Genomic DNA, 288,358 nt, shown 5'->3' on the forward strand with positions numbered 1-288,358 from the left:
GGAACTTGAAATCTCCATCTCCATAGAGCAGGTCAGCAGCAGGAAGCATGAAGTGCTCTAAAACTTGCTGGTAGACGGCTGCGTTGACCCTGGATCTCAGGAAACAGAGTGGACCGACACCAGCAGATGACATGGCACCCCAAACCATCACTGATGGTGGAAACTTTACACTAGACTTCAGGCAACGTGGATCCTGTGCCTCTCCTGTCTTCCTCCAGACTCTGGGACCTCGATTTCCAAAGGAAATGCAAAATTTGCTTTCGTCAGAAAACATGACTTTGGACCACTCAGCAGCAGTCCAGCTCTTTTTTTCCTTAGCCCAGGTGAGACGCTTTGCGCGCTGTTTCTTGGTCAACAGTGGCTTGACACGAGGTATGCGGCAGTTGAAACCCATGTCTTTCAAGCGTCTCTTGGTGGTGGATCTTGAAGCACTGACTCCAGCAGCTGTCCACTCCTTCTGAATCTCCCCCACATTTTTGAATGGTTTTTTTTTCACAATCTTGACCAGGGCGCGGTGATCCCTATCGCTTGTACACTTTTTCTGACCACAGTTTTTCCTTCCCTTTGCCTCTCCATTAATGTGTTTGGACACAGAGCTCTGAGAACAGCCAGCCTCTTCAGCAATAACCTTTTGTGTCTTTCCCTCCTTGTGTAATGTGTCGATGGTTGCCTTTTGGACAGCTGTCAAATCTGAAGTCTTCCCCATGTTTGTGTAGGCTTCAGAACTGGACTGAGAGACCATTTAAAGCCCTTTGCAGGTGTTTTGAGTTAATCAGCTGATTAGTTTGTGGCACCAGGTGTCTTCAAAATTTAACCCTTACACAATATTCTAATTTTGTGACACACGGAATTTTGGATTTTCATTTGTTGCCACTTCAAATCATCAAAATTAAATGAAATAAACATTTCAATGCATCAGTCTGTGTGCAATGAATAAATATAATGTACAAGTTACACCTTTTGAATGCAATTACTGAAATAAATCAAGTTTTTCAAAATATTCTAATTTACTGGCTTTTACCTGTATATGTTCTTGTCTCATAATGATTGTGAATGAGAAGCAAAAGTCCCCCCAAAAAAGTGCAGTTCCCCTTGAATACACACTGGACATTGTATTAGTTGTGTGTAGAATGGTTCAGTGTGACCTACCTTGGTGCCAGCCCATAAGGAATCTGCACCTCACCCAGAATGGTTGCACGCTCTGTTCTCCTCTCCAAACTCTGCACAGATGAGGCTTTACGCAGTTGGGCCAATGGCAGCACCTGGTGGCAGAAGACAGTATTGCAAGACATAATAAGCTGACCCATTGACAATTTAGTGTAGGTCAGGGATGTCAAACATGCGAAACGGGGGCCAGATCAGGCCCGCAAACATGTTCTCAGCGACCTAGGAGACGAGCTTGCTATGTGTAAAATTAAGCTGCATTTTCAAATGAAAGAAACTGCTGTTCTGCACATTGATATAGTTTTGTGAAAATTACTGTCTTTTATGCAAATTCAAAGAACGTTAACAGTGTGCGATTTACTGCAATACTGTCAGTCTTTTAAGTTTTTATTTTTGGTTTGTTGAAATTGTTCACACATTGCACAGCTTTTATTTTTTCATCAATACACAAGGATGCCTCAAAGGCAGTGAGTAAATGATAAATGATAAATGGGTTGTACTTGTATAGCGCTTTTCTACCTTCAAGGTACTCAAAGCGCTTTGACACTACTTCCACATTTACCCATTCACACACACATTCACACACTGATGGAGGGAGCTGCCATGCAAGGCGCTAACCAGCACCCATCAGGAGCAAGGGTGAAGTGTCTTGCTCAGGACACAACGGACATGACGAGGTTGGTACTAGGTGGGGATTGAACCAGGGACCCTTGGGTTGCGCACGGCCACTCTCCCACTGCGCCACGCCGTACTTAAGCCTCTTGAATAGTTTCTACCTAAGTGTGGTTTGATGAGTTAGCACATGATGAATATGTGGAAATGATAAAATGAGGTAGTTGATGCATGGAAGAGTTTGCATTTATGCTTTATTTAATTTTTTGTTCAATCCCAGATGGGCTGAAAGTTGAATTGCTTTGTAGATACACTGGGAATAAGTCTAAGTTCATTGTGTTCTTCACTGTGTTTTGGATTTTTTCTTCAGAATTCTCAACCAACTTGAAGTGCTTTGTCAAGAGGATTATTTGTGATATGTACATTTTAGCACCGTGGAACAGGGGTTAGTGCATGTGCCTCACAATACGAAGGATTGTGTAGTCCTGAGTTCAATCCCGGGCTCGGGATCTTTCTGTGTGGAGTTTGCATGTTCTCCCCATGACTGCGTGGGTTCCCTCCGGGTACTCCGACTTCCTCCCACCTCCAAAGACATGCACCTGGGGATAGGTTGATTGACAACACTAAATTGGCCCTAGTGTGTGAATGTGAGTGTGAATGTTGTCTGTCTATCTGTGTTGGCCCTGTGATGAGGTGGCGACTTGTCCAGGGTGTACCTCGCCTTCCGCCAGAATGCAGCTGAGATAGGCTCCAGCACCGCTATCGACCCCAAAAAGGGACAAGCGGTAGAAAATGGATGGATGGATGGATGGATGTACATTTTCAGAACTGTTCTATTTTGGGACGAAGTAAAACAAAGACAACAATTTGTTGTATTTTTAAGTTATTATGCCATGATTTTACCTGTGTAGACCACGTGGGACTAGATTTACGTCCATGCAACCCCTGAGCTAACATGAGTTTGACACCCCTGGTCTAGGTACACATGAGAAAATAGACTTATGCAGCCAACATGTTGCTGACCGTGTGCAGGGTCTGCAGCGAGGGCGTCCTCTGCATGCGGGTGGCAGGCTGGGGTCTGCGTGTGGGGCTCGGGGAAGAAGTGTTGGGCCTGGCGGTGGGGATGCTGAGTTGCTCCATGCTGCTGGAGCGGCCCCCTTTTACAAGCCTCCCAACGCTGTTTAGACCGATGGAGGAAAAGAAGCGACGAAGAAAAAGCTTTGGGCGCCCATCCATCTTCCTATAAAAGCACAGGTTAGTACAGTATTCGGTTGTTCGTTGGAATGAGGTCCGCAAGTGTCCACAAGAGGGCGGTGTTGCTTTGACTATCATCCCCCATCCTGTTGACTACAGGTCAGGGTTTTAATCCCCTGGGGAGTAGCTTTGGGTGAGGGATTTATCAGGGCAAACTAGTGTTGCTATCTGGGCTCACCTGGACCCATCAGAGGTGTCCTCCCATGCGGCCTCAGCTCTCAGATGTTCCGCTCTCAGAAGCTCAGCTCTGAGATCCTCGGCCCGAGATAAGGCCAGGTTGCGACTGGCGGGATGGAACTCTGAGGCAGGGCCGGTGTCTGCGCTCACTGGTGAAATAACAGGAAATTGTTGAGCATTAAATATCATGGGCGTAGCTCCAAATTCAGGGGCCCCAGGGCACCCATCCCACCCTAAAATAAATGACTTCTAATCTTTTTTGGCCAAAAAATGAATTGAAATACTCATAAAACCTTTCATTATTCATTTAAATATGATGATACATCTGCCAGGTGTTCCTTTACTTCAGTGTCAAGTTTGGGGATGAGCTGATACACATAAGATTATAGTCAGATGATAATACGAGTCATAAAAATACATAATTATTATGAGTGCATCTTCTGGGAGTTAAGTGCCCCGGTCTTTAAAAAGTAGCAAGGCCTGTTTGTAACTTTAATCGAGGGTCTTTGAACGCCTTACAGTTATGAGCAATGAGATGCAAAAGTGAAATGTTTTAAAGAGTATAACAAGTTTTACAGTCATTTCTTGTAATGTTACAGTAAATTCTGATAACAGTATTTAACTGTGAAAAAAGATTGTTAATTACTGTGATAAATGTGTGTCTATATACAAGCTCCTATTAACATAAACAGCTCAAATCAAAAGTTTCTGGTCTAAAACTGCACACGCAATTCTCTATTTGTGTGCCGCTTTAAAGATGACGCCCCCCGTGGCTGACGTCTTTGCGTCGTCCTCCCGACAACAACTACGTTTTTTATTTATTATAGTACTAATTTGCATCCTAAATGCAAAGTTTTTGCACACAACAGTGAGATATAACAGAGACGCACTTCTGGACATCGGAAAAGCTCACCATGAGCTCACTTATAGTCTGACGGACTTCAACTTTCTGCTACGACGAGACCCAGCTAACCCCAAAACAACAACAACAAGGCGGCGAGGCAAGAGAGCAGGGCTACATGCTAGGCTAAAGGCTAGAGCTACACGACCACCACTACCTAGCCTGCTGCTAGCTAACGTGCGCTCGCTCGACAACAAGCTGGATGAGCTGAGAACCAGGATTACATCCCAGCGTGAACTGAGAGAATGCTGTGCTTTTATTTTCACAGAAACCTGGCTTTCGGACAACATCCCAGACTCTGCTATCCAGCTAGCAACGCACTCAGTCTACCGTGGAGAAAGGCGAGAGGCGCCGGCGTCTGTGTTTACGTGAGTAACCGCTGGTGCTCGGACGTACAGGTGGTTGAAAGACACTGCTCGGACAACATTGAGTTTTTGATGGTGAAATGCAGACCTTTTTATCTGCTAAGGGAGTTTAGTGCAGTGTTTATACTGTCTGTTTACATCCCCCCACAGGGGGATTCCACTACAGCGCTAAAGCTGCTGCATGACGTCATCAGTAAACAAGAGACCGCACACCCCGATGCTGCGTTCATGGTAGCTGGGGATTTTAACCACCGCAACCTAAGGAGTGTCCTCCCGAAATACCATCAGTTTGTGAACTTTCCTACGAGGGAAAAAAACATTTTGGACCAAGTATACTACAACGTGAGAGGAGCCTACAAGGCTGTACCCAGACCACACTTTGGACTATCTGATCACATCTCAACTTTTCTATATCCAGCGTACAGACAGCGCCTCAAGCAAGCCCCCCCCCAGTGAGCAAAACTGTTAAAGTGTGGAATGAAGACACTGAACTAGTGCTTCAGGACTGCTTTGGGAGTACAGACTGAGACATGTTCAAAACTGCTGCTCAGATTGATGACGGTACTGTGGACATAGAGGAATATGCTTCCAGTGTAACTGGCTACATCAGCACGTGTGGAAAACATTGTGCCCACAAAACAATACAAAATATACCCAAACCAAAAACCCTGGATTAACTGTGATGTTCGGTCCAAGCTACATGCCCACTCCACTGCATTTGTCTCAGGCAACGCTGAGGACTACAAGAAGGCCAGATATGACCTGCGTAAATCCATCAGCGAGGCTAAAGCTGGAGGGATTCTACTCCACCACAGATTCCCGACGCATGTGGCAAGGCCTGCAACACATCACAGACTATAATCAGGGGAGCAGGGGGTCACAAAGAGCCAACGCTCACTGCCAGATGAGCTGAATGAGTTCTACGCCCGCTTCGAGGTCCTCAACACCAACCAACAGAGAGGGGTTCTGACCACGGAGAGCACGCAGGACCCACCACTCACTGTGACAACAGCAGCGGTACGTACAGTTCTGAGGAGAACAAACCCACGGAAGGCAGCCGGCCCAGACAACATCCCTGGCCAGGCCCTCAGGGTGTGTTCATCAGAGCTGGCTGACGTACTTGCTGACATATACAACTTGTCACTAGCACAAGCTGTTGTGCCCACCTGCTTCAAGACCACCACCATCGTGCCCCTGCCAAAGAAAAACACTGTGACCTGTCTGAATGACTATCGCCCTGTTGCACTCACCCCAATAGTGATGAAGTGCTTTGAGAGGATAGTCATGTCACACATCAAGAACACCATCCCAGACACACTGGACTCTCTACAGTTTGCCTACCGGCAGAACCGGTCCACTGAGGATGCAGTCAACACCGTCATCCACACCACCCTCACCCACTTAGAGGGCAAGGACACCTATGCCAGGCTATTATTTATCGACTGCAGCTCTGCTTTTAACACGGTCATCCCACAAAAACTCACTGCTAAACTCCTCACTGTTGGTCTGACACCGGCTCTCTGTGACTGGGTCCTGAACTTTCTCACAAACCGGCCCCAGTCAGTCAGAATCGGCAACCAGACATCAGGCACAAAGGTTCTAAGCATAGGGACCCCCCAAGGCTGCGTGCTGAGCCCCCTATTGTACACCCTCTTCACACACGACTGTGTGGCCTCCCAGAACAACACCAGTATCATCGAGTTTGCAGATGATACTACGGTCGTCGGACTGATCACCGGGGGAGCTGAGGCAGCGTACAGAAGGGAGGTAGCGGAACTGGTGGCCTGGTGTCAGGATAATAATCTCTCCTTGAACACAGACAAGACCAAGGAGATGATTATTGACCCACGGAGAAGGAGTGCACAGTACACACCTCTGTACATAGGGGGGACAAAGGTGGACAGGGTGAAAACCTTTAAATTCCTCGGGACCCACATCAGCGAGGACCTCACCTGGGATCACAACACCCAACAAACAATAAAGAAAGCCCAGCAGCGACTGTACTTCCTAAGAAGGCTGAGAAAATTTGGCATGCCACCCAAAATTCTCAGCAACTTCTATAGAAGTACGGTTGAGAGTGTCCTTACCAGCTCGATCACGGTCTGGTATGGAAACTGCACTGCTAAGGACAGGAAGGCATGCCAGCGAGTGATTAAAACTGCTCAGTACATATCAGGAGCAGCCTTCCCCTCACTACAGGACATGTACTCTACCAGGGCCTCCAGGAGAGCACACAACATCATAAAGGACAGTACACACCCCCAGCACAGTCTCTTCAGCCTCCTACCATCAGGCAGACGATACAGGAGCCTGAAATCCAGGACTACGAGACTGACAAACAGTTTCTACCCACAGGCCATCAGGCTTGTGAATGCTAACTTGTGAATGCTAACTTGTAAATGCTAACTTGTGAATGCTAGCTCCCCCCCGTTTTACTTTTGTCTTGTTGAACAAAAGACAGCTACCATGACCGCCCCGAACTGTGAACCATAACTGTAGACACTTTTCACCTTTTGAATCCCTAAAGACACTTTAACTGCTGCTGTGACCCAAGGTCACCTCCATATTTATACTGTTGACTGTCAATCAGAATGTGCAATAATGTTATGTTACTTACTGTGCCTTGTATATACATTTTTATTTTTATTTTTTATTTTTAGCTAAGTACCGTGTGACTTGTTGAAGGGTGGACTAGCAAAGTAAGATTTCCATTGTACGGCAAACTGTCTGTTTAACTGTGCATATGACAATAAACAATCTTGAATCTCACCAACTCCATCCAGCGGGTCATCCCAGGCATCAGCAGCTGGCAGAGCCGGGGAGTACCTGAGCGTGGAGGGTCTTATACAGGGCGCTGGATTGCTTGTCGCAAGGGCCCCTTGTGGTGAAGATGCAAGTAACTCCGTTCTCATCTCTGGTGGGTCTAAGAGGACTGAATGCTGATGCCCGACTTCACCCCCCTGATTTGAGGTCATCAGACCCGCAGCAGAACGGTTCCTTGAGCTTGACTTGAGAGCTGACTTTATAGGCAGAGTAGGTGTTTCTCTCAATCCAACAGAGGCCCCCAGCAAGCGTGGTTCCAGAGTGACGGGGCTGTCTGGAGCGAAGGAAACAGCTCTGCTCAAGTTGACTCTATTCCTGGGATTGGAGTTCCGCCTCTGAGCCCACGACGGACCATAAGGCCCATGGCCGCCGGACTCCAGTCGACTTTCTCCTTTCCTGCTCCTTCTCCTCAGCTTCCCAAACCCTGAAGATTTCCAACCGATGCTGCTTTTACTCTCCCCAAGAACAAAAGCTCCTGCAAATGTTACGGTTAGAGGAGCTTTAGGACGGGCGATGACTTCCGGTTTGGAGGGAGGCACCCAGCAAGGAACCGTTTTACCCTTTGTGTCTTCAAGATATCCAGTATGCTGGGACTCAGTCGTCTGTGGATCTGGGAGTGAGGAGACCGGCTGAGGTTCCCTCATGACAGAACCACACGCCTCACATTTCTTCACCAGCACAATAATTTCTTTAATGACTGTAGTGGTATCAACACTCACACCCATGTCTTGCTTCTGTAACGGAGGCATAGAGACACTCCTGTGGCTCCTGCTCCTCTCCGAACCACTACTGCTAGAGTCTGTATTGCTGTTCCGAGTCTTGGATTTGGGTCTACCGCGCTGTTTCACTCTGTCCAAGTAGCGCGACTCAGCTTCTTTCTCTGATTCATCCTCAAAACGTACCCGTGTGGGTGAGCAGCCATACCGCCTGGATCGACCTGCCTGATCTCCAGGGGAAGTGTCTTTTTGGTCAGGGACAAGGAGGGCACCAGACGTGCTCTGACATGCCAGATCGTCTTTGGCTTGAATACATTTCTGCACCGATGCCGGATTGTGAGATTCCACTTGCTGCTTTTTACTGCAAGAAATAAACCGTTGACTTCATTACCATGCATCATCAAATCTGTACGTATCTTTATGTGCGGTATCGATCATGCTAGGGCCAGCTATCAGCCCACTTACACAGTGGATCTGTGGTCAGAACTGGATCTTCTGCAGGGGCGGTCACCTTTAACCTGGTTGGAGCGAGCCTTGAGACGTGCTCGCTCCAGGAGCCGCTTGGCTTGCTCGTGTCTTGGACTCAGAGGAAGTTCATCGTTGATTACAAGGAGTGAACTGAACCAAAGGAAAGAAAGGAAGGACGATTGTCAGAGCGGTAGAAGTAATGTACATTCCCACCAGAGATGGGGACTTGAGTCTGAGACTCGGACTCGAGTCGCACAAACAAAGACTCATGACTTGACTTTCGATTTGCTGTCAAAGACTTGTGTGTCGTGAACAATGTTCATGTCATTATCCATTTCATAATTTAGTTAATTTCAGTTTTTCCAATTTGTTGCCCAGCAATATGAAACATGGCAGGCAGAACTGGTTCTTCTGCCTTGGTCTTACACGCAACCTAACGCATGCATGTAGCCAGATTTCAAACCAACATTGACCATGGCAGCTCCATTTAAAATTGGTTTAAATTTGGTTTTAAAGACTGCACACAGACATGCTGACTGACTCAACAACTTCAAGCTGCGTCTGGCACCTCACAACGCAGAAGGAAAGGCCAGTGAGTCACTTTGTTAGGTGAAAGTGAAACTTAGCCTCTCGCTGAATGCAGCCCTTGTCGCTGCTGCTGAACGAATAATGAAGGAGGCTTTCCCCGCACTTAAATGACAAAATTGGCTGTTGGGGAATATCTATCTGAGTTTAGCGCACAATTGTGCCAAACGTATTTGCAGAGTGCAGACGCGTTAGCAAAACCAAAGGCGACACACGTGATCATGCGTCCACCGCAGCAGTAACCCTCGCAATTTTCTAAACTCAAGTGAAATAAAAGTTGTGTTAACATGAACTAACTACACTTTGGCACAAATACTAACTTGTTACCCAGGAAGATATAGTAAGCTGACATGCTAACCTGCTAGCTAACTAATCTAAGCACAGGCATGTTTTGTTCTGCTTAAATGCTAAAAATAAAATACAATTGAGGCAGACAATCAAATGATTACGGTAATCAATTCATAGATAACTTTAATATGTAATATAGTACCACGCCTTCCGCCCGAATGCAGCTGAGATAGCCTCCAGTACCCCCCCGCTACCCCAAAAGGGACAGGTGGTAGAAGGGATGGATAGTACAGTACATACTTTTAATCCAATAAATACAGTATAGCAACGCAATATTAGCTCAGAGAGCATCTGATGAGAAAAGTTACATTTCGGCCATTTGAGACTCGAGACTTGACTTGGACTCATGCAGAAGTCGAAGTCAAGTGACTTGGACTTTTAAAATAAAATGACTTGTGAACATGTCTGTTCACACTATATTTGAGGTATTGTGTAGAAATATGGGAAACAACTACAAATGTGTGCTTCATTTCACTAACTGTGTGACAAAAAAGATCAGTTATAATAATACATCATGTTGGATATAGTGAACATAAACACTTTATTTATTGAATCACAAATATTGAAATTCAATGCCTTGGTGCATTTGCAAACATCTAAAATGATGTAAACTATAACCTGCTAGCCAAGAATGTACAACCATTATTCTCAACAAAAGAGAAATATAACCTGAGATTTAAAACATGTCAAATCAAATCAAATCAACTTTATTTGTAAAGCACATTTGAAATTTACCACAGGGGTAGCCAAAGTGCTGTACAATGGGCAGGTTAAAAGATAATACGAGAACCGAGCAAACACAACACAACACAAACAGAGCACGATAAAAAATAAATAACTAAAATAAATAGAACATAAAAACAGGTTCACAGCAGGTGTATTATGGGGCGACATTGCAGGATGGATATAAAGCCATGGAATAAAAATATGTTTTTAAGAGAGATTTAAAAACAGGAAGAGAGGAGGCCTGTCTAACACTCAGTGGTAGGTCGTTCCAGAGCTTGGGAGCAGCAGCGGCGAAAGCTCTGTCACCTCTAAGCTTCAGCCTTGTGTCAGGGACCATCAGTAGCAGCTGAACGGCTGATCTTAGGGATCGGGTGGGGCAGTAAGGCTGAAGGAGGTCAGAGAGATATGTTGGAGCGAGGTTGTTTAGACATTTAAAAACAAATAGAAAGAGTTTAAAATTGATTCGGTAACGCACAGGGAGCCAGTGAAGGGACGCTAATATAGGGGTGATGTGCTCACGTCTGCGGGTCTGTGTTAGCAGACGAGCAGCAGAGTTCTGCACGAGCTGCAGGCGGGCGAGGGAGGCCTGGCTAATGCCTACGTACAGGGCACTGCAGTAGTCTAGACGAGACGAGATAAAGGCTTGGATTAATTTCTCGAGATCATGTCCTGATAGAAGCAGTTTCACTTTCGCTATTTGTGTATGCACGTACAACACTTAAGACCTTTAGTATATCAGTATGTGGAATTAAATTATAGAATGGCAAGTACAAAGAACAATGTTGATAAACATCTTGGACCATTTAAAAAAAAAAATGATAATGCTTATTTATGTATTTGATATTATTTACTTACTTATGGTAAATCTATTCATTTATTATTTATTCACTGTTCTGTTACAAACATAAAACCCAAAAATGAGAGGACACTGCTATGACATGGAAAGGGGTAGGATTAAATAAGCTCTGCCTCTTCCTACTCCTTTTCGGACGTGCTGTGATGAAACAACTGGAAATATGTGATGCATTACATTGTATCGAAATAAACTGAAATTTAACTGAACTGGAAAAAAACTGCAGAGTATGATGCCCAATTCGGATTGTTTAAGTCATGTTACCAAGAAAAAAATGTGACTTCTATCTACAACCACTGACAAAATTATGGAATCACCAGACTTGGAGGATGTTCATTCAGTTGTTTTTTTAGTAGAAAAAGCAGTTAGCAGACAGGACAGTTACGTCTGGTAGTGTGGATCCCAAAAAATGCACAAACGGAATATTTTGCAAGCAATAAATCTTCATCTTTATTGTGAGGGCTATCAAAGATCAGTCAACAAAATGCGATGGGGGCGTAAACAAGCACACCAAAAGAATAGGAAACAAACCTAACACATAAGACTGTCATGTCTGTGTGACCATGTTTTGTTTTGGTTGTGTTCGGTTTGGTTTTTGGACCCTTTGTGCACTCTTGTTTTGTTTCCATGACAACCCATTAGTTTTCACCTGTCCTCATGTCACGCACCTGTTTCACGTTTTGCACTTGCGCACCTGTCACTAATCATGTCACTGTTATTTAAGCCTGTCTTTTTCTGTTGATCGTCCTGGTGACATTATCCATACTACCCCTGTTACGCCATTGATCACGTGTTCCATGCCATACATTCCTGCTCTGTCAAGTAAGTTTTCGTTATTAATGCCAGTTAGGGATTTTAGTTTCACGTTCAGTTTTTGCCTTTGTGCTAGATTTGTTTTCATTAGCCAAGTTTGTACTTCCGCCCTTGTGCACGCTTTTTGTTTATTCCTTTTGTTAGTGTTAAAATAAAGATGTCCTTACCCTCACGCCATGTCCGATCCAGCTTTACTTGCATCTCGGGAAAACAAAACCCTCACAGTCCACGTATTGACAAAGATAGGGCGCTGGGCAAAGCTAGGAGTAAACTGGGCAGACCTGGATAACGGGAGAGTAGCTGGGGACAGACAGGACTCTATCCTGTGGGAAAATACTGCAACTGTGGAAACTTTGTAGGAAAAACAAAGCTACGGTGCCAACATGCTGCCCCAGTAGTTAAATGGTGGCCCCACTAATTAGGTTCAGGTGTGCCCTGCCAGCCACCACACTGTGAGAGAGAAATGGAGAACAGGTGCGGGGAACAGAAAACAAACCCAGAGGGACATGAGAATGCCAGACACACAACTATGGTCATTTGAAATGGCAACTCTCTGGCTTTAGGAAATGAAATCGATCATTTAAATTGTTGTAGTCAGTAAGTTTTATTTTTTAGATCAAGCAGAGTGAAAACAAATATGAAGTTACCCTGTACATTTTCATTTCCAAAGGTAACACCTAATCTGTTCGTAGTCTGTAGTTAAAAGAGTGTTCAGAACTTGGAGAGCTGTTGCAGCAGGTGGATTGACATGAATCATGGCTCCAACTCGAGTGATGCCAATTGAAACAAAGGAGAGGGTTATCAAGCTTCTTCAAGAAGGTAAATCATCACTCAATGTTGCAAAAGCTGTTGATTGTTCAGTCAGCTGTGTTTAACATCTGGACCAAGTACAACAGGTTGTACTGTAAAACATATTTTGTTTTACCTTTTAAGTGAAATGACAATAAATAAATGTATTACATTTATACAGCTTTTCTACACTAAGCGCTGCAGAGAACTGAGAACCCATCATTCATTTACTCCACATTCACACATTGATGGTGCTAAGCTACATTTGTAGCCACAGCTGCCCAGGGTCAGGCTTAAGGAAGCGTGGCTGACAATTTTCCCCTCCCACCACCACCACCAAACAGTTGTACACCCGTGTGAGTGGCACCTGAAACAAGGGAGGTGGAGTGTCTTGCCCAAGGACACAACAGGGTTGACGGAAGCTGGACTCATACCTGGAACCCTCAAGTTGCTAGCACGGCCGCTCTACCAACTGAGCCACACCATTCCATCCATCAAGTTCCAGTCCATTCTAACATGGGATGTTTGTAAAAGGCCAACATAGTGGTAAACCAAGGAAAGCATCAAGACTGAAAACTTAAATCAATATGTCTTGAAAACAGAAAATGCGCAGCAAAACAAATGAAGTCATCGTCTGTAACCGAACTGTAAGAAACCCTCTAAAGGAAATGGGATTTCAATACAGAAAAGCTAAAAGAAAGCGGTCATTAACATTTAAACAGAAAAAAACAAGGTTCCTAAGGGCAAAGAAAAAGCTATGGTGGACTATGGATGACTGCATTAAAGTCATATTCAGTGATGAATCGCAAATCTCCACTGAGCAAAGTGATGATGTTGGAACTTTTGTTGGGTGTCCTTCCAATGAGATTTCTGAAGACGACTGCCTGAAGAACATTAGCAGTCATTGATGATATGAGGCTGCGTGGCAGGTCATGGCACTGGGGACATCATTACATCTTCTATACATGCATAAGTTGGACAAATTTCTTATTCCATCAGTCAAAAAGAGGTTTGGGGACGATGATAATGCATCTTTAGAGCAAAAACTGAAGACTTGAGGTCAATGTCATGGCCTGCAAAAAGTAGGCATCTCAATCCAATGTAAATTGTGTGGTGGAAATAGAAGAAAATGGTGGATGACAAGACTCCAACCTGCAAAGCTGATCAGCAATCAGAGGAAATAGAAGAAAATGGTGGATGACAAGACTCCAACCTGCAAAGCTGATCAGCAATCAGAGAAAGTTGGAGCAAGAATTCTGTTTGTCACTCGTTAAGTCCATGCCTCAGAGACTGCAAGCTCTTATAAAAGCCAGAGGTGGTGCAAAAGTACTACTGGTGTGTTGTTTGTTTTAGGTTGGCTTTTCATGATTCCATAGTTTTTTTTCCTCAGAATTGGCCGATTCCATACTTTTTACTCTGCTTTATCTGAAATGAAAACAGTTAACTGACGACCACAATGTATTTTCCTCATTTCTTTTACTGAGTCTTAAAGGCCTACTGAAACCCACTACTACCAACCACGCAGTCTGATAGTTTATATATCAATGATGAAATCTTAACATTGCAACACATGCCAATATGGCCGGGTTAGCTTACTAAAGTGCAATTTTAAATTTTGCGCGAAATATCCTGCTGAAAACGTCTCGGTATGATGACGCTGCGCGTGACGTCACGGATTGTAGAGGACATTTTGGGACAGCATGGTGGCCAGCTATTAAGTCGTCTGTTTTCATCGCAAAATTCCACAGTATTCTGGACATCTGTGTTGGTGAATCTTTTGCAATTTGTTCAATGAACAATGGAGACAGCAAAGAAGAAAGCTGTAGATGGGAAGCGGTGTATTGCGGCCGACTGCAGCAACACAAACACAGCCGGTGTTTCATTGTTTACATTCCCGAAAGATGACAGTCAAGCTTTACCATTGGCCTGTGGAGAACTGGGACAACAGAGACTCTTACCAGGAGGACTTTGAGTTGGATGCGCAGACGCGGTACCGTGGGTACGCATGCAGCTACGGCTTCCAAACATTTGATCGCTTGCCCGTACGTGCGTGCCGCTATGTGCATGTCACCTACGTAACTTTGGGGACTTTGGGGAAATATATGTGCTGTATGAACTTTGGGGAGGTGAACGGTACTTTGGGCTGTGGGATTGAGTGTTGTGCAGGTGTTTGAGTTATATTGGCGGGTTATATGGACGGGAGGGGGGAGGTGTCTGTTATGCGGGATTAATTTGTGGCATATTAAATATAAGCCTGGTTGTGTTGTGGCTAATAGAGTATATATATGTCTATTAGCCACAACACAACCAGCTGAATATCAGGTCCCACCCGCCTCTCACAGCATCTTCCCTATCTGAATCGCTCCCACTGCCCTCTAGTCATTCACTCTCACTTTCCTCATCCACGAATCTTTCATCCTCGCTCAAATTAATGGGGAAATCGTTGCTTTCTAGGTCCGAATCGCTCTCGCTGCTGGTGGCCATGATTGTAAACAATGTGCGGATGTGAGGAGCTCCACAACCTGTGACGTCACGCTACTTGTCTGCTACTTCCGGTACAGGCAAGGCTTTTTTATCAGCGACCAAAAGTTGCGAACTTTATCGTCGATGTTCTCTACTAAATCCTTTCGGCAAAAATATGGCAATATCGCGAAATTGTCAAGTATGACACATAGTATGGACCTGCTATCCCCGTTTAAACAAGAAAATCGCATTTCAGTAGGCCAGAAATTACATTTGAAATTACTTTAGTTTTGTGTCAAGTCTGTTAAATGCTTTTTTTTCTACAAAACTAAACAAGTGAATGAACATCCTCCAAGACTAGTGAGTCCATGATATTTTCCAAGGGTTGTATGCCACAACAACTTTTTGCAACTGACGGTTTTCTTTCCTTCATCCAGTATTTACTTTCACGCCCGTCTGTTTTGGCGAAGAATGTCGTCGTTTCTCACCTTTCGATGATGAATGAACTGATGAAGCGACCAGAACCTTCAGAGTCTGAACGTTCAAATATGTATGCAACGCCAGTCGCATTGGATGCATATTTGATTTATAGACTAGACAGGGTAGGATACTTTTTTGTATTTATCCCATAATTACCTTGTTATGAAAAACAAAAAATAATAATAAATACTACTAGAGATGTCCGATAATATCGGCCTGCCGATATTGTCGGCCGATAAATGCGTTAAAGTGTAATATCGGAAATTATCGGTATCGTTTTTTTTTTATTATCGGCATCGGTTGTTTTTAAAAAAAATTTTTTTTATTATTAAATCAACATAAAAAACACAAGATACACTTACAATTAGTACACCAACCAAAAAAACCTCCCTCTCCCATTTGCACTCATTCACACTTTTTCACAAAAAAGGGTTGTTTCTTTGTTATTAATATTCTGGTTCCTACATTATATATCAATATATATCAATACAGTCTGCAAGGGATACAGTCCGTAAGCACACATGATTGTGCGTGCTGCTGGTCCACTAATAGTACTAACCTTTAACAGTTTATTTTACTAATTTTCATTAATTACTAGTTTCTATGTAACTTTTTTTATATATTGTTTTACTTTCTTTTTTATTCAAGAAAATGTTTTAATTTATTTATCTTATTTTATTTTTTTATTTTTTTTAAAGTACCTTATCTTCACCATACCTGGTTGTCCAAATTAGGCATAATAATGTGTTAATTCCACGACTGTATTTATCGGTTGATATCGGTATCGGTTAATATCGGTATCGGTAATTAAAGAGTTGGACAATATCGGAATATCGGATATCGGCGAAAAGCCATTATCGGACATCCCTAAATACTACATATTGCTCACTAATATGTATGGATAGAAGATAAAGTTATATTGATTTTGTATTAATATTTATGACATATTACATAAAATGGCAGAAAAAAATCTTCAAACTTTACAGAAGCCCCCACTGTGCTTGGGGCCTCGGGAGAACATCCCAACTTATACCCTCCACACTTCACAGCCCTGTCCACAACTTACTATTTCACTAGGTCATGTTGCCTACAGATTTCCCACTAAATTATATATGTTTTTAAACATTTGTTTATTGACATTTTTTGACACACAGGTAACAGAAATACAATACAAATCAAATGTTTTGCTTCCTTTTTTCCCGCCCACTTCATTTTATAGGATTATTATGCCCTTTGCAATTAAAACTGGCAAACCTAACGACACACCCGCCGGACGTCGCTGTTAGATGAGGCTGGGTCATATAGCAAAAAGATGCAAACATCAAATATACGGTATATAGAAATGCAAGTGTGTGGTAAAAATAAAACAAATAAAAAAATAAAACAGTGGCCCCCACCCCCAAAACTCTTGGAGAAGCATCCCACTAAACACGGTGAGCACAATATGTCCTCCCCACAAAAAACAACCACTGACAAACAAATGTGACATTTGGTAAGCAAATAAACAAATTTAATTACAGCTTACTATCAAAACCTATTCCTTTAATCGAATATAGAGAAGATGATATACAAGTGACAAATTAGTCAATAAGATAATACAAAAAATATTGACAGAAGACAGGAACCATACCCTCTGAATAAGGTAGAAGACAATAAGAAAGACAAAGTTATCTCACGCTTCTGGGATTTGTAGTCCTCCAGCTAGCATGCCTCCTAGATCGAATCTGGGGCAACACCCATTTAAATTTTTAGTCCACAAAGTCCGCCGCCCTCTTTTGATCATCGAATCTGGCCGTTGGATAAAGTGATCCGCACGAGACCAAAGCTCGCGTTGGGACATGAATGCAGCCTTCTCTTCACTGCAGTACGGCGGCTCATTTCCGAGCTACGGTTGGAGTGAAGCTGGGAAAATCTTCTAGCCCATATAGGATAGAGGAGAAGCTTCACCCGCCCATCGTACAAACCCCATTTCCATATGAGTTGGGAAATTGTGTTAGATGTAAATATAAACGGAATACAATGATTTGCAAATCATTTTCAACCCATATTCAGTTGAATATGCTACAAAGACAACATATTTGATGTTCAAACTGATAAACATTTTTTTTTTGCAAATAATCATTAACTTTAGAATTTGATGCCAGCAACACGTGCCAAAGAAGTTGGAAAAGGGCATGTTCACCACTGTGTTACATGGCCTTTCCTTTTAACAACACTCAGTAAACGTTTGGGAACTGAGGAGACACATTTTTTAAGCTTCTCGGGTGGAATTATTTCCCATTCTTGCTTGATGTACAGCTTAAGTTGTTCAACAGTCCAGGGGTCTCCGTTGTGGTATTTTAGGCTTCATAATGCGCCACACATATTCAATGGGAGACAGGTCTGGACTACAGGCAGGCCAGTCTAGTACCCGCACTCTTTTACTATGAAGCCATGTTGATGTAACACGTGGCTTGGCATTGTCTTGCTGAAATAAGCAGGGGCGTCCATGGTAACGTTGCTTGGATCGCAACATATGTTGCTCCAAAACCTGTATGTACCTTTCAGCATTAATGGCGCCTTCACAGATGTGTAAGTTACCCATGTCTTGGGCACTAATACACCCCCATACCATCACAGATGCTGGCTTTTCAACTTTGCGCCTATAACAATCCGGATGGTTATTGTCCTCTTTGGTCCGGAGGACACAACGTCCAGTTTCCAAAAACAGTTTGAAATGTGGACTCGTCAGACCACAGAACACTTTTCCACTTTGTATCAGTCCATCTTAGATGAGCTCAGGCCCAGCGAAGCTGACGGCGTTTCTGGGTGTTGTTGATGAACGGTTTTCGCCTTGCATAGGAGAGTTTTAACTTGCACTTACAGATGTAGCAACCAACTGTAGTTACTGCCAGTGGGTTTCTGAAGTGTTCCTGAGTCCATGTGGTGATATCCTTTACACACTGATGTCGCTTATTGATGCAGTACAGCCTGAGGGATGGAAGGTCACGGGCTTAGCTGCTTACGTGCAGTGATTTCTCCAGATTCTCTGAACCCTTTGATGATATTACGGACCGTAGATGGTGAAATCCCTAAATTCCTTGCAATAGCTGGTTGAGAAAGGTTTTTCTTAAACTGTTCAATAATTTGTTCACACATTTGTTGACAAAGGAGTGACCCTCGCCCCATCCTTGTTTGTGAATGACTGAGCATTTCAGGGAATCTACTTTTATACCCAATCATGGCACCCACCTGTTCCCAATTTGCCTGTTCACCTGTGGGATGTTCCAAATAAGTGTTTGATGAGCATTCCTCAACTTTATCAGTATTTATTGCCACCTTTCCCAACTTCTTTGTCACGTGTTGCTGGCATCAAATTCTAAAGTTAATGATTATTTGCACAAAAAAAAATGTTTATCAGTTTGAACATCAAATATGTTGTCTTTGTAGCATATTCAACTGAATACGGGTTGAAAATGATTTGCAAATCATTGTATTCCGTTTATATTTACATCCAACACAATTTCCCAACTCATATGGAAACGGGGTTTGTAGAATCTGGTTCCGTACTTGAAATAAATTCACTCGTATAACGAGCGGCCCGAGAAGTTTGGCCAACTTTAGGCCTCGTGCACAGGGTCCGGTGGTCACGGTCCAATGTGGGCTTGTTTCCGCACCTCCTGCAAGAACTGAGCGGTAAACTCAGTCCTACGGGGGCCCCTTAAAGCCCTCAGGAAGTCCACACCACTCGGATGTTCTTCCACCTCGAGCAGCCCTGCAGATTATCACGTTTTTATGTGACGAGAGAACGCTCTTGAATGGTTCCATACCAGCCGCTATCTCTCCTCTGACAAGAAATTCAAGATTGTCGAGGATGTCGGCTCGCATTTCAACCGTCTTCTGACTTCTGTTCCGAGAAAGGGCTGAGCCGACGGCCATGATACACTATATTGCCAAAAGTATTTGGCCACCCATCCAAATGATGAGAATCAGGTGTCCTAATCACTCTGCCCAGCCACAGGTGTAGAAAATCAAGCACTTAGGCATGGAGACTGTTTCTACAAACATTTGTGAACGAATGGGCCGCTCTCAGTGATTTCCAGCGTGGAACTATCATAGGATGCCACCTCTGCAACCAACCCAGTCGTGAAATGTCCTCTCTCCTAAATATTCCAAAGTCAACTGTCGGCTTTGTTATAAGAAAAGTGAAGAGTTTGGGAACAACAGCAAGTCAGCCACCAAGTGGTAGGCCACGTACACTGACAGAGAGGTCAGCATAGTGCAAAGACTTTCTGCACAGTCAGTTGCTACAGAGCTCCAAACTTCATGTGACCTTCCAATTAGCCCACGTACAGTACGCAGATAGCTTCATGGCTGAGCAGCTGCATGTAAGCCATACATCACCAAGTCCAATGCAAAGCGTGGGATGCAGTGGTGTAAAGCACGTCGCCACTGGACTTTAGAGCAGTGGAGCTTCTCTGGAGCGATGAATCCCACTTTTCCATCTGGCAATCTGATGGACCAGTCTGGGTTTGGAGGTTGCCAGGAGAATGCTACATTTCGGACTGCATTGTGTTGAGTGTGAAATTTGTCAGAGGAGGAATTATGGAGTGGGGTTGTTTTTCAGGAGTTGGGCTTGGCCCCTTAGTTCCAGCGAAAGGAACTTTGAATGCTCCAGGATACCAAAACATTCCCACTGCGTGGCGCAGTGGGAGAGTGGCCGTGCGCAACCCGAGGGTCCCTGGTTCAATCCCCACCTAGTACCAACCTCGTCATGTCCGTTGTGTCCTGAGCAAGACACTTCACCCTTGCTCCTGATGGGTGCTGGTTAGCGCCTTGCATGGCAGCTCCCTCCATCAGTGTGTGAATGTGTGTGTGAATGGGTAAATGCGGAAGTAGTGTCAAAGCGCTTTGAGTACCTTGAAGGTAGAAAAGCGCTATACAAGTACAACCCATTTATCATTTATTTATTATAATTCCATGCTCCCAGCCTTGTGGGAACAGTTTGGAGCGGGCCCCTTCCTCTTCCAACATGACTGTGCACCAGTGCACAAAGCAAGGTCCATAAAGACATGGATGACAGAGTCTGGTGTGGATGAACTTGACTGGCCTGCACAGAGTCCTGACCTGAACCCGAAAGAACACCTTTGGGATGAATTAGAACGGAGACTGAGAGCCAGGCCTTCTCCACCAACATCAGTGTGTGACCTCACCAATGCGCTTTTGGAAGAATGGTGGAAAATTCCTATAAACACACTCCGCAACCTTGTGGACAGCCTTCCCAGAAGAGTTGAAGCTGTAATAGCTGCAAAAGGTCATAGTGAACCCTATGGGTTAGAAATGGGATGGCACTTCAAGTTCATATGTGAGTCAAGGCAGGTGGCCAAATACTTTGACCACCGGGGTGGAAAGCTCGGTTGGTAGAGCGGCCGTGCCAGCAACTAGAGGGTTCCAGGTTCGATCCCCGCTTCTGCCATCCTAATCACTGCTGTTGTGTCCTTGGGCAAGACACTTTACCCACCTGGCTTGTCGGATTTTCCTCGGCCAGACATCGCGGAATTCACAGGCGCAATCCTCAAAGAAGCCTCATTGGACAGGTTGGTGAAAAGTATGATGTCGTTGACGGCTGGAGTTAGCAAAAGTGCCAATAAACATTAAAAAAGTTCACACCTATCTCCCACTAAGCACGCCCTGCACTGTCCATGCTCAACCCGAAGTCCCTCATTTTGATAATTAAATGTGGAAAACTGCAGCTAAATGACACCGATTGACGTATTTAAGCTTTTCTAAGCCGTTTTATGCAATATCCCAGATAGTCCGGGGCGTGGCATCAGCACACAGAAGCAAAGCGACACGTCATCTATCCATCCCTCCTCCTTATGGCCCCGCAGATAAGCTGCTCTGCATTGTTCCTCATCGCCTGTCACCGTCTTTATCCTCTGGCCCGGCGATAAAGATAGCATGATACACTCGCCACGTGGATTATCCTTGTCATGGACACACGTTTGTTCATTCTCATACTGTTGTGCATACTGTTTTTCACCAGATTAACTTTGTTTTATCCCAACATGGCCAAACAATGGTGAGCAGTCTGGTTATGGTGGCCCATCTGTTCCAGGCTACAGAATTATGATTCCATGAATACCTTCTGTAATAATAATCATGTCACCTTAGCAAGGATTGAAGTTAAAACCAATTCATCAAATAGTTATAGTACAAACCTCCCTTCTGAAAATATTCAAACCAATTATTCTTCCAATACTCAATCCATTTTTGTAAGGCTCCACCGACACGATCAACGATCTCATATCTCAACAGTGTCATGATTAAATTGAAGCGGATGTTAATGTTTGCCTATTTATAGTGAAATGACTGACAAATAACAGCAAAAGTAGGCAGAGAGAAAAAAAAGTCCTCATCACAGTTGATAGCTTTGTGCAAAGGGAAGCATCAAATATTGATATCAAGCGTGAATCATCCCTTGGGAAAAAAAACCCTCATCTGTGTCATCATCAGCCTTGAGTTTTTTTCCCCTGACATGCCTCGTACCGTATTTAGAAGAGATTCGATCTGACGTGTGTCATAAGAAAAGGATATAAATATCGCACAGAAGTGGTGACTGATTGCATACCTCAAGTAGGGCACAAGTTCCTGAAGAATGACTGAGTCCTCCAATCCCCCGTGGGCGCCTTCATCTGACACAAACACACACAAAAAGAGGTGTCTTGTTTGCAGCAGGATGCAAAATAACTACCAACGCGATTTGTGTCAAGCCCGTTTTTCAAATTTGGATAAAAATGCAGATTTTTTTTTTTTTTTAAGTCACAGCAAACAACACGTTTTAATTGAATGTGCTTTTTGTTTTGACTTAAAAGATTGTATTGTTTATTCATTTGTTGCCTTGTTCTAGTCATGACATACGCTGCTGATTGCAGAACCTGCTACCTTCACAACAACTGGTTTACGCATATAAATAGATACACTCACACACACACACAGAGCCCTCCTCCCTCCACAGCTCCAGCTGCTAATAATAGCAGCATGCACATCTGCACAGCTGACATCTGTTCTACAGGGAATGTTACATTCTGCACTTTTGTTATGCAACAACTACTGCTGCAACTTGTGAATGGCAAACAAATAATACATTGTATACTGTATTAGGAAATTGTATATGCTTACCTGTATGATATAGACATTTCTCTGTGTTGCAATGGAGTTTTTTCAACCATAAAAACACGTGGTTTATTTTTCTGTTTATGTTTTTCTCTGTCCATGCGCATTAAAACTAAAAAGCACAATATTAATGTACGCGTCATTGGTCAGTATTTAGATTATAGGTTCGTGTTTTTAGCTCACGCCTGGACAGATTGATAATTGTCATTATACAACTTAATATAAGATAACAGAAGATATCAGAAGGAATTATAACGATGAATTAAGGGATGTCACGCCCACACAGCAACAAGTGTGCAGACAATCACTGATCAGCGCACCTGGACTTGACAAGGGGGAGCGGCTTAAAGACCAGTGGACCCGAGGAACCTTTGCCAGAATGTCGCTAACCTTCCAGTAAGCATCACGTCTGGCATTCCCTTTACCGTGCTTTACTCGCCTTTGTTTTGCTCTCTCTCTCTCCGTGTCTCCCTGGTTCATGTCCCTTGTGTCTTCCAAAGTGACTTCCCTCTCTTCCGTGATCGTGACTTGTCACTCGACATCCATCCAGATTCCTGACTGCCTTCCTTGATCCACGACCTCCCTGCTCGGATCCAGACCACGCTGCCTCGCTCCTGCCCTCAACCTCTTGCCTGTCCACGAACTGCCTTTTCGCCTTGCTCCTCTTGATTCGACGAAGGATACAACCAACACTCACAGACAACAACCCCTGGTAACATTTACATTATTAATATTACACATAGTCCACATTTATTCACTTAGAGTAGCATACACACGCCACGTAATCATCAAAGGTTTCAATAAACCTTGTGAAACCGCAGTTCTGCCTTGGTTGTCGCCTCCTTCCCATCTCAGTACATAACACTTTTTTCACCAAGTCCCACCTCAGAAAATACCAAGTATTCATTAAAACATGGCAGGTTTTATTTTAACTAGAGATGTCCGATAATATCGGACTGCCGATGTTATCGGCCGATAAATGCTTTAAAATGTAATATTGGAAATGATCGGTATCGGTTTCAAAAAGTAAAATGTATGACTTTTTAGAACGCCGTACGGAGTGGTACACGGACGTAGGGAGAAGTACAGAGCGCCAATAAACCTTAAAGGCACTGCCTTTGCGTGCCAGCCCAATCACATAATATCTACGGCTTTTCACACACACAAGTGAATGCAATGCATACTTGGTCAATAGCCATACAGGACACACTGACGGTGGCCGTATAAACAACTTTAACACTGTTACAAATATGCACCACACTGTGAACCCACACCAAACAAGAATGACAAACACATTTTGGGAGAACATCTGCACCGTAACACAACATAGACACAACAGCACAAATACCCAGAACCCCTTGCAGCACTAACTCTTCCGGGATGCTACAATATACACCCCCCGCTACCCCCTACCCCTCCCAACTCAACCTTGCCCCCCCCCCCCAACCCCGCCCACCTTAACCTCCTCATGCTCTCTAAGGGAGAGCATGTCCCAAATTCCAAGCTGCTGTTTTGAGGCATGTTAAAAAAAATAATGCACTTTGTGACTTCAATAATAAATATGGCAGTGCCATGTTGGCATTTTTTTCCATAACTTCAGTTGATCTATTTTGGAAAACCTTGTTACATTGTGTAATGCATCCAGCGGGGCATCACAACAAAATTAGGCATAATGTGTTAATTCCACGACTGTACATATCGGTATCGGTTGATATCGGAAACGGTAATTAAGAGTTGGACAATATCGGAATATCGGATATCGGCAAAAAAGCCATTATCGGACATCTGTAATTTTAACAAGTAAATGTAATATTTTAACCACTGTGACAGTACACACGCTGCACAAACATCAATGATACTCCATGTACAGAACATATTTACAGAGGTCTACAGCGTACACTAGATAGAGCTGCATATCAGTTGGAGAATCACGAAGAATACCAATTGTATCCTTGGTCAGTAAAACAACTTGCACTGAGCCTAGTTTATAAAATCCGCTACACCTCCCTGATACCAAAGTACATGTCAAACTACTTCCTTAACGTAAATGACCGCCATAACCACAACACCAGGGGGAGCTCCACTAACCACGTTAAACCCAGATTCCGAACAAAAGGTTTTAACTCATTCTCTTTCTATACCACATCAATGTGGAATGCACTCCCAACAGGTGTAAAAGAAAGGGCATCTCTATCCTCCTTCAAAACCGCACTAAAAGAACACCTCCAGGCAACTACAACCCTAAACTAACACTCTCCCTTCCACATAATGCCTCTTCGGATTGTAAATAATCAAATGTAAACAATCAAACAATCAAATGTAGACACTTTTTCTTATACTTTCTGATCTCTCTCTATGTCCACTACTTGCTGTACATATCCTACCAAGTCAGACCTACTCTGTTTCAATATCCATTTCTCTGATGATGCAATTGTTGATGCTGATTGTTGATGACTGAAGTGTTGATACCAACCAAACCTAACCACCACCCCCCCCCCCCCCCCCGCACCCCCCCCCCTCCAATATCCCACACCCCGGATTGTAAATAATGTAAATAATTCAATGTATATACTCTGATGATTATCTTGTGTGATGACTGTATTATGATGTTAGTATATATTTGATAGTATATATCTGTATCATGCATCAATTTAAGTGGACCCCGACTTAAACAAGTTGAAAAACTTATTCGGGTGTTACCATTTAGTGGTCAATTGTACGGAATATGTACTTCACTGTGCAATCTACTAATAAAAGTTTCAATCAATCAATCAATCATGGTCCCAGTATTTGAGCAGTTTGGACCAGGCATTTAGCCAATGTTAATTGCTCTCCTTTTCCACTGTTTACTTTCACTTTCCTTTTGTTTGGCCCCCAGACAATGCTGCCTCTCACTTGGGGGACATAATGGAGGTTACATTTAAAACGTTAATAGAGAAAAACTACATTTTTGTCCTCCTGCAACTATGTATTATTCTGCCACACATGATACTTGTCACACCACGGTGAGGGATGTCTTGTGACTTTCATGTTTTAGTTTGAAAAATAACTCTCCTCTCGTTTCAGGTCACTTGCTCTTCCTTATGTGTCATCATTGTTCTGTGCCAGAATGTCTCGTGCATCTCCAGCTTCATACCCAAGCCTTGTCTCGTCTTGTTATCCAGATCCTGAATTTCCAAGTTGGTATTTTGAGTTTTCCTTTTCTCCTCTTAAGCAGAGTGAATTTTTGTTTGTGAAGTTTTCAAGTCTTTACCGTCTCTTCTTTTCCTCATTTTTGAGTGGCCTTTTGTTAATTATTTCTCTAGATAAGAATCAGTGTAGAAGCTCTATAGCCTATTGTTTTTCCCTCCTTTTGGAGCGTCTTTTGTTGTTTAAATTTCATAGTTCTATTCCTCGTTCCGGTTGCAGTTAATCCAGAACGCGGCAGCACGACTTTTAACAGGGGCCAGGAAACGCGAGCGTATAACCCCAATTCTTCAGAGTTTGCACTGGCTCCCTGTTCATTTTAGAATTGATTTTAAAACCTTGCTGTTTGTTTTTAAAGCTTTACATGGACTGGCACCTCAGTATATCTCGGAGCTCATCCAAATTTACAATCCTGCGCACGCTCTGAGGTCCGAGAGCCAGCTCCAGCTCGTAGTACCCAAGACCAGACTTAAAACCAGGGGAGACAGGGCCTTCTCTGTGGTCGGCCCTAAGCTCTGGAACACTCTGCCCCTCCATGTTCCAACTGCTCCCACAGTGGAGTGTTTTAAGTCTCGTCTTAAGACCCACTTTTATTCTCTGGCTTTTAACACTACGTGAGTTGTGTGGTCCTCTGTTGTCCTGTGTTTTTAAAATTTTGATTTCTATTTACTGTTTTAATTGGTTTTACCCTTTAAAATCGTTTTTAATCATATTTATTTTATATTATTTTTTATATTGGTTTTATATGTATTTATTTTTTGTGTTTTTATTCAGTCATTGGTGGAGCTAAGGATAATATTTGAATATTGTTTTTAATATTGTTGTGCAGCACTTTGGAAACATTTTGTTGTTTAAATGTGCTATATAAATAAAGTGGATTGGATTGAAAGTACGGTGGGAGAGGGGTTAGTGCGTCTGCCTCACAATACGAAGGTCCTGAGTAGTCTTGGGTTCAATCCCAGGCTCGGGATCTTTCTGTGTGGAGTTTGCATGTTCTCCCCGAGACTGCATGGGTACTCCGGCTTCCTCCCACCTCCAAAGACATGCACCTGGGGATAGGTTGATTGGCAACACTAAATGGTCCCTAGTGTGTGAATGTGAGTGTGAATGTTGTCTGTCTATCTGTGTTGGCCCTGCGATGAGGTGGTGACTTGTCCAGGGTGTACCCCGCCTTCCGCTCGATTGTAGCTGAGATAGGCTCCAGCACCCCCCGCGACGAATAAGCGGTAGAAAATGGATGGATGGATGGATGGATTGAAAGTGGATTAGAGAGATATTTTGGTTTCCTCCTTTTGGAGGGATTTTCGGTTTGTTCACATTTTGTGAAACCATACCGCCATACTTGCCAACCTTGAGACCTCCGATTTCGGGAGGTGGGGGGTGGGGGGTGGGGGCGTGGTCGGGGTGGGGCGGGGCGTGGTTGGGGGCATGGTTAAGAGGGGAGGAGTATATTGACAGCTAGAATTCACCAAGTCAAGTATTTCATACATATATATATACCTACATCCTGAAAATATGCAAACAAAACTGTGTTTAGATCATTGATACTTCAAACTTGCATAAATATAACATGAATATAACATAACTTGGCTTCTGAGAGCTTCAAAATGTAATAAATAAAATGCTAAAGTTTTTGATAAACAAACAATTATTTTAATAAATAAATATGGTCATTTTAAATGAATTAGTATGATAATTTAAAATTAATTATTTCAAATATGTTTATTTTAATGTACCGGTATAATTCTATGGCTTGATGTAATAAGGACTCAAGGAGTCAGAAAAAATAAAAATAAAAATACAATTAATGTTGATGTTTTTAGCAAAATATAGTAAACATTTATTTAGTTGGTTTTTTTTAATTAATAAATATATTTATTTTTAGGTAAGATAAACATAATAATACAATGTATCTTTAGTCTGGATGATTTAGTTCTTGTCACCCTGTTGTCCTCCCGTCGTGAAAAAAGGCTGTCCTCACTCAGGTCCGCATGGAGCTGGAGGGGGCGTGGCCTCCAGCGCCAGCTGAAAATCGGGAGATTTTCGGGAGAATATTTGTCCCGGGAGGTTTTCGGGTGAGGCGCTGAATTTCGGGAGTCTCCCGGAAAATTCGGGAGGGTTGGCAAGTATGCTTATCGCCGAATTAAAGTTTATAGCTGTTATTGTATTGCCCTGACTCAAGAGGTGAAAAGTGAACTTTTCAAAATAAAAACCCGCCGGATTATTCCCCACCTCAGCATCTGAGTCCAATTTTTGACCAAGTCCTGACAATACTAAAGTGCTGTTTCTTTTTGTGTTTGTAAGGGCGAAACGTGCACCCCATAACTAGCACGACCTGTGTAAAGCTCTGCATGGTGGCTTACTGGTCAGCAGTTCTGTACACTTTGCAAAATATGAGGTTATACTTATTTCACAGGTGTGCATCTGAGTTTATTTGTGAGTGACGAATGACCAGTCCAAGGCTCCAGCTGACCCTAATGAGGATAAGCGGTATAGAAAACACTAAATTGGCCCTAATGTGTGTGAATGTTGTCTGTTTATCTGTGTTGGCCCTGTGATGAGGTGGCGACTTGTCCAGGGTGTACCCTGCCTTCCGCCCGAATGCAGCTGAGATAGGCTCCGGCGCCCCCCGCAATCCCAAAAGGGACAAGCGGTAGAAAATGGATGGATGGTATAGAAAATGAATAAATTAACGAGTTTATTAGCCTATTGAGCTGGTTTTAACTGAGGCTGTAAAATGCACTAACTCATGCAATTAATCATAAAACATTATCGCATTAATCAATCAATGATCCGGTCAGGGGCGTCACTAGCTTTTAAGGACAGGGGGGGCTTAGCCCCCAGGAGATGCACAGAATGCGAGCGAACGTTACGCACAAGCACAAAACTTCACAAACGGCTAACAAAGACTTAGAAATTATTCATTGTTATTATTATTATTTAAAAAAAATGCACGGGACGAAATGAAATGCTCCCCGGGACGATGGCTTTTAACCATTTTTTTTCTTTTTCTTTTTATGTATTTATTCATTTTACATTTTATATTAAATGTCTTGGTTTTTCCTCCCTCTGAAAATCCTATGAAATGTTTAACAAGCCATCCTATAATAATACAACAGCTATTAATGTAACAATACAATAAAACAAATATATTTAATGATGTTTTTTTCATTATTTTAACAATAGGCTAATGTACATTACTTTATATAGATTCTACAAGAAACACAAAACTTCAAAACTAAATTATTTACAATTGCAGACACAAGGTTTCGTGCAGCTTCACTCATTGTAAAGGAAGATAATGTGCTTCGTACACCTGCAGGACCGCAAGCAAGGTCGCAGAGAAAATGCGGACTGGAATTTGAGTGATGTGGACATTTTCTATATGAACAAGTGGAATGGATTGGACACCGACGCACTAAAGGGGCTCTCTACCTTACGCTACGAAGTGAGGGGAAACTGAGTGAATAATAACAGGTTATATGATTATTTATTTAAACTCATATTCGGGCCACTTTATAATGAATATGTATTTGTAAAAAAAAAAAATATATATATATAACACCAAATTATTTAGGGGGGTTTAAGAATATTTTAGGGGGGCTTGAGCCCCCCTAAAATAGGCCTAACAACGCCAATGGATCCGGTCAATGCATAAATGGCCCCTATGGACCCATATCATGTTTGGACACTAGTGACCTACATTCACTGGATTTGTGTCCACAGTCTTACCTTTATAATCAGTTGTTACATCTCCAGCCTGACCAGCTTGTCCACTGCACTCCTCTTGTCCTCCTCTGTTCAATTTCACCTGAGCTCTTCGCCGCACTTTCAATTTCTCCTCAGCTGTGAGACCCCCACCTTGTAAGGAAGCGCCGTCCGAGGTGCACGACCCGCCGTGCTCCCGATGAGGGTCTGTCTGAGTGTCGCCCTTACAATGTAGAGCGGAGGGGATGCTGTGGGGGTCCATGCCATTTAGGAGCAAAGTCTCTGGGCGAGCCACCCTCCAGAAGCCCTTTGGGGGTGCCCAGCGTCTTGTTATGGCTGTTGTGGAAGATGTAAGACTGTCGTCTGCACGCTTCTCTTCTTCTGCAGCTTGGGCCTGGAACACTGCCAGATCCACATCCGCCGGAGGGCTGTGGATCTCCAATCTGACCTGCATCTCCACCTCCTCCTCGTCATCGGTGCTGCTCACCAGGCCTGATTGACAGGAAGGCAGAGATGCCGGACTTTTTCCAACGGGGCTCAGCCTGAAGGGAACATCCTGCTCCTCGTTAACCGGCTTTGTTGCTCCTGGAGAGTAGATAGTGAGCCCAGGGGCTAAACTGGAGCTGGGTCCTGGTTCAATTTCCTCTTCCAGTTTCTCTTCCTCCATTGGCTGCTCATTAACAATAAAGCCCACTCATATCCTGCACAGAGAACATAAACGTGTGAGCAACTTCTAGTTGTAACGTGGACTCGGTCACGTTGCTTCATCCACTGATTACTTTGCAATGCACAGGATAATCCTTTAGAATGAGAATCAAGCAACTGAGCCCCATATCCACCCAGCACTGTTTATTCCGAGATAATAACACGCTACATAAAAAAAAGGAAAGTATAGTCGTTTCTTCAATCGGGTGCGCTTACATTAGAAGCAGAGCGAGGGAAGAATGTATGAAAAGCAGGAGCGTTCGCGTCTTTTATCAATGAGAAAGTTACCGTAATGTTCTGCCAGAGTCGCATGACGATCTCAGCGAAAAAGATGGAGCAACTTTCCTCCTCGGATGGGGAAGCATCCTCAAATGTTCTGGCTGGATGCTGATGTGGATCCGCGTTGCAAGCAGCTCGGTCCTTCTCTTTGGCGTGATTGGCGCGGTAATCCCCCCAGAAATCAGTGGGATTAAAAATGGAATATAAATGTTTCCTCCTGCGTTGCGCACTATAGTCGCTTTCCGAGTGTTACGTAACATCCACGCACTGATATGGCAATGAAGAGGATTAAATAACAAAAACGGGGTTGAAGGATGCGATTAAATCCCTTAAATGGTGTCAAAGGCAAACATTGTGAAATAATCATAGTAACAGCCCCGTGTAAAAAGAATTTTAATTTATTTTCAAAACCTTTATTTATAATATTCAACATACAATAATAGTAACAGCCCCGTGTAAAAAATGTTTTAATTTATTTTCAAAACCTTTATTTATAATATTCAACATACAATAAAGAAATATAATAATCAAAACAGTACAAAACAGCGCCAGCAGGGGGTTGTAAACTCAATAAAGCAACCAAAGAAGAATGCAATATATATATATATATATATATATATATATATATATATATATATATATATATATATGTGTGTGTGTGTGTAAAGCTATAGGCTCACACAAGTTCCGTAAATAATCCAAATATGGAGCACAGAATCATAGTTTTCACAGCTTTTTGGTTGTCACAAGTAGAAAGCGTTTTAAAGTACATTTCTAATCCTTTTTTAAAGGCACAAAAAACAGGTTGGGTATTGAGAAACTTACATTTAGGAATATGAAACCTAGCCAATAGTATAATGAGGTTGCAAAGGTAAAATTCCTTTAGCTCCGTGTAATTTCATCTGCATAGCTCGGTTGGTAGAGTGGCCGTGCCAGCAACTTGAGGGTTGCAGGTTTGATTCCCGCTTTCCCGCCATCCTAGTCGCTGCCGTTGTGTCCTTGGGCAAGACACTTTACCCACCTGCTCCCAGTGCCACCCACGCTGGTTTAAATGTAACTTAGATATTGGGTTTCACTATGTGAAGCGCTTTGAGTCACTAGAGAAAAGCGCTATATAAATATAATTCACTTCACTTCACTTATTCCCTCTGTGTTGATGTAGCAATATCATGCAGGCAAAGAAATTATTCCACTCACGTTGCAGCAATCTCAAGATTGTGATCATCATCCTTGTTCACTACTGCCTAGTTTCTCTTGTTATATTCTTATTTTTACTGTTATATTGTTATTCTTATTGTTGCTTTTTATTTTTATTCTTATTGTAATATTTTTCTATTTTATTTCCATTTATACCCCCATTATTTACTTTTTACTTTTTAAATTCGATCTCAATTCTGTACACTGCTGCTGGAATTTGAATTTTCCTGAGGGAACGCTCCTGAAATAATCAATAAAGTACTATCTATCTGATAGATTGATTCCTTCAGGAGAGTTGCCTCAGGAAAATTAAAATTCCAGCAAATTCCAGTTTGGGAATGTGTGCCGTGAGATACAGTCTGGTGTGCCGTGGGAGAGTATGTCATTTCACCTATTTGGGTTAAAAATATTTTTTGCCAACCACTAATTATAATCTGCAAATGATGTGCCATTGTTGTGTGTCAGTGGTGTCTAGAGCTCGGCAGGGTAACCGTGTAATACTCTTCCATATCAGTCGGTAGTTAATTGCTTTGTAGATGTCGGGAACACTTTGTGTGAGATGACAAGGGTTTGTCGTCGTATCTAATGCTTAAACCAAAAATAAACAAAAGGTGAGTGCCCCTAAGAAAAGGCATTGAAGCTTAGGGAAGGCTATGCAGAACGAAACTAAAACCTAACTGGCTACAAAGTAAACAAAAACAGAATGCTGGACGACAGCAATGACTTACTGTGGAGCCAAGACGGCATCCACAAAGTACATCTGAACATGAAATGACAATCAACAATGTCCCCACAAAAAAGGATAGCAACAATTTAAATAGTCTTGATTGCTAAAACAAAGCAGATGCAGGGAATAGCGTTTAAGGAAGACATGAAACTGCTACAAGAAAACACCAACAAAACAGGAAAAGCTACCAAAATAGGAGTGCAAGACAAGAACTAAAATACTACACACAGGAAAACACCAAAAAACTCAAAATAAGTCACGGCGTGATGTGACAGGTGGTGGCAGTACACCTACTTTGAAACAAGAGCTATAGTGATGCATGCTTGGTTATGGTTTAAGTCATATCCAACAATTGCGACAACGACTTTTTATTGTCTACTGAGTTTCATTTTTTAATGATATCTGCTGGTGGTGTGCCTCCGGATATTTTCAATGAAAAAAATGTGCCTCGGCTCAAAAAAGGTTGAAAGACACTGAACTATATATATACATCTATATATATATATATCTATTCCTCAGTGGCTAGAGTGTCCGCCCTGAGATCGGTAGGTTGTGAGTTCAAACCAGGCCGAGTCACACCAATGACTATAAAAATGGGACCCATTACCTCCCTGCTTGGCACTTGGCATCAAGGGTTGGACTTGGGGGTTAAATCACCAAAAATGAATCCCGGGCTGCTGCCCACTGCTCCCCTCACCTCCCAGGTGGTGATCAAGGGTGATGGGTCAAATGCAGAGAATAATTTCGCCACACCTAGTGTGTGTGTGTGACAATCATTGGTACTTTAACTCTATCCATCTATCCATCTATCCATCTATCCATCCATCTATCCATCCATCTATCTATCCATCTATCCATCTATCCATCTATCCATCTATCCATCCATCTATCCATCCATCCATCTATCCATTTATCTATCTATCTATCTATCTATCTATCCATCTATCCATCTATCCATCTATCCATCTATCTATCTATCTACCTATCCATCTATCTATCCATCTATCTATCTATCTATCTATCTATCTATCTATCTATCTATCCATTTATCATTCATCCATTTATCATCCATCCATTCATCCATCCATCTATCCATCCATCTATCCGTCTATCCCTCTATCCGTCTATCCATCCATCTATCCATCTGTCTGTCTATCCATCTGTCTATCTATCCATCTATCTATCTATCTATCTGTCTGTCCATCTATCATCCATCTATCATCCATTTATCTATCTATCTATCTATCTATCTATCTATCTATCTATCTATCTATCTATCTATCTATCTATCTATCTATCTATCTATCTATCTATCTATCCATCGGTCTATCTATCCATCTGTCTATCTATCCATCTCTTTCTGTCTATCTGTCTGTCTGTCCATCTATCATCCATCTATCATCCATCTATCATCCATCTATCATCCATCCATCCATCCATCCATCCATCATCTATCATCTATCTATCTATCTATCTATCTATCTATCTATCTATCTATCTATCTATCTATCTATCTATCTATCTATCTATCTATCTATCCATCCATCCATCTATCCATCATTTCATTCATTTTCATTTATTTATTTATTTCAGGCAATGACATAAAAAAGTACAAAGTTGACAACACATAATAATACAAATTAATATAGTGCAAAAGGTAATGTATAGTAATGCATGATTGTCCAGTTTTGCCTGAAAGGTAGTGGGAAGATAATTTATGCAATCCCACCCCCAGTTCTCCATTCAGTGATTATTCACATGAGTTCACTGTTACTTTGTTTAAGGATTATAATACAGATGTTGTATCATAGTGGCATTACCACAGGTAACAATAATTATTACACTGTAACAATAATGTGTATCAACAATGTAGGAATAATGAATATACCAACAATGGTAATAGACAAATCTATCCATCCATCCGTCCATCTTCTACCGTCCATCTATCTATATCTGTTCTGGTTTTGTGCCCTTTTTAAGGGCGCACATGCATGCCTTCGCCACTAGAGGACGCCATCCGCCCATTGCTAAACCCCCCCCCCCCCCCCAAGCTAGCTGTAACCGGCTAGCTGTGTGGAGTTGACACCCTCCCCAAACCTCGGCAGCGGCTGAGCTGCACCGTCGACATGGCAAGGAAATATCGCATTTTGTTAAAAAAAGATGAACATCTTCCAAGTCGTTTGGAATGAGTGAGTAGCCGCGACAACGTTCGCCCCGCGGTATCTGCCGCGTGTTGTGTTTCTGGGGGCATTATTAGTGTTGTGTAGCTGTGTTGCTAATAATGCTCGGCTGCCATTAGCATGTTAGCATTTGTTACTCATCCGAAGTATTTGTGTTAGCCGCTCAACAGCCGATGTACTAATAGTCGCACACATATCATTTACTTGTGCGGCTAATGTGGCAGCGTTTAAAAACAATTAGGATGCTACGGGAAATAAAATGTTACATAATCTCCTCAAGCCAAATGGCTTCACTTTTTTTTGTATCACGCCCCTAATCCTTGATTAGTATTTGCCGACTGTTGACTTGTTGGAGTAAATATCAAGACGGAGAGCGTAGAATAAAGCACATGAAGTCACTTCGGCTGTAATTTACACGACGTTGACTGAGCTAGCCACCCTTAGCATTAGCATCAGCAGGCTAATGCTCATCGCCGTAAATCTGCAGAGTACAGCTTTCTATCAGTTAAACATGTGGTACGTGTGACACGATAGTCACGACAGTAAGCAAATTGAGCCTACAATCAAAGCGTACCTGTGGCTCAATGCTACTTTAATTCTATTAGCAAACGTCAGCCCTCACAACAAGTCGGGGATAGCGTTGAGAGGCTAGATCGGCTAATGCAAGCACCCTTTGTCCACAACCACAGCTAGACTTTAGTAGGCCACACAAGCAGTTGTTTTGGTCCCGAGGCTAGTTATTAGTCCCTGCTATTTTGCTCCGATCTATGCTGCAATACCACATATCTTGTCTGTATAAGTACTCAACATAGTTACAATAGAGTCAGGTTTTACCAATTAAATGATGTGAGTATGCCCTTTTCACTACTGCAATTGAAGAGATTGTCCATGGCAGTAACATGCTTTCATTCTTCTTTCTTGCAGTATTCATCGTGTGATGTGACCCCAAATCCACAATGTGTGAGGACATTTAAGAACGATTGAGTTCGGAAGAAAAAAATCTTGATTCCAGTGGAATCTTTCATATATTATTATTATTATTATTATTATTATTATTATATTTTTTTCTGTTTCATAGTTTATACACATTCACACGCACTCATCCCACCCACATCAAAACAGTAATCATGCCCGTTCAAGCGCCACAGTGGACAGAGTTCCTGCTATGCCCGATCTGCACGCAGACATTTGAGGAGACTGTTCGGTGGCCCATCAGTTTGGGCTGCGGACACACCGTCTGCAAGATGTGCCTGAACAAGTTGCACCGCAAGGCCTGTCCCTTCGACCAGACGGCCATCAGCACGGACATCGAGCAGCTGCCTGTCAACACGGCCCTCTTGCAGCTGGTGGGAGGCCAGGTGAGTCATGGCTTTACTTCTTTACACATTAGTGCCACCCTCTGTCTCAATCATGCACCACCCTAATGGTACGTGGAATATGCCGTGCCGTAAGTTGTATTTGGCAAATTTGTCAAACTGGAGACTTTTCCATTCACTGTTAGGCCCACAAGTAGTGAAGTGAATTGAATTATATAGCGCTTTTCTCTAGTGGCTCAAAGCGCTTTACATAGTGAACCCCAATATCTAAATTACATTTAAACCAGTGTAGGTGGCACTGGGAGCAGGTGGGTAAAGTGTCTTGCCCTAGGGCACAACGGCAGTGACTAGGATGGCGAAAGCGGGAATCGAACCTGGAACCCTCAAGTTGCTGGCACGGCCACTCTACCAACTGAGCTATACCGGCCGTATGTATGTGGACAAAGACAGTTTTACCTGTGTACACCATCCCAAAACCTCGATGTAATTAAAGTATTTGAGAGCTTTTACAAAAAGTCTTTCAAATAACATTTTGAAAAAGAGTCTATGTAGGTATATGTGTAAAATAAAAAATGTATTCACATGATACCAGTGTTATCAGACAATTGCGGTGTTAAAAGTATAATTTTACAGTGATAAATATTAAGAAAGTTATGGACTTTTAAAACCGGTGAAAACACACTCATTTAGGGTCAACTTTAAATACAAAGTCACTGGGGATCAAGATTTTAGCTGTGACCGTTTTATTAAAAATGTCATAACTTTCTTAATATTTACCCAATTTTTAAAAGGTTGGCATCATTGGAAAGTTTGCTAAACTAAGAAAAAAAGAGGTTTCACAGTTACGGTGTATTTTTAATTGAGTAAATTCATGAAAATCTGGGTAAACATGACTGCTCTGACTCGACTTGTGAGTCACAAAACAATCGGCCAGGAACTCGGCAGGTCCAATAATTCAGTTTGCGATTGCCGTCCATTTTCTACCGCGTGTCCCTCACAGGGTCGCGGTGGTGGCTGGAGCCTATCCCAGCTGCATTCTGGCAGGCGGGTACACCCTGAACAAGTCATCACCTCATCACAGTGTGCGAATGGATCAATTTATAATATATTTGGCAGGCTCACAGATAGATGTATAACTTGTGTTTTAATTGAGATTTTTTGCAGAGTACTATTCCAATCCGAACATTTCGACATACTAGATCAACTAAAATATGTGTTCTAGGTCATGAGTATTGGTGTATAGTGGAGTTGAAAGCCGTGGTCCGGTCGCTACTCACAATGGCCCGATCAAGTGTAAAACAATGACCACGGCGGAGATCCAGCCAGCGGCAAATACACACATACCTAGTACATAATATTTGAACATACTAGTTGTAGGTACAACCCTCACACAAACTTTTAGAGCTAACTGGTTTTCCGTCAGAAGTGATGGAAATTTAAATATATCATAAGCGCTATTAACTACTGCCTTGTTTTTACATTAACTCCTGTTACAAGTGTGTAAAAAGGTCAACCACATTTTTATTAAAATTATTATTAAAACAAAATAAAGTTAGTCATAGTTTTTTTCTGACATGTCTAAAACAAAAGAAAAAAATAAAAGTGTAAAAAATAACCATAGCGATATACAGGGTTTCCCCAGATGGCCAATATACCTGTAGCGGTCAGGGCGTGGCCAGGGGGTGTGGTCAATATGATGTCATCCTATAAACTGCGTGATCTGTGATGATGCATATATTTTCTATAAAAACAATGTTATACATACATTTTAAAAACTAATCTGTGTTATTGATTAATATTACCATACATTGTTTCTTTATATTGTTTTGCTACATTTTTCAGTTGTTGCTGCTTATTTTACTCTGTACTTTGTTGAGAAATGTTCAAGTTCTGGGAGAGTTCTCCAATGCATTTAGTGACATTTTCTTTATTAAAAAGCTACAAATTTAACAACACATTTAGCATATTTTTCTGGTGTTATTGGAGTCTGTACTTGTGTTTAGAGACAGCGAGAGCTGCAGCGAGCCTGACGTCACACTTGCTTCACGCTTCTGCTCCAGCCTTTCACTCCTTAAAAGAGCTAATTGCACATTTAGTAGAGCTCTGTCCGCGGGTACATCTCGGATATAATAAAGTACATCCACATCGCAGACATGCTGCCTCTGCTCCAGACAATCCCGTGGGTATTGCTTACGTCATCATATCTGCTTTCAACAACGGCTGCCAAATTTTTGATGCATCCCTAGTCAGTAGTGCGCCAAAATTAGGCTATATATTATCAATTTATGCTGTAAGGCATTGCTGCTGTAAATGTTAATTTGTTATTGATGTCCGGAGTTCCCATGATTGTGAACATACGATTTTGAGAAAAAACATAACTGCGATTTTTCTCTTCAAAATTGCGATTGCGATTCGATTTGCGATCTTTATATTTTTATTTTATATTTTTTATAAATGCATAGAACTGCAAAAATACATGTCACTTTTAGACTGTCAACATATTCTTGGTGACAGTTTCAAGGTGCCACACATTAGAACTATATGCAAATAATTTGCTTAAAAGTGTTTTATCTTTAACCAGACAGACTCAGAGCTTTTTACATCATGCTGTTAAACTTAAGAAATGATCAATAAAAACTATACAGTGTTTATAATGTAATGTAATTATAATAAATAATGCAAGTAACCATTTAAAAATATATACATTTGTATTTCTCATTACTGTATATTTGTTTACCATTGTACTGTAATTGGAAGGAAAATAACTTTGTTATCCTAGATAAGGGGTTGGCAACCTTTACCACTCAGAGAGCCATTTTGACCCGTTTCACAAAATAAAGAAAACAATGGGAGCCACAAAACTCTTTTGAAATTTAAAATGAAATAATACTGCATACAAAGTTTTTTTTTGCTTTGTGCTATGTATAAACCAGGGGTCTCAGACACGCGGCCCGCATCTTAATACGATAATTTAATGTTAGTGCGGCCCGCAAGTTTTATATGAATGCCGCTTGACAGCATCACACTTGCCAACCCTCCCAATTTTTCCGGGAGACTCTCGAATTTCAGAGCAACTATTCTCTCGAATATCTGGTGGTAGGGGGGTGTATAATGTAGCCCGGAAGAGTTAGTGATGCAAGGGATTCTGGGTATTTGTTCTGTTGTGTTACAGTGCGGATGTTCTCCCGAAATGTGTTTGTCATTCTTGTTTGGTGTGGGTTCACAGTGTGGCGCATATTAGTAAGAGTGTTAAAGTTGTTTATGTCACAACCCTCAGTGTAACCTGTATGGCTGTTGAACAAGTATGCCTTGCAGTCACTTACGTGTGTCTGCAGAAGCTGCATACTACATGTGACCGGGCCGGCACGCAGATAGCATGGTGTAAAAGCGGATGCGACGACATGTTGTAGAAGACGTTAAAGGCAGTGCCATCACGGCACGCCCTCAATTGTTGGCCGGGTGAAAATCAGAGAATGTTTGCCCCGGGAGATTTCCGGGAGAGGCACTGAAATCCGGAAACCTCCCGGAAAAATCGGGGGGGTCGGCAAGTATGTAGCTGAGCCGCATCAGAGTGATCAAAGAGCCGCGGATTGCCGACCCCTGTCCTGGATAAATAAACAAAAAAATAATACAATTAACTAATTTCTCTAAGGAAACATTTAACCTAAATAAATATTGGACATCTTAAAGTGCATTTTTCTCCCAGTTGGGAAAACGAGGTTGGACTTTGTCTCTTTGTTTATTGCTATCAGGTGATCAGGACGGCATTTTAGCAAGTTGGTCCGAGTTGATGGGCTCATATCGCCCATCCTATTTGATGCTGAAATATTCTCACTGGCAAGTTGTGAGGCTCTTTGCAGTGTGAGTGTGTTTGAGATTGGGAGTGACTGAAAAGAGAGCTCACTCTGTTCAGTTAATTCCAAAGTTAAATAAATGCACTCAGATGCTGAGAGCGATGCACAAAGTAAGACGTCTTTCTTCCTGTTTGAGGCGAGAAACAAACAACGATTTTGATTTGCGAACATGGCTGTCACTCAAATGCCGGTGACGGCGGAGGGTAAAAAACTTCATCCTCTTGTGGTTATTTACCGCACCAATTAAAACCTTGATGTCGATTTCGATTTGCCCGAAACTGGATTGCGGAGAATGAGGAAGTGTTGTTGTGTATCTGAGAGTGAAGCTCGGAGACATAAGTGTGTGCATGGGAGAGAATGTGTGTTGGAATTGGACCAGTTGTTAGCAAAATATCAAAAGAACGTCAGACAATATGTTACTTCATACATTATATTACTTTTGTTTTCCCGTAAAAATCCCTAATTTTTAAGATGTGGTGACTTTTACAGTATTGTGCCGTGTCGAGGAGACACTCAATTGCATGCAGGGGAACCCTGTTATAGTATTTCTGACAATTACGCTTAAAAATGAAAATCAATACATGTCCAGGGTGTACCCCGCCTTCCGCCCGAATGCAGCTGAGATAGGCTCCAGCAACCCCCGCGACCCCAAAAGGGACAAGCGGTAGAAAAATGGATGGATGGAGTTATTAGATTTTATTGTATTCAAAAAGCAGTATGAAAAAGTGAAACTTCCCACCCTTTAATTGAAAATTAACTACCTAGCTTTCTTGTGATTATCATGTATATAATAATTAATTTACTGTTATTATTTTAATGTATTATTTATGATAATCTTTACCCCCTGTATAAACTTACATACATATACACATTAAGCACTTGCATATACAAGTAGTAAAAGATGGTAGCACCATAAAATAAGTAAATAACCAAATAATAAAAATAATACTGTAAGCACCTGGTGATACTATATATTGAAAATCATTTCTTAGTATCTCTTTTTAAACTGAAACACAAACACTTCTTTGTGTTGTGCGTACATTCCAAATTTAAGATTGAATTTACCCTTAAATTATAACCTCAAAGGGGCTGTTTACAACTTGACCAACAGTTGCATTTTTTAAAGCAAAACATATAACAAAACCACCACCGGCTAGCTGTTACCATTAGTGATTTAACAGAACACATCTGTTTTACAAATGTCTAATTATTCCATCATGTTGTTGTTATGACATTCAATGATGCTAGCTATCTAAATCACTATTATTAGCTAACACCCAGAGATAATGCGTGTGCAGTATATACTGTGTAAAATACTTTGGAAATTTAGGACCCTGTAGGCATCTGTGTAAATGTTGCAAACAGCCTCTTTAAATTACCCTTAAAATATAGAATGCCCAGTCTTACTCAACAAAGGCAAAATGCAAACATCTTGTCAATTTTTTTAAACATCTTCACTTGTGACACAAGTAATTAACCACCGTAGAATGTACAAAAAAACAACATAATCCATTCTCTCTAACTTTATAATAGGTAGTGACAATTCCCTTTAAAATACATCTTTGAATATGTGTTACAATAAGTAAAACAACCTTTGCACCATTAATCCTTTTGATCCTGACATCTCACACGTACTGTGCAAAAAGTGAAAGAAAAAGCAAACTGCACAGAAACATTGCTTATAGCCGAGTTCCCGTCTCACGGGATAGGCTGATCTTATGTGATATAAACCTCAACCGCTGTTCAAAGTCTAACGTTTTGTACAACAGCAGATGTGTGAGAAAATTTCCAATTAGTACATTGTAGTCTACATTTAAAATATAGCAACTGTTCTTAGACATATTTCAGTGCTGAAAGAATGCATTGTATGTGTTTAATTCAGCGCCCAAATCAAGTGTTTACTTGGTCTAATCTATGAGCTGGTGTTCGCAATTACTGTTTTAGCTTTCAATCACAAATAACTGATAAACACAGGCACCAGATAAGCTGTTTGTCACTAGAATCTCTTGAGAATTAGCAGTTCAAATCTTCCAGTGCAAAGACGATAACTGTGCAAGTAGACGCAGGTTTATAAAAAAGCATACTGAAGGGATAAAAATAGCTACAGTTCTTGGATAAGAAGCTGGTATTTTTCTGTGTGTGTGTGTGTGTGTTAAGAGTAATTAATGCTGCTGTGGTGTGGTATGCATGGCCACATCATTTCGCAATAGAACTACAGCTAAGTAAAACAAGTAAAAGCATAGAAATAAAAACTGTTGTCACTTTTTGCACGGCTGATAAAAGGAAGGACACGTTATACCGGTGGTTTTTACAGCCACTGGATAAATTATTAAATCATGTCTTCCTTCTATCATTTCCTGTTAGAAATCCGAATCATATTTCCTTATTTCACCAAGAACTTTTGAACGAGATGCTTCTAACTTTGTAGGAATAGTTTGGGAAGTTCCTAAGGGCGTGCTTGTAACTAAAATGGAACGCTGACTGACCTCAACCCCATTTAACACATTTGAGATAAAATACAACCAACCTCAGTCTTGGGTCCAACATCAGTGCCCTCTGACTTCACAAATGTTAAATGACCAGACACACCCAAACATCTTGTACTGTGTTTCCTAGAAGTACATTTTCACTTCCTGTGCACCAGTACTGCAACTGAAGGAATGACATTATTTCACTCTGATTTCTTATTATTGTGTGCAGGTCCCTAAGGCTCAGCCAGTTGCTTTGATTACCAGTCCTGAGGACTCTCAGCATTATGAGGAGGCCAAGCAGTGTGTGGAGGAGCTGGCCCTCTACCTGAAACCCCTCAGCAACACGCGAGGTGCCCAACGCACACACATCCATGTGCTTGTTTGCCCTTTTGTTATGATCCCTTGACATTCTAGTTGCTCTCAGATTTAGTCTTGCTTTTGGGATGCCAGTTTTATATTTGGCCTGCAGCGATGTCTAGAAGAGATCAGATACTATAACAATATGACCAGTATCTTGCACCCAGCATTTCGAAATGTGTCTGGTTAAGCGGCATGCTCGTCTGCTGAGTCACGGCAGTTAGCGCATGTGATAAGCAAATTTCACATCCTTAAACACAAACTGACATTGAAGATGTGATTCGTGATGATGAGATTTTTCAATACAACCCAAAAGCACATGCTAATATTTACAGCCACACATGCAGTTAGCAGCTTGACTCAGTAAGGAGATTCAAACCCTTCGTAGTCCAAAATATAAGAATTAAGATGTTTCATTCTTGTGCCGCTTCTCTCTCCCCCTTCCAGTACCTCAGGGTTTCCCCTAAACTGCCAAGATACCTGTGGTGGTGGGAGTGTGGTTATGGGCGTAGTCACCATGATGTAATTGAATAATTTGCTATGATATGTATTTTTAAAAAAGCCCCCAAAAATATATACATACATTTAAAAACTAATCTGTTATTAGTATTAACATATTGTTTTTATAATTTTGCCATATTTTCAATTGTTGCTGCTTTTTGTACACTGTACAAGTGAGATTTTTTTCAAGCGTCTATATTCAAGACTTTTAATTCGTTTTTTATTAAAAACAACTAGCAACAAATCTAGCATATTTTCTGGTGTCATAAAATGTAGTCGTGTTTGGAGACTCTTTACTTCTGTCCCTCCATGTCCCTGACAAAAGAGGCAAGCAACAGCAAGTGTGACGTCACACTTGCTTGGCGCTGTTGTTCCAGTTGGACTTTTTCTTCTTAATAGCCGACACTTTTCGGTACATCACTTGTCAATAGTGCACAAATAATAGGCTATATATATATAAATTCGACCGTAACAAACAGCTAATGTTAATATTTTATGTTCGTGGGGTTTGGATTTCATGTTAGTTTTTCCCATGTTTGCACACACCGTTTGTGCCTGACAGGTGATTGGCGAAGAATGAGGTAGTGTTGTGTGTCTGGGGAAGCGCGGACTCACAGAGACGAAAGTGTTTTCACGGGAGGTAAAACCTGTTGGAATTGTGCCGTTTGTTATCATAAGATTGGTAGTAAAATGTAAAAATAACGTCAGACTTTGTGTAATTTCTTCAGCAGGCTACAATATATTACTTTAATTTGTTTTAAAGTAAAACACATATTTTGAAGGTGTGGCGGTAATAAAAATGCTGTCATTCAATTACCCTGTTCCTACATTATTGGTTCATGTGAAAATGGAAGGATGTATTTTATTTAACAACTGAAGTAAGTTGTGGTTATCATCAGTGTTTATAAGTGTCATAGCTGAAACAGCTAAATTAGTAAATTGTGTAAGGTGCACGCACAGCACAAACACGCTAGTGAACATTAGATTATTTTCAAATGTTAAATTGAACCGTGCTTCACTGCACCAGCAAGTCCCAAGTATTAAATTGTAACATCCTTTAATACAAATACTGTGAAAGTTGTTCATGCAACTAGCCAGAAGGGCGGCTTCTGACATCTTTTAGATTAACACTGCAAAGCAAGGATGCATTTACATTTTACAATACCCTAAATTTGTATGTTCCAAACTTTAATTGCAGAAGTTTGAGTGAGTGGTGTGGGTAGACCGGCATTGCCGTAGGTGCCCATTTTAGGCTAATGTACTTGATGTTCATTGGAAGATCAGGGAAGTGAATATATGAATTTTGCCAGGGGTGGGTCTGAGCAGCACGGCTCAAAGCATGCTGAGTCGACCCATGCAGAGGAAACTGGTCACTCTGGTCCACTGCCAGTTGGTGGAGGAGGAGGGCCGCGTGAGGGCCATGAGAGCCGCACGCTCTTTGGGTGAACGAACAGTCACAGAACTCATCTTGCAGCACCAGAACCCTCAGCAGTTATCTTCCAACCTGTGGGCTGCTGTACGTGCACGTGGATGTCAATTTCTTGGCCCAGGTAAATCACTCATGAAAAAACCTAATTCATTTCCTCAAAATATTCTATTAATCAGTATTTTTTTTGCTTCTTTAAGCGATGCAAGAAGAAGCTCTGAAACTGGTCCTTCTGGCACTGGAGGATGGCTCGGCTCTGTCCCGGAAGGTGTTGGTTCTCTTTGTAGTCCAGAGGCTTGAACCTCGCTTCCCCCAGGCCTCCAAGACTAGCATAGGCCATGTGGTGCAGCTCCTCTATAGGGCCTCCTGCTTCAAGGTACGCAGTTTTGTCAAGAACCAGAAGGAATGTCACATTTGCTAACCATGTTTGGTAAATAGTGTTTTTGAGCATTATATTCTGTTGTAGATATTTACATTGGGTTTCAGTCATCTAGAATATAATTTATGTAATATATTTGTGGTCTTAGGTGACCAAACGCGACGAGGATTCATCCCTCATGCAACTGAAAGAGGAGTTCCGTACTTACGAAGCACTGCGACGTGAGCATGACTCTCAGATTGTTCAAATTGCCATGGAGGGCGGCTTGCGCATCGCACCCGATCAGTGGTCTTCTCTGTTGTATGGGGATCAGTCGCACAAGTCGCATATGCAGTCCATCATAGATAAGGTGGGTGAGGGTCTTTGCTTCTGGTATACATTTTCTGTATATCTCCACATTGTCTGGTGTCTTTCAATGTAATGTTTGACAAGGCTGCCTGCCAAGCATAAAACCGCATGTGTGTAACCCCCTCTTTCACTTCGACCTTCATAGCTGCAGACCCCAGCATCCTTTGCTCAAAGTGTCCAAGAGCTGACTATTGCCCTGCAGAGAACTGGAGACCCAGCCAACCTCAACAGGCTGCGGCCTCACCTCGAACTGCTTGCCAACATTGATCCCAGTCCAGGTAAGAATTGCGCTAAATCAACTAAGCCGGAAAGACAATGAGGGCTTGAAAAGACAAGCCTGTTGAGCTAGAACTACTCAAGTATAAAATGGCAATGTTTAAATCTAATGTCTGCTTTGCTCATTTCTATTCCCAGACGCACCCCCTCCAACATGGGAGCAGCTTGAGAAGGGGTTGGTGGCAGTAAAGACTGTCGTGCACGGCCTTGTGGACTTCATCCAGAACCACAGCAAGAAAGGTGCAGACCCTCAGCAGGTCAGTGAGACTTCTGTTTACTATATTAAGTGCAAACATTAGTTTTTGTCCACTTACAGCAGGGCTATTCATCTGGCAGACCGGGGGAAATGACACCATACCGGCCCCTGAGTTCAGTTCAAAACTTGGGAGACAAACATTTTTGCAGCAAATTCTCTAAAAAGACTAGACTGCTTCTGTTGTATAGAGGAACTTCAGATCCTTGCATCTAACAAACAACACTGCGGTCCAAACGTGTGATATACATATCTGAGGTGTTCCCAAGGCACCCCTTAAGCCCTCCCCTTTTTGGCAGTTACACATTTTTTAGTCAATTGTTCAAGTTCTTTAGTTATACTGCTGGGTTTTCCCAATGTGTAATTGATAGTTGCGGCCCCCACAGCAAAATAAAATCGAGGGTTTTTTACGTGAAAGCAAATTAAAGTAATATAATGTAGTGCGTCCAGAAGAAGTCACAGAAACTTGACGCTTTTTTAACATTTATTGCCAACAGTAGACCTAATTCCAACACGTATTCCCTCCTGTGCAAACACGTCCGTGTCCGTGATTAACTCCCAGACACACAATAACAACACTTCCTCATACTCCGCCAATCCTCTTTCAGGCACAGTATTAGAACCCTGAACATCAATAACACATGAACATAAACATTAACACCAGCAGGTCATAACAGTATGAATGGACATATTTATCCTATTATTTGTGCACTACTGACGAGTGATGCACCGAAAAAAGACTTTGATCACCGGCTGTTGTGATGACGTGAGCTATACTCATGGGATTGTCTGGAACAGAGGCAGCATGTCTGCGATGTGGATGCACTTAGAAAATGTCCGACATATACCCGCGGAAAGAGCTCTACTAAATGTGTAATGTGCAAGTATTAAAAGAGGATAGTGGAGACTGTTAGGGAGAGAAAATGCAGTTGGAGCCTCGGCACCAAGCAAGTGTGACGTCAGGCTCGCTGCAGCACTCACCGCTTGTCGCGGACATCGAGTTAGAAGTAAAACATTTCCAAACGTGAGTAGTTTTCAGAAAAAGATGCTAGATTTGTTGCTCGTCGTTTTACTTTTTTTTTTTTTTTAAGTCACCAAAAGGTTTGAAGGAGTCTCTAGTAAATTGAAAAATTATTAACAAAGTACATTGTACAATAAGTAGCAACAATTAACAATAGAGAAAAATTATATCAGAAAAAATATTTGTTTTTAATTGTATGTCTTACTTTTTTTAGCCTTTTTAAAGAAAATATTTGCATCATCACAGATGATGCAAATTATATGATAATATCATATAATTGCCGCCACAGGTATAATGACAATCTGAGGGAAAACCCGTACTTGTAGAATTCCTCAAAGTTCCATTTTGGGTCCTCTTTTTTTCATTATTTGTGCTATTCTACTGGTGGACGTGCGACTTCAGTTTTAAAAACCCTGTAAGAAACTCAACATTTTTGCAGAAGATTTTTAAAAACAAGGGATGTATACAGAGTATCGGTATTTAGTAACGTTTCCTAATTGGGTCTGTCCTCCTGGACTGAGAAGATTCTGGACTAACGGTACTGACGTCACTCCATTGCGAAGCGTTTGCGATGTGGCATTAATAACACCTTGCTTAAATGTGTTTCAGTTAGTTCTGTCTCTTAACGCTACAACTGGACGATTGAGCATTACACTTGATCACTGAGTCTTTTTACATTTATTGTTCGCACATACATAGGTCCGTAGCTATCAACCTACGGTCCGTCACTCAAAAACGTCCGTATGCAACATAAACAAACTATTTCTATTGTTACGAAATGCACATTGATTGTATTGATTTATATTGTATATTGGATATGATATGTCATTTAAAAAGTATGTGCTCTGTACATTAATACATAAATGATATTTCTAGCTGGGTGTAATTGCAATTAATAAAAAAAGTGATGGATCTGTGTGCTCTTTACAAGATGACATAAAAACTGCATTAGCAAACATACCGTAGTTGACTTGTTTAAGACTTAAAAAGCAGGTGTCGATAAAAGACTTCCCTGCTGTGAGATGTTACACCATGTTATGGAGTTGTTCTTGTGCAAATAAAAATTTACACATAGTACAGATAAGAATACTGATAAATACTAGTATCAATAACAAATATCGTATCGATAAAATCTTAACGATACACATCCCTACTACAAACACTAGAGTGCTGTCATAGAGCAGATGTTTGACTCGCTTTTTTGCAAAAGGTCTTTATAAACAGCAGAGCGATTCTGTAACTCTGGCAAAATAAATGGACCAAAATCAAATATCTACTGTAGAGAATGCTGGTTCTCCAGAATAGAATATACAAAATAAGACAAATAGTGAAGGGGGAAGTCCGGCCTCCCGATTTAGTTGAATATCCCTGAATTACTGTATGTATTAAGATGAATTCATATTTATTAATGCACTGTGTTTGTCTTTAGCCTCCTCAGCACAGCAAGTACAAGACTTACATGTGCCGTGACATGAAGCTGAAGGGAGGCTGTCCTCGTGGAACGAACTGCACCTTTGCTCACTCTCAGGAAGAACTGGAGAAGTGAGTGACAGTTTAATAGTAATAATAATGTAGTTAAATGTGTGTATTTTTTCTTTTTCATGTTGATATTTTTCAAATTTCTTCACTGTGCTTTGTGTATTTAGGTATCGAAAGATGAATAAACGTCTGGGAGCTCGCCTCCCCGGTTCAGGAATGCCAGATGATGGCCTTCCCCTGGATGTGGGAGTGACCAGAAAGCCTTCTCCCCTCACCAATGGGAGCATCACACCCTCCCTGCCCCAGCTCATCGCACGCGGTGCAGACACCGTCCCGTATGAACTTCTGCGTAAGCCCATGAAGATGGATGGAGGGAGTGCTCCAGGATCACCACCTGATCTGTGAGTATAGAATTCTTTATACTGTTAATTTATGTGTAGCGGTGTATGCAAATTAGGCCTGTGTTCACTACTGGGTGCTTCTCTGTAGTTAGAGTTTGAAACTATAAAGCAGGGTAGGGCTCAGCAATATGGACCAAAACTCCTATATTTTGGCTGAATATGCGACATAAATATCGCAATATTCTTTCCAGAAAGTAAATTTAGACAAAGTCAAACCCAAATATGCGTGTCAAGTTGTTTTGAAACAAATACTTAAAACATGAGTATATTTATGTAAATGTTAAAGTTTCATATTCACATAGAAATATTAAAAAGCCTCAAAAAATATAAGAATACCTTATTTTGCGGACTATAATGCACACTTAAAATCCTTTCATTTTCTCACAAATCGACAGTGCGCCTTATAACCCGGTGCGCCTAATGTACAGAATAATTCTAGTTTTGCTTGCTGACCTCAAAGCTATTTTATTTGGTGCATGGTGTTATAGATGTGACCAGTAGATGGCAGTCACACATAAAAGATACGTGTAGACTGTCAATGACTATGACTTTGGCATGCTATGGATCGGCCTGGGCCGATATTCGATAAGTCAATTAAACAACGATAAATAAAAATTAAAGTTGGTAAGTTTTCCAGCGTTGTTAAATTGCCATGTGCATGTTTCAAGAGCATTCACGCTTTTTGTCGCTTTTAGCGGCTACATGCGTTTGTACCACAGCGGAAAGAAAAGAATGGGGTGGATTATCTTGTCCTCATTAAGTGTCTTTGACTCTTTTTGAAGCGATGCAGAGCCTGGCCTGCTCGCATCACACAGTGCAATTAGTTACTAACATGTAGCAGCTAAAATGGACAAAATGAACACAACCAATTGCCACTGCACCAGTGTGGGAATATTTCAGTTTAAACCTTTGGAACAAGAAGAGCCTATAAACGCAGAGAAGCCAGTTTGCCGAATGTGCGCGACTAGTACAACGCCCACTTGAAATACAACCACTCGATAGTCCAAACTCACTTGGCGTTGGGTGAAAACAAAATAGTGTACGCTCACAGACATACAACGCCAAAGACATGCTGGCATTTAATAAAACTAGCATTTTGTAAAAATGCTGTCATGTGATGTTGGAGTTTCCTCACTCGGAATCTGCCGACTTAATTTTGTTTTGCATATGACCTGTTAATACATCTGTTTAAACGGTAGTGGTTATATTGTTACTTTGCACTTTTGTTGTAGAAGGTCCTCACTTGATTGTCAGTTAAGTAATGTACAACTCCACTTCTGCCTGCATGTTCAATATTGAAGTGCAACTTTGTTTGTCAGTACTTTATTTAGTAATTGTATTTATTGTTATGATTGTGTATATTTGAGCCCCCCCTATCTGCTGCATTAATTAAAAATTAATACATTTTAGTATATAGGTGAAAAATATTGCTAACAGATAGTTTTATTTAACTTGGAGATTTAAACGTTTTCATTTCAATTACAACTTCAAAATACATGAGAATTACAAGTTTATTGCATTTGAAAAGATGTACGTGCATTATTTTTATGTATTATTAAATCAATGTTTAATTTGGTCTCATAAAAATAATGGCAAGAATATCGTTTATCGGCAATAACTTGTAGGTCAATATATTGTCCTGCAAAAATGTGTTATCGGCCCAGGCTTAGCTATGAAGCCGTACTGCTTGATGGATTGTCGCAGCATTACAGCTACAGTAGTCAGCCGTACTGTGCTTCAACATACAGTATTATTATGGGGTGTGTATAAGGACAACAAAATGACACCTATTAGCAGACATAATCTGGCGTTTCGTTTCGCAATATTATGCAAAACCAACTTTTCTTACCTTCTGGTACCTGCTGATGTGTATTTGGTAGAGATGTCCGATAATATCGGACTGCTGATATTATCGGCCAATAAATGCTTTAAAATTTAATATCGTAAATTATCGGTATCGGTTTCAAAAAGTAAAATGTATGCCTTTTTAAAACGCCGCTGTACGGAGTGGTACACGGATGTAGGGAGAAGTACAGAGCGCCAATAAACCTTAAAGGCACTGCCTTTGCGTTCACATAATAACTACGGCTTTTCACACACACAAGTGAATGCAAGCCATACTTTGTCAACAGCCATACAGGTCACACTGAGGGTGGCTGTATAAACAACTTTAACACTGTTACAAATATGCGCCACACTGTGAACCCACACCAAACAAGAATGACAAACACATTTCGGGAGAACATCCGCACCGTAACACAACAGAACAAATACCCAGAACCCCTTGCAGCACTAACTCTTCCGGGACGCCACAATATACACCCCCCGCTACCCCTTAATCCCCCACCTCAACCCCGCCCACCTCAACCTTCTCATGCTCTCTCAGGGAGAGCATGTCCCAAATTCCAAGCTGCTGTTTTGAGGCATGTTAAAAAAAATAATGCACTTTGTGACTTCAATAATAAAAATATGGCAGTGCCATGTTGGCATTTTTTTTCCATAACTTGAGTTGATTTATTTTGGAAAACCTTGTTACATTGTTTAATGCATCCAGCGGGGTATCACAACAAAATTAGGCATAATAACATGTTAATTCCACGACTGTATATATCGGTATCGGTTGATATCGGAATCGGTAACTAAGAGTTGGACAATATCGGAATATCGGATATCGGCAAAAAAGCCATTATCGGACATCTCTAGTATTTGGGATCTGCATAAGTACTGAAAATTTGCGCGCATCCGCCATTGTAGTTTTCTCTATGTTGTTATGGGACATTCATCCTCCACTGTTGCCATTTCTACTACCAAGTAGCGTAAAGTTCTAATTTACAGTATATCTGTCAGTAGACTCGCTATGGAAGTCATAATATGACCCCTTTAATGTGCCCTGAAATCTGGTAAGGATTTTGTATGGAAATTAACCTGAACAGACTCGCTCAATGGCAGTGCGCCTCCGGTGCGCCATATGGTTTGAAAAATACGGTAGTAAAGTATAATCTTCAATCTTTAAAACAAACCGTGGCTATGCTCAAATTCTTCGCTAATAACAAAAACACAAATTATAATATGAAAAAGTCCCTGGTTTAGGAAAACATTTTAAACGTCTGCAGCAACTTGAAAATAATTGATCAGTCAATCAAAGTTTATTTATAAAGCCCTTAATCACAAGTGTCTCAAAGGGCTGCACAAGCCACAACGACATCCTCGGCTCAGATCCTACATCAGGGCAAAACATTTTTTTAACCCAATGGGAACAACGAGAAACCTATACTTATAACTGTTTTTTTTAGCTCAACATTTTTAGGAGACACTTGTTCCCTTAAAAATTAGAGCCCGGAACACCATGCTTTTTAAGTGCAGGATGCTTTAAGGGAGGTGACAATATTACGACTGCAGCTAAACACCCTTTCAGAGTGTGGCAATGCTTCTTCAGCAAAGTAGTTGTGGCTGGGAAGCTCATATAACAAATTCATTATATCTGGCAGCTTTTTAAATCTGTTTTTTTTCATACCATTGCAACTAGGAACATATTTACACAGTTTGTATTTGGGCAGAAATGTCTTCTCCATCATACATCCATCTCTCTCGTGTTGTTGATTTGATCGAATCAATTCGCCACGCATGAATACGTGTTGCTTGAGTAATTTCAAGGCTTGAGTCAAACGGACCTGATTGCTGACAATACTGCTGCGGATTCTTTTTTCATCGAGAGCAAAATCCGGAGAAAAATAGCATCGGCAAGACGCTGACAAAGGAGAACAAAATACATGATACAAACTGGAAGGTTGTCATATGCTTCACACAGTCCTTGTACTGGAGTTTGTGTCAAGCGAGCGCGGCTCCTACCCCGCCTCACGATGCGCGTAGAGAAGGCAGGACACTGCACGCAGCGCAGATAGAAAAAGCAGAGACACCTCCATGTCAAGATATTAAAGGCCTACTGAAATGCGATTTTCTTATTTAAACGGGGATAGCAGGTCCATTCTATGTGTCATACTTGATCATTTCGCGATATTGCCATATTTTTGTTGAAAGGATTTAGAAGAGAACATCGACGATAAAGTTCACAACTTTTGGTCGCTGATAAAAAAGCCTTGCCTGTACCGGAAGTAGCAGACGATATGCATGTGACGTCACCGGTTGTGGAGCTCCTCACATCTGCACATTGTTTACAATCATGGCCACCAGCAGCGAGAGCGATTCGGACTGAGAAAGCGACGATTTCCCCATTAATTTGAGCGAGGATGAAAGGTTCGTGGATGAGGAAAGTGAGAGTGAAGGACTACAGGGCAGTGGGAACGATGCAGATAGGGAATATGCTGTGAGAGGCGGGTGGGACCTGATATTCAGCTGGGAATGACTAAAACAGTAAATAAACACAAGACATATATATATACTCTATTAGCCACAACACAACCAGGCTTATATTTAATATGCCACAAATTAATCTCGCATAACAAACACCTCCCCCCTCCCGTTCATATAACCCACCAATACAACTCAAACACCTGCACAACACACTCAATCCCACAGCCCAAAGTACCGTTCACCTCCCCAAAGTTCATACAGCACATATATTTCACCAAAGTCACGTACGTGACATGCACATAGCGGCACGCACGTACGGGCAAGCGATCAAATGTTTGGAAGCCGCAGCTGCATGCGTACTCACGGTACCGCGTCTGCGTATCCAACTCAAAGTCCTCCTGGTAAGAGTCTCTGTTGTCCCAGTTCTCCACAGGCCAATGGTAAAGCTTGACTGTCATCTTCCGGGAATGTAAACAATGAAACACCGGCTGTGTTTTACGGCACAGCAGTCAGGGGGTGCATTCTACGGCACAACACCTGCCGCAATACACCGCTTCCCACCTACAGCTTTCTTCCTTGTTGTCTCCATTGTTCATTGAACAAATTGCAAAAGATTCACCAACACAGATGTCCAGAATACTGTGGAATTTTGCGATGAAAACAGACGACTTAATAGCTGGCCACCATGCTGTCCCAAAATGTCCTCTACAATCCGTGACGTCACGTGCCGGCGTCATCATACCGAGACGTTTTCAGCAGGATATTTCGCGCAAAATTTAAAATTGCACTTTAGTAAGCTAACCCGGCCGTATTGGCATGTGTTGCAATGTTAAGATTTCATCATTGATATATAAACTATCAGACTGCGTGGTCGGTAGTAGTGGGTTTCAGTAGGCTTTTAAGGATTACATATATCACATGGCGGTCTTGTCTCAAATACATACCTCTTTCTTAAATATATCAGGGTACTTTGTAATACCGGTATACCACCCAGCCCTACAAGAGGGGTCCCCAAGTTTAATGACTTGGGGACCACATTGGGTTAAAAGTATTTGGCCAGGGCCCAGGCTATTACTCACAAGTGAAACGTTTCGCTTGTGCTGAACACTCTGACGTGTAAAATGTGTCGAGATAGACTAAAGCCCCGTTTACACATCAAATCAGATTTGTTTGCCCTCAAGTGACACAGATCTAAACGCTTCAAATCTGATCTTTTGGCAAGCTACAGATTCAAGCCACATCAGGAGGTAGTCCTGAATCCCATTGGAATCTGATCTTTTCAAATGTGACTGCAGTGTAAACGCAGTCCAACCTGTATGTGATTCTTTTCCGTCTTTGGGCGAGCTACGTCACTCGTGTGCGCCGTTAGGATGCAGTCGCCAGCAGAAATAGATATTTCTTCACTACACCCGGGGTTGGTTTCTATTTAAAACCACCAAATTTTCGGTGCATCACTTGTCAATAGTGCACAAATAAGATATGTAATATATGAATATATATTTATATATATATTTATAATATATGAATATATATTTTGATTCCAAAGAAATAGCGATTGTTGAAGGACCAGAATTGATGCTGTGCCGCATTTGTTTACATGTGAGTTGAAAAATAAATCTGATGTCCATGTCTTCTGTACTTAACAGACCTAAAAAGATTACATATTACACTATACACATCCATTCATACTTTGTATTACTTTCATTTATCACCTAAAAAAACCACTAATTTTTAAGGTGTGGCAACTTTTATTTTATTTTGTAATAGTAGCAACTGCCTTTGTTTTCACTTTATGGAAGTGCGCATGCAAGTGACGTCGGGGCCACATTGGGACCTGTGCGTGTTTACACTGCAGTCTGATAAAAGTCACATTTTACTTGATGTGTAAACAGTCAGCTGGAAAAAAATCTGATCTCTAAAATATCCGATTTGGGCCACTTTAACCTGCAGTGTAAACATAGTCTAAGAGTTTAGTAAAATGTAACCCTTTATGTTTGTAGCTTGGACCCTGTGCCCAAAACTGGTATGCCTCTGCCACCTCATGTCATGGCGCACCAAAGGATGACTGCAGACCACCTCTCCGGTGTGAAGCAGATGCCCGTGGTCGCCCGAGGTTCACCTGTGTACCAGCAGCCACAGCTCAATGAGATGTTCTACTCTGGAAATCGCCCCCCACCTTCTGTGTCCCAGTATGAGACTTCACAATACCCACCAGGTAAGATTCAGCTATAGACTGTTTTACATCGGTTGTAAGTTACCTCTTAAGTTATAATGTATATAATCTTCATTCTTTCAGGGTATCCCTACCAACAGCCACCACAATATGTCTCTCGCGACTACATCCGTAACCCTCCACCACCCAATGAGTCAGGACCTCCTTACCATGACCCGTACCCTGGTTACGGCCCACCAGATCGCTCCTATCAGGCCCCCCACTCCGGTCCTCCCTTTTCCTACCCTCATCCAACACACTATGACCGAGGGCGCCATGGGACCTACGCTGGTCCACCACCACCCCCGCAGCCTTACCCATCTCAAAGGGATAGTCTTATCCGGATGAGTTCAACGCCATTGGATGTTACCTCGGCGTCAGCCGGACAGGCTAACTCACTTTATCACACAGAGCCCAATGTACGGGATAGATACCCACCAGATGGCTATTATCAACCAGGAGGCCAACCTCAGCCCATGAGGACTTATGTCAGAGTGAGTCATGACCAACATCAGGCTCTTCACACAATAACCACACACACTTAGGCAACAATATCCTTGTTCCATTTTACAGGGGCCATCATACAGTGGGTCCCAGCCCAGTCTCGATTATTTACACCGCCGTCGCCAGGAGCTGCTATCCCAACTGGAGGAAAGAAAAGTCATCTCTCCTCCACCATTTGCAGCCTCCCCGACGCTCTCTCATCCCTTTCCCAGCGATTACCCTCCTGAGGTGAGTAACATAGGAATTGTCTGATCTCAGACACAAGTTAATTCTCAACTGGCTTGGTTAACTTTAAAGGGTGGGATCAATTATTATATTATGCATTATATTAGAAAAAACAATAACAAAAAGGCAATATATTACATAAACTAATTTTTCTGAGTTACTTATCAAAATTCCAAGCGTCACTTTTAAATACCTCTGTGTCGCAGTCATCTGTGCGACTGCAATATAAGCAATGGTGGATTTAAATTCACTTCCTAAATATTTGATCATGGGAATTAATTCAGTAACTTCAGACTTTATGTATTTACATAAGAATAATATTGGGTTTCTAACTGGAGTGCGTGCAAATGATTTGTAAACAATATTGCATTTTTATGGCTATATTTATGGCTGTTGTTTTACTTTTATTGTGATGTTATTTGTCATGTATGAATGTGTGTCTTCCCCTTTGCCCTTAATGTTGTACATGTATAAAAAGGTTTTTGAAATGTTGGACCCCGGAAAGAAGTTGCTGCTCTCGCAGCAGTTAATGTGGATCTTATAAAATGAACAGTTGTAAAGGTTGAGCTAAATCTGTTTAGATCGCATTTTATTCAACAGTCTTTTTGTTGTATTTTGCAGTATGGTGATGAAAGCACCAAGACCATTAGGAAATGCAGAGAGCCAGATTATGCCGGCCAGTACTCTCCTTGGTCTTGTGATACCATCAGCTCCTACATTGGCACCAAGGATGCCAAACCCAAAGATGTAATGGGTCCCGGTGCCATGGAGATGATGGTGAGTTATATTTTTGTTTTACTCCTAGACTTTGAACAGGTAACCTATTCAAAGCTACGTGTTAGAGCTAAACTAAAGGCATTTTTATTTATTAACTTTTCTTGCCGTCCATCAGAATGTGGATACTAAAGTTTTGAGAGACCCATCACTGGAAGCCCCTCGGAGGGGTGCAGAGGTCAAGGATGATGACCCCATTATTCCGTTTGGTCCTCAACCGACTGTGTCACGCTTTGGTGCCATCTCCCGCACCTCCAAGACAGGTTACCAGACAACTGGACCTGTCCAAGCCATGGCTTCCACTCCCCAAAACGCAAACTCTAAACACATGGCTATGCCTGGTAAGATTTGGTGTCTCTGCACCAATCTGTTGGCTTTACATCGTTCACGCATTACAGTTTGACTTCATATATTTGTAAATAATTTCCATTCCAGCAGAATATACATATGGAAGTCATCCAGGATGGGGTGGAGCTTCATATCCCTCCCACCAAACGTCCTCTTCCTCTCAGGGATCCTTCAGTGAGCGGTGAGCCCAGTTTTTTCTCTCATATCAAAATTCTTGTGCAAATTTCATGAATGTCTCGCTGCCTCTTGATCTCAGCGCACCACCCATGGCAGCCTCGGACAGAGAACAGTTGAAGATTGAGCTGCAGCAGGTCACCCAGCAGATCAACCAACAGACGCAGATGCACAGCATGGAGGTAAATGTTCTCGGCTAGCTATTAGATAGAAGCCTGTGTTAGGTTTGGAAGACGATTCAGGGCATTCTGCATTTGACTTCAAAGCTAATTCCAAGTATTTTTGTTAAAGAGTTTAATTGTTTCTTGCGGTGCTGTAAAATTCAGTACATTGTAGTCACGATCACGATTTTGGCTGCCACGATTAACCTTTAAAAAGCAGGCTATACTGCATATCAAATCAAGCACTTACACAGCTGTGGTGGCAGAAAGGCAACAGCAGCTTATCTTGAAGCCCAGTGAAGTGAGAGCTGCCCACGCCAGAGGCCATTGTGTATGCACACAGAGCTCCATGATCATGCCGGCCAGCATTAACATTGACGGTTGCCTCGTTATATTTTCGTCGAGTCCTCGGCATGCGTTAAAAACCACACCGCTGTTGTTAAATGGCAACAAGTATGGACGCCTGCACAACACCGTTATGCTTGTTTCCTGGAAGTCGCAATAGCAGGACTAACGGCTAACCATCAGACTACGGTACATAGAGTCTTTTCCATCGATTGCATACACGCGAAACGCGCTCTCCATTGAAATACATGCACCCCTCTGCATTTGTGCAGTTGTGTGAATCCAGGGAATGTGGAAATGCAATTGCGCATTGAAGAACTCCAACATGAGTATAATCGTTACTCTAAACAATGCTATATTTTTGTACTTTGTCATATACATGTTTCAGGAGCATGGCTGTATTTTTTATGGCCCTGAATAAACAGAGCTAAAGAGATCGTATAATGAGAAAAAAATAAAATGGTAATTCTAACAATGATTAAAAACACAAAGATTTGCCTTCAAATATATTAATAGTATTTAGACCTTTTATTAAACTATTTTTATTACAAATTGCATGATAACGTCACATTCATGCACCCTGGGACCTGATGAGTAAGTTGATTGCTTAACATGAGTTAATTTATTATCTTACTCGTCCTTTTTAAACGAGATGGCTACGGGGACCAGAAAAACAAGTAATCATGGTTTCAATATCAGGGTTTCCCCTAAAGGGAACTCTCCTGAAGGAATCAATAAAATACTATCTATCTATCTAATGTAACTGATGGTGGCCACAGCAATATCATCGCCGCCACACCGTATAAATAAGGTTTTTTTGCGTGGATATAATAATATATATAATATAGTAAATTTTAGTCTTCAGAAAAAGTCAAAAGTCTGACGTTTTTAACAACCAGCCCAATTCCAACACTTTTTACCTCCCGTGCAAACACTTTTGTCTCTGTGCTTCCCCAGACACACAAGGCTTCCATGAAAAAACTAACCTCAAATTCAAACTACACAAACATAAAACATTACCACCAATAAGTCATTGGAGTATGAATGGATATATATAGCCTATTATTAACGGAAATTTGGCCACCGATAAAAGACTTTGATCACCGAAAACAGCGTGGATGTTGTGATGGCGTAAACAAGACACACGCAATTGTTTGGGGCGTAGTCAGCATGGCTGCAATGTTGATATACCTGCGGACAGTGAGCTACAAAATGTGCAGTGGCGGATTTTAAGGAGAGAGTCCAACTGGAGCAGCAGTGCAAAGCAAGTGTGACGTCATGCTCACTGGAGCTCGCTTTTTGTTGAAGACATCGAGGCACACAAGTAGAGTCTTGAAACACGAGCACATTCAATTATAACAGCAGAAAAAGATGCTAGATTTGTTGCTTGTCATTTTTAATAAAGAAAGACCCAAGTCTCAAGACAATTCTTAACAAAGTACATTGCACAATAAGCAGCAACAATTGAAAATATAGCAAAATGATATAATATAAAAATGTGTTAATACTAAATAATAGTTGTTTTGAAATGTATGTGTACATTTTTGAGCCTTTTTATTGAAAATCACATCATAGCAAATTATACAAGGACGCCATTGCCTCCATCGCCACAAGTATCCTTGCAATCTAGGGGAAACCCTGAATATCGCTAAAGAATCATGATTATTTTGGCCATAATCGTGCAGCCCAAGTATCCTAAATATTACCAGAATTGTATTTTTTTGGGATGACATTCGCTCTCCGTATTGCAGGCTGCCAGTAACTCTTTATTGCTACAGAGAGAAGCCAGCGCCTTGGCTGGCCAACCTGTGTCCAGCAACCAAGGCCAGGCAGTCACCTCTCAGTCGCATCAACAGCCCCCTAAGTGGCCCGCAGGGGGTGCAAGTGCAGCGACCGTTTCCAGTGAACAGCTAAGCCTGGAGCTTCACCAGGTGGAGAGAGAGATTGGGAAAAGGACCCGAGAAATTGCTATGGTAAGGATGAGAATAACAAACTGTTGTTGATTAAAGTTATAATATACTAATAACTCTTTTAAATCGTTCTCAGAGGACTAAAAGTGTTATTTGGGTACCGTATTTGAAGTGTTTTGTCCAAAATCTTGCCTTGATGCAAAAATGTTGACATTTTAAAAGGGCTTTTAGTGAGCCATATTGTGAACACCATTATTTGTGTGTCTAGCTTCAATGCTAATGTGATGTGTCTCTGATTGGCTACGTAAGTGCTACTGTGCATGTTATCCACTTTTTTTTTTACGAGTGATTGATCAGTATGTTTTTTCAGGTTCACTACTGATAAATATTAGTGAAGGAGGCCGATAACTGATATTTGGACCCAATATTTATATGCAGTAAAAGTTAGCTAAACATGACTACTATGTCAGTGAGCACGCTGGACAGAGCTTTAAGTTTTTATTTTTTTTTAGGAAATGTCGGACCAGTAGCAACATAATGTTTTATGCAGCGCTAATGTTGTGGGTAATTTAGCACCAAAAAACATCGGGGGTAAGGCTGCAGCTAACGATTATTTTTCTATCGATTAATCTATAGATTATTTTTTTTTCGATTAATCGGTTAATCTATAGATTATTTTTTCGATTAATCTATAGATTATTTTTCCTATTACCGATTATTTTTTTATTTAAAATGAAGATGAAAAAATAAATGTAGGCCAGTTTTTTCAAAAGGCATGACTTTTATTTACAAAAAAAAAAAGTATGGCCACTCAGTCAACATTGACAACAACATGACAAAATATTCTGTAACAATGGGCGGTATAGCTCGGTTGGTAGAGTGGCCGTGTCAGCAACTTGAGGGTTGCAGGTTCGATCCCCGCTTCCGCCATCCTAGTCACTGCCGTTGTGTCCTTGGGCAAGACACTTTACCCACCTGCTCCCAGTGCCACCCACACTGGTTTAAATGTAACTTAGATATTGGGTTTCACTATGTAAAGCGCTTTGAGTCACTAGAGAAGCGCTACATAAATATAATTCACTAAAATGTAAACATTTAAATCTTTTAACATTTAACACAATTAAAAGTAGCTTATTTGCTTTTTAATGTGCAAATATAAAAGTAAACATCCAGTGCAAATCTTAATATTCTGCAATAGTATAAGCATTTCTAAAGTAAAAGTATTGCTTATTCTGCTTTAAAATGTGCAAAAATAAAGATAAACATCCAATACAAAAAAGTGCAAAACGAAATATTCTGTAACAGTGTAAACATTTCAACAAAAGTAAAAGTATTGCTTATTTTGCTTAATAACACAACAATGATAGTATGATTAAAGTGAAAGTTAATTGTTCGTTTGTACATAGTATATGTAACTGTTAATGTTGTAAAAGGTATTTGCACAACTAATTAACGTTAGCGTTAAAGAGGAGCGCGTCTTTGTAAACACTGAACAGGCACGCCAAACGCGCCTCTCAGAGCGAAACGGTGCTTTAGTTTATGAATTTACAACGCAGATACAAATGACACATTCATGTTTTTGTGTAATGATGACAACGTATACTCACGCGGACGACTGACTAGTTGATGGTGATGGCAAGAACGCTGTCGGGTGTTTTCTTTTCAAATGTTCGTTCATAGCCGTTGTGCTGCTATGATAGGCCATTTCCGCTCGACACAGTGTGCATAAAACAACTGTCAAGTGTTTTGCTTTTTTCGCTGTGCTTATCCCACACTTGAAGGGATGTACCAATGCTGAATGTGGCTTCTGGATTTCACTCAAAAGACCAGACCGTAGTTACGTTTTCCTTTTATTTTCCTTTAGTTTGCAACAGTTTTTCCAACGAAGAAACAGCTTCTTTTTTCTTCTTTAGTCTTTTTAGCAGTCTTTAGCAGTGTTAGACTTTAGTTTCTTTAGCTGTCATTGGCTGTCTTTAGTAGCCTTTAGTAGCCTTTAGCAGGTGAAAAACCTTTAAGGACAAAACACCACAAGATTAACATGCTGTAAAAAATCAATCAATTATCAATCCCATAATTTACAATTATTAATTAGGCTATCAAACTCTTAACCATTAAACAAGTGCAAGAAAATGGACACATCTTTTCCCTTTAAGTTAAAACAGATTTTAAATAAATTGTCTCAACATAAATGCACCAAGATACATATAAAATACAATTAAACCCAGAAACACAATAGATAAATGCAACAGAAAACCCAATATGCAAATACATAAATACCTAACCAATTAACCACCTATTTAGATACATATTTAAAATCCATATTCAATATAAATATATTATTAATTTAGCAGTGAAACCTCACCAGCAGCCAATGATCCAACACACTTAAATCCAACACTTTAAGTTGAGCGACTTCACCCTCCTGATGAAGCAAACTGCTCCAACATTTATCAAACTAAGCAAAGAATATCAACACTAAACAACAGTTACATAACACACTGTGTGTATTTAGCCTCCAGTCTAAGCACGCTACATGCACACAACCCCCCCCCCGCCCCCCCAATCTCAACAGCGCAACAGGTGCGCCACACCCACAAAGAGAAATATTAAATCTTACATACTTTTGGCACAACTCTTGGTTATCTGTAATGAACTAAACCTTTTTCCACTCTGCGCTAGCGTCTTTTGTACTCCTTGATTTGACAAAGCTGTCTAATTACTGGGCTCGCGCACCAGCAGATGAGACGGGAGCGCGCCGCGTTATACCTGCGCGTGAACGTAAACTGATCGGCTCTGATTTTATAAGCCGACTGGCCGAAATAATGCCGAATTATATACATTTCCTGGGGTTGCCTAGGTGAATAGGGAGGCGGATGTGCTCTAAGATAAAATATAATTTTATTAAGTGGGGTTTGGCTGGTTGCTAAACAGCCACGGTTGCGAGCTCGCGCGTCAGCTGACGAGACAGCTGTTCGCCGCTACAACATTATTAGGCCGTTTATTGAAATACTCCCACACTTTTGACGACTTTTGGCGTGCTTTTTTTCCCTCGCTCGCACCGCTCGCATCATCTGCTTTGCGCTCCGCCATGACGCGTCAGTGTGACGTAAATATGCGACGCTTCGACGCATAAAAACGGCGTCGACGTATTTACGTAACCGATGACGTCGACTACGTCGACGCGTCGTTTCAGCCTTAATCGGGGGATTTCAAAAACTCCTTTATTACATGTGTATACTGAAGGTCAGAGGCGCATCAACATTTGCATTTCAAAATATGGGAAATCTATTCATCTATTTTCTACCGCTTGTCCCTATTGGAGCTGCTATCTCAGCTGCACTTTTGCAGAAGGAAAGGCACAATCTTCTGATAATCGGTCAATCTTTACTTTTCACACATACTATATACATTGTAATTCTGCACCATTGTAATCGATTCTGTATTATTACTAAGGCTGCAGCTAACGATTATTTTTCTATCGATTAATCTATAGATTATTTTTTCGATTAATCGGTTAATCTATAGATTATTTTTTTTCGATTAATCTATAGATTATTTTTCCTTTTACCGATTATTTTTTTATTTAAAATGAAGATGAAAAAATAAATGTAGGCCAGTTTTTTCAAAAAGCATGGCTTTTATTTACAAAAAAAAAAGTATGGCCACTCAGTCAACATTGACAACAACATGACAAAATATTCTGTAACAATGTAAACATTTAAAACTTTAACATTTAACAAAATTAAAAGTAGCTTATTTGCTTTTTAATGTGCAAATATAAAAGTAAACATCCAGTGCAAATCTTAATATTCTGCAATAGTATAAGCATTTCTAAAGTAAAAGTATTGCTTATTTTGCTTTAAAATGTGCAAAAATAAAGATACCGGTAAACATCCAATTCAAAAAAGTGCAAAACGGAAATATTCTGTAACAACAGTGTAAACATTTCAACAAAAGTAAAAGTATTGCTTATTTGCTAAAATGTGTAAAAATAAAGATAAACATCCAATACAAAAAAGTGCAAAACTAAATATTCTGTAACAACAGTGTAAATATTTCAACAAAAGTAAAACTTTTGCTTATTTTGCTTAATAACACAACAATGATAGTATAATTAAAGTGAAAGTTAATTGTTCGTTTGTACATAGTATACGTAACTGTTAATGTTGTAAAAGGTATTTGCACAACTAATTAACGTTAGCGTTAAAGAGGAGCGCGTCTTTGTAAACACTGAACAGGCACGCCAAACTCTCCTCTCAGAGCGAAACGGTGCTTTAGTTTATGAATTTACAACGCAGATACAAATGACACATTCATGTTTTTGTGTAATGATGACAACGTATACTCACGCGGACGATTGACTAGTTGATGGTGATGGCAAGAACGCTGCCGTTGTGCTGCTATGATAGGCCATTTCCGCTCGACACAGTGTGCATACAACAACATTATTAGCAGAGGTGGGTAGAGTAGCCAGAAATTGTACTCAAGTAAGAGTACTGTTACTTTAGAGATTTATTACTCAAGTAAAAGTAAGGAGTAGTCACCCAAATATTTACTTGAGTAAAAGTAAAAAGTATGTTGTGAAAAAACTACTCAAGTACTGAGTAACATACACACACATATCATATATATATATATATGTATATATATATATATATATATATATATATATATATATATATATACATATATATATATATACATACATTGATATATACAGTATATAATTTATATTTATTTATTTTGCCGTTTTTGTTTACATGTTAAAGGTGTTTTAATAATTATACATGCATGTTTAACATATAGATTCCTTTCTTTCATGAAGACAAGAATATAAGTTGGTGTATTACCTGATTCTGATGACTTGCATTGATTGCAATCAGACAGTAGTGCTGGTAATGTCCACGTTTTCAAATGGAGGAGAAAAAAAGTTCCTCCTTTCTGTCTAATACCACATGAAAGTAGTTGTTTTTTGGCATCTTATTTGTCCACCTTCCATATTCGTTTTTATACCCTTTACAAGAAATACATTGGCGGCAAACTCCGTAGCTTGCTAGCTTGTTTGCGCTGGCTTTCGGAGACTCTTTTTTTGAAAGTGCAGGCGCGATGGAGCGGGACTTTTATTGTGAAGACAGGAACTGTGCAGTCAGTCTTTAGGCTTTTGACGGGGTGTACGGTTGAAATACGGTCTTTTTTCCTTCACACTTTTGATTGATTGATTGATTGGAACTTTTATTAGTAGATTGCACAGTACAGTGCATATTCCGTACAATTGACCACTAAATGGTAACACCCGAATAACTTGTTTCAACTTGTTTAAGTCAGGTCATGTGACCCCTGGCTCTGTTTGATTGGTCCAACGTCACCAGTGACTGCATCTGATTGGTGGAACGAAGTGAAACGTCACCAGTAAGGCAGGCACTTTGAAGGTCTGTCTGACAGACCAAAACAAACAAAGCGTGCATTAACAGATCGATAAAAATTAGTAGCGAGCTGAATCTAGATAAAAGTAGCGGAGTAAAAGTAGCGTTTCTTCTTAGGTCGTTTATTGAAATACTCCCACACTTTTGACGACTTTTGGCGTGTTTTTTTCCCCTTGCTCGCACCGCTCGCATCGTCTGCTTTGCGCTCCGCCATGACGGTAGTGTGACGTAAATATGCGACGCGTCGACGAACAAAAACGTCCTCGACGTATTTACGTAACCGATGACGTCGACTATGTCGACGCGTCGTTTCAGCCCTAATTATTACTGTTCCGTATTCTGCATACGCCTAAATTATTAAAGTAGCAGTAGAGTGGAAAAATAAGTTGACTTTATATGCTTAATTGTGTTTCATTGTATCCAGTAAATCCAATTGTATTTAGAATCCGCAAAGTATGTAAAAACACCACTTAAACATCATAAAATGCCACAAATTCAGTCAGCCATTTTAAAGATTCTGCTCTGAATACCTTCGGCTATTTTTGGAGATTGACATCACAATGGGAACGCTTCTGCACTCTGACCAAAGATAGTATCAGTAAAATATGCAAAAATTAGAGAGATGTACTGTCTATCATTCCCAATCTCTATAAGACATGAACACATATTTGTCTCATAAAAAGTCTGCTAACAATGTAGTCAATGGGGGCTCTCTATTTTGTCCACAAAATCCTCTTAATCAGTGGTCCGCGGACCGATTGGTACCGGGCCGCACAAGGGGGGAAAAAAAAAAAAATTGTTTTTATTTTATTTTATTATTAAATCAACATAAAAACACAATATATACACTATGTATCAATGTATATCAATACAGTCTGCAGGGATACAGTCCGTAAGCACACATGATTGTATTTCTTTATTAAAAAAAAAAAAATCACACCCCCCCCGGTCCGCGGGGCAATCTTTCAAGCGTTGACCGGTCCGCAGCTACAAAAAGGTTGGGGACCACTGCTCTAAATAACCATCCAAAACCCGCCAACAATACTTTTCATACATACTGTGACCTGAATATTAACCAAACCATTAGTGATGTTATTTTAAGCGCTAACGCAGACAAACCATTTTTTTACTTTGGAAGTCTTCAGGTGTCATAAATGAAATTTATATGATAATAGCTTCAATAAAGAGGCAACTTGTCTTTCCACTCTACTGGTACTTAAAATTTAATCTAATCTCTTTAATATCAGAAACAACAACATAACAAAGGAGTGGGGAGGACACGAGCACAAGCTACACTTCTTTAAGAGGATCTTTTAATAAGTGCAGCAAAGCCTATTTTACACAGCTGTCATCTGTGGAGTGATATTGGAGCCATATTTCCGATGTATCTCATCCATACATTTTAGGCCTGGGCAATACGATTTTATCGATAAATTCAAGTTTTTGTTGCAGACGATTTAAGAAATAAAAAAAAAACATGTTTTTCTCCTCTTGCTCTGCATATTTTTTGGCCCCATGATCCCTCGCTCTCCCCCTTACTTCCTTAGCGGAGATTCACAAATCTAGTAAACCATGGCTAATGCTAACAAGTGCGAGACGTTTGTTCCAAAGAAAAGAAAAATGTTGTCAGTGCTTTAGAATGGAACAAATGACTACGCTGCAAAAATTATTTAAAAAAGGCAACGGCACAACAAACTTATTCCAGCACCTGAAACGGCATCGGGCCGAGTGGTAGAAAAGCAACTATTTAGGCAAACAAGACCGCAACAAACTCCACCTAATAAACAGTTAAATGTGGTGGAATCATTTACACAATGTGCAAAGTATGACGAGAAAGGAGAACAATGCACAGAATGACCACTAAAGCAGTCGCTCTGCACGTCCAGCTGTATTCAATCATGTGCAGTGTACATTGTCTTTAGCATCCCTACACACTAACAAGGATCCCAGAATACCTCATTGAAAAGCCTGTTTATTTACTTACTAAAACTATATAGCTACCTCAATGTTTTACTTTTTTACTTATTTGCAATAAACGTTTTAGATGTGAACTTTATAGATCTGATTGATTTTTATTACTATTTAATGATTATTGGTATCTTAATTGGTTTATTTGAGTTTATTTATTTGCATGCAATGCTACATTTTTATTTACATAGTATTTTTTTCAATACAGAAGTTTTTAGTTTGCACTTTATTCTCAGTGTTGGAGATTATTATTTATTTGCAGATTAATATTTATGTGCATGCATGTGCAATGCTACATTTTTATTTACGTAGTATTTTTTTTCAATACAGAAGTTTTATTTTGAACTTTATTCTCAATGTTGGAGATTATTATTTATTTGCTAGCAATGTGCAATGCTACATTGTTTATATACGTTTTTTATTCAAGCGGAAGTATTGCCTTCCACAGGAAGCTCTTTATTTGAAAACCATTGCATAAAAAGTATAATTTATATCTAGTCCAAAAAGAACATTATACACATTTGAATTTAGCTAAGAGTAAGATGCATTGTATGCAATGTCATCTCAAACTACTAGTTTTTGATCAATTAAAAGCAAAACTTGTTTTTGATTATCTCTGTCATTTGTATTCTTTGGTTTCTTTAAAAAGTAGGAGGAAAAAACACAATCTAAATCTACTTCATCTAAATCTACTTTTTTTGTGGAAAAAAATCAAAAAAATATTTAAGGCCATATTGCCCAAGCCTAATACATTTATAATTGTTAGTGTGGCATGTTAGAAAAGATCAAGTGAAATTATTTTGAGAACAATGTTAGTCATGAAAAACCCTAATATTATTAACCCTCCGGAGTGGATTTATTCTGTCTTCAAAGGGGAACTGCACTTGTTTTGGAATTTTGCCTTATCATTCACGATCATTGAGACAAGAATACACAATTTTTTTATTTTTTTTTATCGCTTTTTAACATGAAAGTTGGCTCGTTCTAGGTGGCTAGCAATGCAGCTAATGGTAGCAATCCATTTTACATCTCAATTACTTTAAAAATGCATTCAAAAACCGTCAATAATACTTAATTTACATTCTATAACCTGTATAATAACCAAACTGTAACAACATTCATATTGTAAGAGTGAAAACTGAGGAACTCTTTTTGTAGTGTACTAACACATCGACATGCTACGGTATTAGCCGTAGAAGCTAACTATAGAAAAAGATAAGCTAGCTTCTACGTCAGCACGAAACACGTTTGAGAGTGTAATGCACAACACAATGCAATAAAACACCAATCTGTACTGAGTGAAAAACATGAATCATATTACAGTACGGTATCTGTAAAGTATTATTTCATGTTTTGTTTGTACACAGCTAGCCAGACAGTGTATGTACTGTAGTGTACAGTGAAGTGCTGCATGTATCATGATCAATAGTATAGTGACTTACTCGATGGACAGTTGTCCGTTTGGTCCAGCTGGCCGTAGACGTTTCCAGTTGATTTGGGTAAGCACTCCATTAATTTGGCGTAGCTTTGCTCAAAGTTCCAGATTTGCAGCCTGACCATGTCACACTCTCTGGGCTTCTGTCTGCTCCAACGTTTCAGCCTCTTTGTGCTCGCTTCTATAAGCATCCGTAGTATATTCAGCTTCAAAAAGATAAGGTTGTGAATCCTCATTTGTCCAAAAATAGTCGTCTTTGTTGTTTGTTACCAAGTCTGCCATGATTACAACACACTCGCGTTTGATTCCGGGAGCAGGAACAAATTTGTTGTGTGAAGTTGGAAGTGCTCTGCTATGGAATATGAAATCAATCCGCCGAAGTACTAGTTCCGGCTGTGCATGAAAGGACCAAAATACAGTAAATATTGCACATATTACATATTGTTATGAAGGTGTCTGTTACTACATTACATATATACTTGCAGTGTGTATAGTGTATATTGTACATATTACATTGGTTTGAAGGTGTCTGTTACTACATTTCATATATACTTGCAGTGTGTATATATAAAGGTTGATGGAGTGTTTTGAAGTTGTTTTAGAGACTTTGAAGGCTACAACGGTGACTCTCAATAGCTGCATCTTGCAAGTGTTTATCATCTTTAAAATCCTTTAAAAAAAGACGTGTGTTCTTGTCTCTCATAATGATGGTGAAAAAAGTGCAGTTCCACTTTAATTATGTTGAAGTGGAGGGGCTATTTGGTTGTTTTGGCGACACCTATTGCCACAATAATTTATACATGCATGATTGTTTATTTGGACAAATGTGTTTTATTTAGACAGCAATATTGTTTATCTAAGGACACCTCTTATATACCACGTGTGCTATAGTGTGATCAGCTGTTGCGTAGCTGCTATTTCCTTGCAGTTTATAGCCCACCATGTTTTCCTTTTGTAAATGACTTGATTGAAATACAAGAAAAGACCAACCTTGTGTGCTCATTGGAGGACATTTAGATGTTACTGTCTTTTAGAAGTAAACATGCTGCAGATTGGGACACCCTTAGTTATAACATTGAAAAGTTGAATTATTGATTAACATTAACCAGTACCTAAGTCAGAAACTGATGCTCAGGACTCTTCATTACCAGGAGAACCAAGTGGCCCACGAGGTCCAGCAGTACAAGATGAAACCTGCAGAGAATGGACAACCTGAGCACAAGACTCAGCTTGAAGAGATCTCCCTTGCTCTGGGGTGAGTTCAACATCTACAGTTGTGGTCAAAAGTTTACATACACTTGTGAAAGATAATGTCATGGCTGTCTTGAGTTTCCAATCATTTCTACAACTTTTATTTTTTTGTGATAGAGTGATTGGACCACATATTTGGTCACACAAAACATTCATGAAGTTTGGTTGTTTTATGAATTTATTATGGGTCTACTGAAAATCTGCTGGGTCAAAAGTATACATACAGCAATGTTAATATTTGCTTACATGTCCCTTGGCAAGTATCACTGCAATAAGGCGCTTTTGGTAGCCATCCACAAGCTTCTGCTTGAATTTTTGACCACTCCTCGTGACAAAATTGGTGCAGTTCAGCTAAATTTGTTGGTTTTCTGACATGGACTTGTTTCTTCAGCATTGTCCACACGTTTAAGTCAGGACTTTGGGAAGGCTATTCTAAAACCTTAATTCTAGCCTGATTTAGCCATTCCCTTACCACTTTTGACGTGTGTTTGGGGTCATTGTCCTGTTGGAACACCCAACTGCGCCAAGACCCAACCTCCGGGCTGATGATTTTAGGTTGTCCTGAAGAATTTGGAGATAATCCTCCTTTTTCATTGTCCCATTTACTCTCTGTAAAGCACCAGTTCCATTGGCAGAAAAACAGGCCCAGAGCATAATACTACCACCACCATGCTTGACGGTAGGAATGGTGTTCCTGTGATTAAAGGCCTCACCTTTTCTCCTCCAAACATATTGCTGGGTATTGTGGCCAAACAGCTAAATTTTTGTTTCATCTGACCACAGAACTTTCCTCCACAAGATCTTATCTTTGTCCATGTGATGTCAGATGAAACGTGTGGACAATGCTGAAGAAACAAGTCCATGTCAGAAACCCAACATATTTAGTTGAACTGCACCAATTTTGTCAAGAGGAGTGGTCAAAAATTCAAGCAGAAGCTTGTGGATGGCTACCAAAAGTGCCTTATTGCAGTGAAACTTGCCAAGGGACATGTAACCAAATATTAACATTGCTGTATGTATACTTTTGACCCAGCAGATTTGGTCACATTTCCAATAGACCCATAATAAATTCATAAAAGAACCAAACTTCATGGATGTTTTTTGTCACCAACAAGTATGTGCTCCAATCACTCTATCACAAAAAAATAAGAGTTGTAGAAATTATTGTAAACTCAAGACAGCCATGACATTATGTTCTTTACAAGTCTATGTAAACTTTTGACCACACGAGCCCCTCCTCAGATGTCTTGTCCTGTGTTCTGTGGCTGCAGCGAGGTGTCCAACGGCTCCAACAGTCTGCAAGAAGGTGCAGTGGGCGGGTCCATGCTGTCGCTGACAAACAAGACGTCTACGTTGAGCCTGTGTTCTGACCCGGTCGCCACGGGGTCAGAAATGCAGAAGAACGGGGTTGTTCATTCCTGCTCTTAAGCAGTACACGCTTACACACACACACACACACACACACACACACACACACACACACACACACACACACGTTCTATTTAGAAGATGAGCAGTATCTGCCGTGATATGAATTTTCTTTCTTTTTGTTCTGTGAATGAGCTTTTTTTAATGACTTTCCTCGCCTGGAAACCAGGGCATATGATAACAGTTCTTGTGTGTTTTTGGTGTTCCTTCACTTTTCTTTCTCCCTTTTAAATAATCTAGATTTAACATTCAGTATATGAGGAGAGGAATAGGGTGGTGATGACAGTGGCGCTGTTACTTTCTGCACACATGCCTCATCCCCACGCCACATTTGATGTAGACGGCAGTCAGGAATATTGGTGTGGTGACGAGGAGACAGCAGCATGCTCCCCCAGAGTCCTTCAACAAAGTGCTCGCACAGATCCAGATGGTCTGGGAAGGGAAAGCACCGCCTTGGTTGCCACAAGAAGCATGATTTTTTTTTTTTTAATGCATTTTTAGGATTTCATGCTATGTCTTTTTTCATACTTAACATCACTATATTAAATATTTAAATGGAAGCATTCTGTTTTAAAGATTGCATCTTCTTGATAAGGGAACGATTGCTTCTTTTCATGTGGTAGCAGGAAACATGACAGTAGAAAAAAAGCTTTGGCTGAACGCACATCCTCAGGCTGGCTGTGTCCTCCTGCGTCAGGGTCAAAGGAGCCCTTTCCCTCCTCAGAGCTTCTCATCTGGCCACTCACAAAGCCTCCCCATTGGGATTATCTCCTCACTTCTTCGCCTAACTTCTATGAAGTTGCCTTCCCATGTGTCTTTTGGGCTTTTCTCTTCCATTCTGTTTTCATGCTTTGCGTTGTTGTGCTTTTTGGGGGCCGACTGAAGGCTGTCAGGGGTGTTCACTTCCTCCAGTGCTGTCATCACCATCACCACTATTAAAGTTAAAGTCAACCTCAACTTTAACTTTAACTATTCTGTTACACCTTCACTGCTGACACAGCACAATTTCACAAATAGGATGAGCCCGTGTGTCCATCTGGATCCCCCTTTGAACCACACCTCCATCCTCTGGCCGCTGCCCCCACGGCTCCATTTATTAGGTCCACTGCTCACTTATACATACAAGTATGTATACATACATTAATATACTAAAGCACTATTAACGTGCCACCTCTTATTCTACTCGCTCAGCATTTATATTAAATGATCTCTACTTTAGAATCAGCAAGATATTTTTTATTAGGTTCTTTTTTTTCTTTTTTTTTTCATGGTTTGATTTTTCTGTCCACTGGTTGCCAACACAGACTTTATCCTTTCCCAGACGAAGGACTTCTGTGCGCATTGACGTGTGTAATCTTTTGTGTTCAAACAAAGATAAAAGGCTATGCTTCCCAAGAAGACATGACAATTCTGTAACTTTGGGTGGGAAATTATGGAGTTGTGTGTGTGTGCGTGTGTGCGTGTTAGTTTGTAGTTTTAGAAAATGTACCCTCAGTTTTTTGTTTTTTTTTGCCCGCAAATTGTGCTGTACTGGATGGAGATGTTAAGGTGTTAGAAAAGTGTTGGGGTTGATCCGAACCCACCCTGAGGGGATACATGGGAAGTTTACTTACAAAAATAGCCTCAGCTCCTCTTAAATGTTCCTTTTTTTCCTGTATGATCACTTAATATTAAATTCTAATTGGCATGACTGAGTGACGTCCTAATAGACTTAGTTGAAAGAACACAATGTAATTTTATTTCCTTTTTGTTTTTCAAGGAAATGTCATCGAGCTCGCTGGATTTGTAGCTTCTCTTTTTTTTTTTGGCGTTCTGCAAAAGAATGAATATTCTGACCTCCAAGTCTTAAATCAACAGTGGCAGGAGAACATTGACGTTAGTTGAGCTGTTTGCTCAGTCAAGTGCTATAAACAGTAAACACCTTTGGTTTTTGGACAATTGACATGCAATGTCAGTTGGGATTACTGCATGTAGTGAGTAGCAAAATAATTGAATTGAAGGGAGGGCAAGTGCTGCCTACTGCCTGTTAGTCACTTCCACTTTTGACCACTGACCCTGTTACTGCTGTTCGAGGCTCACCTTTTATTCCCCGACTTTGTGGGCAAATTCTAATGACTTTTTTATATGATTACTCCCCTTGTAAAATATCTCTTAAATTAAGGTACCGGTTTGATTTCAGCAAGAATAAAAAAGGTTTTATATGTATATTATACTCCATTAAGGAATGTCTAGAATTATCTTCCTCCAATGTGGATGTAGCCATTATAACGCCATTTTGACTTTGTAAGAGAATTCACTGTGTGAAAATTGGTTTGCATTTTTGTATAATACAATCTGCTTTTTGTTGTTTTGTTTTTGTTTGTTTGATACGAGCAGGAAGTCAAACTGGAAGTTTGAAGAGGGGAGGAGGGGAAAAAAGTGAACCTGTGAAATTTGAGACAGCAAAATGTAACTTATGTACTACAGTGATTCCAAGCTGAGGGGGGAAGATTAAATGAGATTGCTAACTTTGACTTTCTGTGTCATTCTTCTCACGGTGAATAGTATACTTTTATAATGTCGCTGAATATACGTTTGAATTCGCAGCTTGTATTTGTGACTTCAAGTCATTTAATGTAAATACAAATAAATAGTCATTGTAAATAAATGTTAATCTTTTTTATTTGTTCGTATATGCTGGATAAATGACCTGTTGTCATCCCATAAAAGATGGCGTCGATGATCGACAGGTGATGAGGTAATGTTACGTCACTTGTCACGCCTCTTTATTTACATCATTCGATGTACTTTTGCGCTTGCGCCAGATTTAAGGTTTTACGGCAAAATCGTGCGACACTGTCGTCACTCCGGAGCAGCACAACAACAGCAGCCGTATGCTAGCACTACTGTACCTAAAGTTGCACTACAAATACCTAAAGTTTTACTACACATACCTAAAGTTGTACTACAAATACCTAAAGTTGTACTACAAATACCTAAAGTTTTACTACACATACCTAAAGTTGTACTACAAATACCTAAAGTTGTACTACAAATACCTAAAGTTTTACTACACATACCTAAAGTTGTACTACAAATACCTAAAGTTGTACTACAAATACCTAAAGTTTTACTACACATACCTAAAGTTGCACTACAAATACCTAAAGTTGCACTACAAATACCTAAAGTTGTACTACAAATACCTAAAGTTTTACTACACGTACCTAAAGTTGTACTACAAATACCTAAAGTTGTACTACACATACCTAAAGTTGTACTACACATACTTAAAGTTGTAATACACATACTTAAAGTTGTACTACACATACCTACAGTTGTACTACACGTACCTAAAGTTGTAATACACATACTTAAAGTTGTACTACACATACCTACAGTTGTACTACAGGTACCTAAAGTTGTACTACACATACCTAAAGTTGCACTACAAATACCTAAAGTTGCACTACAAATACCTAAAGTTGTACTACAAATACCTAAAGTTTTACTACACGTACCTAAAGTTTTACTACACGTACCTAAAGTTGTACTACAAATACCTAAAGTTGCACTACACGTACCTAAAGTTGTACTACAAATACCTAAAGTTGTACTACACATACCTAAAGTTGTACTACAGGTACCTAAAGTTGTACTACACATACTTAAAGTTGTAATACACATACTTAAAGTTGTACTACACATACCTACAGTTGTACTACACGTACCTAAAGTTGTAATACACATACTTAAAGTTGTACTACACATACCTACAGTTGTACTACAGGTACCTAAAGTTGTACTACACATACCTAAAGTTGCACTACAAATACCTAAAGTTGCACTACAAATACCTAAAGTTGTACTACAAATACCTAAAGTTTTACTACACGTACCTAAAGTTGTACTACAAATACCTAAAGTTGTACTACACATACCTAAAGTTGTACTACACATACGTAAAGTTGTAATACACATACTTAAAGTTGTACTACACATACCTACAGTTGTACTACACGTACCTAAAGTTGTAATACACATACTTAAAGTTGTACTACACATACCTACAGTTGTACTACAGGTACCTAAAGTTGTACTACACATACCTAAAGTTGCACTACAAATACCTAAAGTTGCACTACAAATACCTAAAGTTGTACTACAAATACCTAAAGTTTTACTACACGTACCTAAAGTTTTACTACACGTACCTAAAGTTGTACTACAAATACCTAAAGTTGCACTACACGTACCTAAAGTTGTACTACAAATACCTAAAGTTGTACTACACATACCTAAAGTTGTACTACAGGTACCTAAAGTTGTACTACACATACTTAAAGTTGTAATACACATACTTAAAGTTGTACTACACATACCTACAGTTGTACTACACGTACCTAAAGTTGTAATACACATACTTAAAGTTGTACTACACATACCTACAGTTGTACTACAGGTACCTAAAGTTGTACTACACATACCTAAAGTTGCACTACAAATACCTAAAGTTGCACTACAAATACCTAAAGTTGTACTACAAATACCTAAAGTTTTACTACACGTACCTAAAGTTTTACTACACGTACCTAAAGTTGTACTACAAATACCTAAAGTTGCACTACACGTACCTAAAGTTGCACTACAAATACCTAAAGTTGTACTACACATACCTAAAGTTGTACTACAGGTACCTAAAGTTGTACTACACATACTTAAAGTTGTAATACACATACTTAAAGTTGTACTACACATACCTACAGTTGTACTACAGGTACCTAAAGTTGTACTACACATACCTACAGTTGTATTACAGGTACCTAAAGTTGCACTACACATACCTAAAGTCGTACTACACATACCTAAAGTTGCACTACACGTACCTACATTTGTACTACAGGTACCTAAAGTTGTACTACAGGTACCTAAAGTTGTACTACAGGTACCTAAAGTTGTACTACACATCCCTAAAGTCGTACTACACGTACCTAAAGTTGTACTACAAATACCTAAAGTTGTACTACACGACCCTAAAGTTGTACTACACGACCCTAAAGTTGTACTACATGTACCTAAAGTTGTACTACACGTACCTACAGTTGTACTACACATCCCTAAAGTTGTAATACACATACTTAAAGTTGTACTACACATACCTAAAGTAGTACTACAGGTACCTAAAGTTGTACTACACATACCTACAGTTGTTTTACAGGTACCTAAAGTTGTACTACACATACCTACAGTTGTATTACAGGTACCTAAAGTTGTACTACACAGACCTACAGTTGTATTACAGGTACCTAAAGTTGTACTACAGGTACCTAAAGTTGTACTACACATACCTAAAGTTGTACTACACATACCTACAGTTGAATTACAGGTACCTAAAGTTGTACTACACACACCTAAAGTCGTACTACACATACCTAAAGTTGTACTACAGATACCTAAAGTTGTACTACACATACCTAAAGTTGTAATACACATACTTAAAGTTGTACTACAGGTACCTAAAGTTGTACTACACATACCTAAAGTTGTACTACACATACCTAAAGTTGTACACATACCTACAGTTGCATTACAGGTACCTAAAGTTGTACTACACATACCTAAAGTCGTACTACACATACCTAAAGTTGCACTACACGTACCTAAAGTTGCACTACAAATACCTAAAGTTGTACTACACGTACCTAAAGTTGTACTACACGTACCTAAAGTTGTACTACACGTACCTACAGTTGTACTACACATACCTAAAGTTTTAATACACATACTTAAAGTTGTACTACACATACCTAAAGTAGTACTACAGGTACCTAAGGTTGTACTACACATACCTACAGTTGTATTACACATACCTACAGTTGTACTACAGGTACCTAAAGTTGTACTACACATACCTAAAGTTGTACTACACATACCTACAGTTGTATTACAGGTACCTAAAGTTGTACTACAGGTACCTAAAGTTGTACTACACATACCTAAAGTTGTACTACACATACCTACAGTTGTAATACAGGTACCTAAAGTTGTACTACACATACCTAAAGTCGTACTACACATACCTAAAGTTGTACTACGCATCCCTAAAGTTGCACTACAGGTACCTAAAGTTGTACTACAGGTACCTAAAGTTGTACTACACATACCTAAAGTTGTAATACACATACCTAAAGTTGTAATACACATACTTAAAGTTGTACTACAGGTACCTAAAGTTGTACTACACATACCAAAAGTTGTACTACACATACCTAAAGTTGTACTACACATACCTACAGTTGTATTACAGGTACCTAAAGTTGTACTACACATACCTAAAGTCGTACTACACATACCTAAAGTTGCACTACACATACCTAAAGTTGCACTACAAATACCTAAAGTTGTACTACACGTACCTAAAGTTGTACTACAGGTACCTAAAGTTGTACTACACGTACCTACAGTTGTACTACACATACCTAAAGTTGTAATACGCATACTTAAAGTTGTACTACACATACCTAAAGTTGTACTACAGGTACCTAAAGTTGTACTACACATACCTAAAGTTGTACTACACATACCTACAGTTGTATTACACATACCTACAGTTGTATTACGGGTACCTAAAGTTGTACTACAGGTACCTACAGTTGTATTACGGGTACCTAAAGTTGTACTACACATACCTACAGTTGTACTACACATACCTACAGTTGTATTACAGGTACCTAAAGTTGTACTATACATACCTAAAGTCGTACTACACATACCTACAGTTGTATTACAGGTACCTAAAGTTGTACTATACATACCTAAAGTCGTACTACACATACCTACAGTTGTATTACAGGTACCTAAAGTTGTACTACACGTACCTAAAGTTGTACTACACGTACCTAAAGTTGTACTACACATACCTAAAGTTGTACTACACATACTTAAAGTTGTAATACACATACCTACAGTTGTATTACAGGTACCTAAAGTTGTACTATACATACCTAAAGTCGTACTACACATACCTACAGTTGTATTACAGGTACCTAAAGTTGTACTACACGTACCTAAAGTTGTACTACACATACCTAAAGTTGTACTACACATACTTAAAGTTGTATTACATATACCTAAAGTCGTACTACACGTACCTAAAGTTGTAATACACATACCTAAAGTTGTAATACACGTACCTAAAGTTGTACTACACATACTTAGAGTTGTACTACAAGTACTTAAAGTTGTACTACACATACCTAGAGTTGTACTACACATACCTAAAGTTGTACTACACATACCTAAAGTTGTACTACACATACCTAAAGTAGTACTACAGGTACCTAAGGTTGTACTACACATACCTACAGTTGTATTACACATACCTACAGTTGTACTACAGGTACCTAAAGTTGTACTACACATACCTAAAGTTGTACTACACATACCTACAGTTGTATTACAGGTACCTAAAGTTGTACTACAGGTACCTAAAGTTGTACTACACATACCTAAAGTTGTACTACACATACCTACAGTTGTAATACAGGTACCTAAAGTTGTACTACACATACCTAAAGTCGTACTACACATACCTAAAGTTGTACTACGCATCCCTAAAGTTGCACTACAGGTACCTAAAGTTGTACTACAGGTACCTAAAGTTGTACTACACATACCTAAAGTTGTAATACACATACCTAAAGTTGTAATACACATACTTAAAGTTGTACTACAGGTACCTAAAGTTGTACTACACATACCAAAAGTTGTACTACACATACCTAAAGTTGTACTACACATACCTACAGTTGTATTACAGGTACCTAAAGTTGTACTACACATACCTAAAGTCGTACTACACATACCTAAAGTTGCACTACACATACCTAAAGTTGCACTACAAATACCTAAAGTTGTACTACACGTACCTAAAGTTGTACTACAGGTACCTAAAGTTGTACTACACGTACCTACAGTTGTACTACACATACCTAAAGTTGTAATACGCATACTTAAAGTTGTACTACACATACCTAAAGTTGTACTACAGGTACCTAAAGTTGTACTACACATACCTAAAGTTGTACTACACATACCTACAGTTGTATTACACATACCTACAGTTGTATTACGGGTACCTAAAGTTGTACTACAGGTACCTACAGTTGTATTACGGGTACCTAAAGTTGTACTACACATACCTACAGTTGTACTACACATACCTACAGTTGTATTACAGGTACCTAAAGTTGTACTATACATACCTAAAGTCGTACTACACATACCTACAGTTGTATTACAGGTACCTAAAGTTGTACTATACATACCTAAAGTCGTACTACACATACCTACAGTTGTATTACAGGTACCTAAAGTTGTACTACACGTACCTAAAGTTGTACTACACGTACCTAAAGTTGTACTACACATACCTAAAGTTGTACTACACATACTTAAAGTTGTAATACACATACCTACAGTTGTATTACAGGTACCTAAAGTTGTACTATACATACCTAAAGTCGTACTACACATACCTACAGTTGTATTACAGGTACCTAAAGTTGTACTACACGTACCTAAAGTTGTACTACACATACCTAAAGTTGTACTACACATACTTAAAGTTGTATTACATATACCTAAAGTCGTACTACACGTACCTAAAGTTGTAATACACATACCTAAAGTTGTAATACACGTACCTAAAGTTGTACTACACATACTTAGAGTTGTACTACAAGTACTTAAAGTTGTACTACACATACCTAGAGTTGTACTACACATACCTAAAGTTGTACTACACATACCTAAAGTTGTGCTACACGTACTTAAAGTTGTACTACAGGTACTTAAAGTTGTACTACACATACCTAAAGTTGTACTACACGTACCTAAAGTTGTACTACACATACTTAAAGTTGTACTACAGGTACTTAAAGTTGTACTACACATACCTAAAGTTGTGCAACACATACTTAAAGTTGTACTACACGTACTCAAACATAACGTAGAAACAACATGCTTTTTGACGACCTTGAATCAATGTCAGGTTGTGATGTTGATTTGACATTGAATTTTGGTCATTTCCCAAACAACAATGTGGATCCAATGTTGGACATCAATGTTGTCTCAATGTACAAATACAACTATTTTGCAACGTCGTTTCAAAGTCAGTTTTAAAGGACATGTACGTATAATCAGCGTTGTATCAAAGTCAGTTTTAAAGGACATGTACGTATAATCAGCGTTGTATCAAAGTCAGTTTTAAAGGACATGTACGTATAATCAGCGTTGTATCAAAGTCAGTTTTAAAGGACATGTACGTATAATCAGCGTTGTATCAAAGTCAGTTTTAAAGGACATGTACGTATAATCAGCGTTGTATCAAAGTCAGTTTTAAAGGACATGTACGTATAATCAGCGTTGTATCAAAGTCAGTTTTAAAGGACATGTACGTATAATCAGCGTTGTATCAAAGTCAGTTTTAAAGGACATGTACGTATAATCAGCGTTGTATCAAAGTCAGTTTTAAAGGACATGTACGTATAATCAGCGTTGTATCAAAGTCAGTTTTAAAGGACATGTACGTATAATCAGCGTTGTATCAAAGTCAGTTTTAAAGGACATGTACGTATAATCAGCGTTGTATCAAAGTCAGTTTTAAAGGACATGTACGTATAATCAGCGTTGTATCAAAGTCAGTTTTAAAGGACATGTACGTATAATCAGCGTTGTATCAAAGTCAGTTTTAAAGGACATGTACGTATAATCAGCGTTGTATCAAAGTCAGTTTTAAAGGACATGTACGTATAATCAGCGTTGTATCAAAGTCAGTTTTAAAGGACATGTACGTATAATCAGCGTTGTATCAAAGTCAGTTTTAAAGGACATGTACGTATAATCAGCGTTGTATCAAAGTCAGTTTTAAAGGACATGTACGTATAATCAGCGTTGTATCAAAGTCAGTTTTAAAGGACATGTACGTATAATCAGCGTTGTATCAAAGTCAGTTTTAAAGGACATGTACGTATAATCAGCGTTGTATCAAAGTCAGTTTTAAAGGACATGTACGTATAATCAGCGTTGTATCAAAGTCAGTTTTAAAGGACATGTACGTATAATCAACGTTGTATCAAAGTCTTGTGCCTGCTGGGAGTGGACTTCAGGAGAGTCCCCCCTTCACCATTCTGAACAGCACCATGTCTACCGTGGACTCTTCCTGGGATCCATAATCTCACAGGACCTGCAGTGGACCTCCCACAGGAAAAAGGCACACCTGAGGATATACTTCCTGTGTCATCTCAAGAAGTTCACCCTTCCCCAGGAACTGCTGATCATGTTGGACACCTCCATCATTCAGTCGGTCCTGTGCACCATCACCGTCTGGTTTAGATCTGCAACCAAGCTGGACCCACACAGACCGCAACAGACAATCAGGACTGCAGACAAGATCATCGACCTTCCCCTCCATCCAGGACTTCTACGAGTCCATGGTCAGGAAACGGGCAGGTAGCCTCACTGCAGACCTCTCCCACCCTGGTCACAGACTATAAACTCCTCCCTCTGATAGGTGTTCCAAAACAACCACCATGAGAACGCTTTCTTCCCTCAGGCGACCAATCTGATGAACACTAAGAAGAACTCTGGAACTAATAATGTACTAACTCATGCTCACGTCATCGTCTTTTTTTGCTTCACTCTATTCACCACTGCACTACTTTTAGTCTTGCACATATTCCTTATTCAAGTACTTGTTTATAGTTTTAGTTCATCAATAATATTTTATTGTTTACACTGAACAAGAGAACACATTCTACCAAGTCAAACTCCTGCTGTGTGAAACATACTTGGCCCATAAAGATGGTTCTTATTTGGGAAAATATCACACTATGCTAACATCAACAACACATCTCTACTTTGTAGGCTCTTTGGTGATAGAAGCCATCCAACACATCTCTACTTTGTAGGCTCTTTGGTAATAAAAAAATAGTCCAATTTTGTATGCTCTTTGGGGATAGAAGCCATCCAACACATCACTACTTTGTAGACTCTTTGGTGATAAAAGCCATCCAATTTTGTAGGCACTTTAGTGATAGAATCCGCCCAACACATCTCTACTTTGTAGGCTCTTTGGTGACACAATTCGTCCAACACATCTCTACTTTGTAGGCCCTTTGTTGATATAATTCGTCCAACACATCTCTACTTCGTAGGCTCTTTGGTGATATAATTCGTCCAACACATATCTACTTTGAAGGCTCTTTGGTGCTAAAAGTTGTTCAATTTTGTAGGCCCTTTGGTGATATAATTCGTCCAACACATCTCTACTTTGTATGGTCTTTGGTGGTAGAATTCGTCCAACACATTTCTACTTTGTAGGCTCTTTGGTGATATAATTCGTCCAACACATATCTACTTTGAAGGCTCTTTGGTGCTAAAAGTTGTCCAATTTTGTAGGCCCTTTGGTGATATAATTCGTCCAACACATCTCTACTTTGTATGGTCTTTGGTGGTAGAATTCGTCCAACACATCTCTACTTCGTAGGCTCTTTGGTGATATAATTCGTCCAACACTTCTCTACTTTGAAGGCTCTTTGGTGCTAAAAGTTGTCCAATTTTGTAGGCCCTTTGGTGATATAATTCGTCCAACACATCTCTACTTCGTAGGCTATTTGGTGATTTAATTCGTCCAACACATCTCTACTTTGTATGGTCTTTGGTGGTAGAATTCGTCCAACACATCTCTACTTCGTAGGCTCTTTGGTGATATAATTCGTCCAACACATATCTACTTTGAAGGCTCTTTGGTGCTAAAAGTTGTTCAATTTTGTAGGCCCTTTGGTGATATAATTCGTCCAACACATATCTACTTTGAAGGCTCTTTGGTGCTAAAAGTTGTCCAATTTTGTAGGCCCTTTGGTGATATAATTCGTCCAACACATCTCTACTTTGTATGGTCTTTGGTGGTAGAATTCGTCCAACACATCTCTACTTCGTAGGCTCTTTGGTGATATAATTCGTCCAACACTTCTCTACTTTGAAGGCTCTTTGGTGCTAAAAGTTGTCCAATTTTGTAGGCCCTTTGGTGATATAATTCGTCCAACACATCTCTACTTCGTAGGCTATTTGGTGATATAATTCGTCCAACACATCTCTACTTTGTAGGCTCTTTGGTGATATAATTCGTCCAACACATCTCTACTTTGAAGGCTCTTTGGTGCTAAAAGTTGTCCAATTTTGTAGGCACTTTGGTGATAAAATCCACCCAACACATCTCTACTTTGTAGGCCCTTTGTTGATATAATTCGTCCAACACATCTCTACTTTGTATGGTCTTTGGTGGTAGAATTCGTCCAACACATTTCTACTTCGTAGGCTCTTTGGTGATATAATTCGTCCAACACATATCTACTTTGAAGGCTCTTTGGTGCTAAAAGTTGTCCAATTTTGTAGGCCCTTTGGTGATATAATTCGTCCAACACATCTCTACTTTGTAGGCTATTTGGTGATATAATTCGTCCAACACATCTCTACTTTGTAGGCTATTTGGTGATATAATTCGTCCAACACATCTCTACTTTGAAGGCTCTTTGGTGCTAAAAGTTGTCCAATTTTGTAGGCCCTTTGGTGATATAATTCGTCCAACACATCTCTACTTCGTAGGCTATTTGGTGATATAATTCGTCCAACACATCTCTACTTTGTAGGCTCTTTGGTGATATAATTCGTCCAACACTTCTCTACTTTGAAGGCTCTTTGGTGCTAAAAGTTGTCCAATTTTGTAGGCCCTTTGGTGATATAATTCGTCCAACACATCTCTACTTCGTAGGCTATTTGGTGATATAATTCGTCCAACACATCTCTACTTTGTAGGCTCTTTGGTGATATAATTCGTCCAACACATCTCTACTTTGAAGGCTCTTTGGTGCTAAAAGTTGTCCAATTTTGTAGGCCCTTTGTTGATATAATTCGTCCAACACATCTCTACTTTGTAGGCCCTTTGTTGATATAATTCGTCCAACACATCTCTACTTTGTATGGTCTTTGGTGGTAGAATTCGTCCAACACATTTCTACTTCGTAGGCTCTTTGGTGATATAATTCGTCCAACACATATCTACTTTGAAGGCTCTTTGGTGCTAAAAGTTGTCCAATTTTGTAGGCCCTTTGGTGATATAATTCGTCCAACACATCTCTACTTTGTATGGTCTTTGGTGGTAGAATTCGTCCAACACATCTCTACTTCGTAGGCTCTTTGGTGATATAATTCGTCCAACACATATCTACTTTGAAGGCTCTTTGGTGCTAAAAGTTGTCCAATTTTGTAGGCCCTTTGGTGATATAATTCGTCCAACACATATCTACTTTGAAGGCTCTTTGGTGCTAAAAGTTGTCCAATTTTGTAGGCCCTTTGGTGATATAATTCGTCCAACACATCTCTACTTTGTATGGTCTTTGGTGGTAGAATTCGTCCAACACATCTCTACTTCGTAGGCTCTTTGGTGATATAATTCGTCCAACACATATCTACTTTGAAGGCTCTTTGGTGCTAAAAGTTGTCCAATTTTGTAGGCCCTTTGGTGATATAATTCGTCCAACACATCTCTACTTTGTATGGTCTTTGGTGGTAGAATTCGTCCAACACATCTCTACTTCGTAGGCTCTTTGGTGATATAATTCGTCCAACACATATCTACTTTGAAGGCTCTTTGGTGCTAAAAGTTGTCCAATTTTGTAGGCCCTTTGGTGATATAATTCGTCCAACACATCTCTACTTTGTATGGTCTTTGGTGGTAGAATTCGTCCAACACATCTCTACTTCGTAGGCTCTTTGGTGATATAATTCGTCCAACACTTCTCTACTTTGAAGGCTCTTTGGTGCTAAAAGTTGTCCAATTTTGTAGGCCCTTTGGTGATATAATTCGTCCAACACATCTCTACTTCGTAGGCTATTTGGTGATATAATTCGTCCAACACATCTCTACTTTGTAGGCTCTTTGGTGATATAATTCGTCCAACACTTCTCTACTTTGAAGGCTCTTTGGTGCTAAAAGTTGTCCAATTTTGTAGGCCCTTTGGTGATATAATTCGTCCAACACATCTCTACTTCGTAGGCTATTTGGTGATATAATTCGTCCAACACATCTCTACTTCGTAGGCTATTTGGTGATATAATTCGTCCAACACATCTCTACTTTGTAGGCTCTTTGGTGATATAATTCGTCCAACACATCTCTACTTTGAAGGCTCTTTGGTGCTAAAAGTTGTCCAATTTTGTAGGCCCTTTGTTGATATAATTCGTCCAACACATCTCTACTTTGTAGGCCCTTTGTTGATATAATTCGTCCAACACATCTCTACTTTGTATGGTCTTTGGTGGTAGAATTCGTCCAACACATTTCTACTTCGTAGGCTCTTTGGTGATATAATTCGTCCAACACATATCTACTTTGAAGGCTCTTTGGTGCTAAAAGTTGTCCAATTTTGTAGGCCCTTTGGTGATATAATTCGTCCAACACATCTCTACTTTGTATGGTCTTTGGTGGTAGAATTCGTCCAACACATCTCTACTTCGTAGGCTCTTTGGTGATATAATTCGTCCAACACATATCTACTTTGAAGGCTCTTTGGTGCTAAAAGTTGTCCAATTTTGTAGGCCCTTTGGTGATATAATTCGTCCAACACATCTCTACTTTGTATGGTCTTTGGTGGTAGAATTCGTCCAACACATTTCTACTTCGTAGGCTCTTTGGTGATATAATTCGTCCAACACATCTCTACTTTGTAGGCCCTTTGTTGATATAATTCGTCCAACACATCTCTACTTTGTATGGTCTTTGGTGGTAGAATTCGTCCAACACATTTCTACTTCGTAGGCTCTTTGGTGATATAATTCGTCCAACACATCTCTACTTTGAAGGCTCTTTGGTGCTAAAAGTTGTCCAATTTTGTAGGCCCTTTGGTGATATAATTCGTCCAACACATATCTACTTTGAAGGCTCTTTGGTGCTAAAAGTTGTCCAATTTTGTAGGCCCTTTGGTGATATAATTCGTCCAACACATCTCTACTTTGTAGGCACTTTAGTGATAGAATCCGCCCAACACATCTCTACTTTGTAGGCTCTTTGGTGACACAATTCGTCCAACACATCTCTACTTTGTAGGCCCTTTGTTGATATAATTCGTCCAACACATCTCTACTTTGTATGGTCTTTGGTGGTAGAATTCGTCCAACACATTTCTACTTCGTAGGCTCTTTGGTGATATAATTCGTCCAACACATATCTACTTTGAAGGCTCTTTGGTGCTAAAAGTTGTCCAATTTTGTAGGCCCTTTGGTGATATAATTCGTCCAACACATCTCTACTTTGTAGGCACTTTAGTGATAGAATCCGCCCAACACATCTCTACTTTGTAGGCTCTTTGGTGACACAATTCGTCCAACACATCTCTACTTTGTAGGCCCTTTGTTGATATAATTCGTCCAACACATCTCTACTTTGTATGGTCTTTGGTGGTAGAATTCGTCCAACACATTTCTACTTCGTAGGCTCTTTGGTGATATAATTCGTCCAACACATCTCTACTTTGAAGGCTCTTTGGTGCTAAAAGTTGTCCAATTTTGTAGGCCCTTTGGTGATATAATTCGTCCAACACATCTCTACTTTGTATGGTCTTTGGTGGTAGAAGTCGTCCAACACATCTCTACTTCGTAGGCTCTTTGGTGATATAATTCGTCCAACACATCTCTACTTTGAAGGCTCTTTGGTGCTAAAAGTTGTCCAATTTTGTAGGCCCTTTGGTGATATAATTCGTCCAACACATATCTACTTTGAAGGCTCTTTGGTGCTAAAAGTTGTCCAATTTTGTAGGCCCTTTGGTGATATAATTCGTCCAACACATCTCTACTTTGTATGGTCTTTGGTGGTAGAATTCGTCCAACACATTTCTACTTCGTAGGCTCTTTGGTGATATAATTCGTCCAACACATATCTACTTTGAAGGCTCTTTGGTGCTAAAAGTTGTCCAATTTTGTAGGCCCTTTGGTGATATAATTCGTCCAACACATCTCTACTTTGTATGGTCTTTGGTGGTAGAATTCGTCCAACACATCTCTACTTCGTAGGCTCTTTGGTGATATAATTCGTCCAACACATATCTACTTTGAAGGCTCTTTGGTGCTAAAAGTTGTCCAATTTTGTAGGCCCTTTGGTGATATAATTCGTCCAACACATCTCTACTTTGTATGGTCTTTGGTGGTAGAATTCGTCCAACACATTTCTACTTCGTAGGCTCTTTGGTGATATAATTCGTCCAACACATATCTACTTTGAAGGCTCTTTGGTGCTAAAAGTTGTCCAATTTTGTAGGCCCTTTGGTGATATAATTCGTCCAACACATCTCTACTTTGTATGGTCTTTGGTGGTAGAATTCGTCCAACACGTCTCTACTTCGTAGGCTCTTTGGTGATATAATTCGTCCAACACATATCTACTTTGAATGCTCTTTGGTGCTAAAAGTTGTCCAATTTTGTAGGCCCTTTGGTGATATAATTCGTCCAACACATATCTACTTTGAAGGCTCTTTGGTGCTAAAAGTTGTCCAATTTTGTAGGCCCTTTGGTGATATAATTCGTCCAACACATCTCTACTTTGTATGGTCTTTGGTGGTAGAATTCGTCCAACACATCTCTACTTCGTAGGCTCTTTGGTGATATAATTCGTCCAACACATATCTACTTTGAAGGCTCTTTGGTGCTAAAAGTTGTCCAATTTTGTAGGCCCTTTGGTGATATAATTCGTCCAACACATCTCTACTTTGTATGGTCTTTGGTGGTAGAATTCGTCCAACACATTTCTACTTCGTAGGCTCTTTGGTGATATAATTCGTCCAACACATATCTACTTTGAAGGCTCTTTGGTGCTAAAAGTTGTCCAATTTTGTAGGCCCTTTGGTGATATAATTCGTCCAACACATCTCTACTTTGTATGGTCTTTGGTGGTAGAATTCGTCCAACACATCTCTACTTCGTAGGCTCTTTGGTGATATAATTCGTCCAACACTTCTCTACTTTGAAGGCTCTTTGGTGCTAAAAGTTGTCCAATTTTGTAGGCCCTTTGGTGATATAATTCGTCCAACACATCTCTACTTCGTAGGCTATTTGGTGATATAATTCGTCCAACACATCTCTACTTTGTAGGCTCTTTGGTGATATAATTCGTCCAACACATCTCTACTTTGTAGGCCCTTTGTTGATATAAATCGTCCAACACATCTCTACTTTGTATGGTCTTTGGTGGTAGAATTCGTCCAACACATTTCTACTTCGTAGGCTCTTTGGTGATATAATTCGTCCAACACATCTCTACTTTGAAGGCTCTTTGGTGCTAAAAGTTGTCCAATTTTGTAGGCCCTTTGGTGATATAATTCGTCCAACACATTTCTACTTTGTATGGTCTTTGGTGGTAGAAGTCGTCCAACACATCTCTACTTCGTAGGCTCTTTGGTGATATAATTCGTCCAACACTTCTCTACTTTGAAGGCTCTTTGGTGCTAAAAGTTGTCCAATTTTGTAGGCCCTTTGGTGATATAATTCGTCCAACACATCTCTACTTTGTATGGTCTTTGGTGGTAGAATTCGTCCAACACATCTCTACTTCGTAGGCTCTTTGGTGATATAATTCGTCCAACACATATCTACTTTGAAGGCTCTTTTGTGCTAAAAGTTGTCCAATTTTGTAGGCCCTTTGGTGATATAATTCGTCCAACACATCTCTACTTTGTATGGTCTTTGGTGGTAGAATTCGTCCAACACATTTCTACTTCGTAGGCTCTTTGGTGATATAATTCGTCCAACACATATCTACTTTGAAGGCTCTTTGGTGCTAAAAGTTGTCCAATTTTGTAGGCCCTTTGGTGATATAATTCGTCCAACACATATCTACTTTGAAGGCTCTTTGGTGCTAAAAGTTGTCCAATTTTGTAGGCCCTTTGGTGATATAATTCGTCCAACACATCTCTACTTTGTATGGTCTTTGGTGGTAGAATTCGTCCAACACATCTCTACTTCGTAGGCTCTTTGGTGATATAATTCGTCCAACACTTCTCTACTTTGAAGGCTCTTTGGTGCTAAAAGTTGTCCAATTTTGTAGGCCCTTTGTTGATATAATTCGTCCAACACATCTCTACTTTGTATGGTCTTTGGTGGTAGAATTCGTCCAACACATTTCTACTTCGTAGGCTCTTTGGTGATATAATTCGTCCAACACATATCTACTTTGAAGGCTCTTTGGTGCTAAAAGTTGTCCAATTTTGTAGGCCCTTTGGTGATATAATTCGTCCAACACATATCTACTTTGAAGGCTCTTTGGTGCTAAAAGTTGTCCAATTTTGTAGGCCCTTTGGTGATATAATTCGTCCAACACATCTCTACTTTGTATGGTCTTTGGTGGTAGAATTCGTCCAACACATCTCTACTTCGTAGGCTCTTTGGTGATATAATTCGTCCAACACATATCTACTTTGAAGGCTCTTTGGTGCTAAAAGTTGTCCAATTTTGTAGGCCCTTTGGTGATATAATTCGTCCAACACATATCTACTTTGAAGGCTCTTTGGTGCTAAAAGTTGTCCAATTTTGTAGGCCCTTTGGTGATATAATTCGTCCAACACATATCTACTTTGAAGGCTCTTTGGTGCTAAAAGTTGTCCAATTTTGTAGGCCCTTTGGTGATATAATTCGTCCAACACATATCTACTTTGAAGGCTCTTTGGTGCTAAAAGTTGTCCAATTTTGTAGGCCCTTTGGTGATATAATTCGTCCAACACATATCTACTTTGAAGGCTCTTTGGTGCTAAAAGTTGTCCAATTTTGTAGGCCCTTTGGTGATATAATTCGTCCAACACATATCTACTTTGAAGGCTCTTTGGTGCTAAAAGTTGTCCAATTTTGTAGGCCCTTTGGTGATATAATTCGTCCAACACTTCTCTACTTTGAAGGCTCTTTGGTGCTAAAAGTTGTCCAATTTTGTAGGCCCTTTGGTGATATAATTCGTCCAACACATCTCTACTTCGTAGGCTATTTGGTGATATAATTCGTCCAACACATCTCTACTTTGTAGGCTCTTTGGTGATATAATTCGTCCAACACATCTCTACTTTGAAGGCTCTTTGGTGCTAAAAGTTGTCCAATTTTGTAGGCACTTTGGTGATAAAATCCACCCAACACATCTCTACTTTGTAGGCCCTTTGTTGATATAATTCGTCCAACACATCTCTACTTTGTATGGTCTTTGGTGGTAGAATTGTCCAACACATTTCTACTTCGTAGGCTCTTTGGTGATATAATTCGTCCAACACTTCTCTACTTTGAAGGCTCTTTGGTGCTAAAAGTTGTCCAATTTTGTAGGCCCTTTGGTGATATAATTCGTCCAACACATCTCTACTTTGTATGGTCTTTGGTGGTAGAATTCGTCCAACACATTTCTACTTCGTAGGCTCTTTGGTGATATAATTCGTCCAACACATCTCTACTTCGTAGGCTCTTTGGTGATATAATTCGTCCAACACATATCTACTTTGAAGGCTCTTTGGTGCTAAAAGTTGTCCAATTTTGTAGGCCCTTTGGTGATATAATTCGTCCAACACATCTCTACTTTGTATGGTCTTTGGTGGTAGAATTCGTCCAACACATTTCTACTTCGTAGGCTCTTTGGTGATATAATTCGTCCAACACATCTCTACTTCGTAGGCTCTTTGGTGATATAATTCGTCCAACACATATCTACTTTGAAGGCTCTTTGGTGCTAAAAGTTGTCCAATTTTGTAGGCCCTTTGGTGATATAATTCGTCCAACACATCTCTACTTTGTATGGTCTTTGGTGGTAGAATTCGTCCAACACATCTCTACTTCGTAGGCTCTTTGGTGATATAATTCGTCCAACACTTCTCTACTTTGAAGGCTCTTTGGTGCTAAAAGTTGTCCAATTTTGTAGGCCCTTTGGTGATATAATTCGTCCAACACATCTCTACTTCGTAGGCTATTTGGTGATATAATTCGTCCAACACATCTCTACTTTGTAGGCTCTTTGGTGATATAATTCGTCCAACACATCTCTACTTTGAAGGCTCTTTGGTGCTAAAAGTTGTCCAATTTTGTAGGCACTTTGGTGATAAAATCCACCCAACACATCTCTACTTTGTAGGCCCTTCGTTGATATAATTCGTCCAACACATCTCTACTTTGTATGGTCTTTGGTGGTAGAATTCGTCCAACACATTTCTACTTCGTAGGCTCTTTGGTGATATAATTCGTCCAACACATCTCTACTTTGAAGGCTCTTTGGTGCTAAAAGTTGTCCAATTTTGTAGGCACTTTGGTGATAAAATCCACCCAACACATCTCTACTTTGTAGGCCCTTTGTTGATATAATTCGTCCAACACATCTCTACTTTGTATGGTCTTTGGTGGTAGAATTCGTCCAACACATTTCTACTTCGTAGGCTCTTTGGTGATATAATTCGTCCAACACATATCTACTTTGAAGGCTCTTTGGTGCTAAAAGTTGTCCAATTTTGTAGGCCCTTTGGTGATATAATTCGTCCAACACATCTCTACTTTGTATGGTCTTTGGTGGTAGAATTCGTCCAACACATCTCTACTTCGTAGGCTCTTTGGTGATATAATTCGTCCAACACTTCTCTACTTTGAAGGCTCTTTGGTGCTAAAAGTTGTCCAATTTTGTAGGCCCTTTGGTGATATAATTCGTCCAACACATATCTACTTTGAAGGCTCTTTGGTGCTAAAAGTTGTCCAATTTTGTAGGCCCTTTGGTGATATAATTCGTCCAACACATCTCTACTTTGTATGGTCTTTGGTGGTAGAATTCGTCCAACACATCTCTACTTCGTAGGCTCTTTGGTGATATAATTCGTCCAACACTTCTCTACTTTGAAGGCTCTTTGGTGCTAAAAGTTGTCCAATTTTGTAGGCCCTTTGGTGATATAATTCGTCCAACACATCTCTACTTTGTAGGCTCTTTGGTGATATAATTCGTCCAACACATCTCTACTTTGAAGGCTCTTTGGTGCTAAAAGTTGTCCAATTTTGTAGGCACTTTGGTGATAAAATCCACCGAACACATCTCTACTTTGTAGGCCCTTTGTTGATATAATTCGTCCAACACATCTCTACTTTGTATGGTCTTTGGTGGTAGAATTCGTCCAACACATTTCTACTTCGTAGGCTCTTTGGTGATATAATTCGTCCAACACATATCTACTTTGAAGGCTCTTTGGTGCTAAAAGTTGTCCAATTTTGTAGGCCCTTTGGTGATATAATTCGTCCAACACATCTCTACTTTGTATGGTCTTTGGTGGTAGAATTCGTCCAACACATCTCTACTTCGTAGGCTCTTTGGTGATATAATTCGTCCAACACTTCTCTACTTTGAAGGCTCTTTGGTGCTAAAAGTTGTCCAATTTTGTAGGCCCTTTGGTGATATAATTCGTCCAACACATCTCTACTTCGTAGGCTATTTGGTGATATAATTCGTCCAACACATCTCTACTTTGAAGGCTCTTTGGTGCTAAAAGTTGTCCAATTTTGTAGGCACTTTGGTGATAAAATCCACCCAACACATCTCTACTTTGTAGGCCCTTTGTTGATATAATTCGTCCAATACATCTCTACTTTGTAGGCTCTTTGGTTTTTGATTGATTGAAACTTTTATTAGTAGATTGCACAGTACAGTACATATTCCGTACAATTGACCACTAAATGGTAACACCCGAATAAGTTTTTCAACTTGTCCACGTGGTGATAAAAGTCGTCCAATTTTGTAGGCACTTTAGTGATAGAATTTGTCCAACACATCTCTATTTTGTAGACTCTTTAGTGATCGACGCCATCCAACACATCTCTACTTTGTAAGCTCTTTGGTGATAGACGCCGTCCAACATGGCGGTCGTGTGAGGTGATCGTTTGTCTGCACTATTTGGAAATGAGGTGAGTTTGTGTTTACGGAAGATTTGGAACATTCTTCACACTATCTTCTACTAAAAAGTACTTTGTCAGCGGCTCGTCAATATTTGTTTTGTTTTGTGCGTGTGATGAACTGGAACAGTTAGGCAAAACCTCTTTCTGCGTCAAATCCAGCAGTGCGGCAGGCAATGAGGTCTATTTTGTTGCAACTGTAACTTTATACCTTTTAGTCATAGTTATTTTAAGTGCCATATCTATCGCCCCCCTCCCCTATTATTCAAGGGGGTTGAATTTGAGCGATGCCAAATGTGATTTAAGCAGATGAAGACCAAACATGTGCATCTAGTTAGCATTAGTCTTTAAAAGGACTAACAGGCTGGCTTCAATCTGAAAAATGAAACATTACAACTCTTAGAGGTATTAACATGTTTCTCCCTGCCAATTTGTGAGAAAATTAATTTGGTAACAATAGAAACATTCAAATAAAATACAAAAATGATCTATCCATTCCTCATTTTTCTATAGCTTGTCTTTGTCCTTTTTTTATTTTTATTATATTGTAATATTTTTCTATTTTGTTTCCATTTATACCCCCATTATTTACTTTTTACTTTTTAAATTCGATCTCAATTCTGTACACTGCTGCTGGAATTTTAATTTTCCTGAGGGAACTCTCCTGAAGGAATCAATAAAGTACTATCTATCTATCTATCTATCTATCTATCTATCTATCTTATTTAGGGTACACTGCTGGAGCCTATCCCAGCTGACTGAGAATATTTCCTATTAAGTTTTGAATGTAATTTTGTCAATAATTGAATTATTATTTGTAGTGATACAATTGTCGTATCTACTGGTGGCCCTCAGATTGTGATGTGCAGTGCATCAGGAAAGTATTCACACCACTTCACTTTTACAGCCTTATTCTACAATGGAATACTCATTTTTAGTCCTCAGAATTCTACAATCAATACCCCATAATTAAAAACAATTTTAATTTGCAAATTTCCATCCATCCATCCATTTTCTACCGCTTGTCCCTAATTTATTAAATATAAAAAAACTAAAACATCATATGTTCAGATATATTCACAGCGTTTACTTTGGCAGGAATTACAGCCTCAAGTCTGTTTGAATACGATGTCACAAACTTGGCACACCTATCTTTGGACAGTTGCAACCATTCCTCTTTGCAGCACCTCTCAAGCTCCATCAGGTTGGTTGTGAAGTGTTGGTTGTCATCCAGGATGTCTCTGTACATTGCAGCATTCATCTTTCCCTCTATCCTGACAGCTGAGAAACAACAATCAAAATAAGTATGGTGCCAGTATGCTGTTTTTTTTCAATAAAATACTGGAAAGGATAGAAATGTAGTTTGTCTCTTTTATCCGATTATTAATCGATTAATCGAAGTAATAATCGACAGATTAATCGATTATCAAATTAATCGTTATATATATATATATATATATATATTTATTTATTTATTTATTTTTAATGTTTTTAATTAAATAAATACATTTTTATTTTAATATTATCATTATGGGGTATTGTATTTAGAATTTTGAGGAGAAAAATGAATTTATTTTATTTTGGAATAAGGTTGTAACAACAAAATGTGAAGTGCTGTAAATACTTTCCGGATACACTGCATGCCGAGTTGTACGGTATTATTGTCAAATCCTCCCTAAATGCAGTTGTACACAGAACATATCCAGGACAACATACAGTCAGAAAAAGACCGTCGCTAGTTTTCACGTGAATATTTCGTTAGCGGACCAAAATAACCTTTTTGATGATTTCTTGAGGTGCATTGATAACCAGAAAACACAATAAAACTAACAACAATGGCATTTCAACATGTATGATGGAAAGTGATGCTGAGAAGCCTATCTCTAATATTTCCTTTCTCTTTCTCCGCAGGGTCCGTGGCTGCTGCAAGTGGACCAAGCCAGCCTATCTGGTTTGGCCCATCCTGCTGCTCCTGCTGCTCGGCGCCGCCTTGACAGCCCTGCTCCCCTCCGCCGAGGACCATGCAGGGCGGGGTGTTCTCCAAGTGCTGCGGCGGGCGACATTGGAAAGCCAGACTTACGTTCAGGGTGTCCAGGGGGAGGAGCAGCAGAAATTTACGGTCATCATTCAAACCTACAACCGCACTGATATTCTCCTCAAACTTCTCAACCATTACCAAGCGTTGCCTCATCTCCAGCGGATTATCATAGTGTGGAACAACATGGGGGAGAAGCCTCCTCTGGAGTTATGGGACTCATTGGCTCCTCATCCTGTTCCTGTGCTTTTTAAGCAGCAGACAAGCAATCGAATGCACAACAGACTGCACCCTTTTCCTGAGATTGACACTGACGGTCAGTTTGCTTCTTCTATTATTACTTGTGTGTGTGCGTGCGTGCGTGCGTGCGTGCGTGCGTGCGTGCGTGCGTGCGTGCGTGCGTGCGTGCGTTCGTTTGTTCCGATACCAATATTTCGTTACCGGTTCCAAAATTATTTTGATACTTTTCTTAAAAAAAAATTAAAAAAAAGGGGACCACAAAAAAATCACTTTATTGTAACAAAAAAACTTAGGGTACATTAAACATATGTTTATTATTGCAATTTAGTCCTTAAATAAAATAGTGAACATACTAGACAACTTGTCTTTTAGTAGTAAGTAAACAAAGAAAGACTCCTAATTCGTCTGCTGACGTATGCAGTAACATATTGTGTCATTCATCATTCTATTATTTTGTCTACATTATGAGGGACAAACTGTAAAAATTGATTATTAATCTACTTGTTCATTTACTGTGCTTATTTTCTGTTTTAACATGTTCTGTCTACACTTCTGTTAAAATGTAATAATCACTTATTCTTCTCTTGTCTGACACATTAGTTTTGGATGATACCACACATTTAGGTATCGATCTGATACCAAGTAGTTACAGGATCATACATTGGTCATAGTCAAAGTCCTCATGTGTCCAGGGACATATTTCCTGACTTTATAAACATAATATGAATTTTAAAAAAGGAAAAAAGATTTTGTGACGATAAAAAATATCACTGTAATCATAGTAGTATCAACTAGATACGCTATTGTACTTGGAGTACTACAGTGGATGTCAGGTGTAGATCCACTCATGGCATGACATTGTGACGCCGGTGAGCTATTGTATCCTCCTACGGTGTGTAGTGAAGCATGTTTAACTATTCCTCGTCCTCCAGTGATAATGATACTTGTAAGAAACGTACTTTGTTTGTCGCCATGGAGACCAGGATTAGTGATTTAGAAGTAGCTAAAACACTGCCGACTGCGAATGAACGTTTGCCGCTAGCGAGCTAGCCATGTCCTAAAGCACTACTGAAGGTGTTTCAGTGTTATAACTTCACCTTTATCGTTAGTTTTTACACCAAAATGCGTCCATTTTTCCTTTTCTGTCCACACACTGTCTGCTTGTAAGTACTCCGTGTGTGTGCGCTGCCCAACATGCTCCTCTGCTCGTAAACCAGCAATGCTACGACGTGACGATGACAGGGGCGCATCATGGTGTAGCTGTATTTTAATTTTGCAATGAAAAATGAAATTTTAACATTTCTGTTTGTTTTTATTAATAATTGAGTTAGACTTGATTTATCTTAGTACTGCATAACTACAGTATATTAAATTTGTATTTAATTAGCCTGACTCTAACAACCTTTCAAGGTCAGGTAAAGTATGCATGAACGTTGACAGCCATGATATAAATATATTATTGCTGGAGTGCTTTTGATCAAACACCATCTTTAATCAGGTTAATGACAAGGATTCATTTCCATTAATCACGATGAAATATAATACATTTTTAAAAATCTATTTTAATCTTGTTTCATTTTGCATTAGAAAAGAGACTCAACAAAGAATATATATATATATATATATATATATATATATATATATATATATATATATATATATATATATATATATACAGTGGGGCAAAAAAGTATTTAATCAGCCACCAATTGTGCAAGTTCTCCCACTTAAAATGATGACAGAGGTCTGTAATTTTCATCATAGGTACACTGCAACTGTGAGAGACAGAATGTGAAAATCCAGGAATTCACATTGTAGGATTTTTAAAGAATTTATTTGTAAATTATGGTGGAAAATAAGTATTTGGTCAATAACAAAAATTCAACTCAATACTTTGTAATATAACCTTTGTTGGCAATAGCAGAGATCAAACGATTACTATAGGTCTTTGCCAGGTTTGCACACACAGTAGCTGATATTTTGGCCCATTCCTCCATGCAGATCTTCTCGAGAGCAGTGATGTTTTGGGGCTGTCGCCGAGCAACACGGACTTTCAACTCCCTCCACAGATTTTCTATGGGGTTGAGGTCTGGAGACTGGCTAGGCCACTCCAGGACTTTCAAATGCTTCTTACGGAGCCACTCCTTCGTTGCCCGGGTGGTGTGTTTGGGATCATTGTCATGCTGGAAGACCCAGCCACGTTTCATCTTCAAAGCTCTCACTGATGGAAGGAGGTTTTGGCTCAAAATCTCACGATACATGGCCCCATTCATTCTTTCCTTAACACGGATCAGTCGGCCTGTCCCCTTAGCAGAAAAACAGGCCCAAAGCATGATGTTTCCACCCCCATGCTTCACAGTAGGTATGGTGTTCTTGGGATGCAACTCAGTATTCTTCTTCCTCCAAACACGACGAGTTGAGTTAATACCAAAAAGTTCTATTTTGGTTTCATCTGACCTCATGACATTCTCCCAATCCTCTGCTGTATCATCCATGTGCTCTCTGGCAAACTTCAGACGGGCCTGGACATGCACTGGCTTAAGCAGGGGGACACGTCTGGCACTGCAGGATTTGATTCCCTGTCGGCGTAGTGTGTTACTGATGGTAACCTTTGTTACTTTGGTCCCAGTTCTCTGCAGGTCATTCACCAGGTCCCCCCGTGTGGTTCTGGGATTTTTGCTCACCGTTCTCATGATCATTTTGACCCCATGGGATGAGATCTTGCGTGGAGCCCCAGATCGAGGGAGATTATCAGTGGTCTTGTATGTCTTCCACTTTCTGATAATTGCTCCCACAGTTGATTTTTTCACACCAAGCTGCTTGCCTATTGTAGATTCACTCTTCACAGTCTGGTGCAGGTCTTCAATTATTTTCCTGGTGTCCTTCGACAGCTCTTTGGTCTTGGCCATAGTGGAGTTTGGAGTCTGACTGTTTGAGGCTGTGGACAGGTGTCTTTTATACAGATAACAAGTTCAAACAAGTGCCATTAACACAGGTAACGAGTGGAGGACAGAAGAGCTTCTTAAAGAAGAAGTTACAGGTCTGTGAGAGCCAGAGATCTTCCTTGTTTGAAGTGACCAAATACTTATTTTCCACCATAATTTACAAATAAATTCTTCAAAATTCCTACAATGTGATTTCCTGGATTTTTTTTTCACATTCTGTCTCTCACAGTTGAAGTGTACCTATGATGAAAATTACAGACCTCTGTCATCATTTTAAGTGGGAGAACTTGCACAATCGGTGGCTGACTAAATACTTTTTTGCCCCACTGTATATATATATATATATATATATATATATATATATATGATGATGATGATGGTGATTGAATATGCAATAAAGCGTTAATTTCCACAGCCCTACTTATTGTAACAAATCCATCACGTCTGTGCTTGCCCTTCAGCTGTGTTGGTGCTGGATGACGACACTCTGCTCAGCGTTCCTGACGTCAGCTTTGCTTTCACTGTTTGGAAGGTAAAACTCTTCAATGACAATGTGCATGATTTACTGCCAATGCTCTAATGGTCATTTGAAAACTGAAGATAGCGGAATTGGCGGGGAAAATGCTCTTTTTGACCTCATGGATGTTTATGTACAACACAACAGACTCTATGTAATAGCGGTAAGAAACTACTGAGTCAGCATTAATGCCGCTGGTGAGTTTATCTGCAGTGTTTCCCACAGAACTACAATCTATCTGTGGTGTTGAGTTGAGTGAGGGGGAGATGATTGACTTGTCTAATATGCATCATTATTGGCCGTGAGCGATACCTGCTTTCATGCTACAGTTTACAAAAGTGTCAACAAGACCAGAATTCAAGATTCTTTTTTAATTCAACTAATCCTGCCCAATTATGTGCAGCCTAGCAACTTTGTCTAATGCCCCGACTTTGTCTTTAAGCATCGCTTAAACCAGCACGTCACCTGTCTAATCTCACACTGTTAGTAGCACCTTAGAAAACACCTGCCTCTACAAGTATTACCATTAATATACAGTGGCGTAGTAGACCTAAGTATTCATTAAGTACCGCCATAATGACAACATTAAAATACAGTAGTGTAGTAGACCTAAGTATTCATTAAGTACCACTATAATGACAACATTAAAATACAGTAGTGTAGTAAACCTAAGTATTCATTAAGTACCACTATAATGACAACATTATATACAGTAGTGTAGTAGACCTAAGTATTCATTAAGTACCGCCATAATGACAACATTAAAATACAGTAGTGTAGTAGACCTAAGTATTCATTAAGTACCACTATAATGACAACATTATATACAGTAGTGTAGTAGACCTAAGTATTCATTAAGTACCGCCATAATGACAACATTAAAATACAGTAGTGTAGTAGACCTAAGTATTCATTAAGTACCACCATAATGACAACATTAAAATACAGTAGTGTAGTAGACCTAAGTATTCATTAAGTACCGCCATAATGACAACATTAAAATACAGTATTGTAGTTGACCTAAGTATTCATTAAGTACCACTATAATGACAACATTAAAATACAGTAGTGTAGTAGACCTAAGTATTCATTAAGTACCACCATAATGACAACATTAAATACAGTAGTGTAGTAGACCTAAGTATTCATTAAGTACCACCATAATGAAAACATTAAAATACAGTAGTGTAGTAGACCTAAGTATTCATTAAGTACCACCATAATGACAACATTAAAATACAATAGTGTAATAGACCTAAGTAGTCATTAAGTACCACCATAATGACCAACATTAAAATACAGTAGTGTAGTAGACCTAAGTATTCATTAAGTACCACCATACTGACCAACATTAAAATACAGTAGTGTAGTAGACCTAAGTATTCATTAAGTATCACCATACTGACCAACATTAAAATACAGTGGTATGGTAGACCTAAATATTTATTAAGTACCACTATAATGGCCAACATTAAAATACAGTAGTGTAGTAGACCTAAGTATTCAGTAAGTACCACCATACTGACCAACATTAAAATACAGTAGTGTAGTAGACCTAAGTATTCATTAAGTACCACCATAATGACAACATTAAAATAGAGTATTGTAATAGACCTAAGTATTCATTAAGTACCACCATAATGATCATCGTTAAAATACAGTAGTGTAGTAGGCCTAAATATTCAATAAAAACATGGCAGAGGTATTATTTCACAAGTGTATTTCATATTTTCGACCACTGTGACATTACACACAGTTTGAACAGTAACACTGTTGGAAAACAAAACACTGCACTTAATTCAAATGGTTCTTTGGCGTACCACTAGATGGAGCCCGCGTACCATTAGTGGCACTTGTACCACAGTTTGAGAATCCCTGGTCTAATCGAAACTGGTTTGTTTCTTGGGTAGATGAAGCAGGAACAGCAACACGTAACAATATGTCAACTCTTTATTGCCTCAACCTATTTCCTGTTCCTGTCTACAATGCTAAGCCTTCTGGGTAATGTAATATATAAACATTTACTTCCTCGCTTACATGTCGTCATGTATTTATTTAAGCTTTAACTATCCAGGTTAAGTTAATTAACTAAGTATTCTGATTTTCAACTCTGACCTAACAAAGAGGCAACGTTTACATGACAGAGATGTTGAAGTGTGATGATAATCTCTTATTCTTTTACCAACAAAAATGCTAGCTCTATTAGCTAATTTTGCAGGTATAGACCTCAGACTCATATTTTTGTACTTGACGCAGGCCTATCGTTGACATGCTAATGCTAGGCATGCTAGTTTTTTTTAGCCCATTTTGCAGATACACCCCTAAAATTAATATATTTTGCTACTTGACACTATCTGGCTAGCATGCTAACTGTTAGTGTTTCAGTTCGGCTTGTCAGTATTCACACAACATTTCTAACAAAATTGCATTTTCTGGTTACTATTATTCACTGTATAATAAATTTAAACAGTACAGTAATTTAAAAATTAGCTTTATTTCCACACTATAGAGAGCACCGGTATATAATTTTATGAGAAAAAAAATATTTTTCTATATATTAGCCGCACCGGACTATAAGCCGCAGCTATAAATGTTGTGAAATGAGTTATTTACACGTAAATATTGTTTATATGTTCATTTACATACCTTAATTGTTGTCAAACAATCCCTGTAATTTGGCAGTAAAACGGATGATCAAACAAAACAGAAGTCACCGTCATGGACCCACTAGCTACGGAAGCTAGCTCTCCAATCAGCTAAACAGACTCAATAAGTCCAAGAGACGTTTTGGTGAATTTACTGAGGGGTTTGTGAAACTGGAAGAATACAAAAAGAATGCCGTTGTAAGGTAATAATATTAACACTGACACTTGTAGACATGTTAGCGTATAAGCTAATGCTAACAACGCTAGCTTCAGTACATTACGATAGCACGTACAAATATGCATGAAATCTGCATGAAAACACTCCTGCAGACATCACACACGGGACGGTTTAGTAAGTATGAATTGTTTTAGTTATATTGTAAAACCTACAAACGTTGCTTGGAGTGATGAATGAAAAACCCTTTCGAGCAAAAAGCGCTATGGACAGATTGACTTTCTGTTTAAGGCAAAACAGGAAGTTCATTTTCAAACAGCAGCACTTGCAGTGAGCAAACTTGTCCAAAAGATGGCGCCATAGCACAAACAGACCATTTCAGTCCTCTGCTTGGGTTGAAATAAAACTAATGAACACAAAACATTATGGCAATTAGCAGAAAAAAAGCATAAATTAGTCTCACCGTATTAAAAGCCGCAGGGTTCAAAGTGTAGGAAAAAAGTAGCGGTTTATAGTCCCCAAATTTACAGTATGTGCTTTTACCACTCGGTGGTGTAAAACATCGATACAGTATTTGTTTTCCCATTTTAGTTTTAAAGTTAAAAGGAACATTTCAAACATTGAGAACTAAATCATCAAATCACAAGTCGATACAACTTTCTGAAAAAGCTGTCGAAAATTATGTCATTTTAGGCCAAAAACAATCACAGAAAAAAAAAAACCAAAATCCTAGGAGGACTGGATTACAACAGAAGAGTATATCAAATAGATAAAAACATGTCAAAACGAAAATACAGAGGTCTCAGTTTTCCTTAGTTGCCCGTTCTAAAAGGTGTGACAAAGACCCAAACCTTTTTGCCACAGGAAATAATGCAAATTCATTTGTTTTAGACATGGACAAAGCACATTTCATGGAGATTTACTTGCAGAAAACAAATGTGAAATACATAATGAATACACATGTAACATTCACAGATTGTCAGTCCCATTATAATGTGTTAATGAGGTTGCTCGAAATATAACAGTGGTGGTGGGCCGCCACAAATAAATGACTGCATCGCAAACAACCGCACTGATGTGACACACAAAGCTGCTGACTCATCATGATACTTCAAATAAAACTACTGCCATCTTGTGGCGTTCATACGAACTACATTAGGAGGGTGCTTACAGCCACACCTCTTGTTATGTGGGATACCACTGATTTTCTTTCCGATCCGATACCAAGTACAATTCAGGCTGGCATCCGATACTTTGTGCAAATATACCTAAAGTGTCTGCCCCATTTGAAAAAGTTGTCTTTTCAAATAAGAACATATTAATCTAAAAACAACAACAGTAGAACTGTGAGAATAAAGAGCAAAACAATGGAATGTAATGACAAAAAGCTGAATTCTTTAAACTACTGATAATAATATACTCCGTCACCTATAACACAATGTTGTGTCTTTAAATGAATAAAACACATATCAAAATGGCCCCCCATATCTGACTTTTCAGTATGTGGCCCTTGGTGGAAAAGTTTAGACACCCCTGATCTAAGGTATTAGAAGCTCTCAAAATACAAATAAGATATATTTAAGATATAGACAAAGTTTAGTTAGTTAATTAAAAAACGTAATAATACTAACTTATGAATTAATTTGAAAAATTACAACAATAATAAACACTGTTAAATATGAACTGAACATTAACATTTTCCTACAGGCAGAATTTTAAGTTATGCAGTTACACAATCGTATTATAAGTGTCTTTATTCTTTTCTTACATGGAAAAAAAACCACAGTAAAAATATAAGAAAAAAATTGATTTCTAATTAGAAAAAGCGGAAATGTTCCAACCAACGTTCCCTCTAAGGTGCGCACCTGCGCAATTGCGCACTGCTCACGCGTCCTCTGCGCACAGCAAATCTATGCCGCGCAAAAAATCAAATCCCACTCTAAACAAAATAAACAAATCGTTTGTTTTGTATGATTTTGCAATGCAACTGTGAGTAACAGGTGACGAAAGGCGGCCACAACTGATAAAACAATGTTTGTCAACACTTAAATTATTGTAACGTCTGTGGAGACACTTAAAGGAGGACAGGAATTCCATCGGTCCCTTTATTTAGCGAAATTGTTTGTCGGCCATAACCACACCAAAACAATGTGTAAAATACTTCTATCTAGCAAAACTGGTCATTGTCTACCGTACAAACCAAGCCAAAAGGAACTCTTCATCATCTGTTATATCAACAGCAGCCGCTTGCTCTCTCTCTCACCTGCACCAACACATACACTATGGCAATTAGCCACTGGTGCGTTTATGGCCACACAAAAAGTTGGACAACTCCAACACTACACGTAAAGTCTAAATTTCAGGTCGTTTTACTATGACTCCTCAATCAGTGTGCTTATTCTACTGTCATTTGTTAAGAATGTTATTTTTTGGATATTAATCATGAAATGATGTTACAGGACTACATAATTGCTAATAAAAATATTTATTTTACGGGCAGAAAGTTAATAAACACTTCATCTCATGCAACATGTGAATGTTTTAAGGGGAACTAAATGTGATCTCTGAAAGGGGTACACAATCTTTCCAAAGCAGGACCCCCACCCAGGCATAAAATACTATAGTGCATAGCTGATTAAAAATAAAAACAATATCTAAGTGGGCCAAATCACATATATTAGAAAATAATCTCCTGAAATTGACTACTGTCACTTCATTATAATAATAAGACATTTAAAGGCCTAGTGAAATGTGATTTTCTTATTTAAACGGGGATAGCAGGTCCATTATATGTGTCATACTTGATCATTTTGCGATATTGTCATATTTTTGCTGAAAGGATTTAGTAGAGAACATCGGCGATAAAGTTCGCAACTTTTGGTCGCTGATAAAAAAGCCTTGCCTGGACCGGAAGTAGCAGATGAGTAGCGTGACGTCACATGTTGTGGAGCTCCTCACATCTGCACATTGTTTACAATCATGGCCACCAGCAGCGAGAGCGATTCGGACCGAGAAAGCGACGATTTCCCCTTTAATTTGAGCGAGGATGAAATATTTGTGGATGAGGAAAGTGAGAGTGAAGGACTAGAGGGCAGTGGGAGAGATTCAGATATGGAAGATGCTGTGAGAGGCGGGTGGGACCTGATATTCAGCTGGGAATGACTAAAACAGTAAATAAACACAAGACATATATATATACTCTATTAGCCACAACACAACCAGGCTTATATTTAATATGCCACAAATTAATCCCGCATAACAAACACCTCCCCCCTCCCGTCCATATAACCCGCCAATACAACTCAAACACCTGCACAACACACTCAATCCCACAGCCCAAAGTACCGTTCACCTCCCCAAAGTTCATACAGCACATATATTTCCCCAAAGTCCCCAAAGTTACGTACGTGACATGCACATAGCGGCACGCACGTACGGGCAAGCGATCAAATGTTTGGAAGCCGCAGCTGCATGCGTACTCACGGTACCGCGTCTGCGCATCCAACTCAAAGTCCTCCTGGTAAGAGTCTCTGTTGTCCCAGTTCTCCACAGGCCAATGGTAAAGCTTGACTGTCATCTTCCGGGAATGTAAACAATGAAACTCTGGCTGTGTTATCCAGCACAACAGTCAAGGGGTGCATTCTACGGCGGGGGTGCGTTATCCAGCACAACACCTGCCGCAATACACCGCGTCCCACCTACAGCTTTCTTCTTTGCTGTCTCCATTGTTCATTGAACAAATTGCAAAAGATTCACTAACACAGATGTCCAGAATACTGTGGAATTTTGCGATGAAAACAGACGACTTAATAGCTGGCCACCATGCTGTCCCAAAATGTCCTCTACAATCCGTGACGTCACGCGCCGGCGTCATCATACAGAGACGTTTTCAGCAGGATATTTATAAATAAATAAATGATAAATGGGTTATACTTGTATAGCGCTTTTCTACCTTCAAGGTATTCAAAGCGCTTTGACAGTATTTCCACATTCACCCATTCACACACACATTCACACACTGATGGCGGGAGCTGCCATGCAAGGCGCTAACCAGCAGCCATCAGGAGCAAGGGGTGAAGTGTCTTGCCCAAGGACACAACGGACGTGACTAGGATGGTAGAAGGTGGGGATTGAACCCCAGTAACCAGCAACCCTCCGATTGCTGGCACGGCCACTCTACCAACTCCGCCACGCCGTCATTTTGCGCGAAATTTAAAATTGCACTTTAGTAAGCTAACCCGGCCGTATTGGCATGTGTTGCAATGTTAAGATTTCATCATTGATATATAAACTATCAGACTGCGTGGTCGGTAGTAGTGGGTTTCAGTAGGCCTTTAAATTGTTATGTCAGGTTTGAGACAAATGTGCTGCTGGTATGGCCACAGTGTGCACGTCTGTATTCCACTGAATGCTCAGGGTGTTTGTGCGTTTGCTCACACACATGAAAAATTAGAGGGGACATTGGTTCCAACAAAAAATGTATAGTACCGGTAATATATTTTAGTCATCAATAATACTAATCTGTTTTTAGCATTAAAAAAATCAAATCAAATCAATATGGCCCCCACATATTTTAGTAGGCAATGCAGCGCTTAAAGGTAAACGTTTGGACACACTTGAACTAAAGAATCGATATGAGAGCATAAAGATCTGGTATCGATATTTCAGTATGGAGCCGCACGTCACTATTGATTAGGTGACAGTATTGGCTTTTGTTGAGCACACACTCCAACTATGTGCGCTTACTTGAATAAAGGCATTCATGGACACACTCTTGTGCAAATGTTTACTTCACAGCAATTTCCGGAGCAAATAGTTGGCTGTGTGCCGCGAAGACACGTGGCAAGTGCAGCAGGCGTGTACAGTTATGGAGGCTTTGAGCTGCAGGATCCAGAAAGTGCAGGAGGAGACAAGTAAGGCAGAGTTTTAGGATTTGTGCGTTTGATTCCACCTTTAAACCAACGCTCTCCTTCTTGCTGTCCCCAGATATTCCATGGTGCTCATCAGTGCCTCCTTCTTCCATCGCCGCTACCTCCACATGTTCCAGGAGCAACCCGCGGAGGTGCACGCTCTGGTGGATGCGACGCGGAACTGCGACGACATCGCCATGAACTTTGTGGTCTCCATGCATCTGAGGAAGCTCTCTGGCGCCAGCAGACCCTCGGGGGTGTTCGTCAAGCCCGTGGACATGCGCAACCTGGAGAAGGACGCCAGCAGCGGCTTCCAGGGCTTGTGGCATCGGCCTGAACACCTCCTGCAGAGGTCTTACTGCCTCAATAGGTTGGCGCACATTTATGGCGTCATGCCTCTTCACTTCTCCAACCTCATGGTCGCCCAGTTTGGCTTCCCGAGCTATGCCAACCACAAAAGCAGATGTTGAGTATTTAAGTACAAAAACAACACGATGCTCGTATTACATTTATTTACCCAGTGCTATTATACTGTACTACATTTCAACAGTTCTAAGTAAGTCCCACAACAATTTAGTGGCCACTTTAAAGGTACTAAGCCCTACTTTTGTATGTCGGTACGATTATTGCTACTTTATCCGCTTTTTACCAGCGCTGTCCATAATGAGCCAACTCATGTGATAAATCTGAACAAATACTGCACTAATTATTAGGGATGTCCGATAATGGCTTTTTGCCGATATCCGATATTGTCCAACTCTTTAATTACCGATATCAACCGATACCGATATCAACCGATATATACAGTCGTGGAATTAACACATTATCATGCCTAATTTGGACAACCAGGTATGGTGAAGATAAGGTACTTTAAAAAAATGTTTATAAAATAAAATAAGATAAATAAATTAAAAACATTTTATTGAATAAAAAATAAAGTAAAACAATATAAAAACAGTTACATAGAAACTAGTAATTAATGAAAATTAGTCAAATTAACTGTTAAAGGTTAGTACTATTAGTGGACCAGCAGCACGCACAATCATGTGTGCTTACGGACTGTATCCCTTGCAGACTGTATTGATATATATTGATATATATAATGTAGGAACCAGAATATTAATAACAGAAAGAAACAACCCTTTTGTGTGAATGAGTGTAAATGGGGGAGGGAGGTTTTTTGGGTTGGTGCACTAATTGTAAGTGTATCTTGTGTTTTTTATGTTGATTTAATAATTTAAAAAAAACAAAAAAAAACGATACCGATAATAAAAAAAACGATACCGATAATTTCCGATATTACATTTTAAAGCATTTATCGGCCGATAATATCGACAGGCCGATATTATCGGACATCTCTACTAATTATGTATTTAACCACACCTCTTTACCTGGATGGTTACCTGAGAGGCGGCACAGTCAGTCGTCATGGCGACGCATAGTCAGTGCAAAGATGAGTGAGGAGAGTCCCGACTAGTGTGCAAATTTCACCCCGACTGAATTTTTGATGAAACTGTTTTGAGCAAATAAATTCTGTGCATTCAAGCAACACTTTTAAAAATGACATTCCGACATTCAAATTGCATTTATGTCCAAATATCTGGGTCTTTTTTTAGGTTTAAAATGTATTATTTAAATTGTGCAAGCAGGTAATCATTATTCACAATCAGCATACTTGCCAACCCTTCCGAATTTCCCGGGAGACTCCCGAATTTCAGTGCCTCTACCTAAAACCTCCCTGGACAACCATTCTCCCGAATTTCTCCCGATTTCCAGCCAGTCCGTGCGGACCTGAGTGAGGACAGCCTGTCGTCACGTCCACTTTTTCTTCATATAAACAGCGTGCCGGCCCAGTCACGTTATAATATCTACGACATTTGGCGAGTGCACAACTGCACATACAACAAGAAGGAGACGACGAGTGACAGAGAATAGAACGAGGATGGACAATTCAACCCTAAACTCACTCCTTTCCTGCAAATTAAATTCCACAGATGCTGCCTGTAATAGAGTGATCTAAGTTGTTTGTTGCCATCTCCTGGTGAATGTTGGGTATAGTGTTCTGTAGTTTTTTTTGGTTGGCCAACGGTTTACGTTGTATTGCGCACCCTGGCGGCAAGTGTGGGAGTCGGTTGCATTGCATTGCACTTTCAAATACAACAATGAATAGAGGAGTGTTATGTGTGTGTATGTGTAAATAAATGAACACTGAAATTCAAGTATTTATTTTATTTATATGTATATGTATATATATATATATATATATATATATATATATATATATATATATATATATAGCTAGAATTAACTGAAAGTAAAGTATTTATCTTATATATATATATATATATTAGAGATGCGCGGATAGGCAATTATTTCATCCGCAACCGCATCAGAAAGTCGTCAACCATCCGCCATCCACCCGATGTAACATTTGATCAGAACCGCACCCGCCCGCCATCCGCCCGCACCCGCCCGTTGTTATATATCTAATATAGACGATGCAAGGCATTAGTGAGGTTATAAAGCTTTTGCCTGTTAAAGAAAGGAGACTGATCCAATGCAGCACAGACATTCGCGTGCCACGCTGTCACGACCCAGACGCACACCAGTGCGCAATCATATGGGAGCCGCGCTGAGCGCACCTCCAAGCGCGTCTCGCTGCCGGCGACGGCCGGGTATGGGCCCAACGCTCCAGCGCCATCCATTTTCAGGGCTAGTTGATTCGGCAGGTGGGTTGTTACACACTCCTTAGCGGGTTCCGACGTCCATGGCCACCGTCCTGCTGTCTATATCAACCAGGGTGAGCCCCACCCCTTTCGTGAGCGCACTGCGCGCGGAGTGACCCCTGTTACGCGCCCCCGGCAACAGGGGTGGCGGGCAGGTAAGCTGCGCGGGCGGAGCGCGCGGAGTGACCCCTGTTACGAGCCCCCGGCCACGGGGGTGGCGGGCAGGTAAGCTGCCTACCTGCTGCGCGTGACGCCGGCTGCGGCGAAGGCGGACGAGGCGGGGTGTCGGTGCGGTGGGCGCGGTGGTGACCCTGGACGTGCGTCGGGCCCTTCTCGCGGATCGCCTCAGCTACGGCTCCCGGTGGGGCCCTCTCGGGGGAAGGGGCCTCGGTCCCGGACCCCGGCGAGGCGTCGGGGGCCTTCTCCGCTCCGTAAAAGTGTCCATGTCTTTTTCTTTTTTTTTCTTCTGTTGTGGCATATGCAGCAGGTGCCTGCTCGTTTTTCGTATGTGGGTAACATTTAACTATGTATATATATTTCCGAATTGGTTTAACTTCCACCCACCTGAATCTATTTAAAATCTAATTTTTTTTTTATTTCAACCGCCCGACCTGACCCGTGGATAAAATCTAATTTTTTTAAATTTCATCCGCCCGATCCGCGGATAATCCGCGGACTCCGCGGTTGTGCCCGCAAACCGCGCATCTCTAATATATATATATATATATATATATAAGAAATACTTGGATTTCAGTGAATTCTAGCTATAAATATACTCCTCCTCCCCAAATCTTCCGAATTCGGAGGTCTCAAGGTTGGCAAGTATGACAATCAGATTTAAAAAAGAAATATTTGACATGCTGTAGCAAGTGTCCCCACAGCCTTTTTAGAAGCACCTTCGTGACGTCATCAAGGACCCGCCTCGAATGGAGAAGGGCCCGCCTTTGTATCCTCAAGGAAAATCGAGTTTAAAAATAAAGCCCGAATCTCTTCTAACAATTTAAGAATAAAGCCTGGAACTCCTCAAAACACCCTCACGAGAAAGCTGTAAGTTTGATCAATTTGTTACTCTTCATAGGCTAACCTAGCATGATGAACTCTGATATATGAGACACTACTGTATTTGCGCACACAGCTATGCTAATGTTGCTAATGTTTGTGTCCTCCTGTTCGACTCCTTAATGTTTCTTTGTTGTCAGTAATATTAGATATATACTGCGTTGGACAAGAGCAAAGTTGCAGTGTAAATGTAAAAGGTGGATAAAGTCAATAGTAATGCTTATTGGAGCCACACACTTTAGAAGGGAAGAGGTGTGGACAAGCATTGTTCATGAGCATTAAAAGCTGCAGGCACAAAACGGTGTCTTCCGAGAAGGCAAACTAAAAGTATCACGATTCTATTGTGGTACCTCTCAGACTTATTTGAAGTGATATCACATTTGTTGCTTATGAGCTCTTACTATTGATCTCACCTTGACATAGGGATGCACAAATGAGTATTAGCATTTATTGAATATATAACAAACTTTGTGCATATTGGACCAGTGATCAATACTTCATACAGGAGGACATCAATACAAATTGTTGATGACCACAATCTAAGCCGGATCCATCCCGGGTTCGCGTCCCAGTCGGAACTGAAGCAAGGTCTGGACAGCCTTATTACAAAATGGAATCAATTCATTTTTGTCCTCAAAATTCTACACCCAATACCTCATAATGACAATGTGACGTTTTTATAAAAAAAACATTTTTGCTATTTTATAAAATATAAAACGCCTAAAAAAATCTCATGTACGTAAGTATTGACAGCATTTGCTCAATCCTTTGTTGATGCACCTTTAGCAGCAATTACAGCCTCAGGTCTTTTTGAATACGATGCTACAAGCTCGGCTGGCACACCTATCTTTGGGGCGTTTCAACCATTCCTCTTTGCAGCACCCCTCAAGCTCCATCAGGTTGGATGAGAAGCGTTGGTTTTCATCCAGAATGTTTCTGTACAGCGCTGCATTTATCTTTTCCTCTATACTGACTAGTCTCCCAGTTACCGCCGCTGCGAAACATCCCCACAGCATGATGCTGCCACCACCATGCTTCACTGTAGGGATGGTATTGCCTGGTTTCCTCCAAACATGCTCCATTAGATTAGATGGAAATTGTTTTTCATCCAGAATGTCTCTGTACATTGCTGCATTCATTTTTCTGTCAGTTCTGACTAGTCTTTCAGTTTCTCCTAAATGAAAACCAACACTTCCCATCCAACTTGAGGGGTGCTGCAAAGAGGAATGGTTGCAACTGTCCAAAGATAGGTGTGCCAAGTTTGTGGCATTGTATTCAAAAAGACTTGAGGCTGCCAAAGGTGCATCAGCAAAGTATTGAGCAAAGGCTGTGAATTAGGGATGTCCCGATCCGATATTTGGATCGGATTGGCCGCCGATATTTGCAAAAAAATGCGTATCGGCAAGGCATGGGAAAATGTCGATCCAGATCCAGTTAAAAAAAAAAACTCTGCACTCAACGCACCTATTTAAATAGTACATTCCACTTTTCTGCTGCTCCCTTATTTCCGATCCGCATTTTCCAGCACACCTTCAACACATCCACATGTCTGTGGATTCTCACGCAGTTGCTTTTAGCTGCTGGCATTACACGACAGACTCTTCTCACTCTTTTCTGTGTCTGTGCTTCTCACAGACGGCAAGCGCACCTTCTTACACACGTCACATACTGTCACGACATACGTCACATACTGTCACGTCATACGTCACATACGTATACGTCCTCCCCGAGCAGAGAGGTAGCAGCATGGCTAACGTTAGCTGTGATGCTAGCGCAGCCGTGTGACCAACGTTCTCTCTAAGGTGCGCGCTTGTGCAATTGCGCACTGTTTAAACGTCCTCTGCGCATAGCAATTATATACCACGCACAAAATCAAATAAAAAAATAAGCGCATAACAATTTTCGACACACGGACACGACAGAGAAAACAGTTTTCGTCATCATTGTTCAAATATTATAACGTCTGTCGAGACGCTTATCTCCATTCGGTGCCACACGTCCACACCATCAAAATGCCGAGGCAAAAATTTCTAGATCAACACCGTATGAAAAAATTAGTGATTTTTTTAGTTGTGATTTCCTTCTCTGCATGAAAGTTTAAAAGTAGCATATATTAATGCAGTATGAAGAAGAATGTTTTAATGTAGACATGCAAGCCTTGAAAGAAAATGTTGAAAATCAAGACTACATTTCCTGCAAATGGATGCATTTCTACCCTATATTTTAACTTTAGATTTATTCTCATATCAAACTCTTTTGGCTGTCTTTTTGACACTTACATCCGACGCCCCCCTCCACACCCTGGATTATAATAATGTAAATAATTCAATGTGATTATCTTGTGTGATGACTGTATTATGATGATAGTATATATCTGATACTATATATCTGTATCATGAATCAATTTAAGTGGACCCCGACTTAAACAAGTTGAAAAACTTATTCGGGTGTTACCATTTAGTGGTCAATTGTACGGAATATGTACTTCACTGTGCAACCTACTAATAAAAGTCTCAATCAATCAATCAAAACACATAGAATCATCATACTGCTGTGATTATATGCATCAAGTGTTCATTCAAGGCTAAGGCAAAATATCGAGATATATATCGTGTATCGCAATATGGCCTTAAAATATCGCAATATTTAAAAAAGGCCATATCGCCCAGCCCTTGTTTCAATGATGCCATTTCTGTTTGTCATGTATAATTTTGTCTATTTTGTGTTTATTCTTGAATAAACAGGTCAGTTTCTTGTTACCAACCATTGTGTATTATTCAAACTCACCTAATTCAGCTGGCTAGTTGTTATCAAGAGTACTAAAACCCTTTTCAACATGATTCTGACAACTAAGTAGGCTAAATAACTTTAAACTTTAATACATGCTCGGATAGGCCATTATCGGTCAGTATCGCTATCGGATCGGAAGTGCAAAAACAATATCGGTATCGGATCGGAAGTGCAAAAACCTGGATCGGGACATCCCTACTGTGAATACTTATGTACATGTGATTTTTTATTTTCAATAAATAACAAATTTCACATGGTCATTATGGGATACTGTGCGTAGAAACAAACATGAAATTATTCCATTTTGGAGTAAGGCTGTAACATAACAAAATGTGGAAAAAAGTGAAGCGCTGTGAATACTTTCTGGATATGCACTTTATGTAGAAAAGAAAACCAGGTTTCAATAATGTTAGCTCAAATGACTTTGTCATTTGAGCTAACATTGGGCATAGTGAAATCTCACGTACACATTAGAAAGCGATACAATGACTAAAAAAGGTTAGATGGTAACTAACTTGAGGTTATCTTTACTGATGGGCTTTTGCTTAGAAATGTAGTTGATAGTTGGTGAAGAGGTAGGAGCAACACATTTGTCACCAGAAATAAATACCTTTACAATGAATGCAAATGAATATAAAAGTATTAATAAGCATCATTGGCAGCACCATCTCACTGAATAAAAAGTGTCTTGAAGCCAGTAATCATGTACAAGAAAAAAGAAGCGTCAGTTAGGTCTGTGTGGCCCTTCTCCGCCTCCAGGTCTGGACCCTCCGCGTCCAGGAGAGCGAATGTCGTGCCAGATCTTGACAAGAGGCTCCCTCTTGCTCCAGATCAGTTTGTGGCCGTAGGTGACATACCAGCTGCGCAGTGGGAAATACAAACTCAGTGACGATTTGGACATGGAAAAAAAAAATAGACTTACGCTCCAAAGAGAGCGCCGCCAAGGTGAGCCGCGTGGTCCACCAGCCGCCATCCCAACAGCAGCCCGACTGTGTCCGCAGCAACAACTGCTTTAATAACCTGTGGAAGTGAAAAGCATCACGTGTGCATTATTCACACTTCTTGCCTGCACCATGCACACACTCACATTCCCCGCTGTTACAGACACCACAGGCAGGAAAAGGATGCCCAGTTTGGCTTCCGGCACGTTTGCACAGAATGCAGCCAGCACTGCCATGACTGCACCTGACTGAAGAATCCAGGGGTTAAACTTCATCTTTGCCCTTGATTAGTTCAAATGTAAGAAGAGTCTCACCGCTCCTAATGAAGGATAAATGCGTCCTGAGGCTGCTTTACATACGTAGCTAACCATGGTGGAAATCACACCTAGGAGGAAATAATAAGACAGTTATCTTTAGTTTATTTTCCTTATTATTAGTCTTTGTAGTTCTCCCAGACAAGATCATATATTCTCTTTCTCAATGCACACATCCTCTTGTTGTTTTGTCCTTTTGCAAATGATGCTACAAAGGAGTGTTAGTTTTCAAAGTAAAAACATACTCAAGAATAAGGATGGAATTTTGTGAGAATAAAGCAGTCATTTTGGGGAGAAATGACATGAGTACAAATATATTGAGTTGTACAATACAATTGCAGTACAAGAAAAAAGGCCTAATTCTACAGAAATAGTATTCTAAATGTATTTCTATATAGTTGCAGTTATTAAAAAATTGTAGCAAATTATTAGAAACAAAATAAAGTTGTAATACAAGACGAATAAGGTAATATTACAGGAAAAAAATAATGTTTTGCTGTCCTTTTTAATTATTGTAGTTATAAGATTAGTTGAAACTTTATGAAAACAACATCAAATTTGATGTGAAACCCAGAAATACTGTTCAGCTATTTCAAGAGTAGTTATTTTTTTCAATTTTGTCAACATTGATTATGACAAATAAACTTAATTAGAAGTTGCAATATTTGTACAATAATATCTGTACAATTAGGATGAGTATACTCTTCTGTATGCTGGAATATGTAGAGATGAGTTTTTTGTACTTCTCCCTTTATTAATGTATTTTTTCTCTTTAGTTATTTTTGTAATTATTGTTTATTTCTTTAAAAAGCAATCTTAAAGGACAACTCTATGATTTTGTTAAAACCATTGCAATAAGGTAATAAAAAGTTTGAATATTTGAAAAACAAACCAATTTTCCGTGAATAAAATGTTTTAAATATTTTAATCAAGAGAATAAAGTTGAAATATTACAAAATACTGTAATTTTTCGAGAAAAAAAGTTATATTCACAAATAATTCTAAACTTACCAGTAATTATTTTTTACTTAATTTTTGAAAACAAAAATACAGTTATAATTACAATAATAACATAGCTAAAATAATAATAATAATAATAATAATGAAAATGTCTAATATATTACTTGTGGGAATTTTTTACTTGTATGAAGTACTCAATGTTCAATTGACAATTTTTTATCAACTTCTCGAAAAGCTAACACTATTGTCATCATTGTTTTTGTCATTTTACTAATTGGTCTTTTCTACCAATAGTATAAACCGGTGATTCTCAAACGTTGGTACGTGTACCACTTGGTATGTGGGCTCCATCTAATGGTACGGCAAATAATTATTTAAAGTACAGTGTTTTATTTTCAAACACAGTGTTACTGTTCAAACTGTGTATAATGTTACAGGAGACAAAAATATTGAATATACCGGTACTTGTTAAATAAAACTCTGCCTTGTTTTTACTGAATGCATACGCCTACTACGCTACTGTATTTTAATGTTGGTCAGTATAGTGGTACTTAATGAATACTTAGGTTTACTACACTACTGTATTTTAATGTTGGTCAGTATGGTGGTACTTAATGAATACTTAGGTCTACTACACTACTGTATTTTAATGTTGGTCATTATGGTGGTACTTAATGAATACTTAGGTCTACTACACTACTGTATTTTAATGTTGGTCAGTATGGTGGTACTTAATGAATACTTAGGTCTACTACACTACTGTATTTTAATGTTGGCCATTATAGTGGTAGTTAATGAATACTTAAGTCTACTACACTACTCTATTTTAATGTTGGTCAGTATGGTGGTACTTAATGAATATGTAGGTCTACTACACTACTGTATTTTAATGTTGTCATTATGGTGGTACTTAATGAATACTTAGGTCTACTACACTACTGTATTTTAATGTTGTCATTATGGTGGTACTTAATGAATACTTAGGTCTACTACACTACTGTATTTTAATGTTGTCATTATAGTGGTACTTAATGAATACTTAGGTCTACTACACTACTGTATTTTAATGTTGGTCAGTATGGTGGTACTTACTGAATACTTAGGTCTACTACACTACTGTATTTTAATGTTGGCCATTATAGTGGTACTTAATAAATATTTAGGTCTACCATACCACTGTATTTTAATGTTGGTCAGTATGGTGATACTTAATGAATACTTAGGTTTACCACACTACTGTATTTTAATGTTGGTCAGTATGGTGGTACTTAATGAATACTTAGGTCTACTACACTACTGTATTTTAATGTTGGTCAGTATGGTGGTACTTAATGAATACTTAGGTCTACTACACTACTGTATTTTAATGTTGGCCATTATAGTGGTAGTTAATGAATACTTAAGTCTACTACACTACTCTATTTTAATGTTGGTCAGTATGGTGGTACTTAATGAATACGTAGGTCTACTACACTACTGTATTTTAATGTTGGCCATTATAGTGGTACTTAATGAATACTTAGGTCTACTACACAACTGTATTTTAATGTTGTCATTATGGTGGTACTTAATGAATACGTAGGTCTACTACACTACTGTATTTTAATGTTGGCCATTATAGTGGTAGTTAATGAATACTTAAGTCTACTACACTACTCTATTTTAATGTTGGTCAGTATGGTGGTACTTAATGAATACTTAGGTCTACTACACTACTGTATTTTAATGTTGTCATTATAGTGGTACTTAATGAATACTTAGGTCTACTACACTACTGTATTTTAATGTTGGTCAGTATGGTGGTACTTACTGAACACTTAGGTCTACTACACTACTGTATTTTAATGTTGGCCATTATAGTGGTACTTAATAAATATTTAGGTCTACCATACCACTGTATTTTAATGTTGGTCAGTATGGTGATACTTAATGAATACTTAGGTCTACTACACTACTGTATTTTAATGTTGGTCAGTATGGTGGTACTTAATGAATACTTAGGTCTACTACACCAGTGGTCCCCAACCTTTTTGTAGCTGCGGACCGGTCAACGCTCGAAAATTTGTCCCACAGACCGGGGGGGGTTCATAAAGGAATACAATCATGTGTGCTTACGGACTGTATCCCTGCAGACTGTATTGATCTATATTGATATATAATGTATATATTGTGTTTTTTATGTTGATTTAATACAAAAAAATAAAATAAACATTTTTTTTTTCATTTCTTGTGCAGCCCGATACCCGGTGGTTGGGGACCACTGTACTACACTACTGTATTTTAGTGTTAGTCAGTATGGTGGTACTTGGTAAAAAAAAAGTTTAAGAACCACTGATATAGACATTAAAACATATGTTTCTGAATGCCACGTGGTAAGGTATTGAGGGGTGTTCCAGACCTACCAGCAGACATGTAGACAGCGAGGAACTGTTCCCTCCCTAAAAGGGAGACGATCCCAGAGGAAAATGTCCACAGGACATACATGTTGGCCATCATGTGGATGATGGAGTAGTGACTAAAACAGGACAGGACCATAGGAAGGCATTGCCTCTCTGGAAAAGACAGAAACAACACCTAGTGTCAGATCCTCTCATTTCAAATCGGAAGATGGACATTTTCTGCTATGCTTCTCACTGGAGGCTGGGTTGGATATAAAATACTTGAGCATGCTTCTCTGCATCGAGGGGATCCGCCAGCAGCACAGGACTACAGCATTGAGCGCAATAATACCTGCGGAAGAACCACCATGAAATACGCCCCACCCTAAAGAAATGTGGAATCAAATAAAGCATGGTGGAGCACCTGAGACGGTTTTCTGGCCTTCAGTGAGGCTGCCCCAGAGGTCATCCGCTACGGACATGAGGAGGATGAGCTGGCGCTGGAAGCCCGTCAGCTGGTTCCACCAGTCGTGCCAGTGCACCATGTCTGCGGAGCCCTGCCAAGTACATATCCTGGTGCTCAATGACATTCAACAAGAAACAACATAACCGTGTTGTTTGTCATTCAAACATCACCTCGAGCAATTGTTCCGCCCCTTCTTTATCTCTTAGAGTCCTAACTCTTGACTTGATGCTCTCATATTGCAGTATGGCAGCAGCACCAAAAGAACAACCTGTAAACTGAGTCAAAACAATATATCAACTCCACAATTTTAAGTAATAACACCTACAGTATGAACCTTTAAGTAGATTCAAATAATTGTACCACTGTCATAAAGGAGTATTACGTCATGCTGGGCCTGGTCTACTTCTTGGATAATCAACTGTTTTTCTGAAGTACTGTACATGCTGATAGAAATATTGTCCTCCAGCCATCCGTCAAAAACTTACCCCCACTGTAAACATCAGTGGCTTAAGCAGCTTTCGTAGGCGGACATTAGGTCGCGGTGGAGGTTCAGCTGGACACGTGTTGTGTGTTTCTGGGCTGACGTTGCCTTCCTTTGTCTCTGTTTTTTTAGCTTCACGACGGAATCCACGCCTCAGTTGGTTGAAAGAGTCCACTCTTAAAATGCAGGTAAGCACAAACAGAAAAATCCTTAATTTCTGCTATGCAGAGTACAATAACTGAAGCGCGTGTCAATGTTCCAGTGATTTAAAATGCCATTGCTCTATGGCACATGTCAAACTCAAGGCCCGGGGGCCAGATCTGGCTTGCCAACTCGTTTTACGTGGCCCGCAAAAGCCTAGAAATTATGTGCATTAATAAAACACTTCATCTTTCTTAATAAACATATTCATTCTTTCAATTTTGACAGAAAATGTGTATGTATTGCATAAAATTGCATGTCTTTTAAGCTTGAGAACAATCTAATCATGCAAAAAAAACATTATTTTAACACAGGGGTGTCCAAATTGTGGCCGGCAGTTCTAGTTTTGTTGGCCCATTACAAATGTAAAAAGAGCAAACATTTCTGATGTACTGCTCAAAAAAACCAACAAAATTTGACACTAAGAACTAAGCATTTACAAATAAACATATCAAAATGCCCCCATGCTTTGACTTTAGTGTGGCCCTTGTTGGAAAAAGTTGCGACACCCCTGTATTATCTATTTCAAATATTTTTTGTTAGAATAAAATGCTTGTCCTCCTGACGTTATCCATCAATTACATTGTTCATAATGAAATGAATAATCAAATCCATAGGGAATTGTGCAATATTATACATGACACAATTCATATATATTCACTGTAACAAGCGGCCCTCTTGAGATCAGCCATAACTGGAATGTGGCTCTCAATGAAAACGAGTATGACAACCCTGCTTTATGTTGATGAACATTACACAATACTATTTAAACACTATTTAAATACTGTTTAAACAAGCTACAACATACAATTAGCAGAAATATGTGGCGACTTGTCCAGGGTGTACCCCGCCTTCCGCCCGATTGTAGCTGAGATAGGCTCCAGCGCCCCCCGCGACCCCAAAGGGAATAAGCGGTAGAAATGGATGGATGGATGTGTAACAACAGGGGCAGCACGGTGAAACAGGGGTTCGTGCATGTGCCTCACAATGTCCAGGGTGTACCCCACCTTCAACCCGAATGCAGCTGAGGTAGGCTCCAGCACCCGCCGCGACCCCAAAAATGGACAAGCGGTAGTAAATGGATGGATGGATGTGTAACAACAACAACAACACAACTGTCAAGCTGGCGTTGAAAGTTACATGATAGTATCCAATGACAGAACTGTTAGCTAACCACAAACACTATTCCACTGTTCCTCTTTTCACACCACCTTTTTAGTGTTTTATTTACTGACCTGGAACCTGGCGGAGTTACATTTTTAGCTGTAATTACGTTTGTTTGAGCCCATTTCACGACGAATCCTCTCCACGCCATGTTTGTTTGTGTTGACCTCAACCGGAAGCCCCGCCCACTCTGAGAGTTTTCATTTGATGTTGCGTTCATGACTGCTGCGGGGTTGGGTTTTCTGCGGTCTCCCAAAGGTTCAATATTGCTTTTGGGGGAAGAAATATAGTAAAGGGACAAGGAAAATACATATATAAAAATCTTTTTATGTAGCAAATGTACAGGTGCACGTCAATTGTATCTAGTATGTTTTATATTCTTTAAAAGAACAGACATTGTGGTGTCATTGAAGGCAGCATCTTTTTCGAATACGTATTTTTCACTTTGCTTCCCTCTTGTGGCGGAAATGAACACCTACATAATGCGTGTACTTGGCCTCACAGTTATTGTCTATATATTACTTACACATAAATATACGTTTTAAATGTTTGTTGAAATGATGTAATACTTTTGCATTAGTACATTACAATAATTCATACATGTTTTTTTTTACCTTAGTGGAAATTAGTACAAATGTGCTTAAGATTCTTCCATTGTTTCTGTAAACACAATTGCCTTTTTTCTACAATATTCTTTGTCGAATGTTGTGCAGTACATCAATTCTAGAAAGTATTTTTTTTAAATTAATGTCTTATGTTGGTATATCATTTCAAAACAATCATTACTGACCAGTACCAATCCCATGTATGGGATTGGTACCGAGTTTGTATCAATCATGGCAGAAAGTAGCAGGAGACCAGAGGAAAGCAGAATTGATGACCGGGGTGTTGCTATTGGCATCTAGACAAGTTCCACAAACTTCTCACTGGCTGGCCATTGGCTCTGAAATTAGGCGAAGAAGTTCCAATATAGCTGCACTGCAGTGTCTGCAGAGAAGCTGTAGGCTCACCTCCAATCTCGTATCTGCAATATACTTGCTGGGCTTTAGCGTCATACAATATTGCATACTGCAAGTCACAGAAGGGAGCCAGTGTTTGTATAAGATCATTGTTTTTGGATGCAAGTCAGCTAATTAATGCATGTATTAGAATGGATGTGACGAAAGGACAACCGTGTGCCTTTGCTGCTGTGTAGGCCCAAGGACACACTGCCAAGTTAGATGATATCCTATCGAGGATTGTATCCTGCGGGTGCTGGTTTGGGTCAAAGCAGGACATAGCGGTGGAGCACAGGAGAAACACGATGATGGATGACAAATAAAATAAACAGGACAATCACAACAGTGGTAATATTAACATGTGTTTGCTACTGCAGTTTAAAACTTGTATCATTCATTTCCCCTTATGAATGATATCAAAATACATGCAAGTTGCTCCATGATCAATGCGGGACGTTTATTTTCCCAGCAGAGGTGTCCTCTTTCATTGGACCTCTCATTGACTTGCAGTGAGCCAACGCCAGCGGAAACAGGGCCTCGATCATGTAACAGGAAGAGAGGTGTATGAAATGACTAAAACCTCATCCATGTCATTTAGCTGTTCACACTGATGAATTCACTGTCCCAAGCATGACACGGAACATCATTTAGCCTTGAGACTTCATCGCCAATGTCTGCAATCGGCAACATAGTCCCTTTTTATACATCAGAGGAAACACGAGCTGCAATCGCCGCGTCCCACAAGTGCTGACAAGGCGCTTTCTCCAACACTGATCAATGAGCCCGTTGGATATTAACACACTGGCGCTTGTTTTCTGTCATTTTCCCACCTCTCCTTTTACTGCACTGTGGTTGCAGTGTTTGCATTGTGAATTACCCACAGTGACATTTAAAATAAGTTATGTTTGCACGACAGCATCCAGGTCCAAAATGCTTGAGGTGAATGTTTTAAAGATTTAAAATGCAGCAGATCACAGGAAAGGCTTTTGAAAAAACAATTATGCGTACACTTAAGCTCTTTGTGTGTTTAAAGGGGAACTGCGCTTTTTTTTGGAATTTTGCCTATCGTTCACAATACAAACAAGTAGAAAAAGACACAAGTTCTTTTTTTTTGCATTCTAATATGTAAAGATCGGCTTGTTCTAGGTGGCTAGCAATGCAGCTAATGGGAGCCATTCTGCCCTTAAATCACTTTAAAAATGCATTCAAAAAACGTCAAAAATACTTAATTTACGTTCCGTAACGAAACTGTAGCAACATGGTTATTGTAAGAGCAAACACTGAGGAACTATTTTTATAGCGTACTAAAACATCGTTGTGCTACGGTATTAGCCGTGAGCTCGCTACAGCGAGAGATAAGCTAGCTTCTACATCAGTACCCGAATTGTGTTTGAGTTTGTAATGCACAACAATAAGACACCAATCTGTACTGAGTGAAAAACATGAACAATCATATTATAGTATCTGTAAAGTATAAGCCCACATTTTATGCTTTGTTTGTACACAACACTTGTCCAGGGTGTACCCCGCCTACCGCCCGAATGCAGCTGAGATAGGCTCCAGCACCCCCTGTAACACCGAAAGGGACAAGCGGTAGAAAATGGATGAATGGATGGAAAGGGTTTGTACACAGCCAGCTTGACAGTGTATGTACTGTAGATGTAATAACATGCATGACGTGCTGCGTGTATCATAATTGATAGTATAGTGACTCACTCGATGGACAGTTGTGCTTTTGGTCCAGCTGGCTGGGGACGTTTCCAGTTGATTTTGGGTAAGCAATCCATTTTTGTTGACATAGCTTTGCTCCAAGTTCCACATTTACAGCGTCAAAGTCACGCTGACCTCACTCTCTCAGCTTCTGTTTGCCTCAGCAGCATTTAATCCTACGTATATTCAGTTTCAAAAGTATAAGGTTGTGAATCCTTATTTGTCCAAAAATAGTCGTCTTAGTCGTCTATTAGCAAGTATGCCATGATTACAACACAATCGCATTTGTTTCCGGAAGTAAGAACTCGCATTTGTTGCTGGAAGTCGGAAGTGTGCTGCTATGGAAACGGAGATAAATGCGTTGAGGAAATTAAAGTTAAAGTACCACTGATGGTCACACACACACTAAGTGTGGTGAAATTACCCTCTGCATTTGACCCATCCATTTGTTCCACCCCCTGGGATGTGAGGGGAGCAGTGAGCAGCACCGTTGGCCGCGCTCGAGAATCATTTTGGTGATTTAACCCCCAATTCCAACCCTTGATGCTGAGTGCCAAGCAGGGAGGCAATGGGTCCCATTTTTATAGTCTTTGGTATGACTCGGCCGGGGTTTGAACTCACGACCTACCAATTTCCGGTAATGCATTAAATGACTAAATGCCTTGTAATGTGTATATAAAACATTGACAGAGGGTTTTGAAGTTGTTTTAGCTGCATCTTCCAAGGTTTTTTTTACCATCTTTAAAATCCTAAAAATAAAATGACGTGTGTTCTTGACTCTCATAACGATTGTGAACGATAGGCAAAATTCCCCCCAAAAAGTGCAGTTCCCCTTTAAAGGCCTGACAGTTCGCAAATTACTGGTCACTTCCTTTTAAGAGCTTTTTACTCAAACCCATTGCACAACACATTTATAATCCATTGTTTCATATACCGTGCTGCTCACCCTTGACATCAGAATTCCACAGCCATATCCAATAACTGCCACAATATGGCTTAGGACACTCTATTGATTGCATTCTTTCATTAAATATTGATATCCCTCAGCAAATTAGCACCTGCCGGGGCTACTGTCTACGCATTTGAACGTGTGGTCAGACATAAATGGCAGGGACAGGACATAACTGTAATTTTGAGAAATGTCTTAATAATACAAGTATTACAGTGCGAAGTATATATGGGTTGGTGGACAGGGAATACAATCTTTTATACGTCAGCATAGAATTGAACATGAATAAAACGACATTGTTTTCTCTAAATCTTAATTATGGGCTTATTTATGTTTATCATAGCAGCAACAGCAAGCTTCTAAAAACATGTTGGATCAGCTTTTTACTATAATCAGCTGATGTTCTCCTGCGTCAATAAGACTCAAAAGACACACACACACACACACACACACACACACACACACACACACACACACACACACACACACACACACACACACACACACACACAGAATTAGAATGCTATAGAGAAGGAGAGAGAGAGAGACTTTACCTGAGTGGGTGCTGCCACGTGCATCAGTGGGACCCACACAGGACAGCAGGAGGTCATTTTGCACTCTGTTTATTGAAGCAAACCTCCTGACTCAAGGCTGCTCTTCTCACCAGACGAAGCGAGGACGGAACCCCGGTCCGAGAGCATCCACTAGGAGCGATCGCATCCACTTCTGCACCACAAGAGGACATGGGTGATAAAAACGCTGGTAAGACACACTCATTTTATTATTATTTTTTTACAGTTGGTATACTTTTGTTGTGTTGATGTAAGTTGCATGCATACGCTTGTGTGGTGATGATAGTGTAGTACTGCAGCATGCTATTACCTTAACAGCTCCCTCTACCCCTTCACTCTGTTACTCCGTGTAAACACAACACAAGTTTAACCAACACAACTATTACCAGATCTGTTTTGGATTAGGTCAGACTTATTTCAAGTTACATTTGCAGCCAATGTTACCCATTTGGTTTTATTTGACACTAAAAACCAAGCACAATAACCAACAAAAAAACAGGCTGGCTTCTTTCCAGATAGTTGCTAGTCATCGCCCATTCAAATTAAATACCACCTTTTATCCACTCAAAGAAAAAAATAGCAAGTAAGACCACAAAGTACTTTGTTTGGTTCACACATGCGTACAATTTAGTGCGCTATTTCTTTCATGGAAGGAAGAAAACAGGCAACACAAAAATCCTGAGTTTTGGTTTTGTTTTGTTTAGAGCAGTGATTCTCAAACTGGTACGCGGCCTCCGTCTAGCGGTACACCAACTATTCAGTTAATTAGATATTGTATTGATGTGACATGTTTTATTTTTCTATATTCAAACACAGTGTTACTGTTCAAACTGTGTATAAAGTTACAGTTACCAAAAATATTAAATATACTTGTTAAATAAAAGATTGGCTTTGTTTTTAATGAATACCTAGGCCTACTATGCTACTGTATTTTAGTGTTGGTCATTAGGGTGGTGCTTGGAGAGCCAAGTGTTTTCTGAAGGGGTACTTGATGAAAAAAAGTTTGAGACCCGCTGGATTTAGGAGTTTTTTCTTGCTTCTGTCGACAATGCATGGCTTTCTATTACTTACAAAGCAGAGGTGTCAAACTGTTTTTTTTTGAGGGCCACATTGCATTCATAGCTGCCCTCAGAGGGCCGCGTGTAACACTAAATATATATGAATACTAACCTATTATAGTCTTGTTACACAATATGCTTATCGGCAACTGTTTTTGATTATTATACTTTTGAAATGATTATACTTTTGAACAGATTGATGGAGAACTTGCTTTGAAATCCTAAGTCAAGATGTCAAGCAGATATTTAAGTATTTATTTTTGATAAACAACAAAAAACAATGTTTGGAACATCTTAGACTTAGACTTTGACACAATTTAATGATCCACAAGGGAAATTGTTCCACACAGTAGCTCAGTGGCCTAGTGGTTAGAGTGTCCGCCCTGAGATCGGTAGGTTGTGAGTAGAGATGTCTGATAATATCGGCCTGCCGATGTTATCGGCGGATAAATGCGTTAAAATGTAATATCGGAAATTATTGGTATTGGTTTTCTTATTATCGGTATTGGTTTGAATTTTATTTTTTATTTTTATTTTTATTAAATCAACATAAAAAACTCAAGATACACTTACAATTAGTGCACCAAACCAAAAAAACCTTCCTCCCCCATTTACACTCATTCACACAAAAGGGTAGTTTCTTTCTGTTATTAATATTCTGGTTCCTACATTATATGTCAATATATATCAATACAGTCTGCAAGGGATACAGTCCGTAAGCACACATGATTGTGCGTGCTGCTGGTCCACTAATAGTACTAACCTTTAACAGTTAATTTTACTAATTTTCATTAATTACTAGTTTCAATGTAACTGTTTTTATATTGTTTTACTTTATTTTTTATTCAAGAAAATGTTTTTAATTTATTTATCTTATTTTATTTTATTAATTTTTTTTAAAAGTACCTTATCTTCACCATACCTGGTTGTCCAAATTAGGCATAATAATGTGTTAATTCCACGACTGTATATATCGGTTGATATCGGTATCGGTTGATATCGGTATCGGTAATTAAAGAGTTGGACAATATCGGAATATCGGATATCGGCAAAAAGCCATTATCGGACATCCCTAGTTGTGAGTTCAAACCCCGGCCGAGTCATACCAAAGACTATACAAATGGGACCCATTACCTCCCTGCTTGGCACTCAGCATTAAGGGTTGGAGTTGGGGGTTAAATCACCAAAAATGAATCCCGGGCGCGGCACCGCTGCTGCCCACTGCTGCCCACTGCTGCCCACACCTCCCAGGGAGTGATCAAGGGGATGGGTCAAATGCAGAGGAAACATTTCACCACACCTATTGTGTGTGTGACAATCATTGATACTTTAACTTTTAACTTTTAGTTACAAAGGATGGAAAAGATATAATGCACATAAGGGCACAAAAAGAGGGTGAAAACAAAAGTAGAATAAAAATGTACCATAGTAGCAATATAAATATAACATATACGTAATATTTACATATTATATATACAGTATATAATATATACAATATATATATTACTAATCCCAATTGCCATGTACAATATTACAATATATGTAACAGCTGCAGGGAAAAAAAAGGGCAGCATAAAAACAAGAGTAGATCCAGCAGAAAATATACATTATACATGTAAATATTTATATGTCACGTGCGCCTGAAAGAGTGGCAGCACATCACAGTAGCTCCTTTGTTGCATGATCAGACAATATTAAAGTATAGAACATATGCAATTGCATGCTTAACAAATACATTTAGCCAGGGGCTTTATTGATTCCAGCCTTGTGCAGGCTACATACGGTAAATGAAGCCATTTGATGTGACGGGCCACTTAGAATGATGTGGCGGGCGAGTTAAAATGATGAAATTACTTGACTTAAATCTTTTCCTTTTTTTATCAGTCTTTTTTTTGTAAATGGTGTTTTTGTTTTCCTCATATAGCATCTCCAAATGGTGCACAAAGCAAGAGGTCTTGGTCACTGCTTTAGTACAAATTGAAACTGAAAACGTAATACAGCAAGACACATCAGCATTGTCTTAATGCTAAGTAGAACTATCACAATACATCTGGCGTCATAAATAAAGTAATACTTATGCCTCATAAAAGTGTCTTAAAACATACCTTGTGGGTTGCTAACTATTTTGAAGAGCTGAATCGAATCTTGTCTGTTGTGTGTATACCGGTAGTTAGATCTGCCTCTAACTGCACTGCATTATTGGTACAAATAAAAGGACAAGGCCAATGTAAGGAAACTACACATGAAATCCTGAAATAACAATTAGACCAATCATTGGACAACATGTATAAAGGTACAACCTTACTTCATGATCAAAATAAATGCGGTACTCTCTGAAATTAAGCTGCTAGCTTAAGAAATCAGTATATACTGTATATAAAATGTACATGCATAGCAATTGTATGTTGGAAGAATATTATGGCTGGAAACCAACATTGTAATGAAATGCTCAATCGTAATAGTACTGTTGCAAAAATAGTTTTAATGATTAAGTGGCTCTTTTATACTTTGTAATCATCTGTTTTGCTTTTCTGGACTGTGCTGCTGTAAACAGTGAGTCACCCTGACATCCCATCATGACCCTCAGTGTCACTTTAACAATATGTTAGGAAAACATATTTATCTGAAATATATACTGTATATTTTTTAAAAATTCAAAATTTACAATGTTTGACTTCAGCTCTGTTTACATTACAGTTGAGACACAACCTATTGTTATTTCAAATATATGCTGCACAAAATCAATTTACAAAGCAAATCAAGTTCTTTTTAATTTCATATTAAATAGATGACATGTATTTTTCTTTTGATATTTGCATTCAGAGCAAATATCACCAGCAAGGTGAATTTATGGATGTTTTTTATATTGAAGCGAAATTAGAGCTGGCTTATATTTCCATGGTGTCATCAAACACACATCAGCGTTAGCTCAAATACACACAGGACATCTTTTTTTTCGGGCGGTCAAGACGGGGACAGTGGAATCAGTTTGAGCCAAATCATGCAAGCATACAAGCTCATGAAGTTTTGAATCAAATTCAGATTTGTCTAAGTGCTTCCTACAGGCCCGTCTACACCGGTTGTCTTCATGCCGATTTTGGTTTTGCTTCTGCGGAGAGATTGTAGTGGGAGTTGAATATTCCGCACCGTGGCACTATCTGAGTCCTCTTCCCTCATCCAATCTTCCCTTAAACACCTCACTGACCTTTTCCTATTTGCATGGCTGCTGCTGTTCAGACGTTTTGCTGACCTGAAATATCCTTTTATGTACATTGTATACATTAAAACACTGTAGACATGAACCCAAGGGCGGGGGAGGCGGCATAATGCGTTGTGCTTCCTGTGCAAACTTGTATGGCACTGTATATAAATGATATGGAACCGTGCAGCAATGCTATCTGCAGTGCGCAATACTGTCAGTTGAATGAAAACATTTAAATGAAAGCTCTCTTATCATCCATCTCCTATATGTTTACCTTCCCCAAAAATGAAAAATTAAATCACTATATTAGACTATTTTTGGGCAACATGAGCATCACTAGAATTCTTTCCTCATACCCCTCAAAAATTTCAATATTTTTTCTGTGGAAATCCCTGTTTTGCTCATAAGCAGAGGGCCATTTTTTCATATAAATTAGAAAACTCTTGGTAATAATAAACACATAAATTATAAGTGAATGGGTGAAATCGTACATTTTACCAAACACTGCTTTTGTAACATAATGTTATCATTTTGTTGCTACAAGCTGCACCTTTAAATACAGTGGAACCTTAATTCACGGACTTAAACAGCGTTCGGGAATAAAAAAAAAGATGCTATATTTGAAATCAGTTTTGCCATAAGAAACAATGTACATTTGAATAATGGGTTCCAGTCTTCAGTCTATATTTTAATAAAAGTAAACATTTTTTAAGAAACATTTGTTTATTGGATTTTTGACATATACAGTCCAGAAATACAATTGAACACATGTCAAATGCTCTTTGTTCAACCGGATGTTCTGTTGTTTATTGTTAAGGATTCAACATTGAATTCCGCTGCAGTAATTGGTCTCTCTAACTCTACCGCAGCAGACTGATCAACCAAGGGAATGTCCAGATTGGCATCAAGCTCAGGAGTAGAACAATGAGGAGATGAGTAAAGGGATGCATAGAAATTCCTGAATATGTTATTTATGTAAAGATCATCTGTAACTATAACTGAATTGGATTAAATCTGCGGAATATAGTTTACCAGTTTAATCGCCATGTTCAGAAAACTGTGATTGAGAACCAAGTATTTGTTCAGTAGCACAGTCTGTCGCAAGGACATTTAGTTCCGCCTGTGGAGAGAGCCTTTCCTTAATAAGTGTCTGGGTTTTGAGAGGTGGAGTACAAGTTACCTAACAGAGATATGCGTTATGTCAAACTATTTAATTTATTCTTCCTGAGTTTTTTTCTCCTAACTTGTATTGGATATTATCTCCCCCCTAATGTATGCCTTTAGCACCTCCCAGAGTACATAGGCCGACATCCCGGGAGTCTTGTTCAAGAGCACAAAAAATCTATTTGACACGGAACAATATCCACAAAGTCTTCATATTTAGACGCCAAGACGCATGTGTGGTTGTCAGGTTTTCTAAGAAAAAATCTACTGAAATTAAAGCATGATCAGAGATAACAATTGCATCATATTTGCATATAGATATAGATAAAAGTAATTTATTATCAACTACAAAGAGTAATTGCGGGTGAAAGTGGGGATGAATGTGAGAGAAGAAGGAATATTGCCTTCTAGAGGGATTTAAAAAGCACCAGACATCTGAAACAGAAAATTATTCCGTAAAAGACTGAATTGTCTTATTGGACCTTGACGGTGGCCAAGTTTTGGGTGAATATCAGTCAAGCTGGGGATCGAGCCAACAGTTAGTCTCCTCCTAGTATTTAATAGTACATTGACAGGTTAAGGAGATTCAGAAAAAGACGTTTGAAAAAAGTGTCTTTGTCATAGTTGGGAGCATAAACATTTACGAGGGCTACTGGGGTGTTGAAAATCTGGCCAATGGGATGAGAAATACCATTGAAGTGTACAAAAGGAACAGATTTATGTAGCAAAATAAGAACTCCCCTCGATTTGCCCAAACATGTAGAGTGGTAAGTCTGTCCTATCCATCTTCTCCTCAGCCTCAAGTGATCAGAAAGTTTAAGATGAGTCTCCTGCAAGAAGATTATTTGGGCGCCCAGATGAGTGAGATAATGAAATATCTTACTTCATTTTATAGGATTAAAAAGGCCTTTGTAATTAAACCTGGTAAACCTAATGCCACACCCGCCCGGCGTGGCTGTTAGATTAGGCTGGTCATAGCAAAAGGATGCAAACATCAAATAAACGGTATACAAAAATGTAAGTCTATTTAAAAACTCAAAAAAAAAAACTTGACTGATGCAAAGAAAAGGAAAACAAAACAGTGGCCATTTTATGGCCATTTTATTGTTTTTGTCGACAAAGTCTGACGTCTTTGTTGATTCTGGCCGTTGAAAAAAAGTGATCCACAACGTTGCTGGAAAGAAAAGACCAAACCTCACGTTGAGACATGAATATAGTCTCTTCTTCAACGCAGCAAAGGCCGCTCGCTCCCGAGCCACGGCCGGGGTGAAGTGGGAAAAATTGAAATCCTCTTGCCCATACAGGATAGCGGAGAAGCATCACCCGCCCTGCGCAGAATCTGGTTTTGGACTTGAAATAAATTCACTCATACAACTAAGGCTGAGGAGGTTGGCCGTCTTTAGAATTGGCGCGGAGGGCACGGTCCATTGTGGGCTTGTTGTCAAGATTTAGGACCTCCTGCAAGAATTGAACGGTGACCTCAGTTGGCCGGGGGCCCTCACAGCCCTTAGGAAGGCCCACCACTCGGACATTATTCCACCTCCAGCGGCCCTCCGGATCATCGCAATTTTTTTTTAGAGAGGAGATCAATGGTGGCAGCTTGTTGATGCTAGTGCAGAGTTCGGATAGCTCGTTAGCATTAGCAGTGCACTCCAGGCTAGCAATGGCTCCGCTATGGGACAATAGAATGTCTCAATTAGGGATGTCCCGATCCAGGTTTTTGCACTTCCGATCCGATACCGATATTGTTTTTGCACTTCCGATCCGATACCGATATTGGCCTATCCGAGCATGTATTAAAGTTTAAAGTTATTTAGCCTACTTAGTTGTCAGAATCATGTTGAAAAGGGTTTTAGTACTCTTGATAACAACTAGCCAGCTGAATTAGGGGAGTTTGTATAATACACAATGGTTGGTAACAAGAAACTGACCTGTTTATTCAAGGACAAACACAAAATAGACAAAATTATACATGACAAACAGAAATGGCATCATTGAAACTAGGGCTGGGCAATATGGCCTTTTTTTAATATTGCGATATTTTAAGGCCATATTGCGATACACGATATATATCTCGATATTTTGCCTTAGCCTTGAATGAACACTTGATGCATATAATCACATCAGTATGATGATTCTATGTGTTTTGATTGATTGATTGAGACTTTTATTAGTAGGTTGCACAGTGAAGTACATATTCCGTACAATTGACCACTAAATGGTAACACCTGAATAAGTTTTTCAACTTGTTTAAGTCGGGGTCCACTTAAATTGATTCATGATACAGATATATACTATCAGATATATACTATCATCATAATACAGTCATCACACAAGATAATCACATTGAATTATTTACATTATTTATAATCCGGGGTGTGGCGGGGGGCGCCGGATGTAAGTGTCAAAAAGACAGCCAAAAGAGTTTGATATGAGAATAAATCTAAAGTTAAAATATAGGGTAGAAATGCACCCATTTGCAGGAAATGTAGTCTTGATTTTCAAAATGTTCTTTCAAGGCTTGCATGTCTACATTAAAACATTCTTCTTCATACTGCATTAATATATGCTACTTTTAAACTTTCATGCAGAGAAGGAAATCACAACTAAAAAAATCACTAATTTTTTCATACGGTGTTGATCTGGAAATGTTTGCCTCGGCATTTTGATGGTGTGGACGCGTGGCACCGAATGGAGATAAGCGTCTCGACAGACGTTACGATATTTGAACAATGATGACGAAAACTGTTTTCTCTGTCGTGTCCGTGTGTCAAAAATTGTTATGCGCTTATTTTTTTTTTTGAGTTTGTGCGTGGCATATAATTGCTATGCGCACAAGCGCGCACCTTAGAGGGAGCGTTGGTCACACGGCTGCGCTAGCATCACAGCTAACGTTAGCCATGCTGCTACCTCTCTGCTCGGTGTGGGCGTATACGTATGTGACGTATGACGTGACAGTATGTGACGTATGACGTGACAGTATGTGACGTGTGCAAGAAGGTGCGCTTGTCTGTCTGTGAGAGGGAGACACAGGAAAGAGTGAGAAGAGCCTGTCGTGTAATACCAGCAGCTAAAAGCAACTGCGTGAGAATGTGGATGTGTTGAAGGTGTGCTGGAAAATGCGGAACGAAAATTAGGGAGCTGCAGAAAAGTGGAATGTATTGTTTAAATCGGTGCGTTGGAAAACACGGACCAGAGTTTTTTTTTTAAACTGGATCTGGATCGGCATTTTCCCATGCCTTGCCGATACGCATTTTTTGGCAAATATCGGCGGCCGATCCGATCCAAATATCGGATCGGGACATCCCTAGTCTCAATGGCAGCCACCATCTCCCCTCTGACACCAGATTTAAGATTGACGAGGATGTTTGCTCGCATTTAGTCCACCTTCTGACTTATCCACTTACAGAGGGCCAAGTTGATAACCGACTCCTCCATGATATCTGGATCCGGAGACGCACGGGTCTTAGAGCGGCCTGGCTTGTTGGATTTCCTTTGGCCAGACATCACGGAATTTGCAGGCTCACTCCATAAAAAAGAAGCGACGCACGTAAGGATGGGATTTGAAAGCTGGTTCTTGTTCAGAAGCGGCTCCCAGTTCATCAATTCCTTGGAATCGCTTGCCATTTTTTCAAAGGATTGCCTTAGGATGACGTCATCACGCAACGTGCACACTTTGCTTAAAGCACCAATATAAAGGAAAAACAAGTTGACTTTATATGCTGAATTGTATTTACAATCTGAAAAGTGTGTGAAAATAGCGTCTAAACATCACAAAATGCCATAATTTTAGATGGCCATTTTAGATATTCCGCTCTGAATGTCTTCGGCAATTTTCGTAGATTCGGGGTGGGATGATGTCACAAGGGGAACGCTTCAGCACTCTGCCCATATCAACAGTTCATTGATAACTCATTGGAAAGAGATGTGCTGTTTATTATTAACGCATGGTTTTTTTTGTATTCGAAATGGTAAATAAATAAATTTAAAACGTCCGCTAACAATCGATCGAACAGGGGCTTCTAAATAACCATCCAAAACACGACAACAATACACTATTTACATTTCGTGACCTGAATATTGACCAAATATCAGCGATACTGTTGTTATAATCGCTAACAGATAAACATTTTTTTAGCAGCACATTAATCACAGAGAGCTAACTAACTAATGCTGCTGTATTGACATACTGTCAGCCGGTCTGCTGCTGCCAGGCAGATCGCGTCTCAGTTTGTCAAAATTATTGTAAATTATAAATCATGACTCTCACCTGGATAATAGGAGGGTTTAGCCATATATTGAGAAATTGTTCATCTGTGACATTCAATTTTATACTCTGGGATTGAGAGAAAGACGTGACAACCAAAGACGAGCGCCTGCAGCAACTTTTGCTTTTAACCCTTCGTATGGATTATGATTAATTTTTCATCGAAACGGGAAGTAAGAACATCTTATCAGTCGGCATCCCAGTGAAAGCAGACATTTTACAGTGATTGTTTTATGTTCATAGTATATATTTCCTGTTTAGCACTTAGCAATACTGCTACATGATGCTATAGTGTTTCACTGAAGCTGGATCTGTTTAGCACTCTAAACTAGTTTAAGACTCTAAAACTTGTAGATGAGCCTCCTTATATTCAGGCTCAAAAATATAAGGTTCTGGATCATGTTATTGGCTTGCTGATTATCTCCCAAAATGGCTCGGGACTATCATTGAAATTCATACTATTTCGATCATATCTACGTACTCACAAACTTTGTAAGTCTTTTGGTGTTGCAAAATCATACGATAATAGCTTCAAAATAGAGGCAACGTGTTTTTCCTTTATACTGGTACTTTAAAATCACCTAAAGTAGCACAGTAGCTAAAGACAGCACTGCCTTGGTGACCGAATGGGCACTGGAGATAGATCAGATGTGTTGTGACACAAATTGGCTGCCTGCACATCATTTCTTCAACTCCTGCATTACCTCACCCAAACACCGGCCAGCTTGCTTGCTTGCTACTTATGCAGCTTAAGTTTGGCGTGCATGCTCCGCATCTCCCCTCCCTCATGCACAAAACCTCCCCCATCGCTCCTCTCCTCCTCCTCCTACCCACCGCTCTCTCTTCTCCTTGTCTCTTTTTTCCCCCCCCTGCTCTTACGTCCGCTGACGGTGCCATACAATTGGAGCACAGTGTGTCGTCCTTGCGTTGCCTGGAGAAACGAGAGGAGTGTGCATGCCGACAGTAGACCGAGCGGACTAGATGAGAAGCCTGGAGTAAGGTGGTGGTGGGGAGACTGCCTCAAAATGCCTGGTCCTAGCCTAACGTGTCCTGCAGCCTGTGCCCTTCTGAGGCTGTAGAGAGATAGAGGCGATGCTGCCTGACCCTGCATGCTGTGTTGTGGTCTACCATTGTTTGGATTGAGACAGGCTCCCATCAAAGCCAAATCAATGAGGATTCTGAGGCCATTCCTTCAGAAAGGAGCGCATATGCTGCAGTGTTTCTGTGGACAACGATCGAAGTCGCCCACTATCACCAACGGTGAGAGACCTCACACACACCATGCTCGTTTTGTGGAGGGGGGGCGGGATGATGGTGAGGATGAAGAGGATAGAGGTTGAGTGGTTTCATTGGCCACAACAAGTCCAGTGTGCGTGTGTGTGTGTGTGTGTGTGTGTGTGTGTGGCTGCGGCGCATGCATGGAGTCTCTCCTTTAGCGCTGAGTTAAGTGTGCACCAGTCAGCTGCCGAGCCCCGCAGTCCTCCACGCTTCAGCCTGCGCGCCAAAGGGTGCAATGTCGCGTCAAAGTCCCCAAAACTAAAGACGGCAATCAGTAACGTGGATAGAGACACCACTAGGCCGCAGTTCCCAAACTTTTCATTTCCTGGTACCGTAGACAATTTCTTCTTATGTCAGTTGTACTTCTAAAAATGTCTATTATTCTTAGTCCTTACATCTGGAGTGTCAAATTTATTTAGACCTTGAAGCTCAAGTTGACGTATACTCCAAACTTTGGAAAGTTTCTGTGCTACCGCCCACACAGATGATAATACAAATACTAATCAATACTTGAAAAGGCAATACAAAAGCAGAGAAACATTATGATCATTACAATTAATGGTGACTTTCTGGTTTGAAAGTATAAAGCGTGTCTCTGTTGACTCATACATGCACATTTACACATGCTGCAATATGACGTCCATAGTTGAGTTGGGTGGGACTATAAAAAACTTAAAACGTGAAACATGACATTTACAGCTGGAGAACATACTTGGAAAAGTTGCACTGGAGTCTAATAAGTAGTTTTATTGGGCTTCATACTCAAGAGACAGTTATAAATTCCTGTTGTGTTGCTACATTTCAGACAGTGCTACATTAACTCAGTGCTTCTCAAATAGTTTCTGTTACGCCCCCCTAAGAAAAAGAAAATGTATCCCCCCACTCTCCCTTTGACTATAAGTAGTATAATCTGCCTATAAAATTGTTATGAGTACACCTCTGCATAACTTATTAACATTAAAGGAAACAACACACTGGTCTTTCCTGGTCTCCCAGCGAGGTTCCAGTGAAGCCAAGTGCCACATACGCTTCATCATATTCTGGTATGGCAAAAACAACTGAATTAACTTTAGGTTTTTCTTGCTTTTGTCAAATTGACATCATTGACTAATTTGCTTAGTTGATCTTGACTCAGGTTCATATCCTTTTTTAAAAAATGTTAAAAAAATACATTTACAAATCATTGTTTTAATAGATGTTAGTATCTACTTTTCAGTTTTTTCTCATTACGTTAGGTTCTTTTGCTCTATTTTATTTATTTATTTTCTAAAATTTTGGTAAATAGGCCCATGGTTGCATTTTGAAGACCCCTGATTTACATATAGTGTCTCCAAGTTCTGTCTTCATCACTATCTCTAGTCATGACTCCCAGACTCCCGGCACGCTTGTAGAGTTGTTCGGCACGCTTCCACTCCTCACCTTTCGCGACACACTCCCCTGGCTTGTGGAGGAGCCCAAAATGCTTGTCTGGATCTTCACTCCTGTGGCAAATACTTTGCCTTTCATTACCGCTTGTGTTTAATTGCCGAGTAGATGCATTTGTGAAAAACGCACTTCCTGTCTTTCACTTGTAATGCGTATCATGTAAGAATTTTGAGCGGCGTTACGATGCGTATCCCCACTTAACATGCTTTTCTTCTTCTACGCTGCCGTTACATCAGCCTGTGTTTTGCTGTCGCCCCTGCTCAGTGGAGGACGTACTGCATGAATGAACACTTCTCTGAGTGGCTTCATTATTTGGGTGATGTTTGGCGGGCCAAATAAAAAGCTTTGGCACCTATTGAGGGCTCCTGCACTGTGATGGTTTATCGCTGGTACTTTAGCTGAAGTGTCTCTCAAAAAAAATCAGGGCAGATAATTAGAAACTCCATCAGGCACAGTGGACTCCTTTGAGACAACTGGAACAGAAGCAGCACACACTGGGATCTGTGGTAGTCAAGAATAAAAGCTTTTTATTTGTTCTGTTGGATAAACCCTCATCACACCTTCACGAGTCGGCGCATTGTTTCATAAACTTTTTCAGCTGTTTTTGGTTTCTCTCCAGGTCCCAAAACATTGTGTGGAGCCATAACATTGACTTATACCGTAGATATCTCCATCCATTCATTTTCTACCGCTTGTCCCTTTCAGGGTCACGGGGGTTGCTGGAGCCTTTCTCAGCTGCATTCGGGCGGAAGGTGGGGTACACCCTGGACAAGTCGCTACTTCATCGCAGGGCCAACACAGATAGACAGACACTCATATTCACACACTAGGGCCAATTTAGTGTTGCCAATCAACCTATCCCCAGGTGCATGTATTTGGAGGTGGGAGGAAGCCAGAGTACCCGAAGGGAACCCACGCACTCACGGGGAGAACATGCAAACTCCACACAGAAAGATCCCGAGCCCAGGATTGAACTGAGGACCTTCGTATTGTGAGGCACATGCACTAACCCCTGATCCACCGTGCTGCCCCCGTACATATCTATTATTCATAATAAATAACACATGCATATATGAATCAAAGTATGTTTGTCTGCTTGAAAATCATCAATTATCTCAACATTTCACTCTGATTGCAATACATTCAGAGCCTACTGATGCTTGTATTTTTAATACATTTATTGTGTCTATAAATTATCCTCAAATGTACGATATCAGGAAGAAATTAATTGTCACTGAATCGTCTGTCAGACCTGGTGCAATAAGGGGTGCGAATGATCAAATTTGGTATAAGATGCTATTCTTTGGGGAATCACGGTGGACCAGGGGTTTGTGCTGGTGCCTCACAATAAGATGGTCCTGGGTTCCATCCACAGGCTTGGGGCCTTTCTGTGTGGAGTTTGCATGTTCTCCTTGTGACTGCGTGGGTTCTCTCCGGGTACTCCGCCTTCCTCCCACCTCCAAAGACATGCACCTGGGGATATGTTGAGACTAGTGTGTGAATGTTGTCTATCTGTGTTGGCCCTGCGGTGAGGTGGCAACTTGTCCAGGGTGTACCCCGCTTTCTGCCCAAATGCAGCTGGAATAGGCTCCAGCCACCCCTGTGACCCTCAAGAGGGACAAGTGGTAGAAAATGGATGGATGGATGGATGGTATGCTTTGCAAGCTGAAATGTCATGTATTCCCTCCTGTATTGCAAGCATGAAAGCTACCTGCTGCAGTCTTTGAGCCTCATATGTTCAAATGTGTCAAATTTATACCTGGCTTTTATCAGGTGTCAATGCGTGCTTGAAAAGAATCACATCTTCATGCTCTTCTCTTGTAATAACAATCCATAATATTCACAATTTTTGTAAATCAGAGATAGTTTTGTATATAACTCAACTTTCTCACACTGTTTTGATGCCCCTGCAGTGTGTTGTCAATGTTGTTTGTTAGAATCTGACAGGCTGTGTTTTTATATACTTGCATAAATCTAATCCCTTCTAATGCAAAATTCATATAAAATTTAATTTTTTTCTAGCGAAATTAAGCCATTTTCTCATAATTTAGTACACTAAATTTAAATACACAACATGCCGGTGCATATAAATTGTGAAAGAAATATTAAGGTAACTATTACTTGGGTTGCAGGCACAAGTATTTACTGGTTGATATCCCCTTTGAGAACATGTTGGCCAAGAAAATATATAAAACCACTTTTAGACATCAAACATTCCAAAAGCAGAATTTTACAAGAAAATATTAATATAACTTCGGTCAAATTAATAATAGTGATTAAAATAAAGATTAGAAAAGACTGGGAAGCAGAATTTGGCAAGGTTTTGGAGGACAATGACTGGAGATCTGCATTGATACAAATAAATGATAGCACATCTTTTTCAAATGTTAATCTAATACAGATTAAGGTTGTCCATCACATCTATTTTACTAACTCTAAACTTTCCAAAATGTATGCCAATATTGCAGACACATGTAATCAATGTCAATCGACTCCTGCAAACAAACACACATGTTCTGGTCCTGTCCCTGTCTGAAAGCCTACTGGGTGAATATTTTTAAACATCTTGCAGATGCACGACATTTTAAGTTTTTGGAATTCCACCAAACTATCAAAAAATTAGGCAGACTTTTAGGGATAGTATCGCATACTTGCCAACCCTCCAGGATTTTCCGGGAGACTCCCAAAATTCAGCGCCTCTCCCGAAAACCTCCCGGGACAAATTTTCTCCCGAAAATCTCCCGAAATTCAGGCGGACCTGAGTGACGTGTCGACAGCCTATTTTCAAGTCCGCTTTCCCACAATATAAACAGCATGCCTGCCCAATCACGTTATAACTGTAGAATGATCGAGGGCGAGTTCTTAGGTTTCTTATGTGGGTTTATTGTTAGACAGTTTCATTAACGTCCTCCCAGCGCGGCAACAACACACAACAACAGCAGTCACGTTTTCGTCTACCGTAAAGCAGTTCGTCTGCCGTAAACAGCAATGTTGTGACACTCTTAAACAGGACAATACTGCCATCTACTGTACATGCATATGTGACAATAACATCTACGGCTTTTAGAGAGTGCAGTGCACAACTGCGCACACAACAAGGAGACGAAGCAGAATGCATCATCAGAGAGGGTGTTCAGCATGGTTAGAAAAATAGTGACAGAGAATAGAACAAGGATAGACAATTCGACCCTTAACTCAACAATGAGTAGATGAGTGTTATGTGTGTGTATATGTGTAAATAAATGAACACTGAAATTCAAGTATTTCTCTTATATATATATATATATATATATATATATATATATGTATATATATATATATATATATATATATATATATATATATATATACAGGTAAAAGCCAGTAAATTAGAATATTTTGAAAAACTTGATTTATTTCAGTAATTGCATTCAAAAGGTGTAACTTGTACATTATATTTATTCATTGCACACAGACTGATGCATTCAAATATTTATTTCATTTAATTTTGATGATTTGAAGTGGCAACAAATGAAAATCCAAAATTCCGTGTGTCACAAAATTAGAATATTGTGTAAGGCTAATACAAAAAAGGGATTTTTAGAAATGTTGGCCAACTGAAAAGTATGAAAATGAAAAATATGAGCATGTACAATACTCAATACTTGGTTGGAGCTCCTTTTGCCTCAATTACTGCGTTAATGCGGCGTGGCATGGAGTCGATGAGTTTCTGGCACTGCTCAGGTGTTATGAGAGCCCAGGTTACTCTGATAGTGGCCTTCAACTCTTCTGCGTTTTTGGGTCTGGCATTCTGCATCTTCCTTTTCACAATACCCCACAGATTTTCTATGGGGCTAAGGTCAGGGGAGTTGGCGGGCCAATTTAGAACAGAAATACCATGGTCCGTAAACCAGGCACGGGTAGATTTTGCGCTGTGTGCAGGCGCCAAGTCCTGTTGGAACTTGAAATCTCCATCTCCATAGAGCAGGTCAGCAGCAGGAAGCATGAAGTGCTCTAAAACTTGCTGGTAGACGGCTGCGTTGACCCTGGATCTCAGGAAACAGAGTGGACCGACACCAGCAGATGACATGGCACCCCAAACCATCACTGATGGTGGAAACTTTACACTAGACTTCAGGCAACGTGGATCCTGTGCCTCTCCTGTCTTCCTCCAGACTCTGGGACCTCGATTTCCAAAGGAAATGCAAAATTTGCTTTCGTCAGAAAACATGACTTTGGACCACTCAGCAGCAGTCCAGCTGGTGTCGGTCCACTCTGTTTCCTGAGATCCAGGGTCAACGCAGCCGTCTACCAGCAAGTTTTAGAGCACTTCATGCTTCCTGCTGCTGACCTGCTCTATGGAGATGGAGATTTCAAGTTCCAACAGGACTTGGCGCCTGCACACAGCGCAAAATCTACCCGTGCCTGGTTTACGGACCATGGTATTTCTGTTCTAAATTGGCCCGCCAACTCCCCTGACCTTAGCCCCATAGAAAATCTGTGGGGTATTGTGAAAAGGAAGATGCAGAATGCCAGACCCAAAAACGCAGAAGAGTTGAAGGCCACTATCAGAGCAACCTGGGCTCTCATAACACCTGAGCAGTGCCAGAAACTCATCGACTCCATGCCACGCCGCATTAACGCAGTAATTGAGGCAAAAGGAGCTCCAACCAAGTATTGAGTATTGTACATGCTCATATTTTTCATTTTCATACTTTTCAGTTGGCCAACATTTCTAAAAATCCCTTTTTTGTATTAGCCTTAAGTAATATTCTAATTTTGTGACACACGGAATTTTGGATTTTCATTTGTTGCCACTTCAAATCATCAAAATTAAATGAAATAAACATTTGAATGCATCAGTCTGTGTGCAATGAATAAATATAATGTACAAGTTACACCTTTTGAATGCAATTACTGTAATAAATCAAGTTTTTCCAAAATATTCTAATTTACTGGCTTTTACCTGTATATGTATGTCTTAATAAGGTTATCCAAAAACTAGTGCTCGATACCGTGGTAGAGCGCAATATATGTATGTGTGAGAAAAAAAATCACAAGACTACTTCAGGCCTGTTTCATGAGGGGTTCCCTCAATCATCAGATTTTTTTTTTTTTTTCCAATCTCCTGATGATTGAGGGAACCCTTCATGAAACAGGCCTGTAGAGATGAAGTAGTCTTGTGATTTTTTCCCCCCACACATACATATATATATATATATATATATATATATATATACAGTAGCTAGAATTCACTGAAAGTCAAGTATTTCTTATATATATATATATATATATATATATATATATATATATATATATATATATATATATATATATATATATATGAAATACTTGACTTGGTGAATTCTAGCTGTAAATATACTCCCCCACCCCCCACACACCTCCCGAAATCGGAGGTCTCAAGGTTGGCAAGTATGTAGTATCGCCTTTGCATCATTACTATTATTCTTATTTTGGGGGGGGGGGGGCTGTTTTCTCAGTACTTGTATTATGATAGGAAATAGTTCAATTTAAAGATACACATGCCACAAAAATACACCAACATTTTGAGTTGATATTAAACATTGATGACTTCTGAATAAACCCTGATGAAAACTAAACACTTGTAGTAAATGTTTCTTCCACACGAGGGCAGCAGACCTCTATAAATATATAATGTTTGAGCAGGCCTTACTCCTGTGTTAATATTCACTGCAATGGCAGCATACAGCATGTTTTCATATTTTCCACTGTCACTCATTTTAATTGACAGTTTAAGACGTCATTATTTCATCTGCAACAAGAGTGTTATCTCCATAGCATTAGGACGCAGCTTAAGTTGACCGTCTCTGATGTAAAGACGTGCATTGAAAGATGCCCATGCAGGGAACCCACACTACTGTTGGAATGATAGACGTGTTTATCCATTATTTCTTGTTGCTGCCCTGACATATCCTTTCTACCAAGTAAACGACAAGCCAATAACATTACGACCTGATTTAGACTCTTGCTTGCATACCTTGTTTGTCCCTACTCTCTCCTGTGGAAAACGCACTGCCCCTCCTTATCTCACCCTCAAACATTCTGTTGTATTCAAGTGTTACGTAAAGGAAAAGCATATGAATAAAATACTTCTTTTTTTTTTTCCTTTGAAAGGAAAATGATGATCGGTTAAAAGACCTTCTAAATATTTCATGCAGAAAGGAAGATTTAGTGTGCTGGTGAAGACACTTTTCCTGCCACACATTGTATGCATATTATATTTGATTATTGTATGCATATTATATTTGATTTTACACCCTCAAGCAACAATACCAATGAAACGTGGATCTGTAGTCAGTGTACAGCATGTATTGATTTGCAATAAAAGTAACTCAATTGGCAGCCATAGTTGGTCTGGATGTGTGGTAACGTACTACCAAGAGAAGAAGTGTGTCTTACAGTGAAGCGTGGTGGTGGTAGTGTCATGGTCTGGGGCTGCATGAGTGCTGCACGGAGGAGGATTCCAGTAACAACCTGTGCAGCTCTCATGCAGGAATCCCAAGTCCAAGAGGATTTCAGACTTTGGACACCTTGTTCAACGTACACAATTATGGCTGTGTGTTGGGTTATTGCTTCATAAGCTGTACACTGACTACTCTTAAGTTACAGTTTGTCCAAATTTTTTTGTCCTTGGAAAAAATATAATAAAATGGCTAATGAAAAGAAATGTAAATGAATAAACACAATCAATAAGGTAATTTATTCAAGGTCATAAAATGAGCACTTATAGACATGCATTTACACATCTATATTTTTACATACTGGCATTTTATCTGGGTTGTGTGCAACGCAGTACATATGCATTTCTCTTTTTTAAATTTTATTTCTATTTCGTTTCATTATTTTTTTAAATAATTACCTAAAAAAACTGTTTTATTAATTACCCAAATATTAATGAGTCTGTGGTAGTGATCCTGACTTTTCTTTGTTTTATTGATCATGTTATTGTCATGCAGTACATCAACCATGGGGACTACAGGCGAAAATGATCCTTTAGCTACAACCTGACATATTTACATATCATACATACCGTATTTTTCGGAGTATAGGTCGCTCCGGAGTATAATTCGCACCGGCCGAAAATGCACAATAAAGAAGGAAAAAAACATATATAAGTCGCACTGGAGTATAAGTCGCATTTTTTGGGGACATTTATTTGATAAAAGCCAACACCAAGAATAGACATTTGAAAGGCAATTTAAAATAAATAAAGAATAGTGAACAACAGGCTGAATAAGTGTACGTTATATGAGGCATAAATAACCAACTGAGAACGTGCCTGGTATGCTAACGTAACATTATGGTAAGAGTCATTCAAATAACTATAACATATAGAACATGCTATACGTTTACCAAACAATCTGTCACTCCTAATCGCTAAATCCCATGAAATCTTATACGTCTAGTCTCTTACGTGAATGAGATAAATAATATTATTTGATATTTTACGGTAATGTGTTAATAATTTCACACATAAGTCGCTCCGGAGTATAAGTCGCACCCCCGGCCAAACTATGAAAAAAACTGCGACTTATAGTCCGAAAAATACGGTATATATGTTCATTTGTATGTGCTGACACATGCATTTTAACATAGTATTTCTTTTTTTCTGTGCATTTGTCCCCCCACAATACACATTGAAAATGTAACGACTGTAGGCCTACCTTTGTAAATGAGATAGAAGTATTCCAATGATTATATCTACAACCTTTCTTCATATCCTTTAGCACATAACGCCCACAAAACAAATCACATTTTGCCCTTTGCTCTGTGTTATACAGTAGATGTCGAAACAAGTAGTTTGATAATATTGTGTATCATTCTTTGTAATCTTTGTCATTTATTTTGCTATATGCTGAGAAGGTAAAATGTCAATGAATGAAGGACATAATACCACAAACTTATTCCTAGCCTCTGATTGTAATATAATTGCAAATGTCCCTAAGTAGCTCACTGTCCTCCAAAGCGTGCAGTGTCAATGCTTGTTCCTGCAAAACAGATGTCGTGGCTTGGATTCCTGGTGCGGGAGTTGTGTCGAGAAGGCTTGCTAATTTATGTTTTAATCATGTCAAATTTGTTATTTTGCACTGAAAAAAATAATTATTGAGCAATGTATTTCCCATTAAATCGTTTTAGTCCAAAACATGCATTACATTTGTTTAAATTTTGAGTGAAATAGTGTGAAATATACTTCACACAAAATAGAAAGTGTGGACAATTGTTGGGGCTGCATTTAGGGCCCTAATTTGGATTTTGAACACCTATTTTCTACGTCTATTAACTCAGTCTTCCGTGTTACCTCAGAGTGTTCAGTGTAACTGTCTTCTATGTTCCATAACGTGTGGAGTGGTTATTTTTCGCCAAGTCACTCCCCCTTATGGGTTGTACCTTATTATCATAAATGTTTATGTTAAAGTTAGTACCAAGATACCCATAGTCCATCCATCCATTTTCTACCGCTTGTCCTTTTTGGGGTCGCGGGGGGTGCTGGAGCTTATCTCAGCTGTGTTGCCAATCAACCTATCCCCAGGTGCATGTTTTTGGCGGGGGGAGGAATGTTATACCAATTAAATTAAATGTTTATGTTTATTTTACATTTATTTACGCTAATCAAATTAGATTTGAATATATCACCCCAAAGAGTGGCTTGGATCAGGTTTTTGAGTGTACAGTACCACCTCAGAAAAGGCTCAGCTCTCCAAGTACCACCATAATGACAACATTAAAAAACGGTAGTGTAGTAGACCTAAGTATTCATTAAGTACCACCATAATGACAACATTTAAATACAGTAGTGTAGTAGACCTAAGTATTCCTTAAGTACCACCATAATGACAACATTGAAATACAGTAGTGTAGTAGACCTAAGTATTCATTAAGTACCACCATAATGACAATATTAAAATACAGTAGCATAGTAGACCTAAGTAATCGTTAAAAACAAGGCAGAGGTTTTATTTAACAAGTATATTTAATATTTTGGCCGCTGTAACATTACACACAGTAACACTGTGTTTGAATATAGGAACATAAAACACTGTACTTTAATTGGCGTGCCACTAGATGGATCCCACGTACCTCAAGTGATACACGTACTACAGTTTGAGAATCACCAAAGTTCAGTTCAGTTCCAGTGTCAGTGGAACATACAATGCAATGTAATGCATCACATATTTCCACTTGTTTCATTACAGCACGTCCGAAAAGGAGTAGGAGGAAGCTGAGCTTATTTAATCCTACCCCTTTTCATACCATAGCAGTTTTATCCCATTTCCAAGAACAGTGAATAAATAAATAATATACCATAATGCAGCTGACCAGCGACCCCGAAAGGGACAAGCGGTAGAAAATGGATGGATGGAAGTAAACAAATATTAAATACATAAATAATTTTTGTCTAAAAAAAAAAAGGGTTGAAGATGTTCATCATAATTATTGTTGTGTGTACTTTGTGAACACTTGTAGTTTGAACAGTCTCTTAAACTGAATCATATTGGTGCTTTGTTGGATTTCTTTGCTTAATCCGTTCCACAATTTAATTCTACATACAGATATACTAAAGGTTTTAAGTGTTGTACGTGCATACAAATGTTTTAAATCTAAGGTTCTATTTGTCCTCTTTTGTTGAGAATAATTGTTGTACATTCTTGGCTAGCAGGTTAGGGTTTACATCATTTTAGATGTTTGCAATTTTACCAAATCAATGAATTTCAATATTTGTGATTCAATAAATAAAGTGTTTGTATGTTCTCTATATCCAACATGATGTATTATTATAACTGATCTTTTTTGTAATACAGTTAGTGAATGAAGTGTACTTTTGTAGTTATTTCCCATATTTCTACACAATAACTCAGATATGTAACACTAGTGAGCAGTAGACAATATGAAGTGATTTTTGGTACAGAACATATTTTGCTTTATTCATTATTCATTTGTTTCTTGCTACTTTATGTTGTATATTTTTATATGACATTTCCAGTTGATTTTTATCATCTATTATTACACCCAAAAATGTGTTTTCTTTGAACCTTTCAATGTCTACTGTGTCTAAAGTAGATGACTATATATAGGGGCTTTGACTCATGTCCTAAGTAGTGTGATGTTTGCCATTCTTACTTTCATCACATCTTTAATGCATGCCACTGTAAATCCACATGTTTAGTCTGAATGTACAAACCCTGTTTCCATATGAGTTGGGAAATTGTGTTAGATGTAAATATAAACGAAATACAATGATTTGCAAATCCTTTTCAACCCATATTCAATTGAATGCACTACAAAGACAACATATTTGATGTTCAAACTCATAAACTTTATTTTTTTTTTTACAAATAATAATTAACTTAGAATTTCATGGCTGCAACACGTGCCAAAGTAGTTGGGAAAGGGTATGTTCACCACTGTGTTACATGGCCTTTCCTTTGAACAACACTCAGTAAACGTTTGGGAACTAAGGAGATACATTTTTTAAGCTTCTCAGGTGGAATTCTTTCCCATTCTTGCTTGATGTACAGCTTAAGTTGTTCAACAGTCCGGGGGTCTCCGTTGTGGTATTTTAGGATTCATAATGCGCCACACATTTTCAATGGGAGACAGGTCTGGACTACAGGCAGGCCAGTCTAGTACCCGCACTCTTTTACTATGAAGCCACTTTGATGTAACACGTGGCTTGGCATTGTCTTGCTTGGATGGCAACATATGTTGCTCCAAAAGCTGTATTTACCTTTCAGCATTAATGGCGCCTTCACAGATGTGTAAGTTACCCATGTCTTGGGCACTAATACACCCCCATACCATCACAGATGCTGGCTTTTCAACTGTGCGCCTATAACAATCCAGATGGTTCTTTTCCTCTTTTGTCCGGAGGACACGACGTCCACAGTTTCCAAAAACAATTCGAAATGTGGACTTGTCAGACCACAGAACACTTTTCCACTTTGTATTAGTCCATCTTAGATGAGCTCAGGCCCAGCAAAGCTGACGGTGTTTCTGGGTGTTGTTGATAAACGGTTTTCGCCTTGCATAGGAGAGTTTTAACTTGCACTTACAGATGTAGCGACCAACTGTAGTTACTGACAGTGGGTTTCTGAAGTGTTCCTGAGCCCATGAGGTGATATCTTTTACACACTGATGTCGCTTGTTGATGCAGTACAGCCTGAGGGATCGAAGGTCACGGGCTTAGCTGCTTACGTGCAGTGATATCTCCAGATTCTCTGAACCCTTTGATGATATTACGGACCGTAGATGATGAAATCCCTAAATTCCTTGCAATAGCTGGTTGAGAAAGGTTTTTCTTAAACTGTTGAACAATTTGCTCACGCATTTGTTGACAAAGTGGTGACCCTTGCCCCATCCTTGTTTGTGAATGACTGAGCATTTCATGGAATCTACTTTTATACCCAATCATGGCACCCACCTGTTCCAAATTTGCCTGTTCACCTGTAGGATGTTCCAAATAAGTGTTTGATGAGCATTCCTCAACTTTATCAGTATTTATTGCCACCTTTCCCAACTTCTTTGTCACATGGCATCAAATTCTAAAGTTAATGATTATTTGAAAAAAAAAAAAAAAAAGTTTATCAATTTGGACATCAAATATGTTTTTTTTGTAGCATATTCAATTTAATATGGGTTGAAAATGATTTGCAAATCATTGTATTCCGTCTATATTTACATCTAACACAATTTCCCAACTCATGTGGAAACGGTGTGTATATTCAGATGTTTTCCACTTTGCTTCTTGTAGCATGGCAGAATTCCGAATACAATCACGTATGGTTGCGTTAAAAGAGTTGGAGAGAGGGAGAGTGGGGAGGAGAAGGAAGGAGGGGGAGAGTGAGAGAGAGAGAGGGAGGGGGAAGTGGGGGCAGGGGGCGGGGGGGTTTATAGAGCTTTCACTTTCCCTTTCGGCGATGGAACAAACCCACAGCATCCACGCACCGGAACACACGGAAGAATGATAGCACTCTCTGACTAATTGTTGCTTGATACGGAGATCTCTCCCCTTCTCCTGCATCCACCTCCCCTGCAGCCCCCCCCTCCCGGTGCCATCGTTGGAACCGAAGCGTGCATGCATGGGCTCGTCTGAGCTCACAGCACATTGGAGCCACTGCGTCCCTCTTCCTTTTCTGCGCATGGATTCAAAAGGACCTTTTTTTTTTTGCAGCCCTGATAATAATTTCTTAAAAGAACCAGAAGAAGCAGGGATAAGGGGGGGAAGGCTGATGTGCCGCTGAGGGGCTGGGAAGCGTGCTGGTCACCTGGAGTGTTTCCACTGACACGCAGCTGCACCAACTTATCAACACTGTTGCATGTCGCTGGCAAGCCGGGGATTTATAGCAAGTCCCGACAGCAGAACAAAGTTGTCCATCACGCAAAGATGCAAGCTGAATCTCAATGATGTTCCGGACTTCTTCATCACAATGACATTTGGCTGAAACCTTTCTGGGCCGACACTCTTTTTGCATGATCTGCAGCAGGTGACAACCTCAGCCCAACTAGACTCTTGCCTGTTTTTCTTTAAAAAAAAGACTCGGTTCAGTTCTGGGAGATGGCTGCGATCGCCAGCTCTCTGATCCGCCAGAAACGGCAGGCGAGGGAATCAAACAGCGACCGCGTGTCCACGTCGAAGCGTCGGCCCAGCCCCAGCAAGGACCCCCGCTCGCTTTGCGAGAGGCATTTTTTGGGGGTCTTCAGCAAAGTGCGCTTCTGCAGCGGCAAGAAAAGACCCGTGCGCCGGCGACCAGGTCAGTGCCGTAGCCCCGATACCACGCCGCCACCTAACCAATCTCATGTGTGTGAATGGACACCCCCCCACCTCCCTCCACACCTCCTTCCACGAACCCAACCCAAACCCTCCCCCGCCCCTCTTTGGAGCAGCTGAGGCATTGTGCTGCAGTCACTGGCTTCCATCTGACCCACACAATGTAGAAGCAACCTGTTCCATTTTGGCAGCAGCCTGGAAGTGCAGAACATGTCTCGGCTGTGACGTCACCCCAGACACACCTTCCCCCTTTTTGTAAACAAATTGAACCCCCTCCCTCCCTAAGAGGTTGTCAATTCCCTAATTCCAAATGAGTGCTGATTGGGGAGGGGGATAAATTGCACCGCAGTGCACCACAAGGCTCTTTTCAGATGAAATGTTTTAATGGTAAATGTTTATTGCAGAGTGGGAGCTTTACTGCAGTGGAGAGGGTATAGCCTCAGTGATTAAGAGCTACTCTGCTTTTATTGATGGTTGTGTTTGTGCAAAAAAAAAGTCACACAAAGGTAGAGTAAAAAAAAAAAAATATATATATATATTTGGCAGGTAGGTATGTATAACTCCTTGTTAATGTCGACCACCCCATCATTTTTCTTCATATAAGCCCATTCACTGGATTTAAAAAGATCTCTTCTGCCTGTTTTAAAAGACTGTTTCTCCTTCTGTCCCAACCTCCACCCCTACTTGGTAAGACGCACCTTCGAAACCTCCACAGGTGTCCCATAAGGGCTGCAGGCTAGGTCAGTAGCTCAGCCTCCATCCGTGTGTGCTGTGTTTCTTCTCGTCTCCACCCCATCTTTGCGCCGCCCCCCCCTCCCCTTCCTCTTTTTTCTGGGCCGGGGAGGGACACATTGAGGAAAGGGGGGGGAATCCGTTGGGCTTCAACACCTGTCTGATTGCTGACTTTTATTTTTTTTTCCATCTCTTTGTGTGGCTGTCTTAAAAAACAAACAAAACAAAAAAACGATTCCTTAGCTCCGCCTCCTCACTTTATTTCTGCTTCTTTTTTTTTGGTTAATGTTGAATCCTCCCTCCTAAGTCTATTTATTGTATATAGGTGTTTATTGGTGTGTTCCCCCACCCCCTGCTGTTAGAGCAGGGGATCATTCACCATTTCACGGCCATGACACCATTGTCAGCGTGCCTATATGTCTTGTCCTGTATTAGTATGAAGTACATGTCTTGACCTTTTTATGCAGCTCCCCTCATGTTTCACATGGCAACACTTGCTGTGTGCCCTGGACTTCTTTCACAACACTCTCACTGCTAAATTATTGGAAGCCGTCAACAACATTTATGGAAGTGTGCTGATCGCATGTAATTTACTGTCGTGTGCGCTCCCGTGCACCTTTCATGCAAATGCACACACACTTTCTCTTACACTCACACACCTCACCCTGGCCTGTGATGGAGGATGAGGGGCCTGTCCCAGGAATGGATAGCCCGACCACAGGGGTAGGTGAGTTGGCGATTGAGTAGACAAAAGAAAGCCATTAGAATTGTAAATTATGCAGATTATTATGATCATACCAATGCTCTTTTTATTCAATTAAAAACATTAAAACTGCATGATCTTGTTGACCTCAACACTGCTATTGTGACATATAAAGCTGCCTCGGTGTCTACGGGAGAGGTTCAAATCCAGGGAGAGTACATACGACCTCAGAGGTTCATCAGTCTTTAAGAAAGTAAACAAGAACTAGTTTAAAAAGTAGATGTGTTTCTGTCAGGGTGGTTCATCTGTAGAACAGCGTGGAAAATTCCTTCAAATGTTCCAGTTCCATTCACACATTTAAAAACCAATGTCTTAAAAAAATATATCGCTCTGGAATCAACAGCAGTAGTTAATACTATGATCAATATTAATTACAAAACTAAATATGGGACATAAATAATAATGGAATTATAAGTGTTCGTATATAGTATATTATTGGTACAAATGTTTAACCAACACGTGTACAGGGATATTTCACATGTCTTTACTGTGTATATATTTGAACAGTCTTTATGTTGTGTTTAAGGTGTATTTATAATATGTTGTGTAAAGGAAATTTCACATTTCTATGAAGCTCAAGATCAGAGCCCAATGTGTCTTGGTTTGGCTACATATTTTATTTGAGAGTGTTCACAGGGTTAGGCCAAATAAGTGCTCAACTTCAGCCTATAACCTTTCGGTCTGTAAAATTGTAAATTTATGTAAAACTGTTTGTTTTGTTGACCGCTGACCGAAGAAATAAACTAAACTAAACTAAACATCGGGCACATATTTGGCTCATAGTGCCTGAATTAAGCTATAAAGTAAAATATACATTTTGCAGTGCAACCTTTGAAAATGAGTGAGGTCATGCACCTTAGAATTCAAATACGTTTTTGGGGCATTTTTCGTATCAGAAAAATCCTTAGTTTGAACTGTAGTCGTGTATGAGCCTTCAGCTCAGTGAGCATCTGAAAGCATAAGTCCTCAAACGCTTTACAAAAAGTACCATCGCAAAAATATATTGCCTTGCAAGTACCACCGTTTTTGTTGCCTCTGCTTGAGGACCCCTTACCTATAGATCCTGTATAAAATGGTTTTAACTTAAACTGGCTTTAAAGGGACCTTACTGTGCAATACTAAAACACTCAAATATTACAGTTGAGTGCCGCGAATAGCTATCTGGCAGTTTGCACTGTTATAATCGCTAGCGGACAATTAGAGTGCCAATCGCTAGCCATCTTAAATGCTAACATAAATGTAAAAATATAGTGAAACCTCAATTCATGGTTTTTGAGCAGGGTTTGTAAATAGAACGTTTTTATATCGAAGCAAATTCCTCCATTAAAAAGTCCATATTTGAGTAAAGGTTTGTACACTTTGAACACAATGTAAAGCGCTGTACAGAACTGTATATCAAACATTACAATGGGTTGATAAGTCAACTACACTGGAAAGGAACTTCATATGGCCCCATTTGTCGTGGTTTACCTGACACATGAAACGTGACAAATTGGAGGGATTCACTATCCACTTAAGCTGCCAGACGGCAATAGAGTATTGAATATCTTAAAATGTGTTTTGTGGCAATTCCAACTTTGACCACAGCGTCAGTTGCTATGTAGAGTGGCACTTTTTCAGCAGGCTGCATTGCAAAATTAGTAACCCCCGCCCCCCCCACCTTCCTCTGACGCGAGATACACCCAAGAGTGAGGCCATATGAATCCCTTCTATGCTGTATCTATTTAATAACAAAGCAAAAAAAAAAATGAGTAGCTGAACTGTCGTCCTCTGTAGCTACCGACAAAACACACACATTGTTACTAGCCCTGTGGTGCACTCACTGTTTAAAATCACAACATTCCTTAGCTGGAACATCCAGGTCGCTACAATGATTATGAATAGAAATTAAAATCCACTTAAACTTCTTGGGTAATCTTCTTGGCATACAGCTGAAGGAAGGGGGAAGAAGTCATGTCGACAATACTGTGGATACTGCCTGAGTGTTTCAAACCACACATCACTTGTCTATTGCTTTCTTTGGACTCATATTGAGCTAGAAGAGGTGGAACAATTCTGTAAAAAAGCTAAGAAAAAAACACTTAAAAAGCGCACTGCTGTGCTGACTGATCTGCTGACAGAGATCAATAAGTGGATGCACTGCAGGCACACAATGAAACCTTCGTACACGAAGACAAGGTTCTTACAACAAAGCATATTTTTTTTCAATCTGTGGTTCATGAATCGAAAAGTTCGTATAATGAGAGGTTTGTAAATCGAGGTTCCACTGTAAAGTCATTGATTCATGTTTTATTTCAAACTTGCAAGGTACAGTAAGTAGGGTGTCTATGCTACACAGTGTATTGGATTAGTATTGATGTGTATTTAAAGACATATACATTGGTGAAAAAATTGCAGCAGGAATGTAAAATAAATTAGGGCTGTCAAAGTTAAAGTGATAATAATGATTTAACTATAAATTCCTTAAACAAAACCATTAAACATTATTTAACGGATATTAGCCTGCTAGCGTCATGTATTACTGTCTTCCCACATTGTAATGCAGAACAACACATCGACGCGAAGAAACACAAAGCAGAAACAAAGAAAAGTGCAAATAGGTGGGTTGCAGTCACGTGACCTAGAGGCACTTCTGGGTTTCAGGCCATGGCCTAAGCCCCATTAGTCTACTGTTTATTTAACCGAATCTGTGCAGATTTAGGCTTATTTTGAAATGTTTCAAGGCAAATATAAAAACTATCATGAAAACAATATTTTAAATGGGATGGAGTGGAGTTTTACACTCTTAAGAAAAATATTTAAAAAAAAAGATTTAAACCGTTTATCATCACCAAGAGGTTACTACTACCTCACTTCCTTTGACACATACACGGATTTAGAGAAGAAAAGATTGGAGGCACATCATGTCTTTACGTCTGAGGGGTCCACAAATTAAACATTAATCAGTGAAAGACAAAGTTGGATTTATTCGTACATCACTAAGTAACGTATTTGATTGACATAACAATTGCTGCTGTGATCGTGACGCTAATGAGGAAAAAGATAAGTTTGTTTGCAGTTGATTTTCTGCTGCAAATATTAGTCTTATCTCCAATTCATGTCTGCAGTTGTTTTTATGCTGTGAAGTTGATATTTTGGCTATTATTTAGCTGTAGATATCCCTTTTGTTCAGCAATGTTTGCTAGTGATATCAAGATTCAGTTTAGGTTGTTGAGATTTATTTATCAAGTGTATCAATACTATTAAGGATATTTTCTTGATGCTAACAAATATCACCAAAGACGCTATAATGTGGTCATCTGTGTTGAAAAAAGCACTTGTTTTTCCTACACAACAACAACAACAACACATTTTTAGATTATTATGAAAATGGACAATGCAGTGGATTGGACCAACAATGAAAATATTTATTACTAGGACTTAACATGAGTTAGTTTATTTGCAAAAGCAGGTCTTCTAGTTATATTTAAGCATAGCAACCACAAAAGAACACAAACTAATGTGATCTAATGTCATTTATTTAGTTTAGTTCTTCTCTCAAACTGGACTAATATAGTAGAGAATAGACTTGATTGCATCACAGAAAGTGTCTCAAACAAATCAAATGTTCAAACAAATATTTTACGAATTGATCTCTGCAGACACAAGCATGGTCCGATTGTACTCCACAAAAGATGATGAAAGTGATATTTTTAGGAGCCATTTCTTTTGACACACTTTCGTTTATACCCTGACTTTATTACCTTTTTGAACCACTTCTTTGGGGACTCCGTAGAAGCTCTTTCCTATCTCTCTATTTGAACGACTGAAACACCCAAGAACAGAACAGCAATACGGCATTTTCTGATGAAACTTTACACTCTCTCACTTGTTTTAAAGCTACGCTCAAACTGCTTGACCATCGTGTCAATTAAGGCGCAATAAAGAAGAAATCGGATGTGACGTTATATGCAACCCTCCTATTGTATGGCAAAGCTAGCTCCAAAGCACCCGCAAGTGGCTCTCCCATGCTGTAGATGCAGAGAACCCCCCAACTAAGGGAGAACTCACTGGGAAGTCCACATTGAAACAAAAAGTAAGCGTGTGAGAAAGTGTATTGTAATGACCTGCAGGGAAGAAGTCGAGTCAGGGTCGTAAAAGCACTCTCAGATGCTTTATTAACAGCGGTAACAATGACACTCAGCCAGCATAAACACATCGACAGAGCTGCTCAACATTCTTACTCTGTTAAGTCACACTAAACCCAGTCAAACTTCCCCACCTGTCACACACAACAGCACTGTCATTCACACTCGATATGTGAGACAAGAGCACATACAGTGCATCAGGAAAATATTCACAGCACTCCACTTTTTCAGCATTTTGTTATGTTACAGCCTTATTCCAAAATGCAATGAGTTCATTTTTGTCCTCCAAATTCTACATCATGACAATGTGAATTTTTTTTTTTTAAATGATGCAAATTTATTTAAAAAAGCAATTAAAAAAACACGTGTACATATGTATTGACAGCCTTTGCTCAATACTTTGTTGATGCACCTTTGGCAGCCTCAGGTCTTTTTGTATATGATGTCACAAACTTGGCACACCTATCTTTGGACAGTTTCACCCATTCCTCTTTGCAGCACCTCTCAAGCTCCATCAGATGTGATGGGAAGCATTGCTTTTCATCCAGAATGTTTCTCTACATTGCTGCATTCATCTTTCCCTCTACCCTGACTAGTCTCCCAGTTCCTGCAGGTAAAAACATCCCCACACCATGATGCTACCACCACCATGCTTCACTGTAGGGATGGTATTGGCCTGGTGATGAGCGATGCCTGGTTTCCTCCAAACATGACGCCTGGCATTCACGCCAAAGACTTCAATCTTTGTCTCATCAGACCAGAGAATTTAGTTTCTCATGGTCTGAGAGTGTTTCAGGTGCATGTTGGCAAACTTTTTACTAAGAAATGGCTTCGGTCTGGTCACTCTACCAAACAGGCCTGATTGGTGGATTGCTGAAGAGATGGTTGTCCTTCGGGAAGGTTCTCCTCTCTCCACAGAGGATTGCTGTAGATCTGACAGAGTGACCATCAGGTTCTTGGTCACGTCCATGACTAGACTAAGATGAATGCAGCAATGTAGAGAGACATCCTGGATGAAAACCAACACTTCCCAACCTGATGGTGTTTGAGAGGTGCTGCAAAGAGGAATTGTTGAAACTGTCCAAAGATAGGTGTGCCAAGTTTGTGGCATCGTATTCAAAAAGACTTGAGTTTGTAATTTCTGCCAGAGGTGCATCAACAAAGTATTGAGCAAAGGCTGTGAATACTTACGTACATGTGATTTTTTTTTGGTTTATTTTTAATAAATTTGCAAAAGTTTTAAAATAATACTTTTCACATTGTCATTATGGGGTGTTGTCTGTAGAATCGTGAGCACAAAAACACATTTATTCCGTTGTGGAATAAAGCTGTAGCAACACACACTGTATTTTTGTAATTGTCAACAGGGGGCGATCCCAACAGTTGAAATATATTTTCAAGACTTACTGGTCTTTTTCAACATCACATTTTAATGTCAATTATTGGTCCATTTCTATACAATGTAGAAACAAAGGCAACCTGCCAAACTCAGCGTGTCACAGCGGTTGCACACCAACCATTGGCTGATGTCACATCCACTCTTCTATATGCAACATCCTTCCCCATGGTCCTGCTGTGCCTGCAGCAGATGGCCCATGATGCGCTGACATCAGCTCCACATAAAGTTGAAAGAACCGTGTTCAGTAGTCTGCATCTTGAGCCTTCTGCTCTCTGGAGATGTAGTAAAAGGAATTGGGGGCTTTATATTACTTCCCTTTAATGGCCTGACCTCTAAGTTTAGTTATGGAACACACATTATGTTGATATTCTTTCATTTAGCTACCAAACAGACTTTTCCAGCTGGTACTACAATGAAAATAGTCAACACTGGAGCTGCAGAGTATTTTACCTTACGGCTTTTCTTCCATACGTCGGTATCGAGCACCGCCGGATTGCTTTCTCATTTTTTCTCCCTCGACTTTCTCATAAATATGCAGAGGCAAACCTTATTTGCCATTCTGCGCCGCTTTGTTGGCAGAATGTGATATTAGGCATATGTGGTCCACTTATGCATGTTCTTGTATGTGAGAATGAGTTATGCCTAAAAGAGGTGCAAATGTTAGCACATCTTCCACACATCTGCATCATTTGGTCCCTTTTGCCTGCCAGAGAATACAAAATGATTTGTTTGTCTCTCTGCTTTCCCTTCCCCTCGAAAACATCATCTCCGGGGTGAAAAAAGAAGAATTGTATTACAAAACCTCAAACCTTATAGAACAGGATGATGTTAGATGAATGGGGTACTATCTATTACCTGTATAGAGAAAAGATAAAGGTTTTATTAAAGGTTTGCGTGTACTAAAACACATGCAAACCTGATAGCGCACGCAAAGCTGATCGACCAAACGTAGTCCTGCATAGTGGATTGTGTCTGTTTAGTGAGCAGACTAAGGCGTGCAATCCTTCTCTGTCTATATTAATATGCAAAATGTATGCTGATCATGCTCTCGCAATACTGGGAGGACAAACATGCAAATATAACCATTTAGCACGCGCAATGTGATTTATCAACAAGCATCACTGTTTTGCGAACACTATTTCGCGTTTTATTTAGCACATATCAGAAAGACGTGCAAACTGACAGTTCCACACAGGATCAACGATGGACAGGCGAGAATCCTCTGTCCTACATGTTTGTGTGTCAACATTTTGGACGGTCAAAAACAACAAAATATTAGACCTATTGTCTGTTCAGCAATTTCCTTTTATAATTTTATAGCTGGTGGATGACTTCAAGGGCTGATTTAAAATTAATGCATTTTGGTTGTCTGACGGCGTTTTTTTAATTAATGTCGTTCATTTTTATTATTTAGGAAATATTTGACTATATCGCCTACATGAAAATATGTCTTTCGCTATGCATTTTCTCGCGTTTGAGTCATTCCGCACAAATGCGTTGGTGATGTGATCCACAGCCTCGCGCACCGAGTGTTTCTGTTGTCAGAAAAGGTGTTACAAATGCTGGTTCAACACATGACAACAAACACTAATGTGCAGAAGCCCGGTATGCACGCACAATTCTTATTTAAATAAGACTCTCTGCACAACTTTTCAATTACAGTGTTAGTAGATCACAGGCACCACGCCATCTTATTTTTTGCACATGCTGTTTAGCGCATGGTATTTGGATCTTAGTAAATCAGGCCCATCGTTTTCTGGCCGGCATTGCCAGATGTCCAGTCGTTATTTAACCTGATCTCTGTTCCCCCAATTCTGCTTCCCTGAAGCTTTGAGAGCTTTCAGCAGCACCCTGGCGAGGCACCAGATGACACAGACCCAAAGTTGGAGGTCGGTTCAGGGTTATTGTAATGAGAAAAAAAAAACCTCTGGAAACTTTTCGATTAAAAACCGCCCGGGAAGAAATCCGTCGTTCAACCTTGCTTGTTCAATCTCCGTGTTCAAAATAAGTGAACTCTAAATAATGTGCATGTAGTGGTTCTGCAAAGATGCAATATTCCTAGGGATCAATATTAGTGACAGTGTTATTGATTGCCAACAGTAAGTAGGAGGGCGGATTGTGAATACAAATGGATGCCCTATTTCCATTTAATGTATTCCTAACATATTATGTTTTTATTTGGTGCCAGCCTCCACTACAAATGTATTTTATTGTGGTCATTGAAATCCAAACATCCATTCTAGTCTGACAAATGATTTGTGTGTTTCTGGCTTGGCCCAATGTGTGTGCGTGCGTGCGTGTGTGTGTGTGTGTGCGTGCGTGCGTGTGTGTGTGTGTGTGTGTGTGTGTGTGTGTGTGTGTGTGTGTGTTACAGAGCCACAGCTGAAAGGCATCGTGACACGACTGTTCAGCCAGCAGGGCTTCTACCTGCAGATGCAGCCGGACGGAACCATCGATGGCAGCAAGGACGAGAACAGCGACAACAGTGAGTGCTGGCTGTATGCATTAATCATGATGTGTCCTGCATCTCATTATGTTTATCTCATATTTTCATGAAGTGCGTATTCGCAGAAGTGAGAAGGTCTTACAGCATAGGACAAGGAACCGTGGTTTATCTTGTTTGGGAATTTTGTGCACAATCCCTTTGTGAGACAAGAACACACATTTCCTTTTTTTGTGCATTTTAATAGTAAAAAAAAACTACTAGTGCGAGGCGACTACTATGCAAGTCATGGGTTTTTATCTATTCTGCCTTAGGCCTCCAACATTTTATATACTCTACATGTTGCAGGCACATTTTGGTCATTTTAAACAATACTGTAACTTCTTTCTAGAGATGTCCGATAATGGCTTTTTTGCCGATATCCGATATTCCGATATTGTCCAACTCTTAATTACCGATATTACCGATATTTACAGTCATGGAATTAACACATTATTATGCCTAATTTTGTTGTGATGCCCTGCTGGATGCATTAAACAATGTAACAAGGTTTTCAAAAATAAATCAACTCAAGTTATGGAAAAAAATACCAACATGGCACTGCTATATTTATTATTGAAGTCACAAAGTGCATTATTTTTTTTAACATGCCTCAAAACAACAGTTTGGAATTTGGGACATGCTCTCCCTGAGAGAGCATGAGGAGGTTGAGGTGGGCGGGGTTGAAGTTGGGGGTGGGGGTAGCGGGGGGTGTATATTGTAGCATCCCGGAAGAGTTAGTGCTGCAAGGGGTTCTGGGTATTTGTTCTGTTGTGTTACGGTGCAGATGTTCTCCCGAAATGTGTTTGTCATTCTTGTTTGGTGTGGGTTCATAGTGTGGCGCATATTTGTAACAGTGTTAAAGTTGTTTGTACGGCCACCCTCAGTGTGACCTGTATGCCTGTTGACCAAGTATGCCTTGCATTGTGTGTGAAAAGCCGTAGATATTATGTGACTGGGCTGGCACGCAAAGGCAGTGCCTTTAAGGTTTATTGGCGCTCTGTACTTCTCCCTATGTCAGTGCACACAGCGGCGTTTTAAAAAGTAATACATTTTACTTTTTGAAACCGATACCGATAATTTTGAAACCGATAATTTTGGATATTACATTTTAAAGCATTTATCTCTACTTCTTTCCTTGACGCATTGATTTTAAACACAACAACAACAAAGAGAGCACATTCTATGTTTGCTACCACTTATCACACAGTACTATTGCTAAACATTTGAAATAAGATTATAAAACAGACATTTACAATCATTACTAGGGATGCTGACTTGATGGGATGGTTGTATCTTTTAGACCTATGCTCTCCTTCAGCTGGTAAATTCAAAAGTATCCTTACTCCTCAGATGAAAAATTCTAGGAGGAAACAAGCATCTTCCCAGCAATGTTGTCTGGTTTGATGCTGCATTCCATTTGTTGAGAAGAAGTTGACAGAGAGCAAGTATCTACTGCTTCAGTAGGTCGGGATTTTCCGTAGAGTGTGGGATTTCAAAGTTGACCAACTTCTCGGCTTGGTGCCACAATCTTCTAATGTACAGGTGAGAGGCATGATTTATACCCTAGACAGCATTAACCTTGACAAACTCAAAGGTGATACAGCAGCATCAGAAGATGCTCAGTTAGCTAAAGTAGCATACCTCTTGATAGTGGCTGGAGAAGCAGTGTGAGCATGGCACTGTGTCACTACGCCAGGGAGTAGTCGTTGTAGATTGTTAAATGTAATGTTGTTGGTGGTTTTTTTTAAAGGGTTTTATAGGCAAAATAGATGAATCACCATTACCTGCATTTTTAACCGCATCTTACTAGCAGTTTTTTATACGCCTGCACCAAAATTAAACTTTTTGGCCGAAACCAAAAATGACAAAACCAAGGCTGAAATAAATGAAGCCATTAAATATATCCATTGCATTTATGGTAGTGACTGTGTACTAACCTCACTAAAATCAAGGTCTTCAATTGCACACAATAATATTTATCCTTCAAATATTAAAACTATTTATACAACACACATTTACCACTCGTATTCCAACAATATAACATAATATATTGTATAATAATGATAATGAATAGGCCAAATACTAAATGGCACAAGAGACAGAGCCGTCGCGCTCCAAAGAAGAAGTCTACAGGGAAGCATAGAGTGGATACTGATTCGCTCATTCAGCCTCAGACAGATAGTCCAATCACAGCAGCTACGCCAGCCCGCTATCTATACACTCGTACAGACCAGCATCCAACTGTCTAGTTTCGCAGCAACATTCCTGTTTCGGTGATTAAAGTATTTCATGAGAGAACACGGCGAATAGAAAAGGACAGGTGTGTTCTTGTCTCACATAGGGATTGTGGATGACAGGCAAAATTCCCCCAAAAGTGCATTTTTCTTTTAAGGATTAGGGGCCGGATTTACTCGAGGCCTGCATGTACTAAATCATGTACAAACTTGATAGCACACGCAAAGCTGATCTACTAAACGTGTGCAAAGTGAGCTGCATCTGTTAAGTGAGCAGAATAAGGGGTGCAATCCATTTTGCGTCTTCGTCTTCATTATTTTGCAAAATATATGCCAATCATCCAAACGCCCACAATACTGGGAGGAGAAGATGTAAATATAATTATTTAGCACGGGTAATGTGGTTTATCAACACTCACCACCTTCTTGCGAGCACTGTTCAGCGTTTTATTTAGCACGTGTGGTAAGGTTGTGCAAACTGACAGTTCCAGGATCAGTGCTTGCGCTGCACAGACAGACGAGAATCCTCGCTCCCACGTGTGTGTGTCAACATTTTGGACGGTCAGAAATAAAACATATTAGACACATTGCCTATTCAGCTACATCATTTTATAACTTTATAGTTGCTATATCATTTAAGGACTTCAATAAAACCAATTCCGTGAATGCGTTTTGGTGTTATTTAAAACATTTTTAATGACCTTTGTTTATTTCACATAGAATATATATATATATTATTAAAACATTTCTTAAATGGAAAAAAAAACTTCTTTAAGAATTAATTTTTTTCTGTCTCCAATGAGCCTTTGGTGTCAATGTAGATGCACTGCACGACTGCTTTTAAAATGCCCATAAAAAGTGGTAGATGTCTCCTGCATGTTTGAAAACATTACAAAATGCCACAGGTAGGAGCAGGACAGTACACACAAAATCCTCATTTAAATAAGGCTTTAAATTTGCACACAGTCTTAGTCGCCCACTAATAGTACATGCTATTTTATAGATTGCACACGCTGTTTACCGCGTGGTATTTGGATCTTAGTAAATCAAGCCCTAAGTCTTTTAAAGTTCAGTTATACATTTGTTAACTTATTTTTAGACTTGAATGACACTTACTTAAAACTTTGCCCATATAATTTTGAAAGGTTTTGTAAGTTTGATTACAATACTTCAAATTCAATAGATTCTAATGAGAAAACCTCAACCCACTATCTTCTCTGAACAGAAAGTGTAAGAGGCTCCACTGCACAGGCTTTTGTTTTGGAGGCGGAGAAGAATAAATGAAACAATATGTCAGTGATGCTCTCCTCGTCTGGAGTGAAGCCAAACAAGGAACCCATCATGATTTTTCTTGTCTGAAAACATCTTGCCAAAGCTTCTAGATCCCTTGCAGCCTTCTAGTGGAACGAACAAGCTCTCTCTGTCGTTGGTGCAATGTTTTACAAGGATAGTGAGAACCTTTTATATATTATTGTCAAAGCAGGGTGTTGAGAAGTAAAATGGTGAGTGCAAAAAGTGGAAAGAGAGTTCAGCAAAAAAAACATTCCTAAAGACACTTTCATTCTGTGCCCTTGGAATCCATTTCCATTTTGGGGCATGAGTTGTATCCTAAAGGTTTTTGTAGTAAGTTGAGGGCTTCCCTGCCTGAAAGTAATCCTCTTGTGAAGCAGCGATGTCAGTCCAGAGATGAACGGCCGCGGTGAATAATTCAGCCGCATGAAACTAAAAATACCATCCTTCTCCGTTTGTACCCAATAAATAATTCTCCATACGTGATGCCGCAAGCTCAGACAGTTCGACAGGAGACACAAAAAAGAAAGAAGAGGGGGAAGATCAAATGAGTTCAGCATTCACATCCAACACCAATGTATTGATTGGGATTATTTGAATAATAGATTACCCTCCTCGCATTGAACCATGCTCCTCTATGACCTGCAACAGCACATGGAAACAGTCATTTATTTTTGGAGGGAGGTTCTGCAAAATCAATGACCCTGAGGGTCATTCAGGTTGTACTGGCACCTTTTTTTTTAATTATTTGCTGTATTTTAAGAGTATGACCTGACTGCAAGGCATAATTTTAAAATGTATAGTAACCAGTATGCTACATGGCGCCTCTAATAGAGCTCTAAATATCCGGCCTGCTAACACTGTAACCTTATTCTATTAATTTACACCCATGTTCAGATCAGAGATGTTATTAACTCTGTACATGCAACTCAAATATATTCCTGCTTATGACACCAGTCTGATGCTTGCAGGTGATGGATTGAATGAAACACAAATAACTAGACCACTTGTTTCAACGCACGCATGACGCAGTCATATTTGACCTAGTTAGACCAGTAGTTCAGTCGATGACGTCTCGGCACCCTGACTTGTCTACATTTCAAGAGGATCCCCTGCTGGCCCCACTTAGGACTGGACTCTTACATTATTAACCGTATCCACAGACATCCATTGCACCGGTCACCCAAGGTGGGGATGGGTGGGGGGTCCCCACATCTGCAGTCCTTTCCAGGGTTTCACGTTGTTCCCATTGGTTTGAGTTTTTTCTTGCCCTGATGGGGGATCTGGACCGAGGATGTAGTTGTGGCTTGTGCAGCCCTTTTGAGACACTTAGGCTTTATACGTCAACTTTGATTGATTGATTGATTCTCAAACCTTTTTCCACCTCAGAAAACACTTGGCTCTCCAAGTACCACCATAACAACACTAAAATACAGGAGCGCAGTAGGCCTAAGTTTTCATTAAAAACAAGGCAGAGGTTTTATTTAACAATTGTATTCATTTATTTAATTGGATTTATTTAACAATTGCAATAACTACTGAGCATCATGGATAATGCCAGTCACCCTCCGCATACTGTTAATATTAGTAGCCAGAGGAGCATGTTCAGTGCTAGACTGCTTCATCCCAAGTGCAGGACTAATAGACTAAAAAAATCCTTTGGCCCACAGGCCATCAGACTGTACAACTCCTCTCTGGGGGGGGTGGGGGGGATACTAGGATGACAGGGGATGCAAAACAATAACAATACTGAAATAAACTGCAACAAAAAACAGTGCAATTAACAGTGCAATACATTTTCATAACATGGTCACTACTGCCTAGTTTCTCTTGTTATATTCTTATTTTTACTGTTATATTTTTATTCTTATTGTTGCTTTTTCTTTTTCTTTTTATTGTTATATTTTCTATTTTATTTCCATTTATACTCCCATTATTTTATTTTTATTTTTTAAATTCTAACTCAATTCTGTACACTGCTGCTGGAATTAAAATTTTCCTGAGGGAACTCTCCTGAAGGAATCAATAAAGTACTATCTATCTATCTATCTATCTATCTATCTATCTATCTATGGAATATTTTTGGCTACTATAACATCACACACAGTTTGAACAGTAACAGTCACTACTTTTCCATGCACTAAATGAGTCTGATTTCTCAAATACTTCTGTTTGTTGTATTTTCACACCTACGTGTACAGTCCAAGTCTCCATGCACTTTCTCTAATGTGACTATTGGTCATATGCCATGTGCCTCCCATACACTGGGGGGCACTATTTCATTTTAGTGCGGATACATTAATTCCTTTTCCGGTTGACCAATGACGTCACACTAGCGATCTGCGGATCCTTACAACTTGATTTAAGTGATGTCCGCTGTAATATTGGCACATATTACAAATATTAGGTATCTAATGGTTATGCTGATGTTAAATAGCAGACAACATCAAGAAATAATGTTGGATTGTGCTACCAACATGACGCTACTACCAAGCGGATGCAGGTTCGAAACAAGGACAGACCGGCGGAAGAGTTTTTTTGAAGGAATTTTTGGACGAAAACCAGGGAAACAAAACTTTTGAATGTCTCAGAGTTCATTCAAAAGGCTCTGTGGGTTGATGGAAGGAGTTTTAAATGTGAAGGAAAAGAGCGTTGTTGACAGTGTTTCCCACAGGACAGGCATCTATTTGTGGTGGTGTGGTCGGGGAGTGGGGGGTGGCGGCGGCAGCGGCGATGACCAAGAAGAACGCGGAGTTGGAATATAATTACAACACTTTATGTACATATTTATATACAGATTTGAACAATTAGTTATTCACTGAAATATATTTATTAATTGTGGTTCTTACAAAAAATATATCTTATAAAATATAAAAGCTAAAATGTCTCTTAAAGCTCTGCCCCTTTAATTAGTGCATACTAAATAATTTAACTTTAGCCTACTACTACAACCATATTATTTACCAGCATCATAAAGTGAAACAGAGGCAGAAGTGTCCTGCCACAGTCAGTCAACCTCCTCCTCCTCCTCCTTCTCCTCCTGCTGCTGCTGAACAGATCGCACTGGAGCTAGTCGCTCTATGTTTTGTCGTGGTCCTCTCTATAAGGCACATAAGAATATAAAATAGGACCCTTTTCATGAGAAAAGTGCATTTCTGATCTGACCCTGCTTTATTTTTCAGTGTTTGCTGAGTCTCACCTGTTGCCTCCGCCCTAGCTGGCTCTACATGCTGCCTGTCTTCCTCCTCTCCTACAACATCTCCCTGCCTACTTACCGTATTTTCCGCACCATAAGGCGCCCTGGGTTAAAAGCCGCGCCTTCAATGAACGGCATATTTCAAAACTTTGTCCACCTATAAGCCGCCCGGTGTTGTAAGCCGCATCTAACTGCGCTAAAGGAATGTCAAAAAAACAGTCAGATAGGTCAGTCAAACTTTAATAATATATTAAAAACCAGCGTTCTAACAACTCTGTTCACTCCCAAAATGTACGCAAATGTGCAATCACAAACATACGTATATCAACATGGACAGAGCTGCGTGAAAAAAGCCACCCGGCCTCTTCGCGTAAACTTAAACTTACCTTAACCACTCGCTCATCTTTTCTTCATCCATCCCTTCGAGTTAGCTTTTATGATGACGCCGGCTGGAAAGGTCTCTTTTGGCAAGGTCTTCCTTTTGAATATCACCATGGGTGGAAGTTTCATTAGCATGGCAAGCTAGAACCGCAGTGAAGGATGACTTCTCATTCCCTGTGGTGCGAATATTCACCGTACGTGCTCCCGTTCCACAGTGCGGTTCACAGGAATATCAGTTGCTGTGAAATACGGTAGTAATCCGTGTGCGGATGGAGAGATTGCGTCTTTTCATGAACCGGATCCTTGTCGCTTTGTAGGAGCCATTTTGTGGTCTTTACAGATGTAAACACACAAAGGAAATGAAACGTACGGTGATATCCGCGCGCTTTTTCTTCTTCTACGCGGGCGGGTGGTTGCTTACAGTAGAAGAAGAAGCGCTTCCTGTTCTATGGGGGCGGGTGCTTACCTTGGCGGTTGCTTGCGTAGAAGAAGAAGCGCTTCCTGTTCTACCGGGAAAAAAGATGGCGGCTGTTTACCGAAGTTGCGAGACCGAAACTTTATGAAAATGAATCTTAATATTTATCCATATATAAAGCGCACCGGGTTAAAAGCCGCACTGTCAGCTTTTGAGTAAATTTGTGGTTTTTAGGTGCGGCTAATAGTGCGGAAAATACGGTACTATCCCTTCCTCCTCGCCCTCTCTTACTGCCTCAGCTGCGGCACTAGTTGAAGCCTGGAAGTATTGGAAGCAAATTAATTTTCACTTTCCTTATGAGATTTCTAAGTGTCTACACCGTTTTGATAATACCTCCTGTGGTCCGGACTGTAGGCCTACCTCCTCTCCAAGTCGAGAAAATATTTTTCTGTACTCATCTGTGTGAAGGAGTGAACATCCAACATTAGAATGTATTACTAACGAGCAGAACCGCTCTATGTACAGTAACCTTAAGCGGCAGCAGCTCAACACATGCAGGGTTCAACGTTAAGATTTTTTTCTACTTGCCCGACTTCTCAAATCTACTTGCCCCAATATTTTTACTTGTCCTGTCTAGGTTTTTTTCTGGCTGTGTAGTGCTCATGGCTTATATCTTACTAAAATCCTTCCCGTTGACTATTTACAACACTACACAGTATTTATTATTATTATTATTATTATTATCTATAATTACATTTAAATGGCATTGCATACATGTAAAATTAAATGCTATTTCACATTATTTGACCAGTAGCAGTTACACCCATCTGAACAGGTCAGCCACCTGTTTAAAGCCCGATCACAGTTGAAATTTTGAAATGAAGGGCCTTTAATGGCCAAAACATTAACCTGGACAACATTTTAACAGCTGGTTGGCTCAGATTGTATTCTTTTCATTGCATTCACATGCTGCAGTGGACATTGGACAATTTAGCTTCAGTATTAATGCAGTATCTGAAGCACCGTCTCCACGTGTGTTTATTGACAACAGGATTATACCCTGGACACGTTAGCTCGTCGGTATGGTAACAGGTGATTGTTACTGTGTGCGTCTGCCCCGGCCCCCGAGTCAAACAGCGGCGGTGTTAATGAAGCAGCGTCAGGCTGCTCACCGTCAGTGAAACGCTCGGTGAAATCGTGGATTAACGTTAAATATATGACGAGCCGCGAGCGATGCAGCTATAACATATCTCACCTGGTAGAGCACCCGCTGCGGCAACCCAGTTCGATCCCACCTGACAGTCGCTTGGCTCCGCGTCAATCCCCCCTCTCACCCTCTCTCACCCCTCCCCCGTCTCTCTCCCGCTGTCCTTTCAAAATAAATGCATTCAAATCCCGAAAATAAATATTAAGAAAATCCGAGTCGGTGCTACACACTGCACAGATTCGGACCACTTTTGAACTTGTTTGCCAAGAGGCCTTACCCTCGTATTTTGATCCGGTCAGTCCGTTCTTCTTTTACTTCGTCGTCGTCGTCTTCTTCTTCTTCTTCTGGCCCACCAGGTGAATTAAGTGCTATTGGCGGAGTTACAATGCATAGTAGGCTACCGCCACCTACTGCACCGGAGTTGTAACTACAAGCTACATTCACAGACAGAGTCCCATTGCTTTTATGAACGGTCGAGCGAGTCAAAAGCCGAAAAATCTATTTGTGGCGGACGTAATTATTTCGTGGCGGGCCGCCACAAATAAATGAATGTGTGGGAAACAGTGGGTGATATCCAGAGGAAGGTTGCCATTGTTCTGGACTATCTTGCCCATTGTGCGGAACATGAATCAGTTTGGAGTGCACAAATGCAGCGTTTGTGTACGCTGTATTATTCACCTTTAATATACCTGTTCTAATACCGTTTGAAAGTCCAAATTAAGTTGGCATTTTACATTTCCTTAGCTACCTTCTGAAATAAATCTCAGATTCTTTTTTTCCTACCATCGATGCACTTGAAAATGTTCTGTTCTTTTAATTGACAGTCTCCTCTTCATCACAATTGTTGCTATGATTTTATTGAATGGTATCTGTTTCTGGGTTGTATCCCGCACGTTGAGACTGGTGCAAGTGTGATACCAAGTGTCCTCTACGGCACTGGTCCCCAACCTTTTTGTAGCTGCGGACCGGTCAACGCTAGAAAATTTGTCCCGCGGGTGGGGGGTGGGGGGATATTTTTATTTTTTATTTTAATTTTTTTATAAAGAAATACAATCATGTGTGCTTACGGACTGTATCCCTGCAGACTGTATTGATATACAGTGATATATAGTGTATACATTGTGTTTTTATGTTAAAGTTAAAGTTAAAAGTTAAAGTACCAATGATTGTCACACACACACTAGGTGTGGCGAAATTATTCTCTGCATTTGACCCATCACCCTTGATCACCCCCTGGGAGGTGAGGGGAGCAGTGGGCAGCAGCGGTGGCTGCGCCCGGGAATCATTTTGGTGATTTAACCCCCAATTCCAACCCTTGATGCTGAGTGCCAAGCAGGGAGGTAATGGGTCCCATTTTTATAGTCTTTGGTATGACTGATTTAATTAAAAAAAATAAAAAAACATTTTTTTTTTTTTTTCTTGTGCGGCCCGGTACCAATCGGTTCGCAGACCGGTACCGGGCCGCGGCCCGGTGGTTGGGGACCACTGCTCTACGGCCACAAACAAACACTCGCGAGATCTGGTTCCCAATCGCATAATCCGGGTGTGTTAGTCCCACTTTTCAAAAACCAGACACGATCAGATTAAGGTGTTTCCATGGGCCGTAGGAGGCTTATTTAGAACCAAACTATTTGACAAATCGGACTAATTTTGTGCATGGACACGTACTGAGTGTGTTTAAATATTCAATTAAGTGATTCTATGGCGTACCACCAGTGGTTCAAATACCACAGTTTGAGAATCACTGATCTAGATGTTATGTGAGATGCACAGAGAATGTCTGGGGTTTATGGAGTTGTTTCATCTACCTCAGTGTTTCTAAATACCTCTGTGTTAAAAATGTTGAGGGTGAGAATTAAAAAAAAAAAGTGGTAGTACCTAAAGTTAGTGATGTAATATTCAAGCGTTGGTTGCACCATTTCCTTCTCCCCTCCACATTTAGGTGTCCCTGTAAAGATGCATGAAGCCAATTCAAGTAAGGTTGATTTTAAAACAGAGTGTGGAACACAACACATACTGACTCATCTTTAGGGATGTGTATCCTTTACATTTGAACCGATACTAGTACAAAATCGGTACTTTAAAACCAGTGCCGGTTAAAAAGTGGAAAGTAATATTAACAGAAGCGCTTTTCTAAAAATCCTGACACATTTCCATAAACAATAACAGTAGAATTGATAGAAAAATAACAGTTGTTTGCTTACAAAACAGAAAACAAAAGCAGATGTTTGTAAAAAAAAACAAACAGTGACTTTTTTATTTTTATGGGATTTTGTGAAATTCAAGTTGAATGGACCAGTAATTTATAGAAATGAAACATTAACTATGTAATACATTCAAAAATAAGAAATACAATTGCTTGTGTTATGTTTAATGCTCATAATTCCGAGCATGGGTAAATGCAATCTTGCTCGCCGTAATCTTAAATGGTGCATCATGAGGAAGTGTTGTTGTTGTTGTGGCTCCTGGCTTGCATATGAGGGCTGCTGTTGGCATGTTAAGGTCGGCAATAACGTTTAAAAAGAGCCTCAGACTCTGTGTGCTTCTATCGAGACGCTACATTACTTCAATTATGTTACCGTATTTTTCAGACCCGAGGGCGCACTAGATTATAAGGCGCACTGTCGATGAACGGGTCTATTTTCATACAAAAAGCACACCAATTATAAGGCACATTAAGGAGGTCATATTATGATTTTTTTTCTACATTTAAAACACTTCCTTGTGGTCTACATAACATGTAATGGTGGTTCTTTGGTCAAAATGTTGCATAGTTAATGTTTTACACACCATCTTCAAGTCGCTTTCTGACCGTCTCTTCTGGATGTACCGTTTTGTGGGCGGTCTTATTCACATGCCTCCACTTCGACAGCATCTTCTCCCCGTCATCTTTGTTGTACTGGTAGTTTTTAGCGCTTCCATAGCGAGTCTACTGACAGATACAAGTTAGAACTGTACGCTACTTTGCATGAGAAATGGCAACAGCGGAGGATGAATGGCCCACAACAAGAAGATAGAGAAAAAGAAAGAGCTTATTGACTACGGTGCAGATGACAATGGCGTACATTTGCGGGACTTGTGCAGATACCAAACACACATCAGCAAGTACCAATAGGTAAGAAAAGTTGATTTTGCATAATATTGCGAAACAAAACGCCAGATAATGTGTCTCTTAATAGGTGCCATTTTTGGTTCCTTAGCCACACACCATAATAGTAACGTGCGTCGAAGCACAGTACGTCTGACTATGGTAGCTGTAATGCTCCGTGTTCCATCAAGCAATGTGGCTTCGTAGCTTAGCAAAGTCATACTAAAACATTTTGACAGATTTTTGAGCAACGTGTGTAATGTTCTATTTTGTCAATGAAACATCAAAGTTTTGGTCTTGCTTGCTAGCATAATTTATTGAACAGGCGTCAACCTGCAATCCACACATATCAATCATCCATCCATCCATCCATTTTGTACCGCTTAATCCCTTCGGGGTCGCGGGGGGCGCTGGAGCCTATCTCAGCTACAATCGGGCGGAAGGCGGGGTACACCCTGGACAAGTCGCCACCTCATCGCAGGGCCAACACAGATAGACAGACAACATTCACACTCACATTCACACACTAGGGCCAATTTAGTGTTGCCAATCAACCTATCCCCAGGTGCATGTCTTTGGAGGTGGGAGGAAGCCGGAGTACCCGGAGGGAACCCACGCAGTCACGGGGAGGACATGCCAACTCCACACAGAAAGATCCCGAGCCTGGGATTGAACCCAAGACTACTCAGGACCTTCGTATTGTGAGGCAGATGCACTAACCCCTCTGCCACCGTGCTGCCCTATATATATATCAATCAATCAATGTTTATTTATATAGCCCTAAATCACAAGTGTCTCAAAGGGCTGCACAAGCCACAACGACATCCTCGGTACAGAACCCACATAAGGGCAAGGAAAAACTCCCCCTAGTGGGACGTCGATGTGAATGACTATGAGAAACCTTGGAGAGGACCGCATATGTGGGTAACCCTCCCCCCCTTCTCGGGGAGACCGAATGCAATGGATGACGAGTGGGTCTGACATAATATTGTGAGAGTCCAGTCCATCGTGGATCCAACATAATAGTAAGAGTCCAGTCCATAGTGGGGCCAGCAGGAAACCATCTTATGTGTGACTGCCATCTATTGGTCAGACTTATCATTACACCATGTACCAAATAAAATTGCTTTGAGGTCGGTAAGCACAACTAGAATTAATACGTACATTAGGCGCACCAGGTTATGAGGCGCACTGTCTAGTTTTGAAGAAATTAAAGGATTTTAGGTGCGCCTTATTGTTAGAAAAATATGGTACTTGTTGAATATCACATTCAAGCACTTGTTTGAGGAGGCTGGTTCTGCTTTTATTTACCACCTAAATGGGTAACCGATAGCTTTTCACCGGGGCCATTGTGGAACCGGGTTTCAGTACCCATCCCTAATCACCCTAAAGTTACCCTTTGTGGTGAGTATACCACTCATATTCAACCATTTCCCTGTAACCTTTCAAGGTACACTGCTATAAAACTTGGTTCAAATATATAGTAGTCAGTGTACAGCTGCTGCACTGGTCACTGGATTGATAGCCTGGGCTTTTAGCCTAGTGGCTCTCAATCAGTGGGGATTGTTGTCAGGACATGTCTGTCTACTATTTCTAATGGCTTGAGCTGGCAGCCTGTTCATTAGTCACTGAGCTAGAAGCGCGTGTGTCATTCAAGCATGAATAAAGGCAAGTATTGCAACGGTATAAGTCTCTGAAATGTGAGAAGTGTACACACTTTTGGGTGTTTTGTTGCATAACATCAACATTCCACAACTGTATGTTTATTTAGAACACAGGGTCCAAATAACTGGAACACTAGCTTTTGCAAACTGTATCCTAATACGCAGTGTCCTTCTACGGCAAGCCTTCTTGCAGACATGTTTGAAAAGAGGGAATTGCGAGGGATACTGAACAGAAGTGCAAGAGAGGCACAGGCAGCCATCAGAGTGACAAATTGTGGCCGTGTAGGACAGGGAATGGAGTTTTTAGTGAGAACAGACAGAGGGTAACCAAGGGAGACCAGTACATATAAGCCATTCAAAGGCCCCAGAGTCTTTCATTTAGACTGGCATTATGGCTTTTGTAATGCCTGTGCCTCAAGGGTACATTACTGCAACAGTTGCCCGTGTCAATCAGCTGCATCAGTGGCCCAGGCGGGACGGATTTCAGCCATCCACGGTCAGGAGCAAAAGTCGATATTTATTGAGCGAAATCCAATCTCCTCGGAGGACAGTCTTGTGTTGGCACGTTGCCGCCGGCTTTATCCGATAGTACCCATCACCACTTGCTAACGATCATCATGCCCAACAATACAGGAAATCTGCAGTGCATAGACCAGGGGTGTTAAACGTACGGCCCGCGGGCCTGATAAAGAACAGGTTAAATCCGGCCTGCAAAATGAGTTTGCTAAGTATAAAAAATGAACTGCAATTTTTTCATGATATAAACGGCTGTTCTTAATGTGTCCACTGGATGTCGCAATAGCAGTGTAACCCACATCACACTGTTTAAGATGCAAGTCATCTGACTTTAAGAGCCCTCTGGATTGGCTGCCGCTACTCCAATCAGTGCAGGTGCAAGCAATTAGAGCTGCTCCTGTTGAAGTTGGCAGCAGACTAATGCTGTAGCGACGCACATTACCTTTTTAAAAAAATTAAAATTGTCCACTCAACAGATCAAATAACAAAACAGTAAGATGTAAAGACTTAAGTCATCATGACCATCATCTTTCAAGTAGTTAGAGTTCTGTGCAGTGCTTACAATTGGTGGACGGCACGATGCGCACACTGAACTCCTTTGTAAAGATGTGTGTTTCTACATTTGTTGTTCGTTCTATTTTATTTTATGCTTAAATCTAGCATGTTCACATTGGTTAAGTTTATAGTTATGTTACCTTTAATTTAGCTATTATGGTGTCAATTGTTTTGTTTATATCATCATTGTAATATTTGAATGATGATAAATGAATGTGTTGTGGCAGTTGTGGATGTCACCAATGCAACGGTTTGAGGAAACACTCGGTTGCTTTTCCAAACATGTCTTTAATGGTGAACTGCCAACATGATAATGCTAAACAGGAAGTGCTTAAAGTTGAATGGCTTTGTAAAAATACTGTTAGTTGATTGTGTTCTTCATGGTGTTTTGAAAATGCACCAGTTCTTTCCTCAGAATTTTCAACTAAGAGGATAATTTGTAATGTGTAATGCTTGGCTCTATTTTTGGCCGAAGCAAGACAAAGAAAACAAGTTTGAAGTTGTCTTTATTTTTAAATGATTATGACCAGTCCGGCCCGCGTGGGAATAGATTTTCCTCCATGCGGCCCCTGAGCTTAAATGAGTTGGACACCCCTGGCATAGAGAAGGTTTCTCCATGCGGAAGCAGAGCCCATGAAAGTCACAGTCCTGTCCTGCATTCAGTAGCAGGTAGCACAGAGGTAGCTGTGAATCACAGCTTTAATGAATGGAAAAGAAGCAAATGTGACATTTCCAGATAACCAATGACCTGGATGATGAGAATTTCTAATAATCACCATTTTATCTTTGCCGCCATGAACTTGCTGAAGGAGAGTTGAGGTCATCTTCTTGAGCTACTTCCACTTTGCTGCTTTCTTGAGAATATTCAGATGTGCTGTCATCACTGGGCATCTTGCTGTGATTGATGACAACTCACCATTATGTCATGTTTCCAACGGTTTTACATATTTAGACATGAGTCAATTCTGCTGGTCAGTGTTTTTTATTGCAGCACTCTGGCGCCAATCAGCATTCGTGATAACGCAAGGCGATAAAGGCTGTGAGGCGCCGTGCTTATGTTGCAGACTCAGTCAAATCTGATGAAAGTTATTGTGATAAAGCAGAATAGCTGAATGTTTTCTTGTATTAGTTTGTGCTGATGTATTGGGGTGGATCTTCTTTTGTCTGACACATTCGACAACATAGCATTTCTTTTCTTTATAATTGGTGTATTTTATACACTAAAGCGTTCATAATATAACAATATAAATGTCACTGTATGCAACTTCAGCGGACATTACTTTTTTTTAATCAGTCAATAATAAGCTCCCGTTAGGCAAACAAAGAGGACGATGGTGGAGATGGACTATGTAGAGCAGGGGTGTCAAACTCAAATACAGAGTGGGCCAAAATTTAAAACTGAACAAAGCCGCAGGCCAAGGTTGAACAAATTAACCTTTTTAATAGGGACCCAAACAAGTTTTGCATTAAATATTGAACAAGCAAGGCTTATATAACTTTATAGTGACATGCAAAATCGAGTTTCAAATAATAATAATAATAATTAAAAAATATCAATGGCATATCAAATACAATTTAAATAAAAATGTAATGCCTCTTTTCTATTTGCAGCCTTCTGAGGTAAATATCAACATTAACTTTTTCCACAGGCTAATAAATTTGAAAATAAAATAATCAATAAATCAACCATTCAGGTCTTTAAACTGCTCAGTTTGCAACACACTGATCTAATCTGATGTGCCCAAGCCAGATACCTGCCATCTTTTCTTGGATGCTTGTTCATTAAAGTCGGGGCTCAGGCTTTGAGCTGAAGCAACCCTCATTATGGAACAAAGGTGTTCATCAGTCATTATATCTCGTATTCCACAGTCTTGGGGGCGTGCCTTGCAGGCACTGCTTTTAACGTCCTCTACGAGCTGACGTCACGTTCGCTTTTCATCCCTTCTATCAACGTGCCCGCCCAGTCACAAGATATGAGCGGCTTCTGTACGAACACACAACGTAAATGCAACGCATACTTCATCAACAGCGATAGAGTTTAACCTATAAGCAACTTTAACATTGTTAGAAATATACGCCACACTGTGAATCCACACCAAACAAGAATGACAAACACAATTTGGGAGAACATCCGCACAGTAACACAACATAAACACAACAGAACAAATACCCAGAACCCTTTCCAGCACTAACTCTTCCAGGACGCTGCAATATACACCCCCGCTACCACCAAACCACACAAGCCCCCCCTACCCGCCAGCCACACACCTTCTAGTGTCCCGGAAGAGTTAGTGCTGCAAAGGGTTCTGGGTATTTGTTCTGTTGTGTTTATGTTGTGTTACTGTGCGGATGTTCTCCTGAAATGTGTTTGTCATTCTTGTTTGGTGTGGATTCACAGTGTGGCGTATATTTCTAACAATGTTAAAGTTTTTTATACTTGCACCCTCTGTGTAACCTGTATCGCTGAAGATCAAGTATGCGTTGCATTCACTTCTGTGTGCGTGCCAAAGCCGCGCATATTATGTAACTGAGCCAGCACTCGTTGGACCTGGATGAAAAGGTGACGTTACAATTCTCGGGAGGGACACTGAAATTTGGGAGTCTCCCGGGAGGTTTTAGCAAGTATGAGAAATAGCGATGTACCACGGCACCGCTGTATGTAATCGGCGGGCCAGCTCTAGTGTTAATTTGATATCGCCTCACGGGCCAAGTGAAATTACACGGCGGGCTAAATTTGGCCCGCGGGCCAGAGTTTGTAGAGAGATTCCATGAAACTAAAATACATGTATTTATATAGCCAGTGTGTATATTTATTACAACTGTACACTAGAGGTAGAGAAGTAGACAATAATTGGAGCAAGGCTGTTATTACTGAAATTTAAAACTCATTACGGTATACAGTATACAGGTAAAAGCCAGTAAATTTGAATATTTTGAAAAACTTGATTTATTTCAGTAATTGCATTCAAAAGGTGTAACTTGTACATTATATTTATTCATTGCACACAGACTGATGCATTCAAATGTTTATTTCATTTAATTTTGATGATTTGAAGTGGCAACAAATGAAAATCCAAAATTCCGTGTGTCACAAAATTAGAATATTACTTAAGGCTAATACAAAAAAGGGATTTTTAGAAATGTTGGCCAACTGAAAAGTATGAAAATGAAAAATATGAGCATGTACAATACTCAATACTTGGTTGGAGCTCCTTTTGCCTCAATTATTGCGTTAATGCGGCGTGGCATGGAGTCGATGAGTTTCTGGCACTGCTCAGGTGTTATGAGAGCCCAGGTTGCTCTGATAGTGGCCTTCAACTCTTCTGCGTTTTTGGGTCTGGCATTCTGCATCTTCCTTTTCACAATACCCCACAGATTTTCTATGGGGCTAAGGTCAGGGGAGTTGGCGGGCCAATTTAGAACAGAAATACCATGGTCCGTAAACCAGGCACGGGTAGATTTTGCGCTGTGTGCAGGCGCCAAGTCCTGTTGGAACTTGAAATCTCCATCTCCATAGAGCAGGTCAGCAGCAGGAAGCATGAAGTGCTCTAAAACTTGCTGGTAGACGGCTGCGTTGACCCTGGATCTCAGGAAACAGAGTGGACCGACACCAGCAGATGACATGGCACCCCAAACCATCACTGATGGTGGAAACTTTACACTAGACTTCAGGCAACGTGGATCCTGTGCCTCTCCTGTCTTCCTCCAGACTCTGGGACCTCGATTTCCAAAGGAAATGCAAAATTTGCATGGTTGGGTGATGGTTTGGGGTGCCATGTCATCTGCTGGTGTCGGTCCACTCTGTTTCCTGAGATCCAGGGTCAACGCAGCCGTCTACCAGCAAGTTTTAGAGCACTTCATGCTTCCTGCTGCTGACCTGCTCTATGGAGATGGAGATTTCAAGTTCCAACAGGACTTGGCGCCTGCACACAGCGCAAAATCTACCCGTGCCTGGTTTACGGACCATGGTATTTCTGTTCTAAATTGGCCCGCCAACTCCCCTGACCTTAGCCCCATAGAAAATCTGTGGGGTATTGTGAAAAGGAAGATGCAGAATGCCAGACCCAAAAACGCAGAAGAGTTGAAGGCCACTATCAGAGCAACCTGGGCTCTCATAACACCTGAGCAGTGCCAGAAACTCATCGACTCCATGCCACGCCGCATTAACGCAGTAATTGAGGCAAAAGGAGCTCCAACCAAGTATTGAGTATTGTACATGCTCATATTTTTCATTTTCATACTTTTCAGTTGGCCAACATTTCTAAAAATCCCTTTTTTGTATTAGCCTTAAGTAATATTCTAATTTTGTGACACACGGAATTTTGGATTTTCATTTGTTGCCACTTCAAATCATCAAAATTAAATGAAATAAACATTTGAATGCATCAGTCTGTGTGCAATGAATAAATATAATGTACAAGTTACACCTTTTGAATGCAATTACTGAAATAAATCAAGTTTTTCAAAATATTCTAATTTACTGGCTTTTACCTGTATATCGGGGCGGCGTAGCTCGGTTGGTGGAGCGGCCGTGCCAGCAACTTGCCGTTGTGTCCTTGGGCAAGACACTTTACCCATCTGCTCCCAGTGCCCACCCACACTGGTTTAAATGTAACTTAGATAACGGGTTTCACTATGTAAAGCGCTTTATAAATATAATTCACAAATTCACATAATACCTTATACATGTATTTTTTTGTATATTCTGGGGACATTCAATTATAATTATCTACAAAGTTTCCTCCGCCGCGTGACAGGGCTCTCCCTTAGAGATAGGGTGAGAAGCTCTGTCATCCGGGGGGAGCTCAAAGTAAAGCCGCTGCTCCTCCACATCGAGAGGAGCAAGATGAGGTGGTTCGGGCATCTGGTCAGGATGCCACCCGAACGCCTCCCTAGGGAGGTGTTTAGGGCACGTCCGACCGGTAGGAGGCCACGGGGAAGGCCCAGGACACGTTGGGAAGACTATATATCCCGGCTGGCCTGGGAACGCCTCGGGATCCCCCGGGAGGAGCTGGACAAAGTGGCTGGGGAGAGGGAAGTCTGGGCTTCCCTGCTTAGGCTGCTGCCCCCGCGACCCGACCTCGGATAAGCGGAAGAAGATGGATGGATGGACAAAGCCACACAAGTTTTTGAAAGGCATGAAACAATTCAGGATTTGTTTTACTTTATTTTGCTAAATATTCTAAATAAAAAAATCCTATCAAAAAATGTCAAACATGTTCAGACGTGGCGACATGTTAGGGTGTACCCCGCCTACCGCCCAAATGCAGCTGAGATAGGCTCCAGCACCCCCTGCAACTCCGAAAGGGACAAGCAGTAGAAAATGGATGGATGGATGGATGTTAAGTTTTTTAATTTTTTTATTTTTACACTTTTGGAGGCCTTTTGATCAGATAATGTCACATGTTTAAATCAAATCAAATCAAATCAAATCAACTTTATTTATAGAGCACATTTAAAATTTACCACAGGGGTAGCCAAAGTGCTGTACAATGAGCAGCTTAAAAGATAAAATGAGTACCGAGCAAACACAACACAACACAAACAGAACACGATAAAAAATAAATAATTAAAATAGAATTAATAAAAACATAAAAACATAAAAACAGGATCACAGCAGGTGTATTAAGGGGCGCCATTGAGTAAATGAGTAAAATGACTGTTACAGGGCCGTACGCTTAGCCTTTTCACTAGGAGCACAGGTGCTACTAAAAATATGAGCAATAATTATGAACTGTCCTAAATCACACAATTTTACCAATAAAACTCAAACAATGTCGTCGGCGATCACTCGAAACGAGTATGATTGTCCTCCTGTTGGTGGGATTGCCTTCAGGAGAACGCCTGTGCGTGGAATCTTTTAATGTGGGGAGACTGGTGCACAGACAGCCACCACACTGTCCTTGGCAAAGAGAAGGCCAGGGTCCAATGGCATGGAGACCAAGACAATTTGGGGCCCATCTTTGCTGCAGCCTTCTTCCGCCTTTGTGGAGCTTCTATGCAACCATCATACGCCCACTCCGCCGTTGAACGTACACAGTAACACACTCACACATACTGTACAAACACTAATGCAACAATTGCACATCACTGTCCCACACCTTTTTATAGTGGAGTCATGCTACGTCATGCCATGAACCGAGCTACACATGACTGACATCACATCACACTTTTACTGATCATAATGCTCTTTATGCTAGAATGAGCAGGTTTGCAATGTAGTGAGTCTCCTAGGACCCACACATGGTGATTTGTATCAGTCCTTGGAAAATTCATTGGGACCCCACAAAAAGAGGCTGTTTGCAAACTTTAAGCACATGCCTAGAGGTCGCTAACTTTCCAAAGTATTTAAAGCATCGTATCATATATTATGTACGGCTTTTAGCACGTAACATGCGCACGCACATTAGCTTTGTGTGTTCTAACTTTAGTTATCCTTGACTATATATACTATCATAACAACAACATGATTGCAAATTGTTAGTTGCTTCTCTTGGACTGTTTTTGTACGCGTGCACACGCTCCCTGTGTGTACTGGCGTTACAGATAGCGCTGAGTGACAAGCCTGAAAGCCAAATACATTTATTTTAGGAAGAAAATGAGAATTAATAAGTTGAGAAGTGTACACACTTTTGGGTGTTTTGTTGCATAACATCAACATTCCACAACTGTATGCTTATTTAGAACACAGGGTCCAAATAACTGGAACACTAGCTTTTGCAAACTGTATCCTAATACGCAGTGTCCTTCTATGGCAAGCCTTCTTGCAGACATGTTTGAAAAGAGGGAATTGCAAGCACAAACAATAACATCTGTCTGCGTCTCTGCCGGTGTAATATGATACCTATTTGTTGAATGCAAAACATTATGGCCGTTAGCGAAGAAAAATCCATGAATTAGCCGCACTGTTTTATAAAGCTCCAAAGTTTGTTGGAAACAAGTAGCAGCCTATAGTCCAGGAAAATACTGTAATCACACTTTTGAATTGCATAATTTAAATTAGCTTAAAACATTTTTTTTTTAGACAAATCAGTGTCAGAATGTCATAAAAAAAACATTTTTTAAATGTTTAAAATATGTTTTTTTACTTCTACGTCATTTATTCGCTCAAAACTTGGCAAACAATTGATCTAAAGTTCTGTCAGAGTGTATTTTGTAATCAGTCACCTCACTCATTGTTGTATGCACCTGATCACTGCCTGTATAACAAGCCACGTCCCCTTTCAGGTAACTATCCACAGTTAGGAGAAATAAGCATCTGTGGTCAAAATGAATTTCATGATTAATGTGCGTTTATACATGATTATTGTGGTGATTCACATGAGTTCACTTGTTCATTTTCAAACCAAAGTTCAAATAAAAAAAAACATATGTTGGGAATAATTGTTTAGAGCTAAAGTTTATTGAGAGATTTGAGCAAAAAAAACCTTTTATGTCATATTTGGCTTGGAAGCATTTTTCGGATAACTGCCGGTGTATCGTACACCTGGGAAATAATTCTAAAATTTAACTTGAAAAAAAACCCTCTTAAGAAAAATCATGTAAAAACACAGCATCAGTCATGGCTAAACATACAGTAAAAATGTCCTGGAATGACAAAAAAGTCAGCCTTTGACCCTTAATGTTTTAACAAAAATACCGGTAAAAATATACATATATAGATAATAATAATAATATATTTAATCTCTAATGCACTTGTAATCAGACAGGATCTGAAAGTGCTACAAAGTTGACAACAAGGTGAAGGAGACAGAACATTTGGAGTGCATGAGAAATTGGAAGGAGAACATAGCTTTCTTTGAGTGTAGAACCCAACGCAGCAACTGCAGAACCACTGTTGGAACAAAAGTACAACAGCATTAATGTAACACCCATGAGTTTCACACCAACAGCTGAGGAGCACTACTTTGATTGATGGATTGAAACTTTTATTCGTAGATTGCACAGTACAGTACATATTCCGTACAATTGACCACTAAATGGTAACACCCGAATACGTTTTTCAACTTGTTTACGTTAATCATTTCATGGTAGACATTTTAAAGTGCATGCAGAGCTGCTGAGTGCTGAATACTCATAGTTGAAATGCCGGTACTGCCATTGTGTGGACTTAGTATCATCAGCAGGTTGCCTACAGCCTCAGATAAAAAAAAATGCACCCACTAAAAGCATCCCAGCGTTTAATTGAATAGCAGTATTAATTGGTACTTTCATGGTGTGCTGGATCCATATAGATGGATATAATAGATCAATGTAACAGAATAGTGGTATTAATCGGTACATTTATGGTGTGTTGGATCAATATAGATGGATATAATAGATCAATGTAACAGAATAGAAACATCAAAGCAGCAGAATCACATACTCATTAGTGTATAGGCAGAGATAGTTGCTAATGTTTGGGGACAGCTGACAGTGGTTCCTTCCAATATGCCATCTGTCCCATGACAACTTTTACTACAATGCTCCTCATCTTGTTCTGTTCATGTTACTGGTGTCAGGGCAGCAAGGAGAGAGACTCTCATGTCTACAAGTCCAAACTAAATAGTCCTCTTCTTTTCCTTGTGTTCTCTGTGTGCCCTCCTCACCACCAGCCCTGTTTAATCTTATTCCTGTGGGTCTGAGAGTGGTGGCCATCCAAGGAGTGAAGAGTGGCTTCTACATCGGCATGAACGGCGAGGGCATGCTCTACAGCTCGGTAAGACCCAAACACGTGCATTACCACTTTTTGATTTATCCAGCACACGTTTTGTCTTGTCCTCTTGAATGAATAGCCACCATAAGGAGCCCTTCTGATGGACTGTTATTGTGTTGTTGTGCACCACTTGTCCTCCCACTTTGTTCATCAAGCATGTTTTCATCATTTGAAAGTTCAGGACACATTAAGCTTTTCTGACTCACCGTTGTTTGAGTCCAATGCTTTCAACTTGGAATGAAAATACCGGAAACAAGCTGTTGCCAGGCCCAAATGCGAAAGAAGAAAGGAATTAAGGTTAATACATTACAGCATGTAATATAAATTCCCAGTACTTTGCAAATATGCCCCCCTAGAAGCTTTTTTATAAACTGCATATTTCATAAAGCAGTTGTTCTCAAACTTTTTTCACCAGGTAACACCTCACCTCAGAAAACACTTGGCTCTCCAAGTCCCACCATGATGACAACATTAAATATAGTAGTGTAGTGGACCTAAGTATTCATTAAGTACCACCATAATGACATTGACAACATTAAATATAGTAGTGTAGTAGACCTAAGTATTCATTAAGTACCACCATAATGACAACATTAATATACAGTAGTGTAGTAGACCTAAGTATTCATTAAGTACCACCATAATGACAACATTAATATACAGTAGTGTAGTAGACCTAAGTATTCATTAAATACCACCATAATGACAACATTAAATATAGTAGTGTAGTGGACCTAAGTATTCATTAAGTACCACCATAATGACATTGACAACATTAAATATAGTAGTGTAGTAGACCTAAGTATTCATTAAATACCACCATAATGACAACATTAAATACAGTAGTGTAGTAGACCTAAGTATTCATTAAGTACCACCATAATGACAACATTAAATACAGTAGTGTAGTAGACCTAAGTTTTCATTAAGTACCACCATAACGACAACATTAAAATACAGTTGTGTAGTAGACCTAAGTTTTCATTAAGTACCACCATAACGACAACATTAAAATACAGTTGTGTAGTAGACCTAAGTATTCATTAAGTAATACCATAATGACAACATTAAATACAGTAGTGTAGTAGACCTAAGTATTTATTAAGTACCATCATAATGACAACATTAAAATACAGTAGTGTAGTAGACCTAAGTATTTATTAAGTACCATCATAATGACAACATTAAAATACAGTAGTGTAGTAGACCTAAGTATTTATTAAGTACCATCATAATGACAACATTAAAATACAGTAGTGTAGTAGACCTAAATACTCATTAAGTACCACTATAATGACAAAATTAAAATACAGTAGTGTAGTAGACCTAAGTATTTATTAAGTACCACCATAATGACAACATTAAATACGGACAAACATATTTTTTTACACACACACAAATCATAATACGGGCAGACATATTTTATTACACACACTCAAATCATAATACGGACAGACATATTTTTTTTTACACACACACAAATCATAATACGGGCAGACATATTTTTTTACACACACTCAAATCATAATACGGACAGACATATTTTTTTTTACACACACACAAATCATAATACGGTCAGACATATTTTTTTAACACACAGACATATCATAATACTAACAACTTAAAACACAAACACGCGGATCTGTTTACACACACACAGATAGATATACAGACACACACATGGGAATTGGATTACACACACACAGATTGGGATACATGTTTGCAAATAATTTTGCTACAGTAACACTTCCATAGAAAGTATCCAGTAACAAATGTGTTAGGATCAGAAAAATAACAAAACATTTGTCATTCAATCATTATTATACTATTATCAGTATTAATATATGATCTGTTATAAATGATGTACATTTTGTATATTATAATTGTAATGACAAAAACAATTACTATTACACTTTTTCATCCCTTTGAGACAGTTGTGATTAAGGGCTATATAAATAAAATTTGATTGATTGATTGATTATAATTTTTTTAACTGCTTTTAAGTGTTGTATAGCGATTTTACCAAAAAGTGCACTATACATTTTCTTTATTGTTATTATTCTTTATCTTTTTATTATTCCCAATAATTATAATATTTAAATTCATATTATTGAAGTCATTATTCCACAATAATATTTTGCTTTATATTTTTTGTGGAATTAATTTGAGGTTAATTAAATGTAACATTTTCATTCTTTCATTGGGTTCCAGCAATGAAAGTCAACGCTGAGCGGGGGTGTAAATAGCATGCGGGTGGATTGGAAGTATGTGAGAAACGCGCACAGGCTAGTGTGGGAAGCGGATAGCTGGGTGGGGGTGGGTACCGTCACGGATGTCATGTTTAATTTCTCTGCCTTTTACAGTGAGGTTTGAGGTTTCTGCAGCACGTTGGAATGTTTGACATGCAGAGGAAGTGACAGAAATATATACAGTAGAATCGGGAAGATTACATAACTTCCAGTCTTGTGATGCTTACTGTAACCCAGTTGAAAGTTATAGGGAAAAAAAGAAAAGGGAGGGGCTATACTTGTCACCATTAATGGAATTTTCAAACTGCCCATCAGGTCAACATATTGTTTTTTTAATCTTTATAAAATGTGAAGGACAGTGTGTGTTAGTTGCATGTATTGATAAGGGAGCAGTTATGAGACGGATCTAGATGGCCAACATTGTGCTTGAACGTGGCAGTGTCCACTGTCATTTCCATCTCAGGTTCAGAAGAGGACTTGACAATTAGTATAAACACATGACAGCACTTTCATTCATTACTTAAGACTCATAAAGTGTGCTCCCAGTCTTATTACAACCCTCCTCCCAGCGGCACAATGAATGTTCAATAGTGCACAGGCCGTGTGATTCATTGAAATGATTCCAAATTGAGGACGCTCTCTGACCCCGACCCCCTTCCTGAAAGCATCATTTGTGTCCCATGGCCTGAGGATGATTATGAATAAGAAGCCAGGCAGTGCGCTCGTGTCGAGCCAACAGCCATGACACTCCATCCATCCTTTTAATTATCATTTTTATGTGCGGGAAAATGCCATTTTGACCGTTTCCGCCGTGTGCGATGAGAATGTTTGTCCAAACGGAGTGCGTTTAACGTGACCGTGGAAAGGGCATTTCAATTAAAGACATGATGGACATGCACTCTGCTCCCATATGGAGCAGGTCTGCTTGCAGGGATGGGAAATCTGGGAAAATCAGCAGAATGCAGGAACTGGGCCTTCGAGCCTCAGAGAGCCACAAAGTGCTCACATGGGCCGAATTAGCATACAGCATGCAAAGTCCGTATTCCTTCATCTGATTATTCAACAACACAGAGAATTTGTTATGCGATTGAAGAGGAACATTTGTGCTCCTTTATGACACCACATATGGTGCAATGACATAACGTTCACTTTTTACTAGTGCTGTCAAATGATTATATTTGACATACATTAATCATACTTTTAAATTTGGATTATTCATTATTAATCACGGCTTGTACCTGATTGCATAGTTTAAAAGGGTCATATTAGGGGTTTTTTTTCTGCATTTAACACACTTCCTTATGTCGGCATTATTTTCAGGTAGCGGCCTTCCATGTGTGGCAGATAAATTAGCAAATAAGTGTATGAAAAAATTCACCATAACATTGAATTAGTGGGAGCCCGTGGCCTTTTTTCTTTGCAAAATAGCTCTCCATTGACTTTTATTTTTGACTAATTTTTGCTAGTAGTAGGCTTTTTTTGTCTCTCGTATGTGATGGGTTATAGGTGATACATCACATTCAAGGACAAGATCATAGAGATACAATACAGCTAGAGATACCTGCCATTAGTTCCAATAGATTTCTATTTCCATTCTAAAAGTATTCATATTTTGTGCAATATTGTATACGTAGATAGACTAATGTTAGCTTGTTTTGGTCCAATGTTGCATGCATAAGTACATGTGATATTGCTCACTGCTTGTGTAATAGGACTATGTGCGATAATAGCAGCACTTTAACTTAATAGGCCAAAGGAGATGCACAATTATTATATGCAACACTTCTCCATCTGCCTTATGCACTTGAACCACTATGGTCACTTTGTTCCTGATCTTAGGTCACCAACCTGCCTCCGACTGCAGATGGAACTTACTGTAGCTTTTGGCTACAATTTGTCACCTTTACATTTGATATGTTTTTTAGTGTCCATTGTCCCATGTAACAAAGATGTAACAAATATAACAAATGGTGACTTCCTATCAGGAGTTTTATAATACATCAAGCCTATTGGTTGGACTGGCCAAAGTTAAGTAGGAGAAAATGTCTCTGTGTGGCCCGGTAGCAAATGTGTCACGGACCGGTGCTGGTTCTTTAGTCAAAATGTTGCAGAGATTACGTTTTACAAGCCGTTTTCTGACCGTCTCTTCAGGATGCACTGTTTTATTTACTGTATGTGCCTCCACTTGGACTGTCTCTTCTCCCTGTCAGCCATGTTGTAGTTTTTAGTGCTTCCATATGGAGTCTGCTGACAAATATAAGTTACTTTGTATTAGAAATGGCAACAGCAGAGGATGCATGTGCATGTACGAGCCAGTCTCTCAAAGTAAGAACTGAACTGGGCAAGAAAGCATTTAGGTTTTCAGCACAGAAGGCTTGGAATAACCTACAATCGAATATTCAACTTCAAACCCTTGTTAAATTGAATGAGTTTAAAGCTTCTGCGAAAGGATTGCAGTCTACCTTGTCTGTATGCACATGTTTCATGTGAGCAAGTTTTAATGTTGTAAATTTGATGTTTTATGTGTTGTTTACTGTTTTTAATGTAACCTTGCTGCTGCCCTCTTGGCCAGGTGTCCCTTGGAAAAGAGATCTTTGATCTCAATGGGATTTTTACCTGGTTAAATAAAGGCTAAATAAAAAAAATAAAAAGTCTGCCCCACACCAAGAATATCGCGAGAAAGAAGGAGCTTATTGACTACAGCGCAAACTACAATGGTGGACTCGCACTAAACTCTTCGGGTAAATCTTGACCATATATGGAGATATCCGCCGACATCATTCTTGGGAAAAACGTCACAATTTGGGCAAACTCCAAGCGGCTTCATTGGAGGTAGTATGAAGGAAGGCAAGATTGTTTTATATATATTTACGCCATGTTTCCATGGTTTGATTTCTAATTTTTGGGACTAATGCAGATCCCAATTACATAAACACAAGTACCCAAAGGTAAGAAAAGTTGTTTTTGCATCAGAGGTCCCCTTTAAATGAACTTTAAAAAAGACTCCAATACTTTTACGTAAACGCAAATTTACTGTCAGAATGACATACAGGAACATGTGTTTGTTTTAATTGAATGCACGTCATTATTATGCTCAAAACTTGGTAACAGTTTTATCTAAAGCCCTGTAAGGATGTATTTTCAACATATAACAACCATCCATGGTTATGGTAAAGGAGCAAGTGTTGCATGATTAATCTACACAAACATGATGAATTAATTTGTTGTGATTAATCGCATGAGTTAACTCGATAACCCTACTTTCCTTATATTCAATACACAAATTTCGACATAACGCGGTCGTTGGGGTCCACAAAATACCAGTCACGTTATTCCCAAGATTGCGTTACATGGAAATCCTTTTCTTTTACACTTTGAATTTGGAAAATGTATGCGCGTAGCTCGGCTGTCTAAACCTGCTCGATGGAACTTCACATGAATAGTGTATTGTCCTCCTACATCGCAGGATGGCACTATCCACCAATAGGTTTAGAGATAACCGAGTCAATATATTGTTTTTTTTTTAATTCCTTCTTTTTCAAGACTTTTATAAAGATTTATAGTGCAAGTTTGTAAATACGCGATCATTTGATGACAAACAACAGCATTGACTCTGGTGGAAAAAAACTGCCGAAAATTCCGTGTCCACGGCACGATTGCGTTATATATAACGTTGCATCACATTGAACTTAATACTTTTATCTTTAGTATTTGCCAACAGCCCCCTCATCACTTATAGTACCAAGATCCAAGCTGGTTTTATTGATGTATTTTTTTGCCGCCCTCCAAAATCCCAAGGATACACATCTCTCTCTCCTGGGAGGTAATTACTGAGGGATATCCTCCTATTTTGCTCACGCTTTCCTCACTGCTCCCGTTTTTTTGTTTTGCCTTGTTAGCAAAGAGAAGTTGCAGCGGCACGGCAACGTGAGATTTAAGAAGCCATTTTGGTGTTCATCAGTTAAAGTGGTTGTTGATTGGCTTGAGCCTTGTTGAGGCTTTAGCTGATGAGGCTGTGGGTGAGCGGGGTGATGATGATGCTGGTCTTAACCATGTTAGTGTGTGTGAGGGCTGAGTCGCTACAATGAAGAAATCCTTTCCATTATTCATAACTTCTTCTCAATATGACCTAGTTTGCCGCACACAGCGGTAATCACGACTTTATCTGTCGGTTTGTTCATCTCTCTGGCTGTCTGTCTGCAGTTAAACCTTCACTAAAAGTCCTGAAGGAGGAACAGTGGCTGACAAAATGGTTTTATGAAATTTTGCTTTGTTCACTCACCCCTAACCATAGTGATGTGTGTACAGTACGTAGTCCTCGGGTAACGATTATCATTCCCCTCAATCAGTCTGCTTAGTTTTAAGTGCATTCCTTAATTGGTCCGTCTGTAACATGCCAGTGGAACAGCTCAAGAAGCTATTTGTATTGGAGATGCCTTTAACAGCGTGTTTGTCTTGATATGTTAATGCCTTACTTTTTTTTTTGTCTTCTGTTCTAATTCTAAACCAGGCAGTTTGTGCCGTACAATAATCAAGAACTAAAAAATGCCTTAGACTTGTCAAAAATAATTTTTGGTTATTCAGTGTTTCTCCCCCTGACCACAGGGTTATTAGTATGTGTTTGTGGTTTGAGTTCAGTCATTTATCATCACTGTCTTCTCTGCAAGGACTTCAGCAAGGTCAATACACAAGCACAATCTGGAGTGAGACCGAAAAAAAAAGACGGGCAGGGAGGAGCGGTAAGGGTGGAAGAAATGGGGAAAAAAACAGTTTAAAGAATATACCAGTCTAGACCAGCCCTGACCTGAATCCTTGCCGGAGTATGAATGAGCTCCTGGGAGTTCCATGGCAGTCCTCTGTTAACGCTAAATATTTTGGGTACAACAATGGTACAGACCCAAATTCAAATGAAATGTATTTGCAGCCTCATCCAAAGTCAAAGAACACCTGTCGGCGAGCACTGATTAGGATGCCGAATGTGTTCAATCCAGTTCTGCTGGTAACCCACTTCCATATCACAGTTTTTTTCATTGACGTTCCCTTCATCTGCCAAACCACATCACCCCTTCGCCTTCACAAGCACACAAATCACCCAGTAATTACATACCTAATTAATGCTGATGAAGGTGTGAAATCCTTAGGAAATCATCAAAACTGAGCTCAAAAGGAAGGTTAATAAATCCCAAGGTGGAACAAGATTGGAAAGATGCCCTGCAAGGTTTTATACACAAAGAAGTTAGAGCCTCTACCAGATGGCAGTGGGTACAAAGCAGGGTACACTTAGGGTCTCATTTACATTTAACCGATGTTGGTGCCAGATGGGTACTTTTGAATTGGCACTGGTGCTTAAACCTTAACAGAACTAATACATACTTAAAAAGGGACAACAGAATAGCAATTTAAATACAGTGGTACTTCAACCTAAGAGTGTTTTGGAGATACGAGCTGTCACTCGACTAGTTTGTGTGCTTTAAGTTGCAAGCACAAATATGAGTTACAATCATCCCTGCCAATAGTCGGCATAGAAAATGTCACAGTGAACCTCGTAAGATCGGAGCAAAACATCTGGCTAGCGTTACCTTATAGCTAGAAATCTACCTAACTTTGTTTTCCAACCATGGGAAGGAAGAAAGTGAGGCAACATTGATTTGAGATGCAATTGTTTTGAGTTAAGAACTCTGTCCCAGAACCATTTTAGCTCGTAAGTTGACATACTATTGTACTTCAATAACATACACAAAATAACAACTAATTAACAAGTTCAACAATAATAATATATTTGCCATATTATTGCAGCAAAACCGGCAGCAATACAGAAAAAATGTGCAAAAAAAACAACCTGCTTGTGTTGTAGTATTTATGTTCAGAATTCCGGGTTTTGTGAATGCTCCTCGCATGATTGGTGCATATTGAGGAAGTGTTCTGTTGCTTTTGTGGCTAGCGCTACATTGAAATATGTGTGTGGTCAGTGTTGGACTTGAGGCCTGCTGTTAGCGTGTAAGGATCGGCAATAAAGAGTGTCAGACTCTGGCTACGTTCACACTGGATGGTACCTTGCCCATACCAGCTTTTGATCATGTGGTGTTTTACCCTGCCTAAAAATGTGCGACATCTTTGTGTGTATAATGTGAACAAATTAATCAATGAACTAATGCGCAAAACATGCCGATTTGTGTTGATGTCAGTCCTGGCACATTTATTGCGATTTCAGGGAGTCAACATTTATTATTTCATGCAGGAGATTAAGGAAGAAGGCAAAAATTTTAGCTGTGGTAGTTAGTACTCAACAGCGTGTTGGTGACACACACACACACACACACACACACACACACACACACACACACACACACACACGATATACAGTATATACAAACCCCGTTTCCATATGAGTTGGGAAATTGTGTTAGATGTAAATATAAACGGAATACAATGATTTGCAAATCATTTTCAACCCATATTCAATTGAATATGCTACAAAGACAACATATTTGATGTTCAAACTGATAAAACATTTTTTTTTTTGCAAATAACCATTAACTTTAGAATTTGATGCCAGCAACACGTGACAAAGAAGTTGGGAAAGGTGGCAATAAATACTGATAAAGTTGAGGAATGCTCATCAAACACTTATTTGGAACATCCCACAGGTGAACAGGCAAATTGGGAACAGGTGGGTGCCATGATTGGGTATAAAAGTAGATTCCATGAAATGCTTAGTCATTCACAAACAAGGATGGGGCGAGGGTCACCACTTTGTCAACAAAAGCGTGAGCAAATTGTTGAATAGTTTAAGAAAAACCTTTCTCAACCAGCTATTGCAAGGAATTTAGGGATTTCACCATCTACGGTCCGTAATAACATCAAAGGGTTCAGAGACTCTGGAGAAATCACTGCACGTAAGCAGCTAAGCCCGTGACCTTCGATCCCTCAGGCTGTACTGCATCAACAAGCGACATCAGTGTGTAAAAGATATCACCTCATGGGCTCAGGGACACTTCAGAAACCCACTGTCAGTAACTACAGTTGGTCGCTACATCTGTAAGTGCAAGTTAAAACTCTCCTATGCAAGGCGAAAACCGTTTATCAACAACACCCAGAAACGCAGTCGGCTTCGCTGGGCCTGAGCTCATCTAAGATGGACTGATACAAAGTGGAAAAGTGTTCTGTGGTCTGACGAGTCCACATTTCAAATTGTTTTTGGAAATTGTGGACGTCGTGTCCTCCGGACCAAAGAGGAAAAGAACCATCCGGGTTGTTATAGGCGCAAAGTTGAAAAGCCAGCATCTGTGATGGTATGGGGGTGTATTAGTGCCCAAGACATAGGTAACTTACACATCTGTGAAGGCGCCATTAATGCTGAAAGGTACATACAGGTTTTGAAGCAACATATGTTGCCATCCAAGCCACGTTACCATGGACGCCCCTGCTTATTTCAGCAAGACATAAAATATTTTGTCTTTGTAGTGCATTCAACTGAATATGGGTTGAAAATGATTTGCAAACCATTGTATTCCGTTTATATTTACATCTAACACAATTTCCCAACTCATATGGAAACAGGGTTTGTATATATATATATATATATATATATATATATATATATATATATATATATATATATATATATATATATATATATATATATATATATATGTATGTATATATATATATACAGTACATATATATATATATATATATATATATATATATATATATATATATATATATACACAGAGCTATTCATGGACAAGCTGCCATTCATATTAAGTAAACAATGTCCCTGCGGAATAGCAAATATAGTTGGGAGAGTGGCTGTGCCAGCAACCTGAGGGTTCTTGGTTCAATCCCCACCTTCTACCAACCTCGTCACGTCCATTGTGTCCTTGAGCAGGACACTTCACCCTTGCTCCTGATGGGTCGTGGTTAGGGCCTTGCATGGCAGCTCCCGCCATCAGTGTGTGAATGTGTCTGTGAATGTGGAAATAGTGTCGAAGCGCTTTGAGTACCTGGAAGGTAGAAAAGCGCTATACAAGTATAACCCATTTACCATTTTATAGAAGCAGTGTGTGTGTTTCCTCAGCAGTGTTGTGACTGTCCATTTTTATATTCTGTGCAGCTATTTGCCCTCAGATTAGTTCTGCTGAGACCGCCATCCTGGATCTTAATAGTTTCTCCCCATTTTCACTATAATAGTCCTTTTATGTTGTTGTTTGACTCCTGTTTTACTTGACAAACTGAAATGATGTTCAATGTTTGGTGTAGTGAGCTAGCTCCTCAGAAAACATAAACGGTGTAGGGCCTCTCTTACCCATCATAACATATTTTCTGGGGCCTATTCATGTTTTCGGCTACACCTAGATTTTGTACTCTCACTACAGGAACTCGAAATATATAAATCTTGGCCAAAACTACAATTATCTTTGCAACTTATCTTAGAACTTTTTAAAAACCACAGGACCTTGGTACTGGTGTCTGTGTTGCTATAGTAATTGCTCAATAAACACATGCTGGCTAAAAGCTAAAAGCTGTTTTTTAGCAAAACAGAAAAACCACAAGCCCTGAAATGGGCAAATGTTGAAAACAAGTGAACAGTCTTAGACTAGCATATGCCATAAATCATTTCATAAAACAAGGACTAATATGACAAACTCGTTCCAACACTATAAGTATCGTTCCAAGCACTAATACTCGCTGAACAAGCATCATTTACACTTATCAGTGGCATAGATATCTACATTTTCTAAAGTAGTAAGCAATAAAATCTCCCCTTACTTTAAAAATCAAGATTATCCATGCAGACCTTGTCGATGCGGAGAAATTACACATTTTTCGAGCACAAAATAATTTTTGGGTGGTTTTTTTTAAAGCTGCTGTGCTTCTGGTGCCTGAGACTTTGAAAACACCTGTTGTACAGTCATGTTATTTCATGTCCTCCCCCAAATAAATGCCTAGACACCTGGTACTCTCTGGAGTTGAGATAGTGACTTAGACTTAGACTTAGTCTTCCTTTTATTGTCATTCAAATTTGAACTTTACAGTACAGATAAGAACAACATTTCGTTGCATTAGCTTGTTGTAGTTTAGGATAAAAGAGTAATAAGGTGCAGATATAAATAAATAGATTACTGTACAGATAAATATATTGCCCTTTTGCATATGCATCCACGTTTATGGATGTATGTTATATTGTCTTTATATTCCAGCGAGTAAATTAGTTTTTGGGGGGGATTTGAGGGAATTATTTTGATGCGTTCAAGAGTCTGATGGCCTGAGGGAAGAAGTTGTTACAGAACTGTTACGGAGGCTGCGGAACCTCTTTCTAGAGTCCAGTAGTGAAAACAGTCCTTGGTGGGGGTGGGAGGAGTCTCTGCAGATTTTCTGAGCCCTGGTCAGGCAGCGGCTTTTTGCGATTTCCTGGATAGAAGGAAGAGGAGTCCTGATGATCTTTTCCACCGTCCTCACCACTCTCTGCAGAGACTTCCAGTCTGAGGCACTGCAGGCTCCAGTCCAGACAGAGATGCAGTTGGTCAGTAGGCTCTCTATAGTGGCTCTGTAGAATGTGCTGAGAATGGGGGGAGGGAGCTGTGCTCTTTTCATCCGACGCAAAAAGTGCATGCGCTGCTGAGCTCTTTTTACAAGAGCTCCGGTGTGTAGGGACCAGGTCATATTGTCAGTTATCTGCACCCCCAGGACCTTGGTGCTGCTTACTCCACTGCTGTGCCGTTGACGAAGAGTGGAGTGTGGCTGGACTGGTGCCTCCTGAAGTCAACGATGATCTCCTTGGTCTTGTCGACGTTCAGGACCAGGTTGTTGGTTCTGCACCAGTCAACCAGATGTTTCACCTCCTCCCTGTAGTCCATGTCGTTGTTGTCACGGATGAGGCCCACTACTGTTGTGTCGTCCGCATACTTCACAATGTGGTTAGTAGTGGACCTGGCGCAGCAGTCATGGGTCATCAATGTGAACAATGGTATCAGTGTTCTGAAAATAACTTTAAAACAGGGGTGACCACACTTTTTCAGCAGGCGAGCTACTTATCAAAAAACGTCTGTTATGTGTATATATATATATATATATATATATATCCATTTTCTACAGCTTGTCCCTTTTGAGGTCGCGGGGGGTGCTGGAGCCTATCTCAGCTGCATTTGGGCGGAAGACGGGGTACACCCTGGACAAGTCGCCACCTCATCGCAGGGCCAACACAGATAGACAGACAACATTCACATTCACACACTAGGACCAATTTCAGGTGCATGTCTTTGGAGGTATATATATATATATATATATATATATATATATATATATATATACAGTATATATATATATATATATATATATATATATATATATATATATATATATATATATATATATATATGTGTGTGTATATATATGTGTATATATATATATATGTATATGTGTATATATATGTATATACAGTATATATATGTATATATGAGAGCAGAGTGTGTGTGCCTTTAAAATTTGGTGCCTGTTGCCAAGTGACGCGTGACCTCAACGAGAGCGCGCTCATTGGTTGTTATAGCTGGGTTGTGTTTGTTAGCTTAGCGGCGGCAGTTTGTCGACAATGACGCCAGCTCTTTTGAATCTTTGTGAATCTTGTGTTACCTCTGGTAATGAAGAGATTGAATGTGCTTCCATTGCTGTCATATCTCTTTGTATACAAACGGGGTATTGTTTGGATTGCAAGCTTGTCGCTTCAATCATTGATTTGTTGTTCATTATTGCCACATAGTAGTAGTAGTGTGTATGTGTGGGTTTATTACATGACGTTGTCTGCTGTGTGATGCTGCTTCCTTCTATACTTCCTGCATGTTGGCATAAACACCACATCAAAAGTAGGGTGGCACGTTACGTCATGCGTCTCGCTATTGGCATTGTAATGTCCATAAAAGTAATTGATTAGATTACCCATTACTAGTAAAAGTAACAGCGTTACGTACACCGTTATTACGAACACTGCTGACTAAGATGCTTCTTTAGCTTCCCACTTAGGTGTTAAATGAGTCCCGGTAGACAAGAAAATGTACAGTAAATAAGCTAAGTAAGGACTTGTCTAGAGTCTGCTTTGCAGCACTTAGAATTGTGCTTCATAATGTATCAGACATTTGTTGAACCACTGGGCACACATTTTAGTGTGTGTGTGTGTGTGTGTGTGTGTGTGTGTGTGTGTGTGTGTGTGTGTGTGTGTGTGTGTGTGTGTGTGTGTGTGTGTGTGTGTGTGTGTGTGCGTGTGTGTGTGTGTGTGTGTGTGTGTGCGTGTGTGGGGCACTCCTTTTAGGTGTTTATTCTTTTTCATTGTGTGCTTTTGCGCTTCACAAGTGTCCATTAAGGAAATGTCATTAATCATGAGAGACTGCGACCCGCGCTCCTCACCTCATTTTTCCCACTCAGTCATCTGAAAACAAGGTCCTCTGACAGACTTCAAAGTCACTCAGGTAGCGCCCTCGTCATTCCCAAAAGCTCCAATCTCCACAGGCTTCATGGGTCGACGTCCTTGTGGCTGTGTTGTTTTGAAGTGGACTATTAAGAACAGTAGTGTGGTCTTATACCTTTAATTGTCAAGCGATGATAAACAGTGCGTCATGGGAGACGCCGGAGGTTGTTGGGATTTTGAGGATGCAGACGAACGAGGTAGCAGCGTGAGGTGAAATGGGGGTATTTACTAATAAACGAACAAAAAGTGAGATCAACGGGAAAATGCTCTGCCCGGACAGACTATGAAGGAAAAAAAGACAAAAAAAACTGCTGAAACCCAGCAAAACACACACGGGAAATGTGGAGCAGACGGCGTCCACAAAGTAGTGCGTATTAGGCTTAGCATCAAAAGGATGATAAGAATGTACAACAATGTCCTGACAACGAAAGTAGAAAAAGGATCAACTTAAATAGTCTTGACAAACAGGGGAAGGGAAATGCTCTGGGACAGAAGTGAAGTAGCCACGGCAAAACACCAACAAAACCGGAAGAGCCACCAAAATAAAAGCACAGGACAGGAACTAAAACACTAAACTGTGGAGAACACTAACAAAACGCAACATAAGGCACGGCCTGGTGTAACAGTAATGCATGTGCTTAGGGGACATTGACAGCGAACGGTCTTTTTCTTCGGCTTTAAAACTCCTTCCATTCATCCCCAGAGCCTTATAAATGAACTTTGAGACATTGGAAAGTGTTGTTTCCATGATTCTCTGTCTGAAAAGTCCTTCGAAACAACTTTCTCCCACCGGTCTTTCTTTGCTTTGGAGCTGCATACGCTCCGAGACATTCTTGGTGTTGCGCCATTATTGTGAATGTGTGTGGGTGTGAGAGAAGGTGCCTTGCCGAGAAGCGAGGCGTGTTGTTGAGAGACGTCAATAAAGAACGTGCCTCTCGATTCCCTTGTTATGTCCTTTCTGCACTGGATGGATTCTACCGCTGCCACCAATGTTATGTTGACCACCGTCACGTCTCTCCACAACACACCTCACTTCTCGTCAAGGCACCTTCTCTCACACCCACACACTTTCGGCTTCACAGGAAGAAAGAAGAAAAATGCCCTATGCTTCCCTTGTTATCGGCTGTACGAACCGTTCAAATTAGAGATGTCCGATAAATGCTTTAAAATGCCATCCATCCATCCATCCATCTTCTTCCGCTTATCCGAGGTCGGGTCGCGGGGGCAGCAGCTTAAGCAGGGAAGCCCAGACTTCCCTCTCCCCAGCCACTTCGTCCAGCTCCTCCCGGGGGATCCCGAGGCGTTCCCAGGCCAGCCGGGAGAGATAGTCTTCCCAGCGTGTCCTGGGTCTTCCCCGTGGCCTCCTACCGGTCGGACGTGCTCGAAACACCTTCCTAGGGAGGCGTTCGGGTGGCATCCTGACCAGATGCCCGAACCACCTCATCTGGCTCCTCTCGATGTGGAGGAGCAGCGGCTTTACTTTGAGCTCCCCCCGAATGACAGAGCTTCTCACCCTATCTCTAAGGGAGAGCCCCGCCACTCGGCGGAGGAAACTCATTTCGGCCGCTTGTACCCGTGATCTTGTCCTTTCGGTCATGACCCAAAGCTCATGACCATAGGTGAGGATGGGAACGTAGATCGACCGGTAAATCGAGAGCTTTGCCTTCCGGCTCAGCTCCTTCTTCACCACAACGGATCGATACAGCGTCCGCATTACTGAAGATGCCGCACCGATCCGCCTGTCGATCTCACGATCCACTCTTCCCCCACTCGTGAACAAGACTCCGAGGTACTTAAACTCCTCCACTTTTCCGGGAGAGAACCATGGACTCGGACTTGGAGGTGCTGATTCCCATCCCAGTCGCTTCACACTCGGCTGCGAACCGATCCAGCGAGAGCTGAAGATCTTGGCCAGAGGAAGCCATCAGGACCACATCATCTGCAAATAGCAGAGACCTAATCCTGCAGCCACCAAACCAGATCCCCTCAACGCCCTGACTGCGCCTAGAAATTCTGTCCATAAAGGTTATGAACAGAATCGGTGACAAAGGGCAGCCTTGGCGGAGTCCAACCCTCACTGGAAACGTGTCCGACTTACTGCCGGCAATGCGGACCAAGCTCTGGCACTGATTATACAGGGAGCGAACTGCCACAATAAGACAGTCCGTTACCGCATACTCTCTGAGCACTCCCCACAGGACTTCCCGGGGTACACGGTCGAATGCCTTCTCCAAGTCCACAAAGCACATGTAGACTGGTTGGGCAAACTCCCATGCACCCTCAAGGACCCTGCTGAGAGTATAGAGCTGGTCCACAGTTCCACGACCAGGACGAAAACCACACTGTTCCTCCTGAATCCGAGGTTCGACTATCCGGCGTAGCCTCCTCTCCAGTACACCTGAATAGACCTTACCGGGAAGGCTGAGGAGTGTGATCCCACGATAGTTGGAACACACCCTCCGGTTCCCCTTCTTAAAGAGAGGAACCACCACCCCGGTCTTCCAATCTAGAGGTACCGCCCCCGATGTCCACGCGATGTTGCAGAGTCTTGTCAACCAAGACAGCCCCACAACATCCAGAGCCTTAAGGAACTCCGGGCGGATCTCATCCACCCCCGGGGCCTTGCCACCGAGGAGCTTTTTAACTACCTCGGCAACCTCAGCCCCAGAAATAGGAGAGCCCACCACAGATTCCCCAGGCCCTGCTTCCTCACAGGAAGACGTGCTGGTAGGATTGAGGAGGTCTTCGAAGTATTCCCTCCACCGATCCACAACATCCGCAGTCGAGGTCAGCAGAGCACCATCCCCACCATACACGGTGTTGACACTGCACTGCTTATGAATCTTTCAGCACATACACAATGTTGACATCTATAGTTATATTTTGATAAACAATCATAAATTAATCTTTCAGGACATACACAATGTTGACATCTATAGTTATATTTTAATAAACAATCATAAGTGAATCTTTCAGCAAGTACACAAAGTTGACATCTATAGTTTTATTTTGATAATAGTGGGAACAAACATGCGTACTCGTAAAGGGCGCGTGCACCAACAACAACAAACATGGCTGTAGACGCGATGTTAAATCATGAAATGCAACCTTAGCCGAGCAAAAACGATGCATGATTTTTTTTTATACCAATTTCCTTCTTCCAGCAGCACACAAAGAAGTTGTAGACCTCCATACTCTTCCAAGTTTTTATCTGTTTTTCGTGCAGAATGACGTCTGGAGCACAATAGTTTGGCATGTCTGGTAACTGCACTGACGAATATTCCTTGATATCACTCCACAAATCTTTTTTGATGAAACATAGGGATCTATACCATTGCATAATTAGATTTTTTTGCTCGTATTTGTTTTTTGCAGGAAGATCTCGGCCCTGAGCGTACTCAGAGAGGTTTCTTGCTGCACAACAGCCATCTTAGCTAGGTTTACCACCACTTTTTTTCATTTCCGAGAAGAAGTCATGTGACGGAATACACGCAACAGTCGCATTATAGAGTGCATGGACATGGACTTCACATGTGGGTGTGCAAACCCAAAAAAACAAAATATACTCATTTAGTGCATGGAAATGTAGTCAGAAGCTGCGTTTTCATTGGGAGTTTTTCCACAAAATAAAACCTATAATTCTAAAATTTCGACAAAGTACTTTGGTGTTTACATTAAAGGGTGTTTTTACCCGTAATTGTCGTAAAATCTCGTCCGCGAGACTCCACTTTAAGGAAGATGGATGCTTAGTGATTCCATGGTTTTGGACAGTTGCTGCCACTGCTGTTGTCGTGATGGTCAACAGAAGACCAAGGCAATGTCCTTAGATTCAAGATTCAAGATGATTTATTGTCAATTCTTAACATGCACAAGACACATAAGAACTGACAGCTATATTTTCAGCACAGTCCCACTAAGAGCAGACATACGTTACAGGGAGACAAGACGAGATCGCCGATGGCCCAGCCATTTTTACGGCGCTCCTTAAAAAAGGGTGAGAAAAAGGTGATATTGGGAAAGGGGGGAAGAGTAAAAAAATATCAGTCAAAGGCTGGATCCACAAGAGGGGGTCCAGACTGAGTCCAAGGGGAAAAAAAACCTCATTTGAAATGCAAACATAAACACGTTACATTTAGTCACAACAAACTCGCAACAGAGGGAGGGGGAGTTGGAGCAAACAAGCGGTGGTGAAGGCGTCGGTTGGGGAAGGGGCGGGTCGTGCATGTATGCCCAATTAACTTGGGTGTGATGTTGAAATGTTTTTGTGGACTGGGGCCGATCTCAGAGTTCGACACCAGGTGTTTGTTGAGAAAAAGGGAGGTCAAAAGCGTCCATCGTTGAGGTGTCCTCGGGGGTGTTTTTCAGAACAGCCTGTTCCTGATAGCGTCAAGGCCATTCGAGGGAGTCAAATCGTAGATGAGGATGTTGTTTTCTTCGAGCAGTCAAAAAACAATGACTTGCCTGCCCTATTTGTCCATGCTGGTTTCTCTCAAATTCAATTAAATTATCCTTCTCAGCAAACTTCTCCAAGATGTGATCCATCTTGCGATTCAGATCAGAAATCGCCGCAGTCTGTGTTCCCACAGCCCTGCCCAATCCTTCCATTGCGATGAACAGCCGTTGGGCTCCTTGAGTGGCTGCCATCGTCTTCCAAATTTGACGATACACCAGAGCAATGCCCAGCCCAATCAGCAGGTGCCCCGCGATCACGGTTCCAAATAGGTAGATGTCTTCCATGTCCTCGATGGAAAGGACTGAGAGGCACAGGAGTCTCTCACGTACCCCGCAGCAATGGTTCCATCAGGGCAGCCAGGCTCCCCCGAACCTCTTTTCCTTGTCGAAAAGACTTGGTCAATTGCGCCGAGAGTCCAGCTGATCATATCCATGTTTGATGTTTAGATTTGAGGACATCGCAAAAAAAGAGGCTTCAAAAAAGTTCAGACAAGACAAAACGAAGAGCAAGCAGGGAAGGAGGGAGCGGAGAAAAATGCGAGCGCCCTCACCAGAGGCAAGACAGAAAGGGATATGGCAGCAGCCACGTAAGGACCATTCGGTGTTTAGGTGCCCTGTAAATGCAAAAAAGTGTTTCCATCATGCTTTTGCGACACACTTCAATATGAAAAACCACCTCATTAGAGCGTAAAAATATTTAGCGATATTTGAGTTTTTTTGAAATATGGGTTTTTCCATTACAGGGTCCTTTTTGCGATATTTAGGTTTTGCATATATATTCTGGGGGTAATGGAAATGTCTCTTACACACACACACACACACGCTGTATCCGCACACTACTGCCGCCAGACAAGTAGGACGTGACCCTCTGGGCCCCAGCAGAGATTTCCACGTCTGCAGTTTGACGAAACGTCCGCAGGCCAGATAACTTCCAGCACCTGCTGACTGTGTGACCTTTCCTTCCCAAACATCTTTACTCAGCTTGCCTTGCCTTTTTATTTACAGCAGTGATCATACTTCTGGGCAACAAGCTTTAGCATAGCTGTGAAATACTACACATCCACATCCATCTTCTATTCAGAAGACCTTTTTTTTTTAATTGGCCGATACTTCATGACACCAATGAGACAAATGCACAGAAGATAAACAAGGCAATTAGCCGGTGAATATCGAAGATACAGCTCTTATTATTTTATTTGATAACAATATGTGAGTGTGTTTGTCGTTCTGCTCTCATGTGGATAAATACATTTTTAAAGGCCCTTTACTGACTTGGTGAAATGAATGCTGCTGTTGCAGAGGACAAAGATTTGACTGAAAGCGTATGCACGACTGATGCATCATTCATTCATACATTGAAATTGAAGCAGGTGAAAACACTTAGATAAGCAAAACCCACCAATAACAAATACCCCCTTCTGTCATTTTCTCTCTCTCTCTCTTTCTCGCACAAACACACACACACGCACAGGCACACACACATGCACAGGCACACACACACACACACACACACACACACACACAAATACACACAATAACAGCATAAATGGTCACCTCCAGCGGGATGCGGAATTGGACAACTTTAAAAGGACACAGACACCTGCAGGAGATGTTGTGAATGAAATAGGCACACACGCACACACAAGCAGCTTTAAAAATGACACAAGGCTGCAATAAGGCAGCCAGCTGTCCTGCATCTGTTCTGCATTTTGCACAAATACACCTCACCTTTCAAACATTTTGCACAAATACACCTCACCTCTCAAACTGTCTGTTTCAGATGACAAAAGAGAATATTCTTTTAAGATGATCTATTCTAATTAAATCTATTTGTACGTATTTTGTGGCAATTATGATAGCGCCCCTACCATACCTTCATGATGGCTCTGGTCTTCTTGTACTGTACTTCCAATGCACATGTCGTGCATGGCTTTACTTTCTATCATTCAGACCAGGACCTAAATCAAATTGAAAAAGTATGACCGGTGGAGGGTGCCTCCATAATCTCACACCTGGACAAAACATGGACCACTTTATTCTTCAGGATTTTCAAAGTGCGGTAAAGTCTACTCTCAGAGAACATTAAGGGCCATATTCTCATAAAAACTGATTTTCCGGGGCATTTTGTGGCATTTTCTGCTCCAGACTGTTTCCATTTTTTGCCTTTAAAAACAACAGTTGCTAGCATTGCAAGTTTAAAAATGTGTTTAACTTTACTTTACTGAAACTATGTTAAACTATATTAACTATGGAGAACAAGTTTCAGAATCTCATTTGTCATAAAGTATAGTAATAAAACACAAAAAAACATGTATTGTCATCACAAAAAAAACATGTATTGTCATCTAAATGTCCGCTTGGGTTTTGGGTCTATGTCTGGCATGTCCAAACTGTCCTACCGAGAATGCAGTATATATATATATGTGTGTATATATACATGTTGTGTGTGTCTGTGTGTGTATATATATATATATATATCTATATCCATCCATCCATCCATTTTCTACCGCTTATTCCCTTTGGGGTCGCGGGGGGCGCTGGATATATATATATATATATATATATATATATATATATATATATATATATATATACTATATATATATACTGTATATATATATATATATATATATATATATATATGTATGTATGTATGTATGTATGTATGTATGTATGTATGTATGTATGTATGTATGTATGTATGTATGTATGTATGTGTGTGTGTGTGTCTGTATATGTATATATGTACATATAAATGTGTGTGTACAAAAGTGTATATATACATGTGTGTGTGTCTGTGTGTATATATATATATATATATCTATATCCATCCATCCATCCATTTTCTACCGCTTATTCCCTTTGGGGTCGCGGGGGGCGCTGGATATATATATATATATATATATATATATATATATATATATATATATATATATATATATATGTGTGTGTGTGTGTGTGTGTGTGTGTGTGTGTGTGTGTGTGTCTGTATATGTATTAGAGATGCGCGGTTTGCGGACACAACCGCGGAGTCCGCGGATTATCCGCGGATCGGGCGGATGAAATTTAAAAAAATAAGATTTTATCCGCTCGCGGGTCGGGTCGGGCGGATTAATTAGATTTTTTTAAATTTTATTTTTTTATTTTTTTTTGCGGGTGGCAGTTAAACCAATTGGGAAATATATATACATAGTTAAATGTTGTTACACACATACGAAAAACGAGCAGGCACCTGCAGCATATGCCACAACAGAAGAAAAAAAAAGAAAAGAGATGGACACTTTTACGGAGCGGAGAAGGGACGCCTCGCCGGGGTCCGGGACCGAGGCCCCTTCCCCCGAGAGGGCCCCACCGGGAGCCGTAGCTGAGGCGATCCGCGAGAAGGGTCCGACGCACGTCCAGGGTCACTACCGCGCCCACCGCACCGACACCCCGCCTCGTCCGCTTTCGCCGCGGCCGGCGTCACGCGCAGCAGGTAAGCAGCTTACCTGCCCGCCACCCCCGTGGCCGGGGGCTCGTAACAGGGGTCCAAGGGCCGCAGGCCCCGGTAGGTCCAGGACAAAGTCCTGGTGGAGGGTTCAGGGCTTCGCCCCCCGACGCAAAATGATTACCGTATTTTCCGCACTATAAGGCGCACCTAAAAACCACAAATTTTCTCAAAAGCTAACAGTGCGCCTTATAACCCGGTGCGCTTTATTACGATTCATTTTCATAAAGTTTAGGTCTCGCAACTACGGTAAACAGCCGCCATCTTTTTTCCCCGTAGAAGAAGCGCGCGGTGCATGCTGGGATATGTGACGTTTCATTTCCATTTGTGTGTTTATGTAAAGACCCCAAATGGCTCCTATTAAGTGTGTTGTCTGTCTAATTATAAATAATGCAGACGAGGCGTGTTAACTGAGTTCTCAACGTTTTCTCACAGCGTGCTCATAACCACATTCGAACTCCCAGCATACAACATCGCTTCTCAGGGCTACTGCGCATGCTCGTAACTATCGTTGCATGCTGGGTAGTGTAGTTGTTATATTTGCTAGCTCATAACAGCACATTGAGAGACACGCTTACGCGCTTAATTCAATACTCGCCGTCATTCCGGGTGGATTGACAAAAGACCTCCAGCCGCTAGATATTGGTGTCAACAGGGCATTCGAAGCTAGACTGCTAACTGCGTGGGAACTTCTCAGGGCTACCGCGCATGCTCGTAACTATCGTTGCATGCTGGGTAGTGTAGTTGTTATATTTGCTAGCTCATAACAGCACATTGAGAGACACGCTGACACGCTTAATTCAATACTCGCCGTCATTCCGGGTGGATTGACAAAAGACCTCCAGCCGCTAGATATTGGTGTCAACAGGGCATTCGAAGCTAGACTGCTAACTGCGTGGGAACAATGGAAGACAGAAGGCGAACACACCTTCACTAAGACGAGGAGGCAGCGCCAGACGACGCCAACATCTGCCAGTGGATCGTAAATTTGCCCAACTTTTCACTTCGGACACCGAAGACGAAGGATTTACGAATGAAGAATAACTTCAGAAAGTAAGCGCTATGTTTATTTTGTGTGTTGTGACATTAACGTTCGAGCAACATTATGTTGCTATTGCGCTGCACTATTTTGAATTTTACTATGTTTGTGATTGCACATTTGCGTACATTTTGGGAGTGAACAGAGTTGTTAGAACGCTGGTTTTTAATATATTATTAAAGTTTGACTGACCTATCTGACTGTTTTTTTGACATTCCCTTTAGCGCAGCGTAGGCGCGGCTTATAGTCCGGGGCGGCTTATTGGTGGACAAAGTTATGAAATATGTAATTCATAGAAGGTGCGGCTAATAATCCGGTGCGCCTTATAGTGCGGAAAATACGGTATTAGCATTCAGACAGGTTAAAATGTTGCTAAAACCATCACTTTTCTATCAGTCACAGTGACTTTTCAAAACAAAAATATTACAGCAAAAATCATATGGGTTGATTGACATGTTTATTCTGTAAGCTAACTTCAATAGTTTGAAATTATTTTGACAGTTAATGCCAGTTATCCTGTCAACCTTTCACAAGACTTCAATTTGTTAATTGAAAGTATAAATAGTATAAACACTTTTAACAGTATGTCGTGCTGTGAAATACAGCCGACAGGATTGCGCATGCATGGTGCAGGAGAACAAAGGACTTCTTTAATTTAAGGTTTGTGATAAACCATCAAACTCATTCGTTAAAAGGACTCTATAGTAATATAAAGCGAATTTTTCTTGACATTATCATGCAAGAAAAGTTTATTTTTGGGATCGCGATCACCGCGTAATGATTTTTAAAGGTTGCATTACATTATTAACTGTCCCATGTGATCAGCCAGTGCGATTGGAAGTCCATGCTCAATTATTGCCTCCGTAAATAAAACTTCAGCACTTATCACATCCAAAGAATCTGTTTGGGCGACGAAAAACGTTGAATGTTTTCCACTTGTATCGCTAGCAACGGCATTAGACTTGTGTTTTTTTGTCCCAACGTGGTCTTTTACATCGCTAATTCCTCCGTGTCCGATCGAAAAATCTTGTCTGCACAAGGTGCAATTCGCATAGTTTTCACCCTTTTTTTTTTTTTTTTATTAATATTAGATATATAACAACGGGCGGATGGCGGGCGGGTGCAGTCCTGATCAAACGTTACATCGGGTGGATGGCGGATGGTTGACGACTTTCTGACGCGGTTGCGGATGAAATAATTGCCTATCCGCGCATCTCTAATATGTATATATGTACATATAAATGTGTGTGTACAAAAGTGTATATATACATGTGTGTGTGTGTGTGTGTGTGTGTATATATGTGATGTGTGTATATATTTATGTGTAACCCTTGAAGCTGGCTTCCCCTATCCCGGGTCCGTCTAGTCCTCGGTCTCCCTATGAAGTCTCTGCGTTGTGTATTGTATTTTTTGTGTGCGTGGGAAGACGGAGAGAAAGACCAGGCAAGGAAGCATAGGATCTGGGTCAATTCTTCACCTTTAGAAAAGACATGGAGTTGTCCACAAAATACAAAATATGTCACACTATAACACTTTATATCTTAAAACACAATCAACTTCTCTCATCGTGACCAGTAATATACCCAGCAGGTAACGTGTGTGTGTGTGTGTGTGTGTGTGCGTGTGTGTGTGTGTGTGTGTGTGTGCGTGCGTGCGTGCGTGTGTGTGTGTGTGTGTGCGTGTGTGTGTCTGTGCGCGCGTGTGTATGTGTGCGTGCGTGTAGGCATAAATGACTGAGTGAGTGGATAATCAATTGAAAAGAGCCAAAACATGTCCTAGCATAACATGCTTCTGGGCTAACACACACACTGGTATAAAACTTAAGAAAATCCACAGTCTCTTCACAATTTACAAAACCCCCAACTTAATATAACTCTTAGCCATCATATTTTGTGAATAAATCAGCTCAATAGTGCCAAACAATAACTTTTTTTAATCTTTTAACTGAGGAGCCTGGTCCCTTCCTGCTTACCTTTAGAAAAGACATGGAGTTGTGACCTAAGATGGCCACAACCAACGAAGAAGAACATTCACAGACAACAGTGAACAGACCACAAAGTGGCGCCCCCTGGAGGCTTCCCTAACAACTGTCCCAACCTTCTGAAAGAACCTCTGCAGACTCCCCACATCAGTTCACCTCCTTACACCCACCCCTTCTTTCTATGATGGCGTCTCAGCCATTAGATACACAACCCCTCCCTCTTCCCGTGTCAACACGATGCCTAGTGTTTGTGATATGAGAGGTGAAGTGCAATGGTGCAATGTATCTTGCTCAGTGTTTAACAGCAGCCATCTTCTTTTCTTTAGCCGCCAGCCACAGTCTTCGTCCTATTTCAATCTTTTGCTTATCAGAGACAGGTTTCACAGCTACCGAATGGTAGGACAACTTCTTGGGAGGACATCTGTGTCTCGGCGGATTTCTCCTGCTCTGCACAAGCTCTTTGGACATCACCTTCTGGTTACCGGGCCCCCTCGGTCCAGGTCCAGTTTCTAACATCTGTCCTTGACACTTGTCCTCCCCTTTATCCAGTTCGCTTAGATCCCCTCCATCATGTATCTCCTTTGGCTGAGTTTTACTTGCGGCATTTCCAAGGTCCTGCAGCTGAACATCTTCGATCGCATCTTCAACACTGCAATCTGTAGTCACTGCTGTCTCCCTCATCCCACACCACTCCTGTTGGGGCTCCAATGGGAGGAACATGCATTGGGTCAACAGATTCTGGTGGACCACTCTCTCCTTGTCCCCCTCTTCGGTCCGGACCACGTACACAGATATATCCGGCTGTTTCTTTATGACAATGTAAGGCTGGCGCTCCCACCTATCTCCCAGCTTCTGCCGACCTTCAATATAACAAATTTTGACTAGCACCCTGTCCCCGGGCTCAAATTCCTGAGGCTTCGCCTTGCGATCATATTGTTTTTTCTGCTGTTCTTTGGCGTGTCTGGACATCTGGTTGGCCTTATCATAAGCATCTCGCAGGCAGTCCATGAGGGCTTGCACGTATTCACTGTATTCACATGGCTCGTTGTTCTCTTGCAGCCCTAAGACCAGGTCAATGGGCAGTCTGGGATGTCTGCCATACATTAAAAAGTATGGTGTGTAACCCGTCGAGTCATGGCGCGTAGTTATAGGCATGCGTCATAGCGTCCACATGTTCATGCCAGCGGGGCTTCTCTTGAGGATTCAGTGTTCCCAACATATCCATCAGGGTCCTGTTAAATCTTTCTGTGGTTCCGTTTCCCTGTGGATGATATGGGCTTATGTGAGACTTGGTGATTCCAGTGATCCTGCACAGCTCCTTCACAACAGTGCTCTCAAAGTTTCGACCTTGATCAGCGTGAAGTCTAGCAGGGAACCCAAAACGGCAGAGGAAGTTCCTCCACAGCACTTTTGCCACTGTGCGTGCCTTCTGATCCTTGGTCGGGTAAGCTTGTGCGAAACGAGAGAAGTGGTCCGTTACAACCAGCAGATTCTCGATCCCACCTCTGGACCTCTCCAACGTCAGAAAGTCTATACAGACCAATTCCATCGGTGCACTGGTGTGGATACTGACAAGGGGGGCTCTAAGACCTGCTGTGGGAGTCTTCCTGAGACAGCACCTCTCGCACTGTTCACACCATGCTTTGATATCCTGGAACATCTTGGGCCAGTAAAAACGCTCCCTCATCAGTGCAAATGTGCGGTCCAAACCCAAATGGCCTGAATCATCATGGAGGGCCGTCTTAGCATACCTCTGTAGCTCCATGGGCAGCACCAACTGCTCAATTGACCCTCTTTGTCCATCATAAACTTTGCGGTAGAGGATGCCGTCCTTGACCACTAACCTCTTCCATTCCTTCAGGAGAATGCTCACCGGTGCCCCTTCTTCCACACTATCGCTCCTCCTAGGTTTGGTGTTCAGAGACCGATGTTGCAGCACTGGTCCAACCACAGGGTCCTCTCTTTGGCCAATCCTAACTTGCTGCTTTGTCATTGCAGGCAGTGAGTCTGTCCCAATACCATCATAGGACTCAGTTAGCGGCTCAGGATTGCCTGGTTGTGGTCCTTGAAGATAGTCTGTCTCAACCTGTGCTGTGTTTTCGACTACCTCTTTTGAACTGAGAGACTTCCTCTCACTGTTCCTGGACTTGACCCGCTGTGGACATGTCTGCAAGGCTTGTGCGACCTCCCGACTGGATAGTATGGACAAAGCATCTGCGTTGGCATTGCATTTTCCTTGTGTCGTGCCGTGTTGTGCTGTGTCCTCTGGGGAGACAGCCTGAGGATGCGGTGGGTTTGTGTTCAGGTTATTATTAGGCATTACAGTTCTACATACTCTGGCCATATGTCCGGCTTTCCCACAACGATAGCACACCAACATGGTAGCTTCCCTGTCATTCCTCCCTGCTGACAGTGGTCTGGTTGGAGCAGGGGTTTGTAAGGAGACTAGTTTTGATTCTAGCTGTGCAAGCTTTTTGACCTGCTCCTCTTGGTTCAGAGTTAGCTTTTCTATCAGCCTAGTCAGTGTGGACAGCCTGGAGGAGGGTATCACTGCATCAGTCATCTCTTTTGCCGCCCCTTGCTGTTCTCTGGCCGCCACGTGAACCTGGGTGAATGGTTTCTTTAATTTATGTTGAGGCTGAAACCTCCTTGCCTCCCTTGCCAGACTTCGTAGTTCCTCTTGAAGTTCACGAAAACTCAGGAGCCTAGGTTTCAAGGGTGCAATCCTGAGGTACACTTCTTCATCATTTAACCCCCTCAGGAACTGACGTGTAAGTTTGGCATCACGGTCTGGGTACGGTTGGCCCCCACACTGAGACTCCTCAACTGAACGGAGGGTTGCTTCTAACGCAATAGCATAGGAACACGCGGTTTCTTCAGGACACTGGCTTCTTTCATAAAAGTCTGCCAAAGGATCCAGCGACCTCTGCATGTCTCCATATTCGGCTCTCAGCTCATCAAATGCACTCTCGGGATACTGTTCTTGGAGGGGGAGATTTAGAACCAGCCTCCTGGCCTCCCCGCTCAAGTGACGCACAATTGTTGCAAAACAGAGATGTGCTGGAAGCCCACCCACTTCCAGAAGATACTGCATATCCCGTATCCAGTCTTCAATGAGGACTCTACAGTCAGGGCCTCCACTGAAGATCTGCACATTCCTCACTTGGTGTGTCTGGGTGAACCCAACAGGTGCAGGTTGCATTGTGCTATATCTGGCCTGTCCTGTGGTGGGAAACACAGCTTGGGGCACATGTTGGTAAGTGAGCATGGATGTCAATACGGCAGGACCTGGAGCAGGCAGCAGGGGATTTTGTGGGTTATATGTGGCTGCTTGGGCGGTGTACCAATCAGGGGACCAGGCAGCATTGTTTATCCCAGGCCTAGGGGTGTGAGTGGTGGCTTGCAATTTAGGCTCTGAAATCTGCGGGAATTCATGAGGGCGGGTCGGGACCAGTGGGTAGGGACAGTTCGCTTGGGGTGCATACATATTGGGAGGTTGAGCCGCATACACTCTATCATGGGAGAGGTGTGGCTCGGTTAGTGGGGCGCAACTGACATCCTGTCCTGGGGTTTGGCTAATTGGGACGGGCAAGTGGGCAGCAGCACCATGGGCTATGGAGGCGGAGGCTAGCCATGTAATTGGGGCAGCATCATAAAGGTTGGATATGGGGGTACGCGTGGAGACTGGTGGGACTGACACAGAGGCCGGAGTGTACATTCCATCAGGGAGGTGCTGAGTCTGGAGTGGTGGGACATACCTGGCGCTCTGTGTTTGTGGTATGGGTGGTGGAGCATGGCTAGTGGCCATCTGATCCGGTATTGCCATTGTGGGACCTTGGAAAATGGGTGGGCTACATGGTACTGTAGCTGTTGGAGTCTGAATTGATCCTGGAACCTCATATCTATTGTATATTGGGCTTAGTATGGGGGGTGACAGGGTTGGCACAGTTTTGACTTGACGGAGCTCCGTTTTTGTCGTTCTGGGCCTAACTGCCTGTTGGGGGTCCATGTTATGTTTAGAGTGGGCCATCATGTGGACAATACCCGGAGGTGACACCCCTCCATCAGGACCATGGTCCACTATGCCAGCACATCGATTTAAAGTCTGTCTCACTGTAGAGTGAACTTGTGTCGGTGGTCGACTAGGGGTACCTACGTGGGGACTTTGCATCTTCAGAATTCAAAAGTGCTGCAGGCTTAGATAACTTGGGTGCTTGTACTGAGGTAAGTATTGTGTGTGTGAGAGAGAGTGTATGTGTATGTGGTGGCAGTGGTGTTGGATTGTGATTGTGTAACTTTGTTTTTTGTTTTTGTCAGAGTACGTCACAGACACCATAAAACATTCCCATAAAGCATAAATATAGAAAAAGGATATGTTTAACACAAATGTTTTCCTTCTTTCCCCTCTTAACTCCTTCTCCTGCTCTTGTGTAGCATCCGCAGATCCGGGTCACGGCACCAGTTGTAACCCTTGAAGCTGGCTTCCCCTATCCCGGGTCCGTCAAGTCCTCGGTCTCCCTATGAAGTCTCTGCGTTGTGTATTGTATTTTTGTGTGCGTGGGAAGACGGAGAGAAAGACCAGGCAAGGAAGCATAGGATCTGGGTGGAGTCGTCTTTATCTCAATTCTTCACCTTTAGAAAAGACATGGAGTTGTCCACAAAATACAAAATATGTCACACTATAACACTTTATATCTTAAAACACAATCAGCTTCTCTCATCGTGACCAGTAATATACCCAGCAGGTAACGTGTGTGTGTGTGTGTGTGTGTGTGTGTGCGTGCATGTGTGTGTCTGTGCGCGCGTGTGTATGTGTGCGTGCGTGTAGGCATAAATGACTGAGTGAGTGGATAATCAATTGAAAAGAGCCAAAACATGTCCTAGCATAACATGCTTCTGGGCTAACACACACACTGGTATAAAACTTAACAAAATCCACAGTCGCTTCACAATTTACAAAACCCCCAACTTAATATAACTCTTAGCCATCATATTTTGTGAATAAATCAGCTCAATAGTGCCAAACAATAACTTTTTTTAATCTTTTAACTGAGGAGCCTGGTCCCTTCCTGCTTACCTTTAGAAAAGACATGGAGTTGTGACCTAAGATGGCCACAACCAACGAAGAAGAACATTCACAGACAACAGTGAACAGACCACAAAGTGGCGCCCCCTGGAGGCTTCCCTAACTGTCCCAACCTTCTGAAAGAACCTCTGCAGACTCCCCACATCAGTTCACCTCCTTACATATGTATATATATATATATATATATATATATATATATATATATATATATATATAAATATATGCATGTATGTATATACATATATATGCATGTACATTTATATATATGTGTGTATTTGTAAAAATATGTGTATATATTTATATGTTTACATATATGGATATACAGTATGTGTGTGCATATGTAGATATTTGTGTTTATATGTTTACCCCAAAAGGGACAAGCGGTAGAAAATGGATCGATGGATGGATGTATACATACTGTTTGTATGTATATATACATACAAAGTATGTATGTATATCTGTATAAATGTACGTGTGTATATACGTATATATATATACATATATATATGTATAGTCAAAATGAATTGAGTGATTAATCTTCATACATACATGAATATTGCGATATTTTCTGTGATCAATCACATTAGTTACCCGTTTTTTTATGTATCCATCCATTTTCCACTGCTTGTCCCTTTTGGGGTCGCGGGGGGTGCTGGAGCCTATCTCAGCTGCATTCGGGCGGTAGGCAGGGTACACCCTGGACAAGTCGTATATACTGTATGAATATAGTATACTGTATATTATGGCTGTCAACACAAAACAAAAACAAAAATATATATATATATATTTATATATATATATATATATATATATATATATATATATAAATAATATATATGTATGTATATATAAATAATATATATTTATATATATTATTTATATATTTTTATATATATATATATATATACATTTGTGTGCGTGTATATGTGTGTGTGTATATATGTGTGTTTGTATATGTATGTATGTGTATATATGTATGTATGTACGTTTTTATGTATGTATGTTGTTTTTTTTTAAGTTTTAGTAACTGTATTTTTAGATTGTGTTGCAGGCTTCAAATGTCCCCTGAGCCGCACTTACCCCTGGTCTACACTATTATGCATCAACCCTTTTGCCGTTTTCAACTGAATTGTATAGGTTATAGTTTTCCTTTTTAATGTGATATTTTGAAGAAGCGTGGGCTCAAGTTTTATGTACACTGGAGGGTTGCTTTATAGTGATACCTTAAATAGTGGTTCTGTCACCATGTGGAGTTGAGGCCTGGACTCTCACATTATGAAGTCTGGACCTGGGGTGGACCACTCTTTATGCATCAGTGGGTGACTTGTCTACATTCGAGAGGATCCCCCACTATGGAGTGGACTCTCACCTTATTAACCGTATCCATTCAGCATCCATTGCACCGGTCACCGAGGGGGTCCCGACCAGGGTTTCTCCTTCTTGTTGGGTCTTGCCCTGTTGTGGTTGTGGCTTGTGCAGCCCTTTGAGACATTAGTGATTAAGGGCTGTATAAGTAAACTCTGATTGATTGAGGAGATAATGAAGAGTGAATGAAAGTATTGTGAGACGAACAGTGTAGTGATGGACTACAGGATGGGGCAGAAGCTCCCAGGAGAAGGTGAAACTCAACCTTCACCAAGGCTTAATTGAGACTCATCCCATTACTCAAACTCCACAGTAATATTTGGTTAGCACACACAAGATGTTGGAATGGATTGGGACTCAGTAGTAGAGCAAGACGATGGAGTAGAAGTGGATGAAATGAATAAATACACACAGAGAGGCAGCACATCCATAACACAGCTGATTATTCCCTCATGACAGTCATGTAACAAACTGACCACACCGTCACTATTACGTCCTTCCATCGCTCCTCTTCACCTCCTTCTTGTCTCCCTGCTTGGCTTTGATAATGTTGCGTGGCCATTGTTCCCCGTTATGCTAATAAGAGCATCACTCTGTTCCCAAGGACGCATGTGGTGTGTTCACTGACCTTGGTAATGTTCACATGAAAGTGGACAGAGACAATTTTGAGCAAAGAGGCAAATAAATCAATGTTGTGGATGTTTTTTTCCCACTTGTTAACTCATGTTGACTTGTCATGTCTGCCATACTCTCTCACAGGAAATGTTCACGCCCGAGTGCAAGTTCAAGGAGTCGGTTTTCGAGAACTACTACGTGATCTACTCGTCCACTGTGTACCGGCAGCAGGAGTCGGGCCGAGCCTGGTTCCTGGGCCTCACCAAGGAGGGCCAAGTCATGAAAGGCAACCGGGTCAAGAAGACCAAGCCCTCGTCACACTTTGTACCCAGGCCCATTGAAGGTAACACAACTAGTTCCAATTGTGTTTGAGTGTAGAGGTTCTATCAAGCACGTCCTAATTCATGTTTTTCATTGTCTCATCAATGATACAAGTGCAAGAGCAATAGACTGTCTCAGACTATTGTTCTCTGTGGGCTTCCACACACCAAATAGAGGAGTAAAACATCAGCAAATATCAAAGAAAATTGTTGCACATTTACTAGCATTGATTATCATCCACAGCAGCTTTTTTTTAATCATACTGTATTACTTTTTTTTATCATACTGTATTACTTTTTTTTATCATACTGTATTACTTTTTTATCATACTGTGTTGCTGCAAGTGGAATTTAGTTGTGTAGAAAGAGATAAAGTGGTGGAAGACAAAATCAAACTACTGTTTGTCCTGAAGACAGATTGATAATGAGATTTACAAATACATGTCATATTTTATCATGTCAACATGTGCACATTTATGTTATTATTTGTATTCTAGTTTAATGTGGTGAACTACTTCCTAACCTGACCTTGTCTTCACACACCTCCATCCCTCATCTTCTCATCATCTTCTCATCTTTGTGTTCATCTCCTCATCATGCCATTATCATTTCCTCAACTTCATCTCGTTTTCTCATATAACAATTCTGCCATCTTTCTCATGTGCTCGTCTTCTCCTCTGTCCATCATCATGATCATACTCTCATGTCCTCGTCTTCTCCTCTGTCCATCATCATGATCATACTCTCATGCCATCATCATCTTGTCCTCTTCCCCTCATTTGCTTGTGTCTTTCCGTCCACTTGTCCCCCCCTCGTCATTTCCTCATCTCCACCTCATCTTTGTGTTCCTTTTTACTTTCCCCTCCTTGCCATCTCCCCATCTTCTCCTTGCCATTGATCCACCTCATTCTCATTCATTAATCTCATTCTCATGTACGCCTTTCTGTTGTTATCATACTCTCCTTTATCTACTTCCTCACGTCCTCATCCATTATTGACCTCTTGCTGTCTTACTTTTCTTCTCATGCTGTCATATTGTCTACACATCTCATTATCGTGCCATCATCCTTTCATTTTGTGATCTCATCATTCCTTCTCATGTGCTCATCTCTTCTGTCCGGCTCACCAACCCTCATCTTCTCCTCCCCATTCTCCTCGTCACCACAACTTTGTATTCTCATCCTCTCATTGTCATTTGCTCATTTCCTTCTGTCCTTTCATACCAACCTCATTCATTCATCTCCACATCTTTCCTATGTTTGGTTCACATTCCCTTTTTTTTGCCATTTACTCAACTTCATCCTCCTACCTCTATCCATCATGGTCCTCATCTTATCATGCACTCATCTTGTTTATCATTTCCTCTTCTCATTGCTGTATCTCATCTTCATGTACTCATCTTTCTAATTGTCTCATCTTCTCCTCATTCCCTTATGGTCTCCTCCACATTCATGGTGTCCCTCCTCTCATCTTGCCTATCTTCAAATCTAATGTAATGTGTTCATCTTATTCCCTCCTCATCATTTCTTCATCTACACCTCATGCGCTTGTCGTCCTATTCTCATCCACATTCACCTCATCTTCTCATTGTCATCCACTCGTCTTTTCATTCACTTATTTCCTCCTCCTCACGCTGCGATCTACCCTTCACCTTTTCTCATCTTTTCCTCAACTCTTCCCCTACTTTCTGTCCAACTTTTGTCCCCCTCATTGATTAACCTTCTCATCTCGGCACATCATCCCTTCATCATCTCATCCCCGTCAGTTTGTATGTACCGTGAGCCGTCGCTGCACGAGATCGAGGACAAGCACCGCTCCAGGAAGAGCTCAGGGACGCCCACCATGAACGGAGGTAAAGCCGTCCAGCAGGACTCCACATAGCAGCGGAAGGGAGGGGCTTCAACGGAGGGGCGTGGCCTGACACTCACTTCCTGCCCCCTCAGAAGTTCGCTTCCTCTCAGAAATAGAGGCGTCGTCGTGACGACCGAGGAGCTACTATGGTACACTTGAGACAAAACAATCTTGCCTGTGAAAACTTTTAGGAGAAATAATATGAAAGCAGAGAAAATATATATCTATATCAACATTTTCAATCAGGACTTGACTAATATTTTATGCAAAAAAGAGAAAAAGCTGTGACACAAGGGAATGGAGCTTGTCTGTCTTCACACAAATAATTGTCATTTCCATTTGATGCTGTGAAAACAAAGCTTTAATACGTGTTGATATGTGGATTATTTTGAACATGTTATGTTTGCAGCTAATAACGCACGCCATCGTGCTGTCAAACTAACCATCGTGTCTTTTTTCTGCGTGGGACTAAATGACAGGTTTGGTTATTTTTTAGTTTCCTCATGGATCCCACAGGAATGTACTTGGCTAGTGGGAGAGCTTCAAATGGATCTTCTCAGGTGTGTGCTGTTAGTGACAGGATGAGGCCGGCGTCAGAAGCAATATGATAACCTGGTATGTCTTAAGCTTGTATTACTAGCAGGTTTCCAACATCAATGAAGTATTCAATACGCTGCTAAGGTGAGAGTTGAATGTCCAGGCAAGGAACCAACATGCAGAATATACTTCCATTAGGTAAGAAAAATGTGATTTTATTGTTCAAAAACACTTTCCTGGCCTTGTGACCAATGAACTGTGGCGGTGAACTTGTTTTGGCAGAGAGTGAACTGGTGTAACAATGCAGAACACGTCATGAAATACTGTATGTAGTGATGGGCCAGCCAGCATTTTGCCATTCTCCAAGAAAACTGCCCCATGCTTGCGATGTTTTAGGCACGAAAAGGACAAAAGGGAACAGATGGAGTGGGAAGAACACCCGAGTTTGCAGCGATCACTTCCTTAAAGGTGTGTTTAAAGTACGGTTAGTATTTCCCATTTAAGTGAGATTATTTGTATTTTATCTTGTTTCAGAGTTCTTCAAACGCTTTTTTGCTACAAGTGTTTCTTAAAGCAAATGTCAGCAAAACCTAAAAGAGTTAAGTTGTTACCAAATCATAAATGAATCTGTCAGCACAATGGCAACATTGAGATTTATACTTATGTTTTGATAAAGACGTGGAAAAACTTGTAAACGGCGCGTGCAACAACAACAACAAACATGGCAGTAGACGCCAAGTTAAATCAGGAATGACCTCAGTCTTGATACCAATTTCCTTGACTCAGACCTCCATGCTTTTCCAAGTTTTTATCGGTTTTGTTGTGAAGTCTGGAGCACCAGTTAGTTCGACATGTCTGGGAACGCGCCCAACAGAAAATCCTTGAGATCACTTGACAAACCATTGCGTAGTTAGATTTTCTTTGCTTGTATTTGCTGTTAGTGGTAAGATCTAGTCCCCTTGCGTATTCAAATTGTTTGCACTCTGTTGGCTGCACACTAGCCATGTTGGTTTGTTGGCCCACCACTTTGTTTACTTCCAAAGTCACGTGACCGAATACAATCTATTCCCAAAACTCCAATGAGGTGGTCTAAGTCAAGAAGGGTATTCCATCCTTTAAAGCAGCAGATGTAAAGATGTGTCCAGTAGCCATCACACAACGATGGCTCTTCTGGGTGGAGTCAAAGTCAGACTCGTTGGTAGTGGAGCATGATCGATGCATGGCTAGGGTGTTGTTGTGCAGTGTAGAGCCCATCTCTCAAGAATTTAGTAGGATTTTATGCAAAGGATTTATATATTTTGATGAAAATTATAGCAGGGACACACTGATAAGGAAAAAAGCTCACATTACCAAATGAAAAAGTGTTAATGAATAATGTTCACATTTAAAGGGAACTGACATTTTCCCCAATCGTTCGCAATCCTTATGAGAAACAAAACATGTTTTTTTTTGCATTCTAATTTATAATGATCATCTCCTTCTAGATGGCATCAATCCATTCTGCCTCTAAATCACTTTAATACAAAAAACATTAGGGATGTCCGATAATGGCTTTTTGCCGATATCCGATATTCCGATATTGACCAAACCCTTAATTACCGATACCGATATCAACCGATACCGATATCAACCGATACCAATATATACAGTCGTGGAATTAACACATTATTATGCCTAATTTGGACAACCAGGTATGGTGAAGATAAGGTCCTTTTTAAAAAAGTAAATATAAATAAAATAAGATAAATTAATTAAAAACATTTTCTTGAATAAAAAAGAAAGTAAAACAATATAAAAACAGTTACATAGAAACTAGTAATTAATGAAAATGAGTCAAATTAACTGTTACAGGTTAGTACTATTAGTGGACCAGCAGCACGCACAATCATGTGTGCTTACGGACTGTATCCCTTGCAGACTGTATTGATATATATTGATATATAATGTAGGAACCAGAATATTAATAACAGAAAGAAACAACCCTTTTTTGTGAATGAGTGTGAATGGGGGAGGGAGTTTTTTTGGGTTGGTGTACTAATTGTAAGTATATCTTGTGTTTTTTATGTTGATTTAATTAAATAAAAAAAAACATACCGATAATTAACAAAAACATACCGATAATTTCCGATATTGTATTCTAAAGCATTTATCGACATCTCTAAAAAACATCAATAATACTTACTTGATGTTGTGTAACCTGCATAATGTTAACTAGATCCACTATGGACTGGACTCTTACACTATGATCTAGATCCACTCGACGTCCATTGCATTGGTCGCCCAGGGGGCGGGGTGGTCCCCACATCTGCGGTGCCCTCCAAGGTTTCTCATTGTCATCCCATTGGGTTGAGTTTTTTCTTGCCCTGATGTGGGATCTGAGCCGAGGATGTTGTTATGGCTTGTGCAGCCCTTTGAGACACTCGTGATTTAGGGCTATATAAATAATCTTTGATTGATTGATTGATTGATAATAACCAGGCTGTAGAGACATTGTTATTGTAAGAGAGAACACCAAGGAACTATTTTTCTAGCGTACTAACACATCACCGTGCTACAATATTAGCCGTAAGCTAGCTTGTGCGTCAGCAGCTGAATGGCATTTGACCCTGTAATGCACAACACAACGCGACATCGTTCTCATAACATCACAACTTTATTACCTTTTTTTGCAACTATTCTCAAAATATCACAACTTTTTTTTTTCTAACTTTATTGTTTTTACTTTACAACTGCAATCTGGTAACATTACGACTTTATCCTCATAACACTACAATTCAGTTTCACTCATGAGACTCGATTCTCGTAACATTATGACTTCATTCTGGCAATATTTACATTTTGACCTTGTAATACTCTGATTTTATTGGGCTCACATTAGGATATTCATAATGACTAACAATAAGTTCTTGTAGTAACATTATGACTTCAATATATGCTTAATACTGAGACTTTATTCTGCCAACATTTGGACTAAACTGACATTTTTGTTATGCACTGAGAATAATTTGTATTGTTCAAACTTTAATCTGGTAACACCTTAATATTTGAACATTAGGTTTATTTTCATTACAGCTTTATTCGGATAAGACTGTAGTTTGACAACATTACGTTACGACTTTCACTGAGTAACATTATGTTTCTATTCTGCTAGTTTGGTGGGTAGTCAAGATATTTCTATTATTCGCAAAGTATTCAACATTTTTATTGTAATGTCGTAATTTTACCACTTTAATCTCGTAATGCTAATATGAAGACATTTTTTTCTCTTCACTATAAATAGCCCAACCTTCCCCTTAGAAAAATACAACTTTATCCTTCTAACTTTAGAATTCCTTTCTTCTTGTCCGTTTTAATCTAATAAAATATAATTGCTGGATTCTATTATTTTCTAATTGACTTTATTCTCCAAACAAAGGGATTCAGATTTCTCTCATAAATTGAGGATTTTTTTTTCTTTCAGTGTGGACCCACTACTGCTTTGTAAAGCAATCCTGTTATGACACTTACAGTAGTTAAGGGATTATTATATATCTCGCGTGAGAGGAAGTGGGGGTTAGCTCATTTTGCAATGCAGTCTCTCTTTGGTCATATTTGGAATTGCCATAAAAACACATTATAAGAAGTGGCTCGTGCAACCCTCCATTTGTCACGTTTCATGTGTCAGGTGAACGGTGATGAATGAATCCCCTTTCTACTGTACTTAGCTGGAATTGAGTCTATGAGTTTCCTACTCAGTTCTTGTGAGAAGACATTGTAAGCAGCACAGTGGGCGACATGTGTAGGAAGGTTCATGTTGACTCCACTTCCACAGTAACCTGGAGCGTATAGTACATGCATTGTATTCAATGTGGTAAAGCAATATACTATCTTTTCTACAGAGGTTTCTATTGGTGCAGAGTCAAAGTGTTGCATGTTAATTGGATTACTCAACAGTTGACAGCGGGGTGAAAAAAAATATAATTTTACAAGGATTTGTTTGAAAAAGGCTTATATTGTAGGTAGTATGAATGGGTTATTTTTATGTTCCACACCCATATATGCACTATGAATTGTGAGATGACAAAAAATATGCATTGATAAAAAAAACATCTGAATGAAGTTAGTGATTGTTTAAGAATAAAAATGAGCAAAAAGCACCGTTTGAGTGATTTGTTGTGAATGATGACGGTGGGTTTATGTGTCAGTCTGCTGACCAAGCACATCCATCAGCGTTAAGGAGGCTCACATTGACCAAATCCACTCCCTATCAATTCAACCCCTGAAGTGATTTACAGTCTCGCTTAAATACGTGGCGTCATTTTGGGACGGCGCGCCTTTGCCCTTAATTCTCCCGTTGTCATGGAAACAGACCTTCCGAGGAGGAGGAGGCTGACTTTCAGGACGTGTCTTCCCTCCTGCACAATGGCTGCATGCAGAGGACGCCACTTTGTCCTCTGGGAGTCATGTTTGCAAGTGACTTTGTTCAAAAAGATGTTTTTTGCTTTCATTGTCAGCACTTTCTGAAGGAAATTGTTTGGCATTGGAGCTCAGCAAATAAATAACGCGTGCACAGCTCTTAGACTTAGACTTAGACTTAGACTTTCTTTTTATTGTCATTCAAATTTGAACTTTACAGCACAGATAAGAACAAAATTTCGTTACATAAGCTCATGGTAGTGCAGGATAAAAAAGCAATTAGGTGCATATATAAATAAATAAATATACATAAATAATATATACCGTATTTTCCGCACTATAAGGCGCACCGGATTATTAGCCGCACCTTCAATGAATTACATATTTCATAACTTTGTCCACCAATAAGCCGCCCCGGATTATAAGCCGCGCCTACGCTGCGCTAAAGGGAATGTCAAAAAAACAGTCAGATAGTTCAGTCAAACTTTAATAATATATTGAAAACCAGCGTTCTAACAACTCTGTCCCAAAATGTACGCAAATGTGCAATCACAAACATAGTAAAATTCAAAATGGTGTAGAGCAATAGCAACATAATGTTGCTCGAACGTTAATGTCACAACACACAAAATAAACATAGCGCTCACCTTCTGAAGTTATTCTTCATTCGTAAATCCTTCGAATTCTTCGTCTTCGGTGTCCGAATTGAAAAGTTGCGCAAGCGTGGTATCCAAAATGGCCGGTTCCGTCTCGTCGAAGTCATCGGAGTCAGTGTCGCTGTTGTTCTGTGAATCCTGCCTTCCGGAAAGCTCGGACCACAGTTGTGACCGAAATATCTGCCCAGGCATTTACGATCCACTGGCAAATGTTGGCGTATGTCGTCCGGCGCTGTCTGCCCGTCTTAGTGAAGGTGTGTTCGCCTTCGGAGCTGTGTGAAAAAAGCCACCCGGCCTCTTTGCGTAAACTTCCCTTAACCACTCGCTCATCTTTTCTTCATCCATCCATCCCTTCGAGTTAGCTTTTATGATGACGCCGGCTGGAAAGGTCTCTTTTGGCAAGGTCTTCCTTTTGAATATCACCATGGGTGGAAGTTAGCATGGCAAGCTAGAACCACAGTGAAGGATGACTTCTCATTCCCTGTGGTGCGAATATTCACCGTACGTGCTCCCGTTCCACAGTGCGGTTCACAGGAATATCAGTTGCTGTGAAATACGGTAGTAATCCGTGTGCGGATGGAGAGATTGCGTCTTTTTATGAACCGGATCCTTGTCGCTTAGTAGGAGCCATTTTGTGGTCTTTACAGATGTAAACAGGAAATGAAACGTACGGTGATATCCGCGCGTTTTTTCTTCTTCTTCCGGGGGCGGGTGGTTGCTTACAGTAGAAGAAGAAGCGCTTCCTGTTCTATGGGGGCGGGTGCTTTCCTTGGCGGTTGCTTGCGTAGAAGAAGAAGCGCTTCCTGTTCTACCGGGAAAAAAGATGGCGGCTGTTTACCGAAGTTGCGAGATCGAAACTTTATGAAAATGAATCGTAATAAAGCGCACCGGGTTATAAGGCGCACTGTCAGCTTTTGAGAAAATGTGTGGTTTTTAGGTGCGCCTTATAGTGCGGAAAATACGGTATATAGAATAAATAAATATATAAAAATAATATATAGAGTAAATAAATATATAAATAAAAAAATAGATTACTGTACAGATAAATATATTGCACTTTTTCACATGCGTCCACGTTTATGGATGTATGTTATATTGTCTTTTTTATTCCAGCGAGTTCATCCATTTTGGAGGGAGTTGAGGGGATAATTTAATTATGATGAGTTCAAGAGTCTTACGGTCTGAGGGAAGAAGCTGTTACAGAACCTGGAGGTTCTGCTTCGGAGGCTGCGGAACCTCTTTCTAGAGTCCAGCAGCGAAAACAGTCCTTGGTGGGGGTGGGAGGAGTCTTTGCAGATTCTCTGAGCCCTGGTCAGGCAGCGGCTTTTTGCGATCTCCTGGATAGGAGGAAGAGGAGTCCTGATGATCTTCAACAAGTAGTGAACAAGGTGTGATCACAATGCAGTCTTTTGTCTCACGCCTCGGTCTGTCCTGCACTCCTGGGACCTAAACCCCTTTTCTCGTTCAATTCATTAAAAAAATAATTGGCCTCTGCTCAATTCAAGCTAACTGGGGCTTCTTTGATGTGTGCATTTAGTTGGCGGGAATACATTTGTTGACTTCCAGATATGGGCCAGCTGCATGAGAGTAATGTGAGGACGTACTATATTTATTTGATTTGATGCACGTGAGCACCCCGCTAGGAATACAGCAAGCAAACACATCCTTCCAGAGGGAGCTGTTGTGCACCCACTCATCCGTCCGCCCACCTCCACACGTGTATTTGTCCTCGCCAGCACGCACTATGAATTATCACGTGTGCATTTAGGAAGAGTATTTACCTTCTACTTGTTAGTGCATAATGCAGGCTGGCCAGTGCAATAGAAGGTGTTAAGATTATCTATGAGTTAGGGTTGTATTTTGGTACCGGTACCAAAATGTATTTCGGTACTTTTCTAAATAAAGGGGACCACAAAAATGACATTATTGTCTTTATTTTACCCAAAAAATCTTAGGGTACATTAAACATATGTTTCTTATTGCAGTTAAGTCCTTAAATAAAATAGTTAACATACTAGACAACTTGTTTTTTAGTAGTAAGTAAACAAACAAAGACTCCTAATTAGTCTGCTGGCGTATGCAGTAACATATTGTGTCATTTATCATTCTATTATTTTGTCAACGTTATGAGGGACAAACTGTAAAAATTGATTCTTAATCTACTTGTTCATTTACTGTTAATATCTGCTTACTTTCTCTTTTAACATGTTCTATCTACACTTCTGTTAAAATGTAATAATCACTTATTCTTCTGTTGTTTGATACTTTACATTAGTTTTGGATGATACCACACATTTAGGTATTAATCCGATACCAAGTAGTTCCAGGATCATACATTGGTCATATTCAAAGTCCTCATGTGTCCAGGGACGTATTTCCTGAGTTTATAAACATAATATGAATTTTTTTAAATGAAAAAAGATTTTGTGATACAAAATATTGATATAATCATAGTAGTATCGACTAGATACTCTGTTGTATCATTACAGTGGATGTCAGGTGTAGATCCACCCATGGCGTTTGTTTAAATTGTGACGCCGGTGAGCTATTGTATCCTACGGTGTGTAGTGAAGCATGACGGCGTGGCGCAGTGGAAGAGTGGCCGTGCGCGACCCGAGGGTCCCTGGTTCAATCCCCACCTAGTACCAACCTCGTCATGTCCGTTGTGTCCTGAGCAAGACACTTCACCCTTGCTCCTGATGGGTGCTGGTTAGCGCCTTGCATGGCAGCTCCCTCCATCAGTGTGTGAATGTGTGTGTGAATGGGTAAATGTGGAAGTAGTGTCAAAGCGCTTTGAGTACCTTGAAGGTAGAAAAGCGCTATACAAGTACAACCCATTATATGATTAGCTATTCCTCGTCCTCCAGTGATAATGTTACCTGTAAAATACTTACTTGATTTCTTGCCATGGAGACCAGGATTAGTGATTTAGAAGTAGCTAAAACACTGCGGATGTTAGCTACTAGCTTATATAAGTGTTATAATGAAGGCAACATATGATGTGTCTATATTAGCCTACTATCAAAATGACTTTAAAAGTCTTATATAATTGTTATAATGAAGGCAACACATGATGTAAGTGTCTATATTAGCTATATTAGCCTTCTATCAAAATGACTTTAAAAGTCTTATATAAGTGTTATAATGAAGACAACACATGATGTAAGTGTCTGTATTAGCTATATTAGCCTACTATCAAAATGACTTTAAAAGTCCTATATAAGTGTTATAATTAAGGCAACACATGATGTAAGTGTCCATATTAGCCTACTATTAAAATGACTTTAAAAGTCTTATAAAAGTCATATAATGAAAACAACACGTGTTTTTATTAGCTGTATTAGCGTACTATCAAAATGACTTTAAACATCTTATATACGTGTTATAATAAAGGCAACACATGATGTAAGTGTCTACATTAGCTATATTAGCCTACTATCAAAATGACTTTAAAAGTCTTATATAAGTGTTATAATGAAGACAACACATGATGTAAGTGTCTGTATTAGCTATATTAGCCTACTATCAAAATGACTTTAAAAGTCCTATATAAGTGTTATAATTAAGGCAACACATGATGTAAGTGTCTGTATTAGCCTACTATTAAAATGACTTTAAAAGTCTTATAAAAGTCATATAATGAAAACAACACATGATGTGTTTTTATTAGCTGTATTAGCGTACTATCAAAATGACTTTAAACATTTTATATACGTGTTATAATAAAGGCAACACATGATGTAAGTGTCCATATTAGCCTACTATTAAAATGACTTTAAAAGTCTTATAAAAGTCATATAATGAAAACAACACATGATGTGTTTTTATTAGCTGTATTAGCGTACTATCAAAATGACTTTAAACATCTTATATACGTGTTATAATAAAGGCAACACATGATGTAAGTGTCTACATTAGCTATATTAGCCTACTATCAAAATGACTTTAAAAGTCTTATATAAGTGTTATAATGAAGACAACACATGATGTAAGTGTCTGTATTAGCTATATTAGCCTACTATCAAAATGACTTTAAAAATCCTATATAAGTGTTATAATTAAGGCAACACATGATGTAAGTGTCCATATTAGCCTACTATTAAAATGACTTTAAAAGTCTTATAAAAGTCATATAATGAAAACAACACATGTGTTTTTATTAGCTGTATTAGCGTACTATCAAAATGACTTTAAACATCTTATATACGTGTTATAATAAAGGCAACACATGATGTAAGTGTCTACATTAGCTATATTAGTCTACTATCAAAATGACTTTAAAAGTCTTATATAAGTGTTATAATGAAGACAACACATGATGTAAGTGTCTATATTAGCTATATTAGCCTTCTATCAAAATGACTTTAAAAGTCTTATATAAGTGTTATAATGAAGACAACACATGATGTAAGTGTCTGTATTAGCTATATTAGCCTACTATCAAAATGACTTTAAAAGTCCTATATAAGTGTTATAATTAAGGCAACACATGATGTAAGTGTCCATATTAGCCTACTATTAAAATGACTTTAAAAGTCTTATAAAAGTCATATAATGAAAACAACACATGATGTGTTTTTATTAGCTGTATTAGCATACTATCAAAATGACTTTAAACATTTTATATACGTGTTATAATAAAGGCAACACATGATGTAAGTGTCTACATTAGCTATATTAGCCTACTATCAAAATGACTTTAAAAGTCTTATATAAGTGTTATAATGAAGACAACACATGATGTAAGTGTCTGTATTAGCTATATTAGCCTACTATCAAAATGACTTTAAAAATCCTATATAAGTGTTATAATTAAGGCAACACATGATGTAAGTGTCCATATTAGCCTACTATTAAAATGACTTTAAAAGTCTTATAAAAGTCATATAATGAAAACAACACATGTGTTTTTATTAGCTGTATTAGCGTACTATCAAAATGACTTTAAACATCTTATATACGTGTTATAATAAAGGCAACACATGATGTAAGTGTCTACATTAGCTATATTAGCCTACTATCAAAATGACTTTAAAAGTCTTATATAAGTATTATAATGAAGACAACACATGATGTAAGTGTCTGTATTAGCTATATTAGCCTACTATCAAAATGACTTTAAAAATCCTATATAAGTGTTATAATTAAGGCAACACATGATGTAAGTGTCCATATTAGCCTACTATCAAAATGACTTTAAAAGTCTTATAAAAGTCATATAATGAAAACAACACATGTGTTTTTATTAGCTGTATTAGCGTACTATCAAAATGACTTTAAACATCTTATATACGTGTTATAATAAAGGCAACACATGATGTAAGTGTCTACATTAGCTATATTAGCCTACTATCCAAATGACTTTAAAAGTCTTATATAAGTGTTATAATGAAGACAACACATGATGTAAGTGTCTGTATTAGCTATATTAGCCTACTATCAAAATGACTTTAAAAATCCTATATAAGTGTTATAATGAAGACAACACATGATGTAAGTGTCCATATTAGCCTACTATTAAAATGACTTTAAAAGTCTTATAAAAGTCATATAATGAAAACAACACATGATGTGTTTTTATTAGCTGTATTAGCGTACTATCAAAATGACTTTAAACATCTTATATACGTGTTATAATAAAGGCAACACATGATGTAAGTGTCTACATTAGCTATATTAGCCTACTATCAAAATGACTTTAAAAGTCTTACATAAGTGTTATAATGAAGACAACACATGATGTAAGTGTCTATATTAGCTATATTAGCCTTCTATCAAAATGACTTTAAAAGTCCTATATAAGTGTTTTAATTAAGGCAACACATGATGTAAGTGTCCATATTAGCCTACTATTAAAATGACTTTAAAAGTCTTATAAAAGTCATATAATGAAAACAACACATGATGTGTTTTTATTAGCTGTATTAGCGTACTATCAAAATGACTTTAAACATTTTATATACGTGTTATAATAAAGGCAACACATGATGTAAGTGTCTACATTAGCTATATTAGCCTACTATCAAAATGACTTTAAAAGTCTTATATAAGTGTTATAATGAAGACAACACATGATGTAAGTGTCTGTATTAGCTATATTAGCCTACTATCAAAATGACTTTAAAAATCCTATATAAGTGTTATAATTAAGGCAACACATGATGTAAGTGTCCATATTAGCCTACTATTAAAATGACTTTAAAAGTCTTATAAAAGTCATATAATGAAAACAACACATGTGTTTTTATTAGCTGTATTAGCGTACTATCAAAATGACTTTAAACATCTTATATACGTGTTATAATAAAGGCAACACATGATGTAAGTGTCTACATTAGCTATATTAGCCTACTATCAAAATGACTTTAAAAGTCTTATATAAGTGTTATAATGAAGACAACACATGATGTAAGTGTCTGTATTAGCTATATTAGCCTACTATCAAAATGACTTTAAAAATCCTATATAAGTGTTATAATGAAGACAACACATGATGTAAGTGTCCATATTAGCCTACTATTAAAATGACTTTAAAAGTCTTATAAAAGTCATATAATGAAAACAACACATGATGTGTTTTTATTAGCTGTATTAGCGTACTATCAAAATGACTTTAAACATCTTATATACGTGTTATAATAAAGGCAACACATGATGTAAGTGTCTACATTAGCTATATTAGCCTACTATCAAAATGACTTTAAAAGTCTTACATAAGTGTTATAATGAAGACAACACATGATGTAAGTGTCTATATTAGCTATATTAGCCTTCTATCAAAATGACTTTAAAAGTCCTATATAAGTGTTTTAATTAAGGCAACACATGATGTAAGTGTCCATATTAGCCTACTATTAAAATGACTTTAAAAGTCTTATAAAAGTCATATAATGAAAACAACACATGATGTGTTTTTATTAGCTGTATTAGCGTACTATCAAAATGACTTTAAACATTTTATATACGTGTTATAATAAAGGCAACACATGATGTAAGTGTCTACATTAGCTATATTAGCCTACTATCAAAATGACTTTAAAAGTCTTATATAAGTGTTATAATGAAGACAACACATGATGTAAGTGTCTGTATTAGCTATATTAGCCTACTATCAAAATGACTTTAAAAATCCTATATAAGTGTTATAATTAAGGCAACACATGATGTAAGTGTCCATATTAGCCTACTATTAAAATGACTTTAAAAGTCTTATAAAAGTCATATAATGAAAACAACACATGTGTTTTTATTAGCTGTATTAGCGTACTATCAAAATGACTTTAAACATCTTATATACGTGTTATAATAAAGGCAACACATGATGTAAGTGTCTACATTAGCTATATTAGCCTACTATCAAAATGACTTTAAAAGTCTTATATAAGTGTTATAATGAAGACAACACATGATGTAAGTGTCTTTATTAGCTATATTAGCCTACTATCAAAATGACTTTAAAAATCCTATATGTGTTATAATTAAGGCAACACATGATGTACCGTAAGTGTCCATATTAGCCTACTATTAAAATGACTTTAAAAGTCTTATAAAAGTCATATAATGAAAACAACACATGATGTGTTTTTATTAGCTGTATTAGCGTACTATCAAAATGACTTTAAACATCTTATATACGTGTTATAATAAAGGCAACACATGATGTAAGTGTCTACATTAGCTATATTAGCCTACTATCAAAATGACTTTAAACGTCTTATCTAAGTGTTATAATGAAGGCAACACATGATGTGTCTATATTAGCTATATTAGCCTACTATGAAAATGACTTCAAAAGTCTTATATAAGCGTTATAATGAAAACAACACACGATGTAAGTGTATATACTAGCCTACTATCAAAATGATAGTCGAACCTCGGATTCAGGAGGAACAGTGTGGTTTTCGTCCTGGTCGTGGAACTGTGGACCAGCTCTATACTCTCGGCAGGGTCCTTGAGGGTGCATGGGAGTTTGCCCAACCAGTCTACATGTGTTTTGTGGACTTGGAGAAGGCATTCGACCGTGTCCCTCGGGAAGTCCTGTGGGGAGTGCTCAGAGAGTACGGGGTATCGGACTGTCTGATTGTGGCAGTCCGCTCCCTGTATGATCAGTGCCAGAGCTTGGTCCGCATTGCCGGTAGTAAGTCGGACACGTTTCCAGTGAGGGTTGGACTCCGCCAAGGCTGCCCTTTGTCACCGATTCTGTTCATAACTTTTATGGACAGAATTTCTAGGCGCAGTCAAGGCGTTGAGGGGATCTGGTTTGGTGGCTGCAGGATTAGGTCTCTGCTTTTTGCAGATGACGTGGTCCTGATGGCTTCATCTGGCCAGGATCTTCAGCTCTCACTGGATCGGTTCGCAGCTGAGTGTGAAGCGACTGGGATGAGAATCAGCACCTCCAAGTCCGAGTCCATGGTTCTCGCCCGGAAAAGGGTGGAGTGCCATCTCCGGGTTGGGGAGGAGATCTTGCCCCAAGTGGAGGAGTTCAAGTACCTCGGAGTCTTGTTCACGAGTGGGGGAAGAGTGGATCGTGAGATCGACAGGCGGATCGGTGCGGCGTCTTCAGTAATGCGGACGCTGTATCGATCCGTTGTGGTGAAGAAGGAGCTGAGCCGGAAGGCAAAGCTCTCAATTTACCGGTCGATCTACGTTCCCATCCTCACCTATGGTCATGAGCTTTGGGTTATGACCGAAAGGACAAGATCACGGGTACAAGCGGCTGAAATGAGTTTCCTCCGCCGGGTGGCGGGGCTCTCCCTTAGAGATAGGGTGAGAAGCTCTGTCATCCGGGGGGAGCTCAAAGTAAAGCCGCTGCTCCTCCACATCGAGAGGAGCCAGATGAGGTGGTTTGGGCATCTGGTCAGGATGCCACCCGAACGCCTCCCTAGGGAGGTGTTTAGGGCACGTCCCACCGGTAGGAGGCCGCGGGGAAGACCCAGGACACGTTGGGAAGACTATGTCTCCCGGCTGGCCTGGGAACGCCTCGGGGTCCCACAGGAAGAGCTGGACGAAGTGGCTGGGGAGAGGGAAGTCTGGGCTTCCCTGCTTAAGCTGCTGCCCCCGCGACCCGACCTCGGATAAGCGGAAGAAGATGGATGGATGGATGGATAATGAAGACAACACATGATGTAAGTGTCTATATTAGCCTACTATCAAAATGACTTTAAAAGTATTATATAAGTGTTATAATGAAGACAACAGATGATGTAAGTGTCTATATTGGCCTACTATTAACCCTGTAAGACCCAAATATAGAAAAACCTAAAAAAAATAAAAATAAAAATTGACCTTTCAGATGTTGTTGTAGTAGGCATTTGATGCAGAAATTGAAGAGTTAAAAAAAAAAAGTTCATGTATTTAGAGAAATGTTGTAATATTGCAACATTGGGCTTTGATGGGAGCAGAATTTCTGTATTTGTACTCATGTTGTCTGAACAACTAAGGGTTCATTTGCAGGGTTGATTGCTTACTTAGCCCCATAACGGTATATACCATTAATAATAATCACACATTAGTTATATTTTTATGAAGTCATCTTTTACAAATATAATAATATCAAACAAGATAAAACTCTTAAAAAAATGCTTTCCCCCCCTCTTTTTTTTCTTTTCATGACATTGGTCATGAAGACTTTCATTGGTGGTGAAAGTCCTAAAAACAGTCCCTGTCGTCTGTAAAACAAAGGCAAACATCACACTTTCTGCATTGTGTGTTGGTGTATCCTGTATAGCAGTGTCTGCAGCATCATCATCTAATCAAAACAGTTGTGCTCTTCTGGTACAACCTGCAGGCATTTCTCTCTGAATGAATCAAGCCAGAGTCTGAGTTTCCATAGTTTGTCTTTCTTTTCCGTCTCAGATACTGTCATGTTGTTTACAAAATGCAATGACGTCAACAGGGGTTGGAATCCGTTGCATGGCATCACATCAGCAACAGGTGGTGGACCAAGTGCTCAGGGTAGACAATAGTGTCTGCCTGGTAAGTCGCTTTGGGCAAAAGTGTCCAAATTCCATCAATGTAAATGTAAATGTGGTAATGGCTCTAATTATCATACTAACAGGAAACCATGCATACCCCCATTACATCCACACATTCTGGAGCATTCCTTTCCCCAGAACTGAATTGTCTGTTGATATATGCACTTTGTGGACAAAGTCATGGAATTTTAGGTCAGGCTGATCAATTAACTAATTTTTTTAGAGATAAAACTTTTAAATCAGTCACCAGAACACAACACAAGGGTAGAATGTATACTATTACTATCCATGTATAGAGAAAATACTTAAGGCAGTGATGTAGTGGAGGGAATACAACCTGTTTGAGCCCACTGCAACAAGGCACCTACAAACCCCGTTTCTATATGAGTTGGGAAATTGTGTTAGATGTAAATATAAACGGAATAAAATGATTTGCAAATAATTTTCAACCCATATTCAGTTGAATATGCTACAAAGACAACATATTTGATGTTCAAACTGATAAACTTTTTTTTTTTGTGCAAATAATCATTAACTTTAGAATTTGATGCCGGCAACACGTGACAAAGAAGTTGGGAAAGGTGGCAATAAATACTGGTAAAGTTGAGGAATGCTCATCAAACACTTATTTGGAACATCCCACAGGTGAACAGGCAAATTGGGAACAGGTGGGTGCCATGATTGGGTATAAAAACAGCTTCCCAAAAAATGCTCAGTCTTTCACAAGAAAGGATGGGGTGAGGTTGAATAGTTTAAGAAAAACCTGTCTCAAGCAGCTATTGCAAGGAATTTAGGGATTTCACCATCTACGGTCCGTAATATCATCAAAGGGTTCAGAGAATCTGGAGAAATCACTGCACGTAAGCAGCTAAGCCCGTGACCTTCGATCCCTCAGGCTGTACTGCATCAACAAGCGACGCCAGTGTGTAAAGGATATCACCACATGGGCTCAGGAACACTTCAGAAACCCACTGTCAGTAACTACAGTTGGTCGCTACATCTGTAAGTGCAAGTTAAAACTCTCCTATGCAAGGCGAAAACCGTTTATCAACAACACCCAGAAACACCGCCGGCCTCGCTGGGCCTGAGCTCATCTAAGATGGACTGATACAAAGTGGGAAAGTGTTCTGTGGTCTGACGAGTCCACATTTCACATTGTTTTTTGGAAACTGGACGTCGTGTCCTCCGGCCCAAAAAGGAAAAGAACAATCCGGATTGTTATAGGCTCAAAGTTGAAAAGCCAGCATCTGTGATGGTATGGGGGTGTATTAGTGCCCAAGACATGGGTAACTGGCTCTGCGATGAGGTGGCGACTTGTCCAGGGTGTACCCTGCCTTCCGCCCGATTGTAGCTGAGATAGGCTCCAGCGACCCCAAAGGGAATAAGCGGTAGAAAATGGATGAATGGATGGACATGGGTAACTTACACATCTGTGAAGGCGCCATTAATGCTGAAAGGTACATACAGGTTTTGGAGCAACATATGTTGCCATCCAAGCAACATTACCATGGACGCCCCTGCTTATTTCAGCAAGACAATGCCAAGCCACGTGTTACATCAACGTGGCTTCATAGTAAAAGAGTGCGGGCACTCGACTGGCCTGCCTGTAGTCCAGACCTGTCTCCCATTGAAAATGTGTGGCACACTATGAAGCCTAAAATACCACAACAGAGACCCCTGGACTGTTGAACAACTTAAGCTGTACATCAAGCAAGAATGGGAAAGAATTCCACCTGAGAAGCTTAAAAAATATGTCTCCTCACGTTTACTAAGTGTTGTTAAAAGGAAAGGCCATGTAACACATTGGTGAACATGCCCTTTCCCAACTACTTTGGCACGTGTTGCAGCCATGAAATTCTAATTTTTATTTGCAAAAAAAAAAAAAAGTTTATGAGTTTGAACATCAAATATCTTGTCTTTGTAGTGCATTCAATTGAATATGGGTTGAAAAGGATTTGCAAATCATTGTATTCCGTTTATATTTACATCTAACACAATTTCCCAACTCATATGGAAACGGGGTTTGTATTATGACTACCACATTAACCCAGTGTTGTATAATTGCAACAATTATATAACAAGCTCTAAATGAAATTTGATGCATCTGTTCCACAATGACTACATATGTACATGCTCTAGACATTGTAATAACAACCAAAAAAATATATAAAATACATTTTACTTACTTGAATCTGATTAATCCAGTCCAATGAATCAAATAGATGTTGTTCGAAGGAAACCTTGAGAGGTTGTGTGAGTTCATGGCCAGAAGGCGTGACTTATTAACAAATGTACAATCCAATAGCCTTGTGAGACTGAACAATAGGACCCAATGACTATGTAAATGTGGTAAAAAAAATATAACAGATTGTTTTTTAGGATGGTTAAAGGTAACGTTGAAATTTTACAAGAAGATGTGTTACAGGGTTAAAATGACTTTAAAAGTCTTATATAAGTGTCATAATGAAGACAACACATTATGTAAGTGTCTATATTAGCCTACTATCAAAATGACTTTAAAAGTCTTATATAAGTGATATAATGAAGAAAACACATGATGTAAAATGTCTATATTAGATTACTATCAAATGATTATAAAAGTCTTATAAAATTGTTATAATGACGGCACCACATGATGTAAGTGTATATATTAGCCTACTATCAAAATGACTATAAAAGTCTTATATACATGTTATAGTGACGACAACACATGATGAAAGTGTTTATATTAGTTATATTAGCCTACTATCAAAATGACTATGAGTCACAGCTGACACAAATCTTTGTTGACAGAAATGTTGAAGTGTAATTTTTATTTTACAACATTGGGAAACATTACTAAAACTTCTCAGAAGGTGAGAACACTCCTGGAAACGACTGTCTTAGAATGGCCAAAGGTATAGATGTGTGTGTCCAAGTTAAGTTCTAATGGATTCATTACAATCTTTGCAAGCTGGGTAAAGTTTGCTGTGGTCTGGAACAACATGGCACACAAACATCTATCATAAATGCAGCCAATATTACATACAGATAATGTGTCATGAGACATGCTCCATTAAATACAGCTAGCCTAAATAGCATGTTAGCATGTTATCAATTAGCTTGCAGTCATGCAGTGACCAAATATGGCTGATTAGCACTGCACATTAGTCAATAACATCAACAAAGCTCACCTTTGTGCATTCACACACAGCATAAAACGTTTGGTAGACAAAACTATGTGTGTGTGGGTTAGGGTGACCAGGTGTCCGGATTTAGGCCGGACAGTCCGGATTTTTAATGCCTTGTCCGGCGTCCGGCGCAGCATCAAGCCGGACACGTATTTGTCCTCCTTTTTGAGGCACTAGGCTTGAAGAGCGGACTTTTTTCATCTTTGCTGGGCTGCAGCGCAATAGCCAATCAAAGACCGTAAAAAATGCCCAACGCAGTAACGTATCAAATGATTGGCTAAGAGCGGTGTCGGATACAAATGTGCTTATCATTGGTTAAAAAAGTAAACAAGGCCTCGTTTAATTCTGAATGGATAAAAGAGCACAAATTTATAACGAAAAGCAGTCGAGACTCATTCCATGGCTTCTGCACACTTTGTCGATGTGATGTCGACGTAAGTAGTCAGGGGAAAGCTGCAATTGAACGGCATGCGGGTACGGATAAACATAAAAGTAATAAACGTGCGGCAGGTACCTCTTCAATGAGGACATTTTTTCGTGAAGTTTCGTCGCCCCTGGATGACAAGATAACCGCTGCGGAGCTGTGCAAGGTGTACCATGCTGTAAAGCAGTGGTTCTCAAATGGTACCCTGGGGGAATGTAATGTAAGTTCATTCAAGTAGGCTATTCCATTCATTACCATAAAGCCAGAGTTTCCCCTATGCCATGATGGTTTGACCCTCACTAAAATGTCTGTCAAAAAGAACTGTGAAAAGAAATGCAACAATGCAATATTCAGTGTTGACAGCTAGATTTTTTGTGGACATGTTCCATAAATATTGATGTTAAAGATTTCTTTTTTTGTGAAGAAATGTTTAGAATTAAGTTCCTGAATCCAGGTGGATCTCTGTTACAATCCCCAAAGAGGGCACTTTAAGTTGATGATGACTTCTATGTGTAGAAATATTTATTTATAATTTAATCACTTGTTTATTTTTCAACAAGTTTTTAGTTATTTTATATATTTTTTTCCAAATAGTTCAAGAAAGACCACTACAAATGAGCAATATTTTGCACTGTTATACAATTTAATAAATCAGAAACTGATGACATAGTGCTGTATTTTACTTCTTTATCTCTTTTTTTCAACCAAAAATGCTTTGCTCTGATTAGGGGGCACTCGAATTAAAAAAATGTTCACAGGGGGTACATCACTGAAAAAAGGTTGAGAACCACTGCTGTAACGCATCACCAGTCCTACAGAAGTTTAGACTGCGGCATGAAAGTGGACCGGGAGATTTTCAGTGACTATCCCACAGCTAAAGGGATGGCTTGTGGCCGAACAAAAGCCAAGGCATTGTGCGAGAACGTCATCGCTCACTACTCGGTACAGGAACATACCGACTACATAAAAGAAAACAACCTACCCTTTTCCGTGGCAACCGACGCCTCAAATAAAGGAACAAACAAGTGTTTTCCCATTGTGGTAAGGTATTTTCACTTTGATGAAGGCATCCAACATGTCCTGTTGGATTTTTATAGTGACAGCAACGAAACGTCAGAAGCCATAACAAACCAGCTGCTGGCAAAACTTGAGATGTCTGGCTTAGAGGTGAAAAACATGTCTGCATATGCAGCAGACAATGCCAGTGTCAATTGTGGCAAACATAACAGTGTGTATCAGAAGCTGAAACTGAGCCAAAAAGATGTGCTCCCTGCAAACTGTTTGGCCCATATTCTGCATAACGCAACCAGATATGCAGCAAGCAGCCTTGATGTTGATGTGGAAAATTTTTTGTGGCATTTTTTTTTAAATTATATATGTTAACTACATTTAAGTCCACACATGTTATGCTTTGTGGCACTCTGCACTTGAAAAGATTCATCTCAGTGGTCACTTTTTGAACACCACAATGTATTGAATAAATACAAATACTGTTAAACACTTGACTTTAATATTTTTTCCTATTCAGCCACACAAACATCATCTTTAAACCACTCAAAATTGTACTATAAAAAAAGAGTATACCAGAGTCCTATGTACACCATAGTAATTTATTGATATGCCGTATAATGTCCTCCTTTTTGGTGTCATGGAAATGGTCACCCTAGTGTGGGTATATATATATATATATATATATATATATATATATATATATATATATATATACATACTGATTTTATATAATTTTATATTTCGTCTAAAGATCTAGCCGAAAAATAATAACAATAAGCCCCAGTTATATAAAGCTTTGGTAGGGGAACAAAGGTGCTGAAATCAATACATCAATTAGTTAATTAATACAAAATATTAATTAATAATTAGTTATTTTAATTAAAGTAAAATCATATTTTTTTAAACTATTACCAAAATTAACAATTTCAAAAATATTAATGATTCTATCCAAAAAAAGAAAAAAAAGAAAAATACATTCATTAACAATTAAAAGTCCTATTGTTAATAAAGTTTTGAAATAAAACATTTGTAATTCTCAGATTTTATTATTGCTTTAATTGTTTTAATAATAATAAAACTGTTATTATTATTGTTGAGTTTTCTATGGTGCTAAGATAGTATGTTTGTTTAAAACAGTGATTCTCAAACTAGTACACGTACTACTCCATCTAGTTTTAACCTAAAGATTATGATTCATTATTTGAGTAGTGTTTTTTTTCCCTATATTTAAACACAGTGTTACTGTTCAAACTGTGTATATATTTAATATTTGTATATTTTAATGTTATCATTATGGTGGTATTTAATGAGTACTTAGGTCTACTACACTACTATGTTTTAATGTTGCCATTATGGTGGTACTTAATGAATACTTAGGTCTACTACACTACTGTGTTTAATGTTGTCATTATGGTGGTACTTAATGAGTACTTAGGTTTACTACACTACTGTGTTTTAATGTTGTCATTATGGTGGTACTTAATGAGTACTTAGGTTTACTACACTACTGTATTTAATGTGGTCATTATGGTGGTACTTAATGAATACTTAGGCCTACTACACTACTGTATTTATTGTTGTCATGGTGGTACTTGGCCTCCCGCGACCCTAAAGGGAATAAGCGGTAGAAAATGGATGGATGGATGGATGGTGGTACTTGATGAATACTTAGGTCTACTACACTACTGTATTTAATGTTGTCATTATGGTGGTACTTAAGGAGTACTTAGGTCTACTACACTACTGTATTTAATGTGGTCATTATGGTGGTACTTAATGAATACTTAGGTCTACTACACTACTGTATTATAATGTTGTCATTATGGTGGTACTTAATGAATACTTAGGTCTACTACACTACTGTATATATTGTTGTCATTATGGTGGTACTTAATGAATACTTAGGTCTACTACACTATTGTATATATTGTTGTCATTATGGTGGTACTTAATGAATACTTAGGTCTACTACACTACTGTATTTAAATGTTGTCATCATGGTGGTACTTAATGAATACATAGGTCTACTACACTACATCATGGTGGTACTTGGTGAAAAAAGTTGAAGAAACCCTGGTATGAGAAGTATATTATAAATGTTGATGATATTATACAAGCACCAAACTATCTGAAGTCCTTATAAATCTTCACAAGCAAGAACTTTAAATGCAAGAATTTGTCATATCTAATCTCCAATTTCACAGCTGAGCAAGCGTGAGGATATCTGAGTGTCACAAATGTGAAGGGTGACTCCGACAGTGTGTCAGATTTAGGTAAAAAAGGAATGAAATGTCACATCTTTACATCAAGATGAAATATCCCTTTTTATATATAAGATGACAGTGAGCAGGCAGGATGTCCTTATATGGGCAGATAGCTGGTATGAGGCCGGCTGCTTTTTGCTGTTTTTAAACTTGGACTTTATTGTGCCTTTAAAAAAAAAAAAAATTAATCACAATAACAGCTACTTTATTGTTAGATGCATTTCTAAGGGGCTTATATTGTGACACAAAGCATGCTCTTACCTGATTGTCTTGTTGCTCCAAGCCAAGTATTCTCGATCTTCTATTCCCTGCACAACACAACACATACAAATGCAACAACACAACACATACAAGTGCAACAACACAACGAGTGTGCACCATTCTTACAGGGCAATTTGTGTCTTCCTTCTGGGGAGTGATTGTGTGTATCTGAGGTGACCCAGGAGGGCGGGGGCTATTTGCATGAAGACCACCCTGTTGCATCACCGATGATGCAATAACTCACCATGCCAGGTCACTGATGTTGTAAAAGCAAGTCATGTATGTGAGGACATAATGATGTCATAAAGTTGGACACACGCACGCACATGCATAGGCCATGAAGGTCATGTGATCATTTGTTCCACCCAGGTGAACTTTCTTGTGTCCTGTCTAATGAGATTTATGCTCTGTGGAAATGTCAATATTGACAATGTTATATATTAATATTGTACCCACTAAATAACATAGATACCAATATTGCAGCGTGTCTACAGTACAGTATATTATCAAGTATGGCAATCGTATTTCATTTAGGGATAGGCCTTTGAATAAATTAAAGAAAATGTGAACTATTCTGCAACAATGTGAAGTGAATTATATTTATATAGCGCTTTTTCTCTAGTGACTCAAAGCGCTTTTACATAGTGAAACCCAATATCTAAGTCACATTTAAACCAGTGTGGGTGGCACTTGGAGCAGGTGGGTAAAGTGTCTTGTTCAAGGACACAACGGCAGTGACTAGGATGGCGGAAGCGGGGATCGAACCTGGAACCCTAAAGTTGCTAGCACGGCCACTCTTCCAACAGAGCTATACCGCCCCACACTTAATCACAATTATTATTGCCTTTATGATTTTAATATATATATATATATATATATATATATATATATATGTATATATTCCATCCATCCATCTTCTTCCGCTTATCCAAGGTCGGGTCGCGGGGGCAGCAGCCTAAGCAGGGAAGTATATATACACAAATATATATATATATTAGGGATGTCCGATAATGGCTTTTTGCCGATATCCGATATTCCGATATTGTCCAACTCTTTAATTACCGATACCGATATCAACCGATACCCATATCAACCAATATATACAGTCGTGGAATTAACACATTATTATGCCTAATTTGGACAACCATGTATGGTGAAGATAAGGTACTATTAAAAATTTTTTATAAGATAAATTAAAAACATTTTCTTGAATAAAAAAGAAAGCAAAACAATATAAAAACAGTTACATAGAAACTAGTAATTAATGAAAATGAGTCAAATTAACTGTTAAAGCGTGGGTTCCCTCCGGGTACTCCGGCTTCCTCCCACTTCCAAAGACATGCACCTGGGGATAAGTTGATTGGCAACACTAAATTGGCCCTAGTGTGTGGATGTGAGTGTGAATGTTGTCTGTCTATCCGTGTTGGCCCTGCGATGAGGTGGCGACTTGTCCAGGGTGTACCCCGCCTTCCGCCCGATTGTAGCTGAGATAGGCTCCAGCGCCCTCCGCGACCCCAAAGGGAATAAGCGGTAGGAAATGGATGGATGGAGGGTTAGTACTATTAGTGGACGCACACACAATCATGTGTGCTTACGGACTGTATCCCTGCAGACTGTATTGATATATATTGATATATAATGTAGGAAGCAGAATATTAATAACAGAAAGAAACAACCCTTTTGTGTGAATGAGTGTAAATGGGGGAGGGAGTTTTTTTTGGGTTGGTGCACTAATTGTAAGTGTATCTTGTGTTTTTTATGTTGATTTAATAAAAAAAACAAAAAACCGATACCGATAATAAAAAACCGATACCGATCATTTCCGATATTACATTCTAACGCATTTATCGGCCGATAATATCGGCAGGCCATCTCCAATATATATTATTGCATCTAGGAGTGGGAATTTGACTAAATTGAGGAAAATATAATTTACAATAATTAATTATGCCTTTAAATACACATTATTTAACAAGAATAAAAACGAATTAAAATACATGGGTAATAATCATAATAAAACTGATTATGTACAAATGGATTATGAGGGATGTACACAATCCTAATATACATTCAGTACAAATTATAATATAGTGTATTTATCTAATAAATATAAAGGTTTATTTAACCATATTGTTATATTTTGCAAGAACAATAATTGTTGTTCCTTATAGACATTTTAAAATCTATATAACGCAACGAAAATTGCAGAGTTCATGGCGTTCTTCTTCGGGCATTCAATATTGTAATTCAGACGGACTCAACAGCGCCTTCGGTGGCTGCAGCTCAGTAGTGCAGTTAGAAATGTTTAAAAAAAAACGGAATTAAAAAATGACAAGGACAAGAAATGCCAGGGGGAAGAATATAAATGTGACACGTACATGAGACTTAGTGGAGCGAGTAAGGAGAGTCAGTTTAAGTTAGAATAAAAGTGATTTATAGTTGATGAGGATGATTACCGTAATGTGGATTATTTTTTCGGACAAATATCTTGTTTTCCTGGACGTTTCCGGCTTTGATGGGACTTCGTCAAAAAGCTAAGTTAGCATTTCTGTCTGCATTCCATTTAGTCCTTTTTTTAATTGCTTTCTCTCTGCATTTTCCTACACAATCTCCAACCTTGGTTTGTGTCACAAGCGTGCAGAGAATGTATGTCAACACATTGTCCTTGAGAGGCAGCAACCTTTCAACAAACAAACACAATTAGCGCCGTGCAGCTAACTAAGCGCAAAGCCGTGAGTGGAATAATCTTGTTAGGAAGCTCACACACTATGAACTGTCAGAGGTCTTTCAATGAAGGTGGCGTCCATGATGCATTCAAGGAGTCTACTAGAAAGTAGGACATTTGAATTCTTACTCTTAAAAAAAAAAACAGCTGCCGGCGCCTAGCGCTAAAGCTTGTGTTTGATTTCATAATCTAGTTCGTTTTCATTTACCACTCCTAATAACCCAATACAGAGTTGATAGATCTAGATTCTAGAGAATTGTTTCCAAAATTCACAATTACCGTATTTTCCGCACTATAAGGCGCACCTAAAAACCACTAATTTTCTCAAAAGCTGACAGTGCGCCTTATAACCCGGTGCGCTTTATATATGGATTAATATTACGATTCATTTTCATAAAGTTTCGATCTCGCAACTTCGGTAAACAGCCGCCATCTTTTTTCCCGGTAGAACAGGAAGCGCTTCTTCTTCTACGCAAGCAACCGCCAAGGTAAGCACCCGCCCCCATAGAACAGGAAGCGCTTCTTCTTCTACTGTAAGCTACCACCCGCCCCCGGAAGAAAAAGAAGCGCGCGGATATTTCGTTTCATTTCCTTTGTGTGTTTACATCTGTAAAGACCAGACTACAAAATGCACGTACGGTGAATATTCGCACCACAGGGAATGAGAAGTCGTCCTTCACTGTGGTTCTAGCTTGCCATGCTAATGGCCAGAAACTTCCTCCCATGGTGATATTCAAAAGGAAGACCTTGCCAAAAGAGAACTTTCCAGCCGGCGTCATCATAAAAGCTAACTCGAAGGGATGGATGGATGAAGAAAAGATGAGCGAGTGGTTAAGGGAAGTTTACGCGAAGAGGCCGGGTGGCTTTTTTCACGCAGCTCCGTCCATGTTGATATACGACTCCATGCGCGCCCACATCACAGATGGTGTCAAAAAACAAGTGAAGCACACAAATACAACACTCGCCGTCATTCCGGGTGGATTAACCAAAGAACTCCAACCGCTGGATATTGGTGTCAACAGGGCATTCAAATCACGACTGCGAACGGCGTGGGAACAATGGATGACCGAAGGCGAACACACCTTCACTAAGACGGGCAGACAGCGCCGGACGACGTACGCCAACATTTGCCAGTGGATCGTAAATGCCTGGGCGGATATTTCGGTCACAACTGTGGTCCGAGCTTTCCGGAAGGCAGGATTCACAGAACTACTGGACAACAACAGCGACACTGACTCCGATGACTTCGACGAGACGGAACCGGCCATTTTGGATCCCACGCTTGCGCAACTTTTCAATTCGGACACCGAAGACGAAGAATTCGAAGGATTTACGAATGAAGAATAACTTCAGAAAGTGAGCGCTATGTTTATTTTGTGTGTTGTGACATTAACGTTCGAGCAACATTATGTTGCTATTGCTCTACACCATTTTGAATTTTACTATGTTTGTGATTGCACATTTGCGTACATTTTGGGACAGAGTTGTTAGAACGCTGGTTTTCAATATATTATTAAAGTTTGACTGAACTATCTGACTGTTTTTTTGACATTCCCTTTAGCGCAGCGTAGGCGCGGCTTATAATCCGGGGCGGCTTATTGGTGGACAAAGTTATGAAATATGCAATTCATTGAAGGTGCGGCTAATAATCCGGTGCGCCTTATAGTGCGGAAAATACGGTACATGTACACAGTGAGCTTGAACAAAATAGATTTTGACGCCTAAAGGCCACCGTACATGGTTTTAATAGCGCTAAGAAACAAGCCTGAAATGAAAACAAAACATTGAATATGTGTATATTGTAGCGTGCCGGAAGAGTTAGTGCTGCAAGGGGTTCTGGGTATTTGTTCTGTTGTGTTTATGTTGTGTTACGGTGCGGATGTTCTCCCGAAATGTGTTTGTCATTCTTGTTTGGTGTGGGTTCACAGTGTGGCGCATATTTGTAACAGTGTTAAAGTTGTTTATACGGCCACCCTCAGTGTGACCTGTATGGCTGTTGACCAAGTATGCCTTGCATTCACTTGTGTGTGTGAAAAGCCGTAGATATTATGTGATTGGGCCAGCACGCAAAGGCAGTGCCTTTAAGGTCTATTGGCGCTCTGTACTTCTCCCTACGTCCGTGTACACAGCGGCGTTTTAAAAAGTCATACAATTTACTTTTTGAAACCGATACCGATAATTTCCGATATTACATTTCAAAGCACTTATTGGCCGATATTATCGGACATCTCTACTCAGGACTACTCAGGACCTTCATTTTGTGAGGCACATGCACAAACCCCTGTTCCACCGTGCTGCCCTCAAGTCGCCATCTCATCACAGTATATTAAATGATGAAAAAAAAAAAGTGTATTTAATTATTATTAATATATTGTAAACGTGTTGAAAAATGAAGTACACCCACTACTTGAAAACTTATTTCAAAAGGAAAATTATTTTGGAAAAAAAAATACAATTCAGTATATCAACTGATAAAAACAACTTGGTCGAAATCATTAGTACAATACAAATATTTGTATTTAAATTATTAATAATTTATTGTAAAAATATTGATTTATTATGTATAGACTTAGACTTAGACCTAGACAAACTTTTATGATCCACAAGGGAAATTGTTCAACACAGTAGCTCAGTTACAATGATGGAAAGTGTAAGGATGGAAAGGACAATGCAGGTATAAATAGACTAATATAGAGATAAAAAAAATCTAACATATACGAATATATACATAATATGTGTACAGAATAATATATATACAGATATATTATTGTCATGACTTGGACTTAGGCTTGGTTTGTTCTCCCGAGGTGCAAGTGAATTGGACTGGTCATGGCGTGAAGGTAGATACATTTTTAATAATAACACTCAAAAGAACAAAAGGCGCGCTCAAGGCGGATGTACAAACTTGACTAATGAAAACAAAAGACTTGCACGGGGTCAAAAAACTAGGAACAACAAAAAAAACACTAACTTTGGCAATAATAAACAAACTTACTTGGCATGGACATGAAGTGCGCAGAGGTGGACAGAGTGTGACAGGGGGCATAAATGCGGGGATGTCGTCAGGACGAACAACAGAAAATGAAAAGCTTAAATAACACAGACATGATTAACGAAAACAGGTGCGTGACTCAAAATGTGAAACAGGTGCGTGACGTGACAGGTGAAAACTAATGGTTGCTATGGTGACAAACAAGAGTGCACAATGAGTCCAAACGTGGAACAGGTGAAACTAATGGGTAATCATGCAAACAAGACAAGGGAGTGAAAAGCCAGAAACTAAACAAAACATGACTTAAAACAAAACATGATTACACAGACATGACAGAGCCCCTGCCTTAAGGACAGATACCAGATGTCCAAGAAAAAACTTAACAAAAGTCATGGGAGGGCGGGAGGGGGACATGGCGGTGGGTCGCCAGCCCAAGTGGCCCCGAATCCACCGAGGCAAAGTCAAGTGGCGGCGGCGAGTGGAACGCCGCTGCAGCAGGCGAGGCGGGCGCCCAGGGATTGGCCACATTCGTGGCCGACTGGGAGGTGGGCGCACTTGGCGTGGCGGGCGACCAGGTAGCGGCCATATCCGTAGCCGGCGAGGAGGCAGGCGCGTCGTCAACTTGGCAGGCGTGGCAGCTCGGCGTGGCAAGTCAGGCGGCGAAGCTCGGCGTGACGCGTCCAGCGGCGAAGCTCGGCGTGACGCGTCCAGCGGCGAAGCTCGGCGTGACGCGTCCAGCGGCGAAGCTCGGCGTGGGTCTTGGTCTTGGCATGGCGGGTCTTGGTCTTGGCATGGCGGGTCTTGGTCTTGGCATGGCGAGTCTTGGTCTTGGCATGGCGGGTCTTGGTCTTGGCATGGCAGGTCTTGGTCTTGGCATGGCGGGTCTTGGTCTTGGTGTGGGTCTTGGTCTTGGTCTTGGTGTGGGTCTTGGTCTTGGTCTTGGTGTGGGTCTTGGTCTTGGTCTTGGTGTCGTGGAGCTGCGACTGGCGGCACTTGGCGTCGTGGAGCTACGACTGGCGGCATTTGGCGTCTTGGAGCTGCGACTGGCGGCACTTGGCGTCTTGGAGCTGCGACTGGCGGCATTTGGCGTCTTGGAGCTGCGACTGGCGGCACTTGGCGTCTTGGAGCTGCGACTGGCGGCACTTGGCGTCTTGGAGCTGCGACTGGCGGCACTTGGCGTGGAGGGTCTTGGACTTGGCGTGGTGGGTCTTGGTCTTGGACTTGGCGTGGAGGGTCTTGGTCTTGGCGTGGAGGGTCTTGGTCTTGGCATGGAGGGTCTTGGTCTTGGCGTGGAAGGTCTTGGTCTTGGACTTGGTGTGGAGGGTCTTGGTCTTGGCGTGGAGGAGCTGGTGCTAGCCTTGGTGCGGCGACTGGTGCTAGCCTTGGAGCGGCGACAGGTGCTAGCCTTGGAGCGGCGACAGGTGCTAGCCTTGGAGCGGCGACAGGTGCTAGCCTTGGAGCAGCTAGCCGTGGTGCTAGCTTTGGAGCAGGTGGAGGTGGCCTAGCTGGGGGTTGCGGCTTGGCAGGTCGGAAGACTGGTGAGGGCGGTCGTGCTGGAGGCTGTGGCTTGACGGGTCGGAAGACTGGTGAGGGCGGTCGTGCTGGAGGCTGTGGCTTGACAGGTCGGAAGATTGGTGGTGGCGGCCGTGCTGGAGGCTGTGGCTTGACAGGTCGGTAGACTTGTGAGGGCGGTCGTGCTGGAGGCTGTGGCTTGACAGGTCGGAAGACTGGTGGTGGCGGCCGTGAGGGAGGCTGTGGCTTGACATCGTGATGCTGAGCCACCCCACCTGAACAATTCCCAGCCCTAGCCCCCCCCCCCCCCCCTTCAAGGGGCGGATACCAGACGCGCTCCCTGCGGTCTGGAACTCTCTGTAGGGGTGGGCGGGGGAGGGCAGAAATTTCCCCTTTAAATTGTCCAAATTGTCTTTTTTGTACCTGGGATTGAGTGGGTGAAAAAAAATTGTTTTGTGTCTTGGGTGTGGCTTGAATCCTGGGGGGCGGGGCATGAGTCTTGGGGGGAGGGGCATGCAATTTGCGACGTGGCTTGGACTGATTAGACCTGATCTCTAAAAACATGTTTTGATAATGATTTATCAAAGTCATGCCATTAGAGTCTTTTGTTGGAGGCGGGTGTTCAAAAGAAAAAGAGTTGAAAAAAAAATCCTGGGCTGTGATGTCATCCTGGGGAAGCCGGGCAGACTGTTGCTTGCTTCCGCCCGGAGGGGGCGGGGCTTGTGGGAGCGGCGTGTCCCGCTGGCTCGCGGAAGTCCTTCCTGGCGTCCCTCGCCTTTGGCGGCGCTTCCGTGGCTGGGATGACGCGCCAACGTCCCCGGGCCAAACGGAGCTGATCGGCACCAGTTTGCCGGTCGGACCCCACATGAGATCCTTGCGCTCCGTGGGGGAATAGCGGAGCGTCTCAGCTTCCATGGCGCGCAGGACCTCCCACGTTCCTTCGTCCAATCTTGCGGGAGAACTTTTCAGCTGACGACATCTGTCATGACTTGGACTTAGGCTTGGTTTGTTCTCCCGAGGTGCAAGTGAATTGGACTGGTCATGGCGTGAAGGTAGATACATTTTTAATAATAACACTCAAAAGAACAAAAGGCGCGCTCAAGGCGGATGTACAAACTTGACTAATGAAAACAAAAGACTTGCACGGGGGCAAAAAACTAGGAACAACAAAAAAAACACTAACTGTGGCAATAATAAACAAACTTACTTGGCATGGACATGAAGTGCGCAGAGGTGGACAGAGTGTGACAGGGGGCATAAATGCGGGGATGTCGTCAGGACGAACAACAGAAAATGAAAAGCTTAAATAACACAGACATGATTAACGAAAACAGGTGCGTGACTCAAAACGTGAAACAGGTGCGTGACGTGACAGGTGAAAACTAATGGTTGCTATGGTGACAAACAAGAGTGCACAATGAGTCCAAACGTGGAACAGGTGAAACTAATGGGTAATCATGCAAACAAGACAAGGGAGTGAAAAGCCAGAAACTAAACAAAACATGACTTAAAACAAAACATGATTACACAGACATGACAATTATATTATGTCTATAACATATAAACAATATACACCAATGACCATGTACAATATTACAGTATATACAGTATATGTGACAGTAGCAGCATAAAATAGAGAGTATGTATTGTTTTTTAAAAATACATAAAATGAAATACACCCATTACTCAAAAATTTACAGAGCCCTTAAAGGGACATGGGGAAAAAAATTTTTTAGATATGTATCTTGTGCGCACGAGAAACTTTTTGCTCACGAGATATGTATCTCGTGAGCAACATCGGACTAACAACACTCCTTTAAATCTCATCAATACCACAGAAGAGGCAAACTGTCCTTTTCCGGGCACGATAAAGTCTTAAATAATGTCAAACACGTAGCGTTACAATAACCAGGAAGGTAAAGTGTTTGTCTTACACCGAGTAATCCGCTGTGGACAGACCAAGCCAAAAATGCAGGTTCAGCGAGCGCTGAGCGCCCCCGCGAAGGAAATACATTTTTGGCAGGCATTCACATTTTGCCACAACACACATGGGGGAAAGTCCTAGTTGGAAATACAGCCAAATCAACTCCTGAACTGGCATTTTCACACACCCCTCAAACCATCCGCACGCATCCAATGCTTTCTGGTGCGCACCAGAAACTATCTCGTGTGCACGAGATACATATCTCGTGCTCACCAGATATGTATCTCGTGAGCACGAGATAGTTTCTCGTGCGCACGAGATACTCGTGAGCCAAAGCACATTTTTTGCGTTGAAAAAATGCGGAGGCACACCACCAGCAGACATTAAAAAACGAAACTCAGTTGACAGTAAAAAGTCGTTGTCACAATTGTTGGGTATGAATTTAAAGCATAACCAAGCATGCATCAATATAGCTCTTGTCTCAAAGTAGGTGTACTGTCACCACCTGTCACGTCACGCCCTGACTTATTTGGAGTTTTTTGCTGTTTTCCTGTGTGTAGTGTTTTAGTTCTTGTTTTGCGCTCCTTTTTTAATGGCTTTTTCTCTTTTTTAGTATTTTCCTATAGCAGTTTCCTTTGAGCGATATTTCTCGCATCTACTTTGTTTTAGCAATCAAGAAGATTTTAGTTGTTTTTATCCTTCTTTGCGGGGACATTGTTGATTGTCATGTCATGTTCGGATGTACTTTGTGGACGCCGTCTTTGCTCCACAGTAAGTCTTTGCTGTCGTCCAGCATTCTGTTTTTGTTTACTTTGTAGCCAGTTCAGTTTTAGTTTCGTTCTGCATAGCCTTCCCTAAGCTTCAATGCCTTTTCTTAGGGGCACTCACCTTTTGTTTATTTTTGGTTTAAGCATTAGACACCTTTTTACCTGCACGCTGCCTCCCGCTGTTTCCGACATCTACAAAGCAATTAGCTACCGGCTGCTATCTACTGATATGGAAGAGTATTACACGGTTACTCTGCCGAGCTCCAGACAGCACCGACACTCAACAACAACACATCATTTGCAGACTATAATTACTGGTTTGCAAAAAATATTTTTAACCCAAATAGGTGAAATTAGATAATCTCCCACGGCACACCGGACTGTATTTCACGGCACACTAGTGTGCCGCGGCACAGTGGTTGAAAAACACTGCCCTAGGGGTTCGGTGAGTCGGCCTCAGGGGTTCGGCAGAGCCTCGACCGCAGCGGTCAAGACATACCAGACTCATGAAATGATTAACGTGGACCCCGACTTAATTAAACAAGTTGAAAAACTTAGTCGGGTGTTACCATTAAGAGGTCAATTGTACGGAATATGTACTGTACTGTGCAATCTACTAATAAAAGTTTAAATCAATCAATCAATCAATCGTGTAAATAAAAACTTCTCCCTATCGGCGTATCTGTACTGTAAAGTAAAAATTTGAATGACAATAAAAAAGAAGTCTAAGTCTAAGTATTATGGATACCCCCAAACAATGTTCCCTCTCATTTTCCATCTTATTTGCAGGTGTGTAATTTGTTGTGAGTTTATGCACTGTGTTGGTTTTGTTCTTTGAACAAGGTGATGTTCATGCACGGTTCATTTTGTGCACCAGTAAAAAAAACATATAACCTTGTCTTGAATTTGAAAAAAAATAAAACATTTTATTTTTCACTAAAGAAGGGTTCGGTGAATGTGCAAATGGAACTGGTGGGGTTTGGTATCTCCAACAAGGTTAAGAACCACTGCTTTAGGGGCTCCGTAAAAAATTGATTAAAAATCAAAAGTTTTTTTTTTTTTATAAATTCTATTTAAATATACAGTACATGGAACCAGTTCTCTCGAGAGCGGTTGGGCTCTCTTCCACACTGGCGTTGCACGCAGTGAGAGGCGACGAGCTGGGGTAGCAATTCTTGTTGCCCCCCGGCTCAAAGCCTGCACGTTGGAGTTCAACCCAGTGGACGAGAGGGTAGCCTCCCTCCGCCTTCGGGTGGGGGGAAGGGTCCTGACTGTTGTTTGTGCTTACGCACCAAACAGCAGTTCAGAGTACCCACCCTTTTTGGATACACTCGAGGGAGTACTGGAAAGTGCTCCCCCGGGTGATTCCCTTGTCCTACTGAGTGACTTCAATGCTCATGTTGGCAACGACAGTGAGACCTGGAGAGACGTGATTGGGAAGAATGGCCGCTCGGATCTGAACCCGAGTGGTGTTTTGTTATTGGACTTTTGTGCTCGTCACAGATTGTCCATAACAAACACCATGTTCAAACATAAGGGTGTCCATATGTGCACTTGGCACCAAGACACCCTAGGCCGCAGTTCCATGATCGACTTTGTAGTTGTTTCATCGGATTTGCGGCCTCATGTTTTGGACACTCGGGTGAAGAGAGGGGCGGAGCTTTCTACCAATCACCACCTGGTGGTGAGTTGGCTGCGATGGTGGGGAAGGATGCCGGACAGACCTGGCAGGCCCAAACGCATTGTGAGGGTCTGCTGGGAACGTCTGGCAGAGTCTCCTGTCAGAGAGAGTTTCAATTCCCACCTCCGGAAGAACTTTGAACATGTCACAAGGGAGGCGCTGGACATTGAGTCCGAGTGGACCATGTTCCGCACCTCTATTGTCGAGGTGGCTGATTGGAGCTGTGGCCGCAAGGTAGTTGGTGCCTGTCGTGGCGGTAATCCTAGAACCCGTTGGTGGACACCGGCGGTGAGCAGTGTTTCCCACAGGACAGGCATCTATTTGTGGTGGTGTGGACAGGGGGCGGGTGGCGGCAGCGGCGATGACCAAGAAGAACGCAGAGTTGGAATATAATTACAACACTTTATGTACATATTTATATACAGATTTGAACAATTAGTTATTCACTGAAATATATTTATTAATTGTGGTTCTTACAAAAAATATATCTTATAAAATATAAAAGCTAAAATGTCTCTTAAAGCTCTGCCCCTTTAATTAGTGCATACTAAATGATTTAACTTTAGCCTACTACTACAACCATATTATTTACCAGCAACATAAAGTGAAACAGAGGCAGAGGTGTCCTGCCACAGTCAGTCAACCTCCTCCTCCTCCTCTTGCTGCTGCTGAACAGGTCGCACTGAAGCTAGTCTCGCTCGCCAGACCCTCCTCCAGAGAAGAGGGAGACACTGGAGCTTACCGTGCTGGGTGTTATACAGCCATGACTTAAATTGTGGCATTTTAGCCATTCTGGATCGAAACCAGTCGCTCTATGTTTTGTCGTGGTCCTCTCTATAAGGCACATAAGAATATAAAATAGGACCCTTTTCATGAGAAAAGTGCATTTCTGATCTGACCCTGCTTTATTTTTCAGTGTTTGCTGAGTCTCACCTGTTGCCTCCGCCCTAGCTGGCTCTACATGCTGCCTGTCTTCCTCCTCTCCTACAACATCTCCCTGCGTACTTACTATCCCTTCCTCCTCACCCTCTCTTACTGCCTCAGCTGCGGCACTAGTTGAAGCCTGGAAGTATTGGAAGCAAATTAATTTTCACACTGATGGACGTCTGTTCACTTTCCTTATGAGATTTCTAAGTGTCTACACCGTTTTGATAATACCTCCTGTGGTCCGGACTGTAGGCCTACCTCCTCTCCAAGTCGAGCCCTTTTCGGCCGTTGAAAATATTTTTCTATACTCATCTGTGTGAAGGAGTGAACATCCAACATTAGAATTTATTACTAACGAGCAGAACCGTTCTATGTACAGTGCCGTCTAACCTTAAGCGGCAGCAGCTCAACACACGCAGGGTTCAATGTTCAGGTTTTTTTCTACTTGCCCTACTTCTCAAATCTACTTGCCCCAATATTTTTACTTGTCCTGCCTAGGTTTTTTTCTGGCTGTGTAGTGCTCATGGCTTATATCTTACTAAAATTCTTCCCGTTGCTATTTCACATTATTTGACCAGTAGCAGTTACACCCATCTGAACAGGTCAGCCACCTGTTTAAAGCCTGATCACAGTTGAAATCTTGAAATGAAGGGCCTTTAATGGCCAAAACATTAACCTGGACAACATTTTAACAGCTGGTTGGCTCAGATTTGATTCTTTTCATTGCATTCACATGCTGCAGTGGACAGTGGACAATTTAGCTTCAGTATTAAAGCAATATCTGAAGCACCGTCTCCACGTGTGTTTATTGACAACAGGGTTATAACCTGGACACGTTAGCTCGTCGGTATGGTAACACGTGACTGTTACTGCGTGCGTCTGCCCCGACCCCCGAGTCAAACAGCGGCGGTGTTAATGAAGCAGCGTCAGGCTGCTCACCGTCAGTGAAACGCTCGGTGAAATCGCGGATTAACGTTAAATATATGACGCGCCGCGAGCGATGCAGCTATAACCTATCTACCTATAACCTATATTACCCTCGTATTTTGATCCGGTCGGTCGTCGTCGTCTTCTTCTTCTTCTTCTTCTTCTTCTTCTTCTTCTGGCCTACCAGGTGAATTAAGTGCTGTTGGCGGAGTTACAATGCATAGTAGGCTACCGCCACCTACTGCACCGGAGTTGTAACTACAAGGTACATTCACAGACAGAGTCCCATTGCTTTTATGAGCGGTCGAGCGAGTCAAAAGCCGAAAAATCCATTTGTGGCGGACGTAATTCTTTCGTGGCGGGCCGCCACAAATAAATGAATGTGTGGGAAACACTGGTGAGGGATGCCGTCAAGCTGAAGAAGGAGTTCTTTTGACTCGTGGGACTCCGGAGGCAGCGGACAGGTACCGACAGGCCAAGCGGTGTGCGGCTTCAGCGGTCGCAGAGGCAAAAACTCGGACATGGGAGAAGTTTGGGGAAGCCATGGAAAACGACTTCCGGACAGCTTCGAAGCGATTCTGGACTACCATCCGCCGCCTCAGGAAGGTGAAGCAGTGCACTGTCAACACCGTGTATGGTGCGGATGGTGTTCTGCTGACCTCGACTGCGGGTGTTGTGGATCGGTGGAGGGAATACTTCGAAGACCTCCTCAATCCCACCAACACGTCTTCCTATGAGGAAGCAGTGCCTAGGGAATCTGTGGTGGGCTCTCCTATTTCTGGGGCTGAGGTTGCTGAGGTAGTTAAAAAGCTCCTCGGTGGCAAGGTCCCGGGGGTGGATGAGATCCGCCAGGAGTTCCATAAGGCTCTGGATGCTGTGGGGCTGTCTTGGTTGACAAGACTCTGCAGCATTGTGTGGACATCGGGGGCGGTACCTCTGGATTGGCAGACCGAGGTAGTGGTTCCTCTCTTTAAGAAGAAGAACCGGAGGGTGTGTTCCAACTATCGTGGGATCACACTCCTCAGCCTTCCCGGTAAGGTTTATTCAGGTGTACTGGAGAGGAGGCCACGCCGGATAGTCGAACCTCGGATTCAGGAGGAACAGTGTGGTTTTCGTCCTGGTCGTGGAACTGTGGACCAGCTCTATACTCTCGGCAGGGTCCTTGAGGGTGCATGGGAGTTTGCCCAACCAGTCTACATGTGCTTTGTGGACTTGGAGAAGGCATTCGACCGTGTCCCTCGGGAGGTCCTGTGGGGAGTGCTCAGAGAGTATGGGGTATCGGACTGTCTGATTGTGGCTGTCCGCTCCCTGTACGATCAGTGTCAGAGCTTGGTCCGCATTGCCGGCAGTAAGTCGGACACGTTTCCGGTGAGGGTTGGACTCCGCCAAGGCTGCCCTTGGTCACCGATTCTGTTCATAACTTTTATGGACAGAATTTCTAGGCGCAGTCTAGGCGTTGAGGGGATCCGGTTTGGTGGCTGCAGGATTAGGTCTCTGCTTTTTGCAGATGATGTGGTCCTGATGGCTTCATCAGGCCAGGATCTTCAGCTCTCACTGGATCGGTTCTCAGCCGAGTGTGAAGCGACTGGGATGAGAATCAGCACCTCCAAGTCCGAGTCCATGGTTCTCGCCCGGAAAAGGGTGGAGTGCCATCTGCGGGCTGGGGAAGAGATCCTGCCCCAAGTGGAGGAGTTCAAGTACCTAGGAGTCTTGTTCACGAGTGGGGGAAGAGTGGATCGTGAGATCGACAGGCGGATCGGTGCGGCATTTTCAGTAATGCGGACGCTGTATCGATCCGTTGTGGTGAAGAAGGAGCTGAGCCGGAAGGCAAAGCTCTCAATTTACCGGTCGATATACGTTCCCATCCTCACCTATGGTCATGAGCTTTGGGTTATGACCGAAAGGACAAGATCACGGGTACAAGCGGCCGAAATGAGTTTCCTCCGCCGGGTGGCGGGGCTCTCCCTTAGAGATAGGGTGAGGAGCTCTGTCATCTGAGGGGAGCTCAAAGTAAAGCCGCTGCTCTTCCACATGGAGAGGAGCCAGATGAGGTGGTTCGGGCATCTGGTCAGGATGCCACCCGAACGCCTCCCCAGGGAGGTGTTTAGAGCACGTCCAACAGGTAGGAGGCCACGGGGAAGACCCAGGACACGTTGGGAAGACTATGTCTCCCTTCTGGCCTGGGAACGCCTCGGGATCCCCCGGGAAGAGCTGGACGAAGTGGCCGGGGAGAGGAAAGTCTGGGCTTCCCTGCTTAGGCTGCTGCCCCCGCGACCCGACCTCGGATAAGCGGAAGAAGATAGACGGATGGATGGAGTACATTAAATGATGAATACAACTCGGTCAAAATCATCCATTAGTACACTAAAATGACATATTTGTAAACAATCATTGATTTATTTAAGACATATTTAAGATTTTAAAAATTTCTGAAATAATAATTTAAAAATTTAGATATATTTTAAATATAACAATTTGATACATTTATCATGTACTGTAAACATATTTTGAACAGTACAATTACAGTAGTATATGAAACAAAAACATGATAAATGTTTAAAACTACTTTTAATGTTTAAAAACAAATTCCAAATAATACATTTCATTCAATTTATCTTAATATATTTAATCTAAAATATTTTTGACACATTAGGGTTATTACTTAAATTTGATTAAACATCAGTTGATAAAATATTTTCTCCGACATATTTCTGAGTGGAATGTAAAAACATGTACTCTCTTACAAGTAAATCGCGGCTTTAAGTTGAGAGCAATACAACTGGCTATTATCGGTGCATATATGCTATCACGAGGATGACATTTTTCACAGTTGGAGGTCTCACATTTTCCCACTTTAGTTTCCTGCTATGCGGAAATATAAAATGTCAAAAATGCCAAAAAAAGAATGCAGACAAGTAGTTTGCACTCCTCTTCAGCTGGGATGTATTGCGTTGTGTGCACGCTGACATCCCATGTGTTCTTTTACACTGCCAGCAATGAGTGCTGTGGAGAATGTGTGTGTGTGTGTGTGTGTGTGTGTGTGTGTGTGTGTGTGTGTGTGTGTGTGTGTGTGTGTGTGTGTGTGTGTGTGTGTGTGTGTGTGTGTGTGTGTGTGTGTGTGTTTGCCACAAAGCAGCAACATTTAGGATGTAGTTTCCTGTTGGAGCAAATATATGGAGGGGATGTCAGTATTGATCCTGCAGTGACGGCTATGGATGTGCAGGCTGGAGGAACAGCACCTTGGGGGGGCATTGCTCTCATGCTAGTTTTCTGAGTGAATAGAGCAGAAACCTTCAGTGATGAAGTACGACAATGTATGTTCATGTTTGTCGCAACTTGACGGCAGTTGCCTTCATGTAAAGTGAATGAAATGTCCAAGCAGCATAATTCAGTCATCAAAAAAGTATTTTCACACACAATTTAACTTGGAAATAGAAAATCATCATGTGTCCCCTTATTTAGTTTAAAGCCACATCAAGTTTTCATGAATATCCCCAACATTACTCAGAATGATGCAGTGCACTTTGACACTACAATAATCAGTCTCTCCGGGTATTTTCCACGTCTCCATCGCGCCAATCCAACCAATCCCCGCCAATTATGTGCGTCCTCGAAACTTTGTCCAATATGACTTTCTCTCCATATTTTGGTTAATCTGTCTCAATGCAGCAAATTAGTCTCATTTCTCAAATAGTTAGGTTTTTTTGTATTTTCACACCTAAATGTGCTGTCTCACTGTCCCGATACCAAAAATGTATTTTGATACTTTTCGGTACTTTTCTAAATAAAGGGCACCACAAAAAATTTCATTATTAAAGCTAAAGTCCCAACGATAGTCACACACACACTAGGTGTGGTGAAATTTGTCCTCTGCATTTGACCCATCCCATGCTCACCCCCTGGCAGGTGAGGGGAGCAGTGAGCAGCATCGTGCGCCACGCTTGGGAATCTTTTTGGTGATTAAACCCCCAATTCCAACCCCTGATGCTGAGTGCCAAGCAGGGAGGTAATTGGTCCCATTTTTATAGTCTTTGGTATGACTCGGCCAGGGTTTGAACTCACGACCTTCCAGTCTCAGGGCGAACACTCTAACCACAAGGCCACTGAGCCATTATTGTCTTTATTTTAACAAAAAGTCATAGGGTACATTAAACATATGTTTATTATTGCAATTTAGTCCTTAAATAAAATAGTGACCATACTAGACAACTTGTCTTTTAGTAGTAAGTAAACAAACAAAGACTCCTAATTAGTCTGCTGACGTATGCAGTAACATTTTGTGTCATTTATCATTCTATTATTTTGTCAACATTATGAGGGACAAACTGTAAAAAATGATTATTAATCTACTTGTTCATATACTGTTAATATCTGCTTATTTTCTGTGTCAACATGTTCTATCTACACTTCTGTTAAAATGTAATAATCACTTATTCTTCTCTTCTTTGATACTTTACATTAGTTTTGGATGTTTCTTTCTTGCGTAAACAAGACAGGAAGTGCAACTTATAACGATATATTTACTATACTATGATTCTTCCTGTCTACGGCGTTAAGCCTTCTGGGTAATATAGTATACAAACATTTACTGGTATATATGTGCTCATATATTTTGTTCAGAAACTTGAGGGATCCTGGTTTGATTCCCGCTTCCCCCATCCGAGTCTCTGCCGTTGTGTCCTTGGGCAAGACACTTCGCCCACCTTTCTCCCACTTCCACCCCCACTGTGTAAATGTTGCTTACCACCAAGCTTCCCTGTGTGGGTTTGTCAGTGTAAAGACACAATGTTGAATAAGTCATTCATTTATACATCCAAGCAAGGCAATTAATATTACATTAAACATATTTTCATTTGCAATGCTGACCTAGCAAAGCGACAGCATTTACATGTTAGAGATGTTGAAGTGATGATAATCTCTCATTGACCAACAAAACGACTGCTGTAGATGGCTTTCAACAGTGCTCTTCATGTGTTGGAACGTACAAGAATGTTTAGGACAAACACTTTGCAGGTGTCAAACATACATGAAGACTTTCTCCAACTTCAGAGCAGACTGCGAACAATAAGGAAGCCTTTGGAGGTTTAACTTTCTAAAATTGTTATAAATAATTATGATTATTATTTGTTATGATTAATTAAAACAGTGCAGTAATTTGACAATGAGCTATGAGTATCTGCTTTTACTGTCATTTTGTCTGTTTGGTACAAAACGAGTAAAACATAACAAAGTATTTGTTTTCATTTTTTTCGCAATCATGTGCATTTTGACATTAAGGTTACAGGGAACACTTAAAGCAGGGCTATACAACTGTATCATGAAGAGGGCCGCAGTTTCAGGAGCCCAAGATCTCAGGGGCCGGACATCAAAATGTGGATGTTTGGTCAGAAAGTACCTCCGCAGTCGGGCTGGGCGATATGGCCTTTTTTAATATCGCGATATTTTAAGGCCATATCACGATACACGATATATATCCCGATATTTTGCCTTAGCCGTGAATGAACACTTGATGCATATAATCAAAGCAGTTTGATGATTCTATGTGTCTACATTAAAACATTCTTCTTCATACTGCATTAATATATGCTACTTTAAAACTTTCATGCAGAGAAGGAAATCACAACTAAAAAAATCACTATTTTTTTCATACGGTGTTGATCTGGAAATGTTTGCCTCTGCATTTTGATGGTGTGGGCGTGTGGCACCGAACAGAGATGTTGATATGAGGAGTAAGCACTCTTCATTCTCTAGCAGGTGACTTTTCAAATGATCCTACATATTAGCAGTAATGCTACTTTTTGTAGCAACGCTTTTGCCCCACGCTTGACAAATTACGGTTGTCTGTTCGACATATTCCCACTTGAAGCCAAACCACCGTCAGACGATGGACCCCCTGCTGTTTTTTTGGGGAATTAATTATTCCTTCATTTGTTACCAGATTCGCACCTTCTCTCTCTCGTATTACCACTCGCACGGCTGCGCTAGCATCACAGCTAACGTTCCCCTTGCCGCTACCTCTTTGCTGCGCGAGGGCGTATACGTATGTGACGTATGACGTGACAGTATGTGACGTGTGTAGGAAGGTGGGCTTGTCGGTCTGTGAGAAGCAGACACAGGAAAGAGCGAGGAGAGCCTGTAGTTTAATACCGGCAGCTAAAAGCAACTGCGTGAGAACGTATACTCGAATCTCACGGTATAGTCATTTTCTATATCGCACAGAAACAAACCCGCGATATATCGCGTATATCGATATATCGCCCAGCCCTACTCCGCAGGTTATATTTCTTTGAGACTACTTTTACTTATTTACAAAGTAATCACATCGACTTTCTTACTGCACTGTTGATACATTCATTTTTCTGCCCTCGCTACTCGTTTCCAGCGTGTGCAGATAGTTAACAGCATGAAGACAAAAGAAGCTCCAGTTTTTGTTGAGGATTGATGTTCCTTCTTTTGAATTATTTTCCTTCCTAATTATTATTTATTTGCACTTCTTCCTTCATTTAGGTGTGTAAGACTGAGAATATAAACATGAAATAAACATAACAAAAGTATAACGTCCATTGTGTATTTTACATGAATAAAACAGAAGGTTTAGCGTTAATATATTCACACAATAAACTACAAATGTTTACACATTTACAGATTATACAACATTCACACACCAAACATTGCACACACTGTATATGACTTCCATCCATCCATCCATTTGCTACCGCTTGTCCCTTTATCACAGTTAAACCTAATAAGGTTTAACTGTAAGGTTATTGCCCTCTACTGGTCAAATTTAGCACTACATGTATTAAACGAGGTTTGAACGTTACTTTAAGACAAAAAACAACACGACCACGAATACAAAAGACATCACAAAGTCAGCAATTTCAATACAAAAACTAAATATATTTATGCACAAATGATGTCTACTTACAAATGTTTGACTAAGTTTGGTGATGAAGGATTTCTATCATTGTTGCTGCTTGTCTGGATCAATGTGTCCGTCACTTAAAAGGTCAGCCAGGAAACAAAGACTCGAGGATAGAACATTCCTACTTTGTTGTCCAGTCCTTGTTAAAAGTCACATTTTTGCTATTTATTTAGATTTTTTTCCCAGGGTTGAATGAGTAGTCTTCTTCTACTCACCCACTGCTGCTTCACTGTGACACATATGTCTCACTGTTGCCCTCTGCGGGGTGGTGGGAGTACTGCACACATCATCAACCCTAGTTTGAATGGTTTCATCAAGACTATTTGGCTGATGTTCTGTGGGCCAAATGAAAAGCTTTGGCAGGCCGGATGTGGCCATCGGGTCCCCTGACTTAAAACATTCACAACAAACTGATGTTGTTGTTATATTTTAACTTTTGCCGCAACTTTCTTAAAAAGCTTCTGCAAATTCAGACATTTTAGGTCACAACAAATGACAAAAAAAAGCCAGCGAAATTCTGGGGAACCAAAAATGAGCGTATTGTTAAATTGTAATGTCAATCAAAAAGAGGAATTTTATTATTCACTTTGCAACTGACGATTTTTTTTTAATACAGCTCTTGTACCTAATGTAATGTCCAATGACAATACATTAGGACCTATGGCTACATTCACTGCCATGCACCACATCAATCAATCTTTATTTATATAGCCCTAAATCACAAGTGTCTCAAAGGGCTGCACAAGCCACAACGACATCCTCGGTACAAAGCCCACATACGGGCAAGGAAAAACTCACCCCAGTGGGACGTCGATGTGAATGACTATGAGAAACCTTGGAGAGGACCGCATATGTGGGTAACCCCCCCCCTCTAGGGGAGACCGAAAGCAATGGATGTCGAGTGGGTCTGACATAATATTGTGAGAGTCCAGTCCATAGTGGATCCAACATAATAGTAAGAGTCCAGTCCATAGTGGGGCCAGCAGGAAACCATCCCGAGCGGAGACGGGTCAGCAGCGTAGAGATGTTCCCAGCCGATGCACAGGCGAGCGGTCCACCCCGGGTCCCGACTCTGGACAGCCAGCACTTCATCCATGGCCACCGGACCTGTGCCCCCCCCCCTCAAGGAAAAGGGGAGCAGAGGAGAAAAGAAAAGAAACGGCAGATCAACTGGTCCAACAGGGGGGCTATTTAAAGGCTAGAGTATACAAATGAGTTTTAAGACTTAAATGCTTCTACTGAGGTAGCATCTGTAATTGTTACTGGGAGGGCATTCCATAGTACTGGAGCCCGAATAGAAAACGCTCAGAAGCATCAGAAGCTTGAATGCAGTAATTAAAAGCTCATGGCTGTAAGACGTATCGACTCACTATGCATTTCATTAATTTTAACGTACGTTAGCATTATCGTCCTCTTCCGCTTGCACAGCTGCCATTAAAATCATATTCCATTTGCTAAATGCTGAGGTGTGTTTTATTCCAAGGTCCACGAAGCCAGTGTTCAACACAGGAAAGATATGCACATCCCAGACATTTTCTCAAGAGGCTTTCATTGTTTTCCGTGCAAAGATTACAGCGCATAGCAATATTTTGTTAGGGTTATTTGAAAATGATGGATGTTGGTATAATCCCAAACCTCCTGACGTCTTACATTTCTGCAGCAAAGTAAAACGTTATATAGAGCAGCTCTGTGATTTTTGTTGTTGATGCAAGAAATTTACTAAATTAAAATAGAAATTAATTAATTACATTGTGAACTATCACACGTTTTCCATTTCTCTTTACAGCATGCTCGAAAAGGAGTAGGAAGAAGCAGAGCTTATTTAATCCTACCTTACCCACTTCATAGCAGTTTCTTACACATGTTTGTTCACTTCCTGTTTTCAATGGGTAGCACAGTTATGGCAATGTTTTCTAAATAGGACACTTCTCTTCATAAATACTAAAGTCAGTTCCGGTTCACATAAAGAGATGAATCATATCTTATTTTCAATAATCATCATTGTTCTGTAATCTTTGTTATATTTCATTTTTTTACAATGTAGTTTATACATGTCCTGGCCTTTTTACCGTTTTTTTTAATCACATTTTTTAACGAGTTAATTGCATTTTTTCAATTGAAATTAATTAATTATCTTAATTTTTTTAATTTAATTTGGGCACAAACAACTGAAAAGGGACGCTCTTATTTTTGCTGAATGAATACAATGAATACAAACCCCGTTTCCATATGAGTTGGGAAATTGTGTTAGATGTAAATATAAACGGAATACAATGATTTGCAAATCATTTTCAACCCATATTCAGTTGAATATGCTACAAAGACAACATATTTGATGTTCAAACTGATAAACTTTTTTTTTTTGCAAATAATCATTAACTTTAGAATTTGATGCCAGCAACACGTGACAAAGAAGTTGGGAAAGGTGGCAAAAAATACTGATAAAGTTGAGGAATGCTCATCAAACACTTATTTGGAACATCCCACAGGTGAACAGGCAAATTGGGAACAGGTGGGTGCCATGATTGGGTATAAAAGTAGATTCCATGAAATGCTCAGTCATTCACAAACAAGGATGGGGCGAGGGTCACCACTTTGTCAACAAATGCGTGAGCAAATTGTTGAACGGTTTACGAAAAAACTTTCTCAACCAGCTATTGCAAGGAGTTTAGGGATTTCACCATCTACGGTCCGTAATATCATCAAAGGGTTCAGAGAATCTGGAGAAATCACTGCACGTAAGCAGCTAAGCCCGTGACCTTCCATCCCTCAGGCGGTACTGCATCAACAAGCGACATCAGTGTGTAAAGGATATCACCACATGGGCTCAGGAACACTTCAGAAACCCACTGTCAGTAACTACAGTTGGTCGCTACATCTGTAAGTGCAAGTTAAAACTCTCCTATGCAAGGCGAAAACCGTTTATCAACAACACCCAGAAACGCCGTCGGCTTCGCTGGGCCTGAGCTCATCTAAGATGGACTGATACAAAGTGGAAAAGTGTTCTGTGGTCTGACGAGTCCACATTTCAAATTGTTTTGGAAACTGTGTACGTCGTGTCCTCCGGACCAAAGAGGATAAGAACCATCCGGATTGTTATAGGCGGAAAGTTGAAAAGCCAGCATCTGTGATGGTATGGGGGTGTATTAGTGCCCAAGACATGGGTAACTTACACATCTGTGAAGGCGCCATTAATGCTGAAAGGTACATACAGGTTTTGGAGCAACATATGTTTCCATCCAAGCAACGTTACCATGGACGCCCCTGCTTATTTCAGCAAGACAATGCCAAGCCACGTGTTACATCAACGTGGCGTCATAGTAAAAGAGTGCGGGTACTAGACTGGCCTGCCTGTAGTCCAGACCTGTCTCCCATTGAAAATGTGTGGCACATTATGAAGCCTAAAATACCACAACGGAGACCCCCGGACTGTTGAACAACTTAAGCTGTACATCAAGCAAGAATGGGAAAGAATTCCACCTGAGAAGCTTAAAAAATGTGTCTCCTCAGTTCCCAAACATTTACTCAGTGTTGATAAAAGGAAAGGCCATGTAACACAGTGGTGAACATGCCCTTTCCCAACTACTTTGGCACGTGTTGCAGCCATGAAATTCTAAGTTAGTTATTATTTGCAAAAAATAAAAAATAAAGTTTATGAGTTTGAACATCAAATATCTTGTCTTTGTAGTGCATTCAATTGAATATGGGTTGAAAAGGATTTGCAAATCATTGTATTCCGTTTATATTTACATCTAACACAATTTCCCAACTCATATGGAAACGGGGTTTGTACATATGAATGATGCTGTTTGTAATCGTACATTTTTGTAACATGAGAAGTGTTAAGAAGCCTTTTTTTTCTATTTGTCGTTAGAACTTGAGAAAAATACACAAATAGTATATTTTCCTCCTACTGTTCCTCCGTGTGCGCACTTTGAAGCAGACCTTTGCTTGAGCGCACAACATTTTTGTAATACACGAGCCATTGGGGCGGTATAGGTTCAATCCCCGCTTCTGCCATCCTAGTCACTGCCGTTGTGTCCTTGGGCAAGACACTTTACCCACCTGATCCCAGTGCCACCCACACTGGTTTAAAAATGTAACTTAGATATTGGGTTTCACTATGTAAAGCGCTTTGAGCCACTAGAGTAAATTGCTATATAAATATAATTCACCAATTCACATTGACATACAATAGCACTCAAAAGGGTACGCGACTTTGCAATACATTGTGGGGACTGGGTAGCCATTGTTGCTGGACAAAGTTTTTGTTTACATGGTTGTACTCAACCAGCAGTATTGTGAGAGAGAGAGCAACAAATGAATAAAATGGATCGTGCAAAAGAAAAAACTCTGGGGACAGCACTGACACAAACATGACCATGTCCCAAAGGCTCGCTAGCCTAAAAAATAGGTAAAATAGGAACTGATCCATACGAGCATGTCCGATATACAAGATTTGTGCAAGCTGCAGAACGTGCCCTGTATCTCGGCCGTCATCAAAGTCATTTTATATACAGGTCAAACATTTCAGAATGCCAAGTTGGGAAAGGCTCACGGACAAACCAACTTTGGGTGTCTGCAAAACTTGGGAATTGTACATCAGAAAGAGGAGACTGTGGTCCTTTTGGAGGTGGGTCAACAGGTCTTGTCCCTCTGCGGTGTCTCCTGGATAAATTTGTTTCAAACTGAATATATTTCATGTCTGAAATACACTGTGCATTGATGTCATCTCAGTTATTGATCTATGAATAGGGGTATTGCTTTTTTTCCCAAATACTGCGATGTTCCTAACCCACAGCTAGCTCAGCTTAGCTAACATCCTACTAAATGCTACGTGTGTAACTGAATAAAACATGCTTTGATTCAAACTTACCAGTGTGAAAATGCCGTGAACACACCAACATGTACCAGGTGATGGCGTTAAAAGTCATGTTTGACGGTCTCACGGCTGCTATCCAGGATATTTATCATCTCTTTATTAGTTCACTAACCCGACTTCCTTGGCTTTGTTTACACACTGGAAATGAGACAAGTCTCACTGAATTGTTTTTGTTTTCTACCTGAAGTGAACATGACAACCATTGTGGCAGTTAATTAATGATGTTGCACATTGGCACCATGTTTTAAAATTAAAAAAAAAGAATGCAACTTTGGACAGTCTTGCATTCAGCCATGTAAATACTGTAAGTTAATCAGACGCCAGCAAGAACCACAATGCATTGCGTTTCCACGTCACGTAGTATCGAGCCCTATTGTGACGTAGTTTTCCGTCAAGACGACAGCAGACATGTCCAAACATGGTGAGTCCGCCATGTTAATTTATGTTGTAGTTCCAGCTAACATGCATTCCCATGCATTGTTTAATTTTTTTTTTTTTAAACATTTGTTTCTTGAATTTTTGACATATACAGTTACCAGAAATACAATCCAGTGCATATCAAAAGTCAAACATTAGTCAGGTAGTACAGGCAAATATTGACATAAAGCCACGTACACCTGCACAACTAAATGGCTCCAACAGGGTGCAACCACACACACAGCTACTTCCTGCTACGGTGACGGCACCCAACGCCATCTCCAGTGCTGCTTCCAGTGGGTCCGACGATGCCACCAGCTCCTCCAGTGGGTCTTCCGACGACGCCTCTGCTTCCAGTGGGTCTTCCGACGATGCCACCAGCTCCTCCAGTGGGTCTTCCGACGACGCCTCTGCTTCCAGTGGGTCTTCCGACGATACCACCAGCTCCTCCAGTGGGTCTTCCGACGACGCCTCTGCTTCCAGTGGGTCTTCTGACGACGCCTCTACTTCCAGTGGGTCTTCCGACGATGCCACCAGCTCCTCCAGTGGGTCTTCCGACGACGCCACCTTCACCCCCAGCCTATCAGCCCGCTCGCCTGTCACCAAGCGTGCTCACCTTGCGGGCGCCCATCACGCCAGCAGCAGCGCCACCTCATGGGACTTCTGTGTGGACTGCTCCTGCAGCCGTCACGCACCGACCTGAATCCCCCTCGACCAATCAAAGACCGAGGCCACAGTTTGGCGTCCTGCCACCAAAGTCCTCCCACCGCCTTCCCTTGTTATGGACTTACTTAAGATTTTTTTTTTCCATATTAAATTGAGGGGGCATACTGTTACATCCTTGTAACTGTTTTGCACTTATGTTTGCTTTTTTTCTGGGTGATATTTTAGTTCCTGTCCTGTGCCCTTATTTTGTAATATTCACTTCCTGGTTCTCGGCACAGGCTTTCACACCTGCTGCCTGATTGGCCACCAAGACACACCTGCACCCGGTTGCTAATCAGTCTCCTACTTCAGCCCAACGCTGTCTTCCACACAGTATGGGATCATTGCTCTGCCTCACAATGCACCTGTTGGTGCCCTTCACAAAAAGAAGTTCAGAGTCTTGCGCAGCTACTTTTGCACTCGCCTTCTTTTGTTGTTTTTCCTCTCCTTGTAAGTATGCCTTCTGTTTATATTAAATAATATTATTTTTACAGGCAGCACGGTGTTATAGGGGTTAGTGCATGTGCCTCACAATACGAAGGTCCTGAGCAGTCCTGGGTTCAATCCGGGGCTCAGGATCTTTCTGTGTGGAGTTTGCATGTTCTCCCTGTGACTGCGTGGGTTCCCTCCGGGTACTCCGGCTTCCTTCCACCTCCAAAGACATGCACCTGGGGATAGGTTGATTGGCAACACTAAATTGGCCCAAGTGTGTGAATGTGAATGTCTATCTGTGTTGGCCCTGTGATGAGTTGGTGACTTGTCCAGGATGTACCCCGCCTTCCGCCTGAATGCAGCTGAGATAGGCTCCAGCACCCCCCGCAACCCCAAAAAGGGACAAGCAGTAGAAAATGGATGGATGGATTATTTTTACTAACCGTCTGCCTCCCGTCCACTAAAGCTACGTTCCAGTTCCCGACAATAATATCGTACAGTAGGTGGTTTTTCACTGAATCTCAAGGGAATACTTTTTATTGACCTAGATTGGAGATGTCCCTGAATATAAGACAAAACCTCTTATTCAAGATCTGTTTTTAACAACAACAACAAAAACTAATTTGTGTTTTCTGAACATTATGTTTTCAATATCAGTGAAAAACAACTAGTAAATTCCAAAAAAAAAACATTTACTTGCTGTTTAACAATTGTTTGATGCTATGTCTGAGTGACAGACAGAAGTGGTTTGGCTCAATACATCTCTAAAAATACTGCTTCAAATGTCTACAATCCCGTGAAGTATCACTTGTCTTTCTTAGTTTGCTATTGTTTGCGGCACACCCGACAACGACCAATGACACTTTCTTGAGAAGGCCCCTTCACCGTCCGAGGAACAGGTTTACTGTCAAAGGAGAAACAAACAACCATTATATATTATTTTCAAAAGTATCTGCAAAGTTTGTCCACTTTGTAATTTACCTGAACATGCCGGTGCTTACTGACGCCAGCCAATAGCTGTAGGAATCAGGGTAGTAGTTGCATGTCCCCCTACCATGACACTCTATGAACGGTACTCGGCGGAAATGTTCAAGGCATGATCCTGGAGAAATCAGTGGCTGGGATGAGCCTTCGGCGCCGGCACCTGTTTGCTGGTTGGATGAAGGCCAAAGGTTGACAATTGCATAGTAAATTGAAAATGGAGCGGATGCTCTTATACCAATCTTTACCATGACAAATGAATATCCAGTCCAGAGGGACTCCCAGCTTTTGGGACATTCTGGTATCAGAGTTGTCTGACTGTGAACTGCTATGACATTTGAAATAGTCTCACACACCGAGCACCTAAAAAAGAGTGATAACTGTTTGGTTTGGTCCCACAAATACATTAAAAAAACCAACAAACAAGAATGCAATGCTCATACAGCCATCTTTGTTTTGGACCACTAAGGGCAAAAGACTAGCCTACAACATAGACTGGTTGCCATTAAAGGAAAAACAAGTTGACTTTATATGCTTAATTAAGTTTCATTGTATCATGAAACCAGATCCAATTGTGTTTACAATCCGCAAAGTATGTGAAAACACCGTCTAAACATCACAAAATGCCACAAATTTAAGTCAGCCATTTTAATTATTCCGCTCCAAATACCTTCGGCTATTTTCGGAGATTGACGTCAGTGTAGTAACACTTCTGCACTCTGACCATATTATTAGATCAGTCATACTGGAAATACGCAAACATTAGAAAGACATGAGCCCTCCATCATTCACAATCCATATATAAGACATGAACACATATGTTGTTTTAAAAAAAAATACATTCTAAGTTGTAAATAAATTAAATAAAAAGTCAGCTAACAATGGAGTCAATTGGGGGAATTACAGTACTCTCTAAATAACCATCCAAAATCTGCAAAAATTACTCTATTTCCATCTTGTGACCTGAATATTAACTAAATATTAGAAATGTTGTTCTTATAAGCGCTAAAAGAGCCAAAGTATTTTTAGCATGGAAAACCGTGAGCTAACTATAGTTTATGCTTCACTTTAATTTAATTATAAAATGAAACTGAAGATGGCAGTTATCCAACATATATGAATGCAAACTGCCATAAAACTGTAAAGAAGAAGAATCTTCTGCCACACTGCAGCATTGAGGTCTTGTTTGCTGCCGTTCTGCTCCCACATCGTCTCGGCCCGTCAAATTTATTCTAGATTATAAATCATGCCTCTCATCTGGATAATAGGCGGATTTAGACTTGAATCTAGAAGTTTTTCATCTGTGACATTCTGGTAATACCCGGAGACAAACACAACATAACAGCAACTTTTTTTTTTAACCCTTTGTGTGGATTAAAATTAATTATTCATTTAAACAGAAAGATATGGACATCCTATTAGTCGTCATCGCAGTGATAGCAGACATCGTACAGTAAGCAATCGTTATGTTTGTAGTTTGTATTTCTTGTTTTTAGCACTTAGCAATACTGCTACATGATGCTTAGTGTTTCACTAAAGTTGGATCTGTTTAGCAAAGCTTCTAAAACTTGTAGCTCACCCTCCTTATATTCAGGATACAAAATATAAGGTTCTGGACCATCATTTGTCCCAAAGTAATCGTTGTTGGCTCCCACAAAGTCTGCATGATTAGCATTGTTGTTGGTAGGGAAGGAATCTGTGGTTCCTACCTCTACTTCTCACGACCACGTGACTGGCTAGTTCATTATCTCTTAAAATGGGTCAGGAATCTCTGAGATTGATACTATTTTGATCATATCTATTCATTCGCAAACTTTGGGAGTCTTTCAGTGTCATACATCAAATATATATGATAATAGCTTCTATATAAATGCAACTTGTTTTTCCACTCTACTGCTACTTTAAGTGTCAGTCTACTCTACCAATTACAGAAGCATGTTGATGTGCTCAACCAACCAGGGATTTTTCCAAATTGCTTGGTTTGTTTTGGCTCCGTTTTGACAGAAATGTTCTCCCTGCTTGGGACAAGCACTGGAGAGCCCAAATGTTTGAGTCTTTGGTAGTCATTTAAAGCCACACAGGCTACATAATTATCTTTAAAAAAAAAAAATGTTTTGTGCCACCTGCTGATGTACAAAGGCAGGCTGTTTCCCACGATGGCAACCATGGAGGGTAACATAGGGGCATCAGTTGACAGCCAATAGGAGTAGTCGTTACGAGAGGCATAGCGGCAGTTTGTTTCCGTGTCGCAGAACAGGAAAGGCATGGTGGAGAATCGAGGAAGGCAGCTTCCCGAAGTCCCTGAGAGACAGTTTGAATTGTTAAATGGGGCAGAGGAAGGATATTTTTTAGTTTAAAGTTAAAGTTAAAGTACCAATGATTGTCACACACACACTAGGTGTGGCGAAATTTTTCTCTGCATTTGACCCATCACCCTTGATCACCCCCTGGGAGGTGAGGGGAGCAGTGGGCAGCAGCGGTGGCCGCGCCCGGGAATCATTTTTGGTGATTTAACCCCCAATTCCAACCCTTGATACTGAGTGCCAAGCAGGGAGGTAATGGGTCCCATTTTTATAGTCTTTGGTATGACTCGGCCGGGGTTTGAACCCACAACCTACCGATCTCAGGGCGGACACTCCAACCACTAGCCACTGAGTTTCTCAGTTAGTTTTTCTAGACATGCATACCAGGTTACGTTTGGCCACACACTCAAGTTAACGGTACGAAGGATATTTGGGGATGATGCTTTGTCTTACCAAGATCCTGGCCGTGAGCGCGCTCGTTTCCGTTCATGAAGAGGAAAGAGTAACCACTGTATATTTGACTGCTGCCTGCGGGGCAGGCTGGCACTTGGCTGCTCTGACTGTGTCGTGCTATCAGGAAGCTGCTTACATAGCGTGAACCATCTTTGCCTGGTAACCCAAGAGGACCCTTGTTACCAGGATCTCCAGGTCCGCCTGGAAGACCTACAAAGGGAAAGCAGATTGGATTACAGTACAGGTGCAGCCACAAACATTTGTCAATGCAAACACACCTGGCACACCAGCTTCGCCTTTATCTCCCTTGTGACCTGTAAATCCAGGTGGTCCTACTTTGCTGGAACCTTGAACTCCCTTTACACCCGTGAGACCTAAGAAAAAGAAAACAACCAAAATCTCACGGGCATGTAAATCCATCCATCCATTTTCTATATTGTTTTTATCTCTTAAATGTCGTGGCTAAGATAAAGCATATCCCAGCTGACATTGGATTGGATTGGTTACCAATCAACTTACAAACAACCATTCAGACTCATAGTCACACCTTGGCTAACATGTATGTGTTTGGATTGTGGATGGAAGGACCTGGAAAAATGTTTTGAACCTGAATCTAATAATCTAATGACTGTGTGACGGGTGTAATAGCCACTACACGACTGTGCTGCTCAGGCTTATTTTGTGTACACAAGTACAGTGGAATCTTGATTTACGAACACCTCTTAGCGACCTGTTCGGTTTACGAATCTTTACATCGCGCCAAATATGGCTCTGTGTGCAAAACTTATTTCAGCGTATGAACGCTTCATCCATTTATTTATTTTGCATGATGTTGGAAGTCTTAGTGCGCTGCCATTTTAATGGCATTACTTCCTTTTTAAAGAGTCTGGGCCGCTTACCATCCATCCATCCATCCATCCATCCATCTTCTTCCGCTTATCCGAGGTCGGGTCATAACCCAAAGCTCATGACCATAGGTGATGATGAGAACGTAGATCGACCGGTAAATTGAGAGCTTTGCCTTATGGCTCAGCTCCTTCTTCACCACAACGGATCGATACAGCGTCCGCATTACTGAAGACGCCGCACCGATCCGCCTGTCGATCTCACGATCCACTCTTCCCTCACTCAAGACTCCGAGGTACTTGAACTCCTCCACTTGGGGCAAGATCTCCTCCCCAACCCGGAGATGGCACTCCACCCTTTTCCAGGCGAGAACCATGGACTCGGACTTGGAGGTGCTGATTCTCATCCCAGTCGCTTCACACTCAGCTGCAAACCGATCCAGTGAGACCTGAAGATCCTGGCCAGATGAAGCCATCAGGACCACGTCATCTGCAAAAAGCAGAGACCTAATCCTGCAGCCACCAAATTGGATCCTCTCAACGCCTTGACTGCGCCTAGAAATTCTGTCCATAAAAGTTATGAACAGAATCGGTGACAAAGGGCAGCCTTGGCGGAGTCCAACCCTCACTGGAAACGTGTCCGACTTACTGCCGGCAATGCGAACCAAGCTCTGACACTGATCATACAGGGAGCGGACCGCCACAATCAGACAGTCCGTGCTCAGAGTACTCTCTGAGCACTCCCCACAGGACTTCCCGAGGGACATGGTCGAATGCCTTCTCCAAGTCCACAAAGCACATGTAGACTGATTGGGCAAACTCCCATGCACCCTCAAGGACCCTGCCGAGAGATGGGCCGCTTACGTCACATCCTATTTATACAGTCATTACTCGGTAATCAGTTTTTAGTGCTTCAGCACGTATCTTTTTTCTTGCCACTTCCCCAATTTTGTCTACTGTGTTGTTTAATGTGGGTCCAAAAAGTCAGAAAAAACAGCCTGACAAGATGGAGGGGTTCGCTGTGGACTTAGAAAGGACTATTTGAGAGGATTACGGCACCGCAGTGTCGCACGCGTTGTTGATTTGGCTCGCAAATACAGAAGAATTAGTCTACAATTTGCAACCACTGTGAATAACAATGACGTTTATACAGTTGCTGACTTTGCCAAATGCGAGCCGTGGGTGGTGTGAAAAGTTTAGAAAGAGGACAGGCAAGCCTATGAAGGATCAGCTCACACTGCTAGTTTGTACTAATGCAAGCAGTGTTTGTAATATGAAGCCACTGCTAGTTACCACTCCGAAACTCCCAGACCTTTAAAAAAAAAATGCCACAAATATTCGCTGACTACGACACAAGGCAAAAAATATTTTCCTTGTTTTGTTTTTCAATGTGGCAACATTGATTGATTGAGACTTTTATTAGTAGGTTGCACAGTGAAGTACATATTTCGTACAATTGACCACTAAATGGTAACACCGGAATAAGTTTTTCAACTTGTTTAAGTCGGGGTCCACTTAAATTGATTCTTGATACAGATATATACTATCAGATATATGCTATCATCATAATACAGTCATCACACCAGATAATCATCAGAGTATATACATTGAATTATTTACATTATTTACAATCCGGAGTGTGGGATGTGGAGAGGGGGCGGGGGGGGGGGGGGGGGGTAGGTTTGGTTGTTATCATCACTTCAGTCATCAACAATTGAAAACAGAGAAATGGACATTGAAACAGTGTAGGTCTGTAACAATCCGGGGAGGGTGTTAGTCTAGGGTTGAAGTTGACTGGAGGTGTACTTTTATTGCGGTTTTGAAGGAGGATAGAGATGCCCTTTCTTTTACACTTGTTGGGAGTGCATTCCACATTGATGTGGCATAGAAAGAGAATGAGTTAAAACCTTTTGTTAGATCGGAATCTGGGTTTAACGTGGTTAGTGGACCTCCCCCTGGTGTTGTGGTTATGGCGGTCATTTACGTTAAGGAAGTAGTTCGGTATCAGGGAGGTGTAGCGGATTTTATAGACTAGGCTCAGTGCAAGTAGACTAGGCTCAGTGCATGGTTGTTAACGTTTTGGAGAACACTGAAGGCAAAGGGGCTTTTGTGTGTGAGAGTGCATTGACCTTTAAGCTTCTTTTGTTGTTGTGTTGTTTGGATAACAAATAGATTATGTTGGTTTGATATATTTTTTTTTTTCGAGGCTATAACCATTTATTCATGTTTACATGAATAAATGGGCTTCACGGTGGAAGAGGGGTTAGTGCATCTGCCTCACAATACGAAGGTCCTGAGTAGTCTTGGGTTCAATCCCGGGCTCGGGATCTTTCTGTGTGGAGTTTGCATGTCCTCCTTGTGACTGCGTGGGTTCCCTCCGGGTACTCCGGCTTCCTCCCACCTCCAAAGACATGCACCTGGGGATAAGTTGATTGGCAACACTAAATTGGCCCTAGTGTGTGGATGTGAGTGTGAATGTTGTCTGTCTATCTGTGTTGGCCCTGCGATGAGGTGGCGACTTGTCCAGGGTGTACGCCGCCTTCCGCCCGATTGTAGCTGAGATAGGCTCCAGCGCCCCCCGCGACCCCAAAGGGAATAAGCGGTAGAAATTGCAATGCATGTTTACATTGTTTCTTATGGGGAGCTCTGCTTCACTATACAAACTTTTATGAACCATGTTCAAGAAACAAGATCGTAAATTGAGTTTCCACTGTATTGTACATGACAGTATTGCAATCGGACCTGGTGGGCCTGCTGGTCCTTCTGGGCCAGTGTTTCCAGGCGGTCCAGTGTCGCCACGAGGACCATGTAAGCCAGGGGGTCCAGGTTCATATATCACCTTGCCATACCCTGGAGTACCTTTGATGCCTGAAGAAAAAGAAAAGTGTTGTAGAATTTATTTTCACTTTGAACCCTCATTTTATCTCATGTTCGACAAACCTGGTCGTCCTGGAAAACCTCTCACCCCAGGTGGACCCGTTGGGCCCGGGATATATCCAGGGTCTCCCCTATCACCTAAAAAAGGAACATGTTAAATTGTGTTTATCCTCAGTCATGCAAGGACAAGTGCTTGTCTGAGTAAGATATTGGAGGTGGTGTTGCACCCAAAGACTAACATCTGAATGTGGTATGTATAAAAATATTTTTTACCAGGCAACCCATGGATTCCGGGAAGGCCAGAATCACCTCTTGGTCCTGGATACCCAGGTCGGCCTTTTGGACCCTGGAGAAGTGAATCAGACAAAGTAGTTTATTCAAAGACTTCCTCTAGAAATATTTTGGGTGGTAAAAATTTGAGATTGACCGATATGGTTTTTCCACGGCTGATAGCGATTATTAGCGGTGATAGAGGCCGATCACTGATATCTGGAGCTAACATTCATCTCCGGTAAAATTGACATATTGGCGTTCAAATTTAGAATAATACTAATACAAACTCCAACATTTAACTTTGTGTAAATGCATGAAGCATGTTTATTTAAAAAACAAAGTAAATAAAAACAAACAAAAAGTGCAAGGAGTTTCTTGGCACAGTAACGTCTCGTATAAAGGTGAATACACATTTAAATAAATAAATAGCTTCCTGAAGTTTTGTATCCCCAAATAATTTGTATCTTCATAACGTCAACTGTGACCTTGGGGACGGCGTGGCGCGGTTGGGAGAGTGGCCGTGCCAGCAACCTGAGGGTTCCTGGTTCAATCCCCACCTTCTACCAACCTCGTCACGTCCGTTGTGTCCTTGAGCAAGACACTTCACCCTTGCTCCTGATGGGCCGTAGTTAGCGCCTTGCATGGCAGCTCCCTCCATCAGTGTGTGAATGTGTGTGTGAATGGTGAATGTGGAAATAGTATCAAAGCGCTTTGAGTATCTTGAAGGTAGAAAATCGCTATACAAGTATAACCCATTTATCATTTAACTGCGAATAATGAAGTGATTCAAATTCGCAAGTGTTGACATTGACTCACAAAACGTGATGTACGAATCATCAAAAGCAATATTTAGGTAGAGCATGATGGTAACAATCCACATTTTGTATTATTTAAGTTAAAGTTAAAGTACCAATGATTGTCACACACACTAGGTGTGGTGAAATTTGTCCTCTGCATTTGACACATCCCCTTGTTCACCCCCTGGGAGGTGAGGGAAACACGGGGCAGCAGCGGTGCCGCGCCCGGGAATAATTTTTGGTGATTTAACCCCCAATTCCAACCCTTGATACTGAGTGCCAAGCAGGGAGGTAATGGGTCCCATTTGTATAGTCTTTGGTATGACTCGGCTGGGGTTTGAACTCACAACCTACTGATCTCAGGGTGGACACTCTAACCACTAGCCCACTGAGTAGGTTTATTACCGTGCATTATTAGGCAGCCTACACTCACTTTTATACAAAATATTTCAGGGACACAAATCTTGCACGACAACTGCGCGTAGCTATTCTTTATCCTCTTTGTGTGTCCCTGCAATAAAACGAGTCTGACTAATCCCTCTATCACACAAACATGCCTCTACTCTAGTGTTGTCCCGATACCAATATTTTGGTACCGGTACCAAAATAATTTCAATACTTTTCGGTACCTTTCTAAATAAAGGGGACCACAAAAAATTGCATTATTGGCGTTATTTTAACAAAAAATCTTAGGGTACATTAAACATATGGTTATTATTGCAAGTTTGTCCTTAAATAAAATAGTGAACATGCAAGACAACTTGTCTTTTAGTAGTAAGTAAACAAACAAAGACTCTTAAGTTAGCTGCTGATGTATGCAGTAAAATAGTGTGTCATTTATCATTCTATTATTTTGTCAACATTATTGGCGGACCGGTACTTTTCAGAGGCGGTATAGTACCGAATATGATTCATTAGTATCGCAGTACTATACTAATACCGGTATACCGTACAACCCTACTCTACTCTAACTAGTTTCCATATTGATATTTTCAGCAGTTTTGTTTCGAGGGATTCACAGACACGTAGTAAGGTACTATGAGCTAGCAGAGCAGCCGCTTATGTTCATTAGGTTTTTTTTCCCTGTATTCTGCTCATAGTAACAATATTAGTAATTGTGACATGTAATAGACTGTCACTGGGACATTTATTACAATTCTGAGAGTTTTCTGATTTTACGTAGCTTCGACACATTCGTACACATTCTCTGCCGTGAGTTTGACGAGCCGGCCTAAGACCTTGGCTTCTGATTAGCTTTGCCTCTTACCGGTGCTTGGTTTGCGTAACCAACGCAAAACCGCTTTTGATCGGCTCTGCCTCCTACTTGTGCAGTTTGCGTACCCAATCAGATGGTGCCATGGCCACGAGAATGCTAGAGACTGCATCTGAGCCAAACTGACCAGTTTTAATTGGGTCCGTCGGAATAAAAATGGCAGACGGTTGTTTGATGGTTAATACATTTGAAATGATAGCAATGGTGATAATAGAGATGAAATATTACTATCCATTATCAATATTGAAAAAAAAACAAAAAACGATATTGATAAAAAAAAAGTCTGAAGCCGATATATGTTAAAATGCCAAATATATGCACAGATAATTGGCCCGGCTGATAATCGGTCAATCCCTGGTAAAAAAATACTTCAGATTATGACTTCAGCTCACAGATGGACCAGGAATGCCGGTCTCTCCTAGGGGTCCAGTGTAACCAGGAATCCCTGTAGGGCCCGGGTCTCCTCTGTCCCCTTTCAAACCGAATGCTGGGGGGCCTGGAGGTCCAGGTGGCCCATGAGAGCCTTTCATATAACAGAAACGAAGAGTTTCATGCAAGTCGAACACATAAAAGTGTTTTATAGTATGAAAACCATCAGATTGCTTTGGTAATTAAATGGTTTTGAGATGATGGTGTGGAGTGTCATGGAGGCCAAGGAACGAAAAATATGTTAGCTGCTTACCTGGCCTACCGTGACCACCAAGAGGTCCATGGTCTCCTTTTGTCCCAGGAAAACATGCCCCCTCTCTTCCCGGTGGTCCCCTCTGACCAGGGACTCCACGTCCACCTGAAGGTCCTTTCTCTCCTCTTGCTCCAGGAGGTTCTGTGCCAGGTAAGCCAGGAGAACCAGGATACCCAGGATCCCCTATAGAAAAAGGAACATGAGTCCATGTTGGTGAATTGAAAGGCGATGCTCAGTTTTAGCCTACTGTATGTTCATAAGTCTCTAGTTATGAACATTCTGCTCATGATTCTCAATAAGTAAAGCGTTGGGGAAACGAAGCGTTCTGGCAGAGAGCTTCTAAGTTTAAAACATACCTAGTTTACCAGGGAGACCACGTGGACCAGGTGGGCCCTCTAATACAACTGTAGACAAGAAGGAAGACATTTCAATTGCAGCCAGGACATTGGAAGCTCCATTTGCCACCACATTTGTTCAGAACTACAACACTAACTACAGAATGGACATTAACTCATCCTTGCGACACACATAACTTTTCCCATGCCTCACTTGTATCTCCTTTTTGCCCTGATGGTCCTGGAATCCCGTCCCGTCCCTGGTTACCTTTGGAACCTGGAGAACCAAGAGGACCTGGTGGGCCTTGGACACCTAATGTCACACACAAGGCAATGAATATAATGCAGACTAATTCAGTCTCAATTTGCTGTCAGCTATTTAATAAGGAACTTTGCCTGATGGTCCATTTGGCCCTGGGACTCCTTTCCTTCCTTGAATCCCATTTAAACCTCTTGGCCCATAATTGCCTGGAGAACCTGGAGCAGAAGGTGTTGGGATAAAAGACAATACACTGTTAATAGCATTTAAATGGCATATATCCACTTTTAACACATTGCCGGTGATAGGAACCATTTTGTCCATCAGGTCCTGGTTCTCCTTTAAAGCCAGAACTTCCTGGTAGACCCACAGGCCCAACAATACCAGGCTCTCCTTTTTGACCCTTCGCTGTATGAATATGGCTTATTCCTGGTTCCCCCTAAGGACAATGAACAATCATTATATCTAATTAGCACATACATTTAATTGTGGAAAAAAATAACTTTTACACCTTTTGTCCAAGTGATCCTGGTGGGCCATATCCACAATAATTTGGTTCTCCCTTTTCACCTTTGTAATCTCTTTGACCTGGTATCCCATTTATGCCTGGCGCTCCATGGTTACCTTGATCTCCTTTTGACCCCTTTGGCCCTATGAGAGCATTAACGACACACATATCAATAATGATAAAAAGCAGGTGGCTGAACTTAAACCAAATTGTGATTCTTACCAGTGCTGCCTCTGATCCCTGGGTCTCCTGGGATACCTGGAGCTCCTTGGTTTCCTTTTGCGAAAACTGCGCCATCAAAACCAGGCTCACCTGTGGGACCTGAGCACCAATAAGAACACAGAATGTCAAATAATTTTTCATTTTAGCATTGTATTGACTTTTAGGGTGCAAAATATGTACCTTTTTGTCCGGGCCTCCCTGGTGCTCCAGTATTTCCCCTTGGTCCTTTTTCTCCATTACTTCCAGGATCTCCCCAAAAACCAACTGCACCTGGGTCACCTTAGACAGAACTGCTAAAATATCAGTACATTATAAGATGCATTCGAATTAAATGGAAATTAGACCACCTGGCCAGCCAGGCTCTCCTTTGGGCCCAATCAACGGTAGTGGAGATTGAGGCCCAGGAGGACCCCTTTCACCAGGGTCACCAATCATTCCTGGTGGGCCCCAGGAACCTTTGATTCCATCAGGACCAGGGTCACCTATACAATTTAATTTGAAAATAGTCAATCTGGCTCTTCTTGTGTGTAAAGTTTTTCCTATGAATTCCTGATCTACCTATTTGGCCTGGTGGTCCGATAATTCCAGGCAATCCTTGTGGCCCAAATACTTGTAACCCATCTGGTCCTGGGTCTCCCCTGGGTCCTGAGAAAAAATAAGTTAATTAACAAAGATCTAAATGTAGAATGAGTTCTCACTGCAGTAGATTTCTGCCTTACCTGGTTGGCCTGGTAGCCCGTTTTGGCCCCTAAATCCTTTTGGACCAGTATGTCCTTGGGGACCTGGCACAGTTGGCCCAGGAGGACCAGGCTCACCTGGTGGGCCTGGCTTACCAAACCCAGGAAAGCCTTTGTTTCCCTTTTCACCTGGCAATCCATTGGTTCCTTTTGAAAGGGGGTGTGGCAAAGATGCATTGACAACACACAATGATGATCAGGTGATTAAAAACAACAATGGAACACATACCCGGATGCCCTGTTGTTCCATCTGGTCCTGCTGGTCCTGCTGGTCCCGAAAGAGAAGAATTACATGATCCTTTAGCACCCGTTGGTCCTGGAGGTCCAACTAACCCTTTAATTCCTGAAATGCATCATGTGAAAACATCCGAACATGTGGTTATTTTAGGATGGGATTCATTGTCATCACTATTTAACTGACTAAGGACTTTAGGAACCTCTTTCTCCTGGTGACCCTTGATTTCCTGGTAACCCCGGGTTTCCAGGGAGCCCAGGGATTCCCAGGTCGCCTCCAGATCCTTGAACCCCATCATCTCCACGTAGTCCTGGAAGGCCTTTGGGGCCCGGGTATCCATCACCCTCGGAGAAGAAGTAGAACCTTAAACCTTGGTATTTGGTAAATACTTGACTGTCGAGGTTGCTTTTGTATCACTGACTTTCAATCCTGGAAGACCTGGAGGGCCTAGTTGACCTGGCCGACCAGGTGGACCCACACCTGTGAGACCTGGGAAACCAATCATACCCTTCTCACCTGTATAACACACACACACACACACACACACACACACACACACACACACACACACACACACACACACACACACACACACACACACACACACACACACACACACTGTAGTACAGTACTATAGTGCAACACTAAGCATGAGTGTAAAATCCAAAGTGGCTAATTTGGGTGAGTATCCACAACCTTTCTCTCCATGAGCCCCTGGGGGTCCAGGAAATGATGCATCGCCAGCTTCCCCTTTCTGTCCCGGGGAGCCTGGTATGCCAATGAAACCTGGCACCCCTGGAACACCTGGATATAAGTTTGTCTATGTCACATCAAATGATAATTAGTTTATTGCACTGATATAGCCATGCAAATTACCTGGCCTGCCTGGTGATCCAGGTAGACCTGTAAATCCACGGGGCCCAGGAAGACCTTTGATGTAGATGGAGCTCGGTTCTCCTTTCTGACCTACCAGTGAAACAGAAGAAAGGCCGCACGATGTTCGACTGCCTGTCTTTCAGAGGTACTATACTGTAGGTCAACATGTTTATTCACCTGGAATTCCAGGTTGTCCCGGAAATCCAGGTACTCCAAAATCTCCCTTAGTTCCTGGAGGTCCAGTAGGCCCATATCCAACTGCCCCAGGGTAGCCTTGTGGACCTGATCTACCTGCAAGCCCAGGTGGACCTGAGAAACCTTTGTCTCCTTCTCCACCCTGATAGGGATACTACAAAAAGAATACACATGTCTATTATAATCCATATTTGATCAAAAGTTTAGAAAAAATGTTTGAAGAAAAAAAAAAGCTTCCCACGGAATCCCCTGGAGGACCTTGGACACCTTTGAGACCAGACAACCCTGGATACCCAGGGCGACCGTCTCTTCCGAGACTGCCACGGTATCCTTGATCTCCTTTCTCCCCTTTTATCCCTGGACTGGTATCGGAATATGGTTCCCCTTTTGCCCCGGGAAGGCCTGGAACGCCTGTTCTCCCAACAGGACCCTTAACAGAAGAAGGAATAATTAAACAAAAACTAAATTTATTCAATGTATATTTTCTTACCGGATTTCCAGGGAAGCCCTGGAGTCCCGGGAAGCCCAGATCACCTTTATCTCCCGGTCCTTGATTATATCCTGACAGTGTAGAGAAAACATTTACTACTGGTACAAACTTATCTTTGGGATTTGATCTTGACTACTTTGAATGTTTGGAAAGAGCAGAATAACTGATATCTCCTTTTACCTGGTAGTCCTGGTGTGCCAGGTGGACCGGGTAAACCTGGTTCTCCTGTTCCTGTGCACTCATAGCAAGGCTCACCCTTTTCCCCTGTTAAAAAACAGTTATTGTACTTCAAATAATTAGCACTTTGCTCCATCAACCAACATCGCAAAGTAAACAAAGTGTTATTTTCCTACCTTTCATTCCAAACACCCCATCGTATCCAGCCGGTCCTGGGATCCCCCGGACTCCCTTGCTTCCTGGCTGACCTCTGACCGTTGTGCAAGCTGCGAGCAACACTGACAGTTCAACATAGCATTCTTTTCTCTTCATTTAGCTGAATATGCTTCATATTGAATCACAATGAGCGCCTGTTGTAGCATTTGTTTGGCTTTGCAGTAAATGCTCTCTGCTGAGACCGTTTGATGTCGAAGAGAGCGAACAGACATAAAATGTTGCACATAGGTGCTATAAAAATACAATAAAAAGTCACATTTAGTCCATATTTTTTAATCCCCCTTGTTGCTGTGTTTATGTGGAGAAACAGTTTATCAGGCTGTAACAAAGCATAAAAAGGAAAGCATATCAATCACTTTATATTAGCAAGTGCAGTTCAACACACTATTAGCAAATTGTTCAAATCACTGACTGTCAATCATTATCTTTGGGAAGGCGTATATTATTTATTGGCCTCTCGTGACGAACATAAGAATATAAGCGCCAGGCTCTCTGATTCGTACAGAGTCAAGAATCATTGACAAAAACAGCTGTGGGTGGAGGCGAGCTCCTAACTTTAGCTCTTTATCAATGCCCCAAAATGGCAGCCGCTGCATTAGAAGTATCATGAGTGGTATCTACCTATCTACAGTGGGGTTAGGAATAGGGGACGCTGTGATGTATTTTGTCTCTTGTGACTTGAAAAGAGTTTGAATGTACCTAATGCTAAATCCATATGTTGTGTGCAGGAGAAAAAAAATAGCGGTGACGACTTGAATATATATACAAACCCCGTTTCCATATGAGTTGGGAAATTGTGTTGGATGTAAATATTAACGGGATACAATGATTTGCAAATCCTTTTCAACCCATATTCAATTGAATGCACTACAAAGACAAGATATTTGATGTTCAAACTCATAAACTTTACTTTTTTTTTGCAAATAATAATTAACTTAGAATTTCATGACTGCAACACGTGCCAAAGTAGTTGGAAAAGGGCATGTTCACCACTGTGTTACATCACCTTTTCTTTTAACAACACTCAAACGATTGGGAACTGAGGAAACTAATTGTTGAAGCTTTGAAAGTGGAATTATTTCCCATTCTTGTTTTATGTAGAGCTTCAGTCGTTCAACAGTCCGGGGTCTCCGCTGTCGTATTTTACGCTTCATAATGCGCCACACATTTTCGATGGGAGACAGGTCTGGACTGCAGGCGGGCCAGGAAAGTACCTGCACTCTTTTTTTATGAAGCCACGCTGTTGTAACACGTGCTGAATGTGGCTTGGCATTGTCTTGCTGAAATAAGCAGGGGCGTCCATGAAAAAGACGGCGCTTAGATGGCAGCATATGTTGTTCTAAAACCTGTATGTACCTTTCAGCATTAATGGTGCCTTCACAGATGTGTAAGTTACCCATGCCTTGGGCACTAATGCACCCCCATACCATCACAGATGCTGGCTTTTGAACTTTGCATCGATAACAGTCTGGATGGTTCGCTTCCCCTTTGGTTCGGATGACACGATGTTGAATATTTCCAAAAACAATTTGAAATGTGGACTCGTCAGACCACAGAACACTTTTCCACTTTGCATGAGTCCATCTTAGATGATCTCGGGCCCAGAGAAGCCGGCGGCGTTTCTGGATGTTGTTGATAAATGGCTTTCGCTTTGCATAGTAGAGCTTTAACTTGCACTTACAGATGTAGCGACCAACTGCATTTAGTGACAGTGGTTTTCTGAAGTGTTCCTGAGCCCATGTGGTGATATCCTTTAGAGATTGATGTAGGTTTTTGATACAGTGCCGTCTGAGCGATCAAATGTCACGGTCATTCAATGTTGGTTTCCGGCCATGCCGCTTACGTGGAGTGATTTCTCCAGATTCTCTGAACCTTTTGATGATATTATGGACGGTAGATGTTGAAATCCCTAAATTTCTTGCAATTGCACTTTGAGAAATGTTGTTCTTAAACTGTTTGACTATTTGCTCACGCAGTTGTGGACAAAGGGTGTACTTCTCCCCATCCTTTCTTGTGAAAGACTGAGCATTTTTTGGGAAGCTGTTTTTATACCCAATTGTTCCCAATTAGCCTGCACACCTGTGGGATGTTCCAAATAAGTGTTTGATGAGCATTCCTCAACTTTATCAGTATTTATTGCCACCTTTCCCAACTTCTTTGTCACGTGTTGCTGGCATCAAATTCTAAAGTTAATGATTAATTGCAAAAAAAATGTTTAGCAGTTTGAACATCAAATATGTTGTCCTTGTAGCATATTCAACTGCATATGGGTTGAAAAGGATTTGCAAATCATTGTATTCCGTTTATATTTACATCTAACACAATTTCCCAACTCATATGGAAACGGGGTTTGTATTTAAACAGTGTCCATTTTCAACAGTGAAATGATGATTCATTTGGAGAGGGTGGGGCGTTGTTTCATTTGCAATCTGGGAACGCCTCCAGAATGCACTCAAAAAACGGGTCATAATAGTGCATTCCATTTGTACTGGGAAGTCGGAGTTCCATTTGTACTGGAACGCCTCTTGAGGTCGGCTTTCCGCCTCGGAAAGTCAGAGCATTCTCACCAACCGAGTTTGTTTAAAAAATGGCTGCTTTGAATGTAAACAATGATATACGTTTCTATAATATCCATTATTAGCACTTCTGATTAGTTTTTGTCGCACTAGATCAGCCATATACGATGTAGTGAAGTGAATTATATTTATATAGCGCTTTTCTCTAGTGACTCAAAGCGCTTTACATAGTGAAACCCAATATCTAAGTTACATTTAAACCAATGTGGGTGACACTGGGAGCAGGTGGGTAAACAGCAGGGACTAGGATGGCAGAGGCGGGAATTGAACCTGGAACCATCAAGTTGCTGGCACGGCCACTCTACCAACCGATCTTTGCCGCCCCGTATTGTATGTATTTATTTTTGTACGTGGACATCGGGGGCGGTACCTCTGGATTGGCAGACCGGGGTGGTGGTTCCTCTCTTTACGAAGGGGAACCGGAGAGTGTGTTCCAACTATCGTGGGATCACACTCCTCAGCTTTCCCGGTAAGGTTTATTCAGGTGTACTGGAGAGGAGGCTACGCCGGATAGTCGAACCTCGGATTCAGGAGGAACAGTGTGGTTTTCGTCCTGGTCGTGGAACTGTGGACCAGCTCTATACTCTCGGCAGGGTCCTTGAGGGTGCATGGGAGTTTGCCCAACCAGTCTACATGTGCTTTGTGGACTTGGAGAAGGCATTCGACCGTGTACCCCGGGAAGTCCTGTGGGGAGTGCTCAGAGAGTATGGGGTAATGGACTGTCTTATTGTGGCGGTTCGCTCCCTGTATGATCAGTGTCAGAGCTTGGTCCGCATTGCCGGCAGTAAGTCGGACCCGTTTCCAGTGAGGGTTGGACTCCGCCAAGGCTGCCCTTTGTCACTGATTCTGATCCTAACCTTTATGGACAGAATTTCTAGGCGCAGTCAGGGCGTTAAGGGTATCTGGTTTGGTGGCTGCAGGATTAGGTCTCTGCTATTTGCAGATGATGTGGTCCTGATGGCTTCTTCTGGCCAAGATCTTCAGCTCTCACTGGATCGGTTCGCAGCCGAGTGTGAAGCGACTGGGATGGGAATCAGCACCTCCAAGTCCGAGTCCATGGTTCTCGCCCGGAAAAGGGTGGAGTGCCATCTCCGGGTTGGGGAGGAGATCTTACCCCAAGTGGAGGAGTTCAAGTACCTCAGAGTCTTGTTCACAAGTGAGGGAAGAGTGGATCGTGAGATCGACAGGCGGATCGGTGCTGCGTCTTCAGTAATGTGGACGCTGTATCGATCCGTTGTGGTGAAGAAGGAGCTGAGCCGGAAGGCAAAGCTCTCAATTTACCGGTCGATATACGTTCCCATCCTCACCTATGGTCATGAGCTTTGGGTTATGACCGAAAGGACAAGATCACGGGTACAAGCGACCGAAATGAGTTTCCTCCGCCGGGTGGCGGGGCTCTCCCTTAGAGATAGGGTGAGAAGCTCTGTCATCCGGGAGGAGCTCAAAGTAAAGCCGCTGCTCCTCCACATCGAGAGGAGCCAGATGAGGTGGTTTGGGCACCTGGTCAGGATGCCACCCGAACGCCTCCCTAGGGAGGTGTTTCGGACATGTCCGACCGGAAGGAGGCCACGGGGAAGACCCAGGACATGTTGGGAATACTATCTCTCCCGGCTGGCCTGGGAACGCCTCGGGATCCCCCGGGAGGAGCTGGACGAAGTGGCTGGGGAGAGGGAAGTCTGGACTTCCCTGCTTAGGCTGCTGCCCCCGCGACCCGACCTCGGATAAGCGGAAGAAGATGGATGGATGGATATTTTTGTGTTTTATACATTCACTGCTAGCATTAGCGTCTGTGTTGCCTCTTCAACCACCATGTTTTAAAAGAGTGCATATTTCTCAATAAGTGGTTTATATTCAGACAAGGCAATCGCAAAAATAACATTCGTGGACGCGGCCGACTTGATTTCCGACCTCGTACCTAGAGCGCTCACAACTTGGCTGTGACGTCATTCTTCCAACTAGTGGTGTAAATGTAAAAGAGCAATACACGACTTTGGAGCCAAATGTATGTTAAAGCCTATCCAATACATATTATCCAGACCACAAGGAAGTGTTTTAAATGTCGATTAATATCATCATAAATTAATATCATCATAATTAATATCATCATAAATTAATATCATCATAAATCCCCATCCAGGGTTCCTAAAGCTATCAGCAAATCTCATTTAATGTTTTGTAATGCCACTTTAAAACATGTATATGCTTATTATATTACAAGTGTCTGTATAAGTTCAAGTTAAAGTACCAATGATTGTCACACACACACTAGGTGTGGTGAAATGTGTCCTCTGCATTTGACCCATCCCCTTGATCACCCCCTGGGATGTGAGGGGAGCAGTGAGCAGCAGCGGTGGTCGCGCCCGGGAATCATTTTTGGTGATTTAACCCCCAATTCCATCCCTTGATGCTGAGTGTCAAGCAGGGAGGTAATGGGTCCCATTTTTATAGTCTTTGGTATGACTCGGCCGGGGAATTAGAATTGTCCCGCAAGTATGTTTCATGTGAGAATTTATTTAGATTTATTTATTTTTCTGTAGTAACATCCTGTGTTCTGACTTTGTGCACAGGCCGCAGACAATGGCCAATTAAAAGGTTCGGCCTGTCAATCATCACACAGTACCTTCAATCAAAAATTATTGAAAAAGGAACTGCACTTAAGACCTGTAAATAAACATCCAATTCTGAATTAGTTGATCAATATAATTTATCTAGAAGTCATTTTAAAAATGTTATCTCTGTAAACCATGCTGTAAAATCCATATCCTCTGAAAATATGACTTATAATAGCCACAAACAGGAGGACACGTTTTATTTAAAACAATTTAGAACAAGTTAAAATGTTTTATGGAATAAAACGAACATCAAAACTAGGAATTCAAAAAGACATGTCATAGAAAATGGATGGATGGATGTCATGGAATGATATTTGGAAAAATGCCAATAAACCCTTTAGATGCATTAAAAATAAACTTAAGTCAATTTAACATCTTGAATAAATTGTATTTTACACCCTCTCAGTTGTTTAAAATGTTTGTATAAAGCGTCAGGCAGCTGAAGGAACTCTATTCCATTTACTGTGGGAATGTGGGAATGTGAGAATTGCCTTGTTTGTCCACCCGAGGCCACTGTAGGTCACGTGAGGTGTCTGTGCCACGAGAATTGCTAATGTTAGCCAAGTTAGCTCAGGTGTGTTGAACTGGCGACTGAAACAAAGTCGTGTATGAAACAAGCTCAGCTTGTTCATGAACATGACCTGGTGTCCACAGTTCAGGACTACGCGTCTACAGTCTACAAGTTTGGACCTCCAGAGCCGTCTGGTGTTGCCGTCCAGCGGAGTGTCCGCTATGGAGGCAGCGCTTTTCCCGCCTTCGGACCTTACAAGACCTTTTGTTTCCAGTTTGAAAGCCACAGACGATAAAACGAAAAAAAGAGCTTGCTCATGAACATGACCTGGTGTCAAAGTTCAGGACTAGGCGTCTACAGTCTACAGGTTTGGACCTCCAGAGCTGTCTGGTGTTGCGGCGGAGTGTCCGCTATGGAGGCAGTGCTTTTCCCGCCTTCGGACCTTACAAGACCTCTTGTCTCCAGTTTGAAAGCCACAGACGATAAAACGAAACAAAGAGCTTGCTCATGAACATGACCTGGTGTCACAGTTCAGGACTAGGAGTCTACAGTCTACAGGTTTGGACCTCCAGAGCCGTCTGGTGTTGCCGTCCGGCAGAGTGTTCGCTATGGAGGCAGCGCTTTTCCCGCCTTCGGACCTTACAAGACTTCTTGTCTCCAGTTTGAAAGCCACAGACGACAAAACAAAACAGACAGACGTAGCAATTTATCGATGACCGCAACGTTCTTAAGTTAATTTTCATTTATCGTTGGTATTGACTAACTAACGTCCTTACGTGCCTTCATTTTGGCAGAATACATTTCATGACTTTGAATGCCACCATCATTTGTGTAAATGGACTCTTCAAACATCTGCACGTACGTTTTCCTTTTTCGGGAGGGCTGCGTGGGCCTTGATCCCCGGTCGGTCCTTGATCCCCGGGGTCCCCTTCCGGACCAGTAGGCCCCGTATAAATCTCGCCCGGTTCTCCGGGATCCCCTTTCGGGCCCGGAAATCCATCAGGACCTGGTGGACCTGCAAAGTTCTGTGATCCCCCTGTAAACAATGTAGTGAGAGATGATGAGCTGCAAATACTGTTGGTGCATTTTGTACATGTTATGGGCAAAAGTCTTGGGACACAACACGAAGATAATCTGTCAAATAGTACAGTAGTCCGACAGCAACGCTTCAGAGGTCTGGTGTTTCAGGGAGTTTCTTCAAGGTCACTTCCTGTGGCTATGTGTTCTAAAAAATGTGTCCTCGATTAGTAAGCACCTGGCGGGCCAATAGGTCCGGGAAATCCGTCAAAACCTAAAAAAGAAAAATAACCCATTTCATTTGATGCATTCCCTCATTCCACTCAGACCTGTGTTCGTATACCTGGGTGTCCTACAAGTCCTGGTTGTCCTGGATGACCTGGCTCCCCAGGGTAGCCCTTTAGTAGTCCATCCGCAGGTGCCACTGTCTGCAAATGGAACGAGCTTGAAAATCATGTTAGAAAATATTGTGCATTGAAAACTAGGAGGATTACTTTTAGTTCCCCCGGTGGACCAGGGAGACCTCGATCCCCCTTTGCCCCCTGCAGAGGACGGAGCACACAGTTAATAAAACCCATTAGAATGATTGTGTTACGAATGGATGTTGTTATGACTGACCGTTGCTCCTTGAGTTCCTGGGTATCCGGGATCACCTCTAGGACCAGACCTTCCCTAAACACAAGTTATCATCAGCACACACACACACACACACACACACACACACACACACACACAGATGGTCTGCAAACAACACCCCCACCATAAATCCAACTTGTCCAGGTTCGCCATCCTTCCCCATCTTTCCCTGCAAGGACAATGAAGTTCAGTGAGGACGTTGGGTCAGTACACTTGTGTTTGCTATGAAGAGAACAGTCGACGCAGCGCCTCTGGCCTTCATTTATTTTCCTCTTTTTTTTTTGTTGGGGACACATTACGTGCCAGTCATCATAAAAGCTGTGACTCCAGGTCCTCTCTTGCATTTTTCACTGAGGCTGCTTTGCTTTGGAGGGAGATGTTACTGTGATCCTAGTTTCACTTTGATGCCTTTCAAAGGCGTGAGAGAATATTCAAGTCTGACAACACACATTCATTTACTTCAGTACTTTACTTTACTGCCCTCTGCTGTTCAACATACACTATTTAAATATCTCTACAGCACATAATGCAATATTTTCTTACTTCTGCACCTGGTT

General features: G+C 40.7%; 6 protein-coding genes and 2 long non-coding RNA genes across 15 annotated transcripts in view; 4 read left to right on the forward strand and 4 right to left on the reverse strand.

Annotated features, from left to right (window-relative positions):
- The window catches only part of LOC133575375 (uncharacterized), a 47,420-nt gene extending 20,904 nt beyond the window's left edge, over positions 1-26,516 (forward strand). Inside the window, exons 3-6 of the long non-coding RNA XR_012049344.1 lie at positions 4,377-4,476; positions 22,979-23,088; positions 23,193-23,404; positions 25,759-26,516. This is a non-coding gene — a long non-coding RNA (uncharacterized lncRNA). The remainder of the gene's footprint in view (positions 1-4,376; positions 4,477-22,978; positions 23,089-23,192; positions 23,405-25,758) is intronic.
- Positions 1-30,749, reverse strand: part of LOC133575373 (uncharacterized) — a 42,858-nt gene extending 12,109 nt beyond the window's left edge. The window contains exons 1-8 of the mRNA XM_061928058.2: positions 30,580-30,749; positions 29,611-30,287; positions 22,148-22,211; positions 8,478-8,630; positions 7,244-8,373; positions 3,209-3,356; positions 2,800-3,016; positions 1,150-1,262 (exon numbers count right to left, since the gene is read on the reverse strand). Coding sequence (XP_061784042.2) covers positions 1,150-1,262; positions 2,800-3,016; positions 3,209-3,356; positions 7,244-8,373; positions 8,478-8,630; positions 22,148-22,211; positions 29,611-30,253 — 2,468 coding nt within the window. The 5' untranslated portion in view covers positions 30,254-30,287; positions 30,580-30,749. The remainder of the gene's footprint in view (positions 1-1,149; positions 1,263-2,799; positions 3,017-3,208; positions 3,357-7,243; positions 8,374-8,477; positions 8,631-22,147; positions 22,212-29,610; positions 30,288-30,579) is intronic.
- Positions 30,750-34,547: 3,798 nt separating this feature from the next.
- Positions 34,548-73,738, forward strand: rc3h1b (ring finger and CCCH-type domains 1b). 4 transcript variants are annotated; one of them, XM_072912356.1, is made up of 20 exons: positions 34,548-34,683; positions 35,599-36,032; positions 42,545-42,665; positions 44,484-44,723; positions 44,800-44,975; positions 45,127-45,327; positions 45,472-45,604; positions 45,741-45,859; positions 48,306-48,418; positions 48,523-48,756; positions 55,068-55,282; positions 55,364-55,773; positions 55,853-56,011; positions 56,630-56,785; positions 56,901-57,123; positions 57,218-57,311; positions 57,387-57,486; positions 59,562-59,783; positions 69,698-69,801; positions 71,069-73,738. In XM_072912356.1, exons 2-20 carry the CDS (start codon positions 35,802-35,804, stop codon positions 71,223-71,225), a joined length of 3,408 nt encoding a protein of 1,135 aa, XP_072768457.1. In that variant the 5' UTR covers positions 34,548-34,683; positions 35,599-35,801; the 3' UTR covers positions 71,226-73,738. The 4 variants fall into 4 exon arrangements, with proteins under 4 accessions (XP_072768457.1, XP_072768459.1, XP_072768458.1 ...); XM_072912358.1 differs by having other exon boundaries at positions 59,589-59,783; XM_072912357.1 differs by having other exon boundaries at positions 57,221-57,311.
- A 19,332-nt stretch (positions 73,739-93,070) lies between these two features.
- Positions 93,071-108,865, forward strand: extl2 (exostosin-like glycosyltransferase 2). The gene is made up of 5 exons (XM_061927738.2): positions 93,071-93,209; positions 95,109-95,548; positions 98,879-98,949; positions 106,552-106,667; positions 106,741-108,865. The coding sequence occupies exons 1-5, from the start codon at positions 93,205-93,207 to the stop codon at positions 107,132-107,134; spliced, it is 1,026 nt and encodes a 341-aa protein (XP_061783722.1). The 5' UTR covers positions 93,071-93,204; the 3' UTR covers positions 107,135-108,865.
- A 4,456-nt stretch (positions 108,866-113,321) lies between these two features.
- Positions 113,322-120,362, reverse strand: parla (presenilin associated, rhomboid-like a). The gene is made up of 10 exons (XM_061927737.2): positions 120,216-120,362; positions 118,784-118,955; positions 118,469-118,573; positions 118,257-118,389; positions 118,089-118,184; positions 117,857-118,006; positions 114,495-114,565; positions 114,327-114,428; positions 114,162-114,259; positions 113,322-114,099 (listed from the first exon to the last, which is right to left on the reverse strand). The coding sequence occupies exons 1-10, from the start codon at positions 120,293-120,295 to the stop codon at positions 113,964-113,966; spliced, it is 1,143 nt and encodes a 380-aa protein (XP_061783721.2). The 5' UTR covers positions 120,296-120,362; the 3' UTR covers positions 113,322-113,963.
- On the forward strand, positions 119,900-217,655 carry fgf12a (fibroblast growth factor 12a). 5 transcript variants are annotated; one of them, XM_072912320.1, is made up of 6 exons: positions 148,714-149,576; positions 149,644-149,717; positions 159,009-159,060; positions 182,201-182,304; positions 214,181-214,379; positions 216,122-217,655. In XM_072912320.1, exons 1-6 carry the CDS (start codon positions 149,342-149,344, stop codon positions 216,235-216,237), a joined length of 780 nt encoding a protein of 259 aa, XP_072768421.1. In that variant the 5' UTR covers positions 148,714-149,341; the 3' UTR covers positions 216,238-217,655. The 5 variants fall into 5 exon arrangements, with proteins under 5 accessions (XP_061783726.1, XP_061783725.1, XP_072768421.1 ...); XM_061927739.2 differs by lacking the exon at positions 149,644-149,717 and adding an exon at positions 150,247-150,294 and having other exon boundaries at positions 148,714-149,537; positions 158,950-159,060; XM_061927742.2 differs by lacking the exons at positions 148,714-149,576; positions 149,644-149,717; positions 159,009-159,060 and adding exons at positions 119,900-120,009; positions 124,469-124,563.
- Positions 217,656-237,464: 19,809 nt separating this feature from the next.
- Positions 237,465-239,078, reverse strand: LOC133575185 (uncharacterized). Its single transcript, XR_009811468.2, has 3 exons — positions 239,026-239,078; positions 238,900-238,946; positions 237,465-238,804 (listed from the first exon to the last, which is right to left on the reverse strand). It is a non-coding gene; the product is annotated as an uncharacterized lncRNA (long non-coding RNA).
- A 27,071-nt stretch (positions 239,079-266,149) lies between these two features.
- LOC133575324 (uncharacterized) overlaps positions 266,150-288,358 on the reverse strand; it is a 54,566-nt gene continuing 32,357 nt past the window's right edge. The window contains exons 15-52 of the mRNA XM_061927974.2: positions 288,345-288,358; positions 287,926-287,970; positions 287,784-287,837; positions 287,660-287,707; positions 287,509-287,593; positions 287,404-287,439; positions 287,011-287,184; positions 280,410-280,499; positions 280,237-280,320; positions 280,057-280,127; positions 279,808-279,996; positions 279,549-279,720; positions 279,372-279,461; positions 279,192-279,299; positions 278,917-279,011; positions 278,698-278,839; positions 278,490-278,603; positions 278,243-278,407; positions 278,082-278,168; positions 277,871-278,005; positions 277,704-277,802; positions 277,524-277,622; positions 277,305-277,444; positions 277,106-277,232; positions 276,931-277,011; positions 276,749-276,847; positions 276,556-276,603; positions 276,200-276,382; positions 275,910-276,040; positions 273,448-273,520; positions 273,238-273,312; positions 273,040-273,165; positions 269,731-269,826; positions 269,453-269,662; positions 268,820-268,997; positions 266,945-267,059; positions 266,697-266,866; positions 266,150-266,619 (exon numbers count right to left, since the gene is read on the reverse strand). The exon at positions 288,345-288,358 is cut by the window's right edge and continues 52 nt beyond it. Coding sequence (XP_061783958.2) covers positions 266,541-266,619; positions 266,697-266,866; positions 266,945-267,059; positions 268,820-268,997; positions 269,453-269,662; positions 269,731-269,826; positions 273,040-273,165; positions 273,238-273,312; positions 273,448-273,520; positions 275,910-276,040; positions 276,200-276,382; positions 276,556-276,603; positions 276,749-276,847; positions 276,931-277,011; positions 277,106-277,232; positions 277,305-277,444; positions 277,524-277,622; positions 277,704-277,802; positions 277,871-278,005; positions 278,082-278,168; positions 278,243-278,407; positions 278,490-278,603; positions 278,698-278,839; positions 278,917-279,011; positions 279,192-279,299; positions 279,372-279,461; positions 279,549-279,720; positions 279,808-279,996; positions 280,057-280,127; positions 280,237-280,320; positions 280,410-280,499; positions 287,011-287,184; positions 287,404-287,439; positions 287,509-287,593; positions 287,660-287,707; positions 287,784-287,837; positions 287,926-287,970; positions 288,345-288,358 — 4,127 coding nt within the window. The 3' untranslated portion in view covers positions 266,150-266,540. The remainder of the gene's footprint in view (positions 266,620-266,696; positions 266,867-266,944; positions 267,060-268,819; positions 268,998-269,452; positions 269,663-269,730; positions 269,827-273,039; positions 273,166-273,237; positions 273,313-273,447; positions 273,521-275,909; positions 276,041-276,199; positions 276,383-276,555; positions 276,604-276,748; positions 276,848-276,930; positions 277,012-277,105; positions 277,233-277,304; positions 277,445-277,523; positions 277,623-277,703; positions 277,803-277,870; positions 278,006-278,081; positions 278,169-278,242; positions 278,408-278,489; positions 278,604-278,697; positions 278,840-278,916; positions 279,012-279,191; positions 279,300-279,371; positions 279,462-279,548; positions 279,721-279,807; positions 279,997-280,056; positions 280,128-280,236; positions 280,321-280,409; positions 280,500-287,010; positions 287,185-287,403; positions 287,440-287,508; positions 287,594-287,659; positions 287,708-287,783; positions 287,838-287,925; positions 287,971-288,344) is intronic.

The sequence above is a fragment of the Nerophis lumbriciformis genome, linkage group LG35 (genome assembly GCF_033978685.3).
Source record: "Nerophis lumbriciformis linkage group LG35, RoL_Nlum_v2.1, whole genome shotgun sequence".
Lineage (NCBI taxonomy): Eukaryota > Metazoa > Chordata > Actinopteri > Syngnathiformes > Syngnathidae > Nerophis > Nerophis lumbriciformis.

What these genes read in the sequence shown, in the direction of transcription:
- fgf12a (XM_072912320.1), top strand. Translation starts at nt 149,342, where the DNA reads ATGGCTGCGATCGCCAGCTCTCTGATCCGCCAGAAACGGCAGGCGAGG. An exon ending in TTCCATCTGACCCACACAAT is followed by an intron (nt 149,718 to 159,008) that starts GTAGAAGCAACC and finishes TTCTACCTGCAG; the next exon opens with ATGCAGCCGGACGGAACCAT. An exon ending in TGTACCCAGGCCCATTGAAG is followed by an intron (nt 214,380 to 216,121) that starts GTAACACAACTA and finishes CATCCCCGTCAG; the next exon opens with TTTGTATGTACCGTGAGCCG.
- extl2 (XM_061927738.2), top strand. An exon ending in TCCTGAGATTGACACTGACG is followed by an intron (nt 95,549 to 98,878) that starts GTCAGTTTGCTT and finishes CTTGCCCTTCAG; the next exon opens with CTGTGTTGGTGCTGGATGAC. An exon ending in GAAAGTGCAGGAGGAGACAA is followed by an intron (nt 106,668 to 106,740) that starts GTAAGGCAGAGT and finishes TGCTGTCCCCAG; the next exon opens with ATATTCCATGGTGCTCATCA.
- rc3h1b (XM_072912356.1), top strand. Translation starts at nt 35,802, where the DNA reads ATGCCCGTTCAAGCGCCACAGTGGACAGAGTTCCTGCTATGCCCGATC. An exon ending in ACCCCTCAGCAACACGCGAG is followed by an intron (nt 42,666 to 44,483) that starts GTGCCCAACGCA and finishes GAATTTTGCCAG; the next exon opens with GGGTGGGTCTGAGCAGCACG. An exon ending in ATAGGGCCTCCTGCTTCAAG is followed by an intron (nt 44,976 to 45,126) that starts GTACGCAGTTTT and finishes TTGTGGTCTTAG; the next exon opens with GTGACCAAACGCGACGAGGA.
- parla (XM_061927737.2), bottom strand. Translation starts at nt 120,295, where the DNA reads ATGGCGTGGAGAGGATTCGTCGTGAAATGGGCTCAAACAAACGTAATT. An exon ending in CACTGATGTTTACAGTGGGG is followed by an intron (nt 118,574 to 118,783) that starts GTAAGTTTTTGA and finishes GTTTTGACTCAG; the next exon opens with TTTACAGGTTGTTCTTTTGG. An exon ending in TTTATCCTTCATTAGGAGCG is followed by an intron (nt 114,429 to 114,494) that starts GTGAGACTCTTC and finishes TGGATTCTTCAG; the next exon opens with TCAGGTGCAGTCATGGCAGT.